Below are 288358 nucleotides of genomic sequence, written 5' to 3'. Positions count from 1 at the left end.
AAACTGAAACATCTGTCATATAACCATCCTTCCTCAATTTAAATTTTTATCCCTTACGTGTGTAGTCTGGGCTGGAGGAAGGATGCCATTAACATTAGTTTGCTTAATCCATTCAGAGCTTAAACTTGTGCCTAGTTTATTTACAGATACCGCAATCTACAGAACCAAAGTTCATTTTGGTAAGAGTACCCTTTTGTTCCCCCTCACTATTCTTCTTCTCTGCACTCATTCCAACAGATCCTCATCCTTCCTAAAATAAGGCTTCCACACCTATATGCAATACTCAAAATATGGCCTTACTATTGCCTTCTACAGTGAAATAATTATCTCCTTATCCAAGCTGGAAAAATTCCTGTATATCAATGACAAAACCCCATTAGCTGTCCTAACAGCCTATCAGCACTGTTCAGAGAATTTCATATCTGACTGCAGAATTACCCCAGTCTTTTTCATTCTCTACTACCTTAAGTGCCCCACGGTATGTTAACCTGGGATTACTGCATTTGTTTAACGTTGACAAATGCAGGATACTGCATTTGTTTAACGTTGACAAATGCAGTATACTGCATTTGTCAATGTTAAACTTCGACCGCCACTTCTCACCAGGTTGCTCCTGCCTAATGCAGTATTTCCAAATCTTGTTGCAATGGCATACTCTGATTTTTGTCATTAACCACTCTAAGTCTGACATGCCTCATCAATATCATTTATAAACAGTGAAAAACAGCAATAGGCTCAAGCTTTGAAATGTGAGGACCTCCACTAATAACATTAGTCCAAGATCAGTGCCTATTGAAAACCACTCGTCTTCTCCCACTCAAACATCCCTTTATCCACAGCAGCAGCTTGCTCCTAATGCGATACTGCTCCAATTTGTTCATCAGTCTTTTATGTAGAACAGTGTCAAAGCTTTTCTGATAACAAGTCCTAGAAAATAAATTAGGCACATGGCTGCTGAGCTGGATAATACAGAGTACAGTTCATAAATCTTTTATGCACAGAGTTCCACCTATAAAATTCAAACACCATCTTTCAGAAGATGATTCAGATAGATGGGATGTACATGTGGTTTTTAGACAAATCTAATGATTTACAACTTTTGTGTAAATGAAGAGAAGAATAAACAAAATTGCTGTTCTGGTCATAGGAAATACGTAACCAATAAGGAGCAGAGAAAATTACAAACAGACAATTTATTATTATTATTATCAGCCATATGGTGCAAGGAAGCCTGAGGCTTATGCTGCACTGGCCAAAAAAAAAAAAAATTCCAAGTTACCCTGAGAGAGAGAGAGAGAAGTATAGAGGAAACATCAAGGTCCTGAGCTGGATATCATCCAGCTCAGGACCCTGGGTGTGCCAAGCCCATACCAGATGTAAGCCCCTGGTTTTGATGTGGTATATAGAATTTAAGCATTGTAGGACCATTTTTCTTTAAAACAACTGTGACCAGGGAGAATTACTGGAATATGCTTGATAATAAGTCAGTGCCTCAACTGGATAGCCAGGGAGGCACACCATATCATTATGTACTTCCCCATTTGACACTGGCTGGTTGAAAATTTTCTTCAATGGATCAACCAAATAGTAGTAGAATGGACCCTGCAATCACACAATTTGAATCCCATGGATTTTGCTAGTATATGGGATTATTTAAAATAGAAGGATAAAATTAAACTTGCAAAATCAGATAGAACTGTACAAGCAGTTGTATCTATCAATGACATGTTGGAAAATAATTAGAGAAACAAGCTGCATTGTTTAAAAATATTTTGAAATTGGCAGTGACCATTTTGAACTTAAAATGTTTACAGTAATTCCAAAATTTATGGACATCTTATGGATTAGTGATGCAATTTTAAATTGTGTATGATTAATATAGGATGATTCAAAACGCAACACCAAACCATATGAATCTAAACTTCATTTTAACATGATACAAAAAAAACCTGAAGAAATATTAAACCTAAATTTTAATTACACAAAACCTTTAGTTCAGTAGCAATAAATTTTCAGAGTTGGAGAAAGAATTTTGAATTATTTTATTTAAGTGTTTGTATAAGTATACTAGTTACCTTAATGCGAAAGTGGTTTCTGACTTGGAGAGTGTCTTATAATTTCTTCAATAATAACATACTTCACATACACATATATTCAAGGAGTTATGCTCACAAACCATCATGTTTATTACAACTTACATAACTAACAAGATGGAGAGTGCTTTAATTATTTTACTTGTTAATGGCTGTTTTTATAATACTATAGGCAGCACCAGGGCTGGATTTTGGTGTTCGTAGGCCCTAGGCACTTTTATTCCGAAATGTGCTAAAAATAGGGGTAAAATGTTTCTTCTATTTCAACACTGACTGCAAATCACGTCAATTAATGTGACTCAAGTTTCAACTATAATAAATGATAAACTACCTCAATTGATGGAGCGGCCATCACTTTGATTCTTCTAGTTTCAAGAATAGTTACTAGATAGCGTATGTGTATTGAATTGAAGCTCCTAGAGTCAATTGCACACGTTTTCTCAGCTCGTTTTTCGTTGGTCACAGTGAAAAAAGTGAAGCATTGTGCCTATGGTGCCTAATGGGAAATCCGGCCCTGGGCAGCACAAATTCATCTACAAGATGGTATATAGCATCTTGCCAAGTGTTCCAATTTACTAATATGCAGCTTGAGGTTTTTCTAAGCAGAACTAAAAATTGCAAAAATGAGTACCATATACTAGTGCTAGCCAAAATCTGTTGATGCCAGGACAGACTGGTCCAGGTGGGAATCGCCACCAGAAATTTGAGTCATCAACTAATAGTCATGACATAAATGATTCAGGTGGTGCCAAAACTGTTGGGAGCACCAAGGGCCAAAACCTGCCACTCTGGCCCTCATTAATGACAACAGTTCATCATTACTACACTATACCTCTTTCATCTAAAGATGAACCTTTCAATTGTTTATTGTATTGACAGTTGATTCCAGAATAACTAAAAAGAAAGTAATGGTCATATACATAATGAGCTCATGTCATCAAGTAAAGCTATCACTAGTCAGTAGAAGCAGTGTGGTACTTTGGCAACCAACCAATGAGAGTTTTATTCAATGACATATTTATTTGTCAGGTTTAAAGTTAGAATGAAAGAATACAGTTTACTGAGACTCCGTGGTGGCAGCCCTTCACTGTTTTTGAGGGTAGACTAATTGATTTTCACAACACGACCTTGACAGGTTCATATTTAGTTGACAAAGGTATAAGTTAACACAAGATAAAGGCCACTTTACTTATGTGAGTAATTGATTTACTCAAATCAGTAATCAATTTACCAGTTTGCTATAAATGTTATTACTGGTTCTGCATACACATTATACAGTTGATAAGCTAGAATAACTGAGACGAAAATCTACAGAAACTTCTGACAGGATCAAACTCACAATAATGAGCATTAAAGTAAAAAATTGTTCATAATGAATGTGAAATTAATATATATTATACATAAAATTATCAACTGACTGATAGTAATCAACCATTTAGATATTTCATAGTCTCAGTACATTGGACCTGTAGGATATACAACAGTATCCAAAACTTTAGTACAGTACAGCTGAGCCTCAAATGAAATTTTATATTTGGGATTGTTAAAAATATTTGTTGAGCCAAACCACATTTCATTAAAATCAAACAAATAGAAATCCAGCAATTATTAAATTATTTCTTTTTCTTTTTGTACAATTTTTATGGAAAAAAGAAATTCCTAAATTAAATGTAGTTTTAATGCAATATTGTTAGCTTTAGACAGTCCATACGAGCTTCACGTGTATAATTTTGCAAGACACGAATGCAAGGTTGCTTGTAAAGCATTACATATATACATGGGGTGGGGGGGAAGACTACTACAAAAAAGTAAAGGAGAGCAATATAAAAGAGGGAGGAGAATAATAAATATTATACAGTTGCAATTAAACTAAATGGTCAAGTTTAGATAATGTAAACCACCTATATAGTTTTATTAACTTTTCTATAAAGTTATTAACTAATGGGATAATTATATTTACTTCATTATTTCTACTAATCACAAAAAATGAAAGAAATCATTTAATTTAAGAAAAAATTGAACACGCCTGAAATGTAACACCGTGCATATTAACTAACCTGTTTTTATTAGATAATACAATAGCTCTGATCCCTATAATCTCCAGAGAAGAACAATCACCAGCATTAAGGCAAAGTGTTAACTTATACTGCGGGATGGACCAGTGGATAACATACTCGCCTAAGAAATAAAAGTTCACAGGCTCGAATGTTACCTATGGCATGGGTGTTGCAACTGTCTGGTACTTTTTAATATGAGTACAACTATGTGCACTATAATTTCAATCAAATTGCCTTAAAATTTGAATACGTACCACTGTAAACTACTACTGAATGATTTTATTTTGCAAATACATAATGACAATGACATGCAGTTTAGAAAATATGTTAAAACAGAAAGAAACTGGTGTATGGAAATTCTTAAATAGAACATAATGTATAAATTTGGCACTTGTGGTTTTTTTTTTATTTTATTTTTTTAAGTCTAGCCAGCAAAATTTAACTACAGAAGTGCCTATTTACACTTTTCGCCCAATGACAAGGAGTAGAGTCGTCCTGAAAGATGCAGTTACTTGGCAGGTTGAAATGATCTCTAATGGTTGGCAGCAATTTGCCTTCCAATATAGTCATGTATCCATTGGCATTTACGGAACGTTTTATAAACTGCAGGTGACCTACTCCGCGATACGAAATGCACTCCCATATCATTTGGCTGATAGGGAATTTCACTGTAGACACCAATACAGTCTGGATGGTATTCTTCACCACGTCTATGGCAAATTGTTTGTCTCTCATCGCAGCCATGCAGGCTGAATTTCTTCTCATCCGAGAAAATAACTGACTTCCACTGCTCAGGGGTCCATTTGACATGCTCCTTACACCAAATTAATTGGGCCTTTTTCATTTTTTTCTGTGAGGGGCTTCTTGAGGATGAGCTACAAGTCCATTTTTGAAGAGGCATCTTCTGACCGTTAGTGCACTTGCTACCAATCCTGTATGTTCTTCCCATCCTCTTTTCAGCTCAAACAAAGAAGCTTTACGGTTTTTAAGGCATAAGTACTTCAAAACGCAGTCCTGTTTCTCCCAGTAGAGACTCGTTTGCATTCGGTTCCTTTTCCTATCAGCAGAACCAGTATTATTATTAATAGCCATATGGTGCAAGGAAGCCTGAGGCTTATGCTGCACAAGCCAAAAAAAAATCCCGAGTTACCCTGAGAGAGAGAGAGAGAGAGAGAGAGTCAGAAGAAGAAAGGAATCACCAAGAAAGAGAAGAATGATGATATCCAGCTCAGGACCCTGGTTGTGCCAAGCCCATACTCACCAGATGTGAGCCCCTGGGGCTATTCTTGAGTTTGGAAAGAAATCTACCACTGTCGGCTAATTACAAGATACTATAAGCAATATGATGGGAAGAACATCCTTCCTCAAGTAAAGCAACAATAGCACTCTTTCTTCGTGGCATCAACTGCCATCCTGACACAAGCAAGGAATGACTGCAACTCTTGCAGAGCGTGTTTATATAGCTGAAAGTAACAGCTGATGCAATATTATGTCATCACCTACGCATGTCAATCTTATCTGATGCAATATGTAAGAAATATTGCCATATACTTACATTACTCAGACAACAATTACAATTTTAAGGGGTGATGCACTTTCTTTGAACACCAGTGTACATATAACAGTAATTACATGTATAAATGGAATTAGTACTTCTATACACACTGCTTGGCTGATTGTCTAGGAAAAACAGTATTCGAAGTTCAGCATAATTTCACTAATACAAGCCAGCTGAGTTGAGAAAGCCAATAGCTTAGAAACAAATGTCATGACAGGGTCTCCAATTTTTAAATGGTACAGCAGATTCATGGAATGCCATACAATTTAAAAATATATTAGCAACTTAAGCAGAACTGTGGAGAATATTTGTCTCTAAGTTGAACAGAAGCCCAAGCCTCAGCCTGAGTACTTGACTTGTTTTCAGTGGGGAGAAAAGATCCCACAATCAAAATTAAAAACTGAATGCAGTAAAGTGTATGAATTTTATTTGATTTCAACTATCACACTGAAATATACCCCTGCCTTCAATCCTATAGTACTGAAAAAATTTAAGCAATAAATAAAAAAGCCAAGGACAAATTTATTTTGAAAGAGAAAACTGCATAACAGCCCAACTCATCACTTGAATGAAGCATTAAGAAAAGATCCATATAAATTTATAGTTAGCTATGAAAAAATTAATGTACTGGTTAGTGCATAGCTGATTAGTTTAAATCAAAAGAATTTGCATACAGTAATTCACAATGGGTTTCACAATATGAGATATCATAATGATGCCTCTTATGCAAAAACTGTTTATTTTAAACTACTTTTGGCTAGATACTAAACTGATGCAAAAGAACAGATATAATATTAAGTCAATATAGCTCAATTCAAATATTTACACTTATGGGGAGGTCTATTAACTAAGGTTTTTTTTTTTTTTTTTAATATCATTTGTCCTCTAAACCTGCAACAATGCTTTAAGGAAGATTTTTTCCCATTGGCTTCTCTATAAAAATTCAAAAAAAAAAAAATCTCAGTTGAGTTGTGACCCCCCCCCCATGCCCATGGAGTTTCAATTCATGCTAACAGATATACAAATGAATAAATTTTTGATTTATGTCCATATTATGGCATTGGACACCCTGAGTTTGAGATATATATATATATATATATATATATATATATATACTGCACAATACTGTAAAAGTTCACCCTCCCTTAAATGTATTCCAAAACTTCACTGATATCTGTTTGTTTAGCCTGTTCTCATATTTTCATTAAGGCTGATTCTTTTAAATTGGTTAAAGTTATTAAAATTTTATTTATGTATACAATGGTCAAGAAACTCTACAGCTACACTCCTCGTATTTCAAATTGGTACACAACTGGATGAAGTGACAAAATGTGGTGAAAAGTTTTGCAAACTAATCTGTACAAATTAGTTATCTTTTGAAGCATGTCAATATTGTGATCCCAAAAATATTAGGCCAAAATACATATAATTATTTCAATTTAATATTATATTTACATAAATGAATTATATTACATAAATGAACAAATCAGAAAATGTTGCATTGCAGTCAATAATTCAAAGTTGAACAACTTTCATGTTAGAATTATTCTCACAAGGTTTTCTAGCCTGTGGTCACTTACAAATATTCCAAACTTTTATCCACACACATACATTAAAATAAATGTGGATGCTTTGAAAGACTTCCAAATTAACCATTCCATGAGGGGCATCCCAGTAGTTATTCCAAGTTTTTCAGATCAGACAACATGCAAATAAGTCTATGAACAAACAATTGAACAGATATAATATATAATAAACTACATGAAGTTATATATCAGGATCACAATAGCCAAGCACTAGAATAACCCAAAAATCTTTAAGTTGATGAGAATGAATGCATTCACAAGCCCCATTTGATTATTACTCATTTTTGCATAATGTATATTATACAAGGTTATCCATTTATTACACAACCCAGCGGTCAATGGGGTGTACACAAGGTAACTTTGGCAACAGAGTGCATGATGCCATTGGTTACGGAGTGAAATATTTTTTGACAAGTCACAGAAGGCAGTTTCACTATAAAGCAGCAATATTTGAGGATAAGAACAGCATTTATTAGTGTAGTGCATACCATGGGTATTTCCTGAGAACATATTTACGTATACTGTACTTTTTTTGGAATATTACCTTGCATCCAAATTACTTTTGCAATTCCAGAAGACATTCAGCAATAAATATGAAAACAGGCCTGTACAAATAAGCCAACCATTCATCACACTGCACAGTGTTTTCAAATAGACAACGTCAATAGCCATAAATATGCTAAAATATGAATGCATGTCTACAAAAGCAAGGGTGGGCATTTCCAGCACAAAGTAGAGCTTTTAAATTCTGTATTTTTAATAAAATTGTTTCTTGCTGGGTTGCATAATCCTGTATTTTTATATAGTTGGTAATATACATTTGCATAAATACACAACTGGAAGTACCAACCACCTTTTAAATTAAAGTAACAATGTTTCAAAATAGTGCCACATTTCATTAAAGTAAAATGTTTATTTCCAATGACAACAACAAATTGCATCTGCTTTAACTTCTTTATTTAATGAAAACTTCTATTTTTACCAATCATAACTATTCCAATAAAAACCAACAACCCTCATAAAAAACAAAAATCTAAATATTTCACACCACCTTTAACTCCAAAATATTTTTGATCACAGTTAGTAACTTAAATTTATGCTTGCATGAGTGTTCTGATTTTAATTTCTTAAAACACAAATAAGTACTTCTACAACTATGAAGAATACCTTCACTCACAACTTAAGTTCATGAATATTAAATGTTAAATTTATTCTAGAAGAAAGTTCAAATGACACTCACAAGATGAATGGAAATTAAAGATATACAAGTAAAAAAACTAACAAAACTGCTTTAAACACTAACTTCATTTCATTTAAAAAGGGAATTTTAGTAGAAAAATTAAGGTTAACAATGTCACATCTTATACATCAACCTTTTTATATATATGTATATATATACACACACACACACTTTTAAAGGAACCATTGAATACTTGTCAAAAACAGGGCAACATGTGACCTTTAACTTACTGTAACCATATGTTCTTCTAAAATGCTATGCTCCCATCCTTAGGAAATACAAAAATAAGTATGGATTAACGATATTTTATTTTATTTTTTTACAATCTTGGTGCACTTGGTTCAGTGTACATTGGTCCAACATAATCTGTTACAATTCGTCGCCTTTCACGAGCCATGCTGACCATAATTATTTCTCGTTCGTGATACTGACACACTTTAAATATTGAGAGAACTGAGAGAAAAACCCAAATTACCCAAGAACCCCATGCACCAAACTGAACTGTTCCCATTTGTATATAGAAATCGGAAGTTACAATTCCTTCTGACTTATCAAATTCCATCACAGATGCTTCATCGCAGGCGGGAAATCTCTGCATCACACTATCGCACCAAGTTTTAAACCCGCCAGTTACAATGACAGACGAGGCAAAGATGACACCCGCTAAAATCACATTCAATACGGAATCCAAAAAGGCTGACAAAAAGGTGCTATCCGTTTCTTTACGAAGAAAGATGGACATCCTGATCAGTTGAATAAATGACACAAAGGCCATTAATGCTCCAACACATAATGTGAAGAGACAATAACATGGGGAAGCCCAAGAAGCTATAAAATTACCATCTTCAACTTTGAAAGTTCCAGTAGTATACAACAAACAGTTGCCTCTGAAGTTTTCAAGGTGCATGCTTAGGGGAATTACTACACACAGTGACAAAACAAACGCTACAAAATAACCAGTTGCCTGAAACAGCACTAATATGTTGCGAATAGCCATTACGTCGAAACAACGCCTGTAAAATATTAATTATTTCAAAAATTTTTCAGTATGATCAAATACAACAAACTACATATTACAAGGATGAGAATTACGAAACACAGAAATAATGAGGGAGTTTCCACTGTATGATACCAAGGAAGTTCTGTTATGATCGAGTAGTCCAATCATGAGAAGTTCAAAGGTTTTATAACCACTTCACTGGTGAGCTTAAGCATTAAACAAATACAACTTTACGTAACATGAATATATTTATAACGCAATTAGCTGTTATTATTTTCAATTAATAATCAACACAAACATCAACGACGAACACATACCAAAACTAACCACATAACCGACTTTTTAACTCTAAGCATGCGCAAGACTATTCCTGCCATCTATCGTCTAAAGCGTACATTGAAATTTTAAACTGCGTAGCACTTCTTGCACACTTTCCAAACATTTTAATCCCGACAAACTACGTATCTGAAGAAAATAATTTGAAACCAACTCATTTTGTTCGTTATTTTTAAATGCATGGCATATGTAACGGAATTCAGCTTCAGTCACATATACTTCGGGCCAGAAACAGGTAAGCTAACTAGCACGTTATTCTGGCCACAATGAGGTCTGTGTCTTAAAAATTAAATAAAAATAGAAGATTTATTTCAGGGAGAAGAAAGAACGTATTCAGAGCTCACCAGCCACCGAGTAGAAAAATATGTAAATGTAAAATTTTAATGTATTACTGAATAACTGTATTTTAATAAATTACGTCAATATATGCAGTAAAAGATAAAGTGAAAACAATGCTGATATCATGCCAAACCACTCCGAAAAGGGAAAGCGCTAGTGTAGCATGTGCCAACAAAATGAGAATATTAAAAAAAAAAGGGATAATACAATAGAAGACATACAAATTGAAATTCCTGATTTCATAACTATTATCAAGCTGATTGCTTACTAAGCTATCTGGAGCATTTTGCTGTGTTCCTTTTCAGTTCCCTTTCAGTTTTCAGCTGGAAAATCTCTTCATCACTTGGTAACAAATCATATTATCAACCTGTGTTATTTTTGCTGTTGTGACCTATAATCTACTTCATGTGTATGTAACTTGATAAGTGACAACACATAAATGGAATAAATGAATTCATTCATACACTGATGATCCTAAACAGACAGCTGATGACATAGATATATCTTTTGCATCAATATTCACAAGTGTGAATAAGCTTGTTTTTTTAATCAATATTCTTTTAGCACTGACAGTACCATTTTCACAGACAACAGGTACTGAGAACTAGATGATTCTGTCATAATTTCTGAAAATTGAGTACAAGCTAAATTATCAGATATTATCAGAATGATCAGATATATCCAGTGATATTAAAGGGAGGTGAAGCAGAAAGGATCTCTCTATTATAATAGCTGCACCTTGGATTTGAGTGACTGGACAGCAGATTGAAGTAATGCAAATCTCTCTTCAATTTGTAAAGGTGTTTCTATAGGTAACTTGGCAATTACAGCTCTATAATGTTTAATTTCTCTGGAATCCATTGTATTATAATTTTAATTAGTAATGGAAAAGATACAAGAAAGCAAGCTTATATAGCATCAGCCAAAAATACACATTTCCCATATCACCTGTCCAACCCCCCCCCCCCTCAAACAGTCTATTTCTTACTCAAATTCATTCAAACTGCCTACTTCTACACAACACCAGATGGACATTTGTCCCAACAATCTATAGAAAACTACCTGCTGGCTCATGACAATTTTCCTGCATCTATTCTGCAACCATCCTTCCCCAATTTGAATTGTTCCTTCATATGCACAGTCTGAGGAAGAGGAAGGAATCCACCAGCACTGAGCTTGCTCAATCCATTCAAAGCCTAAACTTCACTCGGATCTCCTCACAGATGCTTAGCCACCAGACAGTGAAATCTGAGAACTGAAGACTTTCCTGTTAAGAATACCCTTTTCTTCCCCTCACTAATCCTGTTGCTCTTCTCTAGACCCACTCCAACAAATCCAAAGATTTATGGGATAATTCACCTCCTTATCCCTACTACAAAAATTACTGTATATCATTGACAAAACCACCACGGGCTATCCGGCAACCTGTCTGCACTGATGACAGAACTTCATATCTGACTGTGTACAATTACCCTATATATATTTCTCATTCTCCATTACCATGAGTATAGTAACATGCAATTGGTACATGAATCTACTACCCACCTTACTTACTACTACTACTACCACCACCACCACCCACCGGGGGTGGTGTGTCTCCACCCCCACCACGAGGAAGTAGGTTGCCCTATCCAGGAAACCATTGCCTGATCATCCATCAGGCAAAATAATAACAATAAAACTTATAGTGACTAAAATCTCAACTTTTAACTTTCCATAATCTCCTGCACATTGTACAGAGGAAACAGGTTATATAACACATCATATTATCAAAATAAGTGACTACTTAACAATTTTCACCATCAATCCAGTCTCCACTGACCCTGACACTGGATCATGACCAACGACCTCCCCGGTCACTTGTGGGAGGGGCCAGCTTTTAATGTTAAATACTGGCAGAGGTCCTCCCCCGCTCACACAGACAACTAACCATAGTCAGCGCATCTCTTGACAATGTCCACAGCTCGTGCATAGTCCGGACATATTCTGTCATTCGCTGCATGGGTAGATGGGGACTTCTCCATCGACAACTCATCCCAGTCACAATACCGGGCCACATGGCCATACGCCAGGCATTTGTAACATTGGGCTGTGGTCAGTAGATCCCGAACCTGATGAGAACTCCAATCCATAAAAACTCTAGAACGTATTAACAACATCTTCCTAACCCATGTGGAAACCTCCACAAAGTTACAACCGGAGGAATTCCTTGCTTTATTCTTGGTAAGAACTTTGATTTCTGAGAGCACTTGTTCTTTAGTGTAACCACTATCACTTAAGTTTCTCTCCCACAGTTCTTCAACCAGTTTATCTTTAACGACTTCATGATCAATGTCAAGGATTACCTGGCGAGGGGTCTACCTCACAGACTGCTCTACTTCCAATTCGAGGTCCTGAACTTCTTGACAATCTTTGATCTTTTGAACATCTACTTCAGATGCTGCTTCTACCACCACTCGTCTGTTCCTGATAGGTCGACCTACACTATCTTTACCTTTGGCAGAACTGGAGCACAAGGACAGACAGGATAGAAGGGGGGTTATGTTGTTAGTTAAGAAACACAAAATCTAATGCCGTGCATCCAGTTGACATGGGTGGCCAGTGCAATTATGAGTCAGTTTGGTGTGACAAAAGCACTGGGAAAGCAAACATGAGAGTGGGAATGCATTATAGATCAAATACTTTGAGTACAACGAACAGCTGTACAGAAAAATAGAGTGAGCCAGTAAACCAGAATGTCTTATAATGGGAGATTTTAACTTGCACACTAGCAAGAATTTTGTGGGATTTATTAGATAACTGTTTTCTACAGCAGCATGTTCAAGAAGCAACCAGAGGGAGTAATACTTTTCATCTGATTATCAGCAGTGATTATTCAAGCAGTAAGAATCTGCAGATGAAGGAATCACTAGGTAGTAGTGATCACAGTGTACTGATGTGGGATTTACTTAGAGTAACTACCATCAAGGTAAAGGTTTTTGTTTTCATAAAAGGTGACTACAGTGGTCTCAGGAAGTTTTTAAATGCTATACAGTCTGACCAACTGATAATGATACCAACAGCAAATTCTAAATGGGAAGCATTCAAGGAATAAATCTTGGAAGCCACTAGACTTTTTATACCAACTAAGAAATACTAATCAAGGTTTAGGCCCAAATGGATGTCAGACGAACTAATGAGACTCGCGGCAGAGTAAATCAGATTGGTCTACTTGATATTGGTAGTTTGACTGATCCTGCTCAGATAGCTGACAAACCACTAAGTATTTTACACCTACATTCACATGAGGAATTCTGTAAGGGAAGTGTAAGACAGAAGCTTATTAAACTCTAACTGGGAGCTAAATGATTTTGTAATAACTGAGAGCAAACTGGAGGAGAAATAGTTAAAGTTAAACATAAGAAAGGCACCCAGGGTAGATGGGATCTATCCAGTTATATTAAAGTAGGCGGCAAAGGAAATAAGCAAACCCTGAGCATTAATTATGAGGGCATCCTGGGATTCAGGGGAGGTCCCCACAGACTGTAGATGTGCAAATGTATCTACAATTCACAATGGGGGGGGGATTAAAGGATGACAAGTAATTACAGACCTGTTAGTTTAATAGCTTCTGTTCCAGGAAAAATAATGGAGTCAGTAATACAGAATCATGTAGACAAGACTACAGTTATAGTTCAGACACAGCATGGATTTGTTAAGGGTAAATTTTGTCTGACCAATTTGATTGGATACTGCAATGTGGTCACAATGAAACTGGATGCAAAAAATAATTTTGATATTGTATACTTGTATTTCAGGAAACCTTTTGCTACTGTTGCACATAAAAGACTGCTGTAAAAATTGGAACAGTGTGGCGTTAAGGGCAAGCAATTACTATGGATAAAAGGATGGTTGAGTGGGAGAAGACGGAGATTAGTAATCAATGGTCACTGCTCTTCGTGGACTAACATTATTAGTGGAGTCCCCCCAGGGTTTGGCATTGGGCCCATTGTTGTTTTCTATTCAGTTGCCACTTCTCAGCCGATGGGCTGAGCAGTGGCAACTGAAGTTTAACATTGACAAATGCAGAGGACTGCATATGAGTAGCAATAACCCCAGAGTACTGCACCAACTGTGTGGTACTACTTGGGTAATGGAGAATGAAAAAGACATTGGAGTAATTGTGCAGTCAGGTAAAGTTCTCTGAGCAGTACAGACAGGCTGCCAGAGCAGCTCATGAGTTTTTTTTTTCAATGATATACAGGAATTTTGCTAGTAGGGATAAGGAGGCAATTATCCATTTGTATAAGGCAATGATGAGGCCTCCAGACCTGTATGCAGTACCCACACATTTGGTACTACATACAGATCTTGAGGCATCATTTTAGAAAGGATGTAGAGCTGCTGGAATGGGTACAGAAAAATACAACAAGAGGAACTTAAGCCTTTCTTACGAAGAAAGGCTTAAGTTCTGCAAATTGCAGTATCTGGAGACTAGGCACCTGCGAGACAATCTGATGAGGCGTGTAAGGCTTTGAATGGCTTTAGCAAACTCAGCACTGATGGGATTCTTCTTCTCGTTCAGATTATGCACTTGAGGGAACACAGATTCAAACTAAGGAAAGACTGTTGCAGAATAGAGGTGTGGAAATTTTCCTTTAGCCAGAGAGTGGTGGATTGCTGGAACAAACTTCCATCTGTCGTTATGGAAGTTGATAGCTTAAATAAATTTGAGGTGAAATGGGAGGTGTTGTGTGTTTTTTTTTTTGGCTGATGCTGTATCAGCTTGCTTTGCTAAATCTTTAGAAAATTTTGTTCAAGTCCTAAATGCTTGGGGACAGCTTAACTAATAAGGAAGTGATTGTGTATCATCATGAAACGGAGTTGTTTTGATAGATTAAAAAAATTTTTTTAAATTTTGTTCTGTGCTAGCCATTAATACTGGCAATATTACAAGAATTCTCAGTGCTGTGAAAAGATTTTCAAATACAGTAATGCTATCAAATTTCACAAAAAACTGCAAATCACATGGGAATTGATCATTATGCCTTATGATGAATTCAAACCTATCTTTCAATGATTGGAATTGTGCCATCTAAAAATGTTAAAAAAAAATAGATCCTAAAATTTTCCTTCTCTATCATTCTAACTTTGTCTTGGTCTCTGTCAACTTTATCTTCGTCATTAACAAAAAAAATTTTTCAGCCACACCTTGTTTGCTCAAGTTCAGGTTCAATTTCCAATTGGATGTAAATGATTGCATTGTCTGAAAATGCAGAAAAAGTGCATCCTAAATTTTCCTTCTCTATTGTTCCAACTTTGCCTTGGCCTTACTCAACTTTGTGTTCACCATTTTCAAATATTCTTTTTCAGCAGTGAATTCATGTTTGCTCAAGTTCGTGTTCAATTTCCAATTCAGCTGTCAAATTTTCTGCATTGTCTATAAAACATTTGAATTTATCATCTATTCTACAGTTTTTAAGGTATTTGATTGATTCTGAAAACAGAAGACAGTTTATGACATATTCAAATTCAACTCAGAGGGCTTTGCTCGGTGACATTACTAAAAAAAGTGGGCCCAATGCAAAGATTAATGTGGGCCCCTGAAAATATTTGTTTTGGTAAAAATACAAAAATAACAATGCAAATAGATGCAGCTTGTTGTACTATCTCTCAAAAGGGATTAACATGGCATTCTCAGGACATGCAACTGAGCCGGAAAATGGGAAGAAGATGGAAAAAGCACGCCCAATGGAACACCTATGACAAGTATGGCAGAATAGGTGAATGAATTCCGACAGAGGAGAAGTTACAAGGAGGTTCCTTCCTCACATCGATTAAGTCTACCAAAATTCGCCACTCTGGTTCAACCCAGAACTCTTTCCTACATTCTTACTCATGGGTCATGTACAGTTCAATGACAAATTTGCCTCACTTGGACTCCTTCAGAACCCACACTGTAACTGTGGTGAGCCAGAAAGTTGGGCACATCTTATGTACCATTGCCCATTTTATAAGGATCTATGAAGGATATTTATTGCAAGATTAACCTACACACCACAAGGAGGTGTGGAGGAATTCACAAAGGAGGATCAAAGGCTGACACAAATAATTATAGACCTGTGAGTTTAACTTCTGTTCCAGGAAAATTAATGGAGGCACTGATTAAAGAAGCACTGCAGGATCATCTAGACAAGACTTCAGTTATAGCTCGGACACAGCATGGTTTTGTTAAGGGAAAGTCTTGCCTGACCAATTTGATTGGATACTATGACGTGGTTGTTGTTGTTTGGTTTTTTTTTTTAGGAGCATTAGCAACTAAGGCCATATTGCTCCGGGATATGCGGTAGTCATTCCCTGACCTTTCCGCATCCTCCATATTTGGTGGTGACGGGCTCGAACCCCGGTTTAATCAAGAAGCGTGTGCTATGCACTGCTGCTCCTTCCCACCTGGCTACGGAGTCGCCATCTATGACGTGGTCACAAAAGAACTGGATGCAAAGAATAATTTTGATATCATATACTTGGATCTTAGGAAGGCTTTTGATACTGTTGCACATGGAAGACTGCTATACAAATTGTAGCAGTGTGGCATTGGAGGCAAATTGCTGCTATGGATAAAGGGATGGTTGAGGGAGAGAAGACAGAGAGTGGTAATCAATGGACACTGCTCATCGTGGACTAATGTTATTAGTGGAGTTCCTCAGGGTTCAGTGTTGAGTCCATTGTTGTTTTCTGTATTTATAAATGATATTGATGATGGTATATCAAGCTTAATGTCCAAGTTTGCAGATGATACAAAGGTCGGCAGGGTTGTTAAGGACACTACTGATGTAATGCTGCTGCAACAGGATCTGGAAAGGTTGAGCAGATGGGCTGAGAGGTGGCAAATGAAGTTTAACATTGACAAATGTAAAGTACATTTGTCAATGTACTTTACATTCGTCAATGTAACCCCAGAGCAACGTATCAACTCTGTGGTACTACACTGACAGTGGTAGAGAATGAAAAGGACCTGGGGGTAATTGTGCAGACAGATATGATGTTCTCTGAGCAGTGCAGACGAGCTGCAAGAGTAGCTCATGGCGGCTTGTCAATGATAAACAGGAATTTTTCTAGCAGGGATAAGGAGTTGATTATTCCCTTGTATAAGGCAATGGTCAGGCCACACCTTGAGTACTGTATACAGGTCCTGGAGGCCTCATTTTAAGAAGGATCTAGAGCTGTTGGAACGAGTAAAGAGAAGAGCAACAAGATTAGTGAATGGAACAAAGGGTTGTTCTTAAGAAGAAAGGCTTAAGTTTTGCAAATTACAGTGTCTGGAGACTAGGCACCGGCAAGGTGATCTGATAGAGGTGTATAAAGCCTTGAATGGTTTGAGCATGCTCAATGCCAATGGGATTCTTCCTCTTGCTCAAATAATCACCTGAGAGGGCATAAATTCAAATTGAGGAAAGACAGATGTAGGATAGATGTGCGGAAATTTGCCTTTAGCCAGCGGGTGGTTGGTTGGTTGGTGGAATAGACTTCCATCCCCTGTTGTGGAAGTTGATAGCCTAAATAAATTTAAGGCTCAGCTGGACAGGTATTTCAAACAAACCGTTTTTTTTTTTTTTTGACTGATGCTGCATAAGCTTTCTTTATTGCATCATATGCCTCTACTAATGCTAAAGGCCAGGAACAACACCTTCTGGACACAAAAGACTACTATATTTGCACAGGACCTCTTTGCAAGAAGAACCCTGATTGCAATAACAAACTGACTAGACTTAGGACCGGAAGAAGCTATGGAACCTGACCAACAAGGAACCTGGAGAAATCAATCTGGCATAAATTCCTCTGCTGGATGGGACCTACATCCAAAGTTTCACCACACTACTGGACTTAACATTTCCTGGAATGGACTAAAAATTACCAACAGCTTGTAAAAATTACAAACAACCTGCAGCTTTGCTGCCAGCGCCTTTTGGTAATCTGAACCATGCTACCTAGTGTGGTATCTTTATTCCCACCCCCTTTATTTCATCTGGTGGAGCTTGTCCCCACTAAATTTCTTGGGGTGGCCTTCCCTATCATCCCCATACTTCTAACTGTCTCCCCTCCTTCAGTCTTCAACCGTACTCTAACTTACTGCATTTTTTTTTTTTTTTTTTTTTTTTTTTAATATATATAGGCCCTTCCCACTGAAATCTTCAGAAACTGGATTTGCGCAGGACCTCTTCCCAAGGAGAAGAACCCTGACTGCAATAACAAACTGACTAGACTTAGGACCACAAGAAGCTATGGAACCTGGAGAAATGGGCCTGCCAGAGTAAAAGTGATCCCTCTACTGCCTGACCTGCTGCCTCCACATGCCTCAGGACGGGCAACAGGGTCCTACAAAGGGCCTAACAGCTAAATGGTCATAGGAGCAACATAACATGACACTACACAGCACTAACATACACTTTATGCTTTTTGAAACCTCTGGCCTTCAGAGTACTGTGACAAACAAACAGAGTACACGACATAGAGATGGGGGAAACCCCTGGGGACGTTAAACAATGAACACTTTATCCTTTAATACAACTGTAAACATGTATTTAAAATCTTTATCAATACGATATAAAAACAGAAATAATATTAAATTCTGTAAATATAAAAATTAAAAAAATTCTAAAAATTAATTGAAGTAATATATTGACTTACGTAATTTAGAATGGTTTTCGTTTAGATTTGGCATTGGCAAAATCATTAATTAATTTAGAAATGTCCATTCTTTCAGCTTCTTGCGCTTCCATGCAAGCAGTGCTAGCCCTAATAGATGTTGTTGTCTCAAATAATTCTTAATTTTAATTTCAAGAAAGAGCGTTCCACGGCTGATACAGAAATGTTAAAAATAATATCAATAAAAAGCACACTTCCGAAAAACTAGCACTCGTATCGTAGTATTTTACTATGACTAGTTCTGTAAATTTGCGAATAGTTTTAATTTTTGTAATTTCACTTTTTAGTAACTTTACTAAAAGTAGTAATTGCATTGAAAATGATTCTGAAAAGTCACTTAAATTTCTTTTGCTCTTCTCTACATTTTTTTTAATGGAATTTTCATCCATTTGGATTAATTGAGTTCGAGTAAGAAATGCAAACAAGTAAGAAAATATATTTAGTCCTTGAAACCTTTTGTGCAGTTGGGTAGTCACTAAGTCACGATAAAAAATGTTAACTTTAAAGAGCAGTTCTACATAGTCAAATCAGTAGTCCTCTGCCAGTTCATCAAAATGTTTCTTAACAAATTGCCTCCATTCATTTGCAAATTATTATTATCATTATTAGCCATATGGTGCAAGGAAGCCCAAGGCTTATGCTGCACCAGCCAAAAAAAAAATTTGAATACCCTGAGAAAGAAAGTAAGAGGGAATCACCAAAAAAGAGAAGAATAATGAAATCCAGCTTAAGATCCTGGGTGTGCCAAGCCCATACTCACCAGATGTGAACCTCTAGGGTTATTGACAAGGCATACCCCATTTCTGCACAATCAATAGATGACACTTCCTTGCACATCAAGATTTTTTCAAATTCATTTCTTAATTTTTTCACTTGATTATACAATGTTTCTATACCCAATGCAGCTTGATCAATATTCGTACTCATTCTTTGCAAAATCATTGATGTTGAATTAATACTCAACAAGATTTTTTCTATCAGTATGGTGGTTAACACAGAATCAAAATTTTAAATATTATTTTCAATCCGGACAGCTAGCTTCCGACTTTTCATAACTTTTGATGATTATATGATAATTTTATCATATAATCATTATGATGCTAAGCACTTTATATACATGATAATTTTATTTAATGCCATTTGCAAATCAGGAAATCTCAAATTTTATAGCAATTATAGATGCAAGCTGACTAGACCAACGAGTTGGATTTAATTTCTTAAATACAATCACATTCACTTGGAGATAACAAGTCCCAACGGCTGATGCCGTAGCCAAAAAAACACATGTATACTTTGAACAATGCTGAAATCGTTGGATATTTCCGGTACACAGAAGCCTATGGTAGATACAAGCTAGTCTGTAACCAAGCCACAAAGGAGGTGAGGCAAGCGAAAGCAGAGTATGAAAAATCTTTGGCAAAGGATGCAAAGAAAAACAGCAAAGACTTCTTTACTTACATAAACCTCTAAAAGGAAGGAGATGAATCAGATTGGTCCACTTGATATCAATGGTTTGACTGTAAATGATCATTCTCAGATAGCTGCAAAACTAAATGAGTATTTTACATCTACATTCACATGTAAGGAGTTATTCAAGGACAGATGTTTATCAAACTCTAACAGGGAGTTAAATGCCTTTGTAATAACTGAGAGCAACGTGGAGGAGAAATTGTTGAAATTAAACATAAGAAAGACACCTGGGGAAGATGGGATCTATCCAGTTATATTAAAGGAGGTGGCAAAGGAAGTAAGCAAACCCTTAGCCATAATTATGAGAGCATTTCTGGACTCGGGGGAAATCCCCACAGACTGGAGATGTGCAAATGTATCTCCAATTCACAAAGGGTGACATAAGTACTGTAATTACAGATCTGTTAGTTTGTCATCTGTTCCAGGGAAAAAAATGGTGTCACTGGTTAAAGAAGCATTGCAGGATCATCTAGACAAGACAGCAGTAATAATTCAGACACAGCATAGGTTTGTTAAGGGGAAGTCTTGTCTGACCAATTTCATTAGATACTATGATGTGGTCATAAAGGAACTGGATGCAAAAAATACTTTTGATATCTTATGCTTGGATTTCAGGAAAGCTTTTGATACTGTTGCACATGAAAGACTACTGTACAAATTGGAGCAATATGGATACTACAATGGATAAAAAGATGGTTGAGTGGGAGAAGACAGAGTGTAGTCAGTGGATACTGTTCTAAATTTTTTCCTGTTTCGGGCAGTAGGCCCCTTTTTGCCATGGGCCCCAATGCACTGCATTGGCATAGTTATGCCACTGGCTTGGTTAGTAATGTTTATTTGGATCAAAACGTCGTAGCAAATAAGTTTGCTTTAATAGGGTTTTTTTTTTTTTTTTTTTTCAGAAGTAAAAAATTTGGACCAGAATTCCTCATTTTTTAAAACTGTTCACTTGTTTCTTGTTAATTGAGAGCTACGCACACACAGAGTCCAGTCACAATATAATCACCCCCCCCAGTGCAGACATCACACACGCCTAGCGAATCATACAGCATGTGATCATCGGCATGATCACCAGCATTTCCGAAACAGCGGACTTTGTGAAATTCTCATATGCTGCAGTAGTGAAAGTGTATCAAGACTGGCCAAATGGGACAATTTTGATAACCCAACATGCCAATTGTGGAGCCCCATGCACCACTGATCCCAGAGGTGAATGTTGGCTGAAACGGTTGGTCAGGACCGATCGGCGCGCTACTGCTGCTCAACTGGCCATCGAAATGAACCGTGGGACCACCAGAAAGGTCTCCAACACGACAGTGCAGCGAACCCTGTTGAACATTGGGCTCCAGAGCAGACGCTTGGTGACCACCCATGCTGACAAACATTCATCACAAACAACACCGTCAGTTTGCACAGCAATACTGACACTGGACCCCAGCCGTGTGGCAACAGGTGGCCTTCTCCAATGAGTCACGGTTTCTGCTCCACCGAGTGGATGGACAGTGGTGTATTAGGCATGAAACCTCCGAGAACAGACACTCGAACACAACTGTTTGGCAGAAGGCAGGCTGGTCGGGACAACGTTAGGGTCTGGGGAATGTTTTCATGGCATGGCTTGGGTCTTCTGATACCTCTGGAGGGCACCCTGAATGCAAATGGTTACCTGTCGATCGTCGCGATCAGGTACACCCGCACATGTTGACCATGTTCCCTGGGGGCGATGGTATCTATCAGCAAGACAATGCACCATGCCATTCACTAGAATTGTCCATGAGTGGTTTGAGGAGCACGACAAAGACTTCAAGCTACTCCCTTAGCCACTAAATTCCCGGATCTTAATCCAATTGAAAATCTATGGGACCACCTCGATCGACACATCAGATGGATGGATCCTCCAGGAATTCCGGAGTGCACTGCAATCTGCAGGGTCACAGCTACCGGTAGCAACCTTCTCCAGCCTCATTGAGTCCCTCCACGGCAGCTGGCTGCAGTGCATGCTGCGAAAGGCATATATTCTGGATACTAGTTAGGTGGTCATAATAATGTAACTAAACCCTGTGTGTGTGTGTGCGCGTGTGTGTGTGTAGTTATTATAGTAAGTACTATACAGATGCTGAACATGTATATGAACACAACAGTATACAGCTTACAGTAGGTCATAAGGCCAAAATAACTTATAAAAACTAAAATAGCCCATGCAGGCCTACAAGGCCAAACCCTGGAAATAAGGATTTATTTCCAGGGTTTGGTCTTGTAGGCCTGTATGGGCTATTTTTTTTATAAGTTATTTTGGCCTTATGACCTAAAAAAAGTAAAGTGCAGCCATTATCAACCCACTGCAGGGTGGAAGCCTCCTCAACAATTCATGCTGAGGGAAATGGACCATAATCTGCCACGCTGGTCCAGTGCGGGTTGGCAGATCGACCGTATTCAGCAGTTAGGGTCTACTCAAAGAGCATGTGCTACTGCACTCCCGCTCCTGCCCACTCAGCTACGGAGGCCGTTCACATCTGTATAGTACTTATTGTGCTTTTACTATAATAACTAGATTACAGACTGATGTAATATACAACCTGCTTTTGATGGCATTAATCTGATCTGGGTAATAACTTTTATATTCATCCCTATTGTTTATATATATATATATATATATATATATATGTAGCTTTTATTTATTTATTTTATTTTTTCTGTTGTTCTTTCAATTTTTGGCAATCCCCCAAACTTGGGCACTCTGTGGCAATGTGACATTAGCTTGTCCCTTAAGCCAGCTTGATTCTGCTGCACAAGTTCTTTTGATCTTTACTCTACCCAGTTTACTCACTGCTATTCTAGAAGAAAATGAACTAAATAAAATGAAACTAATATCAGAGCATAATTCATAGGGAATTTCACAATGCGGTACATACCTGGAGCAGGATGAGTTTGCAGTAATCCTATTGGAAGAAAAAAAATCTTATTAATGAGGTACATTTGACATAAGTACAAAGATTTTTCCATAGAGAACTACATTATTTAGAATAAGTTAATGAAAAAGCTGAATTCTTTTGCTTAGCTATTTTTGGTTTTGGTCTGCAGCTTACGGAATTAGTAGAAATACTTGTAGTTCAGTACATTCTCCAAATTTATATGCTAATTTACTTATATATTTTTTTTTTTTTTTTTTACATAAGGCTACACTAGTGGCCTTCATATGTCACACACAAATGTAAATTTATCTTCTATAAATCCAAAAGAGTTGAAATTAAAAGTAATGTTCCCATTTACCATTAAGTATTAAGTACTCTGAGAATTTTGCACTTTTGCTTTATAATGCTTCAAATTCTACACTTGGTGGGGTTGAATTAAAAACAGTGGAGAAGGGATCTGGGAGTTACAATATGGGCTGATATAAAGTTTTCTGAACAGTGTAAATAGGCAGCCAAGAAATGCCCATGGTGTCCTATCGATGATTTATCGAATGCTATCCTCTAGAGATAAGGAGGTCATAATCCCACTATATAAGGCAATAATTGTAAGACACACATTTGGAATACTGTGTTCAAGTAAGGAGACCTTATCTGAAAAAAAAAGGCATGAAGCTTCTTGAAAAGGGTCCAGAGATGAGCAACTCGAATGGCGAGATTGGCAGGATGACCATACAAGGAAAGGCTCCAATAATGTGGAGCTACAGAGCTTGGCAACCAGGCACCTCCGAGGTGACCTTATTGAGGTTTATAAAGGTTCTGGGAGGGATTAGTAAAATTAATGAAGGTGGTATTGTAAAGAATTCCAGAACTATAGGTCATAAGTGATAGATCAACAGTATCTCCAGGTCAACTGTTGATCTTCACTAGAAGCAATCCGAGTATAGAATAAATATCCCATAATCCTACTAACTACTTCCTGGATGCATGCAAGATCAATCTGTGCACGATTGCATGCAATCCTCAATTCATCTAACACAACCCTTGATTGTTGACCATTCAACTGGACTGTATTTAAAGAATGTTGATTACAACCCTATCCTAATGAAAGGATAGGATTGTAATGAACAACGCAAACGTAAGTTCATGGTTCTGGTGCTTATACGGAAACTACTGTACTGTGTCACTGTGGGTTGCAAAGTAATGTCTGTTCAATAATCAGTTTCTGCACACATCCATATTCCAGAAATTTGCTGTCTCTTCAAAAAAAAAAATGGTTACATCTATTGCCCTTTAGCTTTCAATTTGCACATACTGCAGCCTTATGTATATGTTGACAACTGTGATATATGTGACCACTCCTAGCACAGTGATTGCAAATTGGCCCAATACACCTACAAATTTGAGGTGTGCCTTTCAAACACAGCTGAAATTTTATGCATCCATTTGTAACAGATTGTCCCAAGGTGAAATGAGTTCAGGCTGTATGCCATCCCTACAAAAATGAGACCTTGATCTCATAGGATATTTGTAAATATGGGCCAAGACTTCCATTATCCAATTTCTATTAGTGTTTGCCTTATTCACACTCCACCAATACCTCGCCATCCATTTTCATCTGTGTCAGGTTCATATAACTTAGATTTGAGTTATGTAACTCATTCATCAACTCATCCTTGCTGATCTCCTCATCAAGGTCGCAAATGATCACTTTTGGTCCCGGTCTCCTAGGCTTGGAGAATGAGAGACACCGGAACATCTTATTCTTTCGATCTTTTTTATGCAATCAAATATCCTCCGCACTCTCCACCTCCATGACAATTCCTTTCAATATTTGTTGAACCTTTCTAACTCTGATTTCAACATTCTTTTCATTGCCTTACAAATGAGATTTTTTTTGGTGATGCTGCATAAGCTTGCTTTCTTGCATCATATGCCTCTACTACTACTACTTCCTTATTACTCTTTAGTCAAGAATCATCATTTGCTCTAATTACAATGGTAAGATCCACTGCAGTGTATACCTTCCTGTTTGTCTTATCATTGTGCTCATTTCCCTAACTACATCACATTTGTCCCTGCCTTCATTACCATATCACCGTATAAATAGCTCCAACGTGCAAACCAATTTGCCCACATCCAACAATTACTGTTATTTTTCAGTTATTTTTTCTTGATATGTCGTGACCACTTTTTCCAAGATGGACACCTTCATTATGAGGTCCCAGTTCTATTGTCACATTTTCCAGGGCACCCCACCTAGACAAAATTTTGCCAATCACACTTTTGCTTATTCCAGTATTCTCGTTGAGCAGAAACTCCTGTATACGGTTTCAGAGCATTCCTGTTAACTCAGTGACCAAGCACAGAAATATGTGACCCTGATTTTTAGATGGGCACTCCCTCATTTCTTCAGCATCTAATTTTGAGATTACTTCATCCGGCTCAAAATCGAAGTTAAAGGCAATGTTCTCATCTTCAACCGCATGCTCTGCATTGGTCAGAGGGGAGAATAATCCCTTTAATCCACCCAGTCCCTACAAGTCACTATTACTTATCGAGCTCTGCTCACTACCCATTAAAGCTAGATCTAAGTCCACATTCCTGTATACCTTATCAAGAGTTTCCTCCTCTTCTGATTAAAACAACCTCTGAGTCATACTCCTAGTAATCTGGAAATCAATTGTCAGCAGAATTTGGACTGCAAACTGTGCTTGCCCATTTCGTACAGTGCAAATCCCCCAAATTTTTGCTACCTTTCAGTTCTCTAGTCAAGTCCAGCTACAATAAGACTCTTTTTGAGTCTTATTTAGCTGGACAGAGGGTAACCCCAGAAACCACATCTTCCCCTTCTTTATACAGTACTGTCACCTCCTCATGTTCAGAAGCTTCAGCTTCTCCGTGTTGCTCCTCAATTTTCAGAGGTCCTTCCTACATTTATAACCTAACTTCAGTTTTGTCTTAATTTTCTTCTGCTGATTTTTTTTAGCCACTACTACCACAGAGTCTGCATTAACAATATTTCCTTTAGGTTCCTCATCTGTGTTATTCTCAGTCTCTCCTTTTTGTGAGCTGCAGTGTTACAACTATTCATGGTGTCCTATCGATGATTTATCGAACACTATCCTTTAGAGATAGGGAGGTCATAATCCCACTGTATAAGGTCCACCCCTACTGGAGGTCAAATCAGCCAGCTCAAGGCTGGCACTAGTGTTTGTGGCACCTGAGGCAAACCTTATAAAGGTGCCTAATTCATATCATACCTTAACATACATATATATGCAGTAGTGCATCTAGCAGTGCACTATTTTAGGGGCACCTGTGACAAGTACCTCACTTGTGCACCCCTAGCACCAGGCAGTTAACAACAATTTACCAATATTTTCCACTTCAATGGACCATCCCTTCCCCTGTAAGTTTTGTCCTCTTAAGGGTCACAACTCCATACTTGAAATAGATAAGGTCAATAGACAAATGTAATGTCACAATAATTAAGGAAAACTACACATTCAGTGCTGTAGCTGTAAACTGAACCTGCAATAAAAGTTATTTTTATTAATTAGTGTAAAAGTCTAGGTGGCGTTAGCTGTCCTCCATCAATTCAACTAGTAGGTACGTAGTAGATCAATATGTCTGCAATTTGTACAAGATGGCTGCCGCAATTTTATTTTATGTAAAAGTTCAGAACAATTTCTCAGCAACCCATAATATTCATTCACTCCTGTAAATATTTAAGGAAAAGCCACCCCTAAACTTCTTGTATACACTATTTAGATTCCCTATAAAGTCTCAAGAGGTTGAGAAATAAGCACTTCATTCAAAATTTGAACTTCCTTTCAACTTGCACATAGGGACATCATCCCCCTCTATTGTCAAATTAATTTGCTCATAGTTTTTCAGCCAGTATAAGTTATTGACAAGAATGTACTGTGCTGTGGGCAGGCCCATTGCCGGCCCCAAAATTTGTGGGGCCCTGTTCCAGAATGACTCGCTGCCCTGAGGTCCTTTTTTAAATAACATCCTATGTTCAATATCAAACAAAACATACACATTAAGAATGAAGTATACACTCTGCTTCAAACAATTTTCAAGTTGACAAGTGCAAGCGCTCTTGGAGTGACGAAAATGTGGGTAATTAAACATTAAGACAGCAGTTGGTTTGTTGATAGAAATGTAGAAAAGACACAGATGATATTATTATTTAGACCACGAGTGGGCAACCTCAGGCCCACAGTCATTTTCAAAATATATATAATAAACGAAAAGAATAAATATCATGAAATTATTTTTATTTGATTTGCTGTTATTAAATTGTTTTCAACATTTTGAATGTGCGACGTCTAATGAATCATATATCACAATTCCAGTAAGCAGCAGTGTTGCCAAAAGGCAAGTAAGCATAGCTTCTCGCAACACTGGTAAGCAGGCATAGACTTGCACACAGTCAGTAGAGTTTTTCCAAACTCTCAGCTCTGCAGAATGTGATTGCAGTGCAAGTGCATCATGCATTTCAACAGCAAATGTCATTAAATAATTGATGGATAAAAGTAAATAATTTGACGAGGATTTACCATTTTATTTTTAGGAAGGTATTTATTGAAACCTATTGCAATGCATAATTAAAAATCTAAGATTATTAAGGTTTTATAAAATGTTTGAAGTTATAATAATTTTAGATTGAATTTTTAATTATATACTGTAATTGTATTTTTGAAATTTTATCTTGAATTTGTATTTAGTTTTTCTTATTAATAAAATTAATTATATGTAAAAGGTAAAGTGCAGCCATTATCAACCCACTGCAGGATGGAAGCCTCCTCAACAATTCATGCTGAGGGAAATGGACCATAATCTGCCACGCTGGTCCATTGCGGGTTGGCAGATCCAGCAGTCAGGGGCTTGAACCTCGGGCTACTCAAAGAGCATGTGCTACTGCACTCCCGCTCCTGACCACTCGGCTATGGATGCCGCGCTAATTATATGTAAGAGTACGTACAAATATTAAAATAAATAACATAAAACTGTTTATGACAAATTTTCATTACACACCATTTTAATAATCCTAAAAATCGTGGAAATCTTAAAAAAAAAAATTTTGGCCCGTGTGTACCTCACAGACATTTTATTTGGCCCGCCATTTAAAAAGGTTGCCCATACCTGATTAGCCCATTGGAGTCCTATTCGACAGAACCGGTTGAATATGCTTATGGCCAGCACTATTGAGGTGCGCAAATGAAGTGCTTGCCACAGGTGGCGACAAAAAAAAAATAGGTGCTGCTAGATGCACTACTGCACATTGTGTGTGTGTGTGTGTGTGTGTGTGTGTGTGTGTGTGTGTGTGTGTGTGTGTGTGTGTGTGTGTGTGTGTTTACACTGAGTGGACAGAAATCATGGGATACCTACATAGTAACGGGTAAGCCTACCTTTTGTCCAAAAATAAGGGCAGTCACACGGTGAAGCATTGAGTCCACTAGTTCGTGAAAGCATCCATGCTTGTTGCACTGCTGTCCATAATTCCATCGCATTCCCGGGTGGAGAATCCAAAGCTCGAACAGTCCTTTCCACAGATCCCAAAAATGCTCCACAGGGTTCATGTCCGATGAATGGGGAGGCCATTCTATGGTGGTAAAATCTGCAGAATGCTCTTCAAACCATGTTATAGTCACCAGGGCTCTGTGGGTAGGTGCATTATCCTCCTGGAAGAGTCCATTGCCCTGTGAGTGCGTGATGACCACGAAGGGATACAGATGGTCTGCAAGGATAGGCATGTAACCTGGACCATTCAGAGATGCATCTAGACTTACCAGTGGTACCAACGTGTGCCAGTTGAACATGCTCCACACCATTACTGACCATCCACCTGCCTTAATAGTTCCTTGTTGATATGACTGGTGCATAGCTTCTTGCAGTTTCCACCAGATATGCACCCTCCCATCCGAAATAACTGGAAATGGAACTAAATGGACCAGGAGATCCGTCTCCAATCATCCAAGGTCCAGTGCTAATGTTCTTTCACCCAGTTGAGGCGTAGAGTCCTGTATCAGCAATGGGACTCTGGTGGATCGGCAGTTCTCATAACCTATTGCGGCTAATGATTGCCTGATGGCCTTGGTGGAGACATTTCTGGCACCTCCCTCATTGAAGTAGGTGGTGATTTGTGCCAATGTTGCTCTCCGGTTGGCTGAAACAATGCAAGATAGATGTCAACGGCCACATTCATCCACCTCCCTTCTCCGTCCACAACGAGATGTTATTCCAGAAATAGCATATTCCCGATATACTGTTGAACAGGGACAGCGCAATTTCTGCACCATCTCCGTGATAGAGTGACCCATGCATTGGGCACCCACTATCATCCCTCTTTCAAAATCGGTTAACTCACAATTTACCATACTGACATTGAATTACTGTCTACATGAATGCAGTGTACCTATATACCTGCCAAGCGGTGGGTTCGTCCACTAGCAATGGGTGATGGTGTCGCGTTGCCCAGGAACCCCACGAATTCTGTCCTTTCAGTGTATAAGACATGGCACCGTGACAAGGGTTTGCCTCATGCGGCAAAAACCCAAAATCTAAAATAAATACAGTACTGTACTGTATATACTAAATTAGTTTTGAAAGCTATAGTGTCCCACTGAGGTGGCGCTAGAATCTTCTTACCTCTTCTCTACCGTTGTTTTTCCACTAGTTCTGAATGCATATAATAACATATATAAAGAAAAAATACATCTAAGAAATATACTGCCTATTATACAGCAAAAACACGCCTGTATCAATCTTAACTTCCCCTACAAGATGTGCAAAAGCACCAGTTGGAAGAAACTCATAAATTTTAAATACCAATGTACTAAGATTAACTGCCAGCTCCCTATGCAATAGCATAGGCAGCCATTTCTGCTTTAAATATTTAGAGAAAATTCGAACTGCCAAAATATATTTTCGTTTCTAGTATTTATATAATTACTAGACTTGTGAAAAATTATATCCGCAGATTTGAAAGTCATCTGTCAGTGAAAGAGCATTATCTTTCAATGACAGCGTGCAGGCGGAATCTTAAAAAAAAAAAAAAAAAAAAAAAAACACGTCCGGAGAGAGAAAATAATAATAAAAGGCTTAGCGAATCTAAGAAATGCGTCCCATACCGAAATAGAAGTCCACGTCCTTAGATGTCCGTGGTGTTCTGTACGGAATCCGAAGCCAGTAGTTTATGGTACAGCAGCAAATGAAATGAAAATTTTAGGAAACCTACGCAAATTATTTGAAATAAAATTTTATTAAAATCAAGTACAGTTTGTACATGGCATTCCCGAAGAGTGACGAACAGGCACGCAGTAACAGGCGCTATATATATTGATGTCTACAAATAAACAATTTTTCTCAACCCATTACTGATTAAGCTTCTATTTCAGAAAATAGATCTATATCCAAAGCATATTCAATTCCAAGCATGACTCTGCATAGGCATTGTTAAAAAATTTATAATCAACAATCTACCTGGTTTTATTATTATTTTTTTTTTTCTTTCAAATGAACAGCAACAACAAATAGCACAAGGCTTTACCTTGTTTTCGGCCTGACAGTGCTTGACTTTTGGAAGTTGGACTTTGATTATACGGAATAAACTAGCACCTAACACGGCATGAATGCTGCTGGGAAATTTTCGGTGATATATTTTATGAACAGACATCACAAGCTCATATTGAGAACTCTAGACCCAACTAACAATGCAAGCCGTAGGGGTTTAACCCCACACTTCATTAACGGTCAAACAAGTTATTTCTATATAGAAAATAAAATATGTCAGTATCTTCTTGACATCTTTTCTGGTAAAGATTTTGCTCAGTTTCTTACAATATCTTTCAGATGTTGCGGACTCCATATTGTGATAAAACTTTCGTAAAAAGTAAAACTGAACAAGCGGAAGTCTTAAACATTAACGTAAAGGTGTCATTACCATGAAAAGTTCTTCAAACAGGGCAGTGCAATGATGCCTTCTACCTAAGATGTACGACTGATTTTGGGTGTACTTCTAGATCGTTGTTATAACTATGGAGTTATAACAACGTTCAACGATTGTATCAATGCACCCTTCCTCTCTTTTGCATGGCCCTATTTCAAATAGATATGAACACGTAGCGCAGACTTTTGCGTTGACTGTGGTTCGATCTCACGTGACTACTAAATACGGTAATAATTGTATTCATTTTCAAAATTCTTTTGACTTATGCAGTCGTGAAGTATAAACAGAACTATAAATAAATCTACAGAGGCGAACACTGCAGAATAACAGAAAATCAACTTGGCTTTACATCACAATTGGCCATATGGTGCAAGGAAGCCTGAGGCTTTTGCTGCACCAGCCAATAAAAAATTTGAGTTACCCTGAAGAGAGAGAGAGAGAAAGAGAAAACAAGAGCTGGGAGTAGAAGGCAATCACCAAGAAAGAGAGGAATGATGATACTGAGCATCATTGTCCAGAATTCCTTAAACAAACAGAGATGCCTGCGCGAAACTGGATAGACTACACTACATATGAAGAAGTTGCGTAATTTACTTGTAAAAACTGTTAACAGTGAATAGAATACCATCTCCCTATAAAAATATCGACCTTTCTCATAATAGGGGACAAGTGTATAACAAATGGCCAGTTGATTTGCAAAACAATTCTTTTGCACTGTTTAAAATGCAAAAGAAACATTGGTCATTTGGGTAACTAAAACGACAAAAAAGAGCAGTTATATTTTATCTCATTATGCAGGTGGAATACTAAGATGTTTAATAGTAATTATTATTTCAGCATCCTTATATAACCTATTTAATAAATAATTTCATGCCTTTGAAAAAAAAATTAGTTAATGTAAGCAATGCATTACATTTCATTCGCGTTAGAAAATAGTAATAATTCATGGTTTGTAACAAAATAAAAGAGCAAAAAGAAAAGGCTTTTATGAGCGAACCGAGAACATTTCATTTCTGCGCATCCGCCAATTTTCCCATTTACTCATCCCAATCTGTTCAGATACAAAAAAAAAAAAAAAAAAAAAAAAAAGGTATACATATAGATAAGCTGCATATGATATGTAGGGGAATGGTCGGAAGCAATAATAATTCCCGGATTTCTCATGGTTCGAAATTTGCGAAAGGTCGACCAATCGTTCTTAAACAGCCAAATACAAAATTTCATGAAAATTGATTTGCTGTTGTTATTACATGAGAACGGACAACAAAAGTAACTGCCAGGTTTTGGTCTGATTTTAATAAAATTTTATGAAAATCTATCCATTAGGAGTTGAGTTATTACATACGAAATGTGAAGACAATTTAGGCGTTTTACGCATATATGCTAACATGCCTTAAAAAAAAAAAATAATGAAATTAACTGAAAACACTCTTTGCATAAAGCTAATTGTATCCCGAGTAGTTACAGTTATAAGATAACGACAAATTCAAATTAGTACACTTTGAATTGTCATTTCTAGATGTACTGATAGAATCTGCTACGTTTCATGGGTACGTTTATAGTTTTATTTAAAGATTATCAAAAACAGAGTTTTCGTCAAATATTTTTGAATTAATTTTCCATTTTTTTATATAATTATGTAATTTTTGAAGTTTTGAGAAATTAGTGACTCCTTATTAAAAAGAAAGAAAGGCACATTTTTTAATTACGGTCCTAATTAGTATGATTGGAAGAAAGCCAAAAACAATGCAAAAAGCAGTGGGAACACAATAAAACAAGAAACATTATAATAAATGAGGTTTATTCTCTTTAACAAAGAGTAAAAAAAAATCCATTTAAAAATAAGAGTGCACATAAAAAAATGGAAATTAAGGCTGAAAAAAAAAAAATTTGCTATTCGGGGGGGGGGGAGTTCTTATCCATTCGGTTGGAATGTAGTCAGCTAGTCATTTTCAAGAATGTATACAGCATTTAACACAGGCCAGCAAGATGAAACAGCGCATTCCGCTGCTAGAGGAGCCTTAAATCTTATAAAGTTGAGTCCAAAATGAAAGGCTAAGATCCGATGGGCTATATTTAATGAACCAAAGGTTTTTTTTTTTTTTTCCCCTCTCTCTTTTTCTGGCAAGGGGCATATAGATACAGATGAGCTGAACTGATATTTATTATTAAAATAAGTTTATTGATATGAGTGAGAGACACCACTGCAAGTTCAAAGATTATATCCTGAAATGGCTATTCATAGCTTCAACTGTCCATTTTATTTCGGCCCACGAAATAAAAAGCATCTAAAAATAGTCAAAACGAGGGTCGGTTTTTTGGGGCTAATCGCTTCGCTGGATTAAATGTCGAAATTCGGGACTGTCCTGCCTGTTCCGATATGCCTGGCCACTTTAACCGTGACTTAATTCGCTCATAAATAAATAAATTTTCTGTTTATACTCCGGGACGACCAAACGGTCAGAGGAGTTCACAAGATACACAGATTACAAGAAACTGCACCATTCACTAGTCACGGGCTTGAACCCCGGTCACTCAAGGCACGTGTACTTATGCACCCGCGCGCCTGACCACTAGGCTACGGCGGCCTCAAATAGAATTTTGGATTCTCTGAAAACACAATGGTTCAAGTTTATTTACACATTAATGCCATTACCTCACCAACTGTACTTAACTAACTTATTCATAACAATAGTTAATAAACACAGATGACAAGTGTATCCAAAAAACAAGACTCTTACCAATACACAAGTTCAAATAAAGCCAAAACATGATGTCACTCCGTGAACTACAGCTACTTTTCATCATGAAAACGGATGAACCAAAGCTATAAGGAAGTCCTTTACATGGTAGTTTATTATTCAAAGCTCGTATTAGTATGAACTTGTCAGTCAACACTATACATTTAAAAGTTTGTGATATAAGTTAACAATTAGAGCAGAAGTTTAAAACCAAATAATTCGGAAGTGATAAGATTCTCAGGAAAAAGATAAGTGGTAAATACATTCTAGAATCCAAAAAGCCAGAGGCACCTGTCGTTTCAGATCAAATATCTGGTCTATATTTCACGAATAAGATTACATTACGATAACATTGTCTAAAAAAAAAAAAAAGGTTGAGATTAAATTTAGTCTAATTTCAAGAATTGATATAAGACTACTCTTAAATTAGTTTAAAAAAAATAAATGATGATTCTGTTTGAAGTTGAAATTGGGTAAGTGAATCGATAGAAAACGGAACACTCAGTTAAGTTATGACATTATTTATAAAAAAATTCCCCTTAAAAGAGAAGGCGAAAAGAAGGTTTATATGAAGAAACAGCTGATACAATAGATATTCAAGAACACAACAGATCGCAATTGGCTTCTATAGAAACCACAAACTCCATTTTCTGCATATGCTAAAATTCGCAACAGTTGTGAAAAAGTGATTTACAACTCGATTGTGAACAGTCTAAAAGTAGAAAACTTGCTTCTTGCCAAAATGGTATTTGTCGAGTTTCTGGTCTCTACTCAAAGCTATTTTGCCGCAAAATTCTGCTACAACCTATTTGTTCTGTTGTTTCTCATCGAAAGATAAAGCTGACAGCATTCTACTATTTAGCTCTCGCATCGATGATCTTGGAAAAATCACCTCCTATCACACAAAACGTATTCCATTCAATACCTTCCATGGTCTACTGACAGAAGGACATTAGTATTCAAATGGAATAATGCTGCAAGAAAGCGAGCCTGCATACCAAAATATATTCTGAACTAACTTGACGGCAGCGTAGTTATTATATTCGTGTAATTGCAATGCAGAAACCCTCGCAGTTTAATGAAATGAACAATAAAAATTAATTTACAGCTTAACAAAAATGTCCACCATATTGAAAGTGTTCAAAAGCGATCGTATAATGACCTAGATGTATAAATATTATTCGGCAATGATTTATTATCCTTAAAATTTTACGTATGACCTATCATTCAACAGATGTTAATATCATCTATTGAATGATAGATGATAGTAACAATTTTTACTGTACTAACATTTTTTTTTCTCCTGTAAATATTTCTATATGTCATGTCTTTGAAAATACTAAAAATAGAAAAATCGGAACTATTATCAAGTATCCGCTTTTGACGTGCGTGCAAAAGAGACTCATGATGATATGCTAGCTACACTGGAAAGCCTCTGCATAGAGTTCCTACATCGGGTCAAGTATCCGCAAGGCGAATCAGGTCTTCAGTATTTCTGCGATTCGCAGTTTTTGAATGTAAATAATTCGATACGATAATTCCAAATATTAATATATTAACTGATAAAGCAATTGTTTTTATTAATTTTTTCCTAAGTAACATTATGTGTTAAATTATTTGGCGTATACCGTATTTTTATTATGTAATTTGAATTACACACATACTGCACTACTGATATCTTTATAAATTACATACATTAAACTAAAAAAAGGTACAATTAGCTTTTCTGGATTTAAAAATGTTTTTAACCCCCCCCCCTCTCTCTCTCTCTCTTAATATGGCGTTGTCAGACAAGAAAGAAAAAAAAAAAAACACAGACGCACAACACACACATCCTTTTTTTTCGATTTCCCAATTGTGAGTACAGTATAACGTTATTGTTGTTGTTATTATGTAGCGCATTACAGCTAAGGCAATATTGCGCTTCTGATTATGAAGTTTGCACTCATGCTTCGGAATTAGAAATATTAAATCAACACTAAAAGCGAAATCTATCCAGTAAAAAACTGAAAGAACGTCATTAAAAATTTTCTTAACATCGCAGCTTAAAAGAACTTCTTAGAACTGCATTCACCGGAGAAGGGGGGGGGGGTGTTCAAAATTGCCAGAAATAAACTGGCTACAGTTGTTCCTTGCGGTTGACCGCGATCCATGCTTACATTTCTACTAAGTACAGTAAATAAATAAATAAATTTTCTCTTTATACTCCGGGACGACTAAACAGTCAGAGGAGTTAACAAGATAGACAGAATACAAGAAACAGCACCGTATTCAGCAGTCACGGGTTTGAACCCCGGTCATTCAAGGCACATGTACTTATGCACCCACGCGCCTGACCACTAGGCTACGGCAATGATTATATCCTTTTCAAAATGATTAATTGTAAACTCCTTTGACTAATGTGGTTGTACCGAAGTATAACGCAGAACAAAATGTAACTCCTTTTTTTTTTTTAAGAAAAAAAATTATGTAAACAATTCATGCAAAATTCTCGACTTTTTTTTTTTTTTTTTTAATATCGTTTTACGATCCGAGAACACGAACCTCCTCGGCCCAGTGCCAAGAATCTGTGATCTACATATTTCTTAACATTCATATAGTAATAATGACAGCCTACTTTGTCAAAGTAACTAACTAGTGGGTGTGCATTCAGCCTCCTATCTCAATTTTCAGTTAGTAAAAACACGTTCTGTAGTTACGAAAAATGCTGTAGAAGTTATTCTTATAAAAAGAATGAATAATCATGTTTCGACATACCAAAGTTTCCATATGTACGTAAAACGTTTTCTAAACCCCTCCCTTCCAGTCATTATTGTTAACGAATCATTTAATTCAAAAATGTTTGAATTAATTTTTTTTTTTTTTTTTTATGAGAGAATGGTCACTTTTCTACGACCATTTACTAGGGTTGCCAGATTTCACAAACGAAAAAAAAATAAATAATAAAAATAAATAAACGGACCTTTCAGTATAGTTTGCTGGTTTGAAGAGGGAAAAAAAAAAAAAAAAAAAAAAAAGGAACGAAAGAAAACTGTCCGGTAAAAGTGACGGAACAAAAAGAAAAAAAAAAAAAAAAATCAGTATGTATTATTAGCAATTTTTGTATATTTTTTATAGTGATGTATTATATAATTCTACAAATTTAATTCAACAAAATTATGACACAAATGATTACAAAAAAAAAAACTAAAATCTTATATATATATATATATATATATATATATACAGTGTATATATAAAAAAAATGTATTTAGTTCAGTAAGATGGTATTAAGTACTAATTTTAACAGCATTAATTTTCAACACCTCCATAACTATTGCTATCAGCATAATTATTATTTTTCAATACTCTTGCATTTTGCAATAAAACTGATGTGCAGATTATACATTGCAGCTTTACGTCCATTTGTAATGTCATTTACTGCCATCTTTGCCTGGTTCAAAAATGCATCGAGTACAACCCGAGAACAATGGAGCTATTTAAAAAATCGCCAGCAATCAAAAAAAAAAAAAAATATATCAACTTTTCAAAATCATGTCATAGTAGAAAGAGAGAATCTTTATTGCAACTAGATGAATACAATATAGATAAATGTAATTAAAGTTGCAACTGCCCGTCACAGCCAAAGGTTCACATCAAAATTAAATACTGTAATTAATTATCTACACAACGATATAAAAGTAGAGATTAGTATGAATCAGAGCTGTAATACTCAATATGTTCTACGTTGATAATAATATTAGTAAATTAATAAGAGGAGTTTACCTCAATATAGTACGTGGAACACTTCCGTATGATACCCTCCAGAAATTAAAACGTTTTAATTTCTGGAGGGTATCATACGGAAGTGTTCCACGTACTATATTGAGGTAAACTCCTCTTATTAATTTACTAATACTAAAAGTAGAGATTAAAAAAAAACACACATGCTATCATGATTCAATTATTAACTGTATTTACAATGCTACATCACGTAAGATTATATTTAGAATATTGTATATAATATACGCGAATGACATTCATACTTTCACTGTGGACTCATCGATGCGCTCTTGTTTACAAAAGCATGGGTATGTGTACTTAGTCCAGCACTCAGCGAACGAATTTCTTCGAATCACAGGAGAGCTTGGCAGATGGTGTCGAGAGGAGTACGAGCTTGTTCTTACTGGCTTCTGGTATTCGGGCGAGCTGCTAAGACCTTTTTCCTATAGGTTTCATTGGTGCAGAACTTAAATTCAAGTCGGCATCGGGGTACTGTACTTCCGTTAGCATTTGATTTGGGAGGACGTAATCTGAGATATGAAGTCTCCGATGCTTCGAGCAGAGCATCGGGGTTGACCGAAGTTCTGGCTTGGGTATTCCCAAATGCACGGTGTTGAGATTTTGCCCGTGATCATTTTAACTTCAGCTACCAGTCGTATTTTAATGATATCAGGTAGTCGGTCGCTGCATCCCCAGTGAAGTAGCTAAGGCCTGTCCTGTGATGGGAGACAAGCTTTCCGATTAGCCCGTTTAAGGAGTCAGAAGTCTGCAGCGAGGATTGGCTTCGTTGTACTAGCTGCTGATGCCCATACATCAGCGGCATAGAGGAGTGGAGTATAAATTACCGTTCTTAAGAATTTTCTAATTATTTGTGGATCATTGACATAGATTAATTGCTGTTTGGCAGCCTATCGAAGAGAGGCTGCTCTGGACGTGCATGAGCATAAAACCTCAGTTTTGGGTCGAATACTATTCCCAAATCTACGTGGGTGGGAGTGGCAGATATTACAATTCCATCGAATATTGGGGCTAATACTGTACGGTTTGGTTTGAGGGAAAACACCTTTAGTTTTGTTTTTTGTGGATTGATTGGGAATCCATATTGTTTGAGGTAACAAGCGATGTTGATGAGACTATTATTGATACATGCTGTAGCCGCAAGGTCATTGCTGGAAGCAATGGGAGTTAGAATTTTAATGTCGTCTGCATACGTGATGGACAAAAGACAGACGCGATAATGGCTGTAAATAACAAGCCAGATAGGACTCTTCCTTGTGGAACACCAACAGAAATAACTTTCTTGTGTGATTGCCCATGGGCATCAATCTGCAAGACCCCGTCGTCGTGGAGAAGTGATGCTATATGAACCAGGGGATATTCCCTTAGATTAGATAGTGAGTTTCAAGTAAGCAAATGAGTGCTGACACGTTGATTGGCTACATAAAAATTGGTTACATAAAAGAAGAACGAAAATATTTGCTGTAAAACTAGATGGAATATGTATGTTATAAAATTTCATGCCCCCCCCCCCTTTCAAATCCTAAGTGGTTTTAGGTAATAATTATAAAACGCTCTTTTATAGACCGGTTCAACAGTCAAACCACTACAGGCTTCCAACTTGAAAAAAAAAGTTTGCCCGATCAAAACCAGCTAGTTGGCAACCCTACTTCTCTCCCACATCGTAACATTTTATTACTACATTCCTTTCTCCCTCTTACGTCATAATTTGTAAATGGCCCCTAACATAAAAAGATGCCAACAGAAATGAAAGTTTGGTTACGTTCGGTTCTGATGATGATTAACAAACCTGCTGCCTGGAATGATGAGGGTTTCATCATTTTAAAATTTACCAGAGACGTTATGAAGTAAAAACACGGACGTCATACTATTTATTTCTGCAAACAAGTAAATGCATATAAATGATTTCTCCTTCCGACAGCATTTTCAGGCGCGTTAGCATATATCCGTAAGTCCCTATTGTCTTCGCAATGTCCATCCATCTGTTTGTCCGTCCGCAAGCAACACACTCGGCTCCCAATCGACAGATTTTCATGAAATGTAACATTTGATTCATGTAGAAAGATTTGTGCAACAATCCTAAATTTTATTAAAATTTGAAAAAATGAAATCTGGTAATTATTATTATTTTTTAATACAATTTGTATGGAATAAAGAAATTCATAGATTAAATGTAGTTTTTAATGCAGTATTGTTAGCTAAATAGTCCGTGCACGCTTCGCGTATATTGTTTGTAAGACTCGTGAACGTGGTGTTACTTGTGAACAGATACTGTATATACAGAGATTGGCTTAGATTGGTTGGGGTTTATTGGTGCTTATAACTTATGTTGCTAATACAGCATAGGCTACAATTATATAACTTATGTACCTATAAGCTCAAAATGTGATATCAATATCACATTTCGCGCGTATGATTCGTTGGTCCCTGTAAAGCTTTTAAGATCCCCCCCCCCCCGACCAGATAAATCTATTCATATAAATGAAAGTATAATTCGAGTATTACTCTAGAACGAAATGTTGGATCGAGACCAGATTTTCAACCTATGTTCTTCTGTTGGTCATTGGGAAAATTTCGGGTACAGTTTCGATTTCACAGCCCTCCTTCCCTTCTCCTACAAAAATCAGCATAAATGAAAGTATGTTTAGAATTAATCGACAAGAAAAATGTTGACAAGTTCAATTCATAGCATTCCCTCCTGAGTTTCCCCTACAGAACTTTCTATAACTTTCGAACAGGAGCTCTGATACATTTAAAATTTTCATTGCTTGCTTAGAATATTTTAGGAATCTTTGTAACACATTTTCATTATCGCTGGGCTAACTTATTTTGTTATAAATCATGACTATTTGATAATGCATCTGACTTTTTTTTTTTTTTTTTGGTAGTTGTTGGTGCATAGGCTTCTGTGGACATAATGCACCTCCCAACGTTTTTACAGTACTCTGATCCAAGCCCGAAGCGGGAATCGAACCCGCGACCTTTGGGTTGCCAGACAGGCACTTTAAATGCATCTGACATGTAACGCATTGCGCACATTAACTAACATGTTCTCTGTACTCTGGACTGTTTGTAGTCCAGTCCAGGAATATTGTACGTTTATGCAGATAGACAAATTACAATATCGATTCGATTTTAATTGATCTCGTAATGATACCGCTGTAATACTGGACATATACTGGTACGATCTATATATTGTAAAAGTTCTACTCAGGGGCAGGCCGTCCAGATGTTGATAGGGGTGCATTGCACCCGGGCGCCTGAAAACCTGCGAATAGCATCCGATCGCCACATTCCCTAGGAACTCCCTTGTTTTTACTGCAGCCGATAATACTTTGCGAACAGTAAATAAACGATTATTTTTAACTGTTTGCTGGTATATCGGCTGCAATAGAAAAGCTACAACGAAGTTGTAAACGCATCTGGTCGTGGTGGCCATACCGAGCATAAACGGAAATTTCACTGCTATCACGTAGGTATCAATTTCTTTCTTTCCTTCAAATGAAGAAGGATGCCAAGTTCAGTGTCACGCCTGTGTAGATGGGGCCATTATCCTAAAACTGACCACTGAATTGCGGACCAACTCTTCCTTGAATTGAACGAGTGTTTCGACTTTCAGGTGAATGATTAGCAAGATTATCAAGGGATAAATAATTATGGAAGAGGTGAGGGGTATTCTAATGTAATCACTATTTAGCGTCACTCTCCTTATAAGACCACAGGATAGGTCGAGAAAGGGTTCATTGCTTAAGAATGGATACTGATATAACTGAAGGCAACAGAAGCAAACATTTATTGTTGATGAACGGTTTTAAAATTTAGCAAGGAAAAGTCTAAAAAGTGACGAGTCTTCTGAATCTGCAGAAAAAAAGTGCACTGTTTTTACAATAGGATAGGATAACTTAATATGAAGAAAGAACGAAGAACATGGCTGGGCCACGAATATTATTATTAGCCATATGGTGCAAGGAAACCTGAGGCTTATGCTGCACCAGCCAAGAAAAAAAAAAAAAAAAAAAATTCCTGAGTTACCCTGAAGGGGGGGGGAGAGAGAGAGAGAGAGAGAGAGAAGAATGATGATATCCAACTCAGGACCCTGGATTTTCCAAGCCCATACTCACCAGATGTGAGCCCCTGGGGTTTATAAATAATGATCAGTTTTCAGAATTTCAAGATTAGAATGGGCTGTTCTGGGGAACACCAGAACAGCTGACGGTTAATCCTGTTCATCATATGGATCAGTACTTTCACGTGCATACCTAATCATTAATTTAAAATAAGATTTTATTAATAAACATTTCGTTTCATAAAAAAATTCATTTCGAATCCTGCTAATTTTCATGATCCTCCGCCAAAACCAATTAGAATTTCAGGCAACATCGGTACTTTCATAATAGGTAGTTTACTAATTAGCATTAGCATTAGTAGAGGCATTTGATGCAAGAAAGCAGGCTTATGCATCATCAGCCAAAAAAATAAAAATAATAAAAATAAATAAATAAAAAATAACCACTTCCACTTCACCCCTCTGTTCGTTCGAAATACCTGTCCAACTGAGCCGTAAACTTATTTAGGCTATCAACTTCCACGACAAGGGATGGAAGTCTATTCCAGCAACCAACCACCCGCTGGCTAAAGGCAAATTTCCTCACGTCTATCCTACATCTGTCTTTCCTCAATTTGAATTTATGCCCTCTCAGGTGATTATTCTTAGCAAGAGGAAGAATCCCATCAGCACTGAGCATGCTCAAACCATTCAAGGCTTTATACACCTCTATCAGATCACCTCGCCGGTACCTAGTCAACAGACACTGTAATTTGAAAAACGTAAGCCTTTCTTCGTAAGAGCATCCCTTTGTTCCATTTACTAATCTTGTTGCCCTTCTCTGTACTCGTTCCAGCATCTCTACATCCTTCTTGAAATGAGGCCTCCAGACCTTATACAGTACTCTAGGTGCGGTCTGACCATTGCCTTATACAAGGGAATAATCACCTCCTTATCCCTGCTAGAAAAATTCCTATATATCATCGACAATACACCATGAGCTACTCTTGCAGCCCGTCTGCACTGCTCAGAAAACTTCATATCTGCCTGCACAACCACCCCCAGGTCCCTTTCATTCTCTACCACTGTCAGTGTAGTACCACAGAGTTGATACGTTTCTCTGGGGTTGCTGTTTCCCATATGTAGTACTTTACATTTGTCAATGTTAAACTTCATTTGCCACCTCTCAGCCCATCTGCTCAACCTTTCCAGATCCTGTTGCAGTAGCATAGTGTCAGTAGTGTCCTTGACAACCCTGCCAACCTTCGTATCGTCTGAAAACTTGGACATTAAGCTTGATATATACCATCATCAATATCATTTATAAATACAGAAAACAATAATGGACCCAATACTGAACCCTGAGGGACTCCACTAATAACATTAGTCCATGATGAGCAGTGTCCATTGATTACCACTCTGTCTTCTCCCCCTCAACCACCCCTTTATCCATAGCAGCAATTTGCCTCCAATGCCACACTGCTCCAATTTGTGCAGCATTCTTACATGCGCAACAGTATCAAAAGCCTTTCTAAGATCCAAGTACAAATGTGTGTGGGTTGCTTAAACTACCTTTCAAGTGCCAATAAAAATGTGTTACTATTAGCCTTATGGTGCAAGGAAGCATGAAGCTTATGCTGCACCAGGCAAAAAAAAAAAAAAAATTCTGAATTACCCCAAGAGACAGATAGAGAAGTAGAAGGGAATCACCAAGAAAGAGAATAATGATTATATCCAGCTCAGGACCCTGGGTGTGCCAAGCAGTTACCCTGGCACATAGAAAATTTCTAACTATGTGCCAAGTCCATACTCACTAGATGTGAGCCCCTGGTTTATACAAAATGTAAAAAAAAAAAAAAAAAAAAATTAATTTGAAGCAGAATTTGATACCTGAATGGAAAAATTTAGTTTTGTGTAGTCAATTATGCAGAAATAAAGAAATCGCACTTTCCGGATATGGTGAGCACAGGAATGAGTCTTTCAAGTACAAGTTTTTTTCTGAAGAAATATGGAGAAATTTACAAGCCAGTTTTTACCTCTGCTTAAAGCTGAGATCCCCTAGAATTAATGTGGTAAATGAATAACTCTTCTGAAGGTGAATCACGTGGCTCCAGCACGAACACGAGAAGTAACACGAATTCACTGCTGAAACGACTTTTTTAAATTATTTTTATGAATAAATGAAATAAATCCAAGAAAAAAATAAGCAACTTTTATAATCTCTCCTGAAACCACTATTAAGCCAACGTAAATGGCAGAATGATATACTGCATTGGCGAAAGTTTTCAGAAAGCTGTTTAATCTGCGACCGTCTTCGATTCGTTTTTAATGTTTTCGTAACCTTGGCTACACTCCGCTTGTAACGAGTATTTGAAGAATGCAGTCAACAGATTAGGTCTGTTGCACCTCTTAAATCAGTGTACGTCAATTTCAAGTTGACGAAGTCAGGCTATTACTTGCGTCTCTAAAAGTTATGAAAATTTTAGCGACGATATGGATTCCAACACCCCCCCCCCCCCTCCATTGTCGTGCTTGTATAATTCTTGATTTTATGCTCAAGGAAGGCGTGTTTCTGAGGCGGGAAAAAGTCCTGGTAACATTACCACTGAAAGATTAAAAAAAATTTTCACAAATATATTTGAAATGCGTTAGGAATACAACCATTCTTCAATAGGGTCGGATGTAACATAGGCAACATATCCTAGTGCTGAAAATTTCTAACTGTGGATAACTCAAACTACGACAATATCCCCTCAAAACCTCAATATAAACAATACTACAAAATGCTAACTAGAACTGCATTTAATACTATTCTCGATAACTCGATATTTTTGAGCTTTGAGTTTCTTGCTCTGTAAAAGTAGGTCAACAAAAAGTGTTTCTATGCGGAATAGATCTGTGGAGAAGTAAATGGGGAGAATACCAACAGTATCATTACTGTTGTAATTTTAGGTACATCAGCGACTCAGACCATAGTATTCCGTATAATTATGATCACAGAGCAGACTCTGTACACAGAGTCTGCTCTGTGATCGATTTTCCTGTTTGCTGGACGAATTTTCAGGGCGAAAAACCATGCTACCCTCGCTTGAGACTGCCTAACTTTGCGAAAAAGACCCATACAAATTCAAGTCACGGACTGGATTGGAACTCCGATCTTTCTTGCCTGGTGTGAGAAGATTGGTTGGTTTTTGTAGGGTTTTAGGATAAGCAACTTAGGCCATATTAAGCCGTACAAAATATGTCTGCAAATTGCACGTGTTTTTTTGGTCGATATGCTGTCTGCTGGACGAAAACCCCAAGTTTCCGGGAGAAAAAAAACCATGCTACCCTCGCTTGAGACAGACTAACTCGGCGAAGTTATGAAAAAAAAGACCCACCAAAATCCCTCGCATCATTGACGTGAGCTGTCGGGAGAGTGGTGATATATTAACTGTGCTACAGCCAGGGAGAGTATAGTTACATCAATTCGCAAGCTATTTACACACACACACACACTCTCTCTCTCTCTGAATCACTTTAACAAAAATAACGTGATCTTCTGTAAATGTCATGCATGTACTTAAAACTGCAGTAATTCTACTTGTTCGAAGAATAAAAGTCACAGTAATGTAGGGGAAGGGAGAGCAAGACGGGTGGATGCTTATCGGGGGCGGACTAGCCATAAGAATACCGGGGAAATCCAGCTGGGCCGAAGGCCGGTGTGATTTTCAATTTTTTTTTTTTACCCCATTTATACTCCGGCACGACAACCAAGTCAGTAGAGTTTTACATTAAATCGTCAATACAAATATTTATCGTATTTAGTAGTCACGGGCTTGAACCCCGGTCCATTCAAGGAACGCATGCTATGCACTCCTGCTCCTGACCACTGGGCTACGTCAGGCCCTTTACACTCTGACCTCCGATACAGTGTTTGTTTTTCCCGGTAAGAATTTGACCCAGTCCACTCCTGATGCTTATTCTCTATACAGTACTTTCATCCACCAGAAAACCACAGAAACTCAAAGATTAGTCCATTGAAACAGTATGGTAGGTGTGTGTGTCATAGTGGGATAAAAGATGGGATGTCCCATGCATGCAGTGGTCGTTGTTCTGTGTCACATTTCTGTGAACTTATTCTTTGTCATTTTTGGACTTTCAGCACGTAAGCTATGTACAGTACTTCATTATTTTAGTTCTTCAATATTCTCATTTAATTCGTTTCCTCGTGTACTGAGGTTTGTTCTTGTAAACTGATATAAACAATCGGCCGCCTTCGCGCTGAAACAGAACATCAAAAAAAGGAAGCGCATGGTTCGCTTATGATTCCATCATAAACTAATTGAGTGACCACATTCTGTAAACCAATGACCCAATTTTTTTCATCAGCTTATAGAAAGCCCACGTGCAAAGAGTTCACGAATTATAAATGGCATCTACATAATTTTACACACCACATGGCATCTACATAATTTAACTGCGCTATTTAACAGAGCGTGGTCGCACTCTGGGTCTGTGGTGAACAGGAATAATGAATTTCCAGGATTAGAATGGATTTGCTAAAATGCTGATACCCTTCCCATGACAAATTTCGATTCGGAAGTAAGTTATCCTCCCAGTCAGATCCTTCCTATAAATAAAAATGAAGTAATGTAATTGCTACCACATACATTCCCCTCTATCTGGGCGTTTCTGGTTCTTGTGATTCTTAAATGTTGGTTGCATGCAGAATCTCTGCAAGAAGTTACAGTCAATCATTTCCAAAGTAAAATTGATTATTCCCTTGTTACAGTGAGTTGGGTCCGTTTATCGGATTACATGCCCGTATTGTAGAACGTTCCTTATGGTTAAACTGTCCGACGATTATGTAATTGTATTTTGGAGCATAAGAAAGCTAGCCACAAAAATCAACCTTGTAAGCTCTGCTGTTGCAGCGCATTACTGGAAGGAGCAGCATGCTAATTTTACCCACGTTCCCACACTGGGATTTCGGGCCACACACAATGGATCCAAATGTAAATCGCAACAGAGGAACGCATCCACTCTGTTATGGAATAAGTTATCTTGCAGCATAATAAGTTGGTTATCAACTTATTGACATGTATCGGGTTTCCACTGAAGTCCACGGTTGCTGTTTCATCTGTCATGTGATTTCCGATCACATGCTATCCTGTTATATTAACGATTATTTGCTGTGCCATTCTTTCGACAGCTGATAAAGGAGCATGTCGCTCAGAAAGCTACCAATGTGTATTATTTTTATCGCTTTTAATTTTATTCTCTGCGTTTTTGCTTTGTCTCTCTTAATCTTTATATTTTAACTATATATATTTTATAGGTATAAATTATTTTCTTATTCTTCACTTTTATCAGTTGGAACAAGATTAAAACACTCATCGAATTGACTTTTAAGGAACGTAATATTAAAAATACACAAATATTTAATTTCAGTGGGAGAGAAGTTTCTTTCACTTCTCGAAATGTGGAATTTGGTAATTTTTTTCCATTTTGCTAAAAATCTGTATTTAATTTTAAAAATTATTATTATTTGAATAATGTATTTTGTAGAAGTTGAGATTTTTATAGAAATATGGGGACATTATCGGAGGGAGAAGCTGGGTTTTTTTTTTTTTTTTTTTCCTGTGGCTGACAGATCCTAAAGCAAATTTGCCTTCAAATTATTTAATTTTGTTTAATAGTATGAACTAGTGTTGCGTGGCCATCGTTTATATAATAACATTATAGGAAAAATACATCAATATGCAATATATTTTACAATTTAAGAATTAACCCACGTAGTAACCTCCACATATTATATCAGTACCTTATGATAAAATGCTGTGCTGAAAGATGGCCGAAGGGAGGAGAAAAAAAAAAAAAAAGGCAGTCTAGGCTAGCATTTTCGCTCGATGTGAATTTAAAAATTGTGCTCCTTTCAACAACTGATATAGACAGTACTTATATAAGAAAGCATGCATTACACCTTCATACATTCCTTGCCGCCCCCCACAGAAAATTACAAATCCTCAATTCAATATTGTATTCGTATACCTTAAATATGATGAAACAATAAGACTTAAAAGTTGTTCTGAGATTGTTAATAGAATGAACAGGGTTATTGTAAAATATTTAAGAAATGAGGAGGGATGCGTACCCCAGGAATCAGTGATATATATGGAATTAGATTTAACTAATGATGATACAAAAGGTATACAAGGAATAATATGGATAATGACATGTATCGGGATTTGCTGTTTCAAGATCTGGATAAACTAGGCATATGGCTGAAAATGGCACATTTTAACATTGATAAATGTGTACGTTATTTGAGTAACAATAATCTCAGAATAACATACTATTTCGGTAGCGCCAAACTCATGACAGTTGATCAGGCAAAAGACCTAGTAGTAATTGTACAGTCCGACATGAAATTCTCCAAGTATTGCAGATGACTTCTCATGGGTTGGTTTTGTTAAAATATACAGTACAATGCCAGCAAGGTTAAAGTGGTGATTGTCCTATTATACAAAGAAATGGTCTGGGCCGTATAGTCCTACCACCATGAGGTTGAATTCAAGGTCACTGGTTTTTAGATTAATTTTAATCAGAAGTAAAGTACCACTAATCATCTCTTTAGTCTTAAAATAGACTGCATCTAGTGGTAACTTTGAATTCATTCTCGCGGCGGTATGGCCTATACCTTGAATATTGCATACGGGTTTGGAAAAATCTGTGGGAAAGGGTGCAGGGAAGAGCGACGTGATTAGCTGCGGGTACAAACTGATATTACAATCATGAAAGACAAGGGTTCCAGTAATTGCAGAATCTGGAGAAAAAAAGACATCTGCGTAATGACCTTATTGAAGCGTTAAGACTTTAAAAGGGTTGAGTAAGCTACAGTAAGATGTTGATTGCATTTTTACAATTTCTCAAGTGACACACACACAAGGAGTAAAATTTAAATTGAAAAGGATGGTCGTAGAACAGATGTGTGGAATTTTGCCTTCAATTTGTTTGTTGGATAAAATAACACCCAGTTTTGCAGAAGTGGTAGTTTGAATAAATTTAAAGAAAGATTCAACAAATTAGAAGGAATGGACAAATGAAGTGAATTGAAGATCACACATATACATGTGTGATCTTCAATTCACACATGTATATCTGTGGGTACGCCAGCAGAACATTCAACACGTGGTAAATTGAAGGCGTGCATTTTAATTCCTAGTATAGTATTTCATTATTATTTTATTTATTTATTCTTTAACGTTCTAACGTATTATTTATTAATTAATTATATTTTACTTTTTAATGGCTTTCTGTTATTTTTAACTACATTTCAATTTTTGAATTACTTGTTTTTAATTATTTAGTATTTCTTTAAATTGTTTTCTGACTGGTTTTATTACTGTTCAAGTATACAGTATAGTATTAACGGAATGTCTCGCCTTCTTTTATATGCAAATAAATAAGAAAGCGGGTTTGTTTTTTGTTTGTGTGTGTGCTCATACTGTATAATCTCTCTTTATTGCATCATTTTTCCGCTATTAATATTTCCAGAATTTTTCAAATTCCCTGCTGTAAATCATTTGGAAAATCATGTTTCGCTAAGCAGAACTACTTGACCTTTAGTTCAATGACTGATAACTAGTAATGTGAGAAGAGAATATTCGCTGGAGTTAATCTATCGTTACTGATGATTCAGGAATAAATGATTATGCGATTACATCAGTATCTAGAGCAGTGATTTTCAAAAATGCCACCACGTTCCGACATGCTACATTCAAAACTGCTGTTTTCGCGACAACATTTTTACTGGTGCCTCCAGTAAAAAAAGTGAGAATCACTATCTTCCGCAAAATACCATTAAGGTGATAGGTATGTTGCGCGATTCATTAAACAAAACTCCACTATTATGTTATTTTTGACTGTTCTAAATACGTTTAATTGAGTAAATCAAGTATCATAGCTTTTGGCCTCTTTCGAAGCAAACTTTAAGTTGCAGAACTTTCTGTAAACGGGAAATTTCTTTACGAGGTTAAAGCAACCACTTTACTATCCAGCCGAAGTAACCGATGTTGACAAGAGAAATTACATATAATACCTCGGTGGCCAGATGTATATAGCTTCGTGAAGCTCTCTAAAGTTCTAATAAATCGCTTTGAGTAATTTAGGCTGGATTAAAAAATAATAATACTCTTTTTAAAAACATTTTTTTACGAAATAGAAACAGAACAGTATATTCAAATTTCATTGACACAATGGACCGCCTCACGGGGGATTGAAACGTTGTCATGAGAATTTTATGATTATATTCAAATATAAGATTCCAACATAAAATTTTGGAGATCCAAACTTTCTCATAAGACATTATGTTTATATCAAACATAAGACCTTATGAGAGCTTTATGTTTGGGTCTCCAAATTTTTGACCCGAAGATGGGCAAAAAACCGTATTTTCCAAATTGTAAGAAATTAAAAAAGTAGTGATGGAAGCTGTGGAGTGTACATGCTAAGAAACTGTTTCTTAAAAAAAAAAAAAAAGTCACAGTGTTATGGGTTCTCTGTAAATAAAGTGTTTCATAAGCAAAATTAAAATTATTTAATCTAGGTTTTTTTGTTAAATGTCATCCCCCCACCCGAAAGTTTTATCCTTGTCAGCATCGGCACTAATATTACCATTATATGAATATGTTTCGCTGTATCATTTTTAATTAATACGCTAAATTATTTAAAAAAGCTTCTTAATATATACAATGCAAAGTACAATAATATATTTATTTTGTTATCCACTATAAATAAAGATTTAATTATTTATTGCCATTCAAACGACGGAGGCAATATCCCAATACAGCTAGAGGTACAAGAATAAGAAATAACATACATAAATCAGGTACGTGAAACTATAATAATCTATATACAAAATAATATTTTAGAAAATAGTGCTTTTTCACGTGCACACTTTTTGCTTTCCGCAAGGCGGGGCTAACTGCTATTGCGTAAAGTGACCAGATCCTTAGCATTCCAATGAGGACATTGGGTGGGGGGGGATTCCAACCCTCTAGAAACATTATACACATTTTTTATATATATAAAAAATACTCATATATAAAATACAAACTAAATACATTGACTTCTTTGAACTAAAATAATTTTAGTTCAAAGAAGTCAATGTATTTGTTTGTATTTTATATATGAGTATTATATAATATATGAGTATTATATAACATATATTTTATATATGAGTATTATATAATATTTTATAAAATAATATATATTTTATATTTTATTTTATAAAATATCAAACTTCTTAGAAAAATAGCGTGTATATATTTTATTTTATTTTTCACAGAAAGGCTGAAATTCAGTATATGGTACCCCTCTTGTTACACTACGTGGCGAACAGAAGGTTGCGTGAAGGATGTGAACTGGGAAAAATAATTGTAATTAGAAGGGGGGGAACACTTATTAGAGGGGTCATATTTTAAATCGATTTTCATTTTTGTTTAGTGAAAAAAAAGGTTAGTTTTTTTCTGTGAAATAATAATAATAAATACATGTACAGTACTTCTTTTAACAATAAAAACAAGAGAAATTAAATATATTTTCCTGCTGAGTGAATTTTTTTTTAATAATTCTTCATTATTTGCTATTTCTTTGTAAAATTCTTTACAAGAATTAGCAAAATTGCACTTAACTTGTAGTATTGCTTTCAGCGTTTCTACGGTCAGTTTTTTTTTTTTTTTTTTTGTTGACGTCCACAACTTATTTACTATCGGAAAAACTCTTTCCGTTGTACCATTGGTTCCCGGCAAACATAATGCAAATGATTTGCATTATATCCCGGATTGGCTACATGTCCAATCGGGGCTTTTCCAGGACAGTTTGCAATGCGGGGCAAACGACTGAAATCCGGGATTGTCCCGCATTATCCGGGACGTCTGATCACTTTACTCATACTATAACAAAATGCTTGACAGGTCTGTCTCAAAGACGCTTTTACGAACTCAATTTTTTAGTCTTTCAATTTTTCTATATATAAAAGAATATTTAGAGTTTATATATATATATAATTAAAGAATATTTATAAAGAATACTTTTAGATTAGCGCTTTTAATTTTTAGAATTCGACATGTCTCAAGGCAACGATTCAATTCTTTCAAAAGTTCTTCAGCTATTAGTAATGTTGTTAATAATGGCAGTAATAGAAAAGAGAAAGATTGTATTAGAAAGGCTGAGAAGAAAAGAAAAGATCTTGAGTATGAAGCAGCACTTAATTAAAAATCCTGATATCGAAGAAAACAAAGCGATTATTGAAAAATTTGAAAATAAGTTAACGGCTTCACAATTATTAAGACTACGTGTAGTGGAAATAAGGAAGAAATGTTTGGTTTGTGAACACGTCACAGAGTTGGATCGAAAGCATATATTCCACGAACTAAAAATGAAGTGGTAACTTCATTTTTAAACGAACACAGTTTTCTGTGAAATTGGCCTTTAGTATGACAATAAACAAAAAGTAAAGGTGAAAGATTATCTAAATATTGTTTTTAAGGCAGCTAAAAATCTCCATGTATTAACGGGAAGAAAAAAAAATTAAAATATAAAATCGTACAATTCAGGTTCGTATGACAAGGCAGAAGTGAGCGACTTTCTGACTTGTAAATAAAAGAATAAAATAAAACGTAAAAAAATGTTGAAAGTAAGTCCAACAGGTCCGCTAGATGCTAAAAATGTAAAGTGAGCCAGTCTGAAATTCTTTTCATGTACAACGTTGTCATGAAGCCAGGATCAAGATCAAGGCGAGCAGACAGCTTGACAGAAATACTGACAAATGAAGAACCAAATCTGATTCTCGAAAGTTTAGACTGAAGAGACGAAGTGATTCTGGAGGTCTTGGGTGGAATTCGCAACTAAATAGAGGTCTCACACATTGGAAAGTCATTCTGACCGGGTGATCAGGAATACAAAACACTAGATAACTTTGTATTTGTCAGCGAACTGACAAATGCAAAGCATGATTTCAATTTATTGGTACATCTGACAGCAAGATGACACAATACGAAGTCCAAGCTTGACGTTTAACTACCTGATAAGAAAATTAACCACCTGATTCAGCTGACATGATAGGCTGAAGGGCGGATTTAGAGATGAAAGGCCAGAAGCATAAAGTGAGGTAGAATACAGGTGTAAAATAATTCCGAATACTATTCGGATTATGAATGACAGCAAGGTTACATATTAACCAAAAGGCTGTTTAGAATGCATACATACACCTATTCTCATATAATCCGAATCAGTTGATTGGCGGGGGGAAAGAAAAATTTCTACTGTGGCTTTAAGTGGTCAACATATCGTACAGTAAAATCTGTACGTGTTGACCATTTATAGTAATAGCGGAATTGTAATTTTATGGGAGCTGGTACAAAAACAGAAAACTATCTCCCCTGTACTTCTCATAGTCGACCCTGCTTATGGTTCTGCTGAATTTACAGTGCATACCTTGCTTACATTTTTGGCAGTTCAGCATAAACTTAACCAACACTATATAAATAATTATTAGTCTCTCAATGAAATGTTACAATGAAGATACAATATATAAGAGGGGCGGAAAAATGCCTCGCAGACAAGAGTTAATCGGTTGTACATACAAATTAATATCACCATGCCAAAGGTATGTATCATTATGTTTTGTAATTCGCCATTCAGTCGATTGATTTTTTTTTTTTTTTTTTTTTTTTTGAGAGAGAGAGGAGAGAAGGTTTGAGAAAATGAGGTGTGGTCATTAAAGACCCTAATACATTTCTTTATTCGAGAAATCTTTCTTCTATAGAAATATGTTTGTTTGAGGTTGAGGGGGCAAAACTAAGGATTTCCTTTGATGCACCACTAAGCAAAAATTTCCTAATCGCAGCTGATCATTTGCATTGCCGGAATTACGTTAAATATTCAAACTTTTCTTTGTTATTTTGCTGATTTCGTGAACTATTGATATAACGATCGTTTTACCCATTCGCCTGGCGAGAGGTTATAAAAACTGCAGTTACAAAAAAAAAAAAAAAAAAAAAAAAATCAGTCTGATACCTTAGCAACCTGCACTAAACTGTTTACTTATGACTGAAACTTCTGATAACAGGCTAAGGAAACTTTCAGTTATTATCAGTAACAAATATCAAAGTTTACTTACCCATTAAACCCAGGAATAGCACAGCTGACAATTTCCTCATTATTAAATTACTGAACAGCTGGGAAGTCGTAACAAGAAATTTCTATAACGCAAAGTGATCACCGCACTCCCATTAGTTACTTGGGAACTTTCCTAAAGAAATCGTTGGAGTTCGCCCTTGTTTCTCATTCATTCGACAGCAATGGAACTTTGGCCTGCAGTTATCGCAATTGTATGACCTCGACCCGAAAACATTTCAGTACACTTGGGGTTAAAATGCGTTCGCTGGATGTTCTAAATTTGCGTTGGCTGTACACATTTTTTTGAAACGAAGGTAACGTGATGTCTACTTTCTGACAAATATTATCCCTGCTATTTTTTTCTTCCTTTTATATGATGCATTCAAGTTTTGGTATCGCTATTATATGAAAAAAATCAATAAGTACAATAAAACATTCCACAATTTATTGAATCCGACTTCCTGGAAGAGTCACGACAGCTCCCCTCTTGAAGGCAGTGGTTTGGAATGTCCGGAAACCTTCGCTACTGAGTAATATGAGCAATGCTAGTCGTCTTACCTTTTCACAAGTACAAGAGATTCCACACAGCACGCATCGGTCAGCAATAACGATGTAGTTTATGACATGAGTGAGCATTTGTTGAATAAAGCAAGGTACTGGTGAAATCCCTACTACGTAAATATTTATTCTTCGAAAGTAACCGGCCGGTAGGAAGTAAGAAAGTATCATTAATGAAAGGACACTGACCTCGCTCAACATGAGCGAAAAACGCGCGACCTTGACATTCATTTACCTGTTATGGTTTGCTAATGGAAGTTGGCAAGTATCGCCATCTGTTAGCTAAAGTGGAGACTATACAACTTACGAGCAGTCATGCACCTGGAATAATAATGGAAATTAAAACTTTTATTAGGGCTCTTTTTGAACTTGGCTCCATGTGGTGGTATTGTTACCCTTCTTGTACTTTTTTTTTTTTATTCTGTAAATACTATAATAAACAGCAGGACTGCTAATACATCACACAATGACGTAACCAAGTGAGGGTTTAAAATTCCCCCATCGTCCAATCGCCTTGAAGCTGAGTGGGTGTTTGTTTTAAATTAATTTAGACAAAATTTTAAAAAGCATGTTGACCTGTTTGTGAATCTCACAGGAGAGGAGGCCAAAGTTTGTAGTTTCGCCAATGGTAAATTCCCAGGGATCATACTCATCCTGTAAACAATTTTTATATTTTTTAAGTTTCTAAAAAAATTTCTATGTATCCTAGAACAGACCTGTAAAGGGCATTTTAAGTTTCGATATTAATTCATAGTGAATGTTAAGAAAGTAGTTTAATGAAGTATGTTCTTTAGGAGGTGAAAAATCATATCATATATTGATGGGAAGACATTATTTACTTCACGATATCGTGGAGGGGAACAGATGAATGAATTATTATATATTAAATTAAAGTTATATTGTACCAAGGCGCATTTAGGGCTAGAGCCTCAAGCTGCGAACAAATTTAGACTATGTATATAAAGTGCTTAGCATCATAATACACAGCCATTTCTGAATAAACAGAAAATTTTTAAGGTGGCATCGTTTTAGGTTATATCTCATATTGTGAATACCTTCACAACGAGTTGCCATGATATTGCACTACTTCGAATAAGTAACGCTTCACCTAAGGAGAAGACTCACCTAAGGACGTTACTTATTCGAAGTAGTGCAATATCATGGCAACTCGTTGTGAAGGTATTCACAATATGAGATATAACCTAAAACGATGCCACCTTAAAAATTTTCTGTTTATTCAGAAATGGCTGTGTATTATGATGCTAAGCACTTTATATACATAGTCTAAATTTGTTCGCAGCTTGAGGCTCTAGCCCTAAATGCGCCTTAGTCTAAATACATCATACACCATCAGGCATCTCTCATATTGTGGAGTTATACTTCATAACTGTTTTTGCCATCATTGCATCACTTGGGTACCTACCCACTCACTGACGAAGGGCCAAAGAGCCCTGAAACAGTGCTGTCTGGGTGGTGGTATCTGAGAATAAGTAACACTAGTCTTCTCCTTAGGTGAAGCGTTACTTATTCGAAGTAGTGCAATATCATGGCAACTCGTTGTGAAGGTATTCACAATATGAGATATAACCTAAAACGATGCCACCTTAAAAATTTTCTGTTTATTCAGAAATGGCTGTGTATTATGATGCTAAGCACTTTATATACATAGTTATATTGTACATAACTTACAGTGAGGTTGTCAGAATTTCTTGTTGCAAAAAAAAAAAAAAAAATTGAGATAATTAATAAAATCGATTTGCTTTGTTTATTCGATTATGTTCTAAGAATAAATCGGTTACAAGAAAAAAAAAAATTGTCATTTGCAAAAAAGCAATTGATTTAGGCAGAATAAAAAGTTACAGATAGTACAATCGAAACAATAATATTGATCTCAGTTTTAACAAATTCAAAAGTGTCAGTACAAATAAAACAAAATAAGCTAAAAATGACAAATCTCTTAAACCTAATAATAATGGAGATAGTCCTAGTATCTTTAAAATTGCAATGGCTTATGCACAGATAGACCTATACGGTAGATATTTTTTGCAAGTTGATACTTCGTGTAGCCTGCTAGTTGAATTTATGTTGCCATGACAAACAGGAGGTGGCCCTACGATTTTCTAAAGGACTAAAGCAACATTCCGGGGAATCATCAAGCTTTAATGATCGTGTAACAGTAAAAAATCCATATTACTTTAATCATTGAGATAAGGACTATAGCTCCTTTGGTCCCCCTACCTGGGTCGCCTCCTGATGTAACAGTCTTATGGGCTTCTAGCAGAATGAGCTTTGTAGACTTTAACTCTCTTCACAAAAATTTCAATTTGAGATTAATGACGGTGTGCAATCTCATTAATCTCCATGGTCAACATGAAGCATATACTAGCATATGCAGTTATATGTTTAAGTGAAAGATGGTCATCTGAATTACCGTAGGCGATACTTCTGCCCTAGAAATTTATCTTTTGATATCAAAATGTTTACCACGATGTACTTAGCTTGCATTTAAATGTGCAGTATATTTTAATGACATGGGAATTACAGATCTGGTTGGTTATAAAATTTAATTAATCAGATTTTAAACTGTAAGTGTGAAACTTTAAAAAAAATTACATATACTGTATATATATATATATATATATATATATATATATATATATATATATAAACACGAACATGTGACTAATAAGTAAATTATTTAAAAACTGTTATTTTAACAAAGTTATTTTAGGTTGTAGTGTTTATCACAAATGAGTCTATCATTATAAAATAATAATAAAATTTATTATGACCGGTGTTTACTTTAAATACATTGGATCTGAAAACATAATCCATACAATGGGTCTTACTTATAAAGCAAAATGATTGTCTGAACAGTGTCAACGAGCATTTCCTGTTGTGCAGTCAGTTTGACCAATATCTAATAACATTTAAAACAAAAAAATGCACTTACCAAATTCGTCTTTAAATTTTCGTGTAATGTTTTTAAAATAAAATGGCACTACAGTAATAAACAGATTCTTGGGCATCCCATTTCATCTTTGTCCTAACAACATGGCGTCTGGTTACCATAGTGTTAAACACGCTGCGGTGTAAAATGTTATAATATAATAACCACCTAAAAGAAAGTTGTTCATAGGTGAAGCCAATATTGTTCAAAGTTGATAATAAATAAATAAAAATAAAATCCTATTTAAATTATAGTATCTGTTACAGATAAGATTTTTGAATTTTGTAAATAAAAGTAACAATATATATACGGTTTTATTTATCTTTGAAAATGTTTAATCAAAAAGTATAAATATATAAAATTTCGTTTTTATCACGGTGAGACATTTAAATTAATTATTATATTATAAAACTATCATAATTAATTTTATATTGATTTAAAAGAAGATTAAAATTTGAGGTTCCCAAACGTCCTTGCACGATCCTGGCCGTGTGTTTCATATTTTTGTTTACTACAATCCCGACAACTTTACCGCAATGCACGATCTTGTAAACCTTCCTACTTATGGGTCTTTTTCACAACCTGGCTGAGTTAGTCGGTATCAGGCTAGGGTAGTGCGGTTTTTTTTCTCCCGGAAACTCGGGTTTTTTGTCCAGCAAACAGAAAATCGACCTGAGAACACATGCAATTTACAGGCAATGCACACAGACCAACATGTCCTTAGTCGTCGATGCTCCTAAAAAACAACAACAACAGCAACAAACCTTTCTACAAACGATCGATTTCGGATAAAAATGATGCACCAAACACGTAAAAGTACATGGAAAATGAAGGCGAGTACATTATGTAGTAATGAGAAGCTCTACGCTCCTCTTTCTGTTTTGATCGTAAAGTATTTCTAAGAGTCGCTTAATCGTTGTGGTATCTCCACCAACACAGACGAAATTTTCTTTTTGATTTGCAGCTAATTAAATATTCAAAATTATTGTTCGCCTGCGATTACGTAAACAGATTTTTTTTTTTTTTTTTGTTTCTTTCTTTCTTTCTTCGAATATCTCTACTACGAATCCTGTTCAAATATACAATAATTTCGATTATCCGGGGAAGGTTATCGGGCTTTCTCCGGCCCACAGAAGTCTAAGCCAGATAACAAAAAGAAATACATAGACTCCGTTACTTAGTGTTGTTTGTTTATATTTTTGACGTTGCTATAGACACGACTATTGAATTTCTCAGAACCCTCAGCACAACCATTACGCTCTGCCTAACTAGCTTACTCTAGTCGTATGTCAATCAATCAGAGATGTAGCTACCAACCTGTTAGAATTAGCAAAGCGTAAGGACCGATGATGATGGGAGGAAGGGATATCTGTCCTGATAAATTTTTTATAACTTGATAGAAGGAAAACTATATCTAATAACAATATCATTACAAAATAGTACAAAGTCATTATACGTTATTTATTACGTTTCCGGCAATGTTGAAAGGTCGTTTAGTAAAATAAAAATAATAAAGGCCTACATACACAAGAAATTCTATACGGCAAAAATAGATTAACGGATCTTGCTGTACTAGCAATCGAACACAAAAAGCTGCTGAAATGCGCTTTAAAAAACTAATTAGTAATTTTTCAAAACATAAAGTCAAGGAAGATTAATTTTTAAATAAGAACCAAATTTATAAAATAACTAATTTAACGTTATACGTTATTAAATTGCTTATTTCGATGTACCAATATTTCTAACGGTTTTTAAACTGTTTGGCATATGAGCACCTATTATCTTCACCATGCCCGTCCGTCTGCATATAATAACATGACTCTCAGCGGTTGGAGTTTCATGAAATTTTCCGTTTGGCTCTTTTAGAAAGATTTGTCGATCATTCCCAAACTTCATTAAAATTGGAAAAATAGGAATCTGGCAATTATTATTTTTTTATTATTATTTTTTTTTTCCGTACAATCAAGTAAGCCATCCATGGAGGCTTACATCAGGTGAGTATGGGCTTGGCACATCCAGAGTCCTGAGCTGGATATCATCATTCTTCTCTTTCTTGGTCATTCCCTTCTACTTCTCTCTCTCTCTCTCATGGTAATTCAGAATTTTTTTTTTTTTTTTGGCTGGTGCAGCATAATCCTCAGGCTTTCTAGCACCATTTGACTAATAATAATAATATACACCGTATACAGTTTTGTTATAGAAGCACTCGATATTACGGTTGTTGCCATGTGCCGTTAATGACCAGTGCGAAGCATTAGTGATTAACGGCGCACAAGGGTGTATCTCTTGTTCAATGTCATTTAAGTAAATCAGAAACAAGAGTACACCGATCCCTGAGGATCTCTACTTCTAATAGTAGCCCGTTCTGAAGAGTATTCATAAATTACAATTGTTGTTTCCTGCCATGTATCCAACCTAACTTGTACTTCTCAGTCCCCAACCAGTATTTTTACCAAGACGATGTTCGCTACCTTTTCAACTCAACGTCGCGACGTTTGACTGTGTGTATCGCTGTTCACGAAGCCTATATTTCATATTGATGTGCACCGAATATTTCTAAGCACTGCTAAACTCAAACAGAAACTTAATCATTTCTTGTCCACATTGATCACTCCACTTATTTTGTGTTGAACGTGTGCACTCCGTTTAGGTAATTTCAGTGATGCAATTCCAATGATCAGCAGTGTAGAGATCGATTCCACTCCCCGTGGTGAGTTTTCCTTCGAACTGCTCCAGTCCATAACGCGCATTTTAAAATCTTCCACAATGCACTTTATAATAAAATTATAAAATAAAAAAGTAATTATGATTATTATTTTAGAAAATCATCTAGAATTTATAGTAATTTGTTTAGATAATAGCAATTATAGTGATATTATTAAAATGAATTAAATTAAATTTAAATCATTATATTAAGGTCCCCCGTAATTTCTTATATAAGCCTGTGTTTGTAAATTGCGTGTGTTCTCTGGTCGATTTGCCTGTTTCGCTGGACGAAAAAACCCCAGTTTGTGTGTATGGGGGGAATCTTACAATCTACGCCTGAGACCGACTAACTCAGCCACAGAGTGAAAAAGCCCATTTTTCATTTCAGTTAGCGTCCACGATGAACTGACGCCCCTGGCCAAGACCACATTCGCCATAACCTAGTTACACCTCTACGAGCGTTCAACGTTTTGGGAATGGAGGGAAGGGAAGAAAGTTTCATACATTGTATGATAATTACAGGAAACCCTCGATTATCCAGGGACGTATTTACTGGGTTGTTACGGCCCTCTGAAAGCCAAGTCAGTCTAAGTCGGATAACAAAGAGAAATCTGCAGGATCCGTTACAGGTGTTGTTATTTACTTATGTTATGTAATTTTTCTACCCTTGAATGCCTTAGAAACCTCATCCCCAATTTTCGTTTATACTTAATATTAATTCCGGTTTTTTTTTTTTTTTTTTGTTTGTTTTAAATTTGGGTCCGTCATATTACAACGGCAGAGGATTGTTCTTTCTGTTAACAAAATCTGCAGCTCATCAATGAACGAGAAAAAAAAATGCTGAAGTGTCAACTTTAATGGATGGCTATTCGACTAGAGGGAAAACAATATGCTACTCTCGCTGACTAGAGATTGCTTTGATGATGCATCGTATTTTAGTATTAGTATTAGTATTAGTAACGGCCGTATGGTGCAAGAAAGCCTATGGCTTATGCTGCACCAGCCAAAAAAAAAAAAAAAAAAAAAAAAAATCCGAACAAAACAATGATAAAAACAAAAATTAAATAAATAAATAATAATAATTAATAAAGAAATAAAAATAATAAAATGAAATTAAAAATTAAATAAAAAGGAAATTAATCCTATCATCCTATGCGCTTCCCTTACCCGAAAGTACTATCCAGATGACCTTTGAATTTCCCCAAACTGTCGGCCTCTACCACCCATGACGGCAACTTATTCCAGTAATTTATAACTCGCTGGCTAAAATAAAACTTCCTGCAGTCCAATCTAAACATTTCCCCGCGTAACTTGAATTTATGTCCCCTAGTTCTAGCATCATTTATAATCTTGAAAATTTTGTCCTCATTCAGTTTACTGATGCCTCTCAGAGCCTTAAACACCTCAATCAAATCTCCTCTAAGGTGTCTAGTTTCCAAACTCTGCAACCCACATATTCGAAGTCTTTCTTCATAAGGACGCCCTTTTGCCGATCTCACCAGGCGAGTTACCCTTCTTTGCACCCTTTCAAGAAGCTCGATGTCTTTCTTTAGGTGCGGTCTCCATACTTGAACACAGTATTCCAAGTGTGGTCTAACATAGGCCTTATATAATGGGATTATCACGTCCCTATCTCTACTTGCAAAAGTTCGATAGATCATCGATAGGACACCATGGGCCTTCCTTGCAACCTGTTTACAATGCTCAGAGAATTTCATGTCTGACCGTATCGTAACACCCAAGTCCCTTTCCTCCAGTACTGGGTTTAGTTGAACTACACCAAGTGAATAAGTTATTTTGGGATTACTGTTTCCCAGGTGTAATACCTTACACTTTGTTGGATTAAAGCACAGCTGCCATTTTTCTGACCATTCTTGAAGTCTATCTAGGTCTCTCTGAAGAAGCTCAGCTTGACAGTGATCATTAACTACTCTACCAATTTTAACATCATCTGCAAATTTAGACATCACGCCCTCTATCCCTTCATCAATGTCGTTTATGAAAATTAAAAACAACAGTGGTCCTAATACTGATCCTTGGGGAACCCCACTTCTTACATCAACCCAATCTGAGGAATAGCCATTTATCACAACCCTCTGCCTCCTGCCCTGAAGCCATCCTTCTATCCATCTAAGGATTTTCCCAGTGATTCCGACCTGTTCCAGCTTATAAAGCAACCGCTCATGTGGGACTGAGTCAAAAGCTTTGCTGAAATCTAAATAAACAATGTCGAAATTATTCCCTAAATCCAGCTCGTGAGTGACCCTTTCGAAATAGCGAACCAGATTTGTTAAACATGATTTTCCCTTTACAAAACCATGCTGAGTATCCTTGAGAATTTCAATTCTATCCAAATGATCCTGAATTCCACCCTTGATCAATGCCTCCATGATTTTCCCTACTACTGAAGTCAGACTGACAGGTCGATAATTTCCCACTTCACTTTTAGAGCCACCCTTATGTATGGGAGATACATTTGCACTTTTCCAATCCAAGGGAATCTCCCCAGAGTCTAGTGATGCTCGCATAACCAGCCTCAGTGGTTCAATGCACTCGCTTGCCGCCTCTCTCAAGATTATAGGGTATATTCCATCAACTCCAGGAGCCTTACTAGTCTGTAGGCTTGAAAGTTTTTTCATTAAATAATCTTGCGAAATTTCAATATCATTAATTACATATTTTTTAACTTTGCTCCCACAATTTCCCATTGCCACAAAAGGCTTTTCATTTGTAAATATCGATGCAAAAAAAATACCATTTTTTTTGGTATTACCGATTTACAAAATACCGATTTACAAAAAATCGTACCATTCGCTGGAAGCCAAATCATGATTTAAAAAAAAAGTAATTCCATGATTTTCCTTTAACAAAAAATAATATGTACGTATTAAATTTTATGTCAAACCTTCTCAGGTTGTAGCATGAGTCTTTATAGAGTGGCGGGTAAATAAATTTACGTTTTTGTCACATTTCACTAGTTTTTCATTCTGAGGATTTTGTTTTCCAGGAAAATTTATTTCTCATCCGGCCTGGATAACCGGGAGCCTACAGTAACTATTCAGCAGCAAGAAACTAGATCTAAAGAATCTTAAAATATTAAGGTCGAAGAAGACATGCCTGATATACTAAATAACGACTATAGTTTACATATACATTCCCGCCTAAAAGTTTGGAATCAGAGCGTATCACAACAGTTTTTGTTTATTTTTTTATTTTATTTTAAGCATTTGCTATTCATTTTTTAGTATTTTATTTATTTATTTTTGAAATGAGCCATGACGAGGTTTAATATAAAAACCAACACACTACAAAGTATTTTAAGATTTATTATTAAGCATTGAAAAATGCCCAGAAACAAAATATTGAAATGATTACACTAGCCAACGATTTTTACCTCCAAGAACTTAAATGCTGCTTTTAACAAATTTTTATGCGCAGGTTTCGAAAATCACCAGGATAGTTTCGCATCGCATCACATTTATTTAAATATAGAGGGAGTTAAGTTTTACCAAAATATGCCAATTTCACATAATCTTGCTAGTAATGTATGACATACGGATTTATTTTAACAGATATAAGCTAATTCTCTTAATTTTAGCAATCGATTCTAGCCTCGGTTTTCTTGTGATAAATGTAATCAGACTTCTACCTATGATTCTTAGGTTCAAATTTACAATTTACAATTTCAAGAAAGCATACTTAGCGTTTTTGTAGGCAGTGCCAAGGTTTCCAAGTCCGATCCTAACATGTTCTCAGGGTTGCAAATCTATCCTCCAAACATATAATAGAACGTATAATATTTTTTTATACTTTTATTACAAACTTGAATTATACGTATATATATATATATATATATATATATATATATATATATATATATATATATATATATATATCCCTTTATCTTAAGATTAACCGTTGGTACACCTTTTGATGTAGACGTGATAGAGATCTTTTATAGGAATTTCGGAATCAGGATGTTTATTTCTTCCAGAATCACATTCAGTATTTTCATGGCAGAAGTAGGAGAAATATATATGTTTGTTGGCTACTGGCATTAGCACTAGTAGAGGCATATGATGCAAGAAAGCAAGCTTATGCAGCATCAGCCAAAAAAAAACCCTCTCATTTTACACACCTCCATTCGTTCCAAATACCTCTCCAGCTCAGCCTTAAATTTCTTTAGGCTATCAACTTCCACAACAAAAGATGGAAGTCTGTTCCACCAATCAACTAACCACTGGCTAAAGGCAAATTTCCGCACATCTGTTCTACAAATGTCTTTCCTCAATTTCAATCATTGCTCTCTCAAGTTCTTAATCTGAGCAAGAGAAAGAATCCCATCAGCATTCAGCCTGCTCAACCCATTCAAGGCCTAATACACCTCAATCAGACCACCTCGCACGTGCCTACTCTCCAAGCGCTGCAATTTGCAGAACTTAAGCCTTTCTTGGTAAGAGCATCCCCTTGTTCCCTTCAAAAATCTTGTTGCCCTTCTCTCTACTCGTTCTAGCAACTCTACATCCTTCCTAAAATGAGACCTCTAGACCTGAACAGAGTACTCTAGGTGTGGTCTGACCATTGCCTTCTATAACGGGATAATAACCTCCCAGTCCCTGATTACAAAATTCCTATTTATCATTGACAAGACTCCATGACCTGCCCTGGCAGCCCATCTGCACTGCTCAGAGAAATTCATATTTGACTGCACAATTACCCCTAGGTCTTTTTCACTTTCCACTTCCCTGAGAAACGTACCACACAGTTGGTACGTTTCTCTTCGGTTACTGGTACCCATATGCAGAACTTTGCATTTGTCAATCTTAAACTTCAGTTGCCACTTCTCAGCCCATTTGCCCAACTTAACTAGATCCAGTTGGAGTAGCATACTGTCTTTACTGTAATTAACAACCCTGCCAACCATTGTATCATTTGCAAACGTGGACATTAAACCTGATATAACTTCATCAATATCATTGATAAATATACAAAACAACAATTGGCCCAACACCGAACCCTGGGAAACTCTACTAATAACATTTGTCCACTGATTACCAGTCTCTGTCGTCTCCCACTCAACACCATCCCTTCATCCATTGTAGCAACTTACCCTTAACGCCATACCTCTCCAATTTATACAGCAGTCTTCCATGTGCAACAGTATCAAAAGCTTTCTTGAAATCCAAGTATATGGTATCAAAATTATTTTTGGCATTCAGAATTAACATTTAGAATATTAAGATTATTAATAGCTATACTGATTTTTCATCAAGGTATTCTGCACGAAATTTTATCACTGCTTTACATAGTCGTCACATTCTGACGATTAATTTTATTATAGTGTTTTGACTAACATTATTCCAAGCGATCTGTAAGGTTTCACTTAAAATTTGTGAAGATGGCAGACTTCACGAACCTGACGGTCTGGATAATCCCATAAAAGTTCTATTGGGGTTAAGTCAGGCGAGTGGGGTGGCCACACCATTGCAATACCTCTCCTGTTGTTTTCTTGCTAGAAAGTCCCTGCACAGCTTAGAGCTGTGCTTCGGGTCATTGCCTTGTTGTAATATAAAATTTCTTACACAAAGTCAAAGTCCAGAGGATACTGCATTATGTTCAAGAATGTTTTTATAGCCTTTTTTATTCTTAAAATTCCTTCAATTCTGACGACGTCACCCACCTCCTCCGAAAAAATAGAAGCAACCCCAGATCATGATGAAACTACCACCATATAAGCACCAGACAATGCGGCACCATTTTTTTTTTTTTTTTTTTCGTTAGTTGATCGTCTCACATAAACTCTCCACTTGGATCAAAAATTTCGAATTTGGATTCGTCTTTCCACAGTACATTTTTCCAGTCTTCAATTGTCCAATATTGATGGATCTTAGCTGCAGTCAGTCATTGCTTTCGATTTTCCGGTTTCAATAATGGTTTTCGGATCGCTACACGAGCATGGAGTCCTGGTTGTTTATGACGAAGTTTTACACTGGTTGTATACACGGGAGTTTCTCTGATCTTATTGAACTCAGCTCGGATTTTCGGTGCAATAAGTCATCAACTGCGTTCAAAAATCCGTGTTATGATCTTATCTTGTGCTTCCGTTGTTACGCGCGATCGTCCTGATCGTAGTTTGTCCTTTAAACTTCCAATCTCCTTGAATCTTCGAATCGTAGTTTGTACTCCTCTAAATGAAACACTTTAGTTTTTTGCCAATACTTCTCAAGAAATAACTTTCTTTATACAAAGTTGTAATATCATTTCTATTTTCAGAGCTCAGTTCCTAAATTTCTTTCCATGCATGTTGATCACGAAACACACAAAACACTCTTTCTAAATGACGGGTGTTCGAATTTATAAGTTACAGCTCTTACTATTCGATTTATATTATTGCAAAGCACTTTGGAATCATCTACAGTCTTATATAATATTGAAACAATACTCCCACTTTTTAGAATATTCTTATATCTTCTATAATATTCTACCACATTCAGGAATCTTATACGATGTTCTACCATATTCAGGAGTTTTCTATACCCATCTGGAATATCCTAGAAATTTCTTAAATATTGTTTAAGTTTTTTGAATTTAGTACATAATAGAAAATATTTTAATAAAACTTAGAAAATTAAGTACGAAATGTAATTTCAAATTTTCATACGTGAGCGCAAAGCTTCTTTCAGTTCTCGATGAATTTCAGAGTAGAAAAACTTCTTTCACAAGTAACTTTTCTGTTACCTAGTGGTTACAATATGCGTCCTCCTACATCGGGTCAGCCTTAGACAATGGTCAGGCCACACCTTGAGTACTGCGTACAGGTCTGGAAGCCTCATTTTAGGAAGGATCTAGAGTTGTTAGAACGAGTACAGACAAGGGCAACAAGATTGGTGAGAGGAACAAAGGGGTGCGTTTACGAAGAAAGGTTTAAGTTCTGCAAGTTAGAGCATCTGAAGTCTAGGCACCTTCGAGGTGATCTGATTGAAGTGTATAAGGTCTTGAATGGTTTCAGCAGGCATCAATGCTGATGGGATACTTCCGTTGGCTCAGATTAAGAACCTGAGGGGGCATAGATTCAAATTGAGGAAGACAGGTGTAGAATAGATGTGCAGAAGTTTGCCTTTAGCCAGCGGGTAGTTAATTGCTGGAATTGACTTCCATCTGTTGTTGTGAAAGTTGACAGCTTAAATAAATTTAAAGCTGAACTAGACAAACTTTTGGAGTGACCGGATGGGTGAAATGGGAAGTTTTTTTAATTTTTTTTTTAGCTGATGCTGTATAAGCTTGCTTTCTTGCATCATATTCCTCAACTAATACTAAAGGTTGCATGGTTTTGAGTCTGGCAAACAGCAAGACGACCGAAGGGTGCACTCAATTACAGACACATTATACTGACGCCTAATGACCTTAGTTGCTTTGGCGCTTAACACACACACACACACATGGGGTGAAAAAGAGTGTCAACAAGAAATCAATAGTATTGGATAATAATTTATAAGCATGCATTACTAAATTATATCGCATAGAATCTAATGTGGACAAACAGTACAGTTCTTAATGCTGCACATGACATTTATCGATTCCATATCCATGTTATCAGATTCTTAAATTGCGCTGTCTTGTGCATCTGGTTCTCACCACCACCCCCTCTTAATTACTTTTAATACTGTATTCTTCTAATTTTCATGTTTTTATATTTTCCTGTTGTAATATCTTCTATAATATTCTACCACATTCAGGAATCTTATACGATGTTCTACCATATTCAGGAGTTTTCTATACCCATCTGGAATATCCTAAAAATTTCTTAAATATTGTTTAAGTTTTTTGAATTTAGTACATAATAGAAAATATTTTAATAAAACTTAGAAATGTTGTAATGCTAGAAATTCAGGCAGTAAATTTTCCCTTGTAGCTGTGTCATTAAATTTAGACAAGCGATTGCTTACTTCTTTCCATCTGGGGACAATATTGCTGTACCTAATATGATCATTAAACTTTATTCATAAATGCTGAATAGAAATCTTATGATCAATTACACATTTATTGTGATTACTATATATTTTAACTTTAAGGAAGATACAGGGCATCTTCACTATACGAAAAATTCACTATAAGAAAAAAATGAAAAAAAACTGGACCTTATAGATGGGAAATAGGGATTGTCCTTGAGTTCAGAGAACCGGGTGCGCGAATATGTGTTTAGAAAAGGAGACGACAAGGAGGAGTCCTCCTTGCCTGAACTGAGCCTACCTCTTTGTTTGGATTTTGAGCCACTTCTGAGGATGGCGCTCAGACACATTGCTGTTGTTATTTGGAGCATTAGCAACTAAGGCCATATTTCTCCGGAGATGTGCGGTGGTCATTCCCTGACTTTTCCGCATCCTGCGTATTTGGTGGCTCACGGGCTCGAAACCGGTCTAATCAAGAAGCGTGTGCTACGCACTGCTGCTCCTGCCCACCTGGCTACGGAGGCGCCCAGACACATTGCATTTGCTGCAAACCCTTCCCCAAAAACTGGCTCTCACAGGAAAGACGAGGGAGAAATATAAAGAGAGCGACAGAGAGAGAGATCACATGTTCGTGACAACGTTAGCTCCATAAATGTGCCGAGTGTGATGATTAAAAATGAATAAATAAATAAAAGAAACGGGAAATATTGCTCTTTTAATTCCTTACCCTTCACTACCCAAAGCTCTCACAAGTAGCGCGGTATCACATCCATTGAAAAATGCCCACGTTAAAATCACGCGAGGAATTGTTATGAACTTTTTTTTACAGCGTTTCTGAGTTAGTCGGTCTCAGGAGTGGGCCTCATGGTTTTTTATCTCCCTGAAACCCCAGTGTTTCTTCCAGCGGATAGGTAAATCGACTGCGGAATATAGACAACTTACAGATACAATATACGTAGTTGCTTTGGCGTTTAACACACACCCACTGCATTACTTGAAAGAACCATAAAATTTATAAAAAGACTGTTAGTAACATATAACTGGAAGAGTGTCACAGAATTACTTAGGAGTCGTTTTCATAGTTTAACTGAGACTGGTAGCACTTTTACTGCATTTCACCCCAAAAAGTCTTCCTTTAGCTCAACTCTTACTGTTCAGAGCTAGTTTGAAACCGGAGTTAATAATAAAATAATAAAAAATTTTCAATAAGGGAGGTAGCATATTCGTTAATTATTCAAAAGTACTCTCTTATTTCAGCTTTCCCTGATATTTATATTTCTCTTTTACTATTTTGAACTTTTCCAATAACTGTGGCAACATCAGAACAGTAATTCTCCAGATTTAAAGTTAAAAATTATTTGAGAAGTAAAATGCAAACTCAGGGACTCATATCTGGCGAGTATGGATTTGGCACACCCAGGGTCCTGAGCTGGATATTATCATTCTTCTCTTTCTTGGCGATTCCCTTCTACTTCTCTCTCTCTCTCTCTCTCTCTCTCTCTCTCTCTCTCTCTCTCTCTCTCTCTCTCTCTCTCTCTCTCTCTCTCACGATAACTCGAAATTTTTTTTTTAGCTGGTGCAGCATAAGCGTCATTCTTTCTTGCACTCTATGGCTAGTAATAATAATAGAATTACGAAAGACTGTCGAAACTTGCCATTTTATCTACAGAAAATCAACAGGCGCGTATCAAGAAAATTGTAAAAACTTTTGCTGAAATTAAAGCAGGAAACCTTAATAGAAATAATAAACATTTCGATTAGTTTGTTTATATTAGATAAATATTTTCGGCATTGTTGTTCAGTGTTTGCCCATAAAAGTATCTATTATTCATATAATAATTATACGAACAAGTTAGTGCAGAGAATCATTTTAGTTCATAGTAAGTCACCGAAGTAGGTGAAATGGCATCGTTTTTGTTGTATCTCATATTGTGAATGTCTTCACACCGAGTTGCCGTGATATTGCACAACCTTGAATAAGTAACGCTTTGTCAGGAGCGAAGACCAATGTTGCTTGTTCTCGGCGGATACCAGCACTCAGACAGCACCGTTTGTAAATGTGTATGGGATAATAAACACTCTTATCTCACATCTCTGTCCCTCTTATCTCACATCTCTGTCCCTAGAAAAGCAAAAAGGTGGACTAAAGTGATAGTAGGAGAGGAAGAAGAAGAAGAAGAAATGTCGAAAAAGAAAAAGAGTGCTTACTCTTCAAACTCACACTCACTCAAGTAATTCACTCATAAATCACTGAAATAGGCAACGCTTCCCCAGTAGGGAAGACAGTTACCTATTCTTGGTAACAACGGATACAACCAGGCTTTCCCATACGGCACCATTTCGAAGCTTGTTGGCCTCTCATCGGCGGACAGGTAGGTATCGTGGTAATGTTTATTTGTTTGAGTGTGGGCTTTACGGCGCAAGAGCAACATGGCCATAATGCGCCTAACTTTGGTAAAGTTTAGTGCTTTTTTTTTTTTTTTTTTTTTTCAATTGCAGTTAAAGTTTACAGTGTGTTATACAGTTCTATCTCTTTAAGGAAAGTGAAGATTTTGTCTACATGTGGCGTATTCGTTGAGTATTCGTTGCTGAAAAAGAGTCAAATAGAGTTTAACGCTCACTGTTATAAATCGGGCAGTCAATGAGTATATGATGGACTGTAAGTTGGGCGTTGCAGTTTATGCAACGTGGTGGATCAGCGGCTGTAAGTAGATAGAGATGTGTCAGGTGTATGTGACCTATCCGTAATCGGGCTAATACAACTTCTTTATGTCACGAATACTAGATTTCCATGGTTTGAGATCTTTTTTAATGCCGAGTAATTTGTTATTGGCCTGACTCTGCCAGATGTGTTGCCATTGTTCAATACATTGTTTCTTTATAATGTACTTGTAGTCAGATGCAGGTGTAGTAAAGGCTTGGGGTATAGGATCGGCCTGTTCATTTCCAGAAATTCCAGCATTACCAGGGATCCAACATAACAGAACTTGTTGTTTCTTCTGGTTTAACTTAGTCAGAGTATTTCAGATCTAAGTAGGGAGTTATCATTCTTTGGATTTTGTTGTATAGTTTGGATAGTCTATATATATAACATGTAGTCTGTATATATAACACTGTGCAATATGGTTTTTGAGAGTGCATAATTTAAGGCTATGTGGATAGCACAAAGTTCTGCAGTATAGCTGCTACATTCCGTAGGGAGTTTCTTGAATATAGTTGTGTTGGGAAATACTGCTGCTGCACCAACATGATTGTCAGTTTTAGACCCGTCGGTGTAAATTGGTGTGTACTGGCCGCACTGGGTTCTCAGTGCGGCGTACATTTGCAGTATATTTTGTTGGGATAAGGTGTGTTTTCCCCAGGCTGTCAATGAAAAGTCGGACGGTTGTATATAGTATGTCCAAGGTGGGACTGTATGAGAGGCAGTGGGCTGTATTTTATTAAAGTCAATTTGCCAATCGGCCTGCAATGAGCAAAGACGTATCCCGGTTGGTGGATTTATTGATGGATAGGCTCGGTATAGGTTTACCCATTTATGAGAGAAAAGTCCGTTCCAAGTGGGATGGTTTGGATGCCCTTTGAGTTTTACTGCATAGTGTAATAAAAGCATTTATCTGCGTAGCTGCAGGGAGGTTTCATGTGCTTCACCATATAGGCTGTGGACAGGTGATGTACGGTACGCCCCCAGTGCAAGACGAAGAGAACTGTGGTGCACAGGATCAAGCCAACGTAAAGCGCTTTGTCTAGCACAGCTATAAACTACAGAACCATAGTTTAGATGTGAACGTATTAGCGCATGGTACAACTGTAATAGTGTGTATCTGTCAGCTCCTCATGTTGTGCCTGATAGAACTCTTAAGATATTTAGTTTTTTAAGACAGGTAATCCTGAGTGTTTTTATATGTTCCAGGAAAGTGAGTTTTTGGTCAAGTATCACACCAAGAAAGCAGACCCTAGGGACAACTGGTATGATTTGATTTTCTAGTCGAAGTTCTGGGTGTGGATGTAGGTTACGCTTCCTGCAAAAGTGTCTTTTGGGTTGAGTCTTTTGGGTTGAGAGGCGAAAACCATTGTTTTGGGTCCATTTTGCTATTTTGTTGATTGCACATTTCAGCTGTCTGTCTCTCTACCATTCGCATATTAGGCGAATGGCAAGCGATACTAAAGTCATCGGTATACAGGGTAGTGGATATTGTTTGTGGCAGGTCCTGTGTTATTGAATTCATTTTTATATTAAAGAGGGTAGCACTTAGCACTGATCCTTATGGCACTCCTTCTTCCTGTATGAACTTTGAAGATAAGTGGTTGTGAAATCGAACTTGAAATGAGCGGTGTTGAAGGAAGTTTCTTGTAAACTGTGGTAGGTGTCAGCGTAATTCCAGATCGTATAGATTTCGCATTATACCATATCTACAAGTAGTGTCAAACTCTTTTTCAATGTCAAACAGGACCATCGCAAGATGTTCTTTGCGTGTGAAGGCGTCACGGATGTTTATTTCTGTCTTAATCAAAAGGTCAAGAGTGGATCTACCTTCACGAAAGCCACACTGCATTGAATTCATAAGGTTATTTCGAGCTAGAAACCAGGATAGCCGGGCGTTGATCATTTTTTCCATTACCTTGCATATACAGCTGGTGAGTGCAATAGGTCGATAATGCTGTAGATTTGTAGAATCTTTTCCAGGTTTTGGAAATTCCAAAACATAAGCATGCCGCCATTTGTCAGGGAAAGTGTTTTCTTTGAATATTCTCTTGTAGAGCAGTAATAGTGTCTTGAGTGCGGGTTCAGTAAGTTCTGCTATCATGATGTAATGTATTCCATCTGGCCCTGTTGCACTGAGTTTAGTGGAGGCTAGAGCATGATGTAATTCTGACATTGTGAAAGGGAGATTGTATGCAACACTGGATGTTGATTCAAAATTAATTGAGTGTTTTTCAGCTTGTGCTTTGTGTGTCTGGAATTGTGGCGAGTATGATGTCACAGCTGATATTTCCAAGAAAGATCTACCTAGAGCGTTTGCAATCTCCTCTGGTTTTGTAATATCAGAGCCATTTACATTGAGCTTGGGATAGTTGACACTTGGATGTTTTGCGTACATACGCTGTATTTTGGCCAAAATTGTTTGGGTTTTTGTAATTGTGGGAGCGAAACGCTTCCCTTTTGCTGGTCTGTCTAACTCGTTTTGCTTTTGCCCTTTTAAAGCAGATGAGGTTTTCAGTTGTTGGGAACTCTCTGAAAATGTTCCATGCTCTGTTCTTCTCTGTTTTTGCAGCACTACATTCATTATTCCACCACACTTTAGAGCGGGCCGATATTTTAGTGGATCGTTTCGGAATTGCTTTGTCCGCTGCTTTCAGTATTTTGTTAGATATATGTTCTACTGCCAAGTTTATGGGTGTTTGTTGGACCTGTTTTCTTCTAGTGTAGCTAGCTGCTTGTACATTTTCCATTCAACTTTGGAGAATATCCATTTCGGAATTCGGTAAAAAATATGGGGAACGCTTGTATCAATGCGGCATATCACAGGGTAATGATCACTGCCTAGTGAGTTGCTGTGAATAGTCCATCCAAACAGAGCGTATATGGTTGCTGAGCATAGACATCAATAGCTGAGGTAGATCCTGTAGGAAGATATGTATAAGTGTGCGTTCCATTATTGAGAGTTATCAGATTGTGTTGATCAAGTAATTTTTCGATAGTTTTTCCACGCTTGTCCAGATTATGGTTTCCCCATAGTGGATGGTGACTGTTCAGGTCTCCTAGGATACTGTAGGGTTTGGGAAGCTGGATCACTAGTTCTTCTAATTCACCATAGCTTATGTTTTGGTCAGGTGGTAAGTATAACGAGACTATGGTTAAATCAAAGTTAACATTGATTCGTGCAGCAACTGCTTCAAGATTTGTCTTTAGTGGGATTGCTTTTGAGGGTATATTGGAGTTGATGATCAGCGCTACTTCTCCATATGCAAGATTGTTCAGATTGTGTGCAACACGATCTTGCCGATGTATTATGTATTTCTGAAGGGAAGCAATTTGGTGTTAGATTGGTTTCTTATAGACAAAAGGCAATATGATCATATTGCGAAAGGAGATTTCGGATGTCAGCCAAATTACTACGATAGCCTCTACAGTTCCACTGTAAGAAAGTAAGCATTATTTTGGTTTAGTAGAGCCCTCGATTTGTTTTCGAGGTACAGAAGGTTTAGATCGCTCAAGTTTACCTTTTCCCTTCTTTGGGAAATAAGGTTTCGCTGTATCCATCTCCTCTTCAGTAAACAGTTCTAAAACCTGTCCATCTTGGTTTAAATTATCTTCTGAATCCATGTAATCTGTTTGGCTTGAGTCGGGAGTGGTAGATACTGTAGTATTCTGCTGTTGAGTGGGATCTGGTTGTATTGTGATCGGCGTATTTATTGCTTTGCTTTGTTTGCTTTTTGTTTGTGGTGTTGGTACTGGGGACAATATTGACCTTGCCCATTCAGCTAATGACTTTGTTGGTGGTATGGTTACCTCTGTTTGGGTAGCAATTCATATGTGATTTTTAGTTATTTTGGCATAAGTTGGCTTGTTAGTATTTGGAACTGGAAAGGATTTTTTAGCTTCTTGGTAGGTTACATTATGTTCAGTTTTGTATCGCTGTATCTTTTTTTCGCGTTTCCAAAGGGGACACTCCTTCCAATACGCCAGATGGGCTTCTTTACAATTAACGCAATTTGGTGTTGTGGTAATACAGTCACTAGTAGTATGTACAGTGGATCCACATCTGGCACAGGCAGCTGCTCCTCTGCAGACCATCTGTGAGTGCCCAAATTTCTGGCACTTATAGCAGCGTAATGGATTTGGTATGTATGGTTTAACCCGGCAGTTAAGGTAACCGGCTTTGAGCAATGTTGGTGGTTTAGGATTATCAAAAGTAAGGAATATATTCCGGGTAGGAACTAATATATTATCCTTCTTCGTGAGAATTCGCCTTACATAGATGACTCCTTCTTCTCGTAATTCTTGTTTGAGTACTTCATCTGACAAATTAATGAGGTCCCACTCAGTGATGACACCTCTTGACGTGTTCAAGGAAACGTGCGGTGAAACGCTGACCGAAATTCCACCAAAGGATTGTAATTTTTTTTAGTTGTTCAGATTGTCTGGCAGTGACAACTTCAACCAGTAGGTCTCGAGACCTTAATCGACGAATTGTCTTGGGATTGCCTATTATGCTCTCTAGGCATTTTTGCACTAGGAAAGGGGAGAGTTTTCCAACTGGAAAACTCTCCCCTTTCCTAGTGCAAAATGTTCAAAAAATGTGCAAAATAATCAAAAAAGTTGGGGTTCGGATTCTGCCTATGTCAGTCTTTTGACGTTTTTCTGCGACAGAACCGGACTCCTCTTGTTCTTGCCTCGTCAGGGTTTCTTCTGTGTTCCCAATGTTTTTCTGGATTTTATGGAGTTCTTGCTCCATTTCGCCCTGGAAGGGAGACCTTTTCCCCTCCAGGTTACTGGCCCCGCCACGTGGAGGCAGGAGCAGTGCCACCTTTGTGACCAAGCGGTAGTGGGTTAGTAGTAATATGCAAATAAAAGGGGAAAAAAGAAAGGTTACTTTTCCTTCTGTTCAAGTAAAGTGATTTCTTTACTGAAGCTAATTTAATTTATTGTTAGTGTAACGCTGTAAATAAAGAAGACGATTTTACTTATTCAAGAGAGAGCAATTCACTGGCAAAGACACTTAATCACAAAATCGCTTGCCACCTGGGGCCGTATTGTAGTCATACAACGAGTGACAACCCAGTTAAGAAGTACAACTCCACAATATGAGAGATGCCAGACGGTGTGCGATAGTAAAGACTAAAAATAGATTTAGGGCTGAACGCTTCAGACTACAGGAAATTTACTAGACGATCAAGTTAGTACTAATGCTTTGCACGAATAGTAAAAAATTAGTAAATTTCCCATAACCTGAGGCTTTCAGCTCTAAATCCCGTTTTAGTCTTTATCGTGCATCGTCTGGCAGCTCTCATATTGTGGAGTTCTACTTCATAAGTGCGTTGTCACTCATTGTATCATTAGGGTATCTACCGCCCACCGATGAAAGGCCAACAAGCTTTGAAAAGGTGCCGTTTCGGGAAGCGTGATGGTATTTCCCGTTACCGAGAATGGGTAATAACAGCCTTCCCTACTGGGAAAGCGTTGCCTATTCGAGGGATTTATGAGTGAATTACTTAGCATTAGCATTAGCCAAAAAAAAAAAAAAAAAAACATCCCGTTTCACCCATCGATTCACTCCAAAAGTTTGTCCAGTTCAGGATTAAATCTATTAAAGCTGTCCATAGCGACAGATGGAAGTTTGTTCCAGCAATCAACCACCCGCTGGCTAAAAACAAATTTCCGTACATCTGTTCTACAACGGTCTTTTCACAATTTGAATTTATGTCCCCTCAGGTGCGTAATCTGAGCAAGAGGAAGAATTCCATCAGCATCAAGCTTGTGCAAACCATTCAAGGCCTTATACTCCTCAATCAGATCATCTCACAGGTGTCTAATCTCCAGATACTGCAATTTGCAGAACTTAAGCGGTTCTTGGTAACAGCAACCCATTATTCCACTCACCAATCTCGTTGACACGTTTCTCTTCTCTGTACTCGTTCCAGCAAACTTTACATCTTTCCTAAAATGAGGCCACCAGACCTGCATACAGTACTCAAGGTGTGGCCTGACAATTGCCTTATATAAGAGGATAATCACCTTCTTATCCCCGCTAGCAAAATTTGTATATATCATTGACAAGACCCCATGAGTTACTCTTGCTACCCGTCTGCACTACTCAGAAAACTTCACATCCGTATGCACAATTACCCCCAGGTCTTTTTCATTTTGTACCACTGTCAGTGTTGTACCACACAGTTGACACGTTATTCTGGGGTTATTGCTACCCATATGCAGCATTTTGCATTTGTCAATGTTAAACTTCAGTTGCCACTTCTTATCCCATCTGCTCAACTTTTCCAGAACCTGTTGTAGTAGCGTGCCATTCTTACTGTCATTAACAGTAAGAATGGCACGCTAACAACCCTACTAACCTTCGTATCGTCTGTAAAGTTGAACATTAAGCCTGATATATCTTCATCACTGATACATGTAGAAAATAACAATGAGCCCAACACGGACCCATTGTTGTTTTGTCCGTGGACTAATAACATTAGTCCACGAAGAGCAGTGTCTATTTATCCTTTTATCCATAACAGCAAATTGCCCTTATAGCCATATTGCTCCAACTAATACATTAGTCTTCCCTATGCAACAGTATCAAAAGCTTTCCTAAAATCCAAGTATATAATATAAAAATTATTTTTTGCATCCAATTCCCTTGTGACCACATCATAGAATTCAATCAAATTGGTCAGATAAGACTTTCCCTTGACTTGAGCGAGTTTGAGGAGTAATTGTCTCCTTTCCTTTTTTGATGAGATTTCTTCTTCTCTCATACTTTCACTTTCCTCCAACTTTTCGCTTTTCGATGTCTAATAGGGACATATATATGGATAACAGTGTTTATTCTCCCAAACACGTTTACAAACAGTGCTGCCTGGGGGAAGGCTCTATCCTTCGTTACCGAGAATGGGTAACAAAATGTTCCATACTGGGGAAACGTTGCCTATTCAAGGGATTTATGAGTTAACTACTTGAGTGAGTGTGAATTTGAGGAGTAACTGCCCTTTGCCATGAAAATTAATTACTATTATTAATACCACTCATATACAACGTGAAATTAAAATATATAGTTTATTAAGCTTGTATCCCAAACCACTATACATTTAAAGTGACGTTTCAGGCATCTTACCGATACCCCATCATCAGACTATTCTGCTCTCAGACTTACTTGTCGAAAAAAAGAAAACACAGTTCACTCATTCATACCCTCTGAGGACTTATTCAGTTCACCCTTGAACTTATTCAAACCATCCACTTCTACAACAGCAGCAGATGGAAGCCTCTACCAACAATCAACCACCCACTGACTGAACCAAACTTCCGCGTATCCATCCTGCAACCTTTCTTCCTCAACTTGAATTTATGCCCCCTCATGTGTGTTGTCCCAAGAAGTTGATCACTCAATCCATTTACGATTTTAAACACCTCAATCAGATTTTCCCACAGGTGCACAGGGGAAATTATTTAGGGAATTTAGAGACCTCTGTAGTCACACTTGTTTTGCATCTAGATGCAAAATTCTGTACCTATTCAATTTGTTAGCAGTTAACTGCAGTCAGTTGGCCTTTCCTTTTACCCTTGGTAGTGGTTATGTCTTTAATTAACTTTTACCTTATATACTGTGATCTCTGCCACCCAGTAGGTCTTTTACTTGCAGATTCTAGACTAATAAGAACAGAGATGTGGATAAGTGTTTATTATCCCATACACATTTACAAACCTCGGTCTGAGTACTGGATATCCGCCGAGAATAGGTAACATTAGTCATGTCTAGTGGCGAAGCAATGCTTATTCGACGTTGTGCAAAATCGCGGTAACTCGTTGTGAAGGCATTCAGAAAGTGAGCAGTAACAAAATCGATGCCATTTCACTTGCTTCGGTGATTTACTATGAATCAAAATGATGATTTGCTTTAACTTGTTCGTCTAGTAAATTTCTCCTAGTCTGAGGCTTTCAGTCCTAAACTCCTTTTTAGTCTATATTAATAAAAATTATCATTAAATAAGTATTGTAGTCCTTTGCACATCAGTATAGATTTTCCAGAAATATCAAAGGATGCACCATCATAAAATATTTTATGCCCATTGTTTTCATGTACCGATCTTCGTAATTCAGGAGTTCCTATATTTCCAACGCATAAAGAAGACAATTTTGATTGCAGAATGCGTGATGCAGCTGTACTCAGGGATAAATATATAAACGGGGTAATGAGACACGGGTTGTGGGACCATAAAAAAGTGACTTCCAGGAAACAGTCCTCCACTTAGGAAGATGCCTGTAAAGATGCCCATTTACTGACTTTGTGCCTAGGACTCCAATGACCTAAATTGTTGCCTAGTGACCTGTTGCACTTTCCTAATACTGTCTGTGATTTGACTATGCTCATCAAGCAGAAGCGGCCCCAGGTCAATCAGCACCCAGTGCGAGATTTTTTGGTGTGCCCTCTCCGACTTGAAATTTACAACAAATCAGTGAATTTTAGAGGAATTTTGTACCCCCTAAATTTTGGTGCCCTGTTCGGGGGAACTGCTCGACCCCCGAACAACAGTTCTCTTGCTACTTTGTGTTTTCTGTTGAAAGAATTCTCGCGGTAGCACAATGAATACAATCACCATTCTGGGTGGAAAATGCCTGGGTTTGAATCCCGTCAATGACGAGAGGAATTTTTATGCCTTTTTTTTTTTTTTTTTGCACAACGTAGCTGATTTATTTGGGAGTGACTTGCATCGTTTTTCTTCCTCAAAATTCAAGCATTTCGTCCAGCAAACAGGCAAACCGATTACAGAATACAAGCGGTTTACAGACATAATATATTGTCGTTTCATAGCCTTGATTGTTCTGGCGCTTAATACAAATACATGACATACTTGGTGAAAGATCATTCCCTACAGTTTTAATTATTTGTTTAATATGGCAAGCCTTTATTTTGAACAGGTAATAAAACAATTCACTCATTTAAAAGCTGGGAAGACTCTTTAACAACATATGTGAAAAAAAAAAAGATTTATTTTGTTTAGGTGTGTTCTTTGCACCCCCCTCTGGTTGCGCAACTGGTATATATTGTATATAGATTTTTACCGTTAATGTGTGATATCACTTTAACGTCACAAGAATATTTTGTATTATACTTTTAACGTATGAGCAGTTATTACGTATTTTAGCTTACATTACACAGTCTTTGATTACATCTGTTCAGTTAATGGCACGCGTGGTACTTCAACACTTATTTGATATTCCCAGGAGCAGTCCAGGTAATAGTTCTCTTCCTTTTCAGTTTCACTGGAACATCATCAAAGGAAGAAGTAACGCAGTGGGCGGGGCTATATGCTTACGCGGAAATATTATGTTAAAGTGATTTGCCAAATAAAACAATCAGAGCGATTCGAGTTATTCAACAAGGCAAAATGACCATAGAAAAATTTGGTAAAATAATATAAACGTGTTACAAAGTATGTTTTGAGAACAAAATGGCTATTGAGCTGTCAATCAAAACCGCCATTTTGTAATAAATGCTAACATATATAATGATAATTGACATTTCTTTTATTTTATAATTAACAACAGGGCCATTAAAATATGGATAACTGTATACTTAGTTTATTAAATAAATTTTAAACAGCAATATATACCCCAAGAACAGGTTTTATTACTAAATTTCTTTCTCTTATCTGGTGATTGCGTATCAATTTTGAATTTCGGGTCAACAAGTCGGCAGGAAAAGTAGTTCCTCTGCTCAGTTGTAGTATTATGGCTACTGGAGCAAATACAACGCCACTAGGTCGTCTTAATTCAGCACTTGTGCCTTCCAAGTTAACCTTAGGAGGCTCTTTGTTGAAGCCAAGTTACATGAGTCCAACAGGCCAGATCATGTTAAAGCGGGATCGAGACGATGATGAATATCGTAAGTGTTACTTTTACCTATCAATTAATCAGGCTAAAATCCCTACGAGAGACACGTATGGATTTCATTATGAGTAGGCTCCATTGTCGCTAAAAGGCTTAGTCTCTTCGAAGACATAGACATAATTGTCTTTGCGAATTATTAGTTAGAATAGTGCGGTATTTAGTTTTATTTCGTATTCATAGTGGGAATTTTGATTATATATATATTAGTATGAAGTTTTAATCCGAGCAAATATATTTGGGCGTCTTATTTAAGGAATCGCAGTAATGTGAATCGGGTAGCGATACGAAAGCTACAGCATCTGTATAGTTCACATGCACGCACAAGTTTTTATGTGTGTAAATGTATTTTTAATTGTGTGTATGCACACACACATTACAGTATATGTATTTTAACGTTATATACAAGGCAGAACCAGAAAGTTCCACGACTGACGTTTTTTTTGTTTTTTTTTTTTATCAAAAGAAATATACAAATTGTAATTTATAGATAATTACACAGTAATTTTCAAGCTTTGGCTAGTTACAATTTTTTTTATCTGTATGTTATGTAATTGCAGAAAAGCTTTTTTGAACATTAACTGAGGTCGTAGCTACCATGACTTATGCTTAGCCGAAAAGTTGCCTCCCGTTTCATGGATTTCTAGATCAAAAAAAAAAAAAAAAATGCCCATCGCAAGATTAAGTTTATAAGGAGAATATTGAAAATTAGTTAAACAGTTTGAAAAGGTATTTAGAAATTGTTCCATGACAAGCAGGAATATTGTCATGGAGTAATTTATATTTTTTCCTTGACCATGTTCTTATTGCAGCCTTCAAGCACAGTTATTTCAAGTACATGGTCTTATATGTGGTGAGCACTACAGATGGGTGCACATAAACATGATGAGATTTGCCCAGTGCACATAGCAGGGGCGTCCACAGAAAGATTTCCGGGGGGGGGGGCAAAGCTTGGTTTTGTTTTTTGTTTGTTTGTTATTTGGTTTTTAGGAGCATTAGCAACTAAGGCCATATTGCTCCGGGATATGCGGTGGTCATTCTTTGACCTTTCCGCATCCTCCGTATTTGGTGGTGACGGGCTCGAACCCCGGTCTAATCAAGAAGCGTGTGCTATGCACTGCTGCTCCTTCCCACCTGGCTACGGAGGCGCCGGCAAAGCTTGGAGACAAATAATTACATTAATAAATTTTTATTTAATTAATTAATTTTTTTTTTCTCAAGTAGATTATAGAATACAGTATTGCATCAATAGAAAAACACATACATAATGTATATAAATTGACAATATAAAGGAAACAAAAGTTAATATATATATATAGATAATAATAATAATTTCAATAATCACGTATGGTATAAGAATTGAATTCTCCGTCTATCGCTTGCAAACCTATTGATGACATTTTCAATAAATTTCTTCTTTACTGCTTCCTGTGCACACTAATCATACATAAACATGATAAGCGAGTTTCTGAGATAGTGGACCTTAACCATGTTTTCACACGTTTCAAGGTGCCGAAACTTTTTTCAATGGTACAGGTCGTAACAGGTAATGTCATACCAATAGTTATTGCCGAATTAATAAAAGGGAAATAGCTGCAATGTTCCAAAACTTCTGGTAAAGTTTGAGGAATATCAGTCGAAGGAAAATTTGTCCATATTTTATACCATGTCGTTGCCTCTATTTCTAAATATTGTAAATTGTATTTTTCGCTTACTCTTTTGACATTGTTTTGGAACTTTATTTTATCTATTTTTAGAATATTCTTGGGATGAAACTGAAATACTGAAAATGCTATTTCGTTATCCGAGGAAAATCTTGATTTTAAGGATGAAATTAAAGAATCTAAGTATGGGATAAATATTGATTGCCAATAATAGTCTTCAGGTGTGATTCCAGGATAATTGCATCTATTTTCATTGTTAATTTTTCAGCCAATATCTAGTGACAGTCTATAAATCTCTTCAAATTTTTCTTCAGATTTTTCCTATGAAATGCAAATGTTTTAAATAAGTCCTCAATATGTTGGTGAGCGGCTTGTAAATCTACATCTATGGCTTGTAATGTTTGGGTTATTGGTTCGAGAATAGTAGAATATTTTGATATTATATTTAAACAAATAACAAACATTGAAGTGCTACATGATGTTACTAAGTGATGCACTTCTTGATGTGTTGATCCTGTCATAGAAATTTCTTCTAATTTATTGAAAATGAGTTAAATTCTTTGAAAACACTGATATACTTTGATATTTCGAAGCCCATCTAGTTTCTGAAAGTAAAGGAATTGTTGGCACAATGGCCCCTCGTTTTGGACTTTCTCTAAAAAATTTTACTATAGATTTTATAATTCCTATTGTCTGGTGAACTTCTGGTACAATGTTTAGGTCATTCACAACTAGGTTTAATCTGTGAGAAGCACAATGTACGTAAGTGGCTTTTGGATATATATTTTTTATCTGCGCTTGAACACCAGCTTCCTTTCCTGCCATACTTATTTAAAATAGCAGAACAGGTGCCCCATTTGCCCCTCTCTGCGGATGCCCATGGCACATAGTAATGCCATGATTGAGCCAGCTACAACTATAGTTCATTGATTCGGTGTTACAGAGTGTAGTTCCAGGGAACCATTACTTTTGCTAATGGTAAAAGATTTTTATCATCAGATCTGAGTGACAAAACCAAACTTGGCTGTCTGCTGTTTTTTCCAATTGTAATTCCATTGCTACCATCTGAAATTGAACACAGTCCCTTTTGATGAGAAGTGCATGGTTGTTTATGGGCACACCTGTCATTGAAAGGAATAGTAGTTTATGGAAGTTATTTCATTCCCATGATTTGTATTTCATTAATAATATAACGTCTCAAAATTCAAGGGAAATGGTGAATTGAGATATTCGCTAAGATAAGTGAGGAAAGATAGCACATATTTAGCATACTCCTTTGCATTTACATTTCTCAAAAATATGGCAGCTGCTGTGTCTTTATAGTCAAACTAATCCATTGGACTAGTGAAAGACAGGTATATGTTTCCTTCTTCTCCCCCCCCCCAAACATATACCTCTGCTGGACTAAAAATTTGTGACAAAATGTGTTTTAACATTAGGGTTATTATTTTGCCTGCTCAGATCTGGGAATAAAATGGGCTTAGTGTAAAGAATATGAAAAATAAAAGATATACCATTTGTATTTTGGGGGACTGAATTCAATAATAGTAATAATTATATCTATAAAATTATGAATTTATTTAATTAATAATTTAACAGTAGAAATTATAGCCATATTATAGTAGTAATTAATCATTTTAATTAATTATAATAATAAAATTATAAAATGAGTCATTATCAGTTGCATCAAACACTACTATCTATATATAGAGAGTGAGAATCTTTATTGCAATATTTGATTGTAATGAGAGAGAGAGACCGACTGACCGACCCTGGGTGTGCCAAGCTCGTACTCGCCAGATTAAATCCACATTCCACTATAAAATCTAGTCGCTTAAATGAACCACGGTTTCTCAACAACTGTGATAAGGCTGTTCGAGATAAGAATGTAACATGTCACAATTGGCTTGTATCCAAATCTCCAGCTCATTTTTTACCTGCACTAAACCTCATAACAGTTGTGAAATGGTTATTAATCATTCCAAACTAGATTCTGAGTAGGCTAAGAGCAGAAAATTTGCTCCTTGTCCACATGGTAGCTGAGTATTCTGGTCTCTTGCAAAGCTATTGGTCCCAACTTCTGCTAATCAGTACTCCATCTCTAAAATTTGATGATTCTGTTGTATTCTCAGATGAAAACAAGATTAACTTATTAGTGTTATATATATTTTTTGGAACTATAGTATTGATTTGATAAACAATCTCCTCTCATACCAGTGCACTCCACCTCAGTGTCCACCATAGTCTTCTAACAGAGGATAATCCTTGAATTCTGGACTTTCTTGATGCCAAGAAAGCTCCAGATTTTGATAGTGTTTTTCCACTTGTTCTCAAAAACTTATGCTCCTGAGCTTCTCCCATTCTGTGGCACCTTTTAATACTTTCTTATCCACTAATGTTTTTCCTTCTGCTTGGAAATTTTCTCATATTCAGCCAGTTCATAAAAAGGGTGACAATGCTCCCTTTCAGTTATTGCTCCATTGCACTCACCTCTAATCATTTCTGAAGTAATGAATAAATCTAACTGCCAGCTATTAAACTATCCTGAAACCTTCCATGTGATCAGTGATTGTCAATGTGGATTCTGTCAGCATTAGTTCATTGGTGTTATATTAGCTTATGTTACTCATCTTTGGATAAATTTGTTGGAAATATTTGGTGAAACTTAAGTAGTTGCCTCTAACTTTTCTAAAGCTTTTCATTGTGTTTAAGATATATGGTTTTCTGACTGTTTTTAGCAGTTAGATATCTAGTTTTCTCTCTGACTGTTCACTGCAGGTGATAATACAAGGGGGATTCAAAAAAAGATTTGTATTCACTCAGAAGTAGTTGTGATAGAAAGAATTTTTTCTTTCTATCACACAAATTTTGGTTTCGATCTGAAAATTCTTTTTTTTTTTTTTTTTTTTTGCAGCAATGAATGAAGTGTTACAATGGATAAAGTGGAATACAGATCAGTGATTGTTTTTCTTTCTGCAAGGGAAAACACCCGAAAACAATCTACTAAGAAATGGTCACTGTTTATAGAGACAAATGCCCAGGTTAGTGTTTTTGCAAATTGGTATAAACAGTTCAAATGTGGAAGAACCTCAATGCATGATGAAGAAATCCCAGGATGCCCAGCAACTGCTATAGCAGAAGAGTTTTGCAAAAATTGAGGCAAAAAATAATCTTGGAAGATTGCCATATTAGTGTCAAAGAACTAGCTGCAGAGCTTCTGTGGAGAACATCATCCATTAGCAGTTGCATATGAGTAAAGTGTCTACTAGACTTCTGACCATTTATCAGAAGAAAACGGAAAGGTGCAATGCATACATGAAATGTTGATGTGCCAGGAAAAGCAAGTTTTTTTTTTTTTTTTTTTCCTTCTCCATGGCTTGTCACCATGGATAAACCTTGTATTCATCACTATGATCCTGAAACTAAACAAATATTAAAACGATGGCAGCGTGCAGAATCACCCCCGAAAAGGCAAAGGTGCAACCAAGTGCTGGTAAGGTGATGCTCTCAGTTTTTTGGATCAGCATGGTGTTGATGCTAACAGATTACCTTCAAAAGGGCTATACTGTGACAGTGAAGTATTATTCCAGCCTCATAAAGCTATTTGCTTCTATAAAGCAAAAAGATGGGGAAAACTGTTAAAAAAAAAAAAAAAAAAGTGTGTACCTGCTCCACAATAATGCCCTTGTGCATTCCTGGCATGCTGCAGTGAGGTGTACCCATGAATGTGAGTTTTAAATATTGCCACATCCTGCTTATTCTACCTGAACTTGTGCTCTCGGATTTCTTCCTCTTTCTTGCCCTGAATTTCCATTCTGTGGAAAACACTTTTCTGCCAATGACGAGGCAATTTCTGCTGCCAAGTCCTGGTTTGAAGGACAGTCAGAGGACTTATATAAAACTGGCCTGCAGAAGTATAATGAGGGGTGGCAAAAATGTGTCATTTTGTCTGAATACGTTGGAAAACGTGTAACAAACAAAGTGTATGAAAAAGTGTGATAGAAGTTTGTTTCAAACTTCTATCACAACTACTTGCTGGATGAATACAAATCTTTTTTTTTAACCCCCCCCCCCTCAAAATATGCCAGTCTTCTAACGTCTCTACTAATGGGTTCCCCAACTTTCAGTTCTTTTCCACACTCGTTTTTTCTTGCTTATTAATGACCTTCCATTGACTGGAAATCCTATCCATAGTTTTGCTGATATCGCACTACATTCCATCATCCAGCTTGGGAAACCTTGTGCGGCAAAAACACAACTTCTTGAATATCCATCATGAATTCTTTACTATTAGCATTAGCAGAGGAATATGATGAAAGAAAGCAAGCTGATACATCAGCCAAAAAAAAAAAAAAAAAAAAAAGAACCTTTCCATTTCACTCACCTGAGAGGATATAAATTCAAACTGAGGAAAGACAACTGTAGAATAGATGTGCAGAAATTTGCCTTTAGTCAGTGGGTGGTTGATAGTTGAACAAACTTTCATCTGTTGTAGTGGAGGTCAGCAACTTACATAAGTTCAAGGCAGAACTAGACAAACATTTGGAGTGAATGGATGGGTAAAATTTCTTGGTAACACCAATCCTTTGTTCCGCTCATCAATCTAGTTGCCCTACTCTGTACTCATTCCAGCAGCTCTACATCTTTCCTAAAATAAGGCCTCCAGACCTGTATACAGTACTCAATGTATGGCCTGACCATTGCCTTATACAAGAGGACAATCATCCCCTTATCCCTGCTAGCAAAATTTCTGTATGTCATTGACAAGACACCATGAGCTACTCTTGCAGCCTTTTTGCATTGCTCAGAAAACTTCATATCTGACTGCACAATTGCCCCCAGGTCTTTTTCAATCTCCACTACCCTGAGTGTAGTACCACCCAGTTGATACGCTATGCAATAAATTTAAGGCTGAGCTGGACAGGTATTTGGAACGAATGGAGGGGTGAAATGGGAGTGGTTTTTTTTTGGCTGATGCTGCATAAGCTTGCTTTCTTGCATCATATGCTTCTGCTAATGCTAATACTCTGGGCTTACTGCTACTCAAATGCAGTACTTTACATTTGTCAATGTTAAACTTCAGTTGCCACCTCTCAGCCCATCTGCTCAACTTTTCCAGATCCTATTGCAGCAGCGTACTATCATTACTGCTATTAACAACCCTGCCAATCTTTGTATTGTCTGCATACTTAGACCTTAATCCTTGATATATTAACATTCATCAATATCATTGATAAATACCAAAAACAACAGTGGGCTCAACACCGAACCCTGGAGGACTCCACTAATAACATTAGTCCATTGATAACCACTCTGTCTTCTCCCACTCAACCATCCTCTTATCCATTGTAGCAACTTGCCCGTAATGCCATACTGCTCCAATTTGTATAGTGGTCTTCCATGTGCCCCAGTATCAAAAGCTTTCCTAAAATCCAAGTATATAATATCAAAATTATTCTTTGCATCTAGTTCCTGTGACCACATCATAGTATCCAATCAAATTGATCAGACAAGATTTCCCCTTAACAAACCCATGCTTTGTCTGAACTATAATTGCAGTCTTGTCTAGATAATCCTGCATTGCTTCCTTAATCAGTGACTCCATTATTTTCCCTGGAACAGAAGTTAGACTAATAGGTCTGTAATTAACTGAGTTGCCCTTTTTTCCTCCCTTTGTGAATTGGGGACACATTTGCACATCTGCAGTCCATGGGGAGCCTACTTCCTTTGCTGCCTCCTTTAATATAACTGACTAGGTCCCATCCTCCCCAGGTGCCTTCCTTACATTTAACTTCAACAGTTTCTCCTCCATTTTTGCTGTCAGGCATTAGTAAAGGCACATGATGCAAGAAAGCAAGCTTATATAGCATCAGCCAAAAAAAACCCAAAAAAATCCTCATTTCACCCATGCCCTCACTCCAAATGTATGTCTAGTTCAGCCTTGAATCTATTTAAGCTATCAACTTCTACAACGACAGATTGAAGTTTGCTCCAGCAATCAACCACCTGCTGGCTAAAGGCAAACTTCCGCACATCTATCCTACAACTGTCTTTCCTTAAATTGAATTTATGCCCTTTCAGGCAATTATTCTGATCAAGAGGAAGAATTCTATCAGCATTGAGCATGCTCAAACCATTCAAGGCTTTATAGACCACAGTCAGATCACCTCGCAGGTGCCTAGTCTCCAGACACAATGCCAAACTTGAGCATTTCTTCGTAAGAGCAACCCAATTACAAATTACAAACAACCAATTACAGAATCACTTAGCTCTCTGTTAGTGTTTGATAAACTTCTGGCATTCCCCAACTTGAATAACTCCATGTGTGAATGTAGATGCAAAATGCTCATTCAGTTTATCAGCTACCCGAGCATGATCATCAATAGTCAAACCATCTATGTTAAGTGGACCAATCTTTCCTCTTTTCTGTTTTTCTTTGCATCCTTTGCCCAAGATTTCTCGTAATCTGCCTTTGCCTGTCTAACCTCCTTTGTGACTTGATTACAGACCAGCTTATATCTGCCATAGACTTCTTTGTCGTCTGATAATTTATATGCATCCCATGCATTTTTTCTCTGCCACAAGCCTCATTAATTCATTTGCTGTCCATTTAAGCCTAAACCTTGAACAGTATTTCTTAGTTGGTAAGAAAAGCCTAGTACCCTCCAAGATTAAGTCCCTGAAGGCTTCCCATTTAGAATTCAATGTTGGTAACATCCCACTGATCCAACTGTATAGAATTTTAAAAACTCTCTGAGACCACTATAGTCACCTTTACGAAAGCAAAAACCCTTCCCCTTACCCCTGATGGTAGTTACATCTTTAAGTAAATCCCACATCAGTATTCTGAGATCACTGCCACGTAGTGGTTCCTTTATCTGCAGATTCTTAAAGCATGAAGAATCACTACTTATGATCGGATCAAGAGTATTACTCCCTCTGGTTGCCTCTCGAACATATTGTTGTTGTAGAAAACAGTCGTCCAATAAATTCACAAAATCTTGCTAGTGTGTGAGTGACCAGTCAATATCTGAAAGTTAAAATCCCCCATTATAAGACATTCTGATTTACCGGACCCCTGTTTCTCTGCACAATTGCTCATTATACTCATCAGATTCATTAGGCCTATAACACACACCTACTCTTTTCCCTTTCCCAGTGCTTATGTCACACCAACCTGAATCAACATTGCATTGTCCACCAATGTCAATTGGATGCACTTTCTTATTAGATTTTGTGTTTCTTAATTAACAGCATAACCCCTTCTCCCTTCCTGTCTTGTCCATCCTTTCTGTATACATTGTACTCTTCAAATTCCAATTCTGTACTGCTTATATCCATGTCTCTGATACCTCAATAATATCTGCTTTTGATGTCTTGATGAACACTTCAAATTCATCAAATTTATTCACTATACTCCTAACATTGGTGTATATGCAAGTATACATACACCTATTCTTACTCTTAGTTACCCTAACACAACCCATGTATTTACTTGTTCCATGATGACTCCCAGCAGCCCTTGAATTCCCCAGTACATTGCTTTCCAGGCTGCTGCTGATTCTAATTCAAGCATTGGCAGGTGGTAGATGACTCTCATCAACCGGTGCAATACCACCACTTTGCTTATTGGTGGCTTAAAGTGGTGAAACCCATGTTTAATCTCTAGAGCAAAGTTTCCGACATCCTCCTCTCCTCCATACTTCTCCCTCAATCCATGCACGGTACTAAGTACTATAGGTTTTGATACCTTTCGTGTTTGGGGATTTCATAAAAAAAAAAAAAAAAAAAAAAAAGTGCAAGAATCACTTTCAACACTGCCTGTGGCTACCGTTAATCTATTAGTGTGTGAATCCCCTCAAGCTAGCAGTTTTCCGACCCACCTAACACTGCCTTGATAGCATCAACAAATATTCTTGCACCTTTTTATTTAAGTGTATCCCATCCATGTAGAAACTCCCTCCTGTTAACAAACACAGACTATGCTGAGAAAAATTTTACCACACGAGCCTTGCACAATCTCTCTAGGGCCGAATTGATTGACAAGGCTCTCATCATATACTCCCTCCTATCATGTCTCGGCAGAATTGCAGACACTGAGATTTAACCCTAATCGCGACTTTTTTTTCAACATTGACCTGTACGTGTTAATTAAGTCTTCAGATCTCCTAATGTTAATGTCATTGGTAGCAATGTGTAGAACAATATCACCCTTTGTGCCCTTAAAAGATATTTGCTCTACAATGTCATCAACTTTTTCTGTTGGCAGATATACCCTTGTCCTATTCAACCTATCACTTTTGCACAATATATTTCCAGTTCCCTGAAAAAAGAGTAACTGACAATAACTAGTTCCTGTGGGACCAGTGCATTCTTCCCTGAAGGTTGTCGCTGTGTTGCCTGATGATCAAATTTAAGCTCTGGCATTGATGTGGGCAGCTGAGAGTTTGATGGGTGTCCCAATTTAAGTCCTTAGAGGGCATCTACCCTATCCTTCAAGCTCCCATAAAGGCCCATAGCAACGCTGAGTTGGTGCCTAACTTCACACTGCTTGCATCGAGCAAACACATAGACACCCCCCCCCCCCCTTGGCAATATCATACACCATCCCAGAGAGGTCTGCAAACATTTTACAAGTTGCACATTTCTTTATGTGATGCGTTGGAGAATAGCCCCATTCGGTTCTACCCCGAGCCACAGTACTCCTGCTACTTTGTTCACGTTGCATTGCTGCTCTAGTCTGTGGCATGATTTCTATTTAAATGCGATTTAATTAATTAAAAATTAAAATTAATAAGGTTAATAAATTTAATTAATTTACTATACTATACCTGACTGTATAGTACTATACTAAGCTAACGCAGTAAGTAGATAAATGGCCATGTTCAACTAGATTCCATAGTAGATAAATAGACAAATTCTCTATGATCCAGTAAAGTTTTAATAATAAACGATACATGACATGTGGCTTTCAGGGTTAAATGGACCTCTTCTCCAGCAAAATTCTAATGCCAAAAAGACAGACAAATTTAACAGATACAGAGTTGTGCATGCAGTGATGCGTGCATGAGATTAAACATTCAACTACTAGGAAATTGCTCATTGTTGTCGCTGCACGGATGTGTGTGTATTTGCTGCCAGCATTTATCCAGTTTAAAGATAGTTGCCTCTAAGGTAGGGTGTAGCCTTTGTGCCCTTGCAGCAATTCTTGTTCTTGAATTTCACGAGATGTAAAGCAACTCTAGCCAGAGGTGGTGGCGAAAGTGTCAGGATTGGTCAATCACTTCGTAGTAGTACTTGGGATTAAGGTCATGGTGGGTTGACCAGAAGTGTTCAGCGATTGCGGATTAGTCAGTCTCACCAAGGCGAATTGACCTGCCGTGCTCTGCAAGGTGTTCTCGAGCTCTCCCCCTATGTAGCAGCTGTCACAGTCTTTGCAAGTTATGTGGTATACCACACTGCTGCACAAAAGAGGGGCGATTGGGGTGTTCATGTTAGAAACCAGAGAACACAAGCTTTTACCGGGTAGTTGCATGCATTTTATGCAGTATTCCCTGAGGATTTTTGAAATCTTGCCCGACATATCTGGATAGTAGGGAATGTAGGCGGTAGGTATATTGTCATGCATTGATGATGGTCTCGGGTGGATAAAGAGCTCCTGCACTTGCAATAAGCACTTGTCTTGTCCAGTGTCTGGGTTGGATAGTCACAATTGACTTTCCATTCTCACTCTGGAAATCTCGGTATGCCTAGCTTCATCTGAGCTGGAATGGCTCCAAGCACAGGAGAATAGGATGAGTGCGATGCTGTTGAGATGGCTATGGACATGGCCCGATCTGTAGTTTCTAACTGCCAGCACCACATTGGCTTACAGTATACCAAGGTTTCTAGGTGTGGGCCCACACGTTTTACAAGGATATCCAAGAATGGAAGCACCCATCAACTTCCAGCTCTAAAGTGAACTGGATAACGAATTGAGGTACTCCACTAATGTTGCTTCAGAACCACGTGAGATGACAGTAAAGATGTAATTGATGTATTTGCACCATGATGTAATAGGCACTGGCGGGTTCAAGAATATTTTTTCTTCCAATTCCTCCCTGGCAGTGTTGGCCGCAACGGAGCTAACAGGAGCAGCCATGGCAGTACCATGCACCTGCTTGTATAAGGAATCCCCGAAGGTGATGATGCTGCCTGTGATATGCATAGGTTGAGGGCAGTATGGATGTCCTCTGTGGGTAAGAGATCTTTAAACTGATCTCCAGTGGGGCAAAGAAAACTTAGTTAATTTCAATCCTTCTAGAACTTAGTCCTGTCTTACATTTCATTAAAAGGAATATGCTGCTCCTATGCTTATCTTCACTGACACTAAAGATTTCCAGAGAAGATCCTATATCTCTATTAGGGATTACCCTGACTTCTAATCTCTCATAGCATAAGCACAATACAAATATTGCTTCCTCTGCATCAAAATAACTGGGTTTTCTTTTTCACTCTCAGCATTTCATTTCTTCTAAATGAGTACTGACTGGAAATCTCAAATATGCCTTACCACAAAATATGTTCCCACATCTGGGGTTGTACCCCAAAACCATCTCTCAGCCTTCTTAATGCCATGCAGTAGTGGGCAGTCAAGTAATTAGTTACCCTCTGTCTCGTAGACTTTCAATTTCTGCTGCATGCTTTTCTGTAGATCATCATCAGCCATTTTCAATCCACTGCAGGATGAAGACCTCGCCAGCAACTTTCCGGTTCCTTCTGTTTTGTGCAATGGCCATCCATTTACTACCCGCAAACTCATGAATTTCATCTGTCCATCTCCGTCATTGTCTTCCGTGTTTTCTTCTAGCTCCTCTTGGGTACCATTCTGTTATTCTCTTAGTCCATCTGTCATCATGTCTTCAAGCTATGTGTCCTGCCCAAGACCATTTTAGTTCTTTAGTTTTGATAAGAATGTCCTTTACTTGAGTTTGCTGCCTAATCCACGTGTTTCTCTTCTTATCTAACAGTCTGATTCCCAGTATAATTTGTTCCATTCTTTGCTGTGTAGTTCTCAGCTTCTTTTCCATTCTTTTGGTGAGTGCCCAAGTTTCACTTCCATAAGTCATGGTGGGTAGTATACATTGGTTCATTATTTCCCAATTTTAGAGAAATTGGGATATTGCTCCTCAATATATGACTATATTTTCTGAATGCTATTCGTCCAAAATTTATTCTTCTCTTGACTTCCAGCTATTTATCATTATTACAGCTGATGATTTGTCCCAGATAAGTACAGTAAACCCCTGCTATTCGCGGGGGTTACGTTCCTGAGAAATGTCGCGAATACCGAAAACGCGAATACTGAGTTATGGCTCCCATAGTAATAAAGGGGTTCCATTCCAAAGTATGAAATATATAAGAAAAACTAGTCTAAAATTTTGTCTATGTATGTATTATATGTACTTTCATAATATGACTATGTACGTAGACAGTACATAGTGAAATGCAAACATATGGCATCGAAATGAAAATAAGAAACAATTTAATATTAAATGTAATATTTATTAGAAATTTCAAACAAATCTTTCAAACTAGCGCTTTTGCTAGCAAAAAAATCTTATCCCACCAGTGCTATCACCAGTTTCGCTAGTGTTGATAAAGGAGTTTTGCCTTTTCACGAATGATGAGTGAACTTAACGGAATGTTATTTTGAGTTCGGTCTTCTATCCACAGATTTAAAGCCTTTTCCAATTTTTCTAATTTAACATCACGAGTTACAGAGCAAATTTTTGAAGCAATTAGCGCGTTTTCACGGACACTACGGCGGATTTTTTCTTCCGATGTCTTGATTGATCGTACCGTTGACTCATTGATTTTATAATGTTTTGCCACTGAGGAGACACTTTCACCATTAGAAATTTTATCTAATAACTCAATTTTATTCGCTAATGTCATCACCTTCTTTGATATTTTCACATTTCCCTTGTTATTCGTAGCCATAATTTTGTAAGGGTTAGAAAAAACTTGTCCACAATAAAGTCACTTTCTTCCATTAACACGCTCGAAAAAGTCTGTTTTACACTGCAAAACGGTAGATTTATCACTTTTGTAAGCATATCAATTTACAAATTGATAAATTTATTCAATTTATAAGCGTATAAACCTCCCATGGCAAGCGCATAACACATGCTGAACAAGGATTAGCAAGAAACATCCACACTCGCGATTTTGTCACCCCTCACCCCCCACCCACTGAGCTCTGTTTCGACCGGGAAAGATAATTTTAGCCACGCCCATGTTTTTTTATGGCGGAAAATGTTCACGGCGCTTTAAAATTCACATTTTTTTAGGTTTCATTTTATATTAAATCGGCGATCGCGAATACGCAAAACCGCGAATAGCGGGAGTTTACTGTATATGACTTCACCTTTTCAATTACTGCTCCTTCAATCATTATATCCCTTTCTATGACACTTGTTCATCATTACTTTTGTTTTAGCCATATTCATCTTTAGTCCAAAATCCGTACTAACTGTGCATAACTGATTAAGATTTTCCTGTAATTCTTTGGGATCGTGGCTTATGACCATAATGTCATCTGTAAATGGTTTAGATACTCTCCATTCACATTGACTCCTTTCTGCGACCAGTTTAATCTTCTGAAAGCTTCCTCAAGGGCAGCAATAAACAGTTTCGGAGATGTTTTTTTTTTTTTTTTTATGTGAACCCCAAACAAGAGAGGTATTAGAACCTATAGTACTTAGTACCATGCTTGGGTTGGAGGTTGAGAAGATGAAAGAAGATATTTGTTGACATTGGACTTGAACTTCTGTAGATTGTAATTTTCAGGAAATATGTATGAAGGAAGGTTGTTCCAGAAAACAGCAGTTGAATGAATAAATGAGGAAGATGAAAAGTTGGTTCTGTGGGTTTGAAGTTGGACAGTAAATGGATGTTGACTGGTGGCGGCACGTGTTCGGACTGTTTTGAAAGAGAGAGCAGGAATTAAAGAAGCCAATTCAGAAGAACAGTGCCCATGGAAGTATCTGTAGAAGAGGCATGCAGCAGAAACAGTGCGTCTATGAGAAAGCGAGTGGAGAGACTCTGTTAGAGATGAATCATTAATTAACCTAACTGCCCTCTTCTGAATGGAATCAAGAAGCCTGAGAGAGGTTTTGGGGGTATTTCCAAGCGGTCCGTGAGGTTGTCACAGACATTTTCTCAGATATGCCAGACAAGCTGTACTTGCTACCTGGGAATTTAAAACGCTGATGAAACTGATATTCGGGTGACACTCAAGTCAAGTGGACCCAATTTCGGCAAAGTCCGGACGGTCTATGACAGCCAAATCCTCTGCTTGCACATTCATGATGGTGGGATTGTTAGTAATCCTGGGTATAACCTCTATGCACAAGCACACGGTGGGTGACCACCCAGGTGTGAATCAACGTAAGCAGGGGTCATGGTGTGATGCCCACACCACATGGAGGAATGCCGCCCCTCTGTGTTACCAGGCAGTACTAGGTGATAGATGACTCATCAACCGGTGCAATACCACCACTTTGCTTATTAGAAGCTTGAAGTGGTGTAGCCCATGTTTAGTCTCCAGAGCTCAGTTCCGGTCAACCCTTCCCCATCTTTTCCATCATGCAGTATGATTGATGACTTGAGGTTATGATGAACATTATGGTGAGATCCAGTCTTCCTTACATTTTGAGGGTACAGCTCTAAAACGGTGTTCGCAGGCCGCCGCTAGTTAGTACACCGGACCGAACCTATTGGTAACTCTAGGTGGCTTCCGGATCAGCTAGTGTATAATCTTGCTACCTTTACTCTGCCAGATAGTGACTGGAGGGAGTCCGAGTAGTGTGTGTGTGCGGGGGGCAAAAAATACTTTTGACATTGTTCCACATGAGACTCCAGTACAAATTGGAGCAGTGTGGCATTAGGGACATTATTTTTTATGGATAAAGAGATAGTTGAGTGGCAGGAGACAGAATGAAATGGGCACTGCTCTTCTTAGACTAATCTTATTAGTGGAGCTGCTCAGAGTTCAGTGCTTGTCCCTTATTGTTTATTAATGATGTTGATGAGGGCACATCAAACTTATTGTTATAAGGTGGTGGTTAGGCCACATTTTGAGTATGCATACAGATTTGGAGGCCTCATTTTAGGATGTGGATCTGTTGTTGATGGGGTGCAGAGAAGGGCAACAGGTTTAGTCAAGGATATAGAAGTGTACTGTTATCATGAAATACTTCATATCTGCAAATTTTAATTAATTAATGGAAACTAGATTGATTTTTTTTAACTTTTCATCTGACATCTTTGTGATTTCCCCCCTTTTTTAATAATAAAAATAATTTTTAGCCTTTCTGCTGAATTGCAAACATGAACTATTAATTTTATTTGCAAACCCAAATTAAAAAATAAACAGAAACAAACGAGAGAAACCATTAATAATAGTGAAGAATTTTCAATGTTGCTAATCCTTATCAATCTGGGGATTAGATGCTTGCATGGCATCTTCCAGACGCAATGTGTAGTTCTGTATTTTTGTCTACTGTTCGCATTTAGCCAGTGAAATCAAAGCTCTATGGCAAGATTGGACACTTAGATTAGATTAGATTAGACAGAGAGTACAAGGTTATACCACATTGGTCAAGATTTTTGCAGTTCTGGTGAACGCCAAGTTTTCATTTATATTTAGTTGTTTTATTGACTTTAATGGTTATACTAAATTATTTTCTATAAGTAGCTTTATAGTTCTAGCCAAGCTCTGTGGTTTATTTTGAATTTAGATAGCAATTTTGAAAGTTAATACCTAGCATCCATAGATTTTACGTTCATAACTTGCTGCCCTTGTTATACGATACGGAATACCATAAGGTTTAATGTAAAACTCTATAGCGAAATATGTAGCAGTGTATTAGAAATCTTCTAGATTAGTATAGTATTATCAATAAAATTTATTAATCTTATTAAATTTCATTATTAATTAAATTATACTTAAACAAAATCATGACCCAGACTAGAGCAGCAAAGCAGCCTTCACAGAATACCCAGAGTGCTGTGGCTAGCGGGAGAACCGAAGGGGGTGATTCTCCCATGCATCACAGTCTAAAACAATGCATGAAATCTGAAATGTTTGCTGACTTTCCTGGAACAGGACATGATTTAACCAAGGAGGATGCCTTTGTGTGCTGGTGCAGAGACTGAAGAAATTAGGTGCCGACTTAGTGTTCTGATGGGAGTCTAAGAATTTGAGGTGTAGGGTAAATGCCCTCGAATAAATTAATATGAGAGGCCCAACTCAACGCCAGAGCTCACTCCTGTGCATCAGGAAACACAGTGGCAGTCTCCAAGGCAGAATTCACTGGTTCCACAGGAACTAGTTATTGTCTGTCCCTCTATTGTTAGGGGGACGGGGAATATAGTATGCAAAAAGGGTATGTCTGCCAGGGGCAAAAGTTGATGACGTAGAGCAGATATCTTTTAAGTTCACAAAAGGTGATATTGTTGTACATGTTGGCACTAATGACCTAAAGAGTAAGATCTGCAGAATTACTTAACAAATACAGGTCAATGCTGAAAAAAAGTCATGAGTTAGGGTTAAATTTTGAAAGTGTCTGCAATTCTGCCCAGACACGATAAGGAAGTTTATGATGAAAGCCTTGTCAATCAATTCTGTGCTGGAGAGATTGTGCAAGGCTCACAGGGTAGAATTTTTTTTCAGCGTGGTCTGTGCTTGCTAACAGGAAAGACTGCTTCTACAGGGATGGGATACACTTAAATAGAAAAATAGAAAGGGTGCAAGAATATTTGCTGATGCTATCGAGGCAGTGTTAGGTGGGTCGGAAAACTGCTAGTTTGGGGGGGTTCAGACTAAAAGATTAATGGTAGCTGCAGGCAGAAGCGAAAATGATTCTTGCACTGTTTCTATTGTAATGAGCAGCAGTCTAGAGAGCAAATTGCTGGGGATTTCAAGAGCTGCTGGGAGTTATCATGGAACAAGTAAATACATGGGCTATGTTAGGGTAACTAAGAGTAACAAGTGCATGTACACTAATGCTAGAAGTATAGCATTAGTAGAGGCATTTGATGCAAGAAAGCAAGCTTATTCAGCATCAGCCAAAAAAAAAAAAAAAAAAAGCCCACTTCCACTTCACCCCTCTGTTCGTTCAAAATACCTGTCCAGCTGAGCCTTAAACTTATTTAGGCTATCAACCTCCACCACAAGGGATAGAAGTCTGTTCCACCAACCAACCACCCGCTGGCTAAAGGCAAATTTCCGCACGTCTATCCTACATCTGTCTTTCCTCAATTTGAATTTATGCCCTCTCAGGTGATTTTTCTGAGCTAGAGGAAGAATCCCATCAGCATTGAGCATGCTTAAACCATTCAAGGCTTTATACACCTCTATCAGATCACCTCGCTGGTGCCTAGTCTCCAGACACTGTAATTTGCAAAACTTAAGCCTTTCTTCATAAGAGCACCCCTTTGTTCCATTCACTAATCTTGTTGCCCTTCTCTGTACTCGTTCCAGCAGCTCTACATCCTTCTTGAAATGAGGCCTCCAGACCTGTATACAGTACTCTAGGTGTGGCCTGACCATTGCCTTATATAATGGAATAATCACCTCCTTATCCCTGCTGGAAAAATTCCTGTATATCATTGACAATACTCCATGAGCTACTCTTGCAGCCCGTCTGCACTGCTCAGAGAACTTCATATCTGCCTGCACAACCACCCCCAAGTCCCTTTCATTCTCTACCACTGTCAGTGTAGTACCACAGAGTTGATACGTTGCTCTGGGGTTGCTGTTTCCCATGTGTAGTACTTTACATTTGTCAATGTTAAACTTCATTTGCCACCTCTCAGCCCATCTGCTCAACCTTTCCAGATCCTGTTGCAGCAGCATAGTGTCAGTAGTGTCCTTGACAACCCTGCCAACCTTTGTATCATCTGCAAACTTGGACATTAAGCTTGATATACCATCATCAATATTATTTATAAATACAGAAAACAATAATGGACCCAACACTGAGCCCTGAGGGACTCCACTAATAACATTAGTCCACGATGAGCAGTGTCCATTGATTACCACTCTCTGTCTTCTCCCCCTCAACCACCCCTTTATCCATAGCAGCAATTTGCCTCCAATGTCACACTGCTCCAATTTGTGTAGCAGTCTTCCATGTGCAACAGTATCAAAAGCCTTTCTAAGATCCAAGTATATAACATCAAAGTTATTCCCTGCATCCAGTTCTTTTGTGACTGCATCATAGTATCCAATCAAGTTGGTCAGGCAAGACTTCCCCTTAACAAAACCATGCTGTGTCTGAGCTATAACTGAAGTCTTGTCTAAATGATCCTGCAGTGCTTCTTTAACCAGTGCCTCCATTAATTTTCCTTCATTAATTTCCTCCATTAATTTTCCTCCATTCATAATAAAATAGTAAATAAAATTGATGAATTTGAAGTGCTGATCAAGACATCAAAGGCAGATATTGTTGGAATATCGGAGACATGGTGTCACACAGATATAAGCAGTGCAGAATTGGAATTTGGGGAGTACAATGTGTACAGAAAGAACAGATAGGGTAGGAAGGGAGGAGGGGTTATGCTGTTAGTTAAGAAACACAATCTAAGGAAGTGCATCCAGTTGACGGGTGAACAGTGCAATGTCGAGTCTGTTTGGTGTGACATAAACACTGGGAAATGGAAATTGAGAATAGGATTATGTTATAGGCCTAATGATGCTGATGAGTACAATGAACAGTTGTGCAGAGAAATAGAATGGACCAGTAAATCAGAATGTCTTGTAATGGAGGATTTTAACTTTCTAGATATTGACTGGAACTTGTGGGTTGGTCACTTGCATGCTAGCAAGACTTTTGTGGATTTATTGGAGGATTGTTTTCGAGCAACATATTCGAGGGGCAACCAGAGGAAGTAATACCCTTGATCTGATTATCAGCAGTGATGACGCATGCATTAGGAATTTGCATATAAAGGAACCACTAGGTGACAGTGATCACAGTGTACTGATGTGAGATTTACTTAAAGATGTACTATGATAAAGGGAAGGGTTATTGTTTTCGTAAAGGTGACTACAGAGGTCCCAGACAGTTTTTAAATTCTGTAGAGTGGGATCAACTTATGATGCTATCAACAGTAAATTTTAAATGGGAAGCCTTCAGGGACTTAATCTTGGAGGCTACTAAGAAATAATGTTCGAGGTTCAGGCCTAAATGGATGTCGGATGAATTAATGAGGCTCGTGGCAGAGAAGAAAAATGTATGGGATGCATATAAAGTATCAGGCGATACAGAAGTCTGTGGCAGATATAAACTAGTCTGTAATCAAGTCACAAAGGAAAGTGGTTAGGCAGGCGAAGGCAGATTATGAGAAATCTTTGGAAAAGGACGCAAAGAAAAATAGCAAAAAGTTCTTTACTTGATGTAAACTCTAGAAGGAAGGGGATGAATCAGATTGGTCCACTTAACATAGATGGTTTGACTCTTGATGATCTTACTCAAGTAGCTGATAAACTGAATGATTATTTTGAATCTATATTCAAACATGAGGAGTTATTCAAAAATGGGAATGCCAGAAGTTTATCAAACTCTAATAGGGAGCAAAGTGATTTTGTGATAACTGAGAGCAAAGTGGAGGAGAAATTGTTGAAGTTAAACATAAAAAAAAAAAAAAGGCACCTGGGGCAGATGGAATCTATCCAGTTATAATGAAGCAGGCAGCAAGGGAAGTAAGCAAACCCTTAGCCATAATTATGAGAACATCCTTAGAGTCACGGGAGGTCCATATGGACAGGAGATGTGCAAGTGTATCCCCAATTCACAAAGTTGGTTCAGGGGGTGACACAAATAATTATAGACCTGTTAGCTTAACTTCTGTTCCGGGTCAAATAATGGAGTCACTGGTTGAAGAGGTGATACAGGATCACCTAGACAAGACAGCATCATTAGTTCAAACACAGCATGGGTTTGTTAAGGGGAAGTCTTGTCTGACCAATTTGATTGGATACTACAGTGTGGTCACAAAGGAACATGGATGCTAAGAATAATTTTGATATCATATACTTGGATTTGAGGAAAGCTTTTGATACTGTTGCACATAAGACTGCTGTACAAATTGGAGCGGTATGGCATTGAGGGCAAGGAATGGTTGAGTGGAAGACAGCAGAGAGTGGTAATAAATGGACACTGGATCAGTGTTATTAGCGGAGTCCTGCAGGGTTCGGTGCCAGGCCCATTGTTGTTTTGTGTATTTATCAATGAAGGTATATCAAGCTTAATATTAGTCCAAGTTTGCAGATGATACAAAGGTTGGCAAGGTTGTTAATGATACTAAACACAGTATGCTACTGCAACATAATCTATAAAAGTTACTCAGATGGGCTGAGAAGTGGCAACTGAAGTTTAACCTTGACAAGTGCAAAATACTGCATATGGGTAGCAATAACACAAGAGAAATGTACCAACTCTGTGGTACTATGCTCAACGAGGTGGAGAATGAAAAAGACCTGGGAGTAATTGTCCAGTCAGATATGAAGTTCTCTGAGCAGTGCAGACGGACTGCCAGAGCAGGTCATAGTTTTGTCAATGATATATAGGAATTTTGCTAGCAGAGACAAGGAGGTGATTATCCCTTTGTATAAGGTAATGGTTAGGCCACACCTTGAGTACTGTATACAGGTCTGGTGGCCTCATTTTAGGAAGGATGTAGAGTTGCTAGAACGAGTACAGAGAAGGGCAACAAGATTGGTGAGAGGAACAAAGGTGCAATTGTGAAAAAAAGCTTAAGTGCTGCAAGTTGCAGCATCTGGAGACTAGGCACCTGCGAGTGGTCTGATTGAGGTGTATAAAGTCTTGAATGGTTTGAGAAGGTCAGTGCTGATGGGATACTTCTGCTTGCTCAGACTAAGAACCTGAGGGGGCATAGATTCAAATTGAGGAAAGACAGTTGTAGAATAGATGTGTGGAAGTTTGCCTTTAGCCAACAGGTAGTTGATTGCTGGAACAACTTCCATCTATTATTGTGGAAGTTGATAGCTTAAATAAATTTATGGCTGAACTAGACAAACATTTGGAATGACCGGATGGGTGAAATGGGAAGTGTTTTTTTTTTTTTTTTTTTTTTTTTTGGCTGATGCTGTACAAGCTTCTTGCATCATATGCTAATGCTCCTGCTAATACTTGTCACTGACCTTACAGATGCCATGTGGAAATGGGAGTTGCGTAGAAGAACGGTAGATGCTATTGCTCACCTGGCATCTGTTAAGCACCTGAATAAAAAAATTTAATGTCCTAATTCATAGTGTATTGAAATGAAACCAGAAAATGCTGTTTTACCAGTTAAAGAATATTGGCGGTCAAAAGCACATAAGATTTTATTTCATTTACGAGAGAGAGATTTAAAGAAGTGGCATCATTAAATGGACTAATGGCATCCATACTCTTTTTTTGAACAACATAAAGGGACACAAATTTAAATTAAAAGGATGCATGCGGAGTATCCTGTAAAACTTGCTTTCAGTCAGTCAGTGATTAATTGATGGAACAAACTTCCATATAGTGTTGTAGAAATGGGTAGTTTAAATAAATTTAAGGAAGAATTAGACAGCTTATTAAGGGAGATAACAGATGAGGTGAATATTTTTTCTTCCTCCCCCCATAAGCTAGCTTCCTAGCATTTTGTATACTGTAGCATGTATCCTGTTTATAGCTTATATGGGGTGATTCTGTCTACCCCCCCCTCTGTCTCACTCTCAGATTTTATCAGACAACGACCACGTGTCAGCAGTTAAGTTTTTACAAGCTGTTAATATATATACACACACACACACACACACACACAACTAAATTGGATAATTTACTTTTAAACTTATACTGCTTTACAGTGGAGTATCCAGATAACATTGTAAGGGGGGGGGTCACGGTGACCAGGCTTTTTATTTTTTTATTTTTTTTTTTTTTTTTAGAATGGCTCCTGTGTTCAGTTTCAAATTTTTGGTTAACGGGTGGCATATGCCCTCTCTGCCCACCCCTGAATATGCCCCTGCTGCTTTATACAAGGTGTTTCAAAAATGGTCAATAATTTAAAGGTGAAAAGTACAAACTAAAATAAGGAAAAAAAGTTCCAGTGAACATCGGGCCGCAAATGAACTGTTTTCGAGATAATGCACATTTTCTGTTAAGATCCACCACTGACTGTGGGAGCACTCTGGGAGGGTAGTTTTTATTGCTGAGACCTTGTATAAGCTGGATGTGGTAGGGGTACAGTAATTGGTGATGTAAAATTTTGCCACACCTGCTATGACTCAGTACATGCTCTTGCAGAGCAACCCTCCTTGTCGAAATTCCTAGATTTTGTTCTGTTCTTTCTAACACCCTTTCCTCAACATCGGGTGTTATGCTTCTGAGCCTACCTGCTCATACTCCATGTGCGAAGTGCCCATGTTCTCTAAGGCATTGATGTACCCTGATGAATGTGCACCTGTTGGGCTGCCATCGTTTGGGAAATGCTTCTTGGTACAAACATGCAGCCTCGAGTGCATTGCTGTTGGCTTTACCATACATGAAGTGCATGTCCGCATACTCTTTGTTGCTGTAACTACTTTCCATGTTGACTATCCTTTGACAAGTACTAGTATGCGTGTTACGTCTCAGAGCATTGAGAGAGGAGAAAGGGAGAGAATGAGCATAACCTAACCTAAACAAACAAGTTGGTGGTAGATCCCAACTCTGTACAGTTCAACTTGTCAGTGGTGGATCTCAACTAGAAATGTGCAATGTCTCGAAAGCGATTCACTTAAGGACCCATGTTTACTAGGCTTAGGCTTTTTTTTTGCATATTGTAGTCTGTACAGTTTACCTTTAAATTATTGACCATCACTCTTGAAACACCCTGTATACATATAAATAACAGTTTGACAAAGTAACCTTTTTAAAGGTTACTTTGTCAAACTGTCTTTTCTTGGCATAGTATAACAGCAATCATTTTTGTGCCAGTAAAACACACACACACACACTCACACTCTCCAAAGTTCCAGGAGTACATTGGGAACTCATAAAAGAACTAGCACACACTTCTTGATTAGACTGGGATTCAAGCCTGTGACCACCAAATACGGAGGATGTGGAAAGGTCAGGGAATGACCACCGCAAAAAAATGGATGCATATCCCTGGAGCAATATGGCCTGAGTTGCTAATTAATGCTCCTCAAAAGAAAAAAACTTTGTTCTTTTATGATTTTTTTTATTTTTATTTATTTTTTTTATATCAAAGAGACACTTATAATCAAAGGGACACTTATAGTCTTCTCTCTGCAGAAGTTGAAGGGATAAATGAGGAAGAAGAAAAGTTGATTCTGTGCATTTGAAGTAAGACAGTAAATTGATATTGCCTGGTTGCAGCACATCTTCAGTCTTGTTTGGAAGAGAGAGAGAGCGGGAATTATAGAAGCCAATTGAGAAGAAAGTGCCCATGAAAGTATCTATGGAAAAGGCATGCCACAGAAACAGAACATCTGTGTGATAGAATGGAGAGACTTTGTAAGAGATAGGTCATTAATTAAGTTTTCTAGAAAGCCTGAGAGAAGTTATGAGGGGGGGGGAACCACTGTCCCAAATGTGGGAACACAATATTCCATGGTAGCTCAGATTTGAGATTTGTACAGAGTAACATTTTGAATGTTTGTTACATTTCTTTATTTTTTTTTAATACAAAGTTCAAATTCTTGGATGCATGCCTCATGTCAACATACTTGATTCTGCCAGATAAGCTCATGGATGTGGCATACTTTTTTTTCAGCATTGTATTAAATTTGCTACTGTAATTAAGTCAGCATCTCAATCTTTAACAACACACCTTATAATATATTTGTGAAAAGTGAAATGCATTTAAACAAATGTGTTAATGACTAGTGAAAATATTACTTTTTGATTTGCTATACTTACGATAAGCATTTTAAATGGGAAATTAAAATGCTTAAAATTGTTGTTTAGCTAGAAGGAGGAATTGCATTTTCTTCATGATTTATTTTGGGTTTTTTATTCCACACAACATGCAGATTGGCCTGTAAATGTGTACTTGAATGGGCATCATACAAGGTAATAATAAATAAAAGTGGAATGCTAATATTTTGAGTATGCCAGAGATTTTTGCTACTTATCATAATACATTATTAATTATTTAAACAAGTAATTTGTATTTAGAATCTACCAACTGGCCTCCAGAATTACTTGACAAGAAAAAGAAAAAGAGAAGTAGATGGGGTGGAGATGATAAAGAAAAAGTTTTCATTCCAGGCATGCCAACTGTGTTACCCAATAATTTATCTGTTCAGCAGGAAAGGGCTTATTTGTGTAAGTATACCTACATTTTGTTTATGTTGTTAATGATAATTGTAAGTTTAATTTAAGTAAAATAATGAAATCGGCAAATTCTTACTGATTTCATGTTATGGGAGTAATATGACTGCTGGTTGTCAAAAATTGAAATTATGTAAGCAAAATGCTGCCAAAAAGTTTCTATGAATATGAATATTAAAAAAATGGATGTATTTACAGGTAAGTATTACAAAAGTTTGAATTATATATTTGAAAATACCATATTGAGCCAGTTTTGCCTACTTTATGCCAATATATATGTTCAATGGTGATATATAGGAACTGTGGTTATTATCATTTTACATCTGAAATCAAACACTACTGCAAAACAATTTCTGATTGACACACGAGGAAGTAAGAGTATATCAGATTACAGAAATACCAGTATTAAAATTCAGAATTTGACAGTTGAAATAAAGTTCATCTATTCAGTTTCTATTTTTATGTCATTTCTTATTAGAAAATTTAGTTGTTCAATAAATGTCTCAATTCATTTTTCATGAATTTTATTTCCACATTTGTAACTAGAATTACTCCAGTCATAAAACTGTTGATGTGACGTAACTTTTGAACATGTGTTTTGATTCTCTTCTATACTTTAATCTTAGAATAAGTTATTCAGAAATCACCAGCAATGATTTAGGATTTAAGCATAGTTGAAGAAAAGTGTTTCAGTTTTAAAGGGAGAGATAGGATTATAAAATACTAAGATTTTAATGTTTCATTTAATTTTTTAGTATATGTTAAATAATGCAATCATTATTGCAGTTAAATGGTTTGAATTTTGTGATTTGGAAGTTTTTATTCAAATTTGGAAGCATTATAGGTTACTGAACTGGAACCATCGTGTGTGTGTGTGTGTGTATATATATATATATATATATATATAGCCTTGAATGTTTGATTATGAGGTAGCAGTTCAATAAAATTTTAGGTTGTCTGCCAAGTATTATGCATGCTTAATAATGGATGGTTAATACTAATATATTATTAATCATCCACTTTGTACACCCAGAAATGACCCATGACATAAAGTTCAGTCATCAAAGTTTGTTTACATAATTAAGGTTGGTCCTTTGGATTTTTCAGCAGCATTTTCTTGATTGTATTAATGGTAGTATCATTACTTTAAAATTGCATTTAAAACTTAACACCAAAATCTGGTTGTTTTGACCAAATTTTATCTCAACTTGTGAAAATGATTTTTATAGAAAGCCTGACTGTGAAAATCATTTTTAAAAGTCCTTTCCCTCCTCAAATAACTTTTATGCAGCTGTTTAAACTTTTAATTATAATTAAAAATTGTTATTATTAAGACATTGGCAAAGTCATAAATCAAAACTTGCATTTTCTTCTTTCAACAAATCAAAGCAGTTGACATAATTTAGTATAATCTCTTGATAAGAATTGAACTATCTTATATGAATTTTATTACTAGCAAAATTTTAAAACTTTACTGATAAATTGAATAATTTGGGATTTGTAATAGAATAGTAAGATAATGGTAATAGTACAAGGTAATACAATCCTAAATATCCATGTGAAATTTTATAATCCCACATGGATATTTTAGGATTGTTATTACCTTGCCAGTTGCATTCTTCAGATTAATATTTTGAGGTATGTGTAAGTTGTTTTATTGTAACTTAAACTAGATATCTTTTGATTATTTTTTTTAATAAATAATTTTATACTTAAGTTTTTCTCACAGGTAACTGAGAAAGCTCTTTTGTGTTTAGTGAATGCATTTTAACAGTGATTACTATGGCCACTAACCTATTGAGTGCCATTCCCAAGGTAGCTAGTTGCAATCAATAGTGTCACAATAGTTAGCTTACTATTGGGGTTTTTTTTTTTTTTTTTCCCCTCAGGTGATAGTTATTTTATTTTTTTGGGGATTTAAATTAAAAATGATAAATCGTAGAATTAAGATTGTTCCAATAAAAGGTTTTTTAAAGGCCTCTTCCATGCAGTATGCAATGCTTATTTGATACTGCATGAAAGGAATCTTTTTATGCATCTGCAGTATTTAAAATTAAATAAAATTAATCAGAAAAATAACACTTGTGTGGGAGGCATCTAAAGAAATAATTTATCACCATTATTTATGAGGAATTTAGCTTAACTAGGTAAAAATATGTATATTACAATTCACTGCTTTAAAGGCAGTGAATTGAGTTATGTATTTTTATTTAGGATATGTGAAATACTTAAGTGTAAATATACATATTTCTGTAATTGCATTATGTAAATATATAATTTTGAAAAATTTGAAATGCAGAAAATGAAAAAAAAAAAAAAAAAAAATTCACCCACACAGTATAGGCACTGTTAGGTTAATTTCTCTTTTCTCTGTTTAAGCATAAGGTATGGAAAAATGGATGTGATAGCTATCAGTTCTAAATTATATATCTTTACTTAGCTTAGTTAATCAGTCTCCCACAAATATGTGAAAAATAGGTACTTTTGGAACATACAAGCAAAGCAAATAAGTTTCAAGAAGTTTTCAAGTATGTATTTTCATTCCCAGTAACAGTAAGACAGAAATTCACATTATAAATGAAAGGATTCCAAAAGATTTTTGCAAGTATTCAAATGTTTCTTTTTGTACGTTAGTCAAAATTTGGGAACCATTAAGAAGAAACTTTCTTGAAGTTACATTTGTAAATCATAAAACTGTATATGTATAATGCTGATGTTTTCAGTTTGTGTCTGATATTTTGTGCAGAGTTTTTTTATTTTTCAAAATAAGTGTTATTTTGGTAATAGGGAGTTACTGGACAAGCAGTAACTTTTATTAATGCACAAAATGATGTGAAAATTGGTAGCAACATATCTGAGCAATGACATAGTGTTGTTTATCTAGCAGCACTGGTGGTTACCCACAACTCCAGTTTTGTTTCTCTGTGAAACATACAAAACTGAAGGCCAGAATATGTGGTTTGTGTAAGTGTAGCACATGTTATGAACATCTTTGTCATATAGGAGAACTACTACCAAGCACTAACTGAATATGCACAGGTTGTGTTTGAGGAGCATCAGTGGACAACCATCTTGAGTCCAAGACCCATGAACTGTCTCTCCTCCCACCTGCATTGGCTCCTGTCTGAACTAAATATCAAAGAATTGGCTCTTGACGTGTAACACCCAGTCTTGACTGCTGACATCACACTGAAGTGATGTGAGATAAACTATGCTTACACTTACTCTGGTAGGTGTGATACAAAAAAACTACAGCGCTGGACTCTGCTGAGGCCTTGCTCAACTGCTAACATTTGAATACAGGTGGTGGGACTGAGTTCTGTCAGGAAGATGCAAGACTCCTGAACACCTATGGCTGGACCCCACCACCTCCGATGCTGACAGTTAATTTCAACAAGTGTGGAAACCATGACCTCCCAGCCCCCCTGACTCTGAACTCCTGACCTCAACACTGCTGCCATCGTAGCAGCTGATGTGGGATCACATGCTGGCTGGCGACTATGGCCATAGTTGCCAATGCACCTAATAAATCCCTAAACAAACAAACATGCTGGCACTTGGCCATTGACAAGTAAGAAAGGCAAACTTGCACTTGATAAGCATGAAAGGTTACAGTAGACACAAGATCTGACAGCACCACACTGTGCTAGTGTGGAATGTCTATTAAGACTCCTCAACCTCGACAAAATAGACTTGATGACTTTACTGCAGACACTGGTATGACAAGTGTGGGATGATCTTGTAGTGACATGTTTTCTTTCCCCTGGATGAACTCCTGCAGACACTTGCCTAGCAAGTGTGGGCTTTACTTGCTAAGCTGCACTGGTCTGGCCCAGGATGTTTTCCTCCACTCCTGGGGTCTCTAAGCCTCCCCTCATTTTCCTTCCCCCAGGATTACCCTCTTGGGAACCTTACTATTTTTCCTGGTGATGTCAGTTTGTCATGCGGGGGTGGCACTTGATGGGTGCTGCTAGGTTCAAAGAGACGCCGATAGGTGCCCCCTGATTCACCACCACTGCCCCATGCTATTCTCAAATATCCACTGCACATTCCTTAAATTTTGATCAAGTAATTCTCCAGTGGGATGAAGATAACGTAGTTAATTTCAATCCTTCTAAAACTCAGTCCTGTTTTATATCTCACAAAAAGGATTCTTCTGCCGTATGCTTATTTTTGATGACACTCTTATTTTTAGGCAAGATCATATATCTCAATTGATGATTACCTCAACTTCTTTATGTCTCTTGATATGCATTACTAATATTGCTTCCTCTGCATCTAATTTCTCTTTTGCTCTAGCTGTTACTTTTCTTCCAAACAGTTGTTCACTGTACAAATCTCAAATCTGCCCTACCAGGGAATATTGTTTCCACATTTTGGGGCAGTGGTGCCCCAAAAACCTCTCTGACTTCTAGATTCTATTCAAAATGACAGGCCAGGTGGGAAGGAGCAGCAGTGCGTAGCACACGCTTCTTGATTAGACCGGGGTTCGAGCCCGTCACCACCAAATACGGAGGATGCGGAAAGGTCAGGGAATGACCACCGCACATCCCGGAGCAATATGGCCTTAGTTGCTAATGCTCCTAAAAACCCAAATAACTAACTAACTAACTAATCAAAATGACAGTTAGGTTAATTAATGACTCATCACTAACAAAGTCTCTCCACTCTGTGTCATGTACATTTTGTTTCTGCTGCATGCCCTTTCTATAGATACTTTTCTGGGCACTGTTCTTCTGAATTGGCTGATATAATTTCTGCGCTCTCTTCCAACAGTCTGAACCAGTCAACATCCTTTTACTGTCCACCTTCAAACTAATTTTTCTCCTGCCTCATTTATTCATTCAACTTCTGTTTTCTGGGACAACCTCCCTTATGTATTTCCTGAAAATTACAATCCATAGAAATTCAAGTCAAATGTCAACAAGTATCTTCTCAGCCTTCAACCCATGCACTGTAATAAGTAGTATAAGTCCTAATATCTCTTGTACTTGGGTTTCTTATAAAAAAAAAAAAAAAAAAAAAAATCACGAATGCATGTGGTAAATTATAGCTTCCTGGTTCCAATGCTAGGTTTAGGAAATGTGACAACATGGATATATGTTTAGAGGCCCTTAAAGAAGGTTGTAGGGTATCCTGGAGCAACAGTAATTGCAGTTTTTTGGGATCTCTTGACACATTGTGGGCCCTGGAGCAACTGCATCTTTTGTGAAAATTCTTGATGTCAAACAGGTCTAAACTTACAGGACTTTAAAATTTAGAAAAAGTCTTTTTGGAATTTAAAAAAAAAATTTAAAGTTCAAAATCTGCTTATCTGTTTCTTAAGATAATTACATGACTGATTATATGAATTTAATATGGTCCACATAGTGATAAAATGGAAAGAAATGACATTTAATTTTTAAGGTTTAAAATAGTTTAGATAAATTATTAAGAGAGGATGTACAGGTGACATGGAGTTATTTATTTATTTTTATTTTTTTGCTGGTGCTGTATAAGCTTTCTTCCTTGCATCATATTGTCAGTACTAAAATGTTTGCATTTCATAATGGCTTACATAATTTATTCATTGTTTCATATCATTATCATCCTTTCATCACTGACCTTAGGCTTTACATGAAAGGTAAAGTGGCACTCACTATGAAAAATGCATGTATCTTTCTGCAGAAATTTTTGTATCAACATGATGCAAGTTGCATTTGCACTGAGATTAATAAAGTAATGAAAGAACTGTTTACCAGTATATAGAAAAGTAATATGCTCATACATTAGTTATTCAGTTTCAAGTTTTGTGAATGCTTGTCATATGAGAAATGGTAGGTAGCTGTGAGTAATAATTTTTAAATTAACACAATGTTTAAGAAAGAAACATTTAAATTGCTTTTGATATGCCTATATTTATTTTGGAATTCCTGAATAATATACAGCCAGTTCGATTAACGCGATTTTTCAGTTAATGCTATTTGAAAAATTTTACCAAATTTTACATGATTTTTTTTTTTTTTTTTTTTTTTTATTATGCGATAGTTGAGAAAGATTTTGAATTGCGCGTTAAGCTGCGAGTCGTACCGCGAGTCGTACGGTCAATAAACAAACGTTTGCCTGCTGCCCGCCTCGGTCTGCTCCATCAACCTTCAGAAGAAGACGTGTTACTTGTTTGTCTCCTGCTAATAAAGTCAATGCACACTTGCATAAAAATTCAAATTTTTAAATGAGCCAAATGAAAATGTTACCGCGAAGAAGATAACGGTAAAAGAATTAGATGAAATCTTTCATATCGCATAGAACCTCAAACAAAAGGTTTGAGGTTCTCTGCAATATTTATTTCGCCAGGACCCAGAGAAGATTGTTGTCGGCTGTCGGAAATTGATTGATGAAAAGAGAAAGTCAACACTGTTTAAATATTTCCGCAACAGTCATTTCTTCATTGTGTATTTTATGTTAGAGGTTCCCAAACTTTCTCGGTTCGAGGCATGCCCAGACCAAAAGAAATGCCTAACAGTTCCGTTTAGTAGTTAGGTCCAAACAACTTAATAAGAAATGTTGAAACTGTGAACTACCTCGAGCTAGTAGTTCGTGCGGTGTCCGACAGATGTCGAGTATCGCTGTGTTTCCCTCGAAAATTTAAAATATTCTGCGGTGCACAGTTTAGGAACCGCTGTTTTATGCAATAAACATTTAATTCCATAATTATTTTCATTATCTTTTACATTGTATACAGTTAAAAGTTATTTAAAAGGTATTTTTAAAATTCTTTATGGACATTCCAGAAAGAAGGTCAAGGACCAATTATTATAATTTTTCCTATCGATTATTATATTCGATTAACGCATTTCCGTTTTGCACAATGCGCTTGCAGGACGAATTAATCGAGGCCAGCCTGTATTTAATATGTAATTATTGCTCGCAGCTTAAAGAAAAAATTGCGGTAATCATACAGATACAAATGGCGAATTGAATTTATCTGTTTTGTCCTCGCAGAAGAAACAATTGGATCAATTTGTTTGTCAGTGCTATAGCATAGAATCTTTAATCCAGCAATTATTTTTTGAATCTCTAATGTGTCTAATACACGCAGCTCGTCTGTCACCAGTTACATTGATAGCAGAGCAATTTTATAATGATAAAACCTTGGGGCAATCAGTTCTCTTTTTTTCCCCCAAGAACTCTTTGGGGTCTGTTTACTTGTTACGAATGATAAGGACGATTGTCCAGTACAATCTTCCTAACAAACCAGACTAGCAATCTTCCTAATAAACCAGAGCATCATCGCTCTGATTTATACTAGCAAAAACAATAAGCCATGTACCTTTTGCAGCTTGTTATTTCAAGGCTTGTTTTCTCAGAATTATTTTGCCAAGCTTTCTTGAGCTGCAGGTGCATAAACATCCAAGTTATTAGCATTAATAGAGGCATATAATGCAGGAAACCAAGCTTAAACAGCATCAGCCAAAAAAACCTTTCCATTTCACCTATCCATTCGTTCTAAATGTTTGTCTAGTTCCTGCTTGAATTTATTTAAGATGTCAATTTCCACAACAGATGGAAGTTTTCCAGCAGACAACTACCCGCTGGCTAAAGGCAAATTTCCACACGTCTGTTCTAGGAGTCTTTCCTCAGTTTGAATCTATACACCCTCAGATTTGTAATCTGAGCAAGAGGAAGAACTTAAGACTTTCTTCATAAGAGCACCACTTTGTTCCCCTCACCGGCCGAGTTAAGATTGTATTTAATTGGTGTATACATTTATTGTTTCAAGGAATGTCATTGCTATCATGCTTTCTCCACAAATTCAATTTCCTTTAAAACATTGTGTAGAAATGCACACCCACCATTAATTGTCTGATTAAATCATGTATATGGTTTAATGTAGGATTAATATTACTGCTGTACTGTAAATACACTAACCATTTTATGCAGCTCTTACTGAAATCTTCCACTGCAGTAAATAGGTTTGCTTCTTTCAGGCCACTTCTTCCCTGGAGTCATTTAACATTGCATATTTTTTTAAGGTGCTTCTTTTGAGTTCTAATCCTGTAGTCGATTCTTTTTCACACAAGTTTCGAGGACCATTGTTTTTTCTCCCTTTTAAAATAATTATCACAATTTTGCAGCATAAGCCTAGCTATTATTTGTAGACTTTCCCTTTCAGTGACATTGTCACTTTTGTACCAACTGCTCAATTCAGTGCACACACATTTTTCAAATTTCATTTTAGTGCATATTTGTCTTCTGGATGGAGCCTCCAGTCAGAGAAGATAGTCTAATATTAAACTTGAAGCTATAAACCATTTTGTGAATGAGGTCAAACAAACTCAAGTAATGTTGAAGTTGTGCCTAGAATTTTTGCACATTAATAGAACATTTGCCTTTCCTTTTATTATTTTACACATTATACGTTTTTTTTTTTTACCCCTCCCAGTCACTTTAACTCGTGTCGGCAGATAAATTTTCATGTGCTGGTACCAACTATCAGCACGTGTGACAAGGAAAAAGCATGAAATGTAAAATAATATAAAGGTAAATATGACATTTTTGTACAGAACGACAAAATAAAAGTAAGAAGGCACTATTGGTACAAATGGAGTCACTATTAGAATTATAATGGCTAATGATACAAGGAAGCAGACTTTCTATAACTGCTAAAAACAATTCTAGCATTCGTACTTTCCTCATTGCCAAAAACAGAAATCCAATTCTACTTTGACTTGCTGTAGCAGGCAATTCATTTCAGTGATTAGTAGAATGCTGCCCAAAAGTAAACTTCTTAAGATCTACACCCCAAACTTTTTTTTTTTTTTATTTGTTGTTGTGCACCTTGTTTCTTCTCACTTGTACCAGTGAAAATATACCTTCCTTGTTCATTTCCTTCAGGGAATGAACAAGGAGGGTATATTGTATACATCTATCATGTCCCAATATATCTAGTTGCCAAGCTTTGTAATTCTCACCATCCTTGTTTCCCTTCTTTAAACCTTTTTTAGATCTTTTGTCTTTATTCAAATGTTGCCTCAAGACCTGAACACAATATTTTAAATACAGTCTCACCACTGTCTTACAAGATATAAAGGGATGATGGCATACTTTTCCGTACTTGTGAAGGTCCTCTATATCATAGAAGCAATATCATGTGGAAAATTTCATTGAATCGTTACACTGATAGAGATAAGACAAGAAACCAGTGGAAAATTTTGTTATTATTTTATATAATGAGTGTATCCATCATCCAGTTATGCATCCATCCCGAGTAAAGAAGATGGCAGTAAAATCTGCATATGCTGTTGACCGTATGTCACAACTTCCATTTTTTTCAATGACACTTGCAGATTGCATTAGTAACTGAAATCTGTCAAATTGTTACTCAGTACATTCTACCAATGCACAATTTCAAGTGAGGTTTTGACATAACCACTTGGGTGGTTCTCTTGTGAGTTTACAGTGAATTCTAGAATTCTATTCCAGCATGCTCTGGCAGAAAAACGGCTAGTATGCAAACATTTTCTGACACAAGGATGTAAGGGAAAAGAGGTACAATGCAGTGGAATATCAGTAAACAGATGTTAAAATAGTTATAGGATCATAGATGCATGGTAGTTACAAGTGTTTCTTTTTTTTACACTTTAAGTGTCTTTTCATTGATGCTTTCCAAATTAAGAATGCAATAAAGTATGGCATAAAAACAAATCAGTGGACAAAACTTTTCTTTCTCTTTTTTTTTTTTTTTTTTTTAATATTTGTTATAGCATTATTGAATTTTTGTGTTTCAGGAGCATCATTATAAATCAGTTTATAATTAATACTTTTGGGCAAAAGTTAAAAAAAAAAAAAAAAAAAAAGCACACACACACTGAAGTAGAATCATCCATAGTCAATTTTTTCTTCGCCCATAACAACTTGACACCCTGTGGATGGATTTTCGTGAAATTTTATATTTGGTACACATAGAAAGATTTGTTGAGCCATTCCAAATTTCATTAAATCGGACAAATAGAGAAATCTGGCAATTATTATTTCTTTTTTCCATATAGTTTGTATGGAAGAAAGAAATTCATAGATTAAATGTAGTTTTAATGTAGCATTGTTAGCTTTAGACAGTCCATGCATACTTTGCATGTATTGTGTAAGGCTCGTGAACACTGTTGCTTGTGAAGAAATATATAGAGAGAAGAGATTTAAAAAAAAAAAAAAAAAACTAATAAATATTATACAATTGTAATTAAACTAAACTATTAACTTTTTTTTAGAGAGTGTAAAACTATAGTTTTATTACATATTATATAAAATTATAATCTTAGTAATTAATTGATAAGGAAACAACTATTTGCTTTTCTTTTCTATTAATCATAAAAAAAAATTAATTTATGAGGGGGGGAAATGAATGCACCTGAAATGTAATGCACTGAGTACATAACTAACTTACAACCCCCCCCCCCCCACCCCCAAGACAAGTTAGCAGTTTTACTGTCCATTCTTGGTGTTTTCCTTTTTCTCCCACATTTTCCTATTCAGTTACAATGAAGTTCATTTCTTGCTATATTGCTTGAAATATACTTTGCAGAGCACTAACTTTTTGAAACTGAAATTTGTTTATAGTAATATGAAATAAGTTTTTCTTGGAAAAGAGCAATTACTTTTGGTTTCCACATTTCTACCAAGGATATTATAAAGAAATTTCAGATTGTTTCAGTGAATTCTAGGTTAAAATAATAATATTTAAAATGCAACAAATTTTATGGAATTTGTGTTGGATTACTTACTTTGTTTGTATACTTTGGAAATTTCACACACCACAATTAAAGTAAAAATATATTGGATTAACAGAAATGCACATAGTTTTTTTTTTTAGCTCCCTTAGAACTCTTGGATATTTATTCCAAAACAATAAATATCTAGGAGTTTTAAAGCAAGTGTGATGGGGGGGGAGGGGGGGAGAGAGAGATGCGCACCTAAAAAAAAGTAAGCACATGAAGACCATGGGGCTAGAACTAGGCCTGCATGGCTTTGGCTGAAAACACATAATCATCTTTGGTATATGTCAGTAATAAAAATAAGTTCCGCAGGAAAAAAATGAGGCATAACCTCAGTGAACAACCCCCATCCTTTTTCTTCTCTTAACGCTAGTGCATCTTCCTCTATAATTTTTACTAGTCGTGTGGAGTTAGGCAGCATTGATGGCTAGTGGTTATGAATAACCATCAAGTAAGGAATCAGGATTACAAGTGTAAGAATAATGGTTATAACAGTGCATGGATACAGATAGGATACAGAATAGTTTGCTTTATAGCACATATATAATTAATGGAACTGACATTCCTTGCATCCAAAGATACTCTTTGCTAATAGAGCTGGATTTTAATGCAGTATGGAGCTAGGAGTGAGAGATTATGTATTCCTTTCTAAATTTCTTTATTCTAAATCACAGGAGAAACATCTCAAAGATGTAGACTGAGACAAATGGCTCTTTGTTAATTTAACTTGTAAGTTTAATTTTATAGCCATTTCCAAATCTTTTTATTAAAGCTTACAGTAAGTTTTAATAAAGAAATGGCTATAAAAGCAGTTTTCATTTTTATTTAAGCAGGTTTTTATATTTATATTAAACTTTTATTTATTACTTGTTACTTTCCATGGAAAGGATTGTTTTTTCTTCATGACTTATGTTACCTGAACACATAAGTGCAGGTAATATTATTATTATTATATTATCTTTCTATACATTAAGATAATTTTCCTCCTATGATATTTATCCAGCAAATGGGAGAAGAGATGCGGGGTACATGATAATACGTAACAAATACAAAAATACATAACAGAGGCTTGTTTTACTGTGGTAAAACTAAATGCAACAAGGCATAATATTTTAAGAGTTTAAGATTCTGTATCTGTATAATATCGGTGTAGATATTATCATAGATAACTTGTAAAGAAAAACTAAGATTGTAGTGTGAAAGGTGCCCACCAATGAAAAGCCAACTAGCTTTGAAACAGTGCCATCTGGGTGATGGTGCCCACCGAGAATAAGTGACAATAGTCTTCTCTATTAGTGCAGCGGTACTTATTCAAGGTAGTGCAATACAAGGTAACTCATTGTAAAGGATGAGCACAATATGAGATACAGATGAAATGATGCTTTTCACACTACGATCGTAGTTTTTCTTTAAGAGTTGTTGAGTTGTTGACTGAATTCCAGATTAGGGTACCCCGTCCAACATAGTGAGGAAAGAAGTGATTGACAGGTGAAAGCTCCTCCCACTCAGTTCTGTGATTGGCTGATTATTGTGGAGGCATTTCTTTATTATTGCTTTTTGTCATCGAGAGCAGGGTGCTTAGCATAGTTAGGGTTTTATTCCCACCCTCCCCATCCGGCTGTTTTTGAATTGGAAAACGAGTTCACGATCTGAAAACAGCAACAATTTGGGGGAGTGGGGAGTAAACCCACTAGGCATATCAACCTAAGAAGACAGTGAGCGAGAAGTGGGCAGAGTCACAACTTGTCAATCACTGCTTTCCCACTGTTTTGCTAGCCACCATGTTGGACTGGGCACTCTAATCTGGAGTTTTACTGAGTTGTCTATGGTGTATGTACACTGATATTATATAGATATAGTATTTATGTATTCGGCTGAGGAAGAGACACACACAGAGTCAAACTTCTGTAAATATTTTATTTTATCAAAAGAAGCGAGCGCAGTGAGCAAGGGCCGAAGTTGCATTATGGTACAAGAAAGCCTGAGGCTTTTGCTGCACCAGCAAAAAAATTCTGTTACCCTGAGAGAGAGAGAGAGAGAGAGAGAGAGAGAGAGAGAGAGAGAGAGAGAGAGAGAGAGAGAGAGAGAGAGAGAGAGAGAGAGAGAGAGAGAGAGAGAGAGAATAACAAGAGTAGAATGGAATCGCCAAGAAAGAGAGGAATGATGATATCCAGTCTTATAATATTTGATAGTATAAAACAGAGCTACAGTGCTCAATAAGTTCTATGTTGTATTTCAATATTTGTAGAAGAATAAGAGAAATTTACCTCAATATGGTACATAGAACACTTATGACAGAAATTAAAACAAATATAAAATTGTTATCTAATTAGAAAATGAAAATGAATCTACATTTATTTTTCATGTATTTTATTTCAAAAACATACTTATTTAAATTACATTTACACAATTTTTGCCGGTAAGTATCACAAATTAAAAAAAAAAAATCTGTAATTTTCGTTTGCACAGTATAATTAAAAAATTGTCTCAAATTGTACAATTAAAAAAATGTCTGATTCTCAAAGAAAACCTCACATGTATTCAGAGAATTAAAAACATTATCGGGAACATTTTCACAAAACTGTAGACCCATACGAACCGTTTTAAAAGCGTTAATCATTTCTTCGCAAGTTGGCTTTTCTACGGGTTGTTCTGATGCGTCTTCAGCGTCGTCATTAATTTCTTCGTGATCATGGTTGCATCTAACACTGTTCAGCAGTATTTCATCTTCATTTGGATGTTCTGCTGTGATCTACATAAACATAACTATCCAGTGTTATTTCATTTTCAATGTTTCCAGACGATTCTAATAATGTCCAAAAGTTTTTCAATTGTGAAAGGGGCAGTTCATCTTGTTCGTCCAGTCGTTGTTCGACTTCTGTATTCACTGCAAATCCCGCTTTCAAAAAACAATTTTGAATAGTGTATTCAGTGACATCGTTTATCCAAACTTTTGCCAGTTCAGAGATGCAATCTCTAAGGTTAATTGTAACCTCCAAGTTTCTATTTTCTGATAACGCATTGACAATCTTCATTATTATTCTCTTTCGATAATGAAATTTAAAATTTTTAATAATGCCTTGGTCCATTGGCTGGAGTTTTGACGTTACGTTTCGTGGTAAAAACAACTTCGCACTTTTAAGTTTGGCAGAAATACTGGCAGGATGTGACAGACAGTTGTCAGTTACCAACACGATTTTCCTTTTTTCTTTTGTTATTCGCTTGTCTAGTTTTAATATCCATTTTTCAAAAATATCACTTATCATCCATGCTTTTTTATTAAAAGGTGTAGTCAACTTCCAAAGATTTTGTGCCTCTAAAACATTTTGGGTTTTTTTCACTTCCTGTCATATTTGCTCCAACTAGCAAAGTGATTCTTTCTTTGCTTTCTGCCAAAGCATTTATCATCCTTAAAAGCAAGTGTTCTATTCGGTAAACATTTAAAGAATAAACCCATTTCGTCAGCATTAAAAACATCCTTACGCTCGTATTCTTCCAAAATCTTCTTTAAGGTATTGTTCCTCCAACTGTTGCAATCTTCTTCACTTACATTAACACTTTCTCCACAAATAACCTTTTCCACAATTCTGTGGCGCTTCTTAAATTTATCTAGCCACCCAGTGCTCGCATTAAATTCTGTATGTCCAAGGGACTGTGCAAATTTCAGAGCTTGTTGCTTAATTATTAGGCCCAATATTGGGATATTCTTTTCACATATCATTTGCATCCATTTTAGAACAGCTTTATCAACATCTTCGTATATACACAACTTAATTCGCTTCTTGTCTGCTCCTCCTTCAATTGTATTTAAAATTGATTCTCGATTTTTGTTTTAAATCGTAGATAAACTGCTTGCAGATATGCTATATTTCTCCGCAACATCTTTTTTCTTAAAACTCTGGTCAATATCATAACAATCTTTGTTTTATCATTAATACTTAAACACTTTCTCTTCGACATTGTTTCCGCAATTGTAAAAATTACTGAACTGCAGCTCTTGCCAATACATACACCGCAAACTTCGCTGCGCTTGCCATATAGTGAATTGTTAGTACAGGTACCGCTTACTCAGTGACGTTCGCTTGCCAATTCAACAGTATCACTCACTTTTGAAGAAATATACGACTTTGTGAATTTCTTTTATTCTGCTTTCATTCATATATACACGAAAAAAAATTTATGATTATTGCGTATGCTGTATGTTACTTTTCAGACAAAAAAAAAAAATTCATGAAAACCATCTACTGGGTCCAGTTAGACAAGAACAGACATATCATATAATGATTGACATGAAGGTCACGTGTTACAGTTGATGTGAGAAGTGAATGTCACTAAGTAGGTGTTACTAAAAACCAACTATGGTAGCATTCTATGTATTGCCGCTGCAGCATGCTCAGGTTTACCGGAGCTAATTTCGTTTTCTCCTGAGCCAACATCAATTTACAAATCTACCCTATTTATTGTAAAGTTTACGACCACTTTTAAGAAAACCCATTTGGTTTAATAACTGTAACAAAAATGAAACAAAGACCCTCGTAAAAGGATGATTATTTAATTCCAGATGCTAATGCGCAATTTCGGAAGGAAGGAGGCAGTATATTTGAGCGGTTGTTTAGCAGTAAATGCTTAAATCTTCAAAAATGCTTTTACTAATTTTTTTTAAAAAATTCGTTATAGAGAGACTAACACTTCGTTATATGGATTTTACATGTAATTTCGTTTCAAGGTGCAATGTTGCTAAAAAATTCGTAATATAGAGAAGTTCCACTGTGTGTGTGTGTGTGTGTGTGTGTGTGTGTGTGTATATATATACACACACACACAAACAAATTTTTGGTTTGCCAATGGGATTGAGTCCAAGCGGCTTAATATCGGAGGTCTACATCTCGACAATTGAGCGTATACATTTGGCGCCTTTTCTACCTTGTATCACATACTATGGAAGGTATTTATATGAAGTTCTTGTTATTACTGATAGTTGCACTATTCAAAATATTTTACATTCATTTAATAATATTCATCCTAGACTCAATTTTACATCGGCAAGGGAAAATACTGATACAAAGTCATTAAATTTTCTAAATTTCATGCTTGCTCAGGACGCGAATGAAGTCTGATTTGGCATCTATTGTAAACCAACAAACACTGGTATGTTTCTGCATTATAACAGCTATCACCGTTCACCTACTAAAGGTTATTATTTTTAATCAATTTCTCAGTGCCTATAAATATTCAACGATGGAATATGCTTTAGATTCAGAAATACAGATATTAACCAGCAGATTCTTAAACAGGGGTTTACCCCCTTTGCTACAATAAACCAAATTAGGGTACAGGCAAAGGATAGGATACAAAAAATTACACCAGCCAACAATAGTAACATCAAAAAGTACCTTTTCTTTCCCATACATTGAACAGTAGCACAAACAGCTTAACAGATTATTTAAAGATACTGAATTTAAAATTGTGGCCAGACAAATAGGGAAATTACATGCTATACTGAACAATTGCTCAGTCTTTTCCCCTTTTGCAACACAAATCAATGGCCTTGCATAAAACACATCTTGCAGTGATTGCGACTCGTCTTATCAGGACTCCATGCAGTGTATGCTGGATGTGAAAGTAAAACAGCACACGTCCTCAGTCTGTGCTTCTCGTTCAGCAGCGTCAGAATTGGCCTTTCATGCCATTAATGAAAACCACACGTTTTTATTCAACGAGTCTAAAATACTTAAGTTCCAATGTAATTATACTAGACTATTAATTGCAAAAACCATCGAATTTAAATTACATGAGAATTCTATTAATGTTCACCGTCCATATCTAATCTCTGGTTTATGGTAGTTTTCATGCATGCACAAAGACAAATAATCACGCTATTTAAGATCCAGGCTCACACATACTCCATAATTTCCATTCCTGTTATGGCGACATATGGTCGAAAAGCCCTGTCAAACAGCTTCAGGAAAAAAAGTAGTTTTCGCAAAATTTACGTTAAATTTTTAAAATATATTACTGTAATCATTTTGTGTCAATTTTATATTCGTTTTAATTTCTGGAGAGTGTCATATGGAAGTGTTCTACATACCATATTGAGGTAAATTTCTCTTATTCTTCTACAAATATAATCTTATAGTATAACCTTTAACAGTTACCTTTTAATATGCTGTACGTTCATTATTTATTTTATGAAATGCGTTTTATTATATTTGTAATACCATATACTGACTAAATTTAAATGTTCACAAAAACAGTTTACCTAAATGAGATTCTTAAAGTAAGAAATAAATTTTGAAATTTTATGTAAAAATTGGTATTTGTACCTATCTTATAGGTATTTAAAAATAATACATAGCATTTCCAATCTGTGGGCTCCATATCATCAGTAATGCATGCTGTTGCATAGTGGTATGGCAAAAAAAATAAGTAATATTTATGCTATTGCAAAAAAAATAACAAAAGAGCAGTATTTATTGTAATAGTAACTTTTTTTTCCCACCTCCCCAAATAGTTGCATTCAAGCTAAAGGTAAAAGAAACTCCTGCCATATAAGATATTTGGAAATAATGATGGATAAAAAAGTGAATGTATGTAAAAGTGAACTGAGATTGATATTGTATTATCTTTATTTGATGTTATATAAACAGACAACACAAATGTGAAGTTATTTTTTTCTGAAAAGAGTGCCCTTGACTTCATCTTGGATCTTTCTAAGTAGTACTCAAAGGGTTAAAAAAAGGTATTGCTGCTACTTCTTAGAAGTATGACCATTATGGTTATAATTAAAGTATTTCAAATGAAGAAGGTTCTTATGAATCAGTTATACGCTATAGATGCATTGTTGCATGCTTTTAAAATCAGATTGATTGGATTTTTTTTTTTTTTTTTTCTGTACCATTAATCTTCAGAACATATGCTCTTTTTGATAATTCCTGCTATTGATTTGATAAAGCATTGCCCACTGGCATATTGTATAAAGTTGTATGCTTCCAAATTTGATTTAAAAACCTTTAAAGTAGCTTGTACCTCTTCTTCATACTGGATACAAATAAACTGTGGATATATTTTTAAAATTACTATTAAAAATGCAGTCTACTCCTTTTTGACTGCATATCATATCTGTTTTCTATAATGTAGGGGGTGTGGAGGAAAATGAAACAAAGTCTCTAAATGTATCTTTTCTATCATCGTCATGAGAAAAATCAGTATATTTAACAATTGCGGTCTTGCCCGACTGCTAGTTATCTGACATACTACTGGACAGGATTATACAGTGATATCACATTAATAATAGCAAGACTATATACTTTTGCTTATTAAGCTTACAAACTAAAGTTTTATAATAAATGATTTTTTCTTCTATTAGCACTTTTCTTTCATAGGCAACACCTAGTCGGCATTTTATTTATGAAATAAGGACCATTATGAAATCATCCATTGAGTAGTTCAGAGTGCAGCATAGTTTCAGAAATTTAACTTTATTATTTCATAATCTTTGCATTTAAATTTTCTTAAATTTAACAAATAAGTCATTCATGAACTTTGTAATTCTGTTAAATTGTGAATATTCTCTCTCCAAAAGAATTTAAGCTTGGCATATTGCACTCTCGTTTGAGTTAAAGGTTGATTCAAATGGCTCTCTCATTAGATCTCTGATTTTTCTAACTACCCAAGTTTAATGTTTATGAATCAGTTTTTAAGCAATTAGGAAACAAAAGTTCCATGATAAACATTTCTGTTTTTGAATTCTGTACATAATACTCACAATTCTGTATTTGCATTCTACATAAAATCACATTTTTATTTTTGCTTAGATTGACTGACTGATATGCAGCTGTATCATCCTCTGTTTAATTGTTCAAATTTTTGTTTTCCTTTGCACTTTAAATTATTGATTATAATATTGGCATTAATGTTTTCTTGCCAGTCATCATTGTTTAGTGATTTGAATCTTTTCTTTTGAATCAGTCTCTGCTTTGCAGCCATAATGAACTCTGTTCTTTTCATGTAATAGTCAGTTACAAAACTTAATACATCTTTTACTGAGGTAAGATTGTAGGTTAACCATCAGTAGACAAAACATCAAATGTATAGTGAGGCTTATGCTGCCATTGTGAAGTGGTAAGTATATTGATTATTGATTCAGAGATTTCAGTCTATTATTTATGTGAATGTTTAATTTTCAGTGTAAGTGGAACTGAAAATTCCATTTTCAGTTCATTTGTCATTATTGCAGGGTTCTTATGCAACATAAACATGGAAAATGAGTTAGTTATATATTTTTGTTTAATTTATAAAAGGATTAATAAAGAATTAAAAATAATATCTTAAAAGAATGTTAATATATATCGGTTTCAGGATCTGTTATTTTATTATAGTTATGCTGTTTTCAAAAGATTATTGTCAGTGTAGTTCTGTTATAAATAATATTTGATATTATTTGCAATTGTAATTGTGACTAAGACTATATTTTGTGATATAAGTAATTTTGCCACTTCTCTTTGTATACAGTCTGGTGGATTTGCACGTAAATGGAATGAGTGGTTACTTAAGACCAAAAATTGCTGTACCTAGGCATTATAAATGTATTTACCAGAAAGGGGGAGGGAGCTCCTTTTTCAGTTGCATTGTGTTTAAAGTTAATTAATTCATTAAAAACACTCTGGTTATGTTTTATATATATAACTGATAATAAACTTTGAATGTTGGAAATTAGTTGAACTTATTCTTACAAACAATAAATGCTTTGTATTTCTAACTAAATGAATCAAAAAAATCATTCTTATTTAGGCCTTTTACATTGTTAAATCCACTACTGGATACAGTTTTTTGCTATAGAGATGTAGGAATAGGTGATTAATGAGATTTACAATTATTAGGATATTATAAAGAAAAAATGCTGTTTCTGTTAGCTATATTCAGTAAATTTCATTCTCTAGCGGCCTTTATTTGCAGTAGGATCTTTTAATATTTCATTGGCTAAATATAGATTTCATGAGTAGATACTGCTTGATCTTTAATATAAATAAATTTCTAACCTGCATCTTATTCTCTCGTGTTTATGTCCTTATACTCTTCACAAATATGTAGTTTCAGTTCTAAACAAGTGAGGTACGTTTCCATCTATCTTCTTCTGAAGTCTAAATGGTGGCATACAATATTTCCTGAAGCAGTTTCAATCATTATTTCAACAGTTCATCTTATTTATCTCATTTACACTACTTGTTTCATGGTTATTAGAGATTTACCAACTTAGTTTAACTGTTGGTATTTCTACTTTATGGCTAATAAACTAATTCCTTATCCCACTGTATAATTTAATTTTAACTGTTTGACGTGTGAATGTTAGTGGTACCTTTTTGTAGTATAAATATATTTCCACTACAAAAAAGTGTCTGGTGTAGCTGTCTCTTTCACTTTGTTTAGACTTGCGTAATACGTCTTTCTCTGTACACAATGTGTGTGCAGAAGTTTGTCAGGGATATATTCCTCTAAATGGTTCCTCAGAGGAATATAAATTGTGACATCAGATGTTTTTTTACATAAACACATTTATATATTTCAGTGAGAAGATCTGTTCTTATGTTCAAATTTTTAGACTTTTCAAATTAATTTTAGCCTTACCTAACTGCTTGGGTATTAAAAATAAAAATTAAGAAAATCAAGTTTGAAACAGGAAAGAAATAAAAATACATAACATATATACATAGATATTGTTATTTACCTACCATATTCTAAATTATTCATGTTTTTAAGAAGCCGAGGATAGAATTCTGAACAAAATTTTGCTTTTCTCATGATGCAGTTAACTACAGCAATGCAAAAGATCACTGTCTTTGATTGAATTTGTAGCACCATTCCATGTTTGGATCATCTTAAATGAGAATGAACTTCCTTTTTTGAATGCACTTAAACTCTAGGCATCCTTTTTGTTGTGAGCTATTACTTTCTCTGCTGGCTGCATTTCCTCTTTTTTCCATACACCTTACCCTTTAATGTTCTAGCTCAGTCTATTCCTTGTTGATCAGCTGAACATCTTGTGATCATCTCCACCATGTTATTGGTGTTCATTTCTTTGGAGCTAATCTCATTTGCCAATTCCTCAATCTCTAACTGAACTTTAGGAACATTGGCAAGTTCCTGGACACGGTGAATACACTCCACCTACTCACCATTCATCCTAGCCCGAATGATTTCCTCTTGTAATGCCATAATGTTGTCTATTGGCTTCTTAATTATTGTGCCTCCACCAGCTGGTGACTGGTTCTTGCCATATATCTCAGTGGTCAGTTTTTACATGTTTCACCAGATAATGCTATCATCATTCCATAGTCTGTGGGGTGCAACAAAGAGGTCATATTCCTTGTCATGAAAATAATTTGTATGTTGTCATCCAGGTCTTCAGTGCTATTAACAGGGCAACTAGGCATGTTAAAATTTTGTTTCATAATACAAAAGTTTCAAAACTTTTTTTCTGTTTCAAAAGTTTTTGAACTTTTAAATTTAAAATTAATGCATTATATCAAAATGACAAATTGGACACAACCTGTACTTGCTAAAAAAAAAATAGTAATAAAAATTGAGAAAGCATTTTGTCAATGGCCTTGTTTTAGATTAAATGTTTGTTTAAAAATATTGTATTATCAATTTTAGGTTTTTATAAACTCAGTGCTGCTATGAAAAAAAAAAAAAAATTATTGCTGTCACTAGTGCCCTATATAAATACTTGTGTTACAAAATGGAGTACATTGAATGCTGGATGACTTCTATGATATCTCCCCCCCCCTCCTTTTTTTATACTCCCTTTGATCAAAAATTTTGCCAACCTGTTCTGACCTCTGGCCATCTTTATCATTCTCATCCCTATAAATCACTCAGCTTTCAGATTTTCTTTTCTTATACCTTGACCTTCTCCATTATAACTTACCTGACCATCTTTCTTGGTGATTCCTTTCTGCTTCTCTCTTACTCAGGGTAACTTGGGAATTTTTTTTTTTTTTGGCTGGTGCAGCATAAGCTTCAGGCTTCCTTGCACCATATGGCTAATAATAATAATTTTCAAGTTCATAATCCCTGATGTTCAGTTTCTAATTATAGTAACTCATCTGTCAAATGCTGAGGCTTTTACTAATTTTCTGATGATCTCAAGCAAATTGTTAATTTATGGAATAATAGACAGTCTTATTATTTTTTAACATAACACTGCATTCTTCAGTTGTGAAAGGAATTTAAGAGAACACCAAATAGAAAGAACTGTTGTCTGCTAAAGCAATCTTGTCCAGTCATGCATATGCAAAGAATGCAACAATTAGTAAAATCAAACTCCCAAAATCATAAACTAAAACCAAGCTATAATATTTATAAAAATGGAATTTTGTCTGTCAGGGGCTCATCTTTTATTTCTGTTCCAGTGTAAAAATTTTTTTTTTTTTTTTTTCTGCCAGTTTGATTGCTTGCAGTATCCAGGTTTCATATAGTTTCATTACAGGTTTATTTATTTTTTTATTTATTATATTTTTACAGTAATGTATCATTACAGAATATAATTTTTGTTCCAAAATTATATTTTGTGAATCAGGTTTCCACAAAGACCATAGGTTTATTTCAAAACCTATGGTCTTTGTTTCTTTTGAAACTAATCATTATGTTTTAAAGTACATACCAAGCATCATCAAAATATGTGAAATGGAAGCATGTAAAAATGTTTAGGGAGACTGAGAAATCCAAGATCATTTCCAATATCATGATTTGCTAAATTACACGTTATTATAGCATGTTAAAGGAATTCTTTGTCTAGGTAGGTAGGATTCAGGTTGTTCTGCCTTTTGATCATTGAAGCCTTACAGCTCCTGATGATATTGGATAGTCAGTTTTTATGAATATTTTGGAATTTTGCTTTTGTATGTGTTTAGCTTATGATATTGGCCAGGAGTTTGATTTTACTCATTTTTGCACTCTTTAAATGCATGTTGCTGGAAGAAGAAACAAAATAGTCTCAGCAGATAAAAGTGTTACAGTAAGTGGCAGTTATTGTGATCACGTTTGCAAATTGAATTTTGATTCTATTAAATGGCAATTTTTATAAGCAAAAATCAGAAGAATATTATTCACAGGCTATAAAAAATAATATAAAGCACAAATTTATACTTTTATTTCCACTTAACAAAATTAAATGATACATGAAAATCTACAAACAAACTGAATGTCAAATTGAAAAAACTGAATGCTGAAAAGAGAGATCTGGCAGAAAAGAAACGAAGTTCGAAAATGGTGCAGCAAAAAATAAGTAATTATTTTTGTTAAAGGCCTATATATTTGTGTTATTGTGGCTGAAAGTTCCATTTGTTTTGTTACCTATGAATAAAAATACACAAATGCAACTTACTGTTTTTATTTCTGAACTTACTAAACTTTTTTTTTTTTTTTTAGTCTCCAGAACAGTATTTTTGAAAGTTCGAAAATCCGAACAAATCGGAAGTCTGAACTACCCCCAGTTCCAATTAGTTCGGATTATCAATGCTGTACTGTATTTGACATAGAAACCACAACCACTTTTTATATTTGAGATAGAAGCCACAGATTAAATTTATTAATAAATTTCTTAAATACAATACATGTATATCTCCCATCACTGTTAATAGGATTGTTGCCTACTCCAAAAAAAGCTATGTAGACCACAGATTTAGAAAACCTTACTCCAGATACCTCAGATCATAACTTGGTTTTGATTTCTTCTTCTGCTGAACTGTGGGAGAATGTAATGAAGTAATGTAATGCTTCTTCCACAGTTCTATAGGAGAAGCATTGCATTGCCAGATGGGATAAGCTGTATGATTTCTGTTCTTGCTTCCTTAGCAGTTTTAAATTTCTTGTTCCTGATACTTTATCTGATTGCACTGCTGAAATCTTTTATCTTTATAATCACCTAGCTGTATGGGATCAATAACTTAAGCCTATGCTCTTTTTGGTTCAGCCTTTTCTTTTTCACTGAAGGATGGTTTTTTTTTTTTTTTTTTTTTACTATATTGTAATTGAATTTGCCATAGCCTTTTTTATAGGGTCCCAATAGACATAATTCTTCGTTATGTAATTTTCTTTTATTTTGTATTTTATTTCAAATTTTTGCACCATTTGAAAGCTCTGTCTATTGGAGACAGATGGGTCTTGGGAAGCATTATGTACTTTCCAAAATAGCCTTTTAAATTTTGTGGTATAATGTAAAATAAGTATAGAATTTGAGTTAATTTGTGGGGCAATCCAGTTAATTTGTGACCTTCTAAATTTTCTATTTTCCTCTGACAGAGATGTTCAATTTGTGCTATATGCCTTTTTCTATTTGTATTTCCATAGATATTGTTCTTAATTGGCATTTGTAATTCTACTTTTTTTTCTTTTCTTCCAAGCCAGTCTATACACACAAACTATCCAGCATCCTGTTAATGTTTTACCTCCAGTTTGAGGCAATATCAGATGGTAGACGACTCACAATTCAGCATTATCACCACTTGGCATAATGAGGACTTGAAATAGCCAAAACGCTGCTAGTCCCCCCCCCCCCCAGAGATTGGGACTGGCCAAATACCTTTCCTCTCAAAATGTGAGTCATGCATTTTAAGGTAATGACTGACATCGTAGTGAGCTCCACCACTGATTATTTAATTTTTTAGTATTAAGCTTTAAAACTATTTTTGCTGGCTTTCCACTGAACCTATTGGTAATGATCCAAGAAGCATCTGGATTAACTAGTATATAATATTGCTGCTTTTCTACCAACTGTGAATTGGAGGGAGTTGAACTAGTATGTATAGTATATCTACTTACCTGTTGTAAGAAGTGAAGTAAAAACTTCACTTCTCGCAACAGTTTTCCCCCAAAATTTTACATGATATGTATCAGTGAATCGTGAGTAGCCAAATTTATATGCACTACATCTTCAAAAAGAAACAAACATCCCAGGAATTTGCTTATTCAATTCACAAATATGCAATGGTCCATTTCCATATTAATCTTTTAAGCCCCACTTAGTGTTTCTGATACATCTTAACTATTAGTTTCTTCACCAGTCATCCCATTTTTTTTAATTACTCACTCTGTGATTCCTTCCACTGTAAAGGTGCCCTATGTGTATATGTTCATTCTGATATTTCTTGTCAGAGATTTTCCAGAAGTTTCTGAAAAGGAATCAGATCCCATTAGTTGCTCTCTCCAACTCTGCAGATTACTTGAAGATTTTTGACTTTCTTTAAAATTCTGTTTCCTCTAGTCTCACTAATAGTGAAATAATCTGTCCCATGGCTGTTCTCAGTCCCGTGTTATTTTGCATTCAGTAGAGCAAACCAGTCCTGAAATCTTGTTCTCTTATTTCTCCTAAAGATTCATCTACTACTCCCCTGCTCAGCTTCAAAAGCACCCTAATATTTTAACAAGAATACATATCTTTATTGGGGATAGCTTTTGCTCTGTGTTATTTTTCTTCTTCCAAACAGCTGCTAACATTTTTGTTTGCATTTCATACAATAGACATCCATCCTCATCAGGGGTGTGTTCCTCTTGAACTTCACACAAATTTGTACTCTATCCAAAAGAGAGCAGTGAGGTAAATTAATGTTCTGTCTTACAAAGTTGTTCTACTCTTTCAAACAGAGAACCTTTTCAGTATAGTTTGCTGATATCCAAAAAAGGACAGTAAGGTCAGTTAATGTCCTGTCTTACAAATATGCTCTATCTCTGCCACACAGGCATTGTTTCTGCTGCATATCCTTTCTATAGATTTCCATAGGAAATTCTTCTGAATTATCTTAATTTCACCTCTGTTTCAAATCATCAAACACAACATCCCATTCATAGTTAAACTCCAGACCCAATGAAATAATGTATCTTCTTCGTCATGTAACCTTGCTACTTTTATTCTTTGTAACAACCATTCAGGAACCTATCAGTATTGGCAAAATGATGCAAGTCGCAAAACTTATTGGCAAAGATGCCCCACTTTTTGTTAAATGCACCTCGCCAACTTGCAGCCACATGTTCTGTACTATGTTCTTTCTCTGAGTTTTTATATTGCTGTTTTTGCTGCTGAATTTTGTATAAAGAACTAAATGTTATTTATAAAATAAATATCGTATTTCCCCATGTATAAGATGCACCTTAATTTTGGGGCCCGAAATTTGAAAAAAAAAAATGTATTACATAAAGTTATTGAACTCAAGTTTTATTCATCATAAAATTCATACAACTCCTCATCACTGTCTAAACTCCCATCCATTAGCTTGTCCTCATCTGTGTCTGATGACGAATCACTGTCTTCATATATTGCCTCGTCCTCAGTTCCATTATGGCATTTGAAATGCCACACTTCTTAAATGACTTGGCAACGATCTCAATCTTGATATTATCCCAGGATCTTTTCACCAGGTACAAACTTCTCCTATAGTTGGTTTCTTCACTCTTCCTGCTAGTGTCAAATTGTCCCCAGAAGACTTCATCCATTGGTTCCATTCGTCTTTCATGGCAGCTTTGAAGGGTTTGTTAATGCTGACATCAAGTGGTTGGAGCTGGGATGTCAAGCCTCCAGGTATGACGGCAAGTTTTGTTTTTTGCTCTGCAGAAATCTTCTTTGTGTTTTTTGTTATGTGTGCCCTGAACTGATCAAGCACCAATAGGGCAAGTTTGCGTAAGAGCCCACCTGGTCTCCTGCTCCAAACTTTCTCAAACCAAATCTTCATCCCATCCTGATCCATCCAACCCTTGTCATAAACGTGGACAATCACTCCTCGAGGAATGTCTTCTTTTGGCATTGTTTTGCGTTTGAAAATCGGCATAGGAGGCAGCTTTGTTCCGTCGGCACAACAAGCTAGAACAACTGTATAATGGCTCTTTTCGTGTCCACTTGTCTTCACAGTTAGTTTTCACCCCCTTCTTATCAACAGTTCTGTTACTTGGGACATCAAATTGAAGGGGGACTTCATCCATATTTGCAATCTGTCCAAACTCAAACTGATGTGTCTTCCGACATTGAATGACATAAAGATGAAATTCAAGGACCTTCTAATCATAGCTTTCAGGCATCTTTTGGGCAAGTCTGGTGCGTGTACGCATGCTTAGTCCATTCCGTTTCATGAACCTGAAGCACTAATTGTGTCCTCCTTTGAAATTAGTAACTTCTTTTTCATCAGCAGTTCTTCTTGCCTCATGCTGAACTATCTTTGTGGACACAGGAATTCCAATTGCCCTTTGCTCTTCAATCCATATCTTCAATTCCCTCTCTAAATCAGGCCATTTTGCTGACTTGCCTCTCATGGCCTTCTTCTGCCGTGGCGTTTTCAGTAGGGTTTCTTCTTCCTGTATCCAGTCTCGGATTGTTTTCTCAGTTGGAGGAGGACCAAACTTATGTTCAGCAGCACAATTTACATTCATTTTTGCAAACTGGATCACTTTTAACTTGAATTCAGCACTGTACGAAAATCTTTTCTGAGCAGAACATGGCAAAACATAACCTAATATACTGGTAACAAGTGCGAAACAATGAGCGCAAAGACAACAAGCACGAAAAAGTGGGAAATGCAAGTAAAAAAATCTACAAACACTATATAAGACGCACCCAGTTTTTAGACTCCAAATTTTTCGAAAAAGGGTGCCTCTTATACATGGGGAAACACAGTAGCGTAGAATAGTGTAATAGTGGTAGAGAATCACTTAAGAACAAGGATTTTAAGTGTTACCCAACAGCCAGTGATAGTTACAGTTGTCTATATTTCTCCTAACAGTGATATACAGGATATAATTGACTTAATTAATTTTGTTTTGTTGTCATTCTTGTACCGGCATAGCCATGATCATGAGTACTGATTTCAACGTTAACTTCATATTGGAAGAAACTAAACCGTTAATTACTTTCCTGCAAGAAATGTTTGATCTAACTCTCACCACTAATCCCTCAATTTCAATTACAAGATCAGGTACCTCAATCAAAACTGTTTTCCAGAGCCATTTAGCTATCATAAATCTATTGTATCTTATCTTCCAGTTGAAATTATGGAAATTTGAATGATCAATAAAATATTTACAATACAAAAGCTCTTATTTCGTAATCAAAATATACAAATAAAACCCAACAGAAACGTGAAGATTAGTAACCTTTACGGGAAATAATGTCATTTGCATCATTTCCATCTCACATTTTTGTCAAAGATGCAAGATGGGAATGGTGCAAATTACATTTCTGCATTGCATTTTTGTGACAAATTGGTTTTACCTCAGTCCAAAATTTGGTAGGTGTTCCCAAAGATGTTTTCACATGAAAATTGCAATGAAAATGCAACACAAAATGATTCATTGCCCCCACAATTGTACCATTCCATATCAGGAATGAGTGACGCAGTGCTGTATGTAGCACGATGCAATAAGTACCCCTACACCATAGCCATGGTGTAACTTGCACATGTATTACATTTTAAATCGCTATATCTCAGCTTCTAGCAGTCCAATTTTAATCATTCTCTACTATATTTCGTAAAAAAAATTAGACAGGAAAAAATTTAATTCGACATGCTGAGGACTAATAGAGAGCATTGTAAGGCTTGTAGAGCATATATGCGACCACCGAAACACCTTGATTGAGTACAAGCCGAGATCTGTAAAAACCTTGTAATAAACTTGTAAAACAATTGTAAAATATTAAACCACTGTAACATTTAAATAATAAACATTTCAAAAGATTCTAAAGATGTTTCGCTTAACTTTTTCTATGTATGCTTGGCACAGACTCTTTTTTTTGTTGTTGTTGTTGACACCTTTGAAAATACATATGGGAGACTGCATTTCAGTATGCAGAGACTATAATTGCTTACCCTCTGTTCTCCTGAGATCAGTCAATAAATTTCCTTTTTTCCCCCTTTAGTGTTAGTTACTTTCCTTATTGATTGGTTATAAAACCTGACTCTTGCATATTAAATTCATAGTTTATGAAGTATCTAATTTTCATTGATTCTTAAAAGCAGTGAAAAATATATTGGTGACATCTGAATGATTTTTGCTTGAGTACTTTACTGTTTTATATCCAGATGGGCAACTCTGGTTGTTTTTTAAAATAGGATTTAGAGCAGCCATATCCAGCTTTTTTTTTTTTTTTTTTAAATTAAAATAAATTTTAACAAAAAAGGAAAATACTATAAAAAATTTAATCTGTATGGTACATTTAATGTATCATGTTTTATATTAATTTATATTCAAAGGTATATTAATTTAAATTACCCAATTATATTAATCATGAAATTAATCTTTTTTGCTTGGTCAAAGCAAAGGAGTCTATCTACCTACTGCAGGTGCAAGTATGCAAAAGGTGGCCATGTGATTCTATACTTGTTCCTAACCCCTCCCCCCAAAAATCCATTGTTAGCTTAGAAAAAATCTACTTTCTGTACATCTAAGCTTCTTTAGGTTTAAAACATAGTTGGATAGGTTTTACAAAATATGCATTGTATTTTTGAAGTTTGTGAAATGAGTCCTCTAACTTTGTTGGAACACTGATACCTGTCTATGTCCAACTCATTTACAATTAACAGAAAGAACTATCCCCAATATATCAGTATAGTGGTCAGTTTAAGAAATGCAGAAAGTGGAGCTTCTTTTCCATTGCCCAGAGTCCCAGTCTTAGTCCCATCGAACACTTGTGATTTTTGTGATGAACTGGCATATCAACTTTGGACTGGGCCAACATGACCACAGTTAGTTGCTGAATTTACTGCTGTGATAAAGGAAGAATGGACCAAAACCTTCCTGTTATCAAAAATCAGTCAGTCTACTGACGAGGATGCAATATGTGATTAAGGCTGAAATTTTTAAAAACATTTGCAGAAACCTTTAATTTATAAAAGGCTTTTGGAATTGTAAGTGTTCAATTAATGTTCACACTGTAGTGTATTTCTGTAAGCCGAAAAAAACTAGTGTCACATACTGTAGTGTGTAACACAGCATAAAGATATTTTTGTTCCCTTTATTCACACATTTTTTGAAATAGTGAATTTCAGTGCGATTTTTATAAAATCAATTTAAACTGGTATTGATAAAATCATTTCTTTCTGGCTACAGAATTCAGTTATATTCGTTTTTACATCATATATATATTCTTGATGTTAAAGGAAGAGGTACTTTTTTTTTTTTGAAACTTTTGTTACTTTCGTTTTTTTATTTGCTTGTTGCAGGGTAACCATTCTCCATAAAACAGTTCCAAGAAATTTGAACTCATTCTTATTGAACATAATATAAATGTATGAATACTTTTATGAGAAATATTTATTTTCTGAAGTGTTAAAATTTTGATTTTTTGGACAGTAAAAATGTATTAATCAGTTTATGCTTGAATCCTAAAAAATTAGAGAATGGTATATTCCATATATCTCAATTTTATGTCACTTCTTTAGCACAATTCTGCAAGAAACTGCTTCTTATAAATCTGTTATTATTGATTGGCCCATGTGTCACTGCAGGTCTCAGGATTTAGGGGCACATCCAGCTAATCAGGTCACAGAAAACCATTGAATCAGAGTAAGAAGGCAAATCATTAATTCTTTGCTCAAGGATTTAGTAAGTTAATGTAGAATCTTGCCTCAAAATATGGGTGAGTCATGAGAAATTGATGGTTTCGGGGGTTTATTCCTTTTAAGAAAAATGGTTTATATCAGTGTGGGTTCAGTTCTGTTATGGTGCACTAGGTGTTTGAATTTTAAAATTGGCTACAGAATTTTGACTAGTAAAAATAATAATAAAACAAGAATAAGTAGATGCATACCTAGTATGATAAATATTTTACTGGGTATGTCTGCTTATTCTTATTTTTCATTATTTTTTACCATTCAAAACTATACCCATTTTTAGCCATAGATAGCTCTCTAACCTCTCAGAATCACTCATGTTGATATGAATATTTTTGCTTAAAATTGCCCAAAGAATCGCCCTCTGAAGTTACATACACATGACTCATCCTATACAATCTAGAAGAGATATCCTGGAAGACATGTGGAAAACAAAATTATGCTGTGGCGAGAGTATACAACTTTGAGTGTATCAGTGTACCACAAATGATAGAATTTGACAGCATTGGTAGAAGCGTGTGTGTGTGTGTGTGTGTGTGTGTGTGTGTGTGTGTGTGTGTGTGTGTTTGCTTGCCATATAGGTTGTCTTTCCAAAGTGATGGAACCTAAGATTTGTAGGAGTTCATACGAAACAATTTGCTATTTTTTAATTATGCCATCTACAGCTTCTGAAGGAATGTCTGGGGATATATTATTTGACATGAACTATTCATCTTATCCTGATATTGTTGATATTTATATACTGCTCAAAATTTTTATTGATTAAAGCAGATGTTAATATCCACATTAAATGATCAGCTACTCTCCCCCAAAAATAGTTCATCTGAATCCACAGTTGGGAGAGATAATGATAGATAGAAGAGATTGGCGAAATATGGCAGTTATATTATAGTTGACAGATTTGGTAAAAAGTTGCAAATTGGGCTATGTGAATTTTTGGTGAATTTAATAAAGTTATGTACAGTTTTACATTCTTGTGCCCCCCCCCCACTCCTTTTTGTAATGAGGAAAAAAAAAAAAAAAAAAGAAAACTATCTATATATATATATAATATATAGTTGGGCCTCTCTTTCATATAGCAAATTTTTTTGATTTCCCCTTTGGTCATTTCATTGAAAATAATTTTTGTACAATGAAAAAAATTTCTATATAACAAACTCATTTCGAGAGACCTGGGTACTCATTGTTTGCACCTCTAGCTTTTAGGCAATTCTAGAGCTGATGCTGTAGAAAGCATGAATTAAGACCCAAAAGGATTAAGAATTAATTCTTAAGGGCTAAAACATCCACCAATTTAGTCGTGTCCATAAAACCTATACATCTCCCTCTACTGTACTGAGCAAGTCATGCTGGTCAACTGCTATCTGTGTTCACAGCCATTGGCAAAGATTAAAGCATATTCCTGACATGGACATTGGCTCTGGTAAACCTGTTTTCTACTGTAAGCACCCTATTAGAGAATTAGGATAGAGTAATTTTCCTTTATCCCGGAAATTCATTTGTTGTTTCGCAGAAACGAGTCATTCATCTTCTTCAAGGGGAATATTTCCATTTACAATGTGTTTCCTCAGCCTATAAGTTATTTCTTGGCAGGATTTTTTTCCCGCCATAAAGTGCAGTTCAGGGTGTCTTGGTCGGTTAAGCCTCGGGCTGTCATGCACTCCCATACTCCATCCATGTATTCCTAGGTCTTCCTCTTCTCCTTCTTCCAGGAGGTATCCATTCCAGGATAGCCTTTGGATATCTGTTTTCTTGCATCCATTTTACATGTCCATCCATGTTAGATGCTTTTCTTTGATGGTATCAATAAGTCTTTTTCACTTCCATTTTTTCCCTTATGTCTTCATTCCGTTTTGTGTCTCTCCTAGAAGTTCCTGCTGAGCGTCTCCAAAAATCCATTTCTGTGGAGAGCAATTTGTTTTCTGCTCGCCTATTCAATGTCCAGGTTTCTGCTCCATACAATAAAGACTGTATAATCGTTTGAAATATAAGTTTCTTTGTTTTATTTAGGATTTTTTGCACCACAGAACAGAGTTTAACATGCCGATAGCCTTTCTGCCGTCTGCAATTCTCTTATTGATCTCTGCTTGGGATGATCCATCACTTTGTAAGATTGATCCCAAATATTTGAATTTATTGACTTGCTTGATTTTAAAACCTGCAATATTTAGAGCGTGTCCTGGTCCTGATGACAACATTTCAGTCTTGTTAAAATCGATTTTTAGACCCCATTGTTTATATTCCTCATATAATTGATGACATGCATACTTTGCATCTTCTAAGTCTTGTGCTATCACCACCTGATCATCTGCAAAAAGTAAATTTTGAATATAGGTGTTCTTATTAATCAGCAATCACATTTTATTGCATTTTTTTTGACCAGGATCTTAGGCAGATGTCGATATAAATTTTGAAAAGTGTTGGTGACATGCAACAACCTTGTAATAAGCCTTTTGAAGTGTGGAATTCAGGTGACAAAGCTAATCCCACTTTAATTCTGCATCTATTATTCCTGTAAATTGCCTTAATAATGTTTATCAGTTGTCCATCAATATTTGCCTCTTTCAGTGCTTCCCATAAGAGTTTTCTTGGAACATTGTCATATGCCTTTTCAAGGTCAATGAAAATCAAAGATTTTTTCCCTTTCGATTGGCATTTTTCAAGGATCTGTCGTACTGTTGAGATATGGTCTATACTTGACCTCCCGGCTGAAAAACCACTTTGTTCTTCTGATACCTCGATTCGGGCTTCTAAATGGTTCCTGATCCATTTTCCAAGGATCTTTAACAGTGGGTTCAGGATACATATTCCTCTGTAATTTGAACAGCTTTTCTGATCGCCCTTCTTATAAATCGATGTAATATATCCTGTCATCATTTCTTTCGGTATTTCTTCTCCTCTCAGTATACTATTTAACAGTTTTTGCATCAGAACAGCCACTCCTCTTCCTCCGTATTTCAGAAGATCCATGTAAACTCCTCCAGGTCCAGGTGATTTGCCATTCCTTCGTTACTTTAGCAGGAGTTCCACTTCCCTAACAGAAACTCTTAAGCCCAAGTCTTCTACACCAAAATCCTCCATCGTCTTGAACTCTTTCCGGTCTTCTTTTAATTTAAAAGTCCCTCACGGTACTCCATCCAGTCTTTCAAAGGTATTAATTGCAAACCAGCGTTGTGTTTATTCTGTTTTCTCAAGTCTTTAAGGACCTTCCACGATTCCGCTGATTGCTTGAAGCCCAATTTGCTATTAATTGTTGCGCATTTCCTTTCCCATTCTTCATTTTTCGCTTCTACTACCAACCAATTGGCTATTTTCTTCTTTTCAACATAAAATGTTCCTATATGCATCATTCCTATCACCCAGCCATTTCTGATATGCAAGTTTCTTTTCCTCTACAGCAGTTCTTACTTTCTCTGTACTCCAGGTCTTTTTTGGTCCTTGTCTCATCTTTTTGCCTAGGATTTCATGAGCTATTTTTTTTACAGTATTTTTTTAAATATTTGTAGATTTCTTCAGTATTACCTTTTATCTCTTTGTTAATTGCAGCATCCAGTCTCTGGGTGAAGTTGTTTCTAATGCTGTCGTCCTGGAGTAGGTCAACATTAAATTGATCCACTTGTAGCATTTCTCCTTCCCTGCATTGTTGGTTGCCCACACATTTTCTTAATCCAGTTCCACTTCAGTGTTGTTTTAACAAGAAAATGGTCAGATCCACATTCGGCTCCTCTGTAAACTCTGACATCTTTCAATACATATGTCCCTGAATGTTTTGAAATAATGTAATCTATAAATGATCTAATTTGTCTTGTTTCCTGTGACCAAGTATATTTATGGATATCCTTGTGTTGGAAAAATGTGTTGTTTATTCTCAAGTCGAACTGTTCACAAAGATTGCATAGTCTATCTCCATTGTCATTCCTCTCTTTCTCTCCAAATCTTCCAATAACTTTGCTATTTTGTTCAGTTCCTACTCTTGCATCAAAATCTTCCATTAGAAATATCTCTTTGTTCTTAGGGATTTTTTCTATTAGTTCTTTCAGATCCTCCCAAAATTCATCCTTCAAGGTATCGGCATTGTCATTAGTCGGGGCATATATTCCCGAAATACATATTTCTCTCCCATACGCTGTCAGTTCCAATGAGATCATTCTTTCACTCTTGATATTTTAAGGAGTCCTTATGTGCTGTAATGTAATAACTAGATCGTATGTATAGCTTAGCTTAATTTTCAGCACTCACCTCATAGTAATCCGCTTAGCTGGTGGAGGGTTTTATCACATACATAGTGGTTGTAGGATTCTAATACTTTATAGGGATTATGGGTTTTAAAATTAAGTTATGGGCTGTAGGAAAATTTTTAAGAAAGGAAAGTGCACCTTCCATGGTTGCCTAATTAAATTAAACTTAGAGAAAGAAAGAAAGGGAAATATATAAGCTAATAATCGCGCACGAGCGACTTTCGAGTTTCCTCGTCTTCAGTTAGCTATAGTGGAGGGGGGGAAAAGAGAGCGCGCTTGTCTTATATACGGGTTGGGTTCCCGAAATGCATTTCAGTGCACGTGGAAACTTGATACGTGCTAAATTCCAAATGGGGGAGAAATTGGCGGGAATCTTTTTGTTTAACACGTTGAGTGATGTATGGCGCTTAAACCATTCAATAACGAGGGCTTCGTTTTCAAGGATTTTGTAGCTAGAATTTAATTTAATTACTGTGATGGCTGAATCGATGAGTGGGTTGTGATTTTGAGATTGGACGTGTTGTGTTAGTTCTGTGCTTGCTGAGTTAGTTTTGAAGCTATTAAAGTGGTAGTATGCACGCGTGTTCGCGATTTTTGATGTCCCGAATTTTGCTGTTGTACTACCTATGTAACATGCTTGGCAATCTGGTTGGCATCTGATCAAATATATAATGTTGTTGTAATCTTGTGTCTCGTACTCGTGTGTTGTCTTGTATGAATTGAATTTGGATCTTAATTTGTTATACGATGTGAATATTAATTTTATATCTGTATTTTTAAAAATCTGTTGAAGTCTTCTAGCGTATTGTTGATGATATGGGAGCGCGATAAGGGGTTTTTGTGTCTTATTCTTGTTCACGTGGTTAATAATTTTGTTTGGGTTATTAGTGTTATTATGAACTTTGGTGATGGTTTCTTTTATTAGTTGTGGTGGGTATTTTCTGTCTGAATTTTTTGGTGAGGTATTGTAATTCTATCGATAGGTCTGTTTGTGTGTGGCTATATTTTACAGCGTTGTATATCTGGTTGTATATAACTGCTTTTTTGATGTATAGAGGGTGGTGTGAGTGGTAATGTAAGAATTTACCTGTATGTGTGTTTTTTCTGTATATTTTGGTGCCTAAAGATGTGTTTATTTTGTATACAGTGAGGTTTAGGAAATTAATTTTATTATCGTTTTCTACTTCGAGGGTGAATTTGAGTCTTTCATGTGTTGTGTTAAAGGTGTTCAGTAAAGTATCGACGGTGGTTCTGTTGCCTATTAAGAGGACGTCATCTGCATACCTCATGTATAGTTTAATTCCTGGGGGAAAGGGTTGGAGAATTTTTTCTTCGATAGATGCGAGGTAGATCTCGGATAAAGGGGCAGAGATACCGAGACCCATGGGAAGGCCGAAAATTTGTTCGTAGACGTTATTTTGGAATTTAAATTGTTTGGCGTCAAGTAACAGTGATGTGAGTTCTAAAATATCATTAATGTTTAAGTCGGTACGTTTTGTTAATGTGTCGTCTTTGATTAATAGATCTTTAAGGGCCAGTAGCATGGATTCGATGTGTACGTTTGTGTATAGGGAGACGACGTCGAAGGACGCGAGAATATCGTTTTCAGATATGGTTATGGAGGTTATGTATTCGTGTGCTTGTTTAGTGTTGTGGACCCTGAACCGAGAAAATCTCATTAAAGGTGAAATGATTTTGACCAGGAATATGGATAGGTTAGCATAGGCGGACTGTTTATAAGAAACGATGGGCCTTAAAGGGTAATCTTGTTTATGGAGTTTGACATATTCCAAATATGTGTGGGAGAATGTTATTGCGTATGCCTATTTGCTGGAGGGTATGTAAATTAATTTGTTTGTTGGCTCTGAGTCTTCTTAGGATCCCATCAAGTTTATTTTTAAGCTTGTTAATATTAAACGTGTTGCAAGTTCTGTATGTTGTTGAATCTGATAAGATGTGTAACATTTTCTTTGTATATGTGCTTTTGTCCATGATTGCGATGGTGTCCCCTTTGTCTGCCTTTTGTATTATAATGTTCGGGGTTTTTATGAAGTCTCGTATGTGGATTAATTGTTGTTGGGGAATGTTAGGTTTACTGGTTAATTGGGAGTTAAAAACAGCGTTAGTTTCATGTATGATTCGGTATTTATCTGGGTGGTTATCAAGTTTGGTTTGTATTTCTATCATGGCGTCTTTAACTGGGTAGTTGTTGCTGTTAATGGCGAAATTGAATCCGTATTCTAGACTGGCAAGTTCGTTAGGGGAAAATATTTGTGTGGAGATGTTAACAACTGAGTTTGTGGGGAGTTTTTTGTGTCTCCTAGTGAGTGTATCCCATTTCTTGGAATGCTTTTGGGTAATCTGATTTAAAGTTGCTTGAATTCGTGTGTTGTTCTGTTGTACGTAATCGTACCAAGTCGTGGGGGTTAGTTCTCTTTTAAGTTTGAATTTAAGGGTATGTATTTGATCTAAAAGGAGATATTTTTCTCTGTATCTTTTCCGTAATTCGGCTTTAATTATGGCAATGGAGGCTTGGTGTATGATAAAAGGGTATTTTTTAACAGTGTTTTTGGTGCAGATATGAGCGAAATTGGGGATTATGTCATATATAAGACATTTCTTTAAGAATGTGATGTGGAGTTTGTCGGAAAAGTATTTTACTAATAGTTTTGTGAAATGGAGTTTCCTATCGTGCAGATCTGAATGCATTGGGGAAATTGTGGAAATGATAGGCGTGCGGAAGAGGTGTAATATATAGTTAAAGTTAAAGTTATAGTTAATATATAGTTTAATAGCTTCAAAACTAACTCAGCAAGCACAGAACTAACACAACACGTCCAATCTCAAAATCACAACCCACTCATCGATTCAGCCATCACAGTAATTAAATTAAATTCTAGCTACAAAATCCTTGAAAACGAAGCCCTCGTTATTGAATGGTTTAAGCGCCATACATCACTCAACGTGTTAAACAAAAAGATTCCCGCCAATTTCTCCCCCATTTGGAATTTAGCACGTATCAAGTTTCCACGTGCACTGAAATGCATTTCGGGAACCCAACCCGTATATAAGACAAGCGCGCTCTCTTTTCCCCCCCTCCACTATAGCTAACTGAAGACGAGGAAACTCGAAAGTCGCTCGTGCGCAATTATTAGCTTATATATTTCCCTTTCTTTCTTTCTCTAAGTTTAATTTAATTAGGCAACCGTGGAAGGTGCACTTTCCTTTCTTAAAAATTTTCCTACAGCCCATAACTTAATTTTAAAACCCATAATCCCTATAAAGTATTAGAATCCTACAACCACTATGTATGTGATAAAACCCTCCACCAGCTAAGCGGATTACTATGAGGTGAGTGCTGAAAATTAAGCTAAGCTATACATACGATCTAGTGATCATTCTTTCATTAATAAATTGCCGGTTTTTGATGTTGTCTCAATTTCTTTTTAACAGCAATAGAAACTCTTGCTCTTTCACTCTTATCAACTCCACTCCAAAAATGGTAGTACTCTCCCATTATTTCCTCTCCATATCCATTTTTCTTTGTCTCTGTTAACACGATGATGTCTAACTTGAATTTTTGCAATTCATCCGGAAGAAAGTTTCTTTTAGTTGAAAGGCCTTGAATATTCCAGCATCCCCAAATCATAGTCCTTTTTCGTTTCCGAAAGTGCAGTCCGTTTTCATTTTCACATGTAGGTCGTTTAGCATTTGTGTATTTTTTACACTGAACGAGGAGCTAGCCCATTGCAGCAATCCCCAACCTGGAGGACCGGGGTATCTCTCTTAGTCTGGCTCCTACCCTTCGATCTGTCCGGCTTGGGAGGCCCTACCAGTAGCTAAGCTACCGCCGACTTAGCTCTCCGGGTCATTGGGACACGCAAGCCCCCCCCCCACCACCACCACCACGACAAGGTGGAGAATACCATCGGGGCGTAAGTCATTCATACTTTCACTAAATTTCCCCTTTCTCTGTTTACATGGTGAATGGTAGGTATAAATGACCCCTAAATCAGTTTTGTTTTAGCTGCTATGGAAGCAGTCTTACAATGTTTAAGAGAAAATCCTTGAGTGTAGTGGAAAAGGTGGAAATGCTTAATAGCCTAGATTGGGGCATTAAAAAATTTTTTTTTTTTATTATTATTATTTTTAAATAATAAAAAAGAATAGCTTTAAAATTGGTATTCCTGCCAGTCGTGTGTGTCAACCATTCTGAAAAACCGTGTTTCGATTCTCAAACTGTAATTATGCCCGTATGAGGATGTAGATGAAGCAGTTTTTAAGTGGGTGAAGTTGATTCAAGACCAAAACTTGCCGATATCAGGGCTATTGATAACAGAAAAGGCTATGTAGTATGCATCTTTTCTGGGGCATGAAACAATCGAAGCCAGTTCTGGTTGGCTGGACAAATTAAAAAAAAGTGCCATGACATACTCGGAAAAGTTATTTCTGGTGAAAGTGGAGTTGTAATCAAAGAAGACTGTACTCATTGGAAAGAAACAGTTTTGAAAAAAAATTATGGAGGACTATGAACCAAAAGATATATTCAACGTTTATAAAACAGGTCTATTTTTTAAATATTTGCCGAACAAGTCACTGACTTTCGAAGGTTATAAATGTGTAGGTAGTAAAAATGGTAAGGAGAGAATTACAGTATTGGTTGGTGCAAATGTGGCTGGTAATTAAAAACTGACGCTTTTGGTAACAGGCAAAAGTAAACAACCCTGATGTTTCAAAGAAGTAAAGTCGTCTGAGTTGGACAAAAACTACAACAAAAAACTTGGATGACAACTGAAATTTTTGAACAGTGTATATTAAATTTCAATAGAAAGATGATGAAAGAAAACAGAAAAGTTGCATTGATTGTCAGCAATTGCCCTGCTCACCTTCACTTGGTAATTTCAAAACTTATTTTATAAGTGTCAAGCTTGCTTTCTTCCCTCCAAATACCTTCTCTGAACTGCAGCCTATGGACTAAGGCATTATCAAGAATTTGAAAATTCACTACCAAAGATGCATCTTGAAAAAAATTATACTGAGAATAGAAACCAACCAATCTATAGATTCTGTTATAGATTTGCTGATGTGCATATCAGAGTTGGTGAAAGTGTGGAGTCAAGATATGATGGAAACAACAATTAAGAATTGTTTTGTAAAAGCAGGTTTTGCCAAAATGCCAATTAACAACAATGAGAGGGATGAACTACTACAGTCTTTTGGGGCTTCGATATTTTCAAAAATGGATCACTTGGGAAGAACTCCAAGCGAGAGGTTTGATCAGTGGAGAAATTGTTCTTGGCGAATTTTTAGGCGTTGATAATGATGTCATAGTAGCTGAATATCCGAGTAACTCCAACATTTTGGAGAGTATTCAAAGAACTGATGACGAGTTGGATGAAAATGAGGGCAATATTAAACCTTCCAAATATGAAATTTTGGTAGCATTTAAAACTTTGCATTGAGGCCTTTAGAGTGAAGGAAATATATTTGTGTTTAAACAAATGCAAACATTTTTATGAACAATGTACTGTAAAATCCAGAGCACAAAACAAAATATCCTCAAATATTTTACAAAATTATTCTTAAAAGTACTAATATATTGTGCACATCATGTAAGGTAGGCATTTCTTAATATGTATGTATTAATAAATTAATTGTTTTAAAATGTTAGAAAATTTATTCATTCCCACTTATTTCTGATTTATTTCCCATCTTTTACTATGTTTCTGAATGTTGAATTGAGTATTTTTCATTGTTGGAAAGGTCATATTTCGTTATAGCGAAACTTCTGTGTAAATAAATTTTGTCAAGCGAATGATTGATTTTGCTATATAGAGGTCCAACTGTACATATAATTGACTGCACAAAGATATATAGTATTGTTTTAAAATCATATACAATAACTTGTATGCCCTAATATTCATAACAAAGTGCAAGATCATAGCCCTGATCTGACCATTCGAGTGCACAGCACTTATTCTCTCAAAACTAGACAGTCTCATTTTTGAATATCAGTTACTTTTTCTTACAAGATCAGTGGAATGCAATGTTATCAGAATTATTAAGGTACCAAGGAACTTGCTGGCAAGAAATATCATCATATGCAGTTAGTGGATCACATCTGTAAATCTTAAATAATTGTGCAAATGTTGGGTGGGAGTAGTTCCAGATTGCCTGCTGAAGGAATTGTTGAAGTTAAATAGGAAATTTGCTGTCTGCATCTGTGTTATGAACTGACATCTTTTGATGTTACAACCCTTCTGACTTAATAGCATTTTTTTCCCTCTCCAATTTAAATGTAAGCTACCCTACCAAAAGTATTTGAAAACCCCACTAATAGAGCAAATGAAATTTATGAAAAGCATGAACCAGTTTAAAAATGTGTGTGTGCAGTGGAACAGATTGCATCTTATTTAGCAGAATAAAGATTAATTATTTTATTTATTTATATAATTGACTAAAAAATGCAAGTTTTAATTTTCATTCCTTGTGCAGAAAATGTTTTACCACAGCTTGTAAATTAGCCTTCACTGTTTTTGTTGGCAACAATGCCTCTCTAGTTCATTTGCACAGGTTCTTGCTCTTAGAAGTTTTGTTGTATCAACTGCTCAGCCTATGATTAATAGTTCTTGATACTGCCTGTTGCATAATCATTATTTCTGTTCAAGAGTGTTCACCAGCTGGTTTGCATGTTGTGTAGGTTTCAAACCTGAAATAACTTGTGGAAAAAGCCCTACTCCCCCCCCTCACCTAAGGTCAGCTACAGCCCCTTTGAAGGCATTTAAGTATTCTTTCAGTATCTAATGGGATTTGAACTGACACCTCCCCAAACTATGTGATTACCCTTTGTGTCCTAATAACTCTTGATAACATGCACACAGTTAGGCTACTCTATTTCATAATGTATGTCTTCTGTCTAACCTTTCTGGCAACCTTAGCAATGTGTAACAAAATGTGATCAGAAGATGAACAGTTACTGGAATAGTACAAAGACTGTCTGCCATCGAACTTCACATTAAGCGAATACCATTTATTTAGCATTAACTGCTCATTGGAACCAGTCAGCAAATGGTACGCAACTGCAACTAGTTCCTTATAGCCATAGAAAGATACATATTAATTCAGATCATGTGAAAATCTTTCAGAAAAACAGTCCTTATGCCCACCAGCCAGTAGTTCACATAACCATTACTATAAGGCTCACAAGAGTTGGATTAATAAATATTGTGGGAATTTCTTAGTGACCATTAAGAGTTCTTTTCACAGCCAAATCAGGTAGGTACAGCTTGTGACCTGGCTCGTGATGAATTCCTACCTAACATGAGCCTGTGACAGCTATTCCATTATGTAGGAATGGCATCAGTTGGGTGAGCATTATAGTCTTTTAGGGCTTCAGTATTTTCAAAAATGGATCACTGCATGACAAGCCTTGTTAAATGCAAGGATTATATTGCATGCATAGATTTCCTTGAGCCCAATTAAGCTTGTGTGTGTGACATACTAGGCAGATATAATGCTGCATGACAAGCACCTCTTGTGATGCTTCAGAAGCTGAAGAAGGCCTCCACCAAGGAATGGATAAGAATATCCTGGCATCTGATTAAGGCATGATGTTGTAACAGCTTGAAACTTGTCTAGCATTGGCAGGAGTTACTCTACTAGAGTGTCATCCTTTATGATGCCTTTGAGTTACATTTTCCCATATTACTAGAATATCAACATTATTGCATGAGTTGTGCACAGTAGATATAATAATGCCAGTGTATTTATAAATTTGAATTATAAATAACTAGTTCCAAGAATGAAGCAGCTCTTTATCACCTTTCTAATCCAATACTTGCTTTGGATATGAATGTGAAATCACATGCTGGATGTCTAGAATGCATATAAATAAAAATCACATCCCACTTATAGTTATTCCTTATAACTGCTACAAATTCTAGCACTGATTTCATATCACAGATGTTGAGAAATTTACTCAATCATTTAGCTAATGCTAATAAACAACTATGCTTTGGAGTTAAGTTTATTTTTGAAGTGATTCTTTAATTTTTTGGGATATCAATATATATATATATATATATATATATATATTAATTTTAAAAAGCCATTTTTCATATAAATTTGTATTATTAATTTTTAAGAGTTAACATTAAAGTTTTAATATGCTTAATTGTCACTATTTCAGAAATTTAATAATTTATTTCAGTAATAAACACTTTTTCTTTTGAGCCCTGAGTAGCAGCACTTTTATTCTTTCATAGCATTAAGATTTTACCTTTATTGGTATTATCTTAATGTCAAAGACATTATTCAGAGATGATTTAGGTCTTAATTAAAGAAAGCTGTTTATTTAACCAGGGCTGTTTTTATAAATAAAAATATATTTTAAAGCAGTTTGTTAATTTTGGGCTCTGCCCACTTTCTCTAACCCCATCTATTACAGTGCAACTGCAGATAGAGGAAATTAGTAGAAGGCTTCGTACTGGTGACCTGGGAATTCCTCCTAATCCTGAAGACAGGTTTGATTTACAGAGACCACCTACTAATGTTTTTATTTTTAGTTACAGCTTTAATACACTGTTTTTCATAGGTTCTAAATATGTAGCTAAACATGCAGGGAAGGATCTTTTTGAACATGAACACATAAAATTATTTATACCTAAAAAATTAATACATTTAATATTAATTGCACTGTTTCTATTTATCTGCAAGTGCTTTAACACATATTCATGTTTTGATCAGAGGGCTTTAGCTCATTTTTCACTGTGAGTGTATTTATATTCATAAAGTGCAGAGTGAGATTTTTGTATAGTGCTTTCATTCTGCTCCATCTGTATTATATCAAACTTTGATATTATGATTAAATACTTTATATATTCATGCTTTCCATCAAGATTGCCTACTGATAATTATTTGGTTTTCTAGCATTTTCTTGATTATTGCAAAGTTATAATGATATTTAATTAAATCCCATACAGTTCATCAGTCAGGCAAGTTGGTAAAAATTTATCCATTGAAATTATTGGCTATTTCTATTCATGTCTAATATACATTAATTTATCAGTTCATATACAAGAGATACTCTTTTTATTGCAGGTTGTTTTAAATGATGATCAAGAACTTATTTTAAGGTGATCCGAAAGTTCTTCGGTTTGATACATCACATTTAATGTTTTGCGTTTTTCCATTCCAGGGAGCGAATGAGTTTAACTTTTTTTTTTTTTTTTATAACATGTACAGAACTCTTTATTGTTGTAGATTTAGAGAAATGTCAGTTTTTATCTCAAGTGATAAATTGTAGGCCACTACTTTTTTGTCTAGTTTAACTAGCAGTAGTGCGATGATCATGTTTGTATATGGTTTTATTAATTTTTTTTTTCTTTTGTCTGACATCATTCAGGTGAAAATGAGAAAAAAGGCACCATCGCAAAGGATGAAGAATCGTTAATAGATTTGCACTCACTTTAAGTGTTAAAAATTTTATTTATATTTTTAAAATTTGTATCAGAATTCATTCTCTTTTATATGTTTTGACATTCATTTGACAGTTTCAGTGATTGCTTAAGCAGATATTTGTAATTACTGAAGATCCAGTTTTGTGTGCTGATTGGAAAAAGGATTTTGGCATATCAAGAATTTGAAAGTCTTTGTTTAAAATATATCTGCTATAAAAACTTTTCTTCTTCTTTTTAGAAACATTAATTTGAAATGTATATTAATCTGTAATGGATTTGCATATATAAGCATTTCACTTAATGGCATGTGTTGGTTATAATCTGATCCTTCTGAAAAGTTTAACTGTTTGCAGGTTAATATTTCCATTTCAGAGTTGATTTTTTAAGTCCCATTACTCATTTTATAAATGTTTTTTTCCTTTGATCAGACAGGCAAAAATTATTGGAATCTACATTAGCTTATAATCATATTATTGCTGATTTAAAAAGCAGTTGCAGTTGATTGCATAGAAAATACTTTTAATGAAATGGGCAAACTTTTAGAGATTGGTTAAGCTGGGATGATAACTATCTTGTAAGTTTATCAGTTTTTTGGGGTGGGGGAACTTGAAGATAAAAGTAATATAAATCTTGAAATACTGTGGCATCACAGAGATTAACACTAATTATAAATGACACTTGCACTAAGTTAAATTAACCAGCTAATTTTTTTGGCTTAATACAGAATAATTAACATATGTTTCAGACTGTCATGCTGTAGTCCTTCCTCAGTGCCAAAAGTCTGGTACTTGGAATGTACAGAGACTAAGGTAAAGCAGGATGCCACTCTCTTGATTTAGCTGTTAGATAATCCAAGACATTGGCAGCATGGGTCAGACTGGGGTGACATCTGTAGTTATCTTCTGTTCAGTAGTACAAAAACTACTGTTGGGAAGTGGAAAAGGAGGGGAGGTTGTTCGGGGGCAGATTAATTTTCCCGAATAGACTGAATCTAGAAGGTTTTATGGGCAGTGGTTATATATATGTTGTCGAGACACTAAAATAAATCAAATTCATACATTTTTTTTTAATTTTCTCAATATAGATAATTTTTTGTGTGAAGAAATAGTATAAAGATAATAATAAAACTAATATTAAAAAATTAAAACTATATTGAATTTAAAAATTCTGAAATTCTCCTTATTTTAATTAACAAATTTGCCATCAGTTGTGCTAGTCTAGTTTGCATTGCAAAATAGAAACACAGGATAATAGCCTTGTTCTTTGTAATGTGCAATCATTTCATCATATTTGTATGGTGTAAAGCTAATTAAAGATGCTGAAGGAATAAGGCATAAAATTTCATATAAAAAAAATTTCCATGTATTGTAAAATTTGAAGGTAACACATTTGCCTTGTGTGCTCCTTGTATATATGATGTTTCAAGCAGCGGGAAAGATATGTAAACAAATAAGCATAAGGACAGCATGCAGTGCATAGAAAGCAATGCAAAAATAGATGTAGTGTTTCATAACAATAATGACAACATGCTAAATGTCTATTTGCATATTTTGCTATAGAACGTAATCTTCATAGTTGTGCTAATCGTGCAGCCACATTGTTCAGAAATATGTTCCCAATAATAATAGCAAAAAAAAAAAAAAAAACCTTTGTAGAACAAAAACAGCAGGCATTTGTTAGTGAAATTGCACAGCTAGAGAAAGAAGAGGTAGCTGATGGCTCTGAAAAATGTATTTGTTTGTAGTGAACTGTCAAAGTCAAAATTGGCATTGTTTTAATTCTGTCTCATATTGTGAATACCTTCACAACGAGTGGCTGAGGTATTGCGCTGCTTTCAGTAAGTAACTCTTCACCAGCGGAGAAGACTAACTTATTCTCAGCAGATACCACCACCCAGACAGCACCATTTCAAAGTCGATTGGCTTCTCATTGGTGGGTGGGCAGGTACCCTGGTGTTGCAATAATGACAACTCAGTTATGAAGTAAAAGTCCACAAAATATGAGATGCTTGATGGTGTGAAATAGTATAAACTAAGTGAATCTTAAGAGTAGTCCCATGCAAAATAATCACCTTAGTTTTATACTGTTAACACCAATCGGACATCTCTCATATTGTGGACGTTTACTTCATAACTGGGTACCTGCCCACCCACCGATGAGAAGCCAGTCAGCTTCAAAACAGTGTGGTCTGGGTGGTGGTGTCAGCTGAGAATAAGTAACATTAGTCTTCTCCACTGGTGAAGTGTTACTTATTCTAAGCAGTGCAATACCTCAGCCACTTGTGAAGGTATTCACAATATGAGATACAATTAAAATGATGCCAATTATCTACGTTGACAATTCACTATGAACAAAACATGGTGCAAAGGCACTAACCCATTCAATGGTTAAGCATACAGATGTAAAATTAATCTTTTCATCATACAGAACCATTGTTTCAATGTTCTGCAATGTAAACTTAATTCCCTTATAAAATTAGTAATTTAAATAATATATATTTAATTAACTGTCAACAAGATTGTTCAGCCCAGTATATTTAGTCAATTTTCATCAGATATGCACATTCCCATATATCAATCTTGCGAGCTTACTTTCACAAATATAGCATACATATGTACCAGAAACTGAATTATAGAACTTACAAGACACACACCAAAATTAGATAATGCTGAATTCCTAATTAAATTAAATTATGATTATAAATTTTGCACCATGGAAACACTTGCTATAATTAAATATATATTAGAATATTCATACATATTAAATTCCAGATCCTCCAGTTGATTTTTCTAATGTCTGGTGTCTCAAAGTTGAGTTCTCTATTAGCCAATCAGAAAAGGATTTCTTCATTCATTGAAATTTCTCCTAATATTTAAAAACCCTTATCTTTCATATGTGCATTACATAATATGGCAATCCACGATATGCTTATCGAAAAGAGTGGTTTTCTTCTTACCAATCTGTGTATTGAGTCACTGTATTCAATTTTATGTTTTGTTGGCAAGTTTCAACAGACTAAGTGCACTTAGAGGGGATAACATTTTAATGGCATTAACTTTTTAGTCTTCTTTATATCCCTAAATAGCATTTAGGGATGTTATCATAGAAACTACTAGGCTTTTCAAACTAATGAAGAGATACATTTAAAGGCATAGACCTAAATAAATGTCACGTGAACTGATTAAACTTGTGGCAACAAAGAAAAATGCATGGGATGCATATAAATTGTCAGGTGATACAGATGCCTATAGTAGATATAAACTGGTTTGCAGTCAAATCACAAAATAGGTTGGGCAAGCTGAGGCAGGGTATGAGAAGTCTCTGACAGAGAATGCAAAAGAAAGTAGCATAGGCTTCTTTATTTATGTAAACAGTAGAAGGAAGAGGTTGAATCACATTGGTCCTGTAGATATGAATGGATTAACTGTTGATGATTCTGCTCAGGTTGCAAACAAACTGAATGGGTATTTTACATCTACATTCACATATGAGGAATTTTTTATGGATGGAATGCCAGAAGTGAATCATTGGGCTCCACGCCAGACGTGGCGTGGAGCCTAATGATTTTGTTTGAGGAGAAATTGTCAGCATTAAATGTAAAAACGACTCTTAGGGTGGATGGGATCTATCTAGTTATATTAAAGAAGATAGCAAAAGGGGTAAGCAAACTTTTAGCCATGATTATGAGAGTACCCCAGGATTTGGGGGCAGTCTGTATGGACTGGAGATGTGTAATTGTGTCCCCAATTCAAAAAGCATGAACAAAGGGAACAAGCATAATTATAAACCTGTTAGTTTGACTTCTGTTATAGGGAAAATAATAGAGGCACTGGTTAAAGAAGTAATCACAGTAATCAGGGTATGTTACTGCAACAAGATCTAGACAAATTAGGCAGATGAACTGAGAAGTGGCAATTGAAGTTTAATATTGACTTAAATAAATGTAAGTACTTTATATGGGGTGCAATTTAACTTAACCCCAGATTAACATATCAGCTTTATGGTACCACACTCAGGGCAGTGGAGAATGAAAAAGACCTGGGGTAATTGTGCAGTGAGATATGAAGTTCTGTGTTAATCAGTTGTTAATTAAGTTTCTTTGAGACTTAAATTCACTTTATCTGCAAATCATCAGGTGCATTTGTGACAGGACTTTTGCCAGCAGTGAATCAGGAGATGATTATCCCTTTATACAGGGTGTCTGGACTAGAATTATCCAAAAATAATGGCTTATAATGCGAGAGCTGCTCATTATATTTTCTCAAACGAAAGCACAGTCGATATGAAGTCTCTCCAAGATTTGTTTCGTTACACTGTCAAAGTCACTAGTACAAGTGTGTCACCAGTAGTCGTGCATGTGCAAAAATGGCATAAGAACAGCTATTGCCTGGTTAGGAGTGCACAAAAATGGCATCATCGGTTTTTTTTTTTTTTTTTTTTTTTCATAGAGCCCACAGTGATGGGGGATACACTTACCTTGATGTGCTGCAGATCTTTGCTGTTCCACAGATTCCCCCCCCCCCCACAGGTTTCAGCAAGGTGGTGCTCCACTACACTTCTATCGAGATGTTACCACGTTTTTGAACAAGACTTTTCCTGGATGTTGGATTGGAAGAGGGGGGTTACAACTGCCTGGCCACCTAGATCTCTGGATATGACTCCATTGTGTGCTTTTTTTGCATGGGGCTTTATTAAAGACGGTGCGTACCAGAGAAGTTCAGGATTTGGAAGATTTGAAATAGCATATTGTTGAAGCAGTTGCTCTAATAACTCCTCAAATGCTGGAAAACACTTGGCAAGAGCTTGAGTATCGTTTTGACATCTGTCTAGCTACAAAAGGTGCCCGCATTGAACTTTACTAACCTTCATAAAAACTAGGTGAGTTACTCTGTATAATAACAAAAAAAAATATTTTAATACACCTTATAGATGCTGAGATATGTGTATTTTTGGATACCTCTAGCCCAGACACCTGTATAAGGTAATGATTAGGCCTCATCTTGAATACTGCAAGCTTCATTTTAGGAAAGATGTGGATTTGTTGGAACAGGTACAGAGAAGAGCAACAGAATTGGTGAGGGGGGACAAAAGAGTGCTCTTACCAATAAATGCTTCAGTTTTGCAATTTTCAGCATCTGGAGACTAAGCACCTCCTATTGGATCTGATTGAGGTGTTTAAGACCTTGAATAGACTGAGTAAGCTCAGAGCTAATGGAATCCTTCATATTGCTGAGGAGGCATAAATTAAATATGAGAAAAATAGGTACAGGTTGGGTATGCATAAATTTGCCTTCAACCATAGGGTGGTTGATTGTTGGAACATCTGGTGGTGTTAGAGGTGGGTAATTTGAATAAATCCAACAATGGCGTAGATAAACCAGAGGTGGGAGTCTTTTTTTTCATTTGAAGGCCAAATGTTACCTAATTGTTTGTTGTTTGGTTTTTAGGAGCATTAGCAACTAAGGCCATATTGCTCCGGGAATATGCACAGGTCATTCCCTGACCTTTCCTCATCCTCCGTATTTGGTGGTGACGGGCTCGAATCCCGGTCTAATCAAGAAGCGTGTGCTATGCACTGTTGCTCCTTCCCACCTGGCTACGGAGGCGCCTGTTAGCTAATGGAGACCTTATCAGGCCGCACACTTCAAATACATTTTTTTTTTTCCCCAAAATGAAATAGTAGAGTCAAAGTATTTACTATCATTTTGATTCAATGAGTTCTCTTAGTACATATATAAGAAAATTTCATTTTATTATATATGTACTAATATTCTTTAAAAAAAAAACTTGAAACCTATATAGACTTTTAAAAATTAATGAAAAAAAAATAAGCACTTATTATTGTATTTATTATAGCAGTACAAGCAATTGCATTCATCAAAATAAGATGGCACAACACAATTTAGTGACTTTTTTTTGTGATTGTTTATTGCTACATAAGAGCCGACCGAGCTAGCCAGGTGGGTAAAGTGCCTGCCTGGCAACCCAAAGGTCACAGGTTTGAATCCCGCCTCTGGCTTGGATCAGAGTAAATGCAAAAGCTTTGGGAGGTGCATTATGGCCACAGAAGCCAATGCGCACAACAACTACAAAAAAAAAAAGGTTCCAGCATCGTTGTCTTTAGCTTTAATTGGTCCTCCAGGTGAGTGTTTTTATTGGTGATTTCAAGCCCATCTTGATTTGTCTTATGTGAAAATGTTGATTCACAACAGTAGGTTTGCTGAAACAAGAGAGTATATGTTGGTGCAGTCATGGGTATTCAACAGCATTGTTTCATATTTCAATGGAATCCTTCTTGGTGTCGAATAGACTTCAGAATGCTACCTTCTGAGAGCTTAACTTCATCTGCAATCAACAAGTGCATTCGTGACACTGACCAAATGTGGCTGTGAAATGCTGGCTTTAGAGTGGGATCATGTTTCTCAAAATCAATGAATCTTTCATTATATTCTTAAATCAAGGAGTCTAAGACACTATGTATTCATTAATACCAATTTCTTAAGGTTTTATTTCATATCTTCTTCATCAGTTACTTTGCCAATTCAGGAATGTGTTCAGCTGAAAGTACTGGTCTGGTAAGGAAAGCTTGTGATTTGTTTTTGCAAAGCTAAAAGTTTTCTAGTACAGTACTTGACTTTGTGACAACCAGCACACTTTAGAATGATATGGAAGTATTTGACCCTGAATGTTTACTTGTCAAATTGAAGCATATTGCAAAAGTGATGCATTTTCTCAATTGGAGTTCATAATACCAATAATGTTACTTAATGTGTAATTTAAAACAGTAGATTTAAGACAAAGATTCTGTTGGTGCAAAATACAGTAAATATTGCTGAGTCCTTAATATCGTATCGGTATGTTCATCCAGGGTGCAGCAAGCTTTTTGTAGTTGTTCTGTAACATTGATAGCTAATTCATGTTATTGATTGGTTATAATTCTTCATGAAAGAGGTAGTTGCCTGCACTTATTAACCTTATCTGAATTTAAGCATGCTATAATTCCAACAATACACTTGTTTTATGATTTCTGCATGACCATAGGGCTCACCTTTTCTCCCCAGTATATATATTTCTCTATAAGTTGCTCCAGTAATTTCACTACTTGGTTCTGTCATCATTTTAAATATTGCTGTTGCTTTTTTTTTTTTATATACAGTATATAAGTTTTATTTTCATTGTTCTTTTTCCAATGTTGCATATTTGTGATTCCTATGAGTTGCATAATGTTGGTAGGCATTATATCTCTTTACTGTTGCAAATCATGGTATCATAAAGAAAATACATCATTCTGTCTTTCACAGCAAATGTGTAATACTGCATTCTTCATTGAATACTCCTCCTTAATTTTCTTTTCTTTTGGGATTATTGGGTTACCAAATTAAATTTCTATGAAAAAATAGTAAACGAATTAAACAAAAATTTACACAGAGATTTTATCTTGTCATAGATTAAAATTTTTATTAATTAGTAACATATTGCCCAAATAATAATATTCTGGGAATTAGATAATAAAATGAGTATCAGTTTTATTCAATTATTATATAATTAAAGTTATTATAAAAATTGTTAATATTTTAATCTTGTTGGAAATACTTTTCGTGATCATGAGCATTGCACTATTCATGACAATGCCACACTAACAAAACTGAAGCTGAACAGACCATTCTGCCAAGTGCTAGTAGTGACCTCAACTGACAAATAGTTTAACTCCAAATGAGAGTGCACCAGCTTTCCCTAGTGCTGTGTGGTAACTAATAATTTGAGCTCTGCCTATTATAACATTTTTACATTTTGCTTTAAGAACCATGATTCTGTGGTTTTAATTAATTTAAAATGTTACACACTGTTTGGGGATGTTCAGACAAAATAGGTAAAAAGGCCACACTGAGTACCTCAGAAGTTCCTCACCTTCGAGATAAACTGTTAAAGGGGATGAACAGGTAAAATGGGATGTGTTGTTGTTTTTTTAGTAGATTCTGATGAATAAGCTTACTTTTTTTGTATTCCATTATGTAATAATAAAAATAATATTACCATAGTATGAACATCTGGGCATTGCCATTTCCCTGGATTTTTGGCTCTGGCATTTTAGGTATTAGACTGTCAGCAGTAAGGAAGGATTGTGCCACAAGTCTGAATGTATGTTCTTATTGTAATTCTATATGAAGCCAGGAAAAAAAATAATAAAACAGCTTAATGTAGTGCAAATGTTGATTTATCATTAGAAGATAGATTAGTAAATGATTTTTTTATAATCCATCAGAATTATGGTATTAATGTACAAGACTCCATTTCTGTCTATTATATCCTGTGATGCAATAAAAATAAGTACTTAAGCTTTTGGTAATTAGTTGGTAATATTGTGCACTAAGAATGATAGCTATAAAAATTAAACGGAGAGTCCAAAAAGACTATAATTAACATTAAATGTTAATTATAGTCTTTTTGGAAGTTCGTAATAATACGCTATGAATATTCACTAATCTTAAAATTTTTGGACTCTCCTTTGTGTTGATAATCTTTAAAGCAAAAGTTTTTGTTTTAAAATTCTCGGCCAAGTAATATATGGTCTACAAAGCCCAGATTTAACTCATCAAAAGAATTTGTATTTTAGTTAAGAAGCAAACATAGTACTTTTTGTATCAGTGGATGACTGAAGTTTAAGTCCATCATAATGTTGTCTTTCAAATACTGATGCATATGCTGTTTTTATGGCGTAGATATATGGCAGGCATATGTGAATTTACTCATCACCTATGTTACCAGGCAAGGTTGGGTTAATTTAATTATTGGCATATTCATACTTGCTGTGAAAATGCCAATGTCATTGTTTGCAAGGTACTGTTGTGATGAACTCAATTTGGGCCATCTGCTAATACTTATATACTGCAAATATTACTTGTTATTGTTCACCAGATTTATATTAAAGGTTAAGCAGTGTTTCTTTACTAGTTTGCATTAACCCGTTGCAAAAAATATGACCTTTGAAATAGCAGATCAAGTTGAAAAATTAACTTCAGTAATTTTGTTTAGCTCTGAATAAGTTTCCTGAATACTTTATTTCAAACCACAAATTAATATTTTTGTTATAAAAATACATAATTTTATCTGATTTTTAAGTAAATCTTTACAAGTAGTTGCATACTTTTCCACTTCTTATTCTGACCTGTCAGTATTAATTTAAAGAAGCCTGCCTTTAAATTATTACATGGGAGAAATCATGAAATTTATTAGGAAGTTTTCTATCTAATTGCTTGATACGGTTATAGAAGGTTAACTGTGTTATCAATGTTGCACAGATAATGATTTTGTTATATACATTCTTTACATTCACTTTGTACAATTTGTTGACTTATGTTTAATTCCTGAATTTCTGTGACTGCTCTTTTAGCCATTCAAGTTAATGATTGCCCTTATTATAATCTTTAATTTTTTAAAATTTGTAATTATTTTTAATTCAAATCAAGCTTGATATGTACTAATGAAACTTAATAGCTTGTTGAGCTTAACTTTAAGTCTTCTTCTGCTGAGTAACCATTCAAATATATATATATATATATATATATATAAGAAATCCAGTTGAAAATCACTTTACTTAAAGTGATTTTCAAAAACTCAAGTAATGGTCCTCCCTTATTGTTAGTTTCATTACTCACCACTCATTGGAGAGGTTTGAGTTTGAATCCAGTCAGAGACTGTGGGAATTCTTAACCTATTCATCAGAGGCAGAGAGTAGGATTCCTTTCCTGAGTTGTTCCAAGTTTTTCAGCCTACACGGCATGCAAATCAACCCATGCAACATGCATTTCTACAGGCATAATGCACAGGAGTGATATGACCTAAGATTCTAATGATCTGTAAAACTAATAGCTCAATTAAGAACCCTTTTTTAGATGTGAAAAAGAGTTAATCTTTACAGGTAGGTACCCCCTTCTGTGGATCTTTGCAAATAATAACCCAATTTCAGACCCAGAGAGAATCATTTCCTGATTTTAAATCAGCATGGGGGAGAGACTCTTCCAAATTTTAAACCAGCACCAGATGGCAATCATTCATCTTTAGAAAAGGGTACATTTCCATATACTCTAGTCAGTGGAAATACAGCATTCACCCTAATGCAAACTGCTGGTAATTAGCAGCATGTCAGAGCAATAAGTGAGAGGAGCTACTCTTGTCTATCATTGCTTGTGGCAAAGATCCATGGGAGGGGGCACCCGCTTGTAAAGGTTAACCTAAAAAAGAAATGTGTGTATATATATATATATATATATTTAGGAGTTGTTAAAACTGTGGTCCTTTCTGAAGTTATCAAGAGGAAAATTTTTCAAGGCATCTTATAGTTCTGAGTCAGTTTGTTACCAGCCATTGTCATGGAGGTTCATGCCCAAACTGTGTTTTTGCTTCATCACAATCAGAAAACCATCTACTGTGTAAGCAATATTAAATAGCTGTACATATAAAAGGTTGACTATAAAGTTGACTGAATTTCATGTCTGACTTGTGGAAGCAAAGCAGGAGTGATCATAGCTAGGACACATTGGCACATTTTCACTTGGTTGACAGTCTTGTGAATGGAAGTGCATAGTGTTGAGCAGAAAATCAGATTAGATTTTGTGAAGCAAAGTACATCTGCGAAGTAGATGTGATATGTTAAAAGAAACGTAAAGGAATTGAGTTATATTAAGAGCAGAGTTTTTGATTGACACAAAAGGTCTAAAGAAGATAGGGAAGAGATCTATGGTAATGCATGAAGTGTTTGTCTGTTCATCCACAGGACTGATGGAAAGTGTTAAAAAGGTCAGTAGAACTTTGATTAATTTAGATTTTATTAATTTTGATTAATTTAGATTTAGAAAAGATTCATTCTGAAAGAACTGTGAACACAAAGAATGTTTCTGTGAAAATTGTATCATGCATTTTTGAGTGATGAACAAAAACAACAGAGACTGACAGTCATTCTGATCATCTTAAGGAAGCTCCACAAAATGATGCAGTTTTGGAGAGAATAGTAACCAGAATGAAATATGTGGTGTTTCTAATGCTATTTTTAAACAAAGTATCAAAGTCAATAGTGGAAAGTACCAATATCCAAAGACCTAAGAAAGCATTGTATATCAAAATCATTAAGATGGTGTTGAATTTTTTTTCTTTGATAGTGATATTGTTTGTACAGAATTCATCTTGCAAGATCAGAAAAGCTTATTAGAAATTCTGAAACACCTAAGATTTTGTGGCCCGAAAAACAAACCGTATCCTAATGATTGGCTTCGTTGCTGTTACAGTGGTTAGGCTCACCGCATGCTTTCTGCTAAAAATATTTTTATCGAAAACTTTATCCAGCTTGATCACTTTTTTTTTTTTTTTTTTTTTTCACTTTCAAAAATTTAAATTCCTCTCTCAAAGAATAAATATTTGTCGCATCATTGAGTATGTTAAAAAAGGACCAGGAGATTGCAGAGAGTATAACGAAAGTCTCTGTATACAGGTGGAATGGATGAGTGAGTATGAATGCTTTCTTATGGGCAAAATCAATTTGCCCCTTATTGGTTGAAGCAAATGGGAGGGAAACTTGATGTGGGGGGGGCAAAATTTTTTACATCAGTATGTTACAGGAAGTACTTTGCGCAAAAATACCTGGATCTGGTCACCCATGATCCAGATATAGTTATATTTTCATCATGAGAACGAACTCAAGGTCACCACCAGATGCAGTCTATTTTAGGAGTAAAAAGGTATTTTGGAGATTAGGGCACTTTAATTTTTTAAAAATTACTTTTAAATAAAAGTAAATCATGTAAATCTATAATGAAATGTATAGAATTGATTCTAATCTCATTTTGAGTTTGGTCTATAATATAAACATAATATCTGCATTCATCTTTCTCTAGTTCACTAATCTCTTCACTTTTTAAATAGACTATCTGTGGCAGTGACCTTGAGTTCATTCTTATTGTAATAGGACTAGCATCATAGGACTGACAGTAGAACTGTTATAGAGAAATGACCATGCAGTTCAAAGTTGGATAGTGAAGAAAGTTTGCAGTTCTTAAAAGTAAACCATAAGTTTTAATTTCAGAAAAGGGGACTGAGATGCATATAATATGGGTGTGCAAGTATGGGGCAGGCAGAATGCATGTTTTACCATCAAGAAAATATAGTACAAGGAGGATGCTGAGATAGATGAATATAGAGCTGGCCAGTTTAATAGAACAACAAAAAAAGAAAAAAAAGATGGGTGCAGGATGATGAAATTGAAGTCTACAACAGATATAGGTTGAGTGCTAATAGTAACACACTCTGGCTATTGGCTAAGGTACAAAGAAAGGGGACATGGAGCTTTTCATGTATTTAAATACACACAAGAAAAGAGTGAATCAGATTAGCATTAGTAGAGGCATATGATGCAAGAAAGCAAGCTTATGCAGCATCAGCCAAAAAAAAAAAAAAACTTCCACAAAAAAAAACACCCCTCCATTCGTTCGAAATACCTGTCCAGCTGAGCCTTAAATTTATTTAGGCTATCAATTTCCACAACACGGGATGGAAGTCTGTACCATTACATAATAGATATGGAGGAAGTCATAGATAACCCAGCTGATGTTGCTGGTCAAATTAATAGGAACTTCATATCGACCTTTACAGACTTTGCAGAGAGGACAAACTGTGAGGCCAAAGTTGAGAAATATGTAATTAACAGTATTGAAATTACAGAAGCTTTGTTAGAAAAGCTCTCAAATCTAAAGGTAAGTAAAACTCTGGGGTTTGATGGCATATACCCATTGAGTTTGAGGGAGATGGTGAGAGAATGCATTTGAACTATTAAATTTAATTATGAGGTCAAAGAGTATGATGAAAGTCTCTATATACAGGTGGAATGGATGAGCAAGTGTGAATGCTTTCTTATGGGCAATAATTGTATTGTTGGACCTGCAATTAATTGTCAGTCCATAAAGGAAGCTGTAAGTGCAAAGTGAGTAATTACATACCAGTTGGTCTAACTTTGTGGTAATAAAAATTGTGGAAACAGTTAAATGTCGTACAGGGACATTTTGGTAGAAATGGCATTTTGAAAGAAATACAGCATGCTTTTAAAAGAGAGGGAATGTCTTACTTGACTAATTTGGTTAGCTAATTTGACAGAGACACTCATAAATTGGATGTAGGAAATAACTTTGAGTCTTGACCACATAACTTATTCTATGAACTGGAATTTGTTGGCATCAGTTGTAAGACCCTCAGGTTGCAGGACATACACTGATGAGCCAAAACATTATGACCACCTACCTAATATGATGTTGGTCCTCCACTTGCAGCCAAAACAGCTTGTACCCGGCGAGGCATGGATGCTACAAGATTTCTAAATGTATCTGGTACCAACACGTAACCAGCAGATCCTTTAACCCCTGTAAGGTCCATGGTTGAGATGCCATAGATCGGAGTTACTGTTCCAACACAAACCACAGATGCTCGATGTGATTGATGTCTGAGGAATTTGGAGGCCAGGGCAATACCTGAAAGTCTTTCTCATGTTCCACGAACCAGTCTTGCCACCGCCAGAGAGGAAGACTGTTGCCTTGAAAGGGTGTACTTGGTCAGCAATGATTTTTAGGTAGGTGGTAGACATCAGAGTATCCCAGCAGAATACCGCCGCCGCCAGCTTGTTTTTGTTCCACGGTGCATCCAGGCACCATCACTTCCCCAGGTAAACGACACACACGTACCCGGCCATCCACATGGTACAACAGGAAATGTGATTCATCGGACCAGACTACCAATCATTCAAGGTCCAGTTTCGATGCTCGTGTGCCCATTGTAGGCACTGTCGCCGGTGAACCGTGGTTAGCACAGGCACTCAGAGTGGCCTGCGGCTACGCAGCCCCATTTTCAGCAAGGTTCGGTGTACTGTGTGAATCTACGCATTACTCCTGTCACCAGCATTCCAATTGCCGGTGAGTTGTGCCACAGTTGCCCTTCTATTGCTACGTGGTGCCTCCATAGCCAGGTGGATAGGAGCGGCAGTGCGTAGCACATGCTTCTTGATTAGACCGGGGTTCGAGCCCGTGACCACCAAATACGGAGGATGCGGAAAGGTCAGGGAATGACCACCGCATATCCTCAGAGCAATATGGCCTTAGTTGCTAATGCTCCTAAAACCCAAATAACAACATAACATAACAATCTGTTGCTACGTACCATCCAGGAGAATCTTCGCTTACCTCGAGCATCGATGAGCCATGGTCATTCAACATCTCACTTGCGGTTCGTGGGTTCCCCTCCTCGGACCACTTTCAGTAGGTACTAACCACGGCTGACTGTGAGCACCCCCCACCAGTTGTGTGCTTTGGATATGCTCTGATCCAGTTGTCTGGCCATTACAATTTGGCCTTTGTCAAACTTGCTTAAATCCGCTTCCCTTCCCATCTGGGCGCCTCCATAGCCAGGTGGGAAGGAGCAGCAGTGCGTAGCACACGCTTCTTGATTAGACCAGGGTTCGAGCCCGTCACCACCAAATACGGAGGATGCGGAAAGGTCAATGAATGACCACTGCATATCTCAGAGCAATATGGCCTTAGTTGCTAATGCTGCAAACAATAAACAAACAAACCTTCTCATCTGAAGAACAAGAGTAACTGATTAACGGAGCTCAGTATCAGGTGTTTTTTTTTTATACCATGTTCCGCCCCGCGCACTCATCGTAGTTCACCTGCAGTTGCTTCGATTTGCATAATGACTCACTGGTTATAATGTTTTGGCTTATCGGTGTATGTTGCATTATCTGTCTAGACAGTTCCTAAGGATTCCATCTATGGCCTGCTGTTGCATCTCTGTGATTGTCAATTCTGGCTAGATAGAATTGACAATGTAGCCAGGAATCTGCCATTACCCACATTGGCAGTTTCTGGGGACAAGGAGCAAGGCAGATATGTCATTCATCTGGACTATCCTCAGTCTGTCTACTGGAATGGGACGGACAGAAGGACAGACAGGTAGGTCAGGAAAGGGGAAGGGAATTGAAATTGAGTCAAGATAAGATGAGTCACAGGGTTAACAGTGCATGAAGGGGGTCTTTCGAGGTAAAGTAGTTGAGTGATAGTGAGTGGAGTCAAAGCATGGAAATCTGTTGCTTTTCATTCTTCATGTTTGTGTAGTTCTGGATGTGGCAGTATGTGTTCTGCATTGTGTGCATTGGCATGTATTTGGGTATGCCTGCAAGAGTCTCACAGCCAGACAAGGATGTATGGAGATGGGTAAAGGACAGAATGGGAAGGGGATGTTTGTATTGATGTAGAGAGGAAGAGAGAGAGTGAGAGGTGTATTTTTCCCACATCCAAAGTAGTGGTGTCAGAAAGAAGGGGATGTGGAATGGGAAAGAGGATAGTGTGAGCAGTGGTCCTCTTCGGGTGGGTTGGGTAGAAGTAATTTGGTATTCCACACCCAAAGAGTGAATCTTGGAATATCAAATTCAAGTAGTCTCCAATCTGTCTGTTCATGTAGGACCACTAATGCTTGGCTTTTCTGCTGTGAATTGATGTGCCACAGTTTCTTGATCTTTTGGTTTTTGGGGCAGACCAGTAAAGAAGAGGATAGCAGCCTGGATAAAAGGGCAGAATTTCACTTGCTACACGACCTTGTCCTAAACCTGAACAAACCACAGCATGCCAAGAGGTGGCACTTTGCATGTGTGTTACACCAGCAGTACAATAATCTCACATGGCTGCTACTAATTCTCCCATTCATTCATCACAAGTCTAGTGTCACTTGGAATTTTGCTTTTTACATTTTTTCACTTGAAATTCCAATGTGCTCATTTGTACCATCTATTCTTACCTATTTATAGTCTTACTTTTCTGCCATTCACACATTCAAGTATTGCTTCATTCACTTATCAGTAGTTCTGGACCTGTGCCTGAGATGTTTGTATTCTTGCTCTAATTTTGTGTGTGTTTCATTCATTCAACAGCTGTCTTTCAGATTCATTCACTTGAGGCTTGATCTTTTTGGGGGAGGTGAACAAGAAGCTGAGTGTTGTGATTAATGATTACTCTTCAGATTCTTAAATTACATCAACAAAAGGGATGGAGGGAAGGGAATGAGGAATGATGTCAAAATTTGCAAGATCAGGAAAGTTGTCAATCATGGGTGCTGCTGGATATTTTGAAAGGTGGTGCATGTGGGGAAAAAAATTTTTTTTTTTTTTTTGTTCACCAAATTTTCTAATACATGCAATCTATGTTTCAATAAATTAATGAAAATATTAAAATTTGTGTATAGCTTTGAAATCCAAAGGTGGTGCACTTACATCACTGAGGAGGAGGATTTGAGGGAGGTGGACAGGAAGCAGAGGGTTGTGATTGATTACTCTTCAGATTCTTAAATTACATCAACAAAAGGGATGGAGGGAAGGGAATGAGGAATGATGTCAAAATTTGCAAGATCAGGAAAGTTGTCAATCATGGGTGCTGCTGGATATTTTGAAAGGTGGTGCATGTGGGGAAAAAAAATTTTTTTTTTTTTGTTCACCAAATTTTCTAATACATGCAATCTATGTTTCAATAAATTAATGAAAATATTAAAATTTGTGTATAGCTTTGAAATCCAAAGGTGGTGCACTTACATCACTGAGGAGGAGGATTTGAGGGAGGTGGACAGGAAGCAGAGGGTTGTGATTGATTACTCTTCAGATTCTTAAATTACATCAACAAAAAGGATAGAGGGAAGGGAATGATATCAAAATTTGCAAGATTAGGAAGGAAGGATATTTTGAAAGGTAGTGCATGTGGGAATAAATTTTTTGTTCATCAAATTTTCTAATACAGTACATGCAGTATCTTATGTTTCAATAAATTAATGAAAATATTTAAAATTGTATTACTTCGAAATCCAAAGATGGTGCACTTGCACCATGCTGCCAGTGCCCGTGTGGTCAGTGATCAGCCAAGTAGCACTCCTTCAGAACAACTTGGATAGGCTTCGAGGATGGCCAAGTGTCAGCTAAGTTTTTTTTTTTTTTTTTTTTTTTTTAAGAGCTGCAAACTGCAGGGTTTTTTGCTTAATCCCAAAATAGCATACATTGAAGAGTTCAATTAGAGACAGTAGTGGGTGGGATTTGTTGTTTATTACCCAAGTAGACAAAGTTCTCCATGCATGGAGAACTTAGACTACCTCTATAACTTCTCCATATAGATTGTGGCAGGGAAGAGCTAGTAGTGAACGATATAGGACGTGTGTTTGTGAGATGTAAAGGTCATAATCCCACTATATAAGGCAATGGTGAACAGCACATGGAGTACTGAATTTTTTGTCAAAACTGTTTCATTCAAATGAGACTCACAAAGAACTAGTAACAAGGGGAAGTCATTGGGGACCTGGAAATACAGTAGAACGTTAGTTATCTGGAATAATTAATGTCAGACCTCTTCTGGATAGCAAAATTTTCTGGATAATCGAACGTATGGTAAAATTAAATTCTGTTATAATGTATAGGTAAAAGAAAAAGACGAATTAATTTAATTTAAAAAATAATAACTTATACATAAAAATTTGCACATTTACATATGTATGTCTATTCGGATAGGTATTTTACTGCAAATTTTATATGGAAAAAAAATTTTAACATAATTTTTAAAAATGTTCAATAATTATTTTATTTCATTTGTTGTGACCCTTTCTTTGGTGCTAAATCTCAAGTTTCATAATAATATCAATTTGATTATATCGCATTCTTCCTGGTTTTCTACCTATTTCAGTGCTGTTTCTTTTCATTGACATTTTACTGAGAAAAATAATAAATTGCACAGTTTCGGGCTGATATTTATTCTTACCGAATCTGGAACTGAACTAAACATAATATGAAGTGAAGAGAACAAAATATGTCATGGAAAATTGGCTTCCCAGAAGCGAATGACTAAACTCGGTCCCTCATGGTTTCCGAGAAAACCCATTAGTCCTAATCTAACATTTCACCAGATATACAACATAAAAAAAAATAGATAGAAATACTCTCATAGAATAATAAGTATTTCTCAAATACAACCATTAATAATAATAATAATAAGAAGAAAAATTGGCCTTTAAAATTATTCCGATTACTGACGCTATTTTCAATACTACTGTATTTTCATTATTGTCACTTGTGTTGAAATAGTATTCATTGTAATCGGATTTTACTCTATTCAATAAGTGTATATCCTTCCACTTTGCAGATTTAGTGGGGTTGCACTTCTTTGGATGTATAAATTCAGGTGTATTTATTAAAAAAAATAATCTCCTAACTTTAGAACCATGCCTTGTATGATAAGTTGGAACATTTCCGTAGTTTTGCCAGAAAATGCATCTAGTTGCCAGCTTGGTTCCAGTCATTATCAGGAAGGTGGGAGAGAAAGAAAAAGGCAGTAATTGTCATTACAAATAATACAGTGTAAATTAGAGTGATGAAATTAGCATTAGCATTAGTAGAGGCATATGATGCAAGAAAGCAAGCTTATTCAGCATCAGCCAAAAAAAAAAAAAAAAATCCACTCCCATTTCACCCCTCCGTTCGTTCGAAATACCTGTCCAGTTGAGCTTTAAATTTGTTTAGGCTATCAACTTCAACAACAAGTGATGGAAGTCGGTTCCACCAACCAACCAACCACCCGCTGGCCAAAGGCAAATTTCCGCACATCTATCCAACATCCGTCCTTCCTCAATTTGTATTTATGCCCTCTGAGGTGATTATTCTAAGCAAGATGAAGAATCCCATTGGCATTGAGCATGCTCAAACCATTCAAAGCCTTATACACCTCTATCAGATCACCTCGCCGGTGCCTAGTCTCCAGACTCTGCAATTTGCAAAACTTAAGCCTTTCTTCGTAAGAGCAACCCTTTGTTCCATTTACTAATCTTGTTGCCCTTCTCTGTACCCGTTCCAGCAGCTCTACATCCTTCTTGAAATGAGGCCTCCAGACCTGTATACAGTACTCAAGATGTGGCCTAACCATTGCCTTATACAAGGGAATAATCACCTCCTTATCCCTGCTAGAAAAATTCCTGTATATCATTGACAAGACACCATGAGCTACTCTTGCAGCTCGTCTGCACTGCTCAGAGAACTTCATATCTGCCTGCACAATAACCCCCAGGTCCTTTTCATTCTCCACCACTGTCAGTGTAGTACCGCAGAGTTGATACGTTGCTCTGGGGTTACTGTTTCCCATATGTAGTACTTTACATTTGTCAATGTTAAACTTCATTTGCCACCTCTCAACCCATCTGTTCAACCTTTCCAGATCCTGTTGCAGCAGCATAGCTTCAGTAGTGTCCTTAACGACCTTGCCAACCTTTGTATCATCTGCAAACTTGGACATTAAACTTGATATCCCATCATCAATATCATTCATAAACACCGAAAACAACAACGGACCCAACACTGAACCTTGAGGAACTCCACTAATAACATTAGTCCACATTGAGCAGTGTCCATTGATTACCACTCTCTGTCTTCTGCCACTCAACCATCCCCTTATCCATAGCAGCAATTTGCCTCCAATGCCACACTGCTCCAATTTGTGCAGCAGTCTTCCATGTGCAACAGTATCGAAAGCCTTTCTAAGATCCAAATATATAATATCAAAGTTATTCCCTGCATCCAGTTCTTTTGTGACTACATCATAGTATCCAATCAAATTGGTCAGGCAAGACCTGCCCTTAACAAAACCATGCTGCGTCTGAGCTATAACGGAATTCTTGTCTACATCCTTCTCATAATGCTGGATGATGATCCTGCAGTGCTTCTTTAACCAGTGCCTCCATTAATTTACCTGGAACGGAAGTTAAACTAACAGGTCTATAATTACTTGTGTCAGCCTTTGATCCTCCTTTGTGAATTGGGGTTACATTTGCACATCTCCAGTCTATGGGTACCTCCCCTGAGTCCAAAGAAGCTCTCATAATTATGGCTAGGGGTTTGCATACTTCCTTTGCTGCCTCCTTTAATATAACTGGATAGATCCCATCCACCCCAGGTGCCTTTTTTATGTTTATCCTCAACAATCTCTCCTCCACTTTCCTCTCAGTTATTACAAAATCATCCAGCTCATTGCCAATGTTTACTTTACCTACATCATTCTCCTTCCTGAATAACTCCTCATGCGTGAATGTAGATGCAAAATACTCGTTTAGATTGTTAGCCACCTGAGCAGGATCCTCAACTGTTGAACCATCAATATCCAGTGGACCAATCTGATTCATCCCTTTCCTTCTCAAGTTCAAGTATGTAAAGAACTCTTTTCTGTTTTTCTTTGCATCCTTTGCCAAGGATTTTTCGTAGTCTGCCTTTGCCTGCCTAATCTCCTTTGTGACTTGGTTACAGACCAACTTATATCTATCATAGGCTTCCATGTCACCCATTAATTTGTATGTATCCCATGCATTTTTCTTCTCTGCCACATGTCTCATTAGTTCATCTGACAACCATTTAGGCCTAAACCTTGAACAATATTTCTTAGTTGGTATGTAAAGCCTGGTAGCCTCCAAGATTAGTTCCTTGAATGCTTCCCATTTTGAGTTTGCTGTTGGTAACATCATCAGTTGGTCCCACTGTACAGAATTTAAATACTGTCTCAGACCATCATAGTCTCCTTTACGAAAACAAAAACCCTTCCCTTTACCTCTGATGGTAGTTACCTCCTTGAGTAAATCCCACTTCAACACACTGTGATCACTGCCACCTAGTGGTTCATTTATCTGCAGGTTCTTAATGCATGAAGAATCACTACTGATAATCAGATCAAGAGTATTGCTCCCTCTTGTTGCCTCACAAACATGCTGATGTAGAAAACAATCATCCAATAAATCCACAAAAGCCTTGCTAGTGTGCGAGTGACCAACCCACAAATTCCAGTCAATATCTGGGAAATTAAAATCTCCCATTATAAGACTCTCTGATTTACTGGCCCACTCTATTTCCCTGTACAATATCTTATTATACTCATCAGAGTCATTACGCCTATAGCACACTCCTACTCTCAATTTTGATTTCCCTATGCTTATGTCACACCAAACTGACTCGACACTGCCCTCTCCATCGATGTTGACTGGCTTCACTTCCTTGGACTTTGTGTTTCTTAATTAATAGCATAACCCTTCCTCCCCTCCTGTCCTGTCTATCCTTTCTATACACATTGTATTCCCCAAATTCCAGTTCCGCATTACTTATATCTGTGTGACACCACGTCTCTGATATCCCAACAATATCTGCCTTTGATGTTTTGAGCAATACCTCAAATTCATCAAATTTATTTACCAAACTCCTAGCATTGGTGTACACGCAGGTATACATGCACCTGTTTCTATTCTTAGCTACCCTAACACAACCCATGTGTTTACTTGTACCGCAATGACTACCAGCAGTCTCTGAAATATCCTGCATCTTGTTTTTAGACTTCTGCTCATTTCAATAGAAGCAGTGGAAGAATCACTTCCACCTCTGCCAGTGGCTACTGTTAATCTATTAGTCCTTGTATCCCCCCCAACTAGCAGTTTTCCGACCCACCTAACACTGCCTCGACAGCATCAGCAAAAATTCTTGCACCCTTTCTATTTAAGTGTATCCCATCCCTGTAGAAGCAATCTCTCCTGTTAACAAGTACAGTCCAGGCTGAAAAAAATTCTACCCCTTGAGCCTTGCACAATCCCTCCAGGGCCGAATTGATCGACAAGGCTCTCATCATATACTCCCTCCTATCGTGTCTGGGCAGAATTGCAGACACTTTCAAGTTCAACCCTAATTCACGGCTTTTTTTCAACAGTGACCTGTACTTGCTAAGTAATTCCGCCGGTCTCCTACTTTTAATATCATTGGTGCCAACGTGTACAACTATATCACCTTTTGTGCCCTTAAAAGATGATATCCGCTCTACAACGTCATCAACCTTTGCCCCTGGCAGACATACCCTGGTCCTATTCCACCTATCCTTTTTACAAAGCATGTTCCCCGTTTCCCTGACAATAGAGTCACCAACAACTACTAGTTCCTGTGGGACCAGCGCATTCTGCCTAGGGGGCTGCTTCTGTGTTGCCTGATGACCAAGTGCAAGCTCTGGCGATGATGTGGGCAGCTGAGAGCCTGATGGGCCCCTCAATTTATTTCCTTCGAGGGCATCCACCCTGTCCTTCAAGCTCTCATAAAGGCCCATAACAACGCTGAGTTGTCGCCTGATTTCCTTGCACTCCTTACATCGTGCACACACAAAGACATCCCCCTTGGCAGTATCATGTCCCGTACCCGATTGCTCCGCAAACATCAAGCAAACAGTGCATTTTAATAGACTGTGATTCAGAGGGCAACTGCCCCCCTCAGTTCTCCCCTGAACCACAGCACTCCCATTAGCTTGAGCCTTTTGCTTTGCTGCTCTGGTCAGAGTCATACAACTTCCGTATCACGTGTTATGTATTAGTTATGTATATTAGTTTTAACACTATAGTTATGTATTAATTATTTGTTACGATTAAATCTTTATATATATTTATAGAGGTAAAAATACAATTTAATTGACAATAAAGTTTATCAAGATTAATAGATTTACTGATTAATTGACAATATTATATTATGCACTATACTACACTAAGCTTATGCTATCGTGTAAAAATGGCTGGAATTCACGAACGGTATTTCTACGGACTCGTAAGTATTGATTAGCTTCCAAATCTCGCTATCTCAATTTAGAATAAACTAAGTATCCTGATTAGGTCTATAATCTACTTATAGAAGATAATTTGATATAACAATTGGTTAATAAATCGACTAAATTTGGTTAAAAAAAAAAAAAAAAGACCTCTCGTTCAATTTGTGACACGTGGATTTGATACCGTTACCGATACTAAGTAATATCTACAAAATCTCTGTCTAAGTTAAACTTTAAACTAAGTATCGTAACTAGGAATATAAAGCTACTCTAGAAAATAAGTTAATATGACAATTTAAACTAATAAAGCAGAAAATAAATCGGGAAAAACTTCTCTGTTTGAAGAGCTTTAAGGAGCAACGTCTGCACAGGCTAACCTCGCACCCAGACATTGATAGAGGTCAGCTCACCATTTAAAAAAATAAAGTAATTTATACTATTTCAACATTTGTGATGATTTGGAGGATCCTTTGTGAAATATCTAGCTCTGGATAAAGCCAATTAAAACTTGATCATGTTCCTTAAGTTTCGGGTTAGTTTTATAATTAAGTTCATTCAAATAATAAGTAATTGGATTTACTCTTGACACCATGCTAGTGGTTGACTTGGTGATTGGAATGGTCATTACTTGTTCCATATGCCACATTTCTTGACTTGTTTCTTTTCCTCCTGATTATTTGTTAATTCTTTTCCTCACAGGTTTTCCGGAGATATCTCGTGTTGGTCTGTTGTTTAGAATCATCTTGTTAGTTCTTATGGCACAGTCCCAGTACAGCTTGCCAGTAGGGATCCCTAGTATGCCCTAAAGTTTGTAGTTGTAATATGGTATGTTTTCTTTGATAGCTTATGATATATTATCCTAGCAACCTGGCTATGTCTGTTAGTGTACTCCATCTGATCAATTACCTCTACATCTCACAGTGATGTGCTGGATTGTATCTGGAGCAAAGTGGCATCGTCAGCTTGTGCCGTCTGTCACTGTGGGATCCTTGACAATGTATTTTCTGTAGTTCCTGGTGTTGATTACCTGATCATGGATGATGAGCACGAATGCTTCAGTCTTGGGGAAGAGCATCCCACTGGTGAGCCATGTGTTGGAAGCCTTCTTATCTATGTAGTATTGATGGAACTCATTGTAGTGCCTGCTGCCATGGAGTGCCTTCCTCACCCATCTTTTTATCTTCATTTCTTTTGTCTGCATGGGTGGGGTCTCCACGTTGAGGTTAAGCAGGGTGTATTGTTTATCTATCTTCCTGGTGGATTGATGCTCTGTTTTTCTAGAAGTAATCCTTCAGGTTCCTAGTTGTATGTATTCTTATTATTCTTTATTCTGATGGGTGGTTATGTCCAGTACTATTATTATTGGGTAAGAAACTCTGACTATCCTACATATGTTCAAGATCACTGATTTCTGCAGTTCTGCATAAGTGTTCTCTGTGAGGCCTGTTATTGCTAGGTTCTTATGAAGGCTCTTTGGCACCATAACATTGGTTGGCACGGTGATTGGGATGGTTGTTACTTGTTCCATATGCCACATTTCTTTGACTTCCTGTGTTGGGTCTGTGTACTTCCTGATCTTTTCCTTGTGGGTTTTCTAGATTTTGCTGGTGTTGGGCACTGCTATGTCAATCAGATAGATAGCCATTTCCTTCTTGTCGATTAGGGTTATGTCTGGTTTGTTGTGTGGGATTGTTTTGTACCAGTGTAGTTTGTGAGTAGGAGTCTCTAGTGTAGGCTCAGTATTCATTCTTGTAATACAGTACACTTTCTTATCAACTGACATTTTTGCACTAGCTTCTGATATATTATCCAGATGACCTGATCATGTCTATGAGTGTCTCTTTCTGGGTGATAACCCTGCATCCCGTGATGAAGTGTTGGATTGTTTCTCTCTGGCCAGGTGGCATCGTTGACATATCATCTGTCACTCCAGGTTTCTTGGCTATTTCCTGGTGTTGATTACCTGGTTTTGGATGGCAAAGACAAATCCTTCGATCTCCAGAAAGAGCTCAATCTTGTAAGTGTGTTCAAAGCCATCTTATCTGTGTAGCCTTGATGAAGGTCATTGTAGTGTTTGTCGTGGAATGCCCTCTTGACCCATCTTTATTTCTTCTGTCTGTGTTAGTGGGGTGAGGTTGAGGGTGTGTGGTTTGTCTACCTTCCTTATGGTTTTGTAGATTGATGCTGTTTTCCTGGAAGTAATCCCACAGGTTCTTAATCACATTCTGTTATTCAGTGAGGTCTGTGAAGTGTGTACTTGTGGCGTTTTTGTCCTTAGCCTTCAGGTAGGTAATTCCTTGAGTTAGGGACTCTGGGATTGTCTGGGATTGTGCTGAACTGCTCCACAATATGCCTATTTGTGAACTTCTTGTACCAGTAATAGTGGATGTTATATATTCCGGCAGTTCACGAGGCATGGGTCTTCTTGATCGACTGTTGTACTTCTTTCTCCTGAATCCCCGTTTCTGAACTTTCTCTACCACTGTCAGTGTAGTACTTCATATCTGCCTGCACAACCACCCCCAAGTCCCTTTCATTCTCTACCACTGTCAGTGTAGTACTACAGAGTTGATACGTTGCTCTGGGGTTGCTGTTTCCCATGTGTAGTACTTTACATTTATCAATGTTAAACTTCATTTGCCACCTCTCAGCCCATCTGCTCAACCTTTCCAGATCCTGTTGCAGCAGCATAGTGTCAGTAGTGTCCTTGACAACCCTGCCAACCTTTGTATCGTCTGCAAACTTGGCCATTAAGCCCGATATACCATCATCAATATCATTTATAAATACAGAAAACAATAATGGACCCAACACTGAGCCCTGAGGGACTCCACTAATAACATCAGTCCACGATGAGCAGTGTCCATTGATTACCACTCTCTGTCTTCTCCCCCTCAACCACCCCTTTATCCATAGCAGCAATTTGCCTCCAATGTCACACTGCTCCAATTTGTGTAGCAGTCTTCCATGTGCAACAGTATCAAAAGCCTTTCTAAGATCCAAGTATATAATATCAAAGTTATTCCCTGCATCCAGTTCTTTTGTGACTGCATCATAGTATCCAATCAAGTTGGTCAGGCAAGACTTCCCCTTAACAAAACCATGCTGTGTCTGAGCTATAACTGAAGTCTTGTCTAAATGATCCTACAGTGCTTCTTTAACCAGTGCCTCCATTAATTTTCCTGGAACAGAAGTTAAGCTCACAGGTCTATAATTACTTGTGTCAGCCTTTGATCCTCCTTTGTGAATTGGGGTCACATTTGCACATTTCCAGTCTATGGGTACCTCCCCTGAGTCCAAGGAAGCTCTCATAATTATGGCTAAGGGTTTGCTTACTTCCTTTGCTGCCTCCTTTAATATAACTGGATAGATCCCATCCACCCCGGGTGCCTTTCTTGTGTTTATCTTCAACAGTTTCTCCTCCACTTTACTCCCAGTTATTTCAAGATTCTGTAGCTTACTGCTAGAGTTGAATACACCTCTGGCATTCCCCTCGCTGAATAACTCCTCATGTGTGAATGTCGATGCAAAATATTCATTTAGTTTGTTAGCTACCTGAGCAGGATCATCAACACTTGACCCATCAATATCAAGTGGACCAATCTGATTCACCCCCTTCCTTCTAGAGTTTACATAAGTAAAGAACTCTTTGCTGTTTTTCTTTGCATCCCTTGCCAAGGATTTCTCGTAATCTGCCTTCGCCTGCCTAACCTCCTTTGTAACTTGGTTGCATATCAACTTGTATCTATCATAGGCTTCTGTGTCATGTGTTAATTTGTATGTATCCCATGCATTTTTCTTCTCTGCCATATGCCTCATTAGTTCATCTGACATCCATTTTGGCCTAAACCTTGAACAATATTTCTTAGTTGGTATGTAAAGCCTAGTAGCTTCCAAGATAAGTTCTTTGAATGCTTCCCATTTTGAATTTGCTGTTGGTAACATCAGTTGGTCCCACTGTATAGAATTTAAATACTGTCTCAGTCCATTGTAGTCGCCTTTACGGAAGCAATAACCCTTCCCTTTACCCCTAATGGTAGTTACCTCTTTGAGTAAATCCCACTTCAGCACATTGTGATCACTGCCACCTAGTGGTTCATTTATCTGCAGATTCTTAATGCATGAAGAATCACTGCTGATAATCAAATCAAGAGTATTACTCCCTCTAGTTGCCTCCCGAACATGCTGATGTAGAAAACAATCATCCAATAAATCCACAAAAGTCCTGCTAGTGTGTGAGTAACCAGCCCCCAAATTCCAGTCAATATCTGGGAAATTAAAATCTCCCATTATAAGACACTCTGATTTACTGGCCCACTCTATTTCCCTGTACAGTTCCTTATTATACTCATCAGAGTCATTAGGCCTATAGCACACTCCTACTCTCAATTTTGATCTCCCAATGTTTATGTCACACCAAACTGACTCCACACTGCACTGTCCAGCGATGTCGACTGGCTTCACTTCCTTGGTTTTTATGTGTTTCTTAACTAATAACATAACCCCTCCTCCCTTCCTATCCTGTCTATCCTTTCTGTAGACGTACTCCCCAAATTGCAGTTCTGCATCCCTTATATCTGTGTGACACCACGTCTCTGATATCCCAACAATATCTGCCTTCGATGTTTTGAGCAATACCTCAAATTCATCAAATTTATTTACTAAACTCCTAGCATTGGTGTACACGCAAGTATACCTGCACCTGTTTCTATTCTTAGCTACCCTAACACAACCCATGTGTTTACTTGTACCGCAATGGCTCCCAGCAGTCTCTGAAATACCATGCATCTTGTTTTTCAGGCTTCTGCTCATTCTAATAGAAGCAGTGCAAGAATCTCTTTCACCTCTGCCAGTGGCTACTGTCAATCTATTGGTCTTTGTCTCCCCCCCAAGCTAGCAGTTTTCCGACCCACCTAACACTGCCTCGATAGCATCAGCAAATATTCTTGCACCCTTTCTATTTAAGTGTATCCCATCCCTGTAGAAGCAATCTCTCCTGTTAACAAGTACAGTCCAGGCTGAAAAAAATTCTACCCCTTGAGCCTTGCACAATCTTTCCAGGGCCGAATTGATCGACAATTGAAGTTAGATAAGTTTTTTTGCAAAAAATAAAATTTAAATCATACTATATTTTTTAAAATTTATTCCTTAATAATTTAAGAACTATGCAGTGCATTATAGGTACATATTGAGTAAGAAAAAATGTTTTTTAGAATTTTATAATTTTCAAGGATTTATTATAATTATTCCCATTGTTTCTTAAGTTTGATTAGTGCGGTTTTAATATGTGCGGTATATTTCAAGGATTCATTAACCGCACTAATCAAGGGTTTCCTGTAGTTGAGATTTCCAGTTCTAACTGAGGACCTGCAATTAAGTTACAAGCTTGCTGAATTTTATATACTCTTAAAACCCATAACTAAACATTAAATAGAAGCAAAGCTGACATTAGGTGACTCTACTCAAATTTAACTGAAGTTAGTGACTTTGTGTGCCAATATGTGTTTATAACATTAAGTGAAAGAAATATACTTGGATTTCATATTTTATTTCTGTAAGTAGCATTAATGACTTTGGTGGAGTATAGTGCAAACCAGATACCGCATAACCAGTAACAATAAATGTGCATCTAAAAATAGATGCACATTCATTGTTACTGGTATTGGTAGTCACATCTGTCTTGTGTACTATAATTGTTTCCTTTTTTTAAGAAAATTTGTTTGTGAAAGATGATTAGCTTACATTGAATTTATAGACTAGTTCAGGGGGAAGCATATGTTTGGTTGTGTGTTGTTGTAGGTGTGGAATGTATCCACGTTCTCTTTGCTTTGATACATTCCATACTTGACTAAAATTATGCAAAAAGTCCCTCAAGGAGCTTTTTAGTAAAGGTAAGGGAAACCAGTCTATTTATAAGCTCTTAAAACCCAAACAAATTTGGAATCCCCCATTTATTTTTGAGCATTAAGATCCTCAAACATAGCCTCCTTGCCCACCCAGTTGTCACAACTGGGTGGGCAAGTGATACCCGGGACAGCCATTCATTAAATGACTGGCATTTTTACCTTCTGAAACTATCTCACCTGATCCATCCTCTCCTAAAAACTCAAAAGGGTATTAAATTCCAACACATTTCTGTACAATACATATGTTTATGTAGTTAGTACATTGATTAATCAATTTCATTGGTATATTTTCCTTACAGACACCAAAGCTAACTTGTCAAATGACCATTCTTAATGGTGAAACACACATCAACCGAACTGTGCCATGCCATTTTTATAGAAAACAATTACCAGCTTTGGAAATTGTTTTCTACTTCCAGAAGAAAAGATCAAGCAAGGGGAAAAGGGTCTATTGTTCTTGTAGAAGTCTATGACCAACCCAGAGTATGCAGTAATAACAAACTGCAAATAGATGTAAATGAATTCATTTGGATTCCTTCCTCTCCTACATTCACATCTACCCAAATGTTTGCTTTTTTCCTTGAACTGGAAGAATGCAACACTTCATATTCCTTAACAACCAGGTGGTGTTTTATTACAAAGGTGTATAGAAAACTTGCAACACTTCTTTAGTACTTAATTATAATTTTATCCCTCAACTGTCTGAGCCAGCATAAGGGAAGCCTCAAAGGCTTTATTCAACTGCAACTCCCTCTGACTTAAAACCAGAAGCTTTGCCAGGTTGGACACATTTTACAGGTGATTAATCTCCCCCTCTCCAGTGCAGTTGGGGAAGGGGGTATGTCACTATTCTGTAGAACGTACCATAGAACAGTGTTTTTACACTACTGGCGGAGGCACACAAGAGGTTCCTTCCTTTATCTTTTCCCTCCAGAAATTGGAATACACATGATGGTAGTAGACAGTGTTTACAAAAGTCTTGTGCTAAAAATGTTTTGCAATGTACAACATTATTAGCACAAAAATCTAGATGATTTTGAACAGGGAAAGCAGAAACATATCACCTGCCCCCACTAATTGCAGGCTGTTATGATTATATAGAATAGCACATAATGCCACTCTACAGACATAATGTGTATTATGTCTGTAGAGATGTTCACGGGCCAGGAAACCTAGAATAACTTGCTGAGGGGGGCCTACTCCTTCTCTCTGCTTAAAATCAACTAATTACAGTACCACATGAAGAGGCCTTTTTAGAGTTCTAACCTCTGATGGGATTTCAACTCTTGGACCTCTCCAAATGAATGACAAATGGCAAACCCACTTCGTTATTGTGGAGGACTAACTGATGCCAGCTAACCATAGTCTGGAATTCCAGGAAAGTTCACAGTTAATGTCCACACATTATTATTACATTTAACATTTTTAGCATTTCTTACTCAGATGGCAGGACACGACAGAAGGTAGTATGATAAAACACTGGGCCTGAAGTGTATGGCAGCCAAGATAAATCTTTAGGGTTCTAGTTTTTCATTTAGGCAGTCACAGGTTGTAGAACAGACTGAAATGTAGTTGTTAGCTGTAAATGGTACAATAAGTTGTTAAATTCCTAAATGTAAGCTCATTCAAAATAGATATGAAATTATAAAATTGAACTTACGCAGAGCAGTGTTGTTCTTTCTGGTAAATTATACCTGCATATTAGTAAAAATCATTCAGTGCATATGAGCAGAAGAAACCATATATTTCTCTGATATTATCCCTGCCAAGAGTCAATGCAAGATATTGTCAGTTCTACACAATTTAGCCTTCTAGCTAATGAGGCTGTGTCCTTGTATGTTAGCCTTCTAGCCCAGAGTTTCCCTAAGTATGGAGCATTTCCCTCGAAGGGCCGATTGGATTTTTTTTAGGGAAGATGTATTCTTTTTATGAAGCATTTTTTTTTTAGCAAAATATGGACAAACCATCCCATTAATCCAGATATGAAACATTTTCTTTCATTCTTTGAGATTAAATGTATTGAAGTATATATGTACTTATAAATATATGCATACTGATAGCTATATTCGTCAGATCTGTTTATTTGCACTTGTTCTGAAAGTGGGGGGATGCAAAATTTATGAAGTATGTTACAGTGGTTGAAAGTCCATAAAGGTTTGGGAATCTCTGCCATAGGCAATAATCCATAGAACTGATGAGAAAATACAGCTATTTGAACAGAATTGGTATGGCTTGTGTGGTGTCAGACAGCTGAATTGCTTAAAAACTTTGAAGCAAATTATTAGAATTATAAAAAAAAGTTAGGCAAGAATTTCAAATTATTCAATGAATAGCTTGATCTTTTACACATTATTCACCGGCTCAAGACTAGCATTCCTAAATATGCACAACAAAATTTTACTTCAGTTGTTTGGGAGTAGTGTGTGTTTATGCATTAAGTGAAATTGTCAAAACAGTAATATGTGTATATGCAGTAGTTTGAATATTTGTGGTTTTAACAAGCTTTATGAACTTAAAAATGGAAGTGGCTACTATTTTTATATTTATAATTTATTTTCCCAACAGAATTAATAAAACAAAATTGCTATTTTTAAAATAAAAAGTGTAAAAAAAAAAAAAAAATTAACTTTCAATTTTCCGTTTAAAAAATAAATAATTATGTATTAAGTATTTTGATTTATTAGGAAAAGGTCAATCATTGGTAAAGCAGAATTTTTAAAATCCAAAAACCTTTTTAGAAATAAAGGGCTTGTAACCAAATAGTTTCTCCTTATTTCATTCCCAAATGATCAAATGATGAGCAGTAGTTCATCAGTTTAAATGGGATTGTTCTGCGTACTGAATCCTACCATATGGTTGTCTACCAGTTTAAGATGTCAAAGTTAGTATATCATCCCTGGGATTGTAATTCTTCATGATCGGCCTTGTGTAAATCTTTAGTGGCTTCTTTAGCATATGTGTTACTAGTAGTATCAGTAAACTTGTGCTCTCTCTCTGTCTCTCTCATCCCCCCCCCTCAATTCATGATTGGATTCAGGAAAGATTTCTTTGGATTGGTGGAGTGGATAATTACAGACTGATCAGGCGCCTTCAGTTGTAAGGGGAAAATCATTCCTTCAGTGATCAAGCATGCAATTCATTGATGGAAATAGTATTCTGGGGGAAATGTAGCATGGTGTGTTTAAAGGGAAAATCTTGTTTAATTAACCTGGTTATGAATTTTGATAGTCACTCATGAGTTGAATATAGTAAATAATTTTGATATTGTTTATTTGTATTCTAGCAAGGCATGTTACCAATGACTTTCTAAAATGGCACCACACATCACCAGGCAGCAAAACATCAGGCCAGCAGGAAAGATTATTATATTAGCTATAAACTGGAATGTGCTAGGATCATGAGTAAGATCCTTAGATTAATCATAGGATGGTTGGAGAACAAGAGAGGAGTTTGGATTAATGGTTACTCTACAGATTTTGCTATGGTTAAAAGTAGTGATTCCTTGGATTGGTGCTGGGACACTATCATTGTGTCTGACTTTCTTAAATGATGTTGACAATGGGATACAGGTTGCAATGTCAGAATTTATAGTGACATCAAGGCAGTTCAGGAGAATGGTAGTGACCAGCACTAAGCAGACTTCTTTGGGATGGCTTGGGTTAGGTTTCAAGGATGATCAGAAAAATGGCAGCAGTATTTTAATACTATAAAATGTGAATTCTTACACCTTGGAAAATAACTCAAAGTAGCATATGGAGGGGATTGGATTAAAAACAGTACAGAAAAGATATTTGGGAGATGTAATACAGATAGGTGGCAAGGTTGGGCTGGTGGTGTCTTGTTGATGATTTATCAAAAATTTTTGCATGTAGAGATAGGGAAGTGATAATCCCACTGTATAAGGCATGTGTGAGACTGCACTTGGGATTCAGTGTCCAAATATAGAAACACTAGACTTCTTGAAAAGGTCCAGGGATATGCATGTACCTGGTGAGAGAGTAAAGGGTACTCCTGTGATGATTTCGAATGTGCGGTAATTAGGCACTTTAAAGGGCAACTGATTGTGGTCCTTGAAGTTTTAATAGTGTAAAATGAATGGGGTGAATTTTCAAGTTTATAAATAATATATAACTTGTTGGCTAAAAGCTTTCTTTTAGCCAACAAGGAATAAGTTACCTCCATGAGTAGTTGAGATTAATGACTTAGAGAAATTCAAAGTTCGGGTGGATTGGTACTGTGGCTCTGCAATAGAAGCCTGTGGAAGCAGCCTTTCACTGCATGGCTTATGCTAATAGATTTGAATGGTATCACAGAATTTAGATTTCTGCATGTCTGGCTGGAAATTGGATCTTGGTTTCATTTAGGATTCAGTTCAATAAAGCTGTAATGGTAGACTTTCACCAACAACTTAATATATAACTGTACTTAAGCACTATGATTTTAAGAGCCTTTGATAATGAGCATGATTGAAACTGCACTTACACTGGCAGTCTGGGTACTAGGCTGTTCTAGCAGACTCATGCAGCCCATGTAGAACAGCCTGGTACCCAGACTGCCAGTGTAAGTGCAGTTTCAATCATGCTCATTATCAAAGGCTCTTAAAATCGTAGTGCTTAACCATGATTTCTATGTGCAGTAAGACCAACTATGTATACTACTGATTCTTATTTGTGGCCTTTTTCAAATAGGAATGAAAAAGGAGATATATTAATTAACTGGAACAGATTAACTTTTTCTCTACTTTATACAATAAAAAAAAAGTTAATTTCACATGTGCATAGCACCATGGGAGTCAAGCTGAAAATTACTTCATGTACATTTTTTATGTTGTGTGTGTGAATGCATGCTACATTTAATATTTTTTTATTTGTAATGCTTGAAAAGATTAGACAATTAAAAAAATTAGACATCACAGGACATACAATTTATACATGATTCTGTTTAACTAATTGCTTGTGGCTATGTATCTAAATGACAGATTCAAATAAAATGTTATTTACCTAATATAGGACAAGTGTCAATTTGCCTTCAAATAATAAAATAAAGTAGCATAAATTATTTATTTTCTATAAGTGTGATAGTGATATACAAAATGGAATCATAAAGTTTGAACATTAAATGTTTTTAGTATTAGCTATGTGATACAAGGAAGCCTGAAGCTTTTGCTGCACTAGACAAAAAAAAAAAAAAAAAAAGAAGTTTAATTAAAAAGTAATTAAGATTAACAGAAAGAAATTACAAATAAAAAAGCACCGGGTTCGAAGCTGTTTTGCACCTGCGACTGCCTACTGGATTTCGGATTTCTTTTATATTTGGTAATGGGTATTTTAAGTTCACCATGTGCATAGCTATAGCCATGAGAGAACTGATTGTGGTCTGCAAAGCTCTAATAGGGGATAGTAAAATGAATGAATGTGAATTGGCATCTTTACTCAAATACTGTGATTATACCAGAAAGCCTACTGTTAACCAGATCTATGTGAAGCAATTTGTGAACAACAGTGTTATTGAAATGTGCAAGTACATATAATTTAAATTCTTTCTAAAAACTTTAACCATCTGGAGTAAAAAAACTGTAAATTCTGTATTGGATGTTTAGTTGCATTCCACCAAAAGCCAGGTATAAAATAATAAGTTGAATAAGAGCTTCGGAAAGGATTACTTAGTTAAATACAGCATTTCCTGTTTGGTTGGGCAGATCTCTCTCTCTCTCTCTCTCTCTCTCTCTCTCTCTCTCACACACACACACACTATATGAAAACAGAGAATGAATGAAAACATAATTTCAAACAGATTAGAAACACAGGTTCTTGTTTTGTCACTGTATAGAATAAGTTTCTTTAATAATGTTGTGGTTGTTTTTACTTTTGGTAAAACATTAGAATAGGTGTTTTTTCTGTTGAAAATAACATTTTAAAATTTGAATTTCACCATGATTACATCTGTAATGTTATGTAAAGGTAAGTCTTTATCATTAATATTGCCACATCCTTTTCTTTTTCATTCTCTTTCAACTTAACTTTTTTCTTTTTTTTTTTTTTTGCCCAGTAACTTAAGTTATAAATTCTTTCACAAAACGGATTTCATTTTAAGTTAGTTCAGAAATATAACATCTTGCACTTTTGTAGCATTTTCCTTTAAAAAAATGAATCAAACAAAAAAGTGATAAATTTTATCGGAGAGCTCAAATTTCCTATGTAATCTACATATAAAGATAGGTTCTCCTAATCCAGTGGTTCCAGAGGGGATGATGCAATTTGGGTTTAAGTTACTTAAACTTTTTTTAATTTATATATTTATTTCATTATAAAAAAGTACATCCTTATCTTGCCTATGTGAGTTAGGATTTTCTGTGCTTACCATTATAAAAACTAACAAGAGGGAAAGACTACAAACAATTGAGGAAGAATTGAGAGTATTCTCTTCAATATTCCACCTAATATCAAAAAATCTGTGAATCACACCAGGCACAAATATCTCATTGAAAAGTTACATAAACCAAGTGTTTAAATGCTTTCCATTGTACAGTATCTTTTTAATTTTGTGGGGATTTGTAATCGATGTTTATTTAGTACCTCTATATAAAGAATGAAATTATTATATAAGTATATATAATTTGTATTGTGAATTGTAATTTTGTTTATAATCATATTATAATAAGTATCATATAACTTTTTTTTTTTTTTAATATTTTATATACACAGGCAAACTTCCCTACAACGAATTCGATAAATCCGGCGAAAAAATTCGTTATAGAGAAATTTTGTTATACAGAGAATATCTTTTTTATTGAAAATTGTTATCTAATTAGAAAATGAAAATAAATCTACATTTATTTTTAATGTATTTTATTTCAAAAAGTAAGTATCACAAAGTATCACAAATTTAAAAAACATCGGCAATTTTTGTTTGCACAGTACAATTAAGTCTTGATTCTCAAAGAAAACCTCACATTTATTCAGAGCATTAAAAACACTATCAGGAACACTATCACAAAACTAGACCCAGATGAACCGTTTTAAAAGCGTGAATAATTTCTTTGCGAGTTGGCTTTTCTATGGGTTGTTCTGATGAGTGTTCAGCGCCATTGTTAATTTCTTCGTGATCATGGTCATGTCTAACACTGTTCAGCAGTATTTCATCTTCATTTGGATGTTCTGTTGTAGCCAGATCTTGATCTACAAGCATTTATCATCCTTAAAAGCAAGTGTTCTATTAGGTAAACATTTAAAGAATTAAATCCATTTCATCAGCATTAAAAACGTCCTTAGTTTTATATTCTTCCAAAATCTTTAAGGTGTTGTTCCTCCAACTGTTGCAATCTTCTTTGCTTACATTAACACTTTCTGCACAAATAACCTTTTCCGCAATTCTATGGTGCTTCTTAAATTTATCTAACACCCAGAGCTTGTTGTTTAATTATTGGACCCGATATTGGTATATTCTTTTCACGTATCATTTGCACCCATTTTAGAACAGTTTTATCAACATCTTCATATATACACAACTTAATTCGCTTCTTCATTTTTAAAACTTTGCATTTAAAATTGATTCTTGATTTTTTTAAAATCGTAGATAAACTGCTTGCAGGTATGCTATATTTCTCCACAATATCTTTTTTCTTAAAATCCTGGTCAGTATTAAGAATCTTGACTTTATCATTAATACTTAAACACTTTCTTTTCGACATTGTTTCCGCAAACTAAAAATTTCCACCACAAACTTCGCTGCGCTGGCCATATAGTGAATTGTTGTACCACCTATTCAATGACATTCTCTTGTCAATTCAACACGATCACACAACCTTTCCTATCAATCACTTTGAAGAAGAAATATATGACTTTGTGAATTTATTTTATTCTGTTTTCATTCATAATGTGTCTGCAATTCTGCCCAGACACAATAGGAGGGATTATATGTTAAGAGCCTTGTGGATTAACTCAAGACTTGAAGGAATCTGCAAGGCTTTAGGGGGGAAATTTCTATCAGGATGCACTTAAACAAAGGTGGTGCAAAAGTTTTTGCCTGTATTATTGAGGATACCTTAAAGGTTCGGAGAAACTGCTAGTTAGGGGGGGATAATACTGACATGCGTTTATCTGATAATATTGGTCAAAGTAACTCTTGCACATACGTCAAGAGTTCTTATCTGTTAATTCAACTGGACATATTATCTAGATGTTCTGGGAGCAGAAACGTTTCATGTGAGCGGGTAGCTAATATCAGGGAAGAGCCTAAAAAACTTCAAGGGTTGTGTTAGGGTTGTTAAATATACAAGAACAGTAAATCTTAATTGTTTATACAGCAACGTTAGAAGTGTCGTCAATAAAATGAGCGAATTCGAACTGCTGGTTAAAACAAGTAACGCGGACATAATAGGGCTTACAGAGACGTGGGGCCACCCAGAAATTGGGGATGATGAGTTTAAGTACGGCTTGTATAATGTATTTAGGAAGGATAGAGTAGATAGAAGGGGGTGGTGGGGTAATGCTTCTTATCAGAAGCAGCCTGAGTGCGACGATAGCTTTCCCGGATTCAGACATTTCACATGCTAGTATAGAGTCTGTATGGTGTGAGATAGTTGGAAACAAAAGTATAATGCGAGTAGGAGTAATCTACAGACCAGGTGATTGTGAAGATTATGACAAAAGCCTCTACATGCAAATGGAATGGGCAAGTAAGCGTCAATGCCTTATTATGGGTGATTTCAATTTGCCTCTAATTGATTGGAGTAAATGGAAAGGAAACTCAACATGGAGAACAAAATTTTTAAATCAACTAGATGACTGTTATTTGTATCAACATGTCAAGGAAAGTACTAGAGAAAAGAATATCCTAGACCTCATCATCACACATGAATCAGATGACATAACAGGGCTGACAGTAGAGGAACCAGTAGCAGGAAGTGATCACGGAGTTCTACGGTGGATGATGACGAGAGAGGTAGCAGAAGTAAAAGGCAAAGGAATGGGTTTTAGTTTCAGAAAAGGAAATTACGATGCCTTGAGGTACTACATGGCCTCTATTAACTGGGTAGATATCGCACAGAAAATGAATACATTTTAACTGTGGTATGCTTTTAAAACATTAATCACAGATGCCTTGAATGCGTATATACCATTAAAAAAATACTCCACGAGGAGGGTTCCAAGTTGGATGAATAGTGAAGTTGCCACATTACTTGAGCAGAAAAGGATGGCATGGAAAGGTTACAGAGCAATAAAAAGTACTGAAGCCTATAACAGCTACAAGGTGATGTGTAATAGAGCCACAGAAAAGGTTCGACAGGCAAAGGCAGTTTATGAGAAATCACTAGCAAACAGAGCAAAGAGGGGGGGATAAAGAATTCTTCACATATAAATGCCAAGAAAAGCTTGACAAACCAGATCGGACCTTTATGTAAGGGAAAGGGTATTAAATACACCAGCTGCCATTGCAGATGAACTCAACAGTTATTTTGCATCGATATTTACAAATGAAAAGCCTTTTGTGGCAATGGGAAATTGTGGGAGCGAAGTTAAAAAATATGTAATTAATGATATTGAAATTTCGCAAGATTATTTAATGTAAAAACTTTCGAGCCTACAGACCAGTAAGGCTTCTGGAGTTGATGGAATATACCTTATAATCTTAAGGGAGGCGGCAAGCGAGTGCATTGAACCATTGAGGCTAATTATGCGAGCATCACTAGATTCTGGGAAGATTCCCTTGGATTGGAAAAGTGCAAATGTATCTCCCATACATACAGGTGGCTCTAAAAGTGAAGTTGGAAATTATCGACCTGTCAGTCTGACTTCAGTATAGGGAAAATCATGGAGGCAATGATCAGGGGTGGAATTCAGGATCATTTGGATCGAATTGAAATTCTCAAGGATACTCAGCATGGTTTTGTAGAGGGAAAATCATGTTTAACAAATCATCTGGTTCGCTATTTCGAAAGGGTCACTCACGAGCTGGATTTAGGGAATAATTTTGACATTGTTTATTTAGATTTCAGCAAAGCTTTTGACTCAGTCCCACATGAGCGGTTGCTTTATAAGCTGGAACAGGTTGGAATCACTGGGAAAATCCTTAGATGGATAGAAGGATGGCTTCAGGGCAGGAGGCAGAGGGTTGTGATAAATGGCTATTCCTCAGATTGGGTTGATGTAAGAAGTGGGGTTCCCCAAGGATCAGTATTAGGACCACTGTTGTTTTTAATTTTCATAAACAACGTTGATGAAGGGATAGAGGGCGTGATGTCTAAATTTGCAGATGTTAAAATTGGTAGAGTAGTTAATGATCACTGTCAAGCTGAGCTTCTTCAGAGAGACCTAGATAGACTTCAGGAATGGTTAGAAAAATGACAGCTATGCTTTAATCCAACAAAGTGTAAGGTATTACACCTGGGAAACAGTAATCCCAAAATAACTTATTCACTTGGTGGAGTTCAACTAAACCCAGTACTGGAGGAAAGGGACTTGGGTGTTATGATACGGTCAGACATGAAATTCTCTGAGCATTGTAAACAGGTTGCAAGGAAGGCCCATGGTGTCCTATCGATGATCTATCGAACTTTTGCAAGTAGAGATAGGGACGTAATAATTCCATTATATAAGGCTTATGTTAGACCACACTTGGAATACTGTGTTCAAGTATAGAGACCGCACCTAAAGAAAGACATTGAGCTTCTTGAAAGGGTGCAAAGATGAGTAACTCACCTGGTGAGATCAGCAAAAGGGCGTCCTTATGAAGAAAGACTTTGAATATGTGGGTTGCAGAGTTTGGAAACTAGACACCTTAGAGGAGATTTGATTGAGGTGTTTAAGGCTCTGAGAGGCATCAGTAAAATGAATGAGGACTAAATTTTCAAGATTATAAATGATGCCAGAACTAGGGGACATAAATTCAAGTTACTGGGGGGAAATGTTTAGATTGGACTGCAGGAAGTTTTATTTTAGCCAGCGAGTTATAAATTACTGGAATAAGTTGCCTTCGTGGGTGGTAGAGGCTGACAGTTTGGGGAAATTCAAAGGTCATCTGGATAGTACTTTCGGGTAAGGGAAGCGCATAGGATGATAGGTTTAATTTCCTTTTTTTTTTTTTATTAATTATTATTATTTTTTTTTTATCATTGTCTTGTTCAGATTTTTTTTTTTTTTTTTTTTTTGGCTGGTGCAGCATAAGCCATAGGCTTTCTTGCACCATGCGGCCATTACTAATAATATACACAAAAGAAAATTTATGGTTAATGTGTGCTGTATGTTACTTTTCAGAAAAAAAAAAAATGAAAAAAAAACAAGAGCATTATAGCCTATGTGATTGATGACAAATCATTTTAAAAGAATGAAATTTAAAAAAAAATTCATGAAAACCATCTGCTGGGAGTCCAGTTAGATGAGAATGGACATAAACAAAAACGATCATATAACAATTTACAGGAAGGTCACGTGGTATGGTTGAGGTGAGAAGCGAATGTCACTCAGTAGGCATTACTAAAAACTGACTATCCGGAGCATTCTATGTATTGCCGCTGCAGTGCACTAAAGGTTTACTCGCAGCGAATTTCGTTTTACCCTTAGCCAACATCAATTTTACAAATTACCCTATTTATTGCAAGGTTCATAACCACTTTTAAGAAAACCCATTTGGTTTTATAACTAACAAAAATGAAACAAAGACCCTCCTGTGGGTGTAAATGGCCACAAGTGTTCACTAAAAGGACGATTAATTCCAGGTGCTAATGAGCAATTTCAGAGACCATATATTTGAGCGGCTGTTTAGCAGTAAATGCTTGAAAATCTTCAAAAATGCTTTTGCAAATTTTTTTAAAAATTTGTTATAGAGAGACTAACATTTCGCTATATGGGGTTAATTTCGTTTCAAGGTGCAATGTTTTGTGAAAAAATTCGTAATATAGAGAAATTCGTTAAATAGAAGTTCGTAATAGAGAAATTCCACTAGAGACATAGCAGACATACATCCACTGTATATATAGGGTGTTTCAAAAGTGATGGTCAATAATTTAATGGTGGACTGTACAGACTACAATATGCAAAAAAAGCCTAGTAAACATGGGTCCTTAAGTGAATCGTTTTCGAGATATTGCACATTTTCTAGTTGGGATCCACCACTGACTTGTTTGCTTAGGTTAGGTTATGCTCATTCTCTCCCTTTCCCCTCTCTCAATACTCTGACATAGCAGGCATACTAGTACTTGTAAAAGGATAATCAACATGGAAAGAGATTACGGTGCACTCAAGGCTGCACGTTTGTACCAAGAAGCAGCTCCCCACCGAAGGCAGCCCAATTCATCAGGGTACATCAACCCCTTAGAGAACATGGGTGCTTCGCACATGGAGTACGAGCAGGTACTCCAGAAGCAGAACACCTAATGTCGAGGAAAGGGTATTAGAAAGAATAGAACAAAATCTAGAAATTTTGACAAGGAGTGTTGTTCTGCAAGAGCGTGTATGGAGTCATAGCAGTGTGTGTGGCGAATTTTACATTGCCAATTACTGTATCCCTACCATATCCAGAGTGCTCCCATAGCCAGTGGCAGATCTTAACAGAAAATGTGCATTATCTCGAACGGTTCATTTGCGGCCCGATGTTCACTGGGCCTTTTTTCCTTATTTTAGTTTGTACTTTTCACCTTTAAATCATTGACCATTTTTGAAACACCCTGTATATACACATACATAGAGAGAATCGGATCTAACGGTCAGAAAATTGAGTATGGGTGCCAAAAAATAAAATGAATTTTCTGTGTAAATGTTTTGCCACATTTCACAGATAAAAGGTTCTCGTTAGTATGAACTCTTGCTCAGATTCCACACAGAGTGGGTATAAATTCAGATTAAGGAAAGACAGTTCTAGAATAGATGTACTGAAATTTGCCTTTAGTCAGTGGGCGGTTGATTACTGGAATTAACTTCTATCTGTCGTTGTGGAACTTGACAGCTGAAATAAATTCAAGGCAGAACTAGACAAACTTGCAGAACGAATGGATCAGTGAAATGGGACAGGTGTTGTGTTTTTTTTTTTTTTTTTTGATTGATGATGTATAAGCTTGCTTTCTTGCATCATATGCCTCTACTAATGCTAAATTACTTAAAGGTGCCATTATTAAAAAAAAAGGTCGGAAACCACTGCCCTAATCTAATGTGTAACTTGCATTCAACAGTTTGTTCCTGTTTCTAGGAATGACCTTACTATCATTTTCAGACATAATGTATTTAACGTTGATATTTAATTTAGAATCAGTGCTCAAAACTATATCAATTCATATTTTGTGCAGAAGTCTTTGTTTTTTACATTGGGTGTTGAAGTAATAAATAAAAATGAAAAAAAAGAAGAAAAAAAAAGTTACATTTCAGAATGGCCTAACAAGATAATTCATTCCTGTGTAAAAATTAACTCTGAAATTGTGATATAAATAATACTAAATTAAATATTTATAGTATTAAGAAAAAAAAAAAAAAAATCTCAAATCAGTTTTCCTGCAGGGAATAATAATGCTTTATTGTCATTAACTCTAAACTGTGCATTTAGGAAATTTTATAATACAATAGAGAATAATATATTTTTGTGATACTGATATGGAAATTTTCTGCAAAACTCTCAGAATTTATTCGTGTAGAACTCTTAGTTATTGTTCAAAATACTATTATCATTTATTTATATTACATATTCCAATAGCATTTTGTTTTTTGCTGACAAAAAAGGATGTGTTTAAAGGAAATTAATTAACATCTTAAGCAAAAAGGGTATGGTGATATTGACATTGGTATATGCATTTGCATCATTACCACATAACTGAATTTTTTTACAAACCAAAGTTTGTACATTGGCATCATTATTACATCTCATATTGTGAAATCCTTCAATGAGTTGGCTACCTTGTACTTCAAATAAGTAATGATTTCCCCATTAGAGAAGATTACTGTTACTTATTTTAAGTCAAGTACCACCATTCAGATAGCACTGTTTCGAAGCTATTTGGCTTCTCATCAGTGAGTGGGTAGGTACATAGAGATATAAGGGGTGATAGTCCAGTTGTGACATGTTTACACAATATAATATGAGCGACCCCCTAAAATATTAGTTTCACCTTTTGGCATCTCTCATATTGTCACTATTTTAAGTAGAATAAGTGAAAATTATTGCCTCTGTATATTAGAAAAGCAAAGTCAGTATGTGTTTTGCTAATGTTAGAATTATGCTATCATCAGAACTGCTACTTGATATTCATGTTGCAAATATACAGACCCTGTTAATTTTCATCCAAACATATATTGGAAGGGTACCTGACTTGGGGTAACCTTCATTACTCCCCCTTCCATTTAAAAAATTTATAATACCACTCAAAAATGCGAGAATGTGATAAAGCTTTATTGCCATAAACTTCTTGCAACATGTTAGGTGTATATGTCACACCCTTACACAGTTTTAAACAATACTTAGTGCTTACTTATTGTGTCCCTCTTCGTGCATCTCATCTCTAATTCGGACCAAAACAAGTTTGCATGAAGATGTTAGTGGGAAAGTATGTTGCGCATGTCATGAGAGATGAACATATAAAAATTTGTATAGAAATAAGGAACTGAATGTTTTATGTGAACAAAAAACAGATTACATGAATAAAATACGTATATTTAAAAAAAAAAAAAAAAAAAGGCCAGCCCTGTGACTTCTGTCACACACCTTATGTGTCTATAGGCAGGATTATTACAAAAGAATTGAACACTTTAAAAAAATTAACATGCGTAAACAAAACAATAACTATAACCAAACAAAAAGGATCAAATTTTTATTTCTCCTTTGCCAAATAATCTACAGGAACACAAAAAGGATTCAAGCTGTGACATCAATTGATGCGGAGACTGTATGCAAAACATGGTTTAGGTTCACATGTTTGGATATAGTCATGATTACTCGTGAAGCTCATATTAAACACATCGTAGGCTAGGAAAAATGTTTTTCCTAAGTTTTTTTTTTTTTTTTTTTTTAAAATATTCAATTATTTTGTAATAACCCTGTATACAAATATATAATAGTATACAAATATTAGATGAATTGATAGCATAGGAATTTTAACTAAGGCCATGATAATGCTGAATGAGCGGATATAGTATTAGCATTAGTAGAGGCATTTGATGCAAGTAAGCAAGCTTATGCAGCATCAGCCAAAAAAAAAAAAAAAACCCCACTTCCACTTCACCCCTCTGTTCGTTCAAAATACCTGTCCAGCTGAGCCTTAAACTTATTTAGGCTATCAACCTCCACCACAAGGGATGGAAGTCTGTTCCACCAACCAACCACCCGCTGGCTAAAGGCAAATTTCCGCACGTCTATCCTACATCTGTCTTTCCTCAATTTGAATTTATGCCCTCTCAGGTGATTATTCTGAGCTAGAGGAAGAATCCCATCAGCATTGAGCATGCTCAAACCATTCAAGGCTTTATACACCTCTATCAGATCACCTTGCTAGTGCCTAGTCTCCAGACACTGTAATTTGCAAAACCAGCAGCTCTACATCCTTCTTGAAATGAGGCCTCCAGACCTGTATACAGTACTCTAGGTGTGGCCTGACCATTGCCTTATACAAGGGAATAATCACCTCCTTATCCCTGCTGGAAAAATTCCTGTATATCATTGACAATACTCCATGAGCTACTCTTGCAGCCCGTCTGCACTGCTCAGAGAACTTCATATCTGCCTGCACAACCACCCCCAAGTCCCTTTCATTCTCTACCACTGTCAGTGTAGTACCACAGAGTTGATACGTTGCTCTGGGGTTGCTGTTTCCCATGTGTAGTACTTTACATTTGTCAATGTTAAACTTCATTTGCCACCTCTCAGCCCATCTGCTCAACCTTTCCAGATCCTGTTGCAGCAGCATAGTGTCAGTAGTGTCCTTGACAACCCTGCCAACCTTTGTATTGTCTGCAAACTTGGACATTAAGCTTGATATACCATCATCAATATCATTTATAAATACAGAAAACAATAATGGACCCAACACTGAGCCCTGAGGGACTCCACTAATAACATTAGTCCACGATGAGCAGTGTCCATTGATTACCACTCTCTGTCTTCTCCCCCTCAACCACCCCTTTATCCATAGCAGCAACTTGCCTCCAATGTCACACTGCTCCAATTTGTGTAGCAGTCTTCCATGTGCAACAGTATCAAAAGCCTTTCTAAGATCCAAGTATATAATATCAAAGCTATTCCCTGCATCCAGTTCTTTTGTGACTGCATCATAGTACCCAATCAAATTGGTCAGGCAAGACTTTCCCCTTAACAAAACCATGCTGTGACCGAGCTATAACTGAAGTCTTCTCTAAATGATCCTGCAGTGCTTCTTTAACCAGTGCCTCCATTAATTTTCCTGGAACAGAAGTTAAGCTCACAGGTCTATAATTACTTGTGTCAGCCTTTGATCCTCCTTTGTGAATTGGGGTCACATTTGCACATTTCCAGTCTATGGGTACCTCCCCTGAGTCCAAGGAAGCTCTCATAATTATGGCTAAGGGTTTGCTTACTTCCTTTGCTGCCTCCTTTAATATAATTGGATAGATCCCATCCACCCCGGGTGCCTTTTTTGTGTTTATCTTCAACAGTTTCTCCTCCACTTTACTCCCAGTTATTTCAAGATTCTGTAGCTTACTGCTAGAGTTGAATACACTTCTGGCATTCCCCTCGCTGAATAACTCCTCAGGTGTGAATGTCGATGCAAAATATTCATTTAGTTTGTTAGCTACCTGAGCAGGATCATCAACAGTTGACCCATCAATATCAAGTGGACCAATCTGATTCATCCCCTTCCTTCTAGAGTTTACATAAGTAAAGAACTCTTTGCTGTTTTTCTTTGCATCCCTTGCCAAGGATTTCTCGTAATCTGCCTTCGCCTGCCTAACCTCCTTTGTAACTTGGTTGCATATCAACTTGTATCTATCATAGGCTTCTGTGTCATGTGTTAATTTGTAAGTATCCCATGCATTTTTCTTCTCTGCCATATGCCTCATTAGTTCATCTGACATCCATTTTGGCCTAAACCTTGAACAATATTTCTTAGTTGGTATGTAAAGCCTAGTAGCTTCCAAGATAAGTTCTTTGAATGCTTCCCATTTTGAATTTGCTGTTGGTAACATCATCAGTTGGTCCCACTATATAGAATTTAAATACTGTCTCAGTCCATCGTAGTCGCCTTTACGGAAGCAACCCTTCCCTTTACCCCTAATTGTAGTTACCTGTTTGAGTAAATCCCACTTCAGCACACTGTGATCACTGCCACCTAGTGGTTCATTTATCTGCAGATTCTTAATGCATGAAGAATCACTGCTGATAATCAAATCAAGAGTATTACTCCCTCTAGTTGCCTCCCGAACATGCCGATGTAGAAAACAATCATCCAATAAATCCACAAAAGCCCTGCTAGTGTGTGAGTGACCAGCCCCCAAATTCCAGTCAATATCTGGGAAATTAAAATCTCCCATTATAAGACTCTCTGATTTACTGGTCCACTCTATTTCCCTGTACAGTTTCTTATTATACTCATCAGAGTCATTAGGCCTATAGCACACTCCTACTCTCAATTTTGATCTCCCAATGCTTATGTCACACCAAACTGACTCAACACTGCACTGTCCAGCGATGTTGACTGGCTTCACTTCCTTGGTTTTTATGTGTTTCTTAACTAATAGCATAACCCCTCCCCCCCCTTCCTATCCTGTCTATCCTTTCTGTAGACGTTGTACTCCCCAAATTCCAGTTCTGCATCCCTTATATCTGTGTGACACCACGTCTCTGATATCCCAACAATATCCGCCTTTGATGTTTTGAGCAATACCTCAAATTCATCAAATTTATTTACTAAACTCCTAGCATTGGTGTACATGCAAGTATACCTGCCCCTGTTTCTATTCTTAGCTACCCTAATACAATAACACCCTAGCTACCCTAACCATGTGTTTACTTGTACCGCAATGGCTCCCAGCAGTCTCTGAAATATCATGCATCTTGTTTTTCAGGCTTCTGCTCATTCTAATAGAAGCAGTGCAAGAATCTCTTTCACCTCTGCCAGTGGCTACTGTCAATCTATTGGTCTTTGTCTCCCCCCAAGCTAGCAGTTTTCCGACCCACCTAACACTGCCTCGATAGCATCAGCAAATATTCTTGCACCCTTTCTATTTAAGTGTATCCCATCCCTGTAGAAGCAATCTCTCCTGTTAACAAGTACAGTCCAGGCTGAAAAAAATTCTACCCCTTGAGCCTTGCACAATCTTTCCAGGGCCGAATTGATCGACAAGGCTCTCATCATATACTCCCTCCTATCGTGTCTGGGCAGAATTGCAGACACTTTCAATTTCAACCCTAATTCTCGGCTTTTGTTCAACAGTGACCTGTACTTGTTAAGTAATTCTGCCGGTCTCCTATTCTTAATATCATTAGTGCCAACGTGTACAACTATATCACCTTTTGTGCCCTTAAAAGATGATATTCGCTCTACAACGTCATCAACCTTTGCCCCTGGCAGACATACCCTGGTCCTGTTCCACCTATCCTTTTTACAGAGCATGTTCCCCGTTTCCCTGACAATAGAGTCACCAACAACTACTAGTTCCTTCGGGACCAGCGCATTCTGCCTTGGGGGTTGCCTCTGTGTCACGTGATGCCCAAGTGCAAGCTCTGGCGTTGATGTGGGCAGATGAGAGCTTGATGGGCCCCTCAATTTAGTTTCTTCGAGGGCATCCACCCTGTCCTTCAAGCTCTCATATAGGCCTAGAAGAACGCCGAGTTGTTGCCTGATATCGATACACTCCTTGCATCGCGCACACACAAAGACATCCCCCATGGCAGTATCATGTCCTGTACCTGATTGCTCTGCAAACATCAAGCAAACAGTGCATTTTATAAGGCTGTGAGTCAGAGGACAACTGCCCCCTTAGTTCTGCTCTGAGCCACAGCACTTCCATTAGCTTGAGCCTTTTGCTTTGCTGCTGTGGTCTGAGTCATGATTCTATTAATTTATTAATTAATTATGTTATGTTATTAATTATGTTAAATATAATTAATTATATTACGTTTGTAATCTAAGTCGTTATATGTATTTATTTAAAAGTACAATTTAACTGCTAACGAAGTTCAACTAACGCTATCTAGTACAGTATATAACTATCGTATCACAAAGGCGGGAAAGTTACGAACGGTAAATCTACGGACACTTAAGTGTTAATTAACTTTCAAATCTCGCTGTCTCAAATCAGAATAAACTAACGATCCTTACTAGGTCTATAAGCTACTTACAGAAATAATTCGATGTAAAAAATATTCAATCAAGCGGCTAAATGTGGCTAAAGAACTTCTCATTCAGCGGAGTTGCAAACACATGGTTACCCTTACCGATACTTTTATGCAATTACAAGGCAGAGTAAAGAATAAATACACCAAATTAATCAGAAAATCACAAAATAATGTTATACTACTAAATTTAAATCAAAAGTTTTAGAAAAACAATTTCAAATCAATAAATAAGAAAAATCCACTTAGCGGCTTTGAACACGACCGTCTCCTAGTAGCCTCGTCAGCAAAATCCATAGACCAGCTGACAAAGGATAAAGGACAGCCATGCAAACAAAAAAAAGAGAGAGAGAGAGAGAGAGATTGATCATTAGTGGACCAACAAACATTCAGGCCAGGCAGTAGCCACCAGTCAGTGGACCACCCATCTAGTATGATCATGGAAAAGTTCATACAAAGTATAACACATCCAAAGGTATGGAAACTGCCTAACAGAAAGAGCATGATACTTTGAATTATGAATTTTCTGAAAGAAATAGTTATGAAATTAATATTTAAAATAAGTATTATTACTAATAGACAATAGATTGTCTATGCAAATCAGTTGTTAACATTGTCAAGGACCTGCAACAGTAGACCCACAAGCCATTTTTGAACAAACCGACTAGAAACAAATTCCACAATAAAGGCTTTGGACTTAAAAAAAAAAAAAAAAAAAAAAAAAACTCTTAACCTTATATTAACCTACACTTGAAAACAGATATCAGTACCCTTCTATTTCTTTTTATAAACACATTCACATCTCTCCGCCTGTTTTCTTCTTTCATTTTCAATTTTGAAGTGAAATTATAGTAATAATGCTTTTTACTATATACTGTTGTTGGGCACACTTCTACAGGCTTCACCAGTGGACGTGGTTATGCATGTTATTGGGTGCTGTTATAATTATTTTAATTATTTCTTTTGGATAAATCCATAATTCAGTTTATATGCCCTATATCTGTTAAGTAGTTTCTGCATCTCCCTTGTCTATTATGAACATGTCATTATCTATAATTGTTTTTTGTCCACTTGGTTGTACTATATCCTTTGTCTGCTGGTCCTAACCAAATCTACTTATTTGATATTATCAGTCTTTGTTAAAATTCCTGTTGCTTTATCTAATACTTATGCAGCTATTATTATACTAAATCCTTTCCTTTACTTCTAATATGCACACCCACTGTAGTTAGCTTATACCCACTAACTTTTTCAATTTTAATTACAATAAGAATACCTGTTAATTTTCTTAATCTTTTTCAGGAATTATTTCTTTTACAAATAATTTACTTTTTCTCCAGATTCCAGTCATGTTTTTGCCATATTAGTATTGACAACTTGATGCAAGGAAACAAAGCTTATACAGCAAAAAAAAAAATTAATTACCCATCCAACCAATAATTTGTCCAAACCTTCTTTAAATTTATTCAAAGAAAAAAACTACAACTACCCACTTCTACAACACTAGGTGAAAATTTATCTCAATGAATTACTCTTTGGCTGAATGCAAATTTCCATATATCTTTTCTACTACCACCATTCCCTTTTCAATTTAAATTGATGTTCTTTGTTTTTAATCTGAGTAAGTGTGAAGATGCCATTGGTGTTTAGTTTACTAAACCCTTTTAAAGTCTTATACATTTCAATTAGGTTACAACACAGATGCCTAGTTCCCATAGGTTGCAATTTACAGAACTCCAGTTTGTTTTTTTTTATAAGAATGTCCTTTCATGCATCCCAATCTAATCTTATTGCTCTCCTTTGTGTTTTTCCTAAAATGAGGTTTCCAAACCTGCGTGTAGTATTACAGATGTGGCCTGACCATTGCCTTACACAATGGGATAATGATATTAGTAGTAGTGACAAATGATGGAAGAAAACAAGCTTATATATCATCAGCCAAAACAAACAAAAAAAAAAAAAAAAAAAAAAAAACACTTCACCCATCCATACCTTCCAACAGTTTGTCTAGTTCTTCCCTAAATTTATTCAAATCAACCACTTCCACAACAACAGATGGAAGTGTGTTCTAACAATCAATCACTTGCTGGATGAAGGCAAACTTCCATACCACTATACTGCAACCATCCTTCCTCACCTTGAATTTGTGTCCCCCCTCATGTGTAGCCTCAGCAAGAGGAAGAATGCCATCAATATTTAGCTTACTCAAGGTCTAATACATCCAGTCATGTTTCCCCTGCAGGTGCGTAGTCTCCAAATGCTGCAGTTTGCAGAACTGAAGCCTTTCTTGGTAAGACACCCTTTTGTTCCCTTCACCTTTTGTTCTGCACCTGTTCCAGCAAGTCTACATCACTTCCTAAAGTGAGGCCTCTGGACCTGTATACAGTACTCAAAGGTGCAGCCTAACCAATCCCTTATACCGAGTGATTACCACCTCCTTATCCTTGCTAGCAAAGTTTCTGTATATCATTGACAAAATCCCATGAGCTGTCCTGGCAGCATGTCTGCACTGTTCAGAGAATGTCATATCTGACTACACATTTACTCCATGCCTTTTTTTTTTTTTTTTTTTTTTTTCATTTTCCATTACCCTGGGTGTAGTTCCACACAGTTGATAAATTACTGTGGGGGGTTACTGCTACCCCCACAGTAATTTATCAATGTTAAACTTCAACTACCATTTCTCAGCCCATCAACCTAATTTTCCTAGATCTTGTTGCAGTAGCTCAACCTGATCACTGTCATTAACCACCCTGCCAACCTTTGTATCATCTGCAAACTTAGACATTAAGCCTTATATACTTTCATTAATAAATATTGAAAAGAACAATGGGCCCAGAACTGAACCCTGGGAACTCCATTAATAACAATAGTCCACACAGAGAAGTGTCTTGATACCAAACTCTGTCTTTTCCCAGCCATCCCTTTATCCATAGCAGTAACTTGGCCACGATGCCACACTGCTCCTGTTTATACAGCAGTCTTTTATGAGAAATAGTATTAAAAGCTTTCTTAGAATCCAAGTATATGTTATTAAAATAATTTTTTTGCATCCAGTTCCTTGGTCACGACATCATAGTAACCTATCAGATTGGTTAGGCAAGATTGCCCCTTAACAGATCCATGCTGTGACTGCAGTATAATTAGATTCCTGTCTAGAGGTAATGGTCCTGCATTACTTCTTTAACCAGAGATGCCATTATTTTCCCTTAAACAGACATTAAACTACCATGTCTGTAATTATTCATGTCATTTTTTGATCCTCTTTATGAATTGGTGATACATTTGCACATCTCCAGTCCATTGGGACCATCCCTTAATCCAAGGATGATCTCATAATTATGGCTTACTTACCTTCTTTTCTGCTTCCCGTAATATAATTAGATTGATTCCATTTTCCCAGGAGCCTTCTTTATGTTTAGCTTCATCAATTTCTCTTCCACTTTCTTTTCTCTTTCATTTCAGTTATCACAAAATCATATAGCTCTCCATTACAATTTGACAAACTTCTGGCATCCCCTCCCCTAAAGAATTGCTCATGTGTGAATGTAGATGCAAAATACCCATTCAATTCCTTAGCAAACTGAGCAGGGTTATCAACAGTTAACCTATTAACATCAAGTGGCCCAAATGTGATTCAGCCCTTCCTTATACAGTCCATTCCGGTTATTTGGGACACATCGGGACTAGTGCATTTTGGCTGCCCCAATTATCCGAAGTTTCATATAAATAGTTAAAAATACAATGTACCCCCCCCCCCCCTTTACAATTGGTTCACTATATGATGTGTAGTAAGCGCTGGTCATTGTGATCACGTTTGTGAACTGAATTTTAATTCTATTAAACAGCGATTCTAATTAGAGAAAATAGGAGGAATATTATTCACAGGCTATAAAAGTAAAGATATATTAAGCGCAAATTTACCCTTTATAACCTTACCAATTAAAAAATTAAATGATACGTGTAAATCGGAAGAATATACGTGATAATCGGAATAATTAATACGTACTGTAATATGTACATACTAACTAGTTGACATTTTTCAGTGGGGGTTAAAATTTAAAACAGTAGAAAGATAAGCAATCAATAACAAAGAACACTGCACACACACAAATTGCAAGTAACACAATATGCGCAAGTGAAAACAGTAACGAGTTACAAAGCTTTAAAAATAGGAACGAAAGAAGATCTGAAAATTAATTTTTTTATATGATTGAAGATTTCATGGAAGTGTAAACACATTTCATCATAATAACCCACAGAATTCCAGCTGTCGGTATTATCGCAAATTCAGTAAGATCGAGTTTACTGTCCGTTTATGATAGATTTCACTAACAGAAAAGCCCAATAAAGAGGTGACTGCTAATTCTTTTATGGTTGTGACCTCCAGAATTTCGACCGAACCACGTGGTACCATTGAAGACAATCGTAGGATAATCTCCAGTGCTGTGCTCTCCTGCCCTAATTAAACAGCATGCTGTCCCATTTAAGTGAAGTAAACCCTGGCTATTTTCTCGATTGGTTTCTGTTTTTTAAGATTTATCCCAAATAAACGGCTGCCCCGATTAACCGGTAGCCCAAATAACCGGAATCCACTGTACTGCTAATATAAGCACAGAAATCTTTGCTGCTCCCTGTCTGGAAAGTTTCTGCCGATGGCTGGCAGAATCCCATGGGCTGTTCTAACAGCTTGTTCACACTGCTCAGAAAATTCATGTCAATTAACCCTACATATTTTTCCTTATCAGCTGTCTTGAGTTTGGTGCTACAGAAATGGTATGCTATTCTGGAATTACTGCTACTCAAATGCAGTACCTTGCGTTTAGTAATATTAAACTACAGTTGTCACTTCTCAGCCCATCTGCTTAATTTATGTGGATCTTGAAGAAGCATACCTTGATTATTGTCATTAACCATTTTCGGTCCACCTGTGAATTATCAGGAAATTGGTTTTGAAATACATTAGTATTTAATAAAATTGTTAATAGTAAAAGGACCCAACTGACTCCACGCATCTCATTAGTACCTCTGTTCATCTTCTGCCACTTAAATATCTCTTTATCAATAATATTGACTTGCTTCTAATATAATACCAAATTGGTCCAATTTATATAATAGTCATACATATACAGTACCAAAGTATTTACTGAAATATAAGTATCTGATGTCAAAATTATTCTTTGCATCCAGTTCTTTTGTGCTGACATCATAGTTGCTAATCAGGTTGGTTAGGATTGGTTCATGCTGTGATTGCCTTATGACTCCACTCCTATCATTTTTTGTTACTTAACTATTGGCCTGGAATTTTTTCCATGCTCCAGAGATAAATTTACTGACCTGTAGTTACCCACTTCACTCTTTGAACCATCATTGTGAATGGGAAACATTTGCATATCTCCAGTCTATAACAACCTCACCTGAATCTAAGAAAGCTTTCATTATGGCAAAAGGTTTAACTATCTCTTTTGCTGGTTCTTTTAATATAATTGAATAAATTCTGTCAACTCCAGGTGCATTGTTTATTTTTAGCTGCAGCTATTATTTTTCCACATTCCTTTCCATCATTATAAAATCATTTAACTCTCAATCTATATTAGACTTCTGCTAAAAATGCCTATCTCTAAAAAAAAATTTATGTGAGGCATAGATACAAAATATTTAGCATTAGCAAGGGCACATGATGAAAGAAAGAAAGCTTATATAGCATAAGCAAAAAAAAAAAAAACACCCCATCTCATTTCACTCATCCACCTGCTCCAAATGTTTGCTGCAGCAATCAACCACCCGGTGGCTAAAGGCAAACTTCCGAACATCTATCCTACAACTCCTCAATTTGAATTTATGCCCTCTCAGGCGATTATTCTGAGCAAGAGGAAAAATCCCATCAGCATTGAGCATGCTCAAACCATTCAAGGCTTTATGCACCTTGATCAGATCACCTCGTAGGTGTCTAGTCTCCAGACACTGTAATTTGCAAAACCTTCTAAGCCTTTCTTTGTAAGAGCAACCCTCTTACAAAGTAATTTGTTCCATTTACTAATCTTGTTGCCCTTCTCTGTACTCATTCCAACAGCACTACATCCTTCTTAAAATGAGGCCTCCAGATCTGTATACAGTACTCAAGGGCGCCTCCGTACCCAGGTGGGTAGGAGCAGCAGTGCGTAGCACACGCTTCTCAATTAGACCGGGGTTCGAGCCCGTGACCACCAAATACGGAAAGGTCGGGGAATGACCACCGCATATCCCCGGTTGCTAGTGCTGCTAAAAACCAAATAAACAAAAGTTTGTCAATGTTAAACTTCAGTTGCCACCTCTCAGCCCATCTACTCAGCATACTATCATTAGTGTCATTAACAACCCTGCTGTATCGTCTGCAAACTTGGACATTAAGCTTGATATACCATCATCAATTTCATTAATGAATACAGAAAACAACAATGGACCCAACACTGAACCCTGGGGGATTCCACTAATAACATTAGTCCACAAAGAGCAGCATCAGTTGATTACCACTCTGTCTTCTCCCACTCAACCATCCCTTTATTCATAGCAGAAATTTGCCTCTAATGCCATACTGCTCTAGTTTGTGCAGCAGTCTTCCATGTGCAACAGTATCAAAAGCCTTTCTAAGATCCAAATATATGATATCAAAGTTATTCCCTGCATCCAGTTCCTTTGTGACTACATTATAATATTCAATTAAATTGGTCAGACAAGACTTCCCCTTAACAAAACCATGCTGTATCCGAGCTATAACTGAAGTCTTGTCTAGATGATCCTTCAGTGCTTCTTTAACCAGTGCCTCCATTAATTTCCCTGGAACAGAAGTTAAACTAACAGGTCTGTAATTACTTGTCGCTAATTGATCCTCCTTTATGAATTGGGGTTACATTTGCACATCTCTAGCCATGGGTACCTCCCCTGAGTCCAAGGAAGCTGTCATAATTATGGCTAAGGGTTTGCTGCCTCCTTTAATATAACTGGATAGATTCCATCCACCCCAGGTGCCTTTCTAATGTCTATCTTCAACAATTTCTCCTCCACTTTACTCTCAGTTATTATAAGATTATCTAGCTTACTGCCAGAGTTTAATACACCTCTGGCATTCCCCTCTCAGAATAACTCCATGTGTAGATGTAGATGCAAAATATTCATTTAGTTTGTTAGCTACCTGAGCAGGATCATCAACAGTTGAACCATCGATATCAAATGGACCAATCTGATTCATCCCCTTCCTTCTAGAGTTTACATAAGTAAAGAACTCTTTGCTGTTTTTCTTCGCATCCCTTGCCAAGGATTTCTCGTAATCTGCCTCTGCCTGCCTAACCCCGTTGTGACTTGATTACAGACCAGCTTATACCTACCATAGGCTTCTGTGTCACCTGTTAATTTATATGTATCCCATGCATTTTTCTTTTCTGCCACATGGCTAATTAGCTCATCTGACCTCCATTTAGGACTAAATCTTGAACAATATTTCTTAATTGGTATGAAAAGCCTAGTAGCATTCCAAGATTATTGCTTTGAATGCTTCCCATTTTGAATTTGCTGTTGGTAACATCAGTTGGTCCCACCATATAGAATTTAAATATTGTCTCAGACTACTGTAGTCACCTTTACGAAAGCAAAAACCCTTCCCTTTACCCCTGATGGTAGTTACCTCTTTGAGTAAATCCCACTTCGACACATTGTAATCACTGCCACCTTGTGGTTCCTTTATCTGCAGATTCTTAATGCATGAAGAATCACTACCGATAATCAGATTGAGTATTACTACCTCTAGTTGCCTCCCGAACATACTACTGTAGAAAACAACCATCCAATAAATCCACAAAAGCCTTGCTAGTTTGAGTGACCAATGCACAAATTCCAGTCAATCTCTGGGAAATTTATTCACTTTATTAGCAATCTGTATAGCATCATCAATAGTTATGCTATTTTTATCATATAGGCAAATGTAATTCAGTCCTTTCCTTCTGTTTTTAATATACACAAAGAATCTCTTAATTTTCTTTGCATTTTTTTTTTTTTTTTTTGCTGTAGATATCTGTACTTGAATTGTTAACTTGAATTAAACTAGTTTATACCTACTGTAAGATCACAATTTATAATCATTTCATGTATTTTTCTTCTCCGCTACTAAACTCATCAGTTCATCTTATATCTATTTTGGTCTAAACCTTGAACCTTATCTTGTAATTGGTATAAAACACTTAGTGGCCTCTGATTATGTGACTGAACACTTCCCATTTGGCATTTACACCTTTTAACATTAGTTGGTCTCATTTAAAAAAATGGTTTGAGCTAAAATTGCCAGGTGTCCAGTTTTGACCCCAAAGCAAAGTGTCCAGTATTTTGTAATTAAGTAATTTTGCAAGTATTATAATGTTATAAGTTAGATTACATTCAGTTTTCATTATAGTTTTTCAAGTTTTAATAAATTTTGTTATCTCTTTTCATTGGACTTATTACATTTTTATCTTATTTTATTCCTTTTTTTAAAGCCACATTTGCCTGTTTTATATTTTATTATTATCACTTAAATTATGTAAACCCCTCTAACTTGGTTGTACTATAGTTATTGGCCCTATTTAATTGGATGGCAATCAATTTTTTTATATATAAATTTTGCAGCCATTGTTACTTTATTATTCTCAGAATGATGAAGACAATTGTTTGAATAAAATTTTGATTTCTGTGGACAAATTGAACATAACGGTTTGTACATTTAAGTTGTATGAAGCATCTTTTGTTATTTTTTTTAATCTTAATTGTTTGGCTGTGAAAGATGTTTTCTCTAAAAATAAAATAAATGCTGCACAATCAAATTTAAATTATAGTTAATTTGTAGCGTATATTTGTAGAATAAATGCTCTGTTTAGTTCCATTATACTCTAGGTTCATATTTCTTACTTTATGGCCCCTTCAAATGGGAAATTGAATATGCCAAACTTTCATTATATGTTGTTTGCTATTTTTGTGGAACCATCCAGCAACACTACATTGAAGTGGCAGTTATTCAAAACTGATAGCTGTATAGTTTTTCTGAGTAGGTTACCCGGCAGAAGTTATTTCTTTGAATGAATCCCATGTTAAATCACTGCTTATAACCAATCAATGATATTGTTCCTCCTTCTTTAACATGTTGTAGAAAACAGTCATCCATCAAATCAAGAAATGTTCTGTTATCTAATGAGCTGTGAACTCGTGGATTCCAATCAGTATCTGGAAAGTTAATTATCTGTGACAAGACATTTTAATTGGCCGTCCCACTCTGTTTTCTGTATAGTTGTTCATTATACTTGGTCATCTGAGATGAGATGAGAGTAAGACTCCTACTCTCATCCTTGTTTTTCCAATGTTTGTCAAACTAAGATTGACTCAACATTACACTGCTCTATGTTTACTGGTTGTTCTGTTTTGAAATCTATGTGCATGCTTCTTAACCAAAAGCATAATCTTCTTTCTTAACCAAAAGCATAATCTTCTTCCTCCGATCATCATTTATATACATTATAATCACCATATTCAAATTCTGCATTCTTAGTATCAGAGTGATGCCATGTTTCTGTTATGCCTATGATCGTGACTTTCTGCTAGTGCTGTGCTGCTCCAGTTTATACAACACCAAATGTCCTACTGAAATCTACGTATGTATGTATGAAATATAGCAATTGATGACTTTATCAATACTTCATACTTATCAAATGTTTTACTGTTCTCCTAGCATTAGTTTATAAGCAAGTAAATGTATGCCTCTGTTTTCAGTAATTCTTACACAGCTCATGTATGTAATTGTCCCATATGAATCTCCAGCAGAGTCGGTAATCGCCTACACCTTGCCTGCAGGCATTAATTTTGTTATGCCTGCAGTTAAACTATTGATTTGATCATAGGCAGTGGCAACTACCTGCTAACAGTGTTATGGCACAGGCACACTCAACACTGCATTGGTAGTATCTGCAAATACATTTTATGTTTATCAAATAAATGAATGTATTGAATTTATCAGTATAAGCTCAATGCTGATTTTACCTTTACTCATATTTAGCTTAGAGAACATTGTAGGTGATTTAAGATATCTATCATATAAGATCCATGCATATAAACTTTTTTTTTTGATTTTATATTATTAGAGACTGTTGCAGCATGTCCACATCTCTGATGCATTTGTACCCTTAAATGCATGTCTGGCATTTTCTAAAATGCTTTGTGCTACTAACATAGGTTACTAATGTATTGTGAGAAGGATATTGCATGGTATTTCATGAAAAAATACTACTGATACAAGGAATGCCGGTTAACATAAATTATTTGTAAGTAGAATTTATGGTGCTAAAAATCATCTGTTTAAGAAATTATAGTGGTGTGTATTCATATACATCCTTACTGTCATACACACCTGACAAATAATTTGGCCGTGTTTCTAGATTCACTGTGGAATCTTGTTACCAGGCCTAAGAGTAAGAGAACAAACTTAATTATTAACCTGCTTATTAATATTTTAACTATCTGAGATATAGTTGAGATAATTCAATTTTATACAGCACTAGTGTATATGAGGAGGCCTTGCCAACAACATAATAGGACTTTGCTTTGTTCCTATCATATGGCATTACAAAACACTCATTAGTGGAGTCTTGTGCATCTGACAGGTGTCCAACTTTCTTTTCAATAAAATTTTCTTTTTCTGTAGTTTTTTTATATACCAGATTTTGACCTATTTAGGAATGGATTTAAAATAAATGTGTTTTTTACGTTATTTTCATTTAAAACTTTTCTGCTGGACAAAAAAAAAGGGGAGGGAGACAAACACAAAAGTAACTGCCTTTCAATGGGAGATTTCAAAAATGTGCCTGTATGCGCATTTTTGCATATATTCTGTATACTTATATGTATTTTAGATGCTATTAGTCACTTTGATTTTTAAAAATTATGCTTATACTTATATTTATTTAATATGCATATATATGAATAAATAAAATATATTATATATGCACTCACACACCATATATTATTGCAAGAGTTGACTTCCTCTTTTTTCCCCTTCCTTAAATTGTGCTTAATCATATATTTGTCGTGCAAGTTGACTGGGTTTTTTTTTTTTTTTTTTATTTTCTTGTCATCTTCAGCATCTTGCATTGTGGTATATTCAGGAAGAGAAGCATTAAGAATCTTGTCTGCTTTTTAATTAAATTATTTTTGTTTGCTCATTTAGAAGTTTACATTGTGACATATTACTAAATTGCACAGTAAGCATATACAGTAGCCCCTTATGAAGTTCACAAAACCAAAATGTACAGGCATAGGGTGAAAGACTTAGTTGCTTTTATTGATACTATAATTAAATTCAGGGCATAGCATAGCCTCTTTCTATACTTGTGAGCAAACTGGGTTTACAACGTATGCCACTATCCAGACCCAGATTTTAACACTGGTTGAAGTCTCATTGGTGGGTAGATAGGCATTTATGAAGACTTGAACATCCCAGTAACAAGTTATATCCACAATATGTGAGATGCAACATGGTGCACTAAGTAAAGTGGACATAATTAAGTGCAACATAAAATCCTCAAGCTATAGCTATAAAAAGTCATCATATACAAGAATGCTATATGCCTTTGGGCAAAGTTTTTCCGTGTCCTCCTCCTCCCCCACAAAACAGAATAATAAATAATTGTAGACAGTTATTTTAACATATTTTGCAATGATCAATGAACACATAACAAAATACATTTTTGAATAGAAAAAATTACAAATGTGTTTTAACACTACAAAAAAAAGTTTTTTTTTTTTTTTTACAGAATGTTTATTGTTCTGTTTCTTATAATTTATGGCTGAAAAAAAAATGTTAGATGATAATGTAATGGGCTGGTAACATTTTTAATAATGTTTATAGTAAAGTAAAAACACGATTAATCATTCTTGTTAATTAATTTTTTTATTAAATTTTTTTTTTAACTTATTAAACTCCAGATGGTGGCTCCCTTGATTAGGTGCATGCAAATATAATTTTCTGCTTGTTGCATCAGTCTTATATTGTGGAGGTACTTCAGCAGAAATTGCTTGGCATTGCACTATTCTAAATAAATAAATAATAATAAAAAAAAAAAAAAAAAAAACCACACTGCCCTAATGGTTATTTTAAGTGTATACCTACTACCCAGACCCAGGTTTGGACTCGAATTTGGAGTCTCATTGGACAGCAAAACTTATGTAAAATATTTAATTTATATCTTTAACCCCACTGGGCACATTTGTAGTAATAGTGTTTGCTATATAGTGCAAGGAAGCCATTGTCTTTTGCTGTATCCAGTTGACCTTTGAATTTATTCAAACTGTCAGCTTTAACTACCTGCAAGGGCAACTTGTTCCAGCAATCAACCACTCGCTAGCTAAAATAAAACTTCCTATAATCTAAGCTAAACCACAATCCTGTAATTTTAATTTACGACCTCTAGTTCTGGAATTCTTTATAACAGTGAGAATTCCACCTTCATTCATTTTACTAATCCCTCTCAGAGCTTTATAAACTTCAATCAGGTCACCTCTTATCACACCTGGTTGCCAAGCTCTGAAGCCCACATAATTGGAGTCTTTCCTCATACGGTCTTCCTTCTGCCGATCTCACCATGTGAGTTGCTCATCTTTGGACCCTTTCAAGAAGCTCAGTGTCTTTTTTCAGATGAAGTCTCCATACTTGAACACATGTTCAAGCACATGCCCTACACAGCCCAGTAATAAAGGTTGTGGGTATCTTATGCATTTCTGCTTTCAAATCTTGAAACGAGGACATTTTAGTCATTCCAATGACCATGACTGATTTGAAAGAAGGTATTTTATGGACTTCAAGCACTGCACTTAAGTGCTGATTAATGTATCTTTGCTTAAATTTAAATATTAACGAGATGTACATCGAATGCACATTCAAAGTCATAAAGAACAAAAAGAGATCTTTGTAATGCAATGCTAAATAACCTATTACTGTAATGATTTTGTGTAACCCATAATCGATGCTCCATATTTATTTACATTGGGCAATATTAAGTACATTGTAAAACTTAAATAGTGACAGCAGCATATAATTTCTTTTAAGGAATGTTTCAGAAAGGTGCAGTAGTAAAGTATTATTTGATTTCTTGCTTCTCTAACAGTGACACATCTCACACTTTATTATTTTAATATTTAAAGCACTTGCCTTGAATAATTATTTCTCAATTTTAAATTCATTTTGAATTTAATGTTATATGTATGTGTAACCACTTGATGTTAAATAATGTATAAACATCTTATGAAAGCAGAAAATACAGTGGGGATTTAAATTTAATTTATGTACACTTACATTAGTAGTAAAGGTTTTCTTACCCCCATACACACACACTTTTTTGCTGTGGAAACCTAACATTTGATGTAAGCCTAGTTTTTGACATGCATTTACCTTATAATGTTTAGGAAGATGTTATTAAATAAATTCATTGTTTTCATTTAATCTTGCTTCATGACTGCTCCTGTCCTATAGATCACCTTCACCAGAACCAATATATAACAGTGAGGGTAAAAGATTAAATACCAGAGAATATCGAACAAGAAAAAGATTAGAAGATGAGCGTCACAGTCTTATTCAAGAAATGTTTCAGCACAATCCTGATTTCAAGCCTCCAGCAGATTACAAGTGAGCTTTTATTAGGTTAATTTTTTTTTTTTTTAAAACAAAGAAGAAAATTTAAACATTCCTTGAAAAAGCTCAGAAAAACTGCATAAAAGAGAAACCTAATGCATATATTCACTTATTTTCTGAATTATAAAATCAGTTATAAAATAAACATTGATTGCTTTGCAGCTTTAACTTTCACTTTATCTTAACTTAATATTTTGTGATATTTTATCTGGTGGTTGTTTATAAAAGTTTGTGCTGATTTTTGTCTGATGGGGTTTACTTTCTTGATCAGTAAAGACTAAAGGTTTCTGGTTCAAACCTGAAAACGTTTTATAGCATTAAGAAGTGTCTTAAAATTAATTCTACTAGTATTTTGTGATAAATTTATTCAAAGCATCATGTTCCAGAACCTCTACCAGTTCTTTGATGGGCGCCTCTGTAGCCAGGTGGGAAGGAGCAGCAATGCGTAGCACACGCTTCTTGATTAGATGGGGGTTCGAGCCCGTCACCACCAAATATGGAGGGTGCGGAAAGATCAGGGAATGACCACCGCATATCCCGGAGCAATATGGCCTTAGTTGCTAATGCTCCTAAAAACTAAATAACAAACAAACAAAAACAAACAGTTCTTTGATCCCAAGTAAGATAACTCCACATTGTGGCAGTTTTATCAGACAGTCCTTGCCCCTTCCAACACGACAACTCCCCATGTCACAGAGCTGGAATTGTGGAAGCATGGTTTGAAAAGAATAGCATTAGAACATTGAATTGGAATGCAGAAGTCGGACAAGGCCAAGACCTCTTCATTAGTGGATCTGGCACGTGCTTTAAAGGAGAGTGGCACAAATCCTTTAAAGGAAAGGAGTACAATATTAGTAACTTTTAATGAGAAATTTGAAGAAATTTTTCTTCAATGCATTTAAGCAGTCATTACAGTCAAGGGTGGGCCAACACTTAATTTCTTTGAATAAACATGTTTTGTGACTAAGTTTCTCATGATATTTGGTAAGATAGCATATATATAAATAACTTGATTTTTTTGAGGTAGTTAAAAAATACTGAATTTCTCCCAGTATTATTTTAATGAAACTTGGTGTGGTTGGACGGTCTGTCCTTTCTAAAGGAAACAAATATAAAATTTCATGAAAATCCACACATGCGGATTTGTTACATGCAGGTGGATGGAAAGAGAGTGAAGCCAATAGCTACTTTACATAATTGCAAATGTTCCTAAAAACATAGCCGAATAAATATAAGTAATAGAGTACTTTGGAGTAAGGTCTCATTTCATTTTAGTTAGTATACCATATTTTAACATCATGTCATGAGTACTGCTGTATCCATCACTCATTACTGTTTAAGCATTTCCATTTCTGAATGAAAAAGTATTATACTAATTCGGAAATTTTGTATCATGCCTCTATCAACCTATCTTGTGCAGGCAGCTCTTGGATTTACATGAGGCATTACATTCCTACGAAAGGTGACAGGTCCGAACTCATTTTCCCATGAAAACAACCATATAATAGAGGTTACATCCCTGACCAAAGGTGTTATACAAAAGATGGCAAGTGCTTTAAATGCATACATACGGGGTAAGCTTTTATTTCAAGATCTCTGGAAAAGTATAGAAAGTTTTTTTATGTTAATCTTCAGAATAGCATCCTTTAACCCCCACTGCAGTCTTTTTGTCACATTTTTGCAAATGTTCAAATAACTACAATTAGTTTTGGCGAATTCTTCAGGTTCTCTACAGCATGATGTTTCCTGAAAAGACTCTTAAATAATCCTTCAAAGTCTTGTGACCTGGCAAATGCCATGGTGCCCATTCCACTTGTTTGGCAAGTTTTCATTTAGGAATTGTGCTATGAGGAATAATGTGCAGGAGCACCATCCTGTATAAAAAAAAAGAGGTCTTTCCTTTTAATTTTGGAATAACCTAAGTCTTTGAAACATTGATAAATAGTTGTCTGAAGTAATATTTCTATTGAAATGAATGGTCCAACAGTCCCACAATCCCCTCAGAGCAAACTGACCCAAACAACAATGCCTAGGGAGCTTAGTTCCTTTGCAGTTTGGATATTAAGGTTCTCAGTGGCCCAATAAACAAAGCTGTATTAGCTAATACATCTATTGATCTTAAATTTTATTGTTCAAATTTTCATTATTATTTGCGCATCTGGAGAAACATTTCTGTAAATTCATATCTCCTGGATCACCCTAATAAAGTGTATGGTGCAGTTTCGGACTGGAAACTGTATCTTGAATGAATCTTTTAAAATTTTTACTTTAGTCTGTGTTTTTTATTATTTATTTATTTATTTAATTTTACTTGAATGGCTTCTTGTGGGTTTTGGCAATTAAATCCAAAACCTGCTTTATATACATAACATTATCTTCTGTTTGAGTTGAATGTGATCATTCACTTCTAGGGTGATTGTGAGTCAGAATTGTTAGGCCATTCTCTTTAGAAGTTCATCTTGGGTTATTTCAGCATGTAACACTTCTTTCTGCAACAAAAATAAAAAGAATTGCTTTCAAAATATTTTAAGATATATTTTTAATACACACCCTGCTTTTGACTTTGTATGCTAATCATCTATTACTCATGCCCCTAAATAGAACACTGGTTCTGGTGTACCACTGTTCCACTTAGGAGAACAGAAAGAGCTTCTGTCAGATACTCTTTCTGTTTATATTATAAATTTTAATTTTAGCATTTTTTGTTGTTGAAAATCTAATCATTCGTCGCTTTTTTAATTTCTTAAGCTGTATTTGTATTTTCATCTGTTTTTCACATTATGACTGACACACATTTTCTCTCTTCCAGTTTCATTCATTAAAATTCATATGCTTGTTACAATGAGCTTAGTTTGAGAGAGAGGTCTGTTGTACAAAAAAAAATCCTTCCCTTATTTCATCCATCCATCCATTCACTCACCCATCAGAAATATTTACTTGTTAGCTTATGTGTATACTCCCAGAATTAGACCACATACTTACATGATGTCTGCTAGACTCCAAATAAGCATTTTACTTCCCATAATTCATAGTAAATCAAAAACACAAATAGACAAGTTAACGTACACAGTATATTACTTTACAGGTACATTATAGTAAAGCAAAAAGCAACAACCGTTATGTGCAAACTGAGAGCATTTAATTTCTGCACATCAGCCACATTTCCCATTCATTCCAGTCATTGCATAGCAACAAACATATCCAGTTCTTCAGCTACAATATATGGATACCATGTATTCTCTCTCTTTCCCTGAGAGAGAAAAATCGTTTATCCTTTATATTAGTGTAGATAAAGCAAATTAGTGGTCTACTGAAGGATACATGAATAATAAATTGATTAAAAAAAGTTGTCATAAAATTTTGATAAATTATTTTTTGATATGTAGATATCGATTGTAAAGAGAAGTATATATTGGTTTTAATCTTCGTTACAGACCTCCAATGGTTAAAGTGAGTGAAAAGGTTATGATTCCTCAGGAAGAGCACCCTGATATCAACTTTGTTGGATTGCTGATTGGACCTAGAGGAAATACACTTAAAGCAATGGAAAAAGAGGTTTGTTTTATGACTCATTAAATATGGTGGTACATGTATTATAACACACTTGTTATAATAGGTTTTGAAATTTTATTCTAATTATAAGTTGCATATTGTCGGTGAGCGGTAAAATCCTTTATTTTGCTTGCCAACAGTTTCATCTTACCTGTCCTTATGTGTCCTCTTATGTACATATTACACAGCAAGTATCATTTAAAAATTAGTTTCACTTTTTATTATTTTAAAATATATTATGTATGTAAACCCAACAGCATTCACTAAATATATTTATTTAGTGAACTCTAAATACTTTTAATATATTAGCTCTTTTGAAAAGGCAACTGCTGTTTAGCAGAGCTAATATATTAAAACTGTGTTAAACGAAGGTAAACACTAAATAAAAGCATTTTTCCCATTAGAATATGTACGAGGGGGTGATCATTTAATTCGCGGACTGGTACAAGATTTAATGTTTAACGGGCAAGCTTTCTATAACTGCCACCTGATTGCTGCTGAACAGACTCCTTGTATGCATACCAGTACTTGTCGAGCTAGTGTTGCATGAAGAGGTGGGGTTTTTTGTTTGTTTTTTTTTTAGTCGCATGTCACTAACGATCGTTTTAAAGCAAGTATCATGTCGGACATACAGATCGAACAGCAATATATGATTCGTTATTATGTCAGATGGCTTAAATGCATCAGAAACAGTTAGAGATGATTGAAGTGTATGGTATTGAGTGTCTTGGTAGAAAGGCTGTGAGTCTGTTGCAGGTGACACAAGACCTGGTCAGCCTTCCTCCTCAACTCCTGATCAAATCACAAAACCCAGGAAATCTTGGATGAAGACAGGCGAATTACACTTCATGAATTAGCTGTTATCAAGACTTGTGCAAAGAAATCAAGCATTTATTTGCACAAGTCTATTTAAGACTTGTTCAAAATTTAAGACTGCACAAGTCTTAAATAGACATGTGCAAAGAAATGCTTGATTGTTTTGAAACATGGGGTCAAGACTTCTAAAATTGAATAGTGACTTGTGATGAAACTTGGATTTTTCACCATGATCCAGAGACAAAACAACAGTCAAGTGAGTGGAAGCATTCTGATTCACCAAGACTAAGAAATTGAGCTTCTCATTTGGATGACAAACAAACAAATGGTTCTTGTGTTTTTTGACATAAAAGACATTCTTGTTACACATCTTGTACCTCGTGGAACAACTAAGAATATAGAAGCATACGCTGAGGTTCTTAGAGTCAAATTTTGCTGCGCCTTCCTTCATGAGAAACGGCAAGAACTTTCTAGTGTGAAGTGGTTTCTCTATCAAAACAATGTCAGTCCACATATGGCTAATATTGTATAGCCAGTGGTGCCTCCATAGCCAGGTGGGCAGGAGCAACAGTGCGTAGCACACGCTTCTTGATTAGACTGGGGTTCGAGCCAGTGACCACCAAATACAGAGGATGCGGAAAGGTCAGGGAATGACCACCGCATAACAACATAACATAACAGTATAGCCAGCAGTGATCACTGCTATAGGTGTTGAGGTGCTGCCACATCCCCCTTATTTACCTGACTTTAGCCCCATGTGATTTCTTCCTGTTTTCATGTCTGAAGAAATCTCTGAAAAGCAAGCGTTTTGCATCTGGCAGCGATTCTCATAGAGCCACAACAGAAGCACTTCTCAGTCTCAAAAAAAGGCTTGCAAGAAGCATTTAATGTACAATGGTGGCAAAAATGTGTAAAGTTCAAGGGAGAATATTTCAAGAAGTAGAAATCCACAGAAGATTCAGATGATGACAAAGATAAGATTTTGCACCGCGCAAATTAAGTGATCACCCCTCATACATAAAGCGTTTTATTTTTGAAGACTAAATGCACAAGGCATAATGTTATGAGTTGAAATTAACTATATAATATTGGTGTAAATACACCATAGTTTATCCATAAATTTAACTACATAAGTAGTGTTAATGGCATCGTTTGATTATATCTCATATTGTGGCTACCTTCACAACGGCGTCTCCGTAGCCAGGTGGGAAGGAGCAGCAGTGCGTACCACACGCTTCTTGATTAGACCGGGGTTCGAGCCCGTCACCACCAAATATGGAAGATGCGGAAAGGTCAAGGAATGACCACCGCATATTCCGGAGCAATATGGCCTTAGTTGCTAATGCTCCTAAAAACCAAACAACAACAACAACCTTCACAACGAGATACCATATATTGTATTGCTTTGAATAAATAACGCTTCTCTAGTAGAGGAGACTACTTTTATTTATTCTCAGTGGGCACCACCACCCAGACGCGTCTCGGAGCTTTTTGGCTCACTCATCTGTGGGCGGGCAGGTACCCTGATAATGCAGACACGCCATCACAGTTGCACAGTTAATTCCACAATATGACATGCCAAAGGGTGAAGATAATGATAATATTTTTGAAGACTAAATGCACAAGGCATAATGTGTTATGAGTTGAAATTAACTACAAGTCTACCATCGCTGACTTGTAGTTAATCCAGCAAACTCGCTAATCCAGCACCCCACAGATGCCGGATTAGTGAGTTTGCTGGATCACCAGTGGTTATTTTAACACATACATTTTACCCAACAGCTAACCACCTCCTTCTACCTTTAACACGTTGGCTGCCAAGCTAGTTTAAGAATTAAAAAAAAAAAAAAAAAAAAAGTCTATTTTTATGTCGCGTATGTGTTGGTTACTTTATTTCTTGAGAAGCCGTGTCAGCCACGTACATGTGACGCTATCACGGCATACATATGAAGGTCGTTTGTGATTAGTTTATTGCACGTGCAGCGAGCCCTGCAATAAAATAAACTCTCAAACATCGCAATAAGTTTGTCAGTATTGTTAGAGATTTTGTGAAAACAAGTTCGTTAGCGTGTTGTATTATCCATCATATTATGTTGTGTTTTTCCGCAAGTGTGCTGTAAAAAAAAAAAAATCTAAAAAGGAATGGCTAAAAGAAAATTACTAAGATAAGAGGAACTGAGAGAAATTGCTAGAATTTACAATTAGGCAGAGTTAAACTTCTCACAGACACACCGCTGTCAAGTTTTTTCAGAAGTTCAACTTCATCTGTTATGGACAATGTACAGTGTTTGCGCTTTACACCACGAGAGGCACTTCCTTTATGCATTGGAACCATGGCTGGGGCTAAATGTGAGCAGGTTATAATAATAAATGCAGAAAAACAAGTGGGAATGACTTGCCAGTGTGTAAGAGTTCGTGCCAACAGCTGATGCTGCAATCAACGCCACCAAAACAGTAGCGGCAGGTCAGTGTGCCGACCTGGGAAATTTGAAATTATATTCACAGAGATTGTCTGAATTAGTGGTGGAACCGGATTAGTGATGGTCGACATGTATATAATATCGGTGTATTTACACCGATATTATATGGTTAATGCCTTGTAAAAGATGTGGAACAACTAATCTTGCTCCATAATACCAGGAAATTGAAGCATTGCATTGTAATCTAGGGTCAAAAATAGCTATATTTTGTTGACTGTTTATTCCTTCTAGTAAAACTTAAAAAAAAAAAAAAAAATAGCCTTTTGCAGCCATTTTTATCAGAAAACGAAATTTCAATAAGAAAGCTCATACAGCTACTGTGTGTTTGGTCCTCATTTTCTATTTTAGAACCATTCTAGTTGAAAAGGTTTCATGTATGGGCATTTCTTCACTTACAAAGTCTTGCATGCATGAGGATTTGTCCCTATGATGATGTCAAGGCTAAATTTGGTGAGGGAACATTTAGTATTAATCATGGTTGGTTAATGAGTTTTAAGGATAGAAATAACCATAATATTAAGGTGAGCGATGATGCTGACAGTGAAGGCAACATTGCAGCAAAGATTTTTCCTGAAACATTGGCTTAGATAATTCATGAAGGGTGCTATGATGCACATTTTCAGTGTGGACCAAGTGGGTCTATACTGGAAAAGGATGTCTGAGAGAATAGTAGGCCTAGTTTTAAGTATCTAAAGACAGGCTAATACTCCTGTTGGGTGGTAATGCAGCTGCTGACTGCAAACTGCAACTTTTGTTGGTCCACTACTTAGAGGATTTGAGGAAGTGCAGAAAGCTATTTGTCCATTACAGTAAACCCCCACTATTCGCGATATCTGTATTCGTGGTCACTGATTTAATATAAAATGAAACCTAAAAAAAATGTGAATGTTAAAGCACCGTGAACATTTTCTGCCATAAAAAAAACGTGGGCGTGGCTAAAATTATCTTTCCCGGTCAAAACAGCGCTCAGTGAGTGGGGGTGGGGGGTGACAAAATCGCGAGCGTGGATGTTTCTTGCTAATCCTTGTTCAGTATGTGTTATGTGCTTGTCATGGAAGGTTTCGTCATTTGCTTTTAATTTATATGCTTATAAATTTATCAATTTATAAATTGATATGCTTACAAAAGTGATAAATCTACTGTTTTGCAGTGTAAAACAGACTTTTTTGAGTGTGTTAACGGAAGAAAGTGACTTATTGTGGACAAGTTCTTTCTAACCCGTACAAAAATATGGCTACGAATAACAAGGGAAATGTGAAAAGATCAAAGAAGGTGATGACATTAGCGAATAAAATTGAGTTATTAGACAAAATTTCTAATGGTGAAAGTGTCTCTTCAGTGGCAAAACATTATAAAATCAATGAGTCAATGGTACGATCAATCAAAAAATCAGAAGAAAAAATCCGCCGTAGTGTCCGTGAAAATGCACTAATTGCTTCAAAAATTTGCTCTGTAACTCGTGATGTTAAATTAGAAAAAATGGAAAAGGCTTTAAATCTGTGGATAGAACTCAAAATAAAATTCCGTTAAGTTCACTCATCATTCGTGGAAAGGCAAAACACCTTTATCAACACTTTAGAGAATGGTGAAAGCACTGGCGGGATAAATTTTTTTAGCTAGCAAAGACGCTGGTTTGAAAGATTTGTTTGAAATTTCTAATAAATATTACATTTAATATTAAATTGTTTCTTATTTTCATTTCGATGCCATATGCTTGTATTTCACTATGTACTGTCTATGTACATAGTCATATTATGAAAGTACATATAATACATACATAGACAAAATTTTAGACTAGTTTTTCTTATATATTTCAAACTTTGGAATGGAACCCCTTTATTACTACGGGAGCCATAACTTAGTATTCGCGTTTTCGGAATTCACGGCATTTCTCAGGAACGTAACCCCCGCGAATAGCGAGGGTTTACTGTATATTGGAAGTCTGATGCTAAAAGTTAAGTGGCTCAGTTTTTGGGAGCCGGTTTTATAAAGAGTTTTTACTTCGGAGATGGAAATGTACTGTAACAGCAAGTGGTTCCCTGTTCAAGGCCTTTTTGGTTGATAATTTCACTGGGCATATACCATATGTATGGCGCACTATGGTCATAGTTGCCGATGCGTCCAATAAATCCCGAAACAAACAACCCTGGGCATACTCCTTTTTGAACTCTGCACTGATATCAAGATTGCATTTTGCTACTTAGTTTGATGTTCCTCATCCAGCCTATGGAGTGGGGCATCATTGCAACATTAAAATCCACTATTACAACATTTATACAGGCCGTTAGGTCTACAGAAGCGATAGTGGGGTGATATTTAATAAAGATTTGGAAAGACTGACATTTTAAAAGATATCTGGAACTTTGATGTTTGGAATGAAATTAAGAAAAAAATATATATATTAATCGAGTTTGGAGGAAACTGTGCATACAGTTTACTTACAGCATACTACAGTAAAGTACATTATATGCCTGGTGGAAATTTGTAGACAACTAGATTTGGAAATGGATGAAACATGTTGAGGAATTTTTTGATAGCCACAGAAAGTAACTCACCAACCAAGAATTGATGGAACCTCTGCCAGACAACAAGATAGTGTCAGTTAGGTGTAGTTGATGATTGAACAACACAAAGGGTTAAATTGATACAATGCAGATAAAGGTTTTAGCCTCTTTGAGGAGACCTTGTTCAAAAAACAAGAGTCCAAGGTTTCCATAGGTACCCATAATGTCCTTGCCTGCTACAGAGTCATTACATCAGGTTCCCTTAGAATCTGATCAGCCTAATCCTCATCTCATCTCATCTCATCTCATCTTCAAATAGCATCAGGTCCAGCAAGCAAAAAATCATTGATTTTTACTCTGGGATACCAAAATTGTATGTCTATAATTTTTACTCTATCCACAGAGCTGAAACTCGCTATAAATGGGACCAGAACTGTTTTCTTTGATTATCACACAGACAACAAAAATGTACCATCAAAAGTGTGCATTTTTTTTTAAGCCTTTTTCAGTTATTTTTTTCATTCCCGCCCTAATTAGCCAAGCCCACATGAAACAAGATATCCCCATTCGTTTTTTTTTTTTTTTTTTTAGCGAGTGTGCTCCTCTGTTTACAAGAGGGAGTTATGTTTGTATTGAGCTGTGTACACTTTAGCATTGCATCACAGTTCTTCATAAAGATATTTTGAGGAGGCAAAAAAAAATGCACGCTACTGTTTCTATAAGAAATAACAAAAGAATCTCAACAATTGTTTTTGAAAAAGAAACTAGGCCGTACTTCCTTTCTTCAATTTGTATTGTATCTACTAACACAAAAACAAGGAAATTCATCTGTTGGAATCGTGGAAATGGGAAAAACTGGTGTAAAACTGATTTTAAAAAAAGTTTTTGCTTTATTGTAATTGTTTTTAGGGAACAATATCAGTACATGTTTTGTGGATGTATATTGCTGTTCAAAGTCTGCACTTCCTGTTCTGAGCTGCAGTAAAAATATATACCCTATTGAAAAATAGATTTACTACTTATCTCTTCTGTTACTGTGGGAAGGTTATTTCACACAATCAAGTTCATGACTGCTAAATGCGGTGCTGTTTCTTGTATTCTCTCAATCTTGTGAACTCCTCTGTGTGGTCGCCCTAGAGTATAAACAGGAAATCTGTTTGTTTGAATTGTTTGTTTTAATGTTGTCCAGATGGCCCAATTATCAACTCTTTTACTGTCTTCTAATTGTATTCAAATGATGTGCTTTACGAAAATTGGAGTGCTTACATCAATCAGAACCAAAAACCATTTCCATTCCCATACCATAACAAATTACTTTAGGTACAATAAAGACTACTACCGATTGATTTTACCACAAGAAACTTTCCACAATAAAACATCTGTACAAGGCGAAAACATACGGTCACTCAAAACTAACCGTAGTCATTTGCATTCAAGGACATGCTATACAGCAAGGGCGGCCAAACTTATTTGTAATACAATCTACTTTTTTTCTTCAAAATGTGCCGCCATCTACCATCTCAAGAATTTCATTGCACATGGGTGAAAAAGTTAATCAACACATATTGAAAAATGTTTATAAATTTTAAAATTAAATACAATTCAGAATTCTTATTTTAAATCTGTACGTATTTAAAATTTTAATTTATGCGAAGTTTGTGTCTTCTTGTCATCTGCCAAGCTTTCAAAATCTGGGATATACGGGAATGTGATAAGGCCAATTGTAAAGAACCTTCCGTATGCAAGTCTGTAAGAGTACAGCGCTTCTTCATATTTGTTTCAAATACAAAAAGGCTGATTCACATAGACATGTGGAATCAAAGCAATTCAAAAGTTCACTGCATTTTTTTTTTTTTTTTTTTTACGTTATGGTATTTCTCTCGGCAAACATATTTCTAAGTCTTTTTCTGGTGATCTGGCTTTTAGGAAGATATCGTTTCATAATGTAATAATTTCATTTTCAAGTAATATTTTCTCCATTTGAAAAATCTCAGCTTTTTTTTTTTTCCTGAAATTTGTTTCGTATCTAAGTCAACATTAAATGGATAAGAAATATATTGAACAATGTCTTCAATTGTTTTAAAATCACTGAATCTGGTTTCAAAATCATCCACAACTTTCTCAATTTCAGAAACTTATTTCTCACTATAAAATTCAAAAACGGGATATTTTTGCAAATGATCTTGCATATTTGCAAAATGATCGGTTTTTTTTCCCCTTTGAGATCCTTGCACATTGCCAACAATTGATATTTATATGCAGAAATACTACTAATCAGTGTGTTGAAGTGCCTTTTTAAATTTCCTTTTTTGGGCATAGCCAAGGAAGCATTGCAAATCAAACAACATTTTTCTTTTATCATTACAAAAAAGTATTCTAGTTCCCACTCTTGATGAAAATGATACGTTTTTCTCTTTTTTGTAGTGTTAATTTTAAATCAAAGGTTATTAAATTAACATATAAGTACTGTCCAGTAATATTAAGTAAGCTAAATAACAATTCGACGCATACAATATGCTCTCCACAACGTAACCGCGTGCATTTTCACTAGACAAGCCTAGGGCTGCGCAGCGACAAGAGTAGCCATGTGGTTCATAATAACAATATTTAGATTTTGACTAATCTGTTTTTATATATATTTAAAATTCGTCGTGATTGACTTGTTGGCCACCCATGCTATACAGCAATGTATGAAATTTATAATGCAGCTCTATTGCCAATATTTCCAGAGGGATTATTGACAAGTACATGTTAGAAGCAGAAAATGTTCTCCACCACCCACACAATAATGAGTTATTTTATAACTTGTAATTGGCACCTCCGTAGCCAGGTGGGCAGGAGCAGCAGTGCATAGGACATGCTTCTTGATTAGACCGGGGTTCGAGCCCATGCCCACCAAATATGGAGGATGCTGAAAGGTCAGGGAATGACCACCGCATATCCCCGGAGCAATATAGCCTTAGTTGATAATGCTCCTAAAAACCAAATAACAAACATAACTTATAATGCAGCTATCAATAGAAACATTTTCTGGAAATTTTGTTAGAAGATAAAATCTACATCCAGAAAACGTGCTGTACTGATATTGTTGCCTATAACAATTATGGTAAAGCAATAATGCGCAACTATTTCTTATCCAAGAAACAGTTGCATACATTTTTTTTTTCTCGCTGTATCATCTCGGTGAGAGTGACTGACGTCGCCTTCAGTATCAATAATGGTTCCATGTAAGTTGATTCATTTTAGCCAGCAGTGCCACGATCACGTGGGAAATTAAAACAAATGGAGTGACGCATTCTATAATCAGGGTGAATGCCTGCTTGTTTTTTGCAAGCATAATTACAAAAATGCATACTTGATTGTACATTTTTGCTGTTTTCTTATTAGGTTTTTTTCTTTCTGAAATTTCACATTGGGAAATCAAAGAAAACAACATTTGTTTATGTATGTTGAGAGTTTCAATTTTGTGGATTGGGTAGAAATTATATAAATAATTAGTTAATTTCAAGTTAGGCTTAAAAAGGACCAGATCAAGACCTGGTTAAATCAGCTTACTTATAGCATAATACAGTCAAGTACATTATACAGGGTGTTTCAAAAATATTGGTACAAACGTTTAGGGGAGGTAGGTAACATCTAAAGGAATGTGAATCGCATAGGAACCCATAACCGGAAACGTCACGGGAAAGTAGTAGCAGAGGCACAAGAAGCAGAACTGACACAAGACAGTAATTAGTGGCAAACATTTATTTGACATAATATTAACAATGGAGTATGAGATGGATGCATTTCATGATGTTACAACAGATGCTCGAAGGTTTCACCATGAGACGCGATGCATGCGTGACACCGACGCAGCATGGATTGGCAGACACGGTCGAACACACCTGGAGTTTCTGTGACAGTAGCAGCAGTGCAGACGAGTCTCGCCACGAGATCCATTTCTGTCTCCACAGGCGATTCATACACGATAGATTTGAGGGTCCCACACAGAAAGAAATCAAGACTCAATAAATCAGGTGAGGGTGGGGGCCAGGCAGCGGGTCCACCACGGCCAATCCATCGACGCCCAGAACGCCTGTTCAAGTGGTCACGAACACACCTTCCATAATGGGCAGGTGCCCTGTCATGTTGAAACCAAATGTTGCATCTCACATTTGCTGGAACATCGTCAAGTAACCCTGGTAGAAATTTTTCAAGAAAGATCCAATATTTAGCAGAGTTCGTGCAGGATGGTAACAGGTATGGGCCGACTAAGCAGTCACTGACCATACCTGTCCACACATTTATTGCGAAGCGATGTTGTGCTGCATGGGGGCGCACACCGTGTGGGCCCTCTGCTAATCCATACACTAGGTGCATGTCTGCCAGCTCACAGTTCGTATATTGATGCATGCTCTTCGTGCGGCGACTACTGCTTGAATTAGTAAACCAGAAATTTTCCCTCTCGCAAACTGATGAACAGCGGCGTGTACTGACTTATGGTGGCGTTTCCAGTTATGGGTTCCTATGCGATTCACATTCCTTTAGATATTACCATCCCCCCCATAAACGTTTGTACCAATATTTTTGAGACACCCTGTATACAGAAATTCCCCATCAGAATAAAATTTGACTGGTAAACTTACAAATGAACCTCAGGAACACATTTAAGGTCCTAGGTCTAGGACCATCTGATTTTTGTATATTTGTAATAATTAGTTCTCAGGCATATCAGAAGACAGGCATTGCTATGACTAATGAAATTAAAAGTTTATTAAAATTTTATTTTACAAATGAATTTTTAAAAAAATGTAGTCCAGAGAAATTTTATATATTTCATCATTCACTTCAACATTTCCATTTCCACCTATCACATTGGCAGTATAATGCCATGTTACTTATAGAAAAATTTACTTTATAAACAGTAGAAATAAAATAAATTTGTTGAAATCCAGCTGGAAGATTTGAGTATTGCACTTAATGAGATGGAAAGTTTTTAGTGGTATATGTAGAATTATGCTTTATGTAGTTTTACTTGAACTACATAATATATATTCAACTGGACAGTTTAGGATTACTGTAGTACAGGTTTGACTTGATCGTGGTTTGGGTGCACATAACTGCTAAATTAATGATTGTATTCTCCTTTGAGCTATTTGTCATACTGGAGTATAAACAGAATATCACTTTAATATTTTTAGGAGGCAGTAGTTCATTTAAAAATAAGCTTCTTGCACACTGATTTATTGAACAGTATGCACACAGATGTAAGCTTCTTGCCCAATGTATGAGAATAATTCCATTGTATAGGAGCTTATATTTGCAAGTATGCTTTAATAGGTTTATAACGTATAAGTAGAGCTGAAGGAGGATCTTCCTTTGAAAGCTGCTTTGTGTTAGTGTACAAGGTATGATCAGAAAGTTTGCCAACTGAACTAATATTGGGAAATGAAGCTTACCAGCTATTTGGATGGATCTCCTTCAAAGTAATCTTGACACTGTACTTGCTGATCTAATGCTCTTGCAGCTTTTGCAAACATTTCTGTAGGCATCTTTTAAAATTACTAATAGATTCTGTGATGCATTTTGAATAATATCCTTAGGCATTGCAAATCTGACCTTTCAAGAGAGCTTTTTAAAGTTTGAGGTTGGGGGGGGGGGGAAACAGCCTGCTAAATCCAGTGAGAATGGTGGATCACAGCACTCTGCAATAGATTCTTGAATGGAAAGTATTATAGTATTCTTGGTTCACTAACCATGTGGGACAAATTCATAATAAACAGTGCCCTGCATTTAAAAAGCACAATAAGCATGATCTTCACATTTGATCAAGATTGCCTTGCTTTTTTTGGTCCTTTGGAGAAGACTGTCTTCTCCAAGTCCAAAGTCAAGAGAACGTGGCCTCTGTCCTGTATGAAACTTTTTGTCAGCTCAAACGTTTCAAATTTGTTCTCTTTTTTGATCTGGCTCCCCACAATGTTAATTTTTCTTTAAAAGAGTTAATTTTGTCACTACAAGCAAGAATATCTTCATTTTTTTCCCTGCATACTGTCGTAGCCATGTGCCCATGATTTGTCACCAGTAATGATGGCAGAAACAAGTTGTGGGTCATCAGCAGTGTGTTGCAAGATCAAGACATGTGAGAACTCTGCTTTCTGTGATCATTAGTGAGGATGTGATGCATAAACTTGGCTGGAATGCATCACATTACCAACTCCTGTGCTAATACAGTAAACCCCCGCTATTCGCGGGGGTTATGTTCCTGAGAAATGCCGCGAATACTGAGTTATGGCTCCCATAGTAATAAAGGGGTTCCGTTCCAAAGTATGAAATATATAAGAAAAACTAGTCTCAAATTTTGTCTTATGTATTATATGTACCTTCATAATATGACTATGTACATAGACAGAACATAGTGAAATACAAGCATATGGCATCGAAATGAAAATAAGAAACAATTTAATATTAAATGTAATATTTATTAGAAATGTCAAACAAATCTTTCAAACCAGTGCCTTTGCTAGCTAAAAAAACTTATCCCGCCAGTGCTATCACCAGTTTCGCTAAAGTGTTGATAAAGGAGTTTTGCCTTTTCACGAATGATGAGTGAACTTAATGGAATTTTATTTTGAGTTCTATCCACAGATTTAAAGCTTTTCCATTTTTTCTAATTTAACATCACGAGTTACAAAGCAATTTTTTGAAACAATTAGCGCGTTTTCACGGACACTACGGCAGATTTTTTTCTTACGATTTCTTGATTGATCGTACCGTTGCCTCATTGATTTTTTAATGTTTTGCCACTGAAGAGACACTTTCACCATTAGAAATTTTATCTAATAACTCAATTTTATTCGCTAATGTCATCACCTTCTTTGATCTTTTCACATTGCCCTTGTTATTCGTAGCCATATTTTTGTACGGGTTAGAAAGAACTTGTCCACAATAATGTACTTTCTTCCATTAACACACTCGAAAAAGTCTGTTTTACACTGCAAAACTGTAGATTTATCACTTTTGTAAGCATATCAATTTATAAATTGATATGCTTACAAAAGTGATAAATTTATTCAATTTATAAGAATATAAATTAAAAGCAAACGACGAAACCTTCCATGACAAGTGTATAACACATACTGAACAAGGATCAGCGAGAAATATCCGGGCCGGCGATTTTGTCACCCCTCTCCCCCCACACACTGAGCGCGGTTTTGACCTGGAAAGATAATTTTAGCCACGCCCATGTTTTTTTTACGGCAGAAAATGTTCACGGTGCTTTAAAATTCACATCATTTTAGGTTTCATTTTATATTAAATCAGCGGCCGCGAATAGCGGGGGTTTACTGTACTTATTGACAAAACCCATAAGAAATACCAGTACTAACAACTTCATAGGTAGTTAGACATCAGTCACTCCAGATTAGATCATGAACATGAGTGATTGAATTGTTGGTTTTTGAAGTTGAAGGGCAGCCAGAGCAAGGATTTTCTTCAACAAACAGCCCTCTTTTAAAGTTTGCAAACCTGCGAAGCAACTTCCCTGTAAGCTGCTTAAAATTTTGTGAGTTTATATTTTAGATTTCTTTAATTTGAAACAAAATTTGATGAAAATTTGATGCCCATTTTGATGTTGTGTTCAGTGTGCTGATTCAGATAGACTACAGATAAATGGGCAATTTATTGTGTCTAGATTAGTCATTGAATATATTGCAACAACACAACTCACTATAATGCAGTTTCAGGATAGAAAGTCAGTCCATGAACCTTTTGACTGCACTTCACATCTGTTAACTTTTTTAATTAACTTGGAATTTTTTTTTTTTTTTTTTTTTTTTCAATTTTTATTCTGATCAGTTTTCATTTTTTACTATTTTGTTGGGATTTATTTTGTTAGTATTAGTTTTATCAGTAAATCATTTTTTAACGATCATTACTTAAGTCATAAGCGATGAATACTTTAACTGTTTTTTTAAGACTGGAGCCAAAATCATAATACGTGGAAAAGGTTCTGTAAAAGAAGGCAAAGTTGGCAGAAAAGATGGTCAACCGCTTCCAGGAGAAGATGAGCCATTACATGCCTTTGTTACTGCAAATAGTCCTGAAAGTGTAAAAAAGGCCGTTGACAAGGTAAACTAAACAAACAAATATAAGATAAAACAGAAATTTTACTTCCAAAACCATGGTAAAATCTTGCAGATGACATAGGATTATTTGATTCAGTGCTTTTAGTGTATATAAATTTTAATTATTATTTATGCTTATCTTAAGAGGATTGAAATTAATGATCCTCCTATATATAAAATATTTTTATTTCTGCTCTACTATTCTCCACCCATTAATATTTACTGCATTGTGAATTCTTCACATACTGCTTTGTGATATGATTAGGCAGTTTGTGGTCTATTTACACATAAAGAGCTTTATAGTTTAAAAAAAATTACTGTGCTAATTAGCACAGATAAAATATACTGCAATATATAAAATATTGACTTTTCTTAATATATTTAAGTACCTTTTTTAATTTTATTCTCAGTAAACTTGTCAAGTTATTTTCTTTAATAATTTGTAAATTGAATTCTTACCTTTTTGTTCGACTAATTCTGCTAAGTGTGTTGAAGTGGGATTTACTCAAGGAGGTAACTACCATCAGAGGTAAAGGGAAGGGTTTTTGTTTTCGTAAAGGCGACTATGATGGTCTGAGACAGTATTTAAATTCTATACAGTGGGACCAACTGATGATGTTACCAACAGCAAACTCAAAATGGGAAGCATTCAAGGAACTAATCTTGGAGGCTACCAGGCTTTACATACCAACTAAGAAATGTTGTTCAAAGTTTAGGCCTAAATGGTTGTCAGATGAACTAAGGAGACATGTGGCAGAGAAGAAAAATGCATGGGATACATACAAATTAATGGGTGACATGGAAGCCTATGATAGATATAAGTTGGTCTGTAACAAAGTCACAAAGGAGATTAGGCAGGCAAAGGCAGACTACGAAAAATCCTTGGCAAAGGATACAAAGAAAAACAGAAAAGTTCTTTACCTATTTAAACTCAAGAAGGAAAGGGATGAATCAGATTGGTCCACTGGATATTGATGGTTCAACAGTTGAGGATCCTGCTCAGGTGGCTAACAATCTAAACGAGTATTTTGCATTTACATTCACGCATGAGGAGTTATTCAGGAAGGAGAATGATGTAGGTAAAGTAAACATTGGCAGTGAGCTGGATGATTTTGTAATAACTGAGAGGAAAGTGGAGGAGAGATTGTTGAGGATAAACATAAAAAAGGCACCTGGGGTGGATGGGATCTATCCAGTTATATTAAAGGAGGCAGCAAAGGAAGTAAGCAAACCCCTAGCCATAATTATGAGAGCTTCTTTGGACTCAGGGGAGGTACCCATAGACTGGAGATGTGCAAATGTAACCCCAATTCACAAAGGAGGATCAAAGGCTGACACAAGTAATTATAGACCTGTTAGTTTAACTTCTGTTCCAGGTAAATTAATGGAGGCACTGGTTAAAGAAGCACTGCAGGATCATCTAGACAAGAATTCAGTTATAGCTCAGACACAGCATGGTTTTGTTAAGGGCAGGTCTTGCCTGACCAATTTGATTGGATACTATGATGTAGTCACAAAAGAACTGGATGCAGGGTTATTCCCTGCATCCAGTTCTTTGATATTATATATTTGGATCTTAGAAAGGCTTTTGATACTGTTGCACATGGAAGACTGCTGCACAAATTGGAGCAGTGTGGCATTGGAGGCAAATTGCTGCTATGGATAAGGGGATGGTTGAGTGGCAGAAGACAGAGAGTGGTAATCAATGGACACTGCTCAACGTGGACTAATGTTATTAGTGGAGTTCCTCAGGGTTCAGTGTTGGGTCCGTTGTTGTTTTCGGTGTTTATGAATGATATTAATGATGGGATATCAAGTTTAATGTCCAAGTTTGCAGATGATACAAAGGTTGGCAGGGTTGTTAAGGACACCACTGATGCTATGCTGCTGCAACAGGATCTGGAAAGGTTGAATAGATGGGCTGAGAGGTGGCAAATGAAGTTTAACATTGACATATGTAAAGTACTACATATGGGAAACAGTAACCCCAGAGCAACGTATCAACTCTGCGGTACTACACTGACAGTGGTGGAGAATGAAAAGGACCTGGGGCTAATTGTGCAGGCAGATATGAAGTTCTCTGAGCAGTGCAGATGAGTTGCAAGAGTAGCTCATGGTGTCTTGTCAATGATATACAGGAATTTTTCTAGCAGGGATAAGGAGGTGATTATTCCCTTGTATAAGGCAATGGTTAGGCCACATCTTGAGTACTGTATACAGGTCTGGAGGCCTCATTTCAAGAAGGATGTAGAGCTGCTGAAATGGGTACAGAGAAGGGCAACAAGATTAGTGAATGGAACAAAGGGTTGCTCTTACGAAGAAAGGCTTAAGTTTTGCAAATTGCAGAGTCTGGAGACTAGGCACCGGCTAGGTGATCTGATAGAGGTGTATAAGGCTTTGAATGGTTTGAGCATGCTCAATGCCAATGGGATTCTTCATCTTGCTCAGAATAATCAGCTCAGAGGGCATAAATTCAAATTGAGGAAGGACGGATGTCGGATAGATGTGCGGAAATTTGCCTTTGGCCAGCGGGTGGTTGGTTGGTGGAACCGACTTCCATCACTTGTTGTTGAAGTTGATAGCCTAAACAAATTTAAGGCTCAACTGGACAGGTATTTCGAGCGAACGGAGGGGTGAAATGGGAGGGTGTGTGTTTTTTTTTTTTTTTTTTTGGCTGATGCTGAATAAGCTTGCTTTCTTGCATCATATACCTAGCTAAGTCTATGTTGCATTATTTTTTGCTATCTTTTTAGCTTGCATTCTAAATCCAGTAACAGCTTAATTGCTGCAATATAGTCCTAATTTAAATTCTGTAATATTTTGTCAACTCAATTCTCATCTTAATAATGGATGCTGCACAATCAACTTTGAATACGTCATCTTAAGGATATCATGACTTGGACAAAAACGACCATTAGGCATTTCCTGTATGAGTCCACTGCTTTCATAGCCAGTTGTATGTATTTCACGGTGTCATTCTAGTGGATAATCCTAGCTGATTTTTCCCCCTCCATATAAGGAATGTACTTATCTCAAATTAAAACTTGGTGCATTACTAGATTATTTTGAGTCACTAAGGAAGCAGGTGTGTAACCTAGAGACTGTCAGGAACTCAAGTATCTAGTGATCTGCCAGGTAATGCAGCTTGATTATGCTCGACTTGGGTCCCAGAAAAGAAGAGTCAAGTGCATACTGCTCTGGTTTAACAGGATCTAGTTTTATTGTGAGAGATCCATTGTCAAGAAAATGACAATTTTTTTTGCAGTAAGGATAGGCAGACTAGAACCAAGGTTTCTGTTAGGAATGAACAATTGATGTTGTTACCAACAGATAGTAAAATTTTAAAGGGGTTAAACAGAGCATTGTTATTCATGTGGGACTAATGAAATTAAATGCACACCAACTAACAATTTGTTCGATAAATATAGGACCACGAAAAATGTGACCAGTAGGTCAGAATGTATATTTGTCTGCAGTTCTGCCCAAGGTACAATAAAAGGGATTATATGCTAAAATTCTTGTGGATTAACTCAAGACTTGGAGATATCTGCAAGGCTTTTGGTGGTGGGGGGGGGTGCGGAGACTTATTGTGTGGCCCACTCTAGTAGGTGGATGGAATATATTTTATAGACATGGAATAGATTTGAACCAAGACATCTTTGCAAATATCATTAAGAAGGACTTATGGGTTTAGAGAAGGTGATATTTGGGTGGGGAAGGTAATATAGATATTATTATTTTCTTTTAATTCTGGGTTTATCCTCTTGGGTGGTTGGTTAAATATAGCCATATCAGCCACAGAAAAGTGCAACTGACTTTTTGGTTGAAAATTGCCTCCAGGTGGAAGTCCCAACTAGTGACAATATCAGCCATGGAAAAGTGCAACTGACATTTTGGATAAAAATCACCTCCAGTTGGAAGTCCCAACTACCACATAAAAAAATTTTCCCACAGGCCAAAGAGAAATACTCTGCGTAAAGTAACAAAAGTTTTAAAGCTGAGTTTTCCTCTTTTATTGGTAAAAATTTTAAAACTGTTAATCATAATCACTTTGTGTTGCTGATGAACACAGTAGGCCCCAGATATTTACTGTGATACATGGCCATAACATGTGCAGAATATCCAGCTCCAGTGATAGGAATTACAGTTGCTGTTCGGGAAACTTTGATGCATCACTTTGCCATTGCCAATATGGGCTGCATAAAAAGACCATAACAGTGCAGGAGAGAAATAGCCCTGGCTGCAGGAATTTGTGCAGTAAGCTACAAGGGATTATTGAGAGAAACACAAAATACCATAACAAATGTGGCAGGAGAAGGCGCTAATGTCAGATAAAAATTCAGTTCCATTCAGTAATTTACATCACATATGGGCATAGCAATGCTAGTGACTTTCCAGTGAATGTACAGGAAAATAACTTGCTGTCATGTTTAGCACATAATAATAATATAATTTGATAATTTAGTCTATCTTTCCTCATTTGTAGACTCCATTGGTCTTAGTGCTGTGGTGTCCCAGTTGGTCTTATGTATTAATCTTTGGATTATTAAAGATTATTATTATTATTAAGCATTATAGTAATGCTGCCATTTTGCAAACTTGTTTTGCTTCTTTGAGTTTACTGTGTGTTAAAATAATGACTACACAATACATGTTAGTAAACTTTCAGTCATGGGCTTAAAGGCTGTGAATCTCATTATGTCTGTTATATTCTGATTTTATTAAAAAAAAAAATTCGTATTTTCTTTTAACTTGGCTTGGATAAATATTGCAACATGAGAGAAAAACTAAATATACATTTAATTTCACAACTGTCATGAAATGTACATTTTTACAGCTACATCCACACATTGACCTCTCTCTCTCTCTCTCTCTCTCTCTCAGCACATCAGACTGATTTGCTGGTTCAGGTAAGCAGTGTTATGACCAACTTATGCATCTTAGTGTGATTTTATAAAGTTTATTGAATGAGCAGTAGGGTTAGAAGAGAAAAAAATTGCACCTTTTTTTTGTATGGATTACAAGTATTATAAAGCAGATCTGAAAATATGGATACCTGTCTTCAGAGGATTTACAAATTTCTTTATAAAAGGAAGGGAGGGGGAGAAAGAATTGGGTATAATATGCACGGAGCAGGTATTAATATTCTTTTCTGCAAATAATATTGCCCTTATGAAGTTTTCATTTCATGAAATTGAACAAGTTTAGGTTATAATTTCAGGAAGCTGACCGGGCTAGCCGAGTGGGTAAAGTACCTGCCCGGCAACCCAAAGGTCGCGGGTTCGATTCCCGCCTCGGGCTTTTTTGGTAGCCAACAACTACCAAATCAAAAAAAAATAAAATAAAATAAAAATAATTTCAGGAAAGGAAATTATGATGGCTTAAGATGCTACATGGCTTCTATTAACTGGGTAGATATCTCACAGAGAGCAAATACAATTGAATTATGGTATACCTTTAAAAGATTAATCACAGATGCCTTGAATGTTTATATACCATTAGAAAAATACTCCACAAGGAAGATTCCAAATTGGATGAATAATGAAGTTGCCAGTGTACTTGAGCAGAAAAAGACAGCATAGAAAAGTTAGAGCAATGAAAAAGTACTGAAGCCTATAACAGCTACAAGGTGATCTGTAATAGTGCCACAAAAAAGGTTAGGCTGACAAAGGCAGATTATGAGAAATCGTTAGCAAAGAGTGGGGATAAGGAATTCTTTACATATATAAATGCAAAGAAGAGAAGGAAAAACCAGATCAGACTCTTATCTAATGGATGTGGGATAGTATTAGATACCCCAGCTGAAGTTGCAAATGAACTCATCAGTTACTTTGCATCGGTATTTGCATAAGAAAAATCCTTTACATCAATGAGGAATTATGGGAGTGAAGTTGAAAAAATTGTAATCAATGATGTTGAAATTTCACGTTTATTTAATGAAAAAGATTTCGAGCCTACAGGCCGGTAAGGCTCTTGGGGTTGATGGCATATACCCTATAATTGTAAGGGAGGTGGCAGGTGAGTGCATTGAACCATTGAGGCTAATTATGAGAGCATCACTGGACTCTGGAGTGATTCTGTTGGATTGGAAAAGTGCCAATGTATCTCCAATACATAAGGGTGATTTTAAGAGTGAAGTGGAAATTATCAGCTGGTTAGTCTAACTTCTGTAGAAGGGAAAATCATGGAGACAGTTATCAAGGGTGAAATTCAGAATCATCTAGATAGAAATGGAATTCTGAAGGATATTCAGCATGAATGATTTTGTAAACCGAAAATTGTTTTAACTAATATGGTTAGCTATTTTTACAGGGTCACTCAAGAGCTGGACTTGGGGAATAATTTCTACATTGTTTATTTGGATTTCAGCAAAGCATTTGACTCAGTCGCACATGAGCGGTTACTTTGTAAGCTGGAACAGAGTATGGCTGTATGGAACTGGATAGCTGTATGGGTTCAAGGCAGGAGGCAGAGGGTTGTGATAAATGGTTATTCCTCAGATTGGGTTGGCATAAGAAGTGGGGTTCCCCAAGGATCAGTATTAGGACCACTGTTGTTTTTGATTTTCATAAATGACATCGATGAAAGGATAGAGGGCGTGATGTCTAAATTTGTAGATGATGTAAAGATTGGTAGAGTAGTTAATGAACACTGCCAAGCAGAGCTTCAGAGTGACCTAGATAGACTTCAGGAATGGTCAGAAAAATGGCAGCTATGCATTAATCCAGCAAAGTGTAAGGTATTGTACCTGGGGAACAATAACCTCAAAATAACTTATACACTTGGCAGAGTTGTACTAAAGCCGGTAGGGGAGAAGAGGGACTTGGGTATTATGATATGGTCGGATATGAAGTTCTCCGAGCATTGTAGACTGGTTGCAAGGAAGGCCCATGGTGTCCTATCAATGATTTATCGAACAATTGTGAGTAGCGATAAGGACATCATAATCCCATTATATAAGGCTATAGTTAGACCACACGTAGAATACTGTTCAAGTATGGAGCCTGCACCTAAAGAAAGACATTGTGCTTCTTGAAAGGGTCCAAAGACTGGTAACTCGCTAGGTGAAATTAGCAAAGGGGCATCCATATGTGGGTTGCAGAGCTTGGAAAATAGGCACCTTAGAGGGGACTTAATTGAGGTGTTTAAGGCTCTGAGAGGCATAAGCAAAATGAATAAGGACGAAATTTTCATGGTTATAAATGATTCTAGAATAAGGGGCCATAATTTCAAGTTACGGGAAAGGGGAGAGATGTTTATACTGGATTGCAGGAAGTTTTATTTTAGCCAGAGAGTTATAAATTACTGGAATAAGTTACCTATATGGGTGGTAGAGGCTGACAGTTTTGGGACATTCAAAGGTCAGCTGGATAATTACGTACAGGAGGTAAATGCATAGGTTGTCTATTTCCTTTTCTCTTATTCTTATTTTTTTTTATTTATTATTGTTATTATTTATTTATTTTATTATTATTAATTTTTTTTTTTGGCTGGTGCAGCATAAGGCTTATGCTGCTCCTTAAATGCCGATCTTCGGGTAATTCTCCAGTGGGGAAATGACAACTTAGTAGATTTCAACCCTTCTAAAACTCAGTCTTGTCTTATATCTCACAAAAAGGATTCTTCTGCTCCTATGCTTATCTTTAGGGACACTCCGATTTCTAGGCAAAATGATATATCTCTTTTGGGGATTACCCTGATGTCTAATCTCTCTTGGCACAAGCACATTACAAATATTGCTTCCTCTGCATCTAAAAAACTTGGTTTTCTCTTTCGCTCTCGGCATTACTTTTCTTCCAAACAGCTGCTCACTCTGTATAAATCGCAAATCCGCCCTGCCATGGAATATTGTTCCCACATCTGGGGTGGTGCCCCCAAAATCTCTCTCAGGCTTCTTGATTCCATTCAGAAGAGGGCAGTTAGGTTAATTAATGATTCATCTCTAACAGTCTCGCTTTCTCATTGACATACTGTTTCTGCTGCATGCCTCTTCTACAGATACTTCCATGGGCACTGTTCTTCTGAATTGGCTTCTATAATTCCCGCTCTCTCTTTCAAAACAGTCCGAACACGTGCCGCCACCAGCCAACATCCATTTACTGTCCAACTTCAAACTCACAGAACCAACTTTTCGTCTTCTTAACCTCCAAACTAAGCACGGTACTAAGTACTATAGGTTCTAATACCTCTCGTGTTTGGGGTTCACATAAAAAAAAAAAAAAAAAAAAAAAAGGTTCCTTGCACCATGTGGCCCATTTCTAATACTAATACTATATTGATATGTGCATGAAACCATTTTAGAAAATGGCTATCTGAACTTAGACCAAACCTCATTAGGATAAAATGTAAAATTGTTGAATATCAGGACCAATAACATGTAAACAAATGTTTTTGGAAACTTAAATATTTTAAATTTATTTATTATTTATTTATTTTTTTTTTTTTGTTTTGATAGGTTAGTGGTATTTTGCATGTCCAAAACTGTAACTAGTACACTTTTCATACATTGTTCTAAAGAATATGATAAACAGAAATCGTAAATAAAATTAATTTTTCCTTTTATAGATAAGAGAAATTATCCGTCAAGGAGTAGAAGTGCCAGAAGGACAAAATGATTTAAGAAGGATGCAGTTACGTGAATTAGCTTTATTGAATGGCACCTTACGTGAAGGTGATGGACCACGTTGCTCTAACTGTGGTGCAACTACACATAGGAGTTGGCAGTGTCCAGATAAACCAAATGTTACAAACAATGTGATATGTGGTAATTGTGGAGGTGCAGGCCATATTGCTCGAGATTGTAGAGAACAGAAGAGTGCCACAGGAACATTTGCACCGACTGATAAATCTAAAATTGATGAAGAGGTATGGTTTGTTGGTTCTCGTGTATTATTTAATATTACAATTAAGAGTGTAAGAAAAGTGAGAAGTGCTGTATTTTGAACAAAGGCGTTTATTTTTGCAGATGTTTTGGATTTATATTACATTAGCATTTTTTTTTTTTTTTTTTTTTTTTATGTTGAAGAAACTGTTTTTTAGAAACAAAAGAAATTAACCTGTTTGCTGTACAAGAAACAAGAATATGTATTTATTTTAAAGCAGTTTTAGTGAATTCGGTACAAGTTTTTTTTATATATATATATATATATGTAAAAGGTAACAGAAGATACTTGTTTAAACTAGTCTTAAATTCTCTAAATTGTAAATTATGACTTGAAGCTTATATCCGGATATCCTAATGGGTAACTAGACAAATTTATTTATTCAAACAATTTAAAGTTTCATGCCTTTATTTATCTATTGCCTTATATATTTGTCAAATTGGGCAGTTCATTTCATTTAAAAAGTTATCAAATTTATGTAATTACAGTTTTGCATATTACAAATAAACGTTGAATTTTTATATACTTATAATTTTCTTGCTTAACTGTTCATAAGCTAATAAATACTTAAAGTATAATTAAGTTTTTATTTATAAATTTTATAAACTTCATTACATGTCATTTTTGCAAAGTACATAATATATCACTGTATATTGAAAATAAAAGTATGATGGACATTCAATAAATTATCTACCTAAGGTACTTCCCATAGTTATATTTCAATGATTCATGAAGTATCATGTTCCTACATATCTCAACTTGAATCGTACTAATTTTGATCCCACTGTGTTTTTAGGTAGTGCTGCTGTAATAGAAAGAAGGAAGACACCTGTATCAGATTATGGATTTGCTGAAATTGGAGCATTGTTCAGTCATCAAGTTTCTCACCAAAGGAGGAAATGGGCCAAAGGCCATTTATGAAAAAATGGTGGCTGCGTATGACAACAGTGCGCCTTCAGAGTACCAGTGAAATTCTGGTCAAAACAATTCTAGTGAGATAGAGTCCATCGAAGATAATCCACATCCAGGAAGGCATGTGACAGCAACCACTCCACAAATGTCAAGCTGTGGAAACCCTTGTACTGATTGACAGATGTTTAAAGGTGTCCCAAATCTCTAGGGAATATGACATATCTGAGGGAGCAGTTATAACCATCATCCATGAACATTTGGGGGTGACTAAGATCAGTGCAAGGTGAGTCCTTCAGGATGCCAGTGTTTCATCACTGGCATCAGAGACCAAGCAAGAAGCAATGCAATGAAAACACAAGGGTTCTTCTCCCCCCCCCCCAACACACACAATTTCGGACACAACCTTCAGCTCACAAGATTATGACCACCATTTTTTGGGATGCTGAGGGACTTTTGTACATTCTTTACTTGGAACACAAGCAGACAGTCACTGGGAAGTCAGATGCATCCTTACAGTACAACCTAAGGGATGTCATAAAGGAAAACACTGTGGAAAACTTGTGCTGCTCCTTCAGGACAATGCACCAGTGCACAGGTCACATGCTGTTGCTTTGAGAGACTGTGACTTTACAAAACTTACCCATCCACCGTACAGGCCAGATCTGGCCCCCACTGACTATTTCCTTTTTTGACACTTCAAGTAAAAAAAATGTACACAGATGTTGCTTTGCTGATGATAATGAACTAAAGTCTGCTGTTTCCCCCCCCCCCCCTTATATATATATATATATATCTAATGAAGTAATGTACCTGGTTTTGTAAATAAAGCAACCTTTTTGTTTACTGCTGTATTCTTTCATATCCCCCCCCTTTTTATCTCTGTTTTTAAAAGTATAGTTTAATTGCCGAAACTGAAAAACCCTCAAAGTACCCTTGGCCGATACTTATGAGCAGCATCCCATAAACCAAATGAGTGGTGGAACTACCGTAGCTATGTCTGCCATTTTAGGGAAGCCTGAGGTTAGTCGTGGAATGGTATAAACTTGGAAAAAGATCACATTTGAATAATACAATATTGAATTGATGAGAATATTTTCTTTATTGCAGTTTAATTTTTATTTGTTGTGGTGTTCTTTGTTTTCTTAATTTATATTTGTCCTATGCAAATTTCTTTACTGTTACTTCTTCAATTTAGTAGTTGTCTGCTTCAGTCTCTGCCTGGAATGGTAATGCTTTAAATGTATAAAAAGTTATTGAAGGGGCTAGGGCTTGTGGGGAGCCATCTGGGATCCTTACCCAATTTCTGCTTCTCACTTTGCTGGATCTAGTTCTGTGTAATTTGTGATTAAAAGTTTTAAACTAAATTTACAAAATATTATGATATACTACATTGTGTTGCAATTTAAGAATATACAAAGGAATTTACCGTTATTCTTCTTATCCTACTCTCCTATAATACCGATGAATTAACGAATGATAATTTAAAACTCAAAATGTGTTTCTCACCCTTAGCCCATGAATGATTCAATACCCCAGGATCACAGCCAAAGACCCCAACCCAACCCCAGAAATATCAAAAACCCCATGCCCTGAAGTGGACCAAACTTTTCAATGTTTGTCGTGCTCACAGGTTGTAATAAAACTAACGAATAGTGTGTGACGATATTAATAGGGGATTAGTTAGTATACATGCATTCGAACAATGTCACGGTTTTTCTAACATAATGGGTTCCATCACTAGAAGTTGCATGGGGGTTTTTGATATTTCTGGGGTTGGGTTGGGGTCTTTGGCTGTGCATGGCTTTGATATTTCTAGGTTCGGGTTGGGGTATTGAATCATTCGTGGGCTGAAGGCAAGGAATATATTTTGAGTTTTAAATTATCATTTGTTATTCATCGGTATTATAGGAGAATAGGATAAGAAGAATTCCTGTGAGACAGAATAATGGTAAATTCCTTTGTAATGTTAATATAACATAGTATGCAATATAACGAGCCTTTGGAAGCTCTTACGTCCATTGTGATGCAATATACTCAATAAAACACTATTTAAAATATGATGAAGTAATTTTCAGAATATTCAGCGCTGTAATCTTTAAGTATAGAAGTGACTGATCACAGTATACTAAAGTCGATTAACCAATTGTTTCAACCTACAATATAAAACAAATCTATAAAATAAATTCTTGTTATTTACAGTAAAATGTAACAGTTATTGTCGAGTTATGTACCTTTTTTTTTTTATAATTCTTCACAAACTGGCAGAAAATGCTTACTTATCAAAGGACAAGAGATGATGCAGAAATATTAATTATAACGTAACCTTTAAACTACTTGCCAAGTTATAAAAGCACCGAAATTTACACAAAAACTAACCCACCTTGCTAGAACTACTATATTTTTTGTGAAATGTAGTACTCTGGTTTTTTAATATACAACATAAATATTGGCATGTTTGTTTTTTTTTTTTTTTTTTCGTTTATATATATATATATATATATATATTATATACTGTATATAACATCTCAGACTGGAACTATATCTCTGCATTAATTATGAATTATGTTACAGTTTCCTGTAATTTTCATTACAGTATATGTCACTTATGGCTGAATTAGGAGAAGGGCCTCCACCCCCACCAAAAACAGGAACGACCAGTACACCATCAGTTTCTGTTCCTACTCCATTGGCTGCACCACAAGGTCCGCCCCGAGCCATCATGCCACCACCTGGACCGCCACAACAATTCCAGCAGGCTCTGGTAGGTTCCCTTTAAACATATCAGCTTTTTAGGAAATATATTTAAATGAAAGTGCATTTTTGGAGGTATTTTTGAATGAAATTAGAGTAGTTTTTAAAGTAAACAAGTGATCAATCACAATGTTTAAAATACAATGCACAAAGAGACAGAGCATTGAGTGGCTTGCAACATATTCACTGGGACTCAAAAAATTTCAGTGCACAAATTCTGCCAAAATTAATAAAAATTTGTGAAAAATCAAATTCTTTTGTGATTTTGGAAGAAACCTGACATGATAGAAACAAACTGAAGTCATTTTGGAAATCAGCATTAGACAGTGATTCAGAAACACCCTTTTCTGAGAACACATCAGTGAATTTTTTCAAAATGCGGAGTAGTGTTATTTGGCACCTATAAAATGAGTTATAATTACATTATTTACATTAATTCTTTGTGATTCCATTCAATTATTGGGGAAGTTAACAGAATTGTGAAATTTGAAGGTGCGACATACTGTATGAGAGGGGTTTGAAAACTTCAACTGCCTGAATATGAATGGGTAGTGGTACAGCATTAAAAATTTCTGTACTTATGTGGATAACACTTCAAATAGTAACCCAAGAGGGTTTTGTATAGTTTCAGCAATTTCTTGTTTTTTATTTACGGCTCAGGAAGTTGACAAAGTTGTGTAAATGAGGAAAGATGGACAAAATTGGTCACTATGCAATCATCCAATATTTGTGGGGGGGACCAAAGCAATCCATGAGGATATGGTTACAACATTCAAAGAGGATGCTCCTGCCTATTCCATGGTTAAGGAGACAGCAGGATTTAAAGGAGGAAGAGCTAGGAAGATGCCCCATGGAAAAACCGGCAACATCCATCACTCCAGAAGTTTTGACAGTATGCATGATCTGGTGATAGTGATGTTTGTTATTTGGTTTTTAGGAGCATTAGCATCTAAGGCCATATTGCTACGGGATATGCGGTGGTCACGGGCTCTAACCCCAGTCTAATCAAGAAGCGTGTGCTATGCACTGCTGCTCCTGCCCACCCGGCTACGGAGGTGCCTGACGAGTGATAATTGACACGTTGCCAGCATATTAGGCATCTTACCTGAACATATGTACCACATAATAGCAGAGGTCGTTATAAAAAAAGGTGTCAGCATGATGGATCCTAAAGTTGTTGACAGCAGATCGAAAATGTACGTCACTTGTCAAGTCAAGTGAACGTTGGTGTTATTTTCAATCAGATCCAGCAATTGTGACCATGAATGACATGCATCCATCACTTTCAGCCAGAAACAAATTGATGTATCACCTTGCTTCTCTAGCAAGGTGATACATCAATTTTTTGTAATTCTGATGGTGTGTTGCTAGTGGATTACCTTCAGAAAGGCCACATAGTCACTGGGGCTTATTGTACAGACCTTGTTAAGACATTTGTGTGACAACATCAATGACAGATGCCGAGGAAAACTCAACAAAGGAGTTTTGTTCTGCCCGGACAGTGCACATTCTCACAAGTCTGTCATTGCCATGGCTTCCCACAGCATGAGTGTGGCTTTGAAATCTTGGACCATTGCCAATATTTAATAGATCTACTACCATTGGATTTTCACCTGTTTCCTAATTTGAAAAATACCTGGCTGGCATCTGTTTTCCCACTGACAGTGGCATCATTGTTTTAGTGGATACATTCCTGGTAGCCCAAAAGAGGACTTTCTTTGCAGCCAGAATCAACACATTGCAGCATCGGTGGCAGAAGTACAGTAAGCGCCAGATATAGTGATTGCATTTGCAAATCGAATTTTGATTCTAATAAGCAAAAATCAGCAAATATTATCCACAGGCTATAAAAATAAAGATATAAAGCACAAATTTACACTTTATTCCCACCAACCAAAAGTTATTACCAATTAAATGATGCGTGAAAATCGAAAGAATATTATCCACAGGTTAACAAAATAAAAATAAATTTATACTTATGTACATAGCTTAATTAATATACATATTAACCATAATTAATTAATATACATATATACATATACACGCACTGTAATATGATTATAATTTAAAATAGGCATTTATTTTAGACTGCTTTAAATTATCACTACAAAGTCTATTTATAGATTTTTTCGATATTGTATAACAGTTTATATTCACTATCACTTGCACCAGTTTCTTCCAATGCTCTCCTCAGGACAGCTATAGCTTTGAGTTTGCCGGTTTTGTAACTGGAATTCATTTGGGTTAATTTTCCTCCTTGGCGAAATTATCAGTAACAGACTGGGCAATTTCTTCATCTGTTAAAGCTGTAGTAACTTGCAGATCACCATCCATATACACCCATGTCTTCAGGCTTTTCAACATGATCAGTATCGTGACTTATTTGACCATCATGAATATTTAATCCACATTTTTTGAAACAGTTGCTAATGCAGGTTTCGGAAACTTCATTCCAACCACTCATTGTCATATGAAGTGCATCTAGAACATTTATCTGCTTTGTGATATTGGATGATGTTCCCAAACCATCATCTATAGACTGGATCATTCCTCGCCTCATATCTGATCTATAAAAGGTTTTTTTATTATTCCCTGGTCGAAAGGTTGAATTGGTGGTATTCCAGGTAGAAAAACTAATTCAATATTTTTGAAAGTCAACTTTTTGAGCTGGGCAGTTCTCCAAAATCAATGCAGTTTTTTTGTTTTTCATATCCAATTGCAAATCCCATTTACAAAGATAATCTTCAAAAAAGAGAAGCTATCATCCGAATGTTGCCATTATTGGCATATTCAACGGGCAGCTGTTTTACTCCTTTAAAACATCAAGGTGGCTTCACCTTGATTGTTCCCGTCATGTTGCACGTTAAAAGAATCCTAATCCTGACTTTGACTTCTTTCCTGCGGATGCAGAGGAATTTTTAAAAATCATGCATTGGTCTGGGACAGTCCTGTAGTACAACCCTGTTTCATCTGTATTGAAAATGCCTTCAGGATTATAAGTGCTTAACACAGTTTGCCAAGAGGTTTTCAACCAGTTGTCAGCTGCAACTACAAAGTCTATCGGAATCTTGTTTTTCTCCGTGAGGTTTTTTGTAAATAATATTATACCTCTCCTTCCATATTCTTGGCCATCCATTGTCCATCGCCTTAAACTGTAGTTTTTCAACAGAATCATTAGCTTTTTGAAGAAGAATGCTATGATTGATTGATTGATTAGTGCATTAAATTAGCTAGCCTGTTTGAACCAAACAAACAGAACTTCATCTACTGTTTGACATTTCCCTTCATGCTTCCTTTTTCTGGTTTCACTAATCGAATTTGTGCTTAATGTGTGATGTGATTTTAATAATTTCAATAAAGATGACTGAGGCACTTCTAATTTTACTGTTGCTTCCCTTTGAGACATATTGCTCAAGTTTAATTTGTTGTATGTCGCTATAATTCGTAACTTATCTTTTATACCCAAATTCACTCTCTTTTCACACTTTTTTTGGGTAGTAAAATTTAAAACACAGTAAAAAAAAGATAGTCAATCAATAACAGAGCACAGGACACACAAATTGGAACTAACAAGATATGGAGTGTATGAAGTTTAGAGCAGATTCTGAAAATTTATTTACAATACTGTACATTTCACCACAATAATGTAAAAATCCACAGAATTCGTTATTGGTATAATTGCAATAAGATTGCATTTACTATCCATTTATAATAGATTGTACTAGCAGAAAAAAAAGCCCAATAAACCGGGCACTGAAAATTTTTTTTTTTTTTTTATATATGGTTGTGACCTCTAGAAATGTGTGTTAGAAAAATATCAGAGGCATTCAAAATTGATTCTAATAAATGATGAAAGTATAGTGCAATTTATTGATTTGAATCAGTTCTTTGAAATTTGATTCTATTAAGCAGCTAATTGTAATAACCAGTGATCACCACGCTTACTGTATGTTGACTCCAAGGGGGCGATGTTGAAGTGACATGTTACCAGACTCCTTGTACGTATGAACTTTTCAAACACCCTTCATACAATGATACTATATGCAATACCATAATAAATCTTCATTATAGCTGTGTTGAATGACATTGATGTGCTATACAGTGTAGTTGAGTTCCTATTCTCAACATGTAACAGGACTGATACCATAGTCTGGTCTGTTGTTGGATTTATGGAGTGGGATGGCATAATACTTTTGAAACTGCATTCTGGATGAGTTTCTGTTACATTTGGCTTTATGGTGTCTTAATCGGAAATGTTAATTTCACCTACCCCCAGGTGATATTGCAATTTAAAGCTAGTAAATTAGATAGTTTTTTTTTTTATTGGCTCAAAATATTTAATAATGTGTTGACAATTTAATGCAGATTTAGTCTGTGCAGTTGCGTGTTTTATTCTTATAGATGTGTTGGAGAGTAATATTTGATCCTCTGTCCAATATTTCAATATCACTATTTTTTTTTTCCCACACATTTTCTCTCTCTCTCATAGAGTGCACCACCTCCATGGACAGGTAGTTTACAAACTAAGCCAGTACCGATGATAAGGGCTGGGCCCCTTCCCGGACCCGTTATGCAACCTCCAGCACCTCCTATACTTCATTCAATTCCTACAACTACTCAGCCTACTCCTACCTCTGTACCACAATCCCAACAGGCTCTGCCACCCTGGCAACAGGCTCAACCACAAATTCAGCAGTCAACTTCAATTGCATCAACTGCTGTTGTTTCTACAGCTCAGGTAAGTCTTATCTTTTCTCAGAATTCTCTGTCTGTCTGTGATTATTTCAGTAAGCAAATTTTAACTAATTTAATCTCTTGAGAGACAAGTTTAAAGAAAGAAAAGAGCAAGCATGTTCTGGCGTGTGTGAGATAAACTTATCTCAACACTTTAAAGCATATGGCATGGCCATTTTTGAACTACCTCCCCCAAATTGCTCAATTCTAGACAATACATAATAATCATACTGGGATTGGATGACTGTCTTCATCATGTATACTTTACGCTGACTACAGTAGACTCCCAGTTTTCCAGAGTGGTTTTAAAACAAATTGCCCAGGTAACCTGTAATAAGAAAGAAAAAATTGTAAATATGACAAAAAACAAAAATTTATGTACATACAATACTGCATTCGTATTTATAAAAGTATACTACAGCATAAGAAGATTTGACATAAAAATTTAATACATACATACATACTATATTTTGAAAAAGAAAACAGAAATTCCACTTTTCCCCCTTGGCCTTCCAGCAAATGGTACTACATAAATTTCGCTGCATTTTCCCAACATAAGTGGCATGTATAGAACATGGCATGTTCTATGCAGTTGAGTAGACACTTGTTAAAGTTGGTAATTTACTATTTTATGTTTATTAATGAGGTGAAATGTTTCTTCAATAGAAAGAACAATTTTTTACATTTAACACAATGGACACAGACTAAAAACTAAAAAATACTCTGAGAAGTTGTTAATTTTAACTTTTCAGTAGTAAAGCTAAAAAAATTACTGAAATGTGGCTAGAATGAGCTAGTAAGTGTTTTTTTTTTTTTTTTTTTTATGAAAACCTCAAACAAGAGAGGTATTAGAACTTATAGTACTTAGTACCGTGCTTGGGTTAGGGGTTGAGAAAACGAAATAAGATATTTGTTGACATTAGACTTTAACTTCTCTAGACTGTAATTTTCAGAAAATACGTACGAAGGAAGGTTGTTCCAGAAAACGGCAGTTGAATGAATAAGCGAGGAAGATGAAAAGTTGGTTCTGTGAGTTTAAAGTTGGACAGTAAATGGATGTTGGCTGGTGGTGGCACATGTTCGGACTGTTTTGAAAGAGAGAGCGGGAATTGTAGAAGCCAATTCAGAAGAACAGTGCCCGTGGAAGTATCTGTAGAAAAGGCATGCAGCAGAAACAATGTCTATGAGACAGTGAGGGGAGAGACTCTGTTAGAGAGGAGTCATTAATTAACCTAACTGCCCTCTTCTGAATGGAATCTAGAAGCCTGAGAGAGGTTTTGGGGGCACTGCCACAGTTGTGGGAACAATATTCCATGGTAGGGTGGATTTGCGATTTGTACAAAGTGAACAGCTGTTTGGGAGAAAAGTAACGCCGAGAGCGAAAGACAAAACCAAGTTTTTTAGATGCAGAGGAAGCAATATTTGTAATATGCTTGTGCCAAGAGAGATCAGAAGTCGGGGTAATCCCCAAAAGAGAGATATCATTTTGCCTAGAAATTGGAGTGTCACCAAAGATAAGCATAGGAGCAGAAGAATCCTTTTTGCGAGATATAAGACAAGACGGAGTTTTAGAAGGATTGAAATCAACTAAGTTGTCTTTGTCCCACTGGACAATTACCTGGAGATCAGCATTTAAGGAATTGGTAGCGGATATTCGAGAAGTTTAAGTTGATTGAGCAGGGCAAGACTTTCTCAAAATAGAAAGTGGAATGCAATGTGCTGTCATCTGCAAAACGATTGATAGCATTTCCAGTTAATGGAAGAAGGTCATTAATATACAAGAGGAAAAGAGTGGGGGACAGAACTGAATCTTGTGGGGGGAACACGCATTAGTGGGGAAGTTAGAAGACAGAGCCATCTACCATCACCCTCAGTGAGCAATCAGATAGAAAACTAGATAACCAATTGCAAAAAAACAGTTGGCAAACCATAAGGTGGAAGCTTGTTTAGAAGACCTTTATGCCAAACACGATCAAAAGCCTTTGAGATGTGAAGAGCAACTGCTTGTGTTTCCCCCGAACTTTTCCATTTAATTTGTCCATAAGTGGATAACATAAGCCAGAATATCACCAGTGGATCAACACTGACGGAATCCATACTGATGAACGTTGATCAGGCAGAAGGTTTCTAGGTAGTTTAAGAGTTGGCGGTTAATTGATTTCTCCATTACTTTAGGAAGAGTAGAAGTAATTGCAATGGGACGATAATTGGGTGGGAGGGATTTATCACCTCTTTTTAGGAACTGGCTGGATATGAGCAAATTTTCAAGCAGAAGGAAAAACACCTTTGAAATAAGAAAGTGGAAAAAGGCAGCAAAGAACTGGAGTAAGTTCAGGAGCACAGGTTTTGAGAACAAGTGGAGAAATACCATCAGGACCTGGAGGCTTTCTTAACATCAAGATTTGTCAAAATCTTACCGACATCCTTTTGTCAGAAGACTGCAGGAGGCATTCAATGCAGCATGGTGGGAGGTGTTTTACCATTACCAAGATCATTAATATGTGAGTTGGAAGAAAAGTGGGATGCTAGCAGGTCAGCTTTATCCTTGACTGAAGTGAGAACAGATCCATCTGGTTTTGACAGCGGTGGGATTAGAGAAGGGAAAAAGTTGCGGCCAATAGCTTTGGCAAGAGACCAGAATGCTCGGCTACCATTAGGGCAGGAAGCAAGTTTTCTACTCTTAGCCTGTTCAAACTCTAGTTTGCACTGATTAATAACTGCTTTGCAATTGTTGCAAGCTTTGGTATAGGCAGAAAATGTATCTGAAGGTTTGGAAACAAGCCAATTACAATATGCAACGTTCTACTCTTGAACAGCCTTAGCACTTCTGTTAGAAAGTCAAGGTTTAGATAAAGGACAAGATTTTAAAGGGAAGTATGGAATAAAGGATTCCATTCCTACAAGAATAATTTCACTGACACGATATGACACAAATGCTAGAGACAGCAGATGAATTTGACACAATGAGGTATAGAGATTTTAAGCCAGAGAAGATTGAAACAAGGAGATTCCAAATTGCCAAGTCTCTGACAGGGAATATATCGGAACGGACATATGCACAAGTATCACCTTCGAGGCAAAAGGAATTATACAGCAAATAATTTGGGCAACTGAGATGAGCAATGGTCGAATCAACCGATAACTGAGATTCTGTCAGAAAAAGTACATGGGGTTTGGCAGACTGCAAGTGGAAATGGAAGTCGTTGAGATTAGAATTGAGACCACGTATATTCGTGAAATGAACTAGGAAGTGTTTGGTAGGTTTAGATCTTTTCGCAGATAAGCTTACTCTTCGTTTGACAATTCATGATGTATTCAATAGTAAGAAAAATTGGGGGGGGGGGGAACATGCTGTATGAAGTAATGAAATTTTTGTATGTGGCGTACACATGGTAAGAATATACCCAGATCCTTGACATAACATGGCCTCGACAATGCCCCCCATATACACACTACTCGGACTCCCTCCAGTCACTATCTGGCAGAGTAAAGGTAGCAAGATTATACACTAGCTGATCCGAAAACCTAGAGAGTTACCAATAGGTTCGGTCCGGTGTACTAACTAGCAGCCGGCCTGCGAATACCGTTTTAGAGCTGTAGTCTCGAAATGTAAGGAAGATTGGATCTCACCACGATGTTCATCATAAACTCAAAAGTCATCAATTATACTGCATAATGGAAGAGATGGGGAAGGGTTGACCGGAACTTGGCTCTGGGGACTAAACATGTATTCCACCACTTCAAGCCTCCATTAACCATTGTTTTTTGGTAATTCATTCCACGACCTTGGAAGCTCAAATTTTCGTATATAACTGCCCGAAAGGTTGTTTTTATAATGTAAATTGTATTAGTTAACAATTCAAATCATTAAATGCACTACACTTTCAACGTTATCATATGTTATAAGAATCAATTTTGGAAGACTGTGATATTTTTTTAAAGCACATTTCTGGAAGTCACGACCATAAAACAATTTGCACTTTCCGGTTTTTTGGGCTTTTCTGTTACTGCAAACAATTATAAACGGGTAGTAAACTCGATGTTGTTGCACCGAGCTAGAATTGTGTGGGTTTTTACGTTACTATGGGGAAATGTGTTTACCCTTTACTTATAGTGTATCTTCAATCGTATAAAAAACAAATTTTCAGAATCTTCTCTTCGTTCCTCTTTTTTTTTTTTTTTTTTTTTTTTTTTTTTTTTTTTTTTGCTTCATAAACTTGTTATTTCGCGTAAATCGTATTAGTTGTAATTTGTGCACTCCATTAAATGCTTATCCATGCTATTGAAATTTATAAAGAAAAGAAAAGATTATCTTGGAAATAAACACCTCTTGAAGCATTTCTGAAGAAGATGAATCCTTGTGCAACAAACAAGCGAGCCAAGCCAATGAGTGTGCATTTAGTCAATGATGAAGAATAAACATTCTTTAAAATTTGTAAGTCATAAATAATTTCTCTATTATTATAATTTGCTTGATTTTACAGGCTACATTTTCATTTCTTACGATAAATCAATCATTGTTTAAATATAAACTAATTGGTAACTAATTTCTTTGTTGATAACGTAACCCCAATTTTTAACATTGTCTATGGGAAATAAATTCCCGCTTTACGTGCGCATGCTAGGAACGAATTAACTCGTAAAGTCAAGAATTACCTGTACATGAAATCGAATATGACAATTCACAAGTACCACTTCTTCAGAAGAACATCAGTCCTTTCTCCCCTGCCCATACAAACTGAAAAAGTAAGAAATAAAGAAATAATTGCCAAATTCTGTTTCCCACATTTTAATGAAATTTAAATTGATGACTTGATGGCTTGACAAATCTTTTTAAAAGACCTACAGTGGAATCTCATTAATACAAAATTCAAGGGACCTAAATTTTCACATTTTGTAATAACGAGGTCCCCCAAAAGTGTAAATTTTACCGTTATTTATTTATATATATATATATATATTTTTTTTTTTTTTTTTTGGTACATACTATATATCTAAGAATAATAATAAATAATAATATCAAAAATAAAATAAAATAAAAACAAAAGCCTTGTCTAACAATACAGTAATAGGAATAACATTTTTTTTAAGATTTTATTTTATTTGTATGATAAACTAAGAGAAAAGCAATATTAATGGAAATGAAAATATTGTACAGTATATATTTTGATATCATAGTAAAAAGGCCGCAAGTGACTAAAGCGATTCTTCAGTGATTTGAAAGCGATTTTCTTAAAAGAGCAATTGATTGTAGTTGAACGTTATTTTCTAATTTCCAAAGTTATATAATTTTGCTCTTCTAAAGTAAAGAAGTCAGCTTACTCAACAGAAAGGAAAGCCACCTTTCTTCTTGTATATAAGACTAATCTACTAACGCACTAACACTAACAATCTTATCGCTTGGTCACTGGTGGCACCACTCCTACCTCCACGTGGTGGGGCTGGAAGCCTGGGAGAAGAAATCCACTCTCCCGGGACTAAAAGGAGCAACTATGGACAACACAAAACAGTCCTACTATGGATCTCTTGATCCAGATTTAAGTGGACATGACGACCATGATAATTTGAATAAATCCCATGCTAAGAGACAAAAAAAAAAAAAAAAAAAGGGACAGATTTTTCTGTTCCTCTCTTCTTAATATTGCATTCCTCCACAGACCAACCATTGAGTAAACTCTCCCCATTTTTGATTCAGAAATGTCTCGAAAATGTGACTGGGCCTCCAAAAATGGTTCGGCGACTAAGATCTGGAGACCTATTAGTGGAGATGAGTGAACACAGACATACTGAAAGATTCTTGAAAATATCTACCTTTGGTGGAATTCCCACAAAGGTTACCCCACATGCTACCTTGAACTCTTCTAAAGGGGTAATATCTGAATGGGATCTTCTATATGTATCAGAGGATGAACTTGTCTCTGAATTAAGCAACCAAAATGTAGTCCAGGCAAAAATGGAGAGCCTGTCCCTACACGAACAGTCATATTGACATTTAAGTCACCAAATCTCCCCACAACTATAAAAGCTAGATATCTCAGATGCCATGTTCGACTGTACATTCCCAACCCAGTCCGGTGCTTTAAGTGCCAAAAATTCGGTCATTCGCAAACTGTGTGCAGAGGTATAGTCACTTGTGCTTCTTGTGGTTCAAAAGAACACACACATATGGACTGTAATAATGAAACCCAAAACTGTCCTAACCGCCATGGAAATCATTCTGCCTTCTCTAAGGACTGTATCCAATGGAAAAGAGAGAACAACATTCAAAAATATAAAATAGAGAACAAAGTGTCATATCAAGAGGCAAAGAAACACTTTGCAATCCCTACTAAATCATCTACGTATGCCTCAGTTACTCAACAGCTACGCACAATATCAACTCAGATTGACTGCTCCGTCCCTCCAAATATCTCTATATCTGGTTGGGCGAAATCATTATTTACTTCATTAAAAGAACAATCTCTCTCCAAATATGCAACCCAAGAAGAAAATACACCGGTAACAATACCTCCAGATAAGAATCCCAATCAGCAACTGAAAGTACAAACTAAGAGCTCTGAAAGAACTGATACACACACATTCAGATCTGATACCATGGACACTGATGAAAAAGCTGATGAAGATGACACATTTCTTGAAATTCATCCAGAAGGTGACATTGACACAAGCAGACCAGTCTTCTCAAAGAAAGATAAAGGAAAAATAGACAGGCGTAAGCAAACTACCTCACGGAAGTTAGCAGACACTAGCTAAAACCAAACAATGGATACAGTTATTCAATGGAATTGTCATGGGCTCTGTGCTAACTTTGACGACTTTTACGATCTCCTATCTGAATACAAGCCTGTTGCAGTATGCATTCAAGAAACAAATCTCACAAATGCTATATCTATGACAATTAAGCATTACAATATGTATATAAAAGATAGAAACTCATCTAATTTAGCTCGTGGAGGAGTAGCACTCATAGTGAACTCTTTGGTGTCCTCTAGACCTATTCCCCTGCAAACATCTTTAGAGGCAATTGCTGTCCATGTCACCTTCAGAATCAATAACATTAGTTTCATTGTATCTATCACCAAATCATACATACACCTTTGCTGATTTAGATAATTTAGTAATGCAAATACCTGCTCACTTTTGTATTATGGGTGACTGGAATGGCCATCACCCACTATGGGGATCTCAACATCTTGACTCCAGAGGACAGATAATTGAAAAAATTTTAGATAAACATAACCTGACTATTTTAAACACTGGTGCTCACACATACGTGCATTTACCATCTGGCTCAAGCTCTGCTGTTGTTCTTTCAATATGCTCTCCAGTGATATTTCCTCTCATAGACTGGACTGTTATTAATAACCCTCGTGGTAGCGATCACTTTCCTATCATCTGTACTTTCTGTATAAATTCTACTCCTCAGAGTAACATTAGGACAACCTGGAAATTTACTAAGGCTAACTGGATTAAATACCAAGAAATAGCTCACTTAGATACTGTCTTCATAGCAACCCACACAATTGACTCTGCAGTAAGCTACATTACAGATAAAATAATGAAAGCATCCAAGACTGCTATACCAAAATCTGGCTTCATCCAAAAATGTGGTGGAACGAAGCATGCAACAGTGCTAAAAAAGAAAGGAACAAATATTGGAATATTTTTCAAAAACATCCAACCACAGCTAACCTCCTGCAGTTTAAGAGAGTCAGAGCTAAAGCTCGTCATATAAGACGAGAGAGTAAAAAAGAAGCATGGAGGCATTATGCCTCCACCATAAACAGATCCACAGATACTTCTACAATATGGGAAAAAAAATCAAAAGAATTAATGGTAAATACTAGCAGACAACTTCTATTCTACTTGTAAAAGGGAAGGAAATCTCTGAACCTGCAGAAATTGCCAATGCCTTAGGTACTATGTTTGAAACGCTTTCAGCTGTTGCCACATATGAACCAGCATTTCAATTGTTAAAATCCCAGACAGAAAAATACAAACTAAATTTTAATACTGTCATACTTCATTCTTATAATCTGCCTCTGACCATGAATGAATTGCATAATGCACTTGCACGAGTGAAAAACAGTGCTCCAGGTCCCGGCGGGATTTATTACACCATGATCTGTCTTTTAAATGAGGAATCATTAACTGTACTCTTACAACTGTATAACAGAATTTTCTTAGAGGAGTATTACCCTGCTAGCTGGTGCCATTTTTATGTGCTAGTGTTCCCGAGATCAGGGAAAGACCACACAGATCCCAAAAATTGCCATTCTATTTCTCTAACCAGTTGTCTGGGAAAAACATTGGAAAAAATAATTAACGCCAGACTGACGTGGTTTTTACAGATTCAAAACATTCTAAGTCCAAGTCGGTATGGTTTCTGGAGAAAAAGATGTACACTTGATCTCATTATCAAGGCCGAAACAAATATCTGGAACGCGTTCCTGAGAAATGAACACCTAGTCATGGTATGCGTTGACATCAAAAAAGCCTTTGATACAACTTGGCAATATGGGATTCTTCAGGACTTGCATAAATTTGGACGTCAGGGTCATCTCCCAAAATTTATTAAGAACTTTCTAGGCAATAGATCCTTTCAGGTCCAATTCCACTCTTCATTATCTCGAGCATATGTACAAGAAGAGGGAGTTCCCCAAGGATCAGTGTTGAGCGCCACACTCTTTGCCATTAGGATTGATTCTATTACCAAGTGCATACCTAACACAGTTGATGCATACTTATACGCTGACAATCTTGCCATGTCATTCTCAAAATATGAGACTTATTGAAAGACAACTACAAGGCACCGTTAACAAAATAGTCTCTTGGGCCAAAAATAATGGATATCGGCTTTCTAAGCCAAAAACGACTGCCGTGCACTTCTGTTGCAAACGTTCTTTACATCCAGATCCAGACCTTCAGTTGGATTCTCATTGTATTACTTTCCAACATAGTATTAGATTTCTTGGTTTAATACTTGATAAAAAATTAAACTTCCTAGGACATATAAAACATATTTGTACAAGTTGTCTTAGAAAACTAAATCTTCTCAGAGTAATTTCTATGTCATGGAGTGCAGATCGTTATGTGCTGTTACATCTATACCGCTCACTGATCAGATCCCAGTTAGACTATGGGTCTCTTGCATATGATTCAGCCAGGCCAAGTGTATTGAAATGGCTCGATCCTGTACATCACAGTGCATTAAGAGTTGCACTATGGGCTTTTCGCACATCACCAATCTTAAGCTTCTATACTGAAGCCTATGAACCACCGTTACACCTTAGGCGAGAAACTCTACTACTAAATTATGCAGCCAAAATCAGCAGTCTCCCACAATGCCTCTTCATACATATGGCAATGCCTCTTCATACCAAAATGGAGAGAAATCTATCAAACTAAATGGCATTACAACAAACCATCTGGCAGTAGGCTTCAAGCTTTGATCACAAGCTGGGGCCTGAAGTTTTCTATCACTCTCCAGGATACTAGTATGGAAACCCAGCCATTGCAATTGCCTCCAGTACATATTGATAGACATTTTCAGCAATGGAGAAAGAATAACTTCCCCAATATCAACATTAGACAAATACATATGGCTCACTCCACCGAGTTTAGCAGCGTCATTCAACTATACACAGATGGATCCAAAACTGGTAATAAAGTTGGCACAGCTGTAGTATTACCAAATGCCACCATCTCCAGATAGCTCCCACCAGAATGCAGTACTTATACCTCAGAGTTATATGGTATTTTACTAGCCCTAGAGAATATAAAAGAAGCTTCGTACGCTAAATCCATCATATGTACGGACTCGTTAAGTGCTGTTAACGCTCTACAGTGTAAATCCTTCCCTAGTCATCCTCTGATACAGAAAATTTTAGCACAGTTATTAGCACTTCATGGATGTGAACAGCTCGTAATATTTTGCTGGATCCCTGGACATGTTGGAATCCTAGGAAACAAGCAGGCAGATTTAGCTGCTAAAATTGCTACAAATGCGATGCCATCTAATTTCAGGACTCCTTATAGTGATCATAAGTCCTTTATCAAACAGACATATAAAGAAGTATGGACAGGCATGTGGAAAGATCAGACAAATAATAAACTTTTCAAAATTAAGAGAAAACCTAAACAGTGGCAATCCAGCCTGAGACGAAACAGAAAGGAAGAAACTATTCTAGCCAGATTACGCATTTGTCATACTTTCCTCACTCATAGCTATCTACTAACAACCAGTGACCCTCCACAATGCAGTAATTGTTTATACCCACTAACAGTAAAGAATATCATCATAGAATGCCCGCAATATCAAAAAGAACGGAAAACATCTTTTCCCTCTAATTTTCATAATTACAATCATTTAACACTACAGTGTGTCCTAGGAGATCGAGAGAACATGGATGACATTTTTCTTTTTCTAAAATTCATTAATAAATATCACCTTATCTGAACCACTATCATCTGTAAGAAAAACGAAGAAAATATCAGACAGTAATTAGTGCATTATAGCCTGAGTTGCTGATGCACCAATAAATCTAACAAACAACAACACAGAAAAAATAATTATAAAATGAGACATACAAACCATTAACATTTTAATAAATTAATACAATTTAAAGAAAGAATCCAATGTTCTTTGCACAGTTTTTGTCCTATATGCATTTTTACCTACAGCACAGATGTTATCAAATGCAATAGTTGTTTCTTTATCAACGTTACTAAAAGCCAAGACATTCTCTATTACGTTCAGTGCATTTGGGACATCTTTTTTAGATGGCAGTGTGCGCGCATCTTCACTTTCGCTGTCACTGGTAATAAAAACAGCATTGTTTTGTTTGGTACCCAGCAGCTCTTCTGGTGTTGGCGTTGCAGTGGTAGCAACTTCATCATCCACCTTCACAAACTCTTCAAATTCGCCAACAAAATTCATATGCTCCTTCAAATTCCTCCGTTCCTCACTGTTGCTATCACATTTGTCTGCTGGACCATGTTTTTTAATGATGTTCTCTCCAAAGCTACTCTTTCTGAAGCAATTGATTATAACACTTGATCTGATACTTTCCCAAGCAATAAGATTACGGATAGCATCCAAGACATTCCAATTTGGCTGCAAATTCTTCCCTCCTATGTTGCGGATCAAGTACCTTATCAGGAGGGCTCTGTATGCTCCCTTGAGGTTATAAATAATGCCTTGATCCAGTGGTTGCATTAAACTGGTGGTATTGGGGGGTAAAAACAACAGCTGCATATTTGTCAACTTAAGTGTCTCGGCAGAATGTGCTGCACAACGGTCTAGAATCATCAAAATGTTCCTTTTTTCTGAAGCCATTCTTCTGTCCAATTTTTGATAACCAAGACTGAAAAATTTTGACCGTAAGCCAAGCACTTCTATTGGCCTCTTAATCACAGGGAAGTTGGTTTACTGCTTTAAAACATCTTGGCTTGGAAAACTTACCAATCACAAGTGGGTGTAGTTTTGTACTGCCATCTGAATTGCAGCATAACAGAACAGTGAGTCTTTGTTTACTTAATTTTCTGCCATGACAAGACTCTCCTCGAACAGAAAATGTTTTGTTTGGCAGCAAATTATAAAATAAACCTGTCTCATCGAGATTAAAAATATCCTTTTAATCTCGAACTAGTCCAGAACACAACTAGTCCAGACTCACTGCAAAAATAACCAAGTTATTCCTGTTTTTAAATCTTTGGAGCCAGCCACTGCTGCATTTGAAGTCACTAATCCCATGTTGCTGAGCTAGATAATTTGCCTTTTCTTGCAAAATCGGACCTGATATTGGCAAATTAGATGCATGCATTTGTTGGTACCACTCAAAAAGTATTGTTTCAAGCCCCTCATGTTTTGCACCACAAATTCGTTTCCTGTTTTTCATCACTGCTTCAGTGTCATGCACTTTTTCAAGTCTTTTTCAGTATTGTAGGTAAAGGGATGTTGTATTCCTTTGCAATGTCAGTTTTGCTTCTTTCCATCCTATCAACCTCTTGTATAATTTTTAGTTTAATTTCCAGGCTTAATTCTGTCCGTCTACATTTTGTTGCCATGATACTGCTGGATAAGATTTCATATAAACAAATTTTAAATTAATTTAAAGACAAGTTCCGAAAAAGATGTCAGCTCAGATAAAATGGCACAAAAAATAGAATGCTGTATAGCAAAAGACTCTTTGAACTGGGATAACAATTGCAACTGACCTTATTCCCATGGAGAGCAAGGGAGTGCGTGTAAACAACTTAGAAAAACTTTATTCTTTTGTTAATTTAACAACTCATCCTTCAGAAAGATGTTTTTCAGAGTGCACTTGATGTTGTATCTACCATAAACTGCTTTTGTTTACACAAAACTAATTTCTAAAAAGTCAGTGCCATCCTTCGGGAAGTAGAGAGCCAGGTGGCCGGGGACAATAATCAGATCGCTCTGCCAAGATTTGTATTAAACAAACAAAATGACAATATTTCTCATGGGGTGAAAAACAACTTTATAATACATATTAACCGAATTTTGTAATAAACAAATATATTTACATAAAAAAGCCTATCCTTTTGCAGGGGAATGGTATGTGCTTCATATAAACGAGTATTTTGTATAAACCAAGTTTGTATTAACAAGATTTTTTACTGTATATAAAATTCCATGAAATATTTATCCGGGAGTTAAGTTATCACATGTGGACAAACAAGGGTAGAAGACAATAGGTGTGTGTGTGTGCGCGCGCACGTACATGCATTCTTGTGAATGTGCCTAAAATGAATTTTTTAAAACTAGACTGCAATCTGTGACTATCCTTGGAAAAATGCCAGCCAATTCCATTTCAAGTAGAGGTAGTGCCACAATACAACTCGGATGAGGAATTGGTAAACACACTCAGCCGTATCAGAAATTTTACTTCATTGGTGAGTAAAGGTCCCCCCAAATCTTTGCTTAGTACCATGTGTCTAAAATTTATCATGAATTCTTGAAATTGTTCTTTGTGGTTGACAGTTTTCTAAATTTGTGCCTCTTCTAATGTCTTTGAACTTCACTCAATCTCAGATTTCCAGTACCAATTTAAAATTGCTTTGAATCTTTCTAATGTTCAGCTTCCACGTTGTTTGTTGACACTTTGCATTATGTGTATTATTTTACTTTTGTTTTACAACTAATGTCATCTTTTATGAACTGCATATTAATCAGAGTTAAAAAATTAAGTTCACTTATAAATACATGATTAAATACATATGATGAAAATGGCATTTTTTTTGTTTTGAAACTCTGTAGAAATACTTAAGGAGGTTATTCCTTTTTAAATAATTATTCAGTAGGAAAAAATCCCAAATTGAATAATTCACTGTACTTACCATGGATAATTAAAAATTCTTAATGTTTCATATTTGTAATTTGTCAACAGGCTGGTCTCACCCTTCATAGCATTGCGCCGACGCCCACAATGCTTACTGCACCACCTCCACCTCCCCCACCACCAGTCAGCAGCCAGTCAGGACAGCCACCTGCACCTGTTCCAGCAGGAATGCCATGGTTGTCAGGACCTCAGACAATTGTTTCACAAGGTAAGTACCAGCACCTGTATTTCATGAACCAAAGGATTTTATGTTATTACTTGTGCTTCTTATGTTGATATCATTAGCATTAGTAGAAGCATATGATGGAAGAAAGCAAGCTTATACAGCATCAGCCAAAAAAAACCACTCCCATTTCACCCCTCTGTTCATTCGAAATACCTGTCCAGCTGAGCCTTAAATTTATTTAGGCTATCAACTTCCACAACAAGGGATGGAAGTCTGTTCCACCAACCAACTACCCACAGGCTAAAGACAAATTTCCGCACATCTATCCTACATCCGTCTTTCCTCAATTTGAATTTATGCCCTGTCAGGTGATTATTCTGAGCAAGAGGAAAAATCCCATCAGCATTGAGCATGCTCACCCCATTCAAGGCTTTATATACCTCTATCAGATCACCTCGCCGGTGCCTAGTCTCCAGACACTGTAATTTGCAAAACTTAAGCCTTTCTTCGTAAGAGCAACCCTTTGTTCCATTCACTAATCTTGTTGCCCTTCTCTGTACTCGTTCCAGCAGCTCTACATCCTTCTTGAAATGAGGCCTCCAGACCTGTATACAGTACTCAAGGTGTGGCCAGACCATTGCTTTATACAAGGGAATAATCACCTCCTTATTCCTGCTAGAAAATTTCCTGTATATCATTGACAAGCCACCATGAGCTACTCTTGCAGCCCATCTGCACTGTTCAGAAAACTTCATATCTGCCTGCACAATTACCCCTAGGTCCTTTTCATTCTCTGCCACTGTCAGTGTAGTACCTCAGAGTTGATACGTTAACTCTAGGTTTACTGTTTCCCATATGTAGTACTTTACATTTGTCAATGTTAAACTTCATTTGCCACTTCTCAGCCCATCTGCTCAACCTTTCCAGATCCTGTTGAAGCAGCATACTGTCAGTATGCTGCTGCAACAGGATCCCTGCCAACCTTTGTATCGTCTGCAAACTTGGATATTAAGCTTGATATACCATCATCAATATCATTTATAAATACAGTAAACAACAATGGACCCAACACTGAACCTTGAGGGACTCCACTAATAACATTAGTCCACGACGGGCAGTGTCCATTGATTACCACTCTCTGTCTTCTCCCACTCAACCATCCCTTTATGCATAGCAGCAATTTGCCTCCAGTGCCACACTGCTCCAATTTGTGCAGCAATCTTCCATGTGCAACAGTATCAAAAGCCTTTCTAAGATCCAAATATATAATATCAAAGTTATTCCTTAAACTCACAGGTCTATAATTACTTGTGTCAGCCTTTGATGCTCCTTTGTGAATTGGGGTCACATTTGCACATCTCCAGTTTATGGGTACCTCCCCTGAGTACAAAGAAGCTCTCATAATTATGGCTGAGGGTTTGCTTACTTCCTTTGCTGCCTCCTTTAATATAACTGGATAGATCCCATCCACCCCAGGTGCCTTTTTATTATCAACAATTTCTCCTCCACTTTCCTCTCAGTTATTACAAATCATATAGCTTACTGCCAGAGTTTACTTCACCTCTTGCATTCCCCTTCCTGAATAACTCCTCATGTGTGAATGTAGATGCAAAATACTTGTTTAGTTTGTTAGCCACCTGAGCAGGATCATCAACAGTTGAACAATCAATATCCAGTGGACCAATCTGATTCATCCCTTTCCTTCTAGAGTTTACATAGGTAAAGAACTCCTTTCTGTTTTTCTTTGCATCCTTTGCTAAGGATTTCTCATAATCTGCCTTTGCCTGCCTAATCTCCTTTGTGACTTGGTTACAGACCAACTTATATCTATCATAGTCTTCCATGTCACCCATTAATTTATGTCTCATCAGTTCATCTGACATCCATTTAGGCCTAAACCTTGAACAATATTTCTTAGTTGGTATGTAAAGCCTAGTAGCTTCCAAATAAATTCTTTGAATGCTTCCCATTTTGAATTTGGTGTTGGTAACATCATCAGTTGAACCCACTATATAGGATTTAAATACTGTCTCAGACCATCGTAGTCACCTTTACGAAAGCAAAAACCCTTCCCTTTACCCCTGATGGTAGTTACCTCTTTGAGTAAATCCCACTTCAGCACACTGTGATCACTGCCACCTAGTGGTTCTTTATCTGCAGATTCTTAATGCATGAAGAATCATTACTGATAATCAGATCAAGAGTATTATTCCCTTTAGTTGCCTCCCAAACATGCTGATGTAGAAAACAATCATCCAATAAATCCACAAAAGCCTTGCTAGTGTGTGGGTGACCAACCCACAAATTCCAGTCAATATCTGGGAAATTAAAATCCCCCATTATAAAACTCTCTGATTTACTGGCCCACTCTATTTCCCTGTACAGTTTCTTATTATACTCATCAGAGTCATTAGGCCTATAGCACACTCCTACTCTCAATTTTGATCTCACAATGCTTATGTCACACCAAACTGACTCGACACTGCACTGTCCAGCGATGTCGACTGGCTTCACTTCCTTGGATTTTGCTATTTCTTAACTAATAGCATAACCCCTCCTCCCTTCCTGTACACACTGTACTCCCCAAATTCCAGTTCTGCATTCCTTATATCCAACACCACGTCTCTGATATCCGAACAATATACAATATCTGCCTTTGATGTTTTGAGCAATACCTCAAATTCAAGAAATTTATTTACCAAACTCCTAGCATTGGTGTACATGCAAGTATACATGCACCTGTTCCTATTCTTAGCTACCCTAACACAACCCATGTGCTTACTTGTACCTCAATTAAGTCTCAAAAATCCAGCACTTCTTGAAAATCTTATGAAAGTGGGTGGCCGGGGGATCTCAGCAATCTAGAAATTACTTAGTTCTGCAATTCAATTATATACAGCCATGGGAAACTTGGCTATAGCTTCAAGAAATATGTTTCCTGTTGTTGATCGAACTCAGTGATGAACTCAGCATAACTTTTTTTATGCAAATGCTGTGCATCGTATAAACTTAATGTTATGCTGAGGATCTGTCAGCCTTGTTATTCATGCAGCTTTTGATTGCAGGCTAATTGCTCACCTCAGCAAACTTTTTCGTGTCTTTGAAAGCAGCAGTCACAAGAAAGTTTCCCAAGCATCATTTTCTAAACTTTTAGTTTGAAAAATAAAAAAATTACACAGAAAAAGTACAGTTTGAATAACAGTATCTGTCATTTTAATGAAAGGCACATAAGATGGTTTGATAATAAAATACTCTTATTTTATTTTATTTATTTTTTTTTTTTTTTTTTGTTTGTGGTATTAGGTAAATTCAAACATGACATGAATAACTCTGTACTTACATCTGATCAGTGAAATCAATGGTCAGGTGCAAGCAATGGTTGTCATTCACTCAGTCAGCCAGTGTATTACCAAAAATATTAGATTAACAAGACTAAGGCAACATGGAATATCAGTAAAAGAGAAAAATCTGATATGTTGGCAGTAACATTGCACACATTGTATTAGCAAGGGCTCCGAAAGTGCAAGAAGCGCTTCCATAACACTGGCAAAGTCCATTAAAAATGGAAGGGGATAAATGATTAACAAAGGGCAATTTTAATGATCACTGTGCACAACACAGTGATTATTAAAAATATAAGTAAACACACTACTACGGGATGGCTACTGCAGGTCAGAGGAGTTTTATGATTACAGTGATTTAAGTATTTTAGTTTATTTTGCAACATCACATGAATTCAGACATGTGCATAACTATATGAGCAAAACTATACCAATTGACTGCAGTCACTTCAGATGTGTTTGTTTTAATTTTAGTTTGATCAAGTGAGTTTACTTCATGTCAGTAATGTAGATCACATTTATGACTGTGCTAATTTCACAGGAATTTATAAACATGAATTGCTAGTTATTAGAAAGTCTAGTCTGATCAACCACAATCCTTCAAAAACTGCTTTCTTTCTCTGTTTATGAGAATCAATGAAAGGCATGAATTACTAGAGATTTATTAATTAAATAGTTATGGAATGATTTTGTTCTTTGGAAGGACTGAACATAATTCAGAATGCTTTGCTGTTACATACTAGACAGTGCACCAAGCTATCCAAACAATTTAGTGGGTAATGATGTTCAAATAACAGCCATGCCATATCCAACTGTACACCAATATTTGTACTCTATTTACAGAAAAAAGAATGTGACTCACTTATTTTGAACTTCCAACTTAAAGCCCCATGTGCCTATTTTATATGTTATTCTTATTTCTTATACAATTTAAATCCCACTAATTTGTTGTAATGTGATATTATTCACCTTGTTTTGGTTGACAATAAATGATATATATCCACAGTGACTTAATTTACGCAAGGGTTACTTTCCAGAATTTAAATTCACGTGTAATGTAAATAATAACCAAAAAAAAATGCAATAGGTCTATGAGAATACTTTGCATCTAGTGATGTTACTCTTACCAGTACGTACCATTCGTTTTCTTTGGTTGGAAGACTGAGTACTCTAAAGAAAATGATGAGCAACTCATCTTTATTGGTTTAGTTTGATTCCTTTCCCTCTGATTTAGGCCTGATAGGTTGGGGGGGGGGGTGTTACTTAACCCAGGAGGTGGAGGGTTCACTTGATTGCTCCCTTGAACGCTCGAAAGAGGCATCCAGGATTAGTTACTTTTCATGTTCTCTTCTCACGCAGCAACTCAGAGTGGCAACCAAGTTCTAGGATAATTTACGCTGCACGTTAGAGCTTCATTCAATAGTAGTGTCTCCATCAGCTAACAGATTCGGGCCTTCTTCTATAAGATTTAATGCTTTCGATATTCCTTTCATTGTTAGACTCCATTCTTCTTTAACTCTGGACTTTTGCTCATTCTGCCTCCTGCTTGAATGCGATGCTGCTCCAGTGCAAACAGATCTTCATTTGGCAATTCTCAATGATGCGAATCAAATAAATCATTGACATCAGTTGCCTCCACTTCAGTGAACCCCCATCTTTTTATTGAGTTTCATGTTTCTATTTATCTTTAGTTTGTACATAATCTTCATCGGTATCAGAGCCTTTGAAGGAGTTGCTAAGATATAGACAACTTATGCCACTAAACTTTGAAAAAAGTTGTGGAACTTCATGGCATGCAGCATCAATGAATTTTAAAGCACCTTTTATACTGAAGGTTCTCCAATATCGCTCATCTGTTTGTGATCAGCCCTGTCACCCAGAATGCACTTTAAATAAATAAAACTGAGCCTTAAAAGATTTAATCATATGTTGGTCCATAGGCTTAGTTTTGAGGTTGTATATATTCTTGGTATCAGAACAGACATCAACAATACTGGGTGGGTGGCTTTGTGGCATTATCAAGAATAAGTAAGATGTTGAACGGAGTTCCTTCTGCCTTGCAGTGCACTTCCAATTCTGGTTGTAACTGAGATCCAAGATAACTTCTGAAAATAACAGCAGTCATCCACCCTTTAGGGTTTGAGTACCAGTACATGGGCATTTACAACCTGTTGTAACCTTTAAGGGCATGAGGGTTTTGATAGTAGTAAATGTACACAGGTTTCAGTTTATGACCCTGCATATTAGCACCAAATAGAAGTGTTAGCTGATCTTTCATCACCTTAAAGCCAGGCGCAGTCTTTTCAGCAATGGAAATACGTGTGATCAGGCTTTTTTTTTTTTTTTTTTGCAATGTAAACCTGTTTCATCAACGTTGAATATCTGTTTTGGTATGTACTTCCAAAAAAAAAAAAAAGAAGAAGAAGAAGAGATGGATAAGGAAGACTCCTAAGTGCCACTAGGCATCTACAATGTAAGCTTGCTGAAACACAAAAATGCCATGTTAAGTGTCAGTATCTGCTTAATTACAATATGCAAACAGAAATTGAATATCAGTTCATTCTTCACAAAAGGACAAAACAAATACCTTCATGAGTATGGTCAGTCCTCATATAGCATGATAGTTGTTCCTAGAAACCTTCGTGCAATGTAAACAACAGGCCCTATGGGAAAAGTAGGGTTAGGTGCCGACCACCCAAGATTGAACACACATTTGTAACTAAAACATTACCAAACACAATTACGTAATAAATTGTGTATTTTACGACTTTTAATAATAGTTGTAATTTATTACGACTATTACATAATAAACGTAATAGTCATAATAAATTACGACTATTACGTAATAAAATATTGCTAATGCTTTTGCTTCTATCATAAGCAAACTTGTTTTTTGTTTGACTGATTTTCTATCCAAACAGATGGCAGCCATTCCATCCCTTCCAACTCTTTGTGTCTTGATCTAATGGATTTTAATTGCACTTTGAGTTGTTCCTGCTATGAAAGTTTATTTTCTCTGCATTCTTTCTAATTCTCGGCGTTGTCCCATTTAGGCCTGTAGCATGTGCAATATCACATGGTCTTTCATTTTGCTCAAAGCGTTTCACAATTTCATATTTTTTCACTATCGACAGTGGCGGACTGGCCATAAGCCTTACCGGTGAGAGGCAGGTGTGATTTTGGCCATAAACCATAGTATGAAGCCACTACAAATTTTCCTGGGTAAGAATTTTTGACCCAGTCTGCCTCCGTTTATCGATATTGCTTTTCTTTTTCTCTCTGAATCTGTAGTGCCTTCACCAGGACACTTCCTTTTCACACCTTTTAAGTATTTCACTCATTTTTAAGGAATAAAGCACAATTACAAAATGAGGAGGCACACTTGTTACACATAAACAAAGCTGCGTGCGCGTGTAGCAACTGAATAAACAACACTGTAAAGGCACAGATACACTATTAACACCTCACATTTTACTAAAGCACATAGGCTTCTCCATAGCCAGGTGGGAAGGAGCAGCAGTGCGTAGCACACTCTTCTTGATTAGACCGGGGTTCGAGCCCGTCACCACCAAATACGGAGGATGCGGAAAGGTCAGGGAATGACCATCACATATCCTGGAGCAATATGGCCTTAGTTGCTAATGCTCCTAAAAATCAAATAACAAACCAACAACAAAAAAAAAAAACTAAAGCACATTTCTGGGGGTTACTACCATAAAACAATTTACAGTTGCATTTCTGCTAGTGGAATCTGTTATAAACTGGTAGTAAACTCGATCTAATGGCATTGATTTGCGATAATACCAATAGCTGGAATTGTGTGGGTTTTTACTTTATTATGGTGAAATGTGTTTCCCCTTCACTGATATAAAAAACATAAATACATTTTCAGAATCTTCTCTTCATTCCTATCGTGTTGCGTTCAGTTGGGGTGATTCCGCGTTCGACGCCATTTCTTGAAAACACAAAGGCGAATCGTGCATAAGCGAATTCGGTTCATGTTATATATGATATTGTTCTCCTATTTATAAATCGTGTATGATCGAATTCATGTAGTGTAAACACGTGTTATACAAGGACTGACTGTGCTTGAATTGTAATGCTGTACAGCATGGGGTTCTCAACCAGGGGGGAATTGGGACCACAGGTTGATAGACTCAAACTATTGGTCTTTCTACAAACTACAGTTCTACAGATTGTATATAATATACAGGACATCACACTTTATTGGATGTCACATATTAAATTAAAAATAAAGATAAACATTTCACTTTTTTATCTTTTTGGAATGCACCTTTTTGAGTAGGACAATCTTGGAAAGGGGGAATGACATCAATCTTGGAGGGGGGGTGGCATTCTGACATATTGTGAAAAGGGTGCATGGGGCAAAAAAGGTGGAGAACCACTGCTATAGAGTAATATGCATGTAAATGTAAAGCAATACTGTACTAAGTGTAATTATAATTATGTACATGGAGATTATTATAATAAAAAAAAGTCTGCAGAATATTTAATTTTTCTTTTAAAATTCTCTAGTTTTATAACAGTCATTTTCACAGTAGGCCCGGCCCACTCTACTAATAGTGCTACTCTGCTCAACATGTAAATGCTTTTTTAATCTAAAAATAAAATTGCTATTCTAAGCTCCCTTCACTAATTAGTTTTGATTACTGAGATTATACTATTTTGTCCTAAATGAGGGGAAAGGAGCTGAAAAGTGTGTTAATGTTTTAGTGTCACTTGCACCTAAGTATTTTATGGAAAGCATAAAACTAAAATAAATGAGTGTTATAATTATTTTTCGTTATTTGTTGTGTTTGTATGCGATTATCTGATAATTAAGCTTCTGCCACCTGTTTCAGTTTATTAAATCTTTAGTCATGCTGCTAATCTAAAAATTTGTGCCAGGTTTATGTGAATTATTTTTGCATTGCTAGTTTAGTCATTTTTGTATATTAGTAATTTCTGAAGTTTTCTTTTTCTTCTCCTTAGCTGCAACTGTAGGTGCTGCAGTTCCACCAGTCCCTTGGCAACAACCTATTCAGTATCAACAGCAGCCAGCAGGTTCTGTACCACTTCCTGTTCCACCACCTCCAGTGGCTGCCCTCCCTCCTCCTCCTTCCCTTGGCCCTATGTTTCCATGGACTGCTTTTATGGGTTGTCCACCGCCTCCACCTTCTCAGCCACCTCTGCCTCCAAGTCTAGCAGCAGCTCCTCCCCCACCACCACCACCACCTCCTACAGGAAGTGCAGTTCAGACAGTAAGCACAACTACAGCCACAACACAAGGTGCAGATCTATCAGTTCTTCCCCTTCCTAATTTATTGACTGCCCCTCCCCCTCCTCCACCAAGTTAAATCAGTTTCCAGCATCAAAACAGTAACATTCACACTATCAAAAATAACCTCAACACTATTTCATCTTTATGATAAGCATAAACACATTTTTTGACATTTGTAAAAAGTCAGTTGTAAACTGTATTAAGGAAAAAAAAAAAAAAAAAAAAAAAAAATCACATTTTAATAAATTTGATTTTGTCTCATTGTATATTTAAATAAACTAAATGTAAGTATTGAAAATACAGTTAGCAAGTCCATCTTAATAAATTTCTGTATATCTGTTAAAAATATGAAGCAGTTAATTTTTTGAGACTTATTTCAATAGATGGATATTGTGATTGTTTATTTTATATCATTGCTTTCCTAAATTGGAAATTTTTTGTGTAAATTTAAAATATCAACAATTTATTTTTTATGAAAGTTATTTTTTGTGTGCGTGTGCGTGCTAGAGAGAGAGAGAGAGAGAGAGAGAGAGAGACTAATGCAGTTTTTAGATATTATTTATAAATAAATTGTCTCCAGTGTTGTGTAAACTATTTTTGTGATGTTATTTATAACAAAATACTAGCAGCACAATTTGTAGTTTGGAGGGAGGGGAACTAACATGATTATTTTATCTTCTCAGTGCACATGAAATAATGATGACATCATGTGATTCAAGAAAGATCATATGGATCTTGTGTTGCACTTGACATATAATTTCATCATCATCATTTTGGACAGTTATTAATATTAGTAAAATCCAGAGCATGTAAAGAATCTAGGCTTTTGTTGCATCAGCCAAAAGAGCTTAAAAAAAAGTCTCTACAGTTTGCATTGCTCCTTCCATCAATTGCAATCCAGCTGATGCCCCTTAATCCAACCTTAACCACCAAGGAAGGCAGTTTATTGCAGTGGGCAAGAACACACACACACACACACACACTGACCAAACAAACTGCCCATGGTTCAGTTTTCTGTTTTACATCCCATTTCAATGTGAAAAATCTACTTTTTTCTAACACCTCAATGAAACAATTCCAATGAGCTCTGAATTTGTGATTTTATTAATTTGATACAGATTAACGTAATTGTGAGGTATCATGTATCCCTCCTGAAATACGTAGCTTACAAGCTCTGTAAATCAGGTATCTGGAAAATTCACTGAAAGTACAATCAATTTATTCACTGATAAAAAAAATAATAATAACAGTAATGTTTATTTTTTATGTCTTTCACTACAATTTTAATTAAAGTTTAATATTTTATTTTTAATAATTTAAATTTTGAGTAATTCCTCTAAGGTAGATCTTCATGTCATTTTCTGGCTGAAATGCATTAACTGCTGTCTTTAATCTTTGAATAGGGTCATTATATTTTCTTTTTTTAATAGGAGGATCACATCAACTTATATTGTTCAATAATTAAATTTTTTAAGAGTTATATGGTTTTATTAGTTTTGCAGAAATAGTTATAACAGATTGTATTGAAAGACTTGTTATATAATTATATAAATTATATAATTATATATTTTAATAAAATTTATTTTGTCTTCTCAGTGAATTACATATAACAGGCTCTAGAGTAAAAATAAACATTATTACTTATTCTAATTTATTTATCAGTGAATTGATATTTGGTGAACTTTTTTTCAATAAATTGTACTTTCTGTGAATTTTTCTAGATCCTGTAAATCATTATCTTTGTAGCCTGTTCTCATATGGATGCCCCTTTGCCGTTCTCAACAAACGAGTCGCCCATCTTTCAACCTTTTATGAAGTCCAATATCTTTAGATATAACCTTCAGACACAATATTCCAAATGCTGCCTCACCACTGACTTGTATAATGGAACTATTAAACTGTCCTGTATGCATAAAGGTACAGTAAATTGGCAATAAGGCTACATGCCTTCCTAGTAACCTGCTTACACTACACGATAATTATTCTGATTGTGTCATAGCACCAAAGTACAATGTCATAGTGTCTGGAGCTTCATTTTAGGAAGGATGTAGAGTTACTTGAGCCTGTACAGAGAAGGACAACAAGATTGGTGAGCGGAACGAAGGGGTCCTCTTACAAAGAAAGGCTTAAATTCTGCAAATTGCAGTGGCTGGAGACTAGTGAGGTGATCTGATTGAGGTGTATAAAGCCTTGAATGGGTTGAGCAAGCTGAATTCTGGTGGGAATCTTCTGCTTGCTCAGATTATGAACCTGAGGTGGCATAAATTCAAATTGAGGAAAGACAATTGTAGAATAGATGTGTGGAAATTTGCCTTTAGCTAGCAAACATAATATTCCTTGTCGTCCACAGTAATTGCTGGAAAAAACTTCCATCTGTCATTGTGGAAGTTGATAGCTTAAATAAATTGAAGGAGGAGCTGGACATTCTTTTAGAGAGAATGGATGTGTGAAATTGTTCATACGCTTGCTTTCTTGCATCACATGCCTCCATTACCACCATTACTACTACTTTCTCTCTGTCATATGTATCCTTCAACACTGTTCCACTTTGTCTGTGTTAATCTTGGGTTATGTTTCCCATATGTGGAATCTTGCATTTGACCAGGACTATAACATAACTTTTTTTTTTTTTCTTTTTATGAAACCCCAAACACGAGAGGTATTAGAACCAATAGTACTTAGTACCGTGCTTGGGTTGGAGGGTGAGAAGACGAAAGAAGATATTTGTTGACATTACACTTGAAATTCTGTAGACTGTAATTTTCGCGATATACATAAAAAGAAAGGTTGTTCCAGAAAATGGCAGTTCAATAAAAAAGGAAGGTGAAAAGTTGGTTATTTGAGTTCGAAGTTGGACAGTAAATGGATGTTCAGACTGTTTTGAAAGAGAATGGGAATTATAGACGGCAATTCAGAAGAACATTGCCCATGGAAGTATCTGTAGAAAAGGCGTGCAGCAGAAATAGTACATCTATGAGACAGTGAGTGGAGAGACTCTATTAGAGAGGAATCATTAATTAACCTAACTCCCCTCTTCTGGATGGAATCGAGAAGCCTGAGGGGAGATTTTGGGGGCACCACCGCAGATGTGGGAATTTGTACAGAGTGAACAGCCGTTTGGAAGAAAAGTTACGCTGAGAACGAAAGAGAAAACTAAGTTTTTTAGATGCAGAGGAAGCAATATTTGTAATGTGCTTGTGCCAAGAGAGATTAAAGTCAGGGTAATCCCCAAAAGAGATATATCATTTTGCCTAGAAATTGGAGTGTCACCAAACATAAGCATAGGAGCAGAAGAATCCTTTTTGCGAGACATAAGACAAGACTGGTTTTTAGAAGGATTCAAGTCAACTAAGTTGTCTTTGTCCCACTGGAGAATTACTTCGAGATCAGCATTTAAGGAATTGTTAGTTGGATATTCGAGAAGTTGAAGTTGATTGAGCAGGGCAAGTTTTCTCAAAATAGAAAGTAGAATGCAACGTGCTATCATTGTCAAAACTATGGATAGGATTTACAGTCAATGGAAGAAGATTAATATACAAGAGGAAAAGAGTGGGGGAAAGAACTGAACCTTGGGAGACACCAGCATTAGTGGAAAAGTTAAAGACAGAGTTATCTACCATCACCCTAAGTGAGCGATCAGAGAGAGAGAGAATACTGGATAACCAATTGCAAAAAACAGTTGGCAAACCATAAGATGGAAGCTTGTTTAGAAGACCTTTATGCCAAACATGATTGAAAGCCTTTGAGATGTCAAGAGCAACTGCTTGTGTTTCCTCAAACTTTTCCATTGAATTTGTCCATAAATGAATAACATAAGTGGCGGAATCCATACTGGCGGAACACTGACGGAATCCATACTGACGATCATTGATCAGACAGAAGGTTTCTAGGTAGTTTAAGAGTTGGCGGTTAACTGATTTCTCCATTACTTTAGAAAGAGTAGAAGTAATTGTAATGGGATGATAATTTGATGGGAAGAATTTGTCACCTTTTTTTAGGGACTGGCTGGATATGAGCAAATTTCCAAGCAGAAGGAAAAACACCTTTGGAATAAGAAAGTGAAAAAAGGCAGCAAAGAACAGGAGTAAGTTCAGGAGCACAGGTGTTGAGAACAAGTGGAGAAATACCATCAGCACCTTGGAGGCTTTCTTAACATCAAGATTTGTCAAAATCTTTCTGACATCCTTTTGACGGAAGACCACAGGCGGCATTGAATGGAGCATGGTGGGAGGGGTTTTAGCAAGATCATTGATACAAGAGTTGGAAGAAAAATGGGATGCTTGCAGGTCAGTTTTATTCTTGGCTGAAGTGACAACAGAACCATCTGGTTTTAACAGGTGGGAGCACAGAAGGGTGAAAGTTACGGCCAATAGCTTTCCAAAGAGACCAGAATGCTCAGCTACCATTAGGGCAAGAAGCAAGTTTTCTACTCTTAGCCTGTTCAAAATTTAGTTTGGACTGATTAATAACTGCTTTATAATTGTTGCGAGCTTTGGTGTAGGCCTGTTGTTTTCAACCGGGGTGCCGCAACAACATTCAAGGGTGCCAAATAATTTGGGTTTAAGTTAAACTTATTATTTTTTAATTTATATGTTTATTTAATTATAAAAAGGTGTACAGTTTCTTTTTAATTTTGTTGTGATCTATAATTGATGTTTACTTACTACCTCTATAATAAAGAATAAAATTATATACTGTATATATATAATTTTTATTATGAAATGTAATTTTTATAATTATATTATTGTAATAACTATCATATAACATATTAATTTTATATATATATATATGGATACATACAGAGAGAGAATCGGATCTAACGGGCAGAAAATTGAGATGGGGTGCTGCAAAATAAATTACTTGGGGGTGCCATTATTAAAAAAAGGTTGAAAACCACTGGTGTAGGTGTTCAACCAGAAACCAGAAAATGAATCTGAAGATTTGGAAATAAGCCAATTACGATATGCAACGTTCTTCTCTTGAACAGACTTGGAACATTTATTGGAAAACCAAGGTTTAGATAAAGGATGAGATTTTAGTGTATGGAATAAAGTATTCCATTCCTACAAGAATAATTTCACTGACACAATCTGAGCAAACGTTGACATCAGAAGTTTTGAAACAGTAGTCCGACCAAGGAAAAGAAGAGAAGAAATCTCGCAGGTCATCCTATTTTGCATTCTTTTAATGCCAAACAATACGAGGTTGGGAATAACCATGAGATAAAAGCTCCATTGGAGAAGAGACAATCGCCACGTTGTGATCTGAGCTGCCTAAAGGACCACTCACTCCGACCGTGTACTTAGATTGGTTGTATGTGAGAAAAAGATCAAGCGTGTTGGCTGCATGGTTAGGATTGTCCGGTATTCTTGTAGGTAAATGAACAATCTGTGCTAGGTTATTAGTAATTGCAAAAGCCTCAGCATCTCGACCAGCAGGGTCGGTGTGACTAGAAAATGGAAGCCAGCTGTGGTTGTGAACATTAAAATCACCAAGGAAAATTACCTCACCATTGGGAAAGTTGGACTGGAGAAAGTCAAGTTGCAAAGAGGGGAAGTCAGAGTTCCAAGTGATTGGTGGAGTTGGGAGAATTGACCCAATGAGCTAGAGATTTTAAGCCATAGAAGATCGAAACAAGGAGATTCCAAATTGCCAAGTCTCTGACAGGGAATATATCGGAACGGACATATGCACAAGTATCACCTTTGAGGCAAAAGGAATTATACAGCAAATAATTTGGGCAACTGAGATGAGCAATGGTCGAATCAACCAATAACTGAGATTCTGTCAGAAAAAGTACATGGGGTTTGGCAGGCTGCAAGTGGAAATGGACATCGTTGGGATTAAATTAAGACCACGTATATTTGTGAAATGAATTAGGAAGTGTTTGGGAGATTATAGAGTAAGCTTATCTTTTCGCAGATAAGCTTACTCTATTAGCTTGACAATTCATGGTGTATTCAATAGTGAGAAAAAGTGGTGGGACATACTGTATAAAGTAATGAAATTTTTGGATACGGCATACACATGGTAAGAATATACCCAGATCCTTGACATAACTTGGCCTCAATCCCCCCCCCCCCCCCCACACACACACACTACTCTGACTCCCTACAGTCACTATCTGGCAGAGTAGAGGTAGAAAAATTATACACTAGCTGATCCGGAAACCTCCTAAAGAGTTAACAATAGGTTCGGTGTGGTGTACTAACTAGCGGCCGGCCTGCAAATACCGTTTTAGAGCTGTACCCTCGAAATGTAAGGAAGATTGGATGTTGCCATGATGTTCATCATAACCTCAAAAGTCATCAGCCATACTGCATGATGGAAGAGATTGAGAAGGGTTGACTGGAACTTAGCTAACTTAGCTCTGGAGACTAAACATGGGTTCCACCACTTCAAGCCTCCAATAAGCAAAGTGGTGGTATTTCACCAGTTGATGAGTCATCTACCGCCGAGTATTGCCTGGTAACACAGACGGGTGGCATTCCTCCATGTGGTGTGGGTGCCACACCTCGACCCCTGCTTACATTGGTTCGCACCTGGGTGATCACCCACAGTGTGCATGTGAATGGAGGTTATACCCAGGGTTACTTCAGTCCCACCATCGTGAAGGTGCAACCAGAGGATTTGGTTGTCACAGACTGTCCGGACTTCGCCGAAATTGTGTCCACTTGACTTGAATGTCACCAGAATATCAGTTCAATCAGTGTTTTTGACTCCCAGGTAGCAAGTACAGCTTGTCTGGCACATCTGAGAGAATGTCTGTGACACCTCAAGGACCAGTTGCCATTCTTTTACCTTCTATGAAGCCTATCCAAATAATTCTGAAGATCAGTGTAACTTCCAATGTTTAACCTCCTTCCTGACATTCATATCAACTGTACATTTCAGTATTATGCCCCTTGTTATCATTCAGGAAAATCAGAAACAAGAATGGCTCTAGCAAGATAGAGCCCAAACTAGAATGGCCCTTTAGCTGGACCCGACAACTCTGGCCTCCTCTAAAGAACAATCATTTATAATGACCTTCCACTTCCTGTCTCTCAGCCACCCTTCAGTTCACATCAGGACCTTGCCTGTAATCCCAGTACACCCTAGCTTGCACATAATCTCATGTTGAGCCATGAGAATTTTTCTTTATAAAACAGTTTTGTAATCCATTTAGAATATTATACTTCAAGATTTTACCTCATGGAAGTCTGGTCTGTAATCCCATTCTCTTCCTTGCCCCTTTTCCCGTGGGTAGGAAGATCATTGGCACTTATTTGATCTGAGATCAGTGTGGTTGGATAAGTACTATTGGTATTTGGGGTCTTACCCACTTTCAAGTTCAGTTGTGGAGTGATACAGATATTACAAGAGAATAGTAACAGTGAAACTGTTACTCTCTTGTAATGTCAGTATTGCTCATCCTACAGTAGCCAGCTACCTTTGCACATTATTTCCCTGCTTGAAAGGTACTTCTGACTGAAGTTCATTTCAGCAATGTAGGCTACTGTAGGCCACCAAGTGGTCTGGCATGGGTATGCATAAGTACATGCTTTGAGTGACTGCAGTTTTGAGTCCATGACTAAATACAGTGCTCTATCTTGTATTCTGGGTAGTTTTTTTTTTCGTCATACTCGAGCTACATTCTCCCAGCTCTCCCCCCCCCCATGGGTTTTGTTGCTCGTGGTTGGATGAGATTGTTCTTGGGTAACTCTAATATGACAATTTTCATAGCAAATCTGAATCCTCCATCAATCTGTAAACATTCCATGCTGTATTCTATTCTGTTAAGCTAACTACACCCCTTTTCATTCATCTTGCCATCCTCCTTGTGCAGTACTTGCTAAAATGGAATAAATCCACTGGCTTTAATGATTACTGCCTCTGCCTTGAAAAAATTCTCAATAATTCAACAATACCTCAACTCTTCTGAATTTCATCCCAATGGAGAGTCCAAGAAACTCCTGTTGTCCACAGTTTTTCCATTTATTGAAATTGACTGGTCATTTGCTACTAATGATTTGGTTCCTGTACTCAAGGATATTTATGCCTATTGTATTTTCTGACATACTGAAAACACTCGCATTGATTCAGAAAATTTATCTAATTAGTCAAGTTATCAAATTTAATTCAGTAAGTGGTAGGTTTATCTCCTGTAACAGGGCACTCAGACGTGCTTGCTTACTCAAGTGCTCATCATTATATGCAACCTGTAGTGCATATAGTGATGAGCACTCAATTCCTTTGCCACAATTTTGCATTACACAACTCAGTGCTTTCCCAAATTTATTTCATATCTGGTACAATCTTGCATTCTGGCAGCTTTTGAGGAGAAAAACAACACTAGTAAAAAAATACCAAAGAAATTGCAGTTTATTGCAAATGTATGATTACAAAGCCGATTTTTTTTTTTCCTGGCAGTTTACATTCACTGGAGCTTACAAAATTTGCCTACACCCTTTGAATGTCAAGTTAGAATTAACAGCTGACTTAACTTTTCACATCACCTTGTGCTGTTTTATTCTGATTACAGATGTTTTCCATGTTTACACATCTCACAAATGTGACAGTAATTATCCTGTAATACAATACAGTGAACATCTTATATAGAAAAGTTCATATACCTTTGTTTTGTACTTTTTCTATGAAATATGTCCCCTAAATACATTTTGACTTGTGTTATTAGTGTTATAAACCCTATTTATAACATTAATGGCAACTGAAAAATTTACCCATGCACCTGGTTAACACAAATTTACCATGAGATAAAAAAATAAAGTTGCAATTTTTCAGAAAAAAACAAATTTTTATATCAGTGAAACAAGTATGATAATACATAAAAATCTGAACCCTAGTTATTAGGGTGAAGGAGATGTTTTTCTTTCACCCATAATCAGGTGATAAAACTTAGGTCCACTATTATGAACCTGAAACAGACACAGTTGATGGAGTGGCACCAATATTCAATGTGAAAGAAGTTCAGACATCCTTTTGGTAAAGTGGTGGCAGTGTTTTGGAACAAAGATGGGGATCTTGCTTGTGGACCTCTTCAAATGTGGCACCACAATCAACTCAAATCGATATGTGGAAATGTTTAAAAAGTAGAAAACCCACGTCCATAGAGTTCGACTGGACAAAAAACTGACATTCTCCATCACAATACATAATCCCACAACAGTTTGCACACGAAGGCCATTACAAAACTGGGGTGCACTGTTCTTCCTCTCAGCTTGGATCTTTGCTGAAGGATGCACTCTGGAGCCCATTTTGCGAACAGTGACCAGAGTAAGGACTTTTCAAGGATTTGAATACAACTTCTGACTCAGATATGGTGGAAGTGCATAGAAAATGATGGTGACTGTGAAAATAAGTATATTAATAATGAGGATTGGTGTAAAACTTGTAGGAATTAAATTTTCTGAGGGAAAAAAATAGGATGTATTTCTTTCATACCATTGCTCGTAGTTTTAATCTCCACACATCAGTTAAAGCCTAATGGCTCTATTGCCACCTCAGTTAAAGGTAAAGCTGGCTTACTGGCATTCTACTTTTCTGCTAACTCTTGTATTTACTATCTTTGTAAATCACCTAATGTTCCCAGTGCACACTTCGGAACCTCCTGTGGTAAAGCTGGTTCTGATGGAATTTTCCATTTCTCGAAATTTGCGCTCCTGTTCTGCATTGCCTTTTTACACTTTCTTATTCGATTGGTGTGTTTTTTTTTTTTCTGTCTGTAAATTTGTTCATATGCAGCCTGTTCCTAAAAAAAAAATGTCAAAAAATCCCTCCTATCCAGTTGCATTTCTACTTTTTCTAAATCGTCCCATTGCACTTGTCACTCTTTCTAAATGAAATAAATTAACCACCAACTCTTAAACTATCTAGCAGCCTTCCATCTGATCAATGATCGTCAGTATCAATCCACTGGTGATATTCTGGCTCATGTTACCCATCTATAGACAAATACAACGGAAAAGTTTTCAAACTCAAGCAGTTGCTGTTGACATTTCAAAGGCTTTTGATTGTGTTTGGCATAAAGTTCTAAATAAGCTTCCATCTTAATGGTGATGGTTAGATGACCGTCCATTGATGGGAAATCTTATCTATAGTTTCTGTTGATATATTGCATTCTGCCTTCCCCTGCAAAAATACCGAACTTTTTGGAGTAATTCTCCAATGGGGAAAAACTTGGTTATTTTTGAGCAGTTTTGGTTTGCAAATTTTCCCTATTTTGCTGAACCTTCACACTTACTAAGTATCACGGACTCAATATCACTTGTACTTTTGCAGTGCATCTACATCTATAAATCACCATTACAATAGCTTGTGCATAATTTTTGTCAAAATATGAAGCTTGAAAAACTGCCCAAACTTTGCAACTTGATACTTCATCCAACTTGTCAGTTTTTAGGGGCATTATTGACTTAGACTGCATTGTATAATATGTCGAAAATCAAAGAAAGGGCATCACCCCTTAAAATTGTAATTGTCCGAATAACGTAAGTATATGGCAAAATTTCTCACAGATAAGATTAACATGCGTAGGTGATGACATATTGCATCAGCTGTTACTTTCAGCTATATAAGCACGTACTGCAAGAGTTGCAGTCATTCCTTGCTTGTGTCAAGATGGCGAGTTACGTGCAGTTGACACCATGAAGAAAGAGTGCTATTGTTGGTTTACCTGAGGAAGGATGTTCTTCCCGGCATTGCTTATAGAGTCTTGTAATCATTTGAGAGAGAGAGTAGATTTCTTTTCAAATTCAGGAATACTGGTTCTGCTGATAGAAGAAAAAAAAAGGAACCGGATGCAAACGAGCCTCTACGCCAAAACAGGACCATGTTTTGAAGCACATGCTTTAGAAAGTGTAAAGCTTTTTTGTCTGAGCTGAAAAGAATGGGAAGAACATACAAGAGGAGAAGCAAGTGCAGTAACTGAAGACTTCAAAACTGGACTTGTAGCCTGTTGTCCTAAGAAGAAGCCCCTCCTCACAAAAAAAGGCCAATTAATTTGGTTTAAGGAGCATGTCAAATGGACCCCTGAGCAGTGGAAGTCAGTTACTTTCACAGATGAGAAGAAATTCAACCTGCATGGCTCTGATGGGGGAGACGATTCGCTCAACACTTGAAGAATACCGTCCATTCTTTATGGTGTCTATACTGAAATTCTCTACCAGCCAAATGATTTCGGGGTGCATTCGTATCGCGGAGTAGGTCACCTGCAGTTTATGAAAGGTTCCGTATTGCTGCCAACCATTAGAGACCATTTCAACCTGCCAAGTAATTGCATCTTTCAGGAGGACTGCTCCTTGTCATCGGGCAAAAAGTGTAAGTCTGTATTTTAGCTTCATTTCTGCATTAGAGGTTCGACAGTAATGTGTTTACATTTCTTACAGGTGAAAAAATGGTTGGAAGAACGGTCCATTACAACTGTTAGCTGGCCAGGAAACAGTGAGGATCTGAATCCTGTAGAGAACTGTTGGTATCGTGTGGAACCTACAGTTTCCAGTAAGAAACTAGAGACCCTTTGTAAACTTCAGGAAGCCACAATTGGTGTTTGGAACCACGAACTATCACTTGATTATCTTCAGAAATTGATCTTGTCAATGCCTCAATGGTGTGCTGCTGTCATCAGGGCCAGAGGCCGGTTAACTAAATATTAGTTTGCACCTGGTGAACTTTTCATTTTGTTTCCATTTAAAAGGATAAACTGAAGCAAATTGGGGGCTTCTGATAACGTTTCAGCCATAATTGTGTTTATCGAAACTTGTATAAAGGTTGCAAAAGCTCATTTTGGAATATTTTGAGAGCACCTGTCAAATTTTACTTAGCATTTCCTCAACTATTAATAAATATCTTTTGTTTATATTTCTATTTGTGATGCTAGTCATTAATGTAACATACCATTGCCAAAAAGGGGTTGAATGTGAAATTGCAAGGTGATGCACTCTCTTTGAACACCAGTATATGTATATACACACACTGCCCTACCATTAATATCCGGACACTCGTCCATGGATGGGTAAACATGTCCTATGCATGCAGCATGTCACGAAACCTATACATATGCACACTGGGCTTCGAACACGCAATTGCAAAAGTGGGCATGCAAGATGACACATTCAACAGAATGAACACTTCCAATGATGAATGATAGTAGGATGGCACATAAACAAGCCTTCTGTACGAGACCGCAGTCACCCTGGGGGGATATGTGGTTCAACGGTTAGTGACGTCATATGCAAATGACTGAATGCCAAAAAACAGCCTGGTACACCCCCAAAAACTAACAAAAGTGACTAGAGAATTGTAATTTGCCATTGTCTCCACTCAAACTAACCCTCTGTGAGAGTTGGTACAAATGTCAGCACTAGTACAATACGAAGGACACTCCATGATGTAGGTTACAATGGTCGTGCAGCATCTCAACAAATGCTAGACTCCAATTAACATGGTGTAAGATGCAAATCCTGGACTGTAGAGCAGCGGAAAACAGTGCTATGGACACAATTCAAGTTTTGCACTCTACCAGCCTGATGGCCGTTCCTGGGTGTGCCAAATGTCAGGGTAACAGTTCCTGATTGTATCCTTGCCAGAATTAAGTTTGCTGGAGGCAGTGTCATAATATTGGGGCAATTTTCATGGTTTAGCTTGAGCGCATTAGTCATCAATAAAATCATGAATACTGTGCAATACCAGGACAGCCTGAACAATTATGCACGTCCAACATTATAGCAATACTTTGGGAAAGGTTCACAACTGTATCAGTAAAACAACGTGCCATGCTATACTGGGGAAACACTAGAGCCCTTAAGACTGCAAATTATGGAGGTTCAGCTGTAGCGGAACATGCCTGGGAAACGGCATGGCATTACTGCTAAAGAAGGTGTGATTGTGAATAAGGCACATGGCCTTTGAAACCGGAAATGGCTGGAGAGTTTAAGAATATGTTCATCCGAGTGCTATAGTCTTAATAGGGATAAGGGCTGTCATATTCATCCACTCTTTGAAGCCCTTATCCAAACCACGTCGATCCACAGTTGAACTCCAAAGCCTAATAGCACAAGAATCTCAGAAAAAATATGTGCTAGCTATCTCAATTGATTTTGCTGGGGCGTTCGACATCCTATGGTGGCCGAGCGTCCTGGCAACCTCTTCAGTGTGCTTAAAAGCTATCTCACCGGTTTGCCAGTATGTCAGGAAATACTGGCAAACCGCACTGTGCAAATTCTCCAAGACGGCTACACACCATTTACTACTAATCTCGCCGACGAAGACTAACTCCATACTCTTAAAGGGAACACTGAACATCCACAGACCACCCCAAATTAAAATTGGCACTAGAACAATAAGGCTCAGCACAGAGCTCAAATACCTGGGCGTCATCTTGGATACCCGCTTATCCTTCAAACCTCACCTAAATTACGTAAGAAAAGTAAGAAACTGCACTGCCTTAATAAACAGAATTGCCCAAAAGACGGGATTGAAACAGAGAACGATGATGTTTTATTATAAAGCAGCCTTCTTACAAATCGCGACATACGCAGCTGGTGCCTGGTACAAAAAGGCCAGAACAGCTGCAAACCTAAGAATACTTGATTCCATACATAGAATCGACAGTAAAGTGAGCACACACGCTCTGCAAGTCATCGCAGGAACCCTCCCCTTAGACCTAGAAATGGTGAGGAGAGGCATCCTCCATGAGCTCGCTAAAGGCAATGCTTGTACACATCTTGACTTCAATGGAGATCCAGGAAATAACCGCATTGTGCAGAAAAGAAGGCTCCAGACCCACTTGCTGCAGGCACGATGGGATGTCTCCATCAAAGGTCAGATAACAAAGAAATTCTTTCCAAATATAGATTCCAACCTAAATTACCAACCTGGTCTGTGACGTACCTACTCACAGGACATGGTGACTTAAACGCCAAAGTAACAACTCTGGGAATAATTGAAAATCCAAACTGCGCTTGTGGCACTCCAGAAACTTGGTTGCACCTAATGTATGACTGCCACCAATATGACGACATCTGCTGCCAGCTGGTGACAAGACTACAACATTCACCCAAGGACCTGGAGCAATTACATTTCGATTAAATAAACTATGAGCAGACACGATTTGGCCTCAGTAGCCCTTGTGTCGTTAAGCCAAATAACAACAACAACAACCAGGAGCAATTCATTCTGGACGATAAAGAGCTATATATGGCGTGCACAGAAACTGTTTAACAGACGCCGAGCCACACTAGCCCAACAAGTAAATAACAACACACCTGGAAACTAAATGGAGTGAAAAATGCAGAAAGACCTGCAGACCAAAACGGTAGGAAGAAGTAACAAAAAAGGCAACTAAGAATGGAACAAGCAACATAACGACTATAAAATGGGACAAGCTACTATTCTCACAACAAATTCCATATCTCCAACGAGAATAAAAGGACATGGTCTAAAACTCTGCGACTGACTGAACCCTGAATCTGCAAAAGGGCCACACGGACCTGAACCATGCAGCTTCGCTGCCATTAAGCCTCGTTGGGGACCAGAATCGAGCACCTGACTCGATTCGTTTCCAACCCTATCATGGCGGGGAGGAGAACCTTGTCTCCCCTCACCGAACCCCCCCTCCCCTTTCCTCTCTGGTGAGGCATGGGCATGTCTCACTGACCAACTGGGGGCACCTCCTCTATCACTCCCATATTTACCTCCTCTGGAATTCTCTAGAGATCTATATCTTGTAGGCTGCGTGAGTGTATCTAGGTGATTGCTCTTGGGTAACCATGTTTCTGTGATACATATAATTTCATATTCTTCTATGAGAAGCAGGGATTGAAGTGTGTTTAGTTTGTTGGTGAGACTTCTGACGTTTTGGATGAAGCAACTGAGCTGAAGGCATTTTGGGTTCATATGTTCCTGATCTATTGGTTGCTATTTCGAATGGTTGATTTCGTTGGTGGAGAAATTTTCTCTATGAACCCTGTCAATGAATGGTTTAACCAGGGTTCCTGGCGGCCAGATTTTGGGATTTAGAATTATGCTTTGTTTATCCGGAGCTGGGCATCTTGTTTTGACGGGTTTCACTTCTACTTGTGCTGCGAACTCAATGTCCAACGTCATCTTAATGTTTTCGCCCGTTGTAGCTGGGCTCAATCTTGAGACGAAAATTTTCCCGCGAGTTAGGACAGCAGTGATATTATAAATGGAAAACAGGCGCTGTGAGTGTTGGTCTCTTCGAGGTAACGATGATTTGGTGGCTGGTAAATAGTTATTTGCGTGAGAAACATTGATGCCTGGGTCAATTGATTGAACCACATCAGCTGATTGTGGGTTTAACCGCCTGACAAGAGGAGAGGGAGGTTTAACTGCTGACCGTGCAGTTAACCTGTCGTGCTTTTCTGGGTGCATCTTTGCCACTTAGCATATGCCTAGAAAGCTCGAATTATGAAAATTGCAGCTTCTCGAGACTAGGCACTTGCGGGAAGATCTGGTTGAGGTGTTTAAAACCTTGAATGAATTGAATAAGCTGAATGATAATGGAATTCTTCCACTTGCTGAGACTACACGCATGAGGGAGCATAAATTCAAGTTGAGAAAGGATAGTCGCACGATAAATGTGCAAATTTTGTCTTCGGAAGTGGATAGGTCTTTGTGGAAGTGGATGGGTTGAATAAATTGAAGGAAGAACTAGATAAATTCTCGGAGAATACGGATGAGTGAACTGTGTAGGTTTTTTTTTTTTTAGCTGACACTACACTGGAGTTCAAAGAAAGTGTATCACCTAGGAATTTCACATTTATAACCCTTTTTCGCGATGGTACGTTACATTAATGACTAGCATCACAAATAGAAATATAAACAAAAGATATTTATTAATAGTTGAGAAAAAGCTAAGTAATTTTTGACAGGTGCTCTCAAAATATTCCAAAATGAGCACAATTATGTAAATATCCAATTATCCAAAATGAGCACAATTATGGCTGAAATATTATCAGAAGCCCACAATTTGCTTCAGTTTATCATTTTAAATGGAAACAAAATGAAAAGTTCACCAGGTGCAAACTAATATTTAGTTCACCGGCCTCTGGCCCTGATTATAGCAGCACACCGTTGAGGCATTGACAAGATCAATTTCTGAAGATAATCAAGTGATAGTTCGTGGTTCCAAACACCAATTGTGGCTTCCTGAAGTTTACAAAGGGTCTCTAGTTTCTTACTGGAAACTGCAGGTTCCACACAATACCAACAGTTCTCTACAGGATTCAGATCCGCACTGTTTTTTCCTGGCCAGCTAACAGTTGTAATGGACCGTTCTTCCAACCATTTTTTCACCTGTAACAAATGTAAACACATTACTGTCGAACCTCTAATGCAGAAATGAAACTAAAATACAGACTTACACTTTTTGCCCGATGAAGGAGCAGTCGTCCTGAAAGATGCAGTTACTTGGCAGGTTGAAATTGTCTCTAATGATTGGCAGCAATTTGCCTTCCAATATAGCCAGGTATCCATTGGCAGCCAGACGGAACCTTTTATACAGGGTGTCTCAAAAATATTGGTACAAACGTTTAGGGGAGGTATATAAGGTATAAGGTATGTTAGTGTCTAACGGCTCCTGGGATTTCTCCCATCTCCGCGGGTGTACATTGTATCGGGGCCAGAGATTTGAAGTGTGTGGGGGTCATGTGCTGTATATTGTGTTGTGCCCTTTGTTCCTCCGGTCTATTAGCCGCCGAGCCCCTAGTGGGACCCGACGTTACCACACCATGCCACGGGGAGGCTGACCGGGTGTACCACTGTAGCTAGAGTACTCTGGCGGGTCCTGCCACCTACTTTCCTGGGATTTCAGTGGCTAGGACCAGATTTGAGAATGAGATGATCGCTGTTTCTTGAGCAACGATTGTAATTTTAACAGAGCGTAGGGTTGTTCGCTGATAACTTGTTCTAGGGCCAAATAGGTCGGGCAGTAATTTTGATGTTTTTAGATTTATACCTGTGGGGAATGCGTGTATGTGTATATTTAAATATATGTATATACACACACACGCACACATATATATATATATAAACTAAATAAAAAAAAAAAAAAAAAACGTTGTGCAAGAGAAAAGTAAGGGAGGCAGAAGACTGGAGGGTAGGAAACAGAAGAAAGGGGCCAATAGGGAAGATGGCCCCTGATGACAGTGTGGCATGCCCAGTGCCTCACCAGAGAGAGGAGTGGGGTGGCGGGTGGACAAAAACCACCACCCCACAAAAAAAAAAAATAAATAAAAAAATAAAAAAAATAAATAAATAAATATAAAAAAAAAAAAAAAATCATTCTGTAAGAGAAAAATAGGGGGGGGGATAAAAGAACGGATGGCAGGAAACAGAAGAAAGAAGCCGAAAAATAAAAAAAAAAAAAAAATGAGAGAGAGATATACTCCGCAAGTTCAGGGTAGGTACAGCTAGCACGGCCAGTCAGAGCCAACAACTTGCTGGAAATCCAGCAGTGTGAGTGCTGCTATGGTGGATGGGTCATGTTCAGTAAGGTCTAGTTCAGGTGCCGTCATTGGGGCTCCATTTGGTGAGTCTGTGTCGCATCCAGACTGAAGGCTGGTCCAGTAGTCCATCAGAACGAACAGTGGGGGGGTGGTCAAAACCGGGAGTCCAAGATTGATGGTCAAGTCCAGGGATCGATGCTAGGCCTCTTCTTGATGAAATGTGTCACATCTGGGCGAGAGAAGTTTGTCCAGAAATCAATGATGAGGAATTTGTCAAGGTATGTGCGGACCCTGTCTTTTATTGCACTGCTGGTCAAGTCTTGTGCAAGTTGGTCCAAGGCGTTAGCATCCATGGCTCAATGATGCGTAGCAACAATTGGCAGTCATGGTTGTTATGACCTATTGATTCGTATACTAAGGTGGTGGTAGCGCTTTCTGCCTGGTAAATAAGTCCATTGCAAATTGAGTCAGAGCTCGGTAAGTTTCTTCATTCTGTAGGGTGAGGTGTTCTTGATTTTGGTAGTTGAAGCGTAGTTTTGTTATTAGGATCCTCCTGAAGTCCTCGTAGATTTCACAGCTGTGGGCAAGGTGCTCCCACGTCTGATCCTCTCCACAGTGGCAGCGGGTGAGTCTGAAATTCTGAAGTCATGTAGTTTTTTCTGGAAGGAGCCATGTCCAGTGAGGAGGTAGGTAGCATAGAGTCCTGGTGAAAACCAGACAGGTGTGAGGGGGTAGGAGGCCCTGACATCAGGGAGGAATCTTTTGGTGACAGCGCCTTTAGTTGATGCTTGCCATCTTTCTTGCCAGGTGTCTGTTAGATGTTCATTAAGTCTCTTCTTTTCAGCGTTTCTATTATTTGCTGGGTCAGTGGTGAAACCTGCACAAGTAACTGCTCTTCCTTTGGCTATTTGGTAGAGCAACCCATGACGAACAATCTCCAGGTCCAGTGGAAGAGATCCAGTGAGGACCTAGAGCGCATGGGTGCTGACAGTGCGACAGGCACGCGAGGACAGAAGGAGAAGAGAGCGCTGGATAGTTCCTAGGCGCGATCTGTTTACTACGGTATTGGCCTTCTTGTACCAGACTCCAGAAGCATAGGTGATAACCGGGATGAAAACTGCCTTATAGAAGAGTGACAGCGTTCTCTTCTTTAAGCCCCAGTCCTTCCGGGCAACTCTTGAGACTTGGGCAGCATACTTCCTGATCTTAATCCTGAGTTGGTCTAAATGAGGAGTGAAGGAAAGGTTTTTGTCTAAGATCAAACCTAGATATTTAAGCTCTGTTTTTAGTTTTACTGTAACACCATTGACCTTGATTTGGGGTGGTCTTCTCAAATCAAGGGTGCCTTTTAGTAGGATCGAATTGGTTTTCTCTGGGGAGATCTTTAGGTTGTTATGCTCTGCCCAAGCTTGAAGGGTGGAGATGGCCTGGTTGGCAGTTGCTTCTAGTTGGTTTAGGGGAGGTAGGTAACATCTAAAGGAATGTGAATCGCATAGGAACCCATAACCGGAAACGTCCCAGTAAGTTGGTAGACGGCGCGGTAGTCGCCGCATGAAGAGCATTCATCGATATACGAACTGTGAGCTGGCAGACATGCACTTAGTGTATGGATTAGCAGAGGGCAATGGACGAGCCGCTCAACGAATAAATGGAGAACGCTTCCCAGATAGACATGTACCGGACCACCATTTATTTGGTCGTGTGCATCAAAATTTATGCGATTATGGGTCATTTAGAGGTAACAGGAGTAGTGCGGGCAGACCACGTTCGACGCGAACTCCCGCCATGGAAGAAAGTGTGTTGAATGCCATACAGAATAATACTACTACCAGCACACGTGCCGTTGCCTTCGCCTTAGGAGTGTCTCGTTGCAGTGTACAGCGTGTCTGGCACGACGATTCCTTACACCCCTTTCATCTCCAAAGGGTTCAGTTACTGCACCTCCAAGATCATCCTGCACGTGTGGCTTTTGCGCAGTGGTTTCTCCAAGAAAGTGTTCAAGACTTGAATTTTCCAGCCTATGTTTTGGTCACGGATGAGGCTTATTTCACTCGGGAAGGCTTATTGAATCAGCACAATGCTCATATGTGGGCTCACGACAACCCAGACGGTGTGCGCCCCCATTCGGCACAACATCGCTTCACAATAAATGTGTGAGCAGGTATGGTCGGTGACTGCTTAGTTGGCCCATACCTGTTACCATTCCGCATGAACTCCGCTAAATATCTGATCTTTCTTGAACAAGTTCTACCAGGGTTACTTGACAATGTTACAGCAAATGTGAGACGCAACATTTGGTTCCAACATGACGGGGCGCCTGCCCATTATGGAAGGTGTGTTCGTGACCATTTAAACAAGTCTTTTGGGCTTCGATGGATTGGCCGTGGTGGACCCGTTGCCTGGCCCCCACGCTCACCTGATTTATCGAGCCTCGATTTCTTTCTATGGGGGCCCTCAAATCTATCGTGTATGAATCGCCTGTGGAGACAGAAATGTATCTCGTGGCGAGACTTCTGCGCTGTTGCTACTGTCACAGAAACTCCAGGTGTGTTAGACCGTGTCCGCCAATCCATGCTGCGTCGGTGTCACGCATGCATCGCGTCTCGTGGTGGAACCTTCGAGCATCTGTTGTAACATCATGAAATTCATCCATCT

The 288358-nt window shown here is 36.5% G+C and overlaps 2 protein-coding genes across 3 annotated transcripts; one reads left to right on the top strand and one right to left on the bottom strand.

Moving 5' to 3' along the window:
- Nucleotides 1-8710: 8710 nt before the first annotated feature.
- On the bottom strand, nt 8711-9836 carry LOC150089692 (transmembrane protein 179). Its single transcript, XM_090368738.1, has one exon. The coding sequence runs from the start codon at nt 9529-9531 to the stop codon at nt 8854-8856; it is 678 nt and encodes a 225-aa protein (XP_090224864.1). The 5' UTR covers nt 9532-9836; the 3' UTR covers nt 8711-8853.
- Nucleotides 9837-80556: 70720 nt separating this feature from the next.
- LOC150089691 (splicing factor 1-like) lies at nt 80557-268444 on the top strand. Of its 2 annotated transcripts, XM_090389602.1 has the most exons (11): nt 80557-80732; nt 105621-105770; nt 148801-148876; nt 211189-211341; nt 214782-214902; nt 228656-228808; nt 237370-237669; nt 241192-241359; nt 245839-246087; nt 259496-259655; nt 267947-268444. In XM_090389602.1, exons 1-11 carry the CDS (start codon nt 80579-80581, stop codon nt 268309-268311), a joined length of 2049 nt encoding a protein of 682 aa, XP_090245728.1. In that variant the 5' UTR covers nt 80557-80578; the 3' UTR covers nt 268312-268444. The 2 variants fall into 2 exon arrangements, with proteins under 2 accessions (XP_090245728.1, XP_090245729.1); XM_090389603.1 differs by lacking the exons at nt 80557-80732; nt 105621-105770; nt 148801-148876 and adding an exon at nt 160178-160242.
- The last annotated feature ends 19914 nt before the right edge of the window (nt 268445-288358 follow it).

The sequence above is a fragment of the Mastigoproctus giganteus genome, chromosome 2, assembly GCF_048544385.1.
Source record: "Mastigoproctus giganteus isolate SK-2022 chromosome 2, ASM4854438v1, whole genome shotgun sequence".
NCBI lineage: Eukaryota > Metazoa > Arthropoda > Arachnida > Uropygi > Thelyphonidae > Mastigoproctus > Mastigoproctus giganteus.
The sequence above is the reverse complement of the archived record's forward strand: the minus strand, read 5'-3'. Positions and strand labels throughout refer to the sequence as shown.

Coding starts and splice junctions, on each gene's coding strand:
- LOC150089692 (XM_090368738.1), bottom strand. CDS start 9,531: ATGGCTATTCGCAACATATTAGTGCTGTTTCAGGCAACTGGTTATTTT.
- LOC150089691 (XM_090389602.1), top strand. CDS start 80,579: ATGGCTACTGGAGCAAATACAACGCCACTAGGTCGTCTTAATTCAGCA. Junction 237,670..241,191: donor AATCTAAAATTGATGAAGAG/GTATGGTTTGTT, acceptor TTTTCATTACAG/TATATGTCACTTATGGCTGA. Junction 241,360..245,838: donor AACAATTCCAGCAGGCTCTG/GTAGGTTCCCTT, acceptor TCTCTCTCATAG/AGTGCACCACCTCCATGGAC.